At 44.7% G+C, this 288358-nt stretch overlaps 2 protein-coding genes, 1 long non-coding RNA gene and 1 other non-coding gene across 6 annotated transcripts; all 4 read right to left on the bottom strand.

Moving 5' to 3' along the window:
• Positions 1-26736: 26736 nt before the first annotated feature.
• ETV5 (ETS variant transcription factor 5) lies at positions 26737-83706 on the bottom strand. The gene is given in 14 exon segments (XM_021692491.2): positions 26737-26958; positions 30465-30566; positions 34894-35063; positions 35223-35291; positions 39921-39980; positions 42031-42290; positions 53476-53720; positions 53722-53764; positions 54688-54817; positions 79977-80027; positions 80121-80168; positions 80299-80386; positions 80521-80639; positions 83694-83706. Coding segments are annotated over 13 exon segments (1533 nt in total). The 5' UTR covers positions 80566-80639; positions 83694-83706.
• On the bottom strand, positions 61123-61229 carry LOC123326918. The gene has a single exon (XR_006541390.1). It is a non-coding gene; the product is annotated as a U6 spliceosomal RNA (small nuclear RNA).
• A 22754-nt stretch (positions 83707-106460) lies between the features above and the next one.
• Positions 106461-116204, bottom strand: LOC110582569. The gene is made up of 3 exons (XR_002480452.1): positions 116080-116204; positions 110087-110158; positions 106461-106571 (listed from the first exon to the last, which is right to left on the bottom strand). It is a non-coding gene; the product is annotated as an uncharacterized LOC110582569 (long non-coding RNA).
• A 2038-nt stretch (positions 116205-118242) lies between these two features.
• On the bottom strand, positions 118243-278086 carry DGKG (diacylglycerol kinase gamma). 3 transcript variants are annotated; one of them, XM_021692349.1, is made up of 24 exons: positions 278020-278086; positions 265260-265336; positions 257311-257473; positions 256670-256732; positions 248355-248525; positions 240983-241032; positions 237683-237757; positions 236898-237020; positions 232104-232221; positions 230262-230350; positions 227104-227220; positions 226036-226128; positions 224453-224512; positions 221766-221845; positions 220549-220623; positions 217921-218006; positions 213598-213687; positions 211367-211527; positions 202530-202594; positions 173083-173173; positions 152836-153013; positions 131291-131411; positions 128679-128739; positions 118243-118421 (listed from the first exon to the last, which is right to left on the bottom strand). In XM_021692349.1, exons 1-24 carry the CDS (start codon positions 278084-278086, stop codon positions 118323-118325), a joined length of 2373 nt encoding a protein of 790 aa, XP_021548024.1. In that variant the 3' UTR covers positions 118243-118322. The 3 variants fall into 3 exon arrangements, with proteins under 3 accessions (XP_021548024.1, XP_021548025.1, XP_021548026.1); XM_021692350.1 differs by lacking the exon at positions 220549-220623; XM_021692351.1 differs by lacking the exon at positions 227104-227220.
• Between the last annotated feature and the right edge of the window lie 10272 nt (positions 278087-288358).

The raw sequence follows: 288358 nt of genomic DNA, 5'->3' as shown, positions 1-288358 counted from the left end.
GGTTCCAGCCCCATGTTGGATGTAGCGATTACTTAAAAATAAAATCTTAAAAAACTAATAAAAAGCTTTTCAGGTGATTTTAAAGCCCAGCCGGGATTGAGAGCCACTCCAGAGTTTTCTGAGCACCCCTCACTGAAGGCAGAAACCATGTGTCTCTTGTGTACCACAGTATCCACTAGCGGCACAAATATTTGTTGAATTAATGAATGAAACAGACTCCTCAGAGCCGTGGGAAGTCCCTTGGATGCCCCCGAGTGTTGGGAAGAAGAGGGCTACTTTCCTGGGCTCCAGGCCCCCATCCTTACTTCACCTGGAGCGCTCACATTTATCTGTTAAATTTTATTTTATTTTTAAAGATTTTATTTATTTTTTTGACAGAGAGAGACATAGCGAGAGCAGGAACACAAGCAGGGGGGTTGGGAGAGGGAGAAGCAGGCTCCCCGCAGAGCAGGGAGCCCAATGCGGGGCTCGATCCCAGGACCCTGGGATCATGACCTGAGCCGAAGGCAGACGCTTAACGACTGAGCCACCCAGGCGCCGCCCTATCTGTTAAATTTTAAATATATACTTCCACATAAGACATGGAAACCCCTCATTGACTGATGAATTCTGGTTGTTTTAGATAAAAGAATAGGGACAATGTCTCCTGATGCAGCACAATGGCCTAAGAACAAGTGTTCTCACGATAAAATAAAACTCCAACACATGTTCATTAATAAGTTTTATAATTTAATAACACATTTATGGAGTTCAATACAACCTTATAGCCATTTTTCCAAACACTTTAATTTTTAGAATAGTTTTAGATTTACAGAAGAATTGTGGAGACAGTACAGAGTTCCTACGTACCCTGTACCCAGTTTTCCCTTACTATTAATATCTTACATTAGTAATATACTCAGTTGCAATTAATGACCCAATATTGATACATAATCATTTACTAAAGTTCATCACTTTATTCTGATTTCCTTAGTTTTTACCTAATGTCCTTTTTCTGTTTCAGGATCCCACCCAGGATCCCACACTACATTTAGTTTGTCATGTACCCTTATATTTTTCTTGATTGTGACAATTTCTCACATTTTCTTCTTTTTAAGGACTTTGACCAGTTTTGAGGTGTGCTGTTTGGGTTTTTTAGAGTGGTCCTCTATTGGAATCTATTTTTCTCATGGATGGACTGGGGTTATGGGTTTTGGGGAGGAAAGCCACAGAGGTAAAGTACCATTCTCATCCCATCATATGAAGGGCACAGACTCTCAACATGACTTCTCACTCTTGATGGTGACCTCCATCACATGGCTGAGGTGGTGTTTGTCTGGTTTCTCCACTGTTCAGTTATTTCTCCCATCCCTGCCCTTGCCCTACTGTTTTCTTTGGAAGGCAATCACTTTGTGCAGCCCACACTTGAGGGGTGGGGAGTTATGTAACCCTCCTTGAGGGGGTAGTATCTACATAAATTATTTGGAATTCTTCTACTCGGGAGATTTCTCTTTTTCTTTCTTTTTATTTATTCAATCATTTATTTATAACAGTATATAATATATATACTCTGGATATTTATTTTATACTTTGGGCTATAATCCAATACTTCTTTATTTTGTTTTGCAGAATGTTCCAGCTTTGGCCATTGGGAGCTCTTTCAGTTGGCTCAAGTGTCCCTCTGACATATGACCACCAGTTTTCTTTCTTTTTTTTAAACACTTCCTTACTTTTTGGCACTACAACATGCTACAGGCTCATCATGTCCTAGATTGTAGCCATCTAAAAATGTACTTATAGTGTTGTTGTGCACTCCTTGATTTCAGATTAATGTATATTTTTCTCAGAATAATTGAAAAATTTAAAAAGTATTAGACAAGTGTGTCAGGCTGTTAGAGATTTTACGATGTTGGTCAGCTTTTAAAATTCGTAATTTGCTGTGCTTTCTTTCCTTGGTCAAAATAAATATTATTTTTGTACCTAATTCGGTATTCATGATTTTGTTTGTTTTTCTTTTAAAAAGTCCCTCCAATTATAAAAGTTTTAGGCCCTGGGGAGCCCTTGGTGCCCCTTGCTTCTTCAAGTGAGCCAAGACATTTAGGAATGAAATCTAAGTCTTCAATAGTCAAGGTCAAGTGAGAGAATGACAAAATACGAACATGGGAAAAAGCTGGTCCAGCCCATGGGCCAGGACAGCTGAGCCTTCTCTTAAACTGGTTGCTGACCATGGGCCTTTGCTAAGAGCACTTCTTTGCCAATAATGGAATTCAGTTGTTATTTTACTAAGCACATGGTACTAGTGACTCATTCAATAAGTACTCAGTGAGAACATTTATGTGTTAGGCATCTTTCTGCTTAGCTGGAGATAATAAGACAAAGTCTCCAACTCAAAAGATGGGAGGCACATGAATAATTACAAATGGAATGTGACAGGTGTTCTGGGGCCATAAAATTCTCCAGGAGAGACTTATTCTCTCTTGAAGGGTTAGGGAAGGCTCCATAGAGCAAGGGATATTTGGATTGGGTCTTGACAGATGGGTAGAAGTTTACCAGGCAAAGAAAGGGTCATTTAGGTTAAGGAGTAGGGTGGCTGCATGAATAAGACTTAGGGTTGTGACAGGGCCTGCCAACCACAGTAGGAACCTTAGGGAGTCTAGTGAGCCCAAAGTATAATTACTGATTCTTTCAGTGTCCTTGACTCGATTAACAGGCCTTGTGCCAGATTCATCGTTGTAAATTTAGCATCTACATGTTTCACGGTGAAGAGTAGGTACTCAAGAGCAGTGGTTGAGTGAAGAAATATGGCACTTGTTCTAAACTGACTCCTTCAGTGTATGTGAATATTTGGCTATAAAGATGTCCAGTGTAGCATTATATATAATAATAAAAATCTCAAAAGAACTTAGATGCCCAAAAAAGTGGATTGGTTAGACCAAGTATGGTATCCTCACTAATGCAATAGAATTCTATATAGCCATTAATAACAATAAAGATAATACTTATGAATATGGAGCAATATTTATAACATGTTGAGTGGAATAGGAGATTACAAAAACAAAATATACAATATGAACCCAGTTTTGTAAATTATGTGTGTGTATATGAAAATTGGGCAAGGATTTTTACAAATTATAGATTATTCCAATTTTCTCCTTTTGGTTATCCACTCTTCCTAATTTCTCTATAATGCATGTATGTTAAATATGTAATAAGAAAAATGTTTCCAGAAGACTCAAATTTTGAGAAAAAATGTTTCTTGAAAAGCCATAAAGCAGTAACCAAAACGAGTTCTCTGTTGAAATGCAAATCCTTGTGTGTGCATGTGTGTCCGCATGCAGGGGCGTATGCTGGTGTATATGGTGTGGATGTACCAATATTTTAACACCTTGTTGCCCCACACTGAATGGTCTTTTCTTAACCATTGTCTGATTGCATTCTTGCTGCAGTCCTTGGTTAGAGGCCAGGCTGGTATTACTGTGGGTGGGATTATGTAAATGTTATAAACTCACACTCGCAGCCTCAGCCCTGCCTCGGGGCACAGAGCACTAATTACCTGGCCCAGCTGAAACTTGTCCAGGGCCTTTTGATGCCTGGGAGCCAAAGCATTCTTCTTTCCCGGTCCGGAGATTATCTGATTGGGAGGGGGGCAAAAACCAGCCATATTAATATCCCAGGGCTTTTTCCTGCATCGTAGCCTTTAAAAGTCATACCGTAGAATATTTGATCATACACAGACATGTCCATAAAACATGCTTAAGTGAAAAAAGTGTGAATAAATCACACCAAAGTGTGATCCCGTTTTAGTAAAAACTAAAATGTTTGCAGAAACACAGGAAAATATCTGAACTAAGATTTACGATCAAGAGCAAAAAGCAAGATGCAGTATATGTGGTCTGATGCCTCTTATAGTAAGAAAGGTGTAAAACAGGAAGTTATGTTTGTACTTGAATTCGCATTCAGGAGCCCTACAAGGATACACAAACAACCTAAAAGACTTCACCTGAGAGGGTGGCAGGGGGTGGGAAACATAGCTGGGGTGGGGGCAACACTTCTCAAGGAATATCTAGTCAATACCACTTTGTTTTGAACATTCAAAAAAACCTTAAAATTACATTAAAAAAAACCGAGTAGACATACCAAAATGCTAATTTTGGGTGCTGGAGAAACATGTCATGTTTATTTCCTTCTTTTAGTGCATCTGCATTTTCTCAGTGTTTTTCATGTGTCAGAAAAGGAGTTATTTTAAAACCCTTTTTTTCTAAACTTATTAAAGTCTTTGTACCCTTGGTTGAAAAGAGGAGCTGAACGAGATTTCTAACGGATTTTGGGGAAAAGTGGTTGTGTCGGATACCATAAATGCGAATCCTTCTTTCACCTGACGCTGTTTATTACTTCAGGCTGCCAGGCTGCAAAGAAACATTCTGGACATGGTTTCCATTGTAAGAAGAGCAGTAGGCCCCAGAATTCTCTCCAGAATTGCATTTGAAATCCAGCTCTGGCTACAAGATGAAATGCAGATTTTCCACCACAGGCCAGTCCTTCCCACTCTCCGCCCCCAAAAGTTGATTCAGATAATACTTGAAAAAGAATCCCACACCACCTCCTTTCAGGGAAATGCAAGAAGTCTAGTCCAGAGATATTCTCTGGGCCTTTAGCATTTTTGATTGATTGTGAATTTAATATATTTTTAACTCAATTCAAGTGCTTCTCTCTCAAGAGACTGCTCCTCTTTTTTCTCGTCTGTGTTGTCTGGGTTGTAGTCAGTGGAGTTTGGCTGCGTGTTTGTTGACACATTTTCTGGGCAAGGCTATTTGAGAAATACTGACATTTCCTCTAACTTTCTCTTTAGGCATCAACCCAGTTTGTCTCCCCATCCCTGTTGGGGCTCCAGTTTCTCTTTCTTGGAAGAGAAGAATCCGCTTTCGTCTTCACAATCACTTTCAGATTTTTTTCCTCTTTCTTTCTTCCCTTCTCTAGACTTGTCTCTATTCCATGGCCTGGGCATCTGCCCAGCCAGCTTCCGAACCATGCTGTGTCCTGAAGCACGGAGTCCTCTGCTCTCAGATTTGGAAGGGACCTCAGAGATCCTTTTAATTTGCATATTAGGAATCTCCTTTACTACATCCTTGCCAGATAGTCACTCAGTGTCTTTTTAAACACCTCTAGTGACAGAGGACTCACTACCTTTCAGACCAGTTGGCCATCTATTGTTGGTGTTAGAAAGTTTTTTCCTCAGGAAGCTGAGAGCAAGCTTGTGGTCCTCTTACTTGCTCTTTGGGTGATTTCTGATCTGAAAAGAATCACCTGAGACAGGAGGATGGGGAACAGAGATCATTGCCCAGCCTGGACCAAAGGGACCAGAAGTCTGGCATTTGCCCCGAGGGCAATGGTGAGAGTGGGGGTGGGGCGGAGGGGAGGTCAAATCTTCTGGATTTGGCCTTAGAAGACAGGGCTTCATCTCTGCGCCATCTTTCACTTACTGACCAAGTTATCTGGAGAAGTCATTTGTACTCTGAATCTAGTTTCTCTCATTTGTAAAACTGGCGTTGTAATAACTACTTCCCTGGGCTAATGGGACCACTGAATGAAATAACCCAGGCGAAAATGCTTTGTAGCTATAGACTTTTATGGAAAGCACAGTTGTCATCTAAATTCTAGATGCATAGCTTAGTAAGCCCGTGAACCAGCCCAGCCTGAGGAGGTTACAAAGTGGAGGGTTTGGGGATTAACTTTGCCTACACATGTGTATCATTGGCAGGATCAGCTCGTGACCGTTGTTGGTCACCTCTGGGGGGCCAACCCAACGTGATGACAGAATCTGGGCACGTCAGAGGCTGAAGGATGTGAGTTCCCATCTGGTATAAAATGCTCATTTTCAAGACGAATGAGAATTGGTGCCTTGCCTAGTCACATGGCTCAGTAATGGTGGGCTGGCTGACCATTGACCCCAGAAGCCTGATTTTTAGACGTAGCTTTTGTCAGTTTTTCTGGTATTTTGGATGGTACAATCTTCATTGTGTAGGATTTCCTGCATCACTGTAGCAAGTTTAACATCTCTGCTCCCCATCCACTGAATGACGGCAGCATCTTGTCGTCTTTTTTTTTTTTTTTTAGACTTTATTTATTTATTTGAGAGAAAGAGTGAGAGAGAGAGAGAGAGAGTGAGCACGAGAGGGGGTGGGGTAGAGGCAGAGGGAGAAGCAGACTCTCCGCTGAGCATGACCCCAGCCAAAGGCAGACAATTAACCGACTAAGCCACCCAGGCGTCCCTCAACCTTGAACATTTATTCTCTTTTACAGTCTCAAGCAATTCCTCAACTTCTGTTCTTACTCTCACACTTGTTTGCTCTTCCTCACTCTCGAGCACACTCTCTCCCCCATTTACCACCGACTCCTCACTACTGCTGTCTGTATTTAACTATACATAAGTTTCTCTCATTAAAAATACCCCTGGGGGTGCCTGGCTGGCTCAGTTCGTGGAGCATGTGACTCTTGATCTCAGGGTTGTGAGCTGGAACCTCACGTTGGGTGTAGATATTACTTAAAAATAAAAAAATCTTAAAAAAAATACTCCCAAACCCCCAAACCTTTGACCAACTTCTTCCTCATCACAATCAAGGCTGTGTAGGAAATGACAAGAGTAGTACAAAGACTTCCCACATACTTTTTGCTCAGACTTCCCAAATGTTTCCATATTACCACATTTGCTTTCTCTCTCTGCATCTAATTTCATCTAAACATATAAATGATATGTTTGTATTTATATATTTTATTTTCTCCTTAATTTATTTATTATGTTTTTTTTTAAAGATTTTATTTATTTATTTGAGAGAGAGAATGAGATAGAGCGAGCATGAGAGGGGGGAGGGTCAGAGGGAGAAGCAGACTCCCTGCTGAGCAGGGAGCCTGATGCGGGACTCGATCCCAGGACTCCAGGATCATGACCTGAGCCGAAGGCAGTCGCTTAACCAACTGAGCCACCCAGGCGCCCTATTTATTATGTTTTTATTTATTCTTATTTCTACTATTTTTCTGTGTTCTAACACATTGATCTATTCTTTTTTTTTTTTTTTTTACAGGGGGTGGCAGAGCAGAGGGAGAGAGAGAATCCTCAATAGGCTCCACACCCAGTGAGGAACCTGAAGTGGGGCTCAATCCCAAGACCCTGAGATCATGACGTGAGCTGAAATGAAGAGTCTGACGCTCAACCCACTGAGCCACCCGGATGTCCCACACATTGATTTATTCCTGTATATATATATTTTTCCTGAACTGTTGCAGACAGGATGCTCATTTACCGCTATACATTTCAGTGTGTATTTTCTAGAAACATAAGTCAATGGTCAAAATCAGGAAATCAGGGGCATCTGGGTGGCTCAGTGGGTTGAGTGTCAGACTCTTGATTTCTGCTAAGGTTATGATCCCGGGGTCATGAGATTGAGCCACGCTGAGGGTTCCATGCTCAGCAGGAAGTCTGCTTGTGATTTTCTCTCTCCCTCTGCCCTCCCCCAGCCCCACTCAAGTGTGCGCTCTCTCTCTCTCCCTCCCTTTGAAATAAATAAATAAATCTTTGAAAAAAAATCAGGAAATTAACATTAATATAATGTTATCTGATCTATAGATCTTATTCAGATTTATCCATTGTCCCAATAATGTCCTTTATAGCAAAAGAAAATTCATTTGTCTTGTTTTAGTTGTGTTTTTTTTTTTAATCTGAAACAGTTCCTCAGTTTTTTCTTACTGTTTTGTGACGCTGACATTTTTAAAGAGTAGAGGCCAGTCTTTTTAGTAGAAAATCCCTTAGTTTAAGTTTGTCTGATGTTTCCTCATGATTAGGAATTTTGTAGGAATACTACAGAAGGGATGCTGTGTTTTCTTAGTGCATCATATCAGGAGACATGGGGTGTTGAATTGTCTCATTATCGGTGGCATTAACTTTCATCACTTGATAGTGTTAAGCAGGTTTTCCTCTGTAAAGTTACTATTTTTTCCATTGCAATTAATAAGTATCTTTGGGGAGATACTCTGAGACTCTGCAAATATCCTTTAGTCCTCAAACTTTTCACTTACTAATTTTGGCATTCACTGATGGTTCTTAGCTTGCATTAATTATATTACCGTAATGGTTGCTGAATTATGATTTTCTAATTCCTTTATTCCTTCTACATTTATTAGTGATTTAAATGCATGCTCTTTTGTCAAATGCCTTTTCAGCGTCTATGGGAATGATCATATTATTTTTCTTCTTAGATCTAGTAATATGAATTATACTGATTGATTTCCTAGTATTGAACCATCCATGCATTCATAGAGTATCCTCATGTAGTCTTTTTTTTTTTAATTCTGCTGGGTCTGTTTGCTAATATTTCATTTAGGATTTTTATATCTATATTTATAAATTAGCTTGACCTGTAAATTTTGTGTATGCAATCCTTGTTATTTGTCTGTATCAATGTTAAATTCTCATTGTAAGAGACATTTACAAGGTTTTTATTTTTTCCAAAGCTGTGGAACTGTTTAAATAACATTGGCATTAGCAGCTCTCAAGAAGTCTAGTAAAAATTCCCTGTGTGTATGTGTGTGTGTGGGGGGGGATTTCCTGTGAAATTCTCTGAGTTTGCTGCTTTTTGAGGGAGTAGGTCTCTGATAAATTTCTCACCTCCTTTTATGGAAATTGGTCTATTTTTATTTTCTACCTGTTCTGAGGTTGATTTTAGGGAATCATATTTTCCTAGAAGTTGGTCAGGTTTTCAAAGTTAGAAAATCAGTCTTATGACCTTTTAGTGTTCTCTAATTTGGGTGTATTTCTCCCTTGTCATTTCTTATTTTGTGAAATTGAACTTCCTCATTGTATTTGTTTTGTTTGGTTGCTATAACAAATTACCACAAGCGTAGTGGCCTATTATCTCACATTTTAGTAGGTGGAAGTCTGACTTGGGGACTGCCAGGCTAAAATGAGGATGCTGACAGGGCTGCATTCCTTTCCAGAGGCTCTGGGAGAGAAGCTCTTTCTCTGCCTTTTCTAGTTTCTATAGCTGCCTGCATTCCTTGGCTTATGGTCTTCTACTTCCATCTTCAAGCCAGCAATAGCACACCAAATTCTCACATACATCACTTGGACCCTTCACCCATCGTTACATTTCTTACCGACCTCAACAGGGAAAGGTTCTCTGATTTTAAGGACTCCTATGATTAGGTTGAGCCCACCTGGATAATCCAGGATGCTCTTCTATCTCAAGGTCCTTCAGCTTAATCAATATGTGAAGTCCCTTTTTGCCATGTAAAGTAACATATTCCTAGGTCCTATGGATGAGAGTGTAGACATCTTTGGGGGGGGCCATTATTCTGCCTACCATACCCGTTTTTTCCCTTAATAAGATTGGCAAATTTTAATCTATTTTATTATTTTCCCCTTATTTATTCATTGTGTCTTAATTTATTCTTATTTCTATTTTTTCTGTTTTCCAACTTTGATTTATTTTTCTTTCTAGTTTCCTATAGTTTATGTTGTTGTTCTTTTTTAAATTTTGGAGTCAGATGTTCAATTATTTTGTTTTTCTTCTATCTTCTTTATCAATTTAAATAAAATTATGAAATTTTCATTGAACACTCTTTTAATACTAGTCCATAGGTGCTGCTATGTTGTTTTCATTGTTATTGCCTCTAGATAGACTAGAACTTTAGTAGTTACTTTTCCTTAAACCCAAGAAATGTTTAAGACAAAATTCTAATATTTTTTAAATTTTTTTTATTTTTTAAAAATATTTTATTTATTTATTCATGAGAGACAGAGAGAGAGGCAGAGGGAGAAGCAGGCTCCCAAGGAGCAGGGAGCCCGATGCGGGACTCGATCCCAGGACTCTGGGATCATGGCCTGAGCTGAAGGCAGATGCTTAACCATCTGAGCGACCCGGGCGCCCCAGAACTCTAATATTTTAAAAAAATTTCTGAAGGTGGGGGGCTCCTGGGTGGCTCAGTTTAGCATCTGCCTTCAGCTCAGGTCATGGTCCTGGGACCCTGGGATCGAGCCCCAAGTTGGTCTCCCTGCTCGGCGGGGAGCCTGCTTCTCCCTCTCCCCTGCCTGACGCTCCCCCTGCTTGTGCTCTCTCTCTCTCTGTCAAATAAATACACAAAATCTATGGGTATTAAAGAGGGCACATTCTGCATGGAACACTGGGTGTTATACGCAAACAATGAATCATGGAACACTACATCAAAAACTAATGATGTAATGTATGGTGATTAACATAACATAATAATAATAAAAAAAAAGAAATTAGGGCCTCCATGCAAAGAAGGATCTGAGGTGAGATTAAAACTTTCCAAGAAGTATTTCCAACTATATTCTACAAAGCTTTTGACCTCTGTTACATTTTTCTTAGTATATGGTTTGTATAGTTCCTAAAGTGTGCTTATTTAATGAATCTCAACCTTTCTGAAATAAAAGAACCTACCAGTTAGTGTGATTAAAAAAATAAAATAAAATAAAATAAAATAAATACACAAAATCTTTTTTTAAAAAGAGTTTATTTAAAAACATTTCTGAAGGTGGAAGGGTCTTTTTATTTTCTGATTTTATTATTACTGCTATTACTGTACATTGGTCTGAGAATGCTTTCCTATGGTCCAATACCTGATCAAGTTTCATGAATGTTTCAGGGGCCCTTGTGGGGAACAGGAATGTGTTCTTTATTTTCAGGGTATAGAGTTGAAATTTTATCTATCAGAACTTGTTTATGAATAATTACATATGTAAGGTCTTATCTGTCATTGCTTATCTATCATCGTTTATCCACTTGACCTGTCATGGACTGAGAGAGGTGAATTAAAGTCTCCTACTAGGGGCGCCTGGGTGGCTCAGTCGTTAGCGTCTGCCTTTGGCTCAGGTCATGATCCCAGGGTCCTGGGATCGAGCCCCGCATCGGGCTCCCCGCTCAGTGGGAAGCCTGCTTCTCCCTCTCCCACTCCCCCTGCTTGTGTTCCTGCTGTCGCTATCTCTCTCTTTGTCAAATAAATAAATAAAATCTTTAAAAAAAAAAAGTCTCCTACTAAAGTTTTTGTGTTTATTTCTTCTTGTATCTTTTCTAACTTCTGCTACATGATGGTCATTATTACATTTCTTGGCGTATAGATTTTCATAACTATTATTATCTTCATTGAAGATCTTCCTTACCTCATTCAGTGTGGTATTTTTGATGTATAAAAGCTTTTAAGCTTTTATGTAGTCAAGTTTTATCAATATTATCCTTTTTGGTTTCTGTGTTTTGTGTCATGCTTAAAAAGGCTATCTCTATTCCCAGTTTTAAAAATTATTCAGTCATGCTTTCTTCCAGTACTCTTGTGGTTTTGTTTTTTGCATAAAAATTTTAAAAATCATCTGGAATTTATTTTGATGTAAAGAGTGAATAGGTGCCTAGCTTTGCTTCCTACTCTTGAACGCTGGTCTTTTCAGATGGCTTATCAGATGTCTAAACATCTTTATTGGATAATCAGTTATAGGAGACATCTGTTGTTTCTGCCTCCTGCCCAGCATCCTCTGCCTCGCTCTTTAATAACAGCCCGTCCATTTTCCCCGGGGAACTACCTCTCAGTCCATATGGTTTGTCTGGAACTGGTACTAACTCCTGCTGCAGGGTTGGGTATATAAATCAAACTTGATGTCATCTCCCTGGCCGCAGTCACTGCCTTGTGGATGGGGCATGACCTAAGCTAAGACAATCAGATCCAAGAAGACTTAGTTCTAAGACTTTTATTGATATTATTTCAGAAGACATCATCTTTTTCTATTGGACTTGAAGCTCTACAAGTGTAAGCCTGGGTTTAAAGGGACCACCATCAGGTATAACCCAAGAACGAAACCAACAAAATGAAAAGCAGAGCCTTGTGTGATAGAAAGAGAATAGGTACTGGTGAATCTATCTGAGCCTCTGGATTCAACTTTGGCTTAGTCCTGGACTTTTCTGTGATGTGAGCCAAGAGGTCTACTCATCTTTTAAGATATACCAGAAAATTAACATATGACAACCACCAATGTGTATATTGATTTACTCAGGCAAGATCATCAGAGGATGATAAAATCATCAGGGGAAATTTAATTGGGGAATGGTCTACTTATTAATCCCATAGGGGAAAGAGTAATTTTAAAATAGAAAGAACTAATGTGCCATGGTGAGCGCTGTGAATTGTGTAAGACTGATGAATCACAGACCTGTACCCCTAAAACAAATAATACATTATATGTCAATAAAAAAAATAAATAAAATAGAAAGAATTGGTGTTACCACCTTAACCACGTGATCAGCTTCAGGCTCAGCCCTCTCAGGGTAAGCTGACATCATGTGCCTCTCAAGGTGATGGGATAGGAAGTACACCAACACTTAAGTGGTATTCCTGTGCAAAATGTTTAGTAGAATCTAATCACGAGAGACTATCAGACAAATCCAGCTTGTGATGTATTTTCCTAGTCAATAGGCTTGGTAAAGTTCTTACAACTTAGGCACTTTCATTTTATATACTTTTATAAATAGGTAGAAGGTTAGATGAATTTAAGTGAAATGTTTGCATGTGTCTATTATATTACTCTTTCATCTTGTCATAGATTTGAAATTTAAAAAAAAAGACAAATTTGCAAACAAAGTATCCTTCATGCAAGCACACTGAAATAGGTACTATATAAAAATCTCATGGGCTTTCAAATTTGGTATGCCTCGTTCAATAAAATAGTTCAAACCTCTTTTGTCAAATCATATTATGAAATGTGCATTGCAATTATAGTCAATACTCATCTTATTTCAGCTTATAATAAGATTTTCCAGTTCTTATTAACAAAAAATAAAATTATATGCTAGCCGCTGGACCAATTAGTTTTAGCAGTATATACCTTTCTTTTTCATTAAATACATGGGAAATTTAATCATAATGTCTAATGAAATTAATGGAGCTATTTTGGCCTTTTTAATGCATTATTTTATTGCATTATCCCCCCAAAGCTGTCCACCAGAGTTCAATACCCACATGAACACACATTTACTGAAGGAGTATCTTGTTTTCAGTGATACTCATCACATTAATAGTAATTGATAACTTTAGTCACACATCACACTGAATAATTATAAAGTAATGAGTACTACCATTATCATCTCGTTCTGGTAACTCAGACGTGATCAATTATATTAGACATGCATCAGTTTGATCTCGACTGATTTTAGTAATCTTTCTTACCATACGTGCTATAAAATGTATTATTTCAAGTTTTTATGTATTTCTTAAATTCTGTATTAACACATTTATCTGAGCTGAAAAATGACATCTGACGTTTTCTGACAGAAAGTAAGTCATAGTCTGGTTTGGCTGGTGGGTTTACCACGAGACCCAGCTTTGCAAAAAATTATTCTAGTAAATATTTTTCAGCATGTTTATTATTGAATGATCTAAAGGGAACCTCTGAAGTTCTATCAAATAGAGTTCAAGCAAGTGATGCAACAAAGGCACATAAACAAAAAGTCCTGAGTGATGCAGCAGAGAGTTTAGGGCACTTCCCTGGTATTCTTGCCCCCGTGTAATATCTTCCCCTTCTGTGTGGGCTTTGAACCAGCAAATGGCCGTACTGGGCTGACGTCAGTGTGGCAAGGAGCTGAGGGTGGCCTCTAGCTGGTCGACAACAGAGAATTTTCTCTGTGAATTTAGAAGGGAATCCTGTTCCATTTGTGCTTCCGATGAGACTTCTGTCCCTTCTGGCACTTTGCAGCCTTATGGGACCATGAAGTAGAGGACCCAGTTTAAGTCATGCCTGGACTCCTGACCCACAGAAATTGGGAGAAAATAAATGTGTGTTGTTTGAAGCCACTAAGTTTGAGGGTAATATTGTCACGTGCTAATAGGTAACTAATACAAATGGCAAAGATACATTGAAATTAATATTTCAATACTTGAATGCTTTTGGAAACTATCAGATTAAATACAGGTCCAGGCAAAAGAATTACAGGTATAACACACAGTAGTAATTCTCAAACTGGAGCTTCAGAATCACCCAAAGGGCTTGTTTGGTAAAACACAGACTGCAGGTCTCATCCCCAGAATTTCTGATTCAGTAGGTCTCGGTGGGGCCTAAAATTTCTAACAGTTTCTAACATAGAAATTCTAACATTTCTAACAAGTTGCCAGATGATGCTGATGCACATGTCTGGAATCCACACTTTGAGAACCACTGATGTCGAAGCATTTGGTAGCTAAGTCTTGGTAAAACCTTTTCGGTATACTTATCAGAAATGGAGGAAATGATTAGACTCTAGTGACTGGTAACTTCCAGTTTGTTTGTTTTTTTTAAAGATTTTATTTATTTATTTGATAGAGAGCACAAGCAGGGGGAACAACAGAGGGAGAAGGAGAAGCAGGCTCCCCACCAAGCAGGGAGCCCAATGCGGGGCTCGATCCCAGGACCCAGGGATCATGACCTGAGCCGAAGGCAGATGCTTAACCATCTGAGCCACCCAGGCTCCCACAGTTTTGTAAGTTAAATTGATTCCAATCTTTCCTTTTCAACGAAATTGAAGGAGGACCTAATGGAATTGTCAATTGATAGATCATTTCAAATAATTTCTGATGAAGATCAGTATGTGGACTTTGGCATATAATGTGGAAGGACTATTCTATAATGGAGTGGCATTTCAATTAAATACACACACACACACAGCTTATTCCATTCTTAAGGATTTGTTTAAGTGAACAAGATATATTAGTTAGGGTAAGTTAAACTGCGGTTACAGATAGACTTAAACATGGTTCAAACATTATCAAAGTTTGTTTCTTAACTGGCGGGTGCTCTTCAGCATGTGGTGAGTCAGCGACCCAGGCTTCTCCCATCTCATGCCTCCACCATCCGCCAGGGTCTTGTCATCATCTACATCCAACTGGAAGAGGGCATCGAGGAGGTACTCACGCTTTTCTAATAGCCCTAATCCAGAGGTAGCTTACATGTCCACTGTATCTATCTGGGTCCAATCAGAGGAGAGAAACCATAAGGTAATTTGAATAAGGAGAGTTTAATATGAAGAATTACTAACCAATACAGGAGACTGGAATAACGGGATTGGCAGTTCAGAAGTAAAGGAATAGCAGATATAAAGAGTGAGTACTAGCCCTAGGGTGAGATAGAGCGCCAAGGAAGGGTCCCAACACCCTCCTCTCCCCTCAGGGCTGAGATTCAGACTTTACTGGAAAGGCATATATGTATTTATTTTTAAAGATTTTATTTGTTTATTTGAGAGAGAAGAGAGCACAAGCAGGGGGAGTGGCAGAGGGAGAGGGAGAAGCAGGCTTCCGGCCGAGCAGGGAGCCCGATGTGGGGCTCGATCCCAGGACCCTGAGATCATGACCTGAGCCGAAGGCAGACGCCCAACTGACTGAGCCACCCAGGCATCCCTACTGGAAAGGTATATTTGAGAGTTCCCAAGATCACCCTCACATTTCATGATTTCTGAGAAGGACTAACAGAACTCAGAAAAGCTGTTATACTTAAGGTTATGGTTGATCACAGCAAAAGGCTACAGATTAAAATAAGCAAAGGGAAAAGGCACACAGGGCACTGAGTCCAGGAGAGACCAGGCACGCTCTTCCAGTTGTCCTCTCCCAGAGGGACAGCACATCATTCTCCCAGCAGTGATGTGTGAAAAATACTCACGGAACATTGCCAACTCAGGAAGCTCACCTGAGCCTTGTTGTCCAGGGTTTCCACTGGGGGCTGATCACGTATGCTTGGCTTACTGCCCATATAGCTGACCTCAGTGAACCCTCCAGAGGTCAACTGAGTCCACATGGTCCAAAGCCCCCCAGGTATAAATCACATTGTTAGCGTAGACTATGTGGCTTGGCCCAAGGTCCTAGGTAAACAAAGACACTCTTCTCAGGCAAGATATTCCAAGGGCTTAGAGGTTATCTCAGGAGCCAGGCAAAGGCCAAACCATTTTCTGGAACGTGCAAGGTTTGGAGAATGCAAGCCTGCTAAGGTAATTCTTTACTGCCTTAGAGGGTATGGCGATGGCTCACTGTAGGACAGAGAGTTCCTGACTGGTAGAACTTGCTGGAAATCCACCCTCTTGGGTGCCAGAGAGAGCTGCTCAAGGTCCTTCGCTACAGAGCTGACCGGGAGGGTACAGTACCGAGGGAAGCTTCTGGCCGCTGGTTGCTGCTGGCTACTGGGCACCACAGGAGCCTGCGCAGGGCCTGGAGGAAGTGTGAGCATGGTGGGAGTTGCAAACATTCTGCTATAAAACCACTGAAGGTAGGGGCGCCAGAAGAAACCGCTGGAAGCTGCTTGCTACGCAGCAGCTAGGTGCTAGAGAAGCTGGGATAACGTCAGGAGCCCACACGCAGGAACTGGGAAGTAAAAACTTTCTCCTTCAGGGTCACTCCAGTGCCTTCTGCTGACAAAGCGTCACCGCCTCCTGGCAAAAAGGGAATGCATGTGGGGCCCAGATTCATTTCACAAAGCAAACAGAAAGGATGAACTTGAGCTGAGAAACAATATATTGACAATGGGCACGGCAATGGCAAGGGATGCTGGGGAATGTTGTGTAGCCACGTTATGGCGACAATCTTATTACCAAGGGAGAAGAAGAAAATGAATTTGGTGGACAGCTGGCACCGTCTGTCCCACAGTGTATCTTTGAACTTACTTAAAATTGAAAATCAGGACTAGAATTGACACTAAAACCCATCTCATTCATACAGTGAACTAATGGAAAAACAGGAGTTCTCCCATGCCAGGGTTCGCTGACAGATTCATTTTTTATAAATTTTTACTTTTTAATTTTAATAAATACATCCCAGATTTGGTTATATAGTTATATTGTTTTGATCAACTGTGAACTATTAATTTAGTAATCACTCAATACAGAATAATTTTTCAACATGTAAAGCCTTGTTGCCAAAGGAAATTATTTAAAACAATTTATGGTATACAGGTATGATAGAGTCAGATTAAAAGGCAGGATAAAGCCTTCCCAGCATAAAAATAGATTATATCGGGATAAAATTCTTTTGGGGGTGTACATGGAAATACGGATTCAAGCATAAAAAAGAGTGACATCAGGGCATCTGGGTGGTAGGTTGCTTAAATGTCCAAGTCTTGCTTTCAGCTCAGGTCATGATCGCAAGGTTGTGAGATTGAGCCCTGTGTTGTGCTCTGTGCTGGCTCAGGATTCTCCCTCTCCTTATGCCCTTCCCCACTCTCTAAAAAAAAGAGTGACATAAAAGTCTGTGAAAGAGATTGTATAGTTTGGTGATAATCAATGATGAAATTTAGTAATGGTGGTAATTAAATTGGTAGCATTATTGAATCCATTGTTAAATTGGAATAATCATATTTTAAAATGTCAGAATTTACAATAAATTGGAGATTATATCCTTTTCAACTTTTCATAATATGATAGAAAATATTAAATGTTGACTTAAGACAGTGCTAACAGGTGTCTGGTTTTTAAAAATTCTTTTCTATCAAGTTAAGGATTTTGGTTTATCCCAAGAAATGACTAGAAATATTCTTTTGAGGACTACTTCACACGACATAAAAAGCACAGACTTCAGGTGTTCAGTTTGTCAAGTGCTGACAAATGGACGCATAACAGCCCCCAAAACCAACATCTAGAGCATTTCTACCACCCCAGAGCATTCCCTCCACCCCTTTCCAACCAGTTCCTGCCCATCCACACCTTGCTATCACTTTCTGATTTCTATCTCCACAGCTCATTCTTCTTCTTCTTTTTTTAATTGCTGAGTAGCATTTTGTTGTATGGATACCACAACCTGTTTATCCGATCTTCCCTTGATGGACACCTGGGTTCCTTTGGTGGCTATTGTGAATCAAGCTTCTCTAAATGTTAGCGCAGAGGTCTTTTTGTGAACACATGTCTATATCTCTCTTGGCTAAATACTTGTGATTAGAATTGCTAGATCATAAAGTGGATGCATGTTTACCTTTATAAGAAACCACCAGTTTTCCAAAAGAGTCGCGCCATTTTACGTGCCCTCAGCATGGTATTCTCGCCAACATCTGGTGGTATTAGGCTTTTAAAATTTTAGGTGTTCCAGTGGTTGTCAATGGAAAGGCGCAAGTGAGGGAGTGACTTGGGCTTAAAAATCATCGCTCTGACTACAGTAGGGAGAAGGGGTTGGGGGAGGTAAGGGTGGATGTGGCAAGGCGTGTTACGGGGTGAGGGCAATAGTCCAGTGAGAGGTGATTGTGGATCAGTTATGACAGTGATGGTGGATGTGGATTTGAGAGATATCTAGAAGGTAAAATTAGTAGGAGTTGGTTGTTTATTGGGGAACACGAGAAAAAGCCCCAATTCTTTTTCTTTAAATTTTTAAAATTAACATATAATGTATTATTTGTTTCAGGGGTACAGGTCTGTGATTCATCAGTCTTACACAATTCACAGCGCTCACCATAGTACATACCCTCCCCAGTGTCCATCACCCAGCCACCATATCCCTCCCACCCACCTCCACTCCAGCAACCCCCAGTTTGTTTCCTGAGATTAAGAGTCTCTTACGGTTTGTCTCCCTCTCTGGTTTCATCTTGTTTCATTTTTCCCTCCTCCCCTACGATCCTCAGTCTTGTTTCTCAAATTCCTCATATCAGTGAGATCATATGATACTTGTCTTTCTCTGATTGACTTATTTCGCTTAGCATAATACCCTCTAGTTCCATCCATATTGTTGCAAATGGCAAGATTTCTTTTTTTTTTTAAAGATTTTATTTATTTATTCATGAGAGACAGGGAGAGAGAGAGAGAGGCAGAGGCAGAGAGAAGCAGGCTCCCCGCCGAGCAGGGAGCCCGATGTGGGACTCGATCCCAGGACCCCGGGGATCATGACCTGAGCCGAAAGCAGATGCTTAACCATCTGAGCCACCCAGGCGCCCGAAGATTTCATTTTTTGATGGTTGCATAATATTCCATTGTGTATATACACCACATCTTCTTTATCCATTCATCTGTTGATGGACATCGGGGCTCTTTCCACAGTTTGGCTATTGTGGACATTGCTGCTGTAAACATCGGGGTGCCCATACCCCTTTGGATCCCTACATTTGTATCTTTGGGTTAAATACCCAGTAGTGCAGTTGCTGGGTCATAGGGTAGCTCTATTTTCAACTTTTTGAGGAACCTCCATACTAAAAGCCCCAATTCTTGTTTTTTGTTTGTTTGATTTTCGAGGATAGAGATCACTTGGCTTGGTTTTGGATATATATTTGTGCTGCCTTAATCTTCAGCAAAGGGACTGCTCAAAAACGGTATAGTACATATGTACTGTGGAATATGATGCAGGCACTAAAAATGATACTGTAGGAAAAGACTTCCTGATCCGGAAAGATATTAAAAATATATTATTTAAATAAGTTAGAAATTTATGTTCACTGTATAGCATGACCTTATTTTTATAAATAAATAACAATACAGAGAAAAGCCATGTGGATGGGGCTCCTAGGTGGCTAAGTTGGTTAAGTGACTGACTCTTGATTTCGGCTCAGGTCATGATCTCAGGGTCCTGGGACTGAGCCCCATGTTGGGCTCCTCGCTCAGTGGGGAGTCTGCTTGAGGATTCTCTCTCTCTCTCTCTCTCTCTCTCCCCCTCTTCCTCTGCCCCTCCCCCTGCTCATGCTCTCTCTGTCTCTCTCTCAAATAAATAAATTAAAAAAAAAAAAGAAAAGCCATGTGGAAGGATGTATGATAAAGTGTTAACTGTGATTTCTAGGTGGAGTTTTCAGAATAATTTTAAATATGGGCTAAGGTTTTTCTGTTTTTCTACAAAGAACATATGCTAATTGTGTAATATGAAAAAAGGTTATTTAAAAACACTTAACATTTCAAAAAAAGAAATTTAAGAGCACAGAACAAGAACAGAGTCCCATAGGAATGGCAAAGATGGTGGTGACAGCAATGTAATCTCTCCTCCTCTATCCCCGAATCGCTCACCAATACCTTCTGGGCAGGACACCTGGCAGGGATACCCAGGGCTCTTTCAGACTTTGAGAGTCAGGGAATAGAAGGGCTAGTGAGAGAGTCTGAGCTGAACTCAAGCCCAGGATTCTGAATCCATGGAGCCTTCTCTGATCCCTGCCTCAAACCGCCTTCGAATCATTCGGTTGTGTCTCTTTCTCTCACTCCGTGGAAATGAGCAAGTAATCCATGACCTCCATGTTGCTACTTCCGTCCTCACCCTACTGACAGGTTATCAGAAGCATCTGCCACATTGATTTCTCCTTTCTCCTGGAAATACTGTTCTGATTGTCCCTACCTGACTAGCCACTTTCCCCCCTTCTCCTCTGACGGTTCTTCTCCATCGCCTCAACCTCTTAATCTTGAAGTCCTTAGGGCTCAGTCCTGGGAACTTCTCTTTTTTCTATCTAGACACATTCCCTTAGTGATCTCATCCAGCTTCAGCTTTAAATACACACTGACGACTTCTTTGTCTCTACAGTCTGGATCTTTCCCCTGAACTCCTGACTTGTATATCTGAATTGATGTTCCCATTTGGATTTCTAATAGGTATCTCAAAGTTAATATGTTCAAAACAGGATGCCTGTTCTTCCCCCACTCACACCCCCAATTTCTCCTCTTCTATCTCAGTAAGTAGCTGTAAATGGCAACTTTGCAATTCCTTGTACTCAGGCCAAAAATCCTTGGAGCCATAACTGACCCCTCCCTTTCTCTCACTCTACACATCTAAAACCTATTGGCTCTACCTTAAAAATATACCCAGACTATGGCCCCTTGGTGCCCTGGACCAAACCACATGTGACCTCACCTGCATTACCATACAGCCTACTACTTGGTTGTGTTTCCTTCCCTGTTCCCCTAGGACCTATTTTCAACTCAGCGGCCAGAGTGGTCCTTTAAAATATAGGTCAGATTATGTCACTTCTCTCTCAAAACCTCTAACAGCTAAACATTAACAGAGCAAAGGTCAGAGTCTTTAAAGAGCCTGCCTGGCCCTAGATAATACAACCACAATTTCTTCTTTCTGCCTTTGTCTCTTAGTATGCCCCCCATCTCCCTCTCTCTGATCTGGAGTCACAGGCCTTGCTATTCCTAAATATTCCACATGTATTCAAAGTTTCAGGGCCTTGCACTTGCTCTTCCCTCTGTCTACATGCTTTTCCTTCAGATATCCATCCGGCTACTTTATTTTTTTCAAGTCTTTGCTCTGACATCCCTACTGAAAATCGCAACCCCCGCACTTCACCATTCACTATTTCCCTTTCCTACTTTATTTTTCCCCCTTATGGTGGGATGGTACTTAAGACCATCTAATGAATACTGTGACTATTTGTTTCGTGGGTTTTTTACCCCCTTCCCCAGATGTAAGTTCCCTGAGATCAGAGACTGGTACCTATTTTTTTCCTTCCACTAATCCTCGAGCTGTGCCTGGCATAGCATAGGCCCAACTTATTGGATGAGTAATAGTAAGTTATAACTTGTATTCTAGTTTCACATGGAAAACCATTTTCCCCACTAGCCTGTGAGCTGTTTAAGGGGAGGGCGGGTTTCCCTGTGTGACCCTCACCCCCACCCCTGCCTCAGAGCATCTTTTGCAGGGTCTTACACGAAAGAAATGCTTGCTATATGTTTGTTAACAGAATGAGGGAAGCAAAGAATCACCCACCTTAAGTATGGAGACCACAAAACCAAGGTCATCCAGGAGAGCGCTGCTAATGTGAGAAGTAGGTGTAGCCACCTGCCCCATACCTGCTCCATGTCCCCTCAGCCTCACCTGAGTTACTACGTCTACCGACAGCTCTCTGCACACGGACCCCTGGGCCTAACCTCTGCTCTTCCTGGTAGGAGGTACACCAAAGAGTTCACAGCCCTAGGAACAACCCTCAGCCAGCTGGGGCAGGAGTTGGTGGAGAAATGCCCACCCTCCTCAGCCTCTGGTCAGTGTGGTCCAAAGAAGGTGGGGTCAGTGTCTTTTGAGTCTGAGCCGCCCTGAGCTGGCGACTACAGCATTTAAGGAGTCACTAAGGTATGACCGTGCCACGAACAGGGCTTTATTTGAAAAATGCCATCTGAAATCATTTGTTTTCAGCAATCCAGCAGTGCCTGGCTTCTAGCAGGTGCTCAGTAGAGGCTTGGGAAATGAACAAACATATATCTTTGATGGTGGGACTCAGCAATCTTCAGAGCTTCCTTAAAGGTAATGACTTGAGGATGTTTTTAGCTGTTAAACCTTAGCAGATATGTGTACGCAGACACACACACACACACACACACACACACACACACACCCCCTTTGAATTCCCAAAGGAACTCCTTTCTCCCATACCTCCTAAGAGATCCCGAATATCAGCTCATCTCGTCAGTGCCCTCGCTGATCTGGGAGGTTAGGCCAGGATGGCCCTGAGATCATTGAGGTAATCCAGTCAGTCCTGGAGCTGGGGCCAGAAGCCCCATGTCTAGTCCTCGCCCCACCGTAGCTACTGTGAACATTCCAAGAAAGTACTTTGGGAGGCTCAGAGCCATATTTTCAGATTCAATTTCAACAGAGTGTTACCATTTAAGAAAGTCTGCCAAAAAGATAATGGGGACGAAGAAGTGCCCTGTAATCTCTTAAGTGCCATTCAAAGGTTAGCTATCTGAGCTTCACTGCCAAGGTCAATAAACCAAGGCTTGGGTATGGATTCAGGTCTTAAACTGGAGGAGCTGAAGAAAGGCTGGTCGCTCAAGGACTGGTGTCTGGGACGTCGGTGTGTTTGCCGGGATCAGAACCCCCGGGCTGGTTTGTGCTCCACTCTCACTCCCACCGCCTACTTCAAGTACAGTGCACTTACGCTAAATAAAATCAATGCTTACATATATATGTACTAAAACTGATGCTTTTCTGGCCTTTTTCCCTTTTGCTTGTGTTCCAGAGGCCACACACGGAGCACCAGCCACCTGCACCACCAGGCAACGGATTGCGTAAGGTGTCCAACCGTCTGGGTACATGAGTGTTTTTCTTCCACATTAGTTTACGTTTGTCCCGGCTGCATTAGAATTTAGATTCTGCGCATACCCTGGCTCTCATGACCACATTCTTTTGCCCTCACACTACCTCTTTGTCGTCTACCAACTGAGTAAGCATTGTTTGCCTGGCCTGGCTCATGAAAGGGGACCTCGGTGAAGAGTAAACTTCACATTTTCTGGGCTTCCTTATCCTGGTGACCAACGCCAGAAGGGCGGCCCAGTGTTTGGTGACCTCCCGCAGTAGGTTAACGATCTGGGCCTGGGCCCGGGCTGGATAATGAGCCCGTGAATAATGGCGAACTGATTGTCAGAGCCTTATCGTGGTGAAGCTCGCTTTGTCCTCGGCTCCGCTGCCTTCTCTCCAAGCATCTTTTCTTCATCTGTCGAAGCTAATGGGTTTATGTGGCAGGCATTCAGGCCTCACAAGCTCCGATTCGAGCCGCTGTGCACGGATTCAGTCTCAGATGCTTGAACACTTACGGGCTTGTAAAAGAGTGAAAGAAAGATGGTAGATAAACTCACAGAAAGCCTTCTGTTAGAGGCCTGAAAAAAGGTTCTACTTATTTCTCTCCTGTAACGGGAGTCTTGAAAAGCCCAAAGGAAGGTGCAGCAAAGCGTGAAAGAGGAGCACGGCATGGTCCCGCCCGCACGCAGCCCCGCACGCAGCCCGGCACCCTCTATTTCCTTCACCACACCTGCCCCACGCAATCGACCGATACATGCCCACCAGGAGGAGATGCACTGGGGAAAAAAATTCCCTCTGCTGCACGTCTAGGAAAAAAACAGGCCAAGACTTTCTGAAGTCTTTGTTGTCCTTCCCAAAGGAACAGCCTGATATTGGTAAAAATTTGACTTGTTATGATTAAAGCTTGTTGGGGGAAAATTAGTGACGAAGAATTTCTTAGGTGCTTACTGTTTTTGCAAGTATGTATCCAAGGGGATGAGCTAGAATCACTCTGGAACTCACAATCCTAGCCTAATTAGTAGTCTTACACACAGTCCAGGGTCCAAACAGGAGCTAGGCTTTAAAAAGTGGTTACTAATTTTGAGCAGGTAGGTGGGCTCAAGGAGATGGGGTGGTCTCAGCTCACCATTGGCTGAGGAAGAGGACCTCTCTACCTCCTTGCGCTTCGGATTCAGTTTTTATCTAGAGTTTAAGAGGTAAGGCCAAAGAGCACTATGCACTTCTATTTCCAGGTAACAGTTCCTTTAATTAGTCTCTACTCCAGTCCACTGGTAAGGCTAAATAGCTGAGAGGGACAGAGGGAGAATGGGGTGGGGGGGGAGAGGAAGAGAGAGAGAGAGATAGAGAGGGAATTAGAGAGAGGAAGCCAGGTGGCTTCTGCTTGCTTTCAAATTAGACCACAGAGGGCAAGAAAGAGGCAGGTTTCAGGCACTTGGTAAACTGAAAGCAAACTTCTTTATTGTACACAGTACAGAATATAACGCAGCTTGGCAGGATGCATACGGCCCTGCGCAGGGGAAAGTACTTCAAATCAACTGGCAGGTTAAAGCCTTTCTGCACTGTAGACTTTCCACACTCTGGAAAAGAAGCGAAAACAAAAGAAAACAAATAAAAAACCAAAACCATCCGGGAGGTGCATGAGTCCAATGGGAATGCAACGGTGATGCGCCATCCTGTGTCCCGTGACAGTACAGGCCCCATAGTTACGGGGGGGGGCGGTGGGGGGAGCTCAGGCTACAGAGGGTTATTTTCATACTTGCTAAGACAGCATAAATTCATCAAAAAAAGAAAACCCAAACCAGGATAAGAAAGGAAACAAAACAAAACAGAAACAAAAAAACCAAAATCCTATACAGCATTTACAACAAATAAATCTCTAGCCAGCTGGGGGTAAAATATGCATCTATATATAGACTATGTGTAGGTTAGAGAGCTATAAATATGGTTGGGAAAGAGTCCTTTGATTAGAGTACAATGCTAATTAAGGCCCAAGCTAGAGGTTCAATACCTTGGCGGGCTAATTAGCTTCCAGTAGAGGAAAACCTCGTGTGTTCGTTGCTATAAAACGCACCCCTTCTCCCTATGAACCTCTTCGCAGACGTGCGGCTGCTGGTCAGAAGGGGGACTGGCGGAGACGGGCGCGCGCCCCAGTCGGAGGCAAACAACTCAAAGCGTGTTTCTTCCCCTCACCGAGTCAGCACTGTGTGGCGCGGCGGCAGACCAGCGGTCATTCTCAGCGTGCTAAGTGCCGCGGGGGGCGCGGGATCCTACAGCGGAGCAGGCAGCAAGACTCTACCACTTCCTAGGAACTTCTCCTCTACTCTGAGGCCGACTTGCACATCGCTTTAGCTGGGTGGTGGAAAACTTTTCCAATATCATACAGCAACCGGAGTAAACCTTTTTCTTTTTCTTTTTCTTTTTTTTAAGGTGGTGGGAAACTAAAATGCTAGCACTGTTTTTTTACCTGTCAGTGTCACACGTACATCTCAAACCCTATTGAATCATATGCAGGGTTTAAAGTCCAAGGATTAAAGGAAAAAAAAAAAAAAAGAAAAGAAAACAAACTGATGAAATGGAAGTTGTCATCGGTCATGCCCGGGGAGACATCCCCAGGGTTCCCACCGGGTGGCCAGGTGTCAAATGGACATGATGCGTATTATGTACATATGCTTTCCAGAGAGGGCGTGTTAGAGGACACGGGGAACTATACACATAGAATCTAAGTGGTGTGTCCGGGCTGCCCTGCACACCTCAAAAATGTACAACTCAGGTGCAAATGTTCCGTCAGGCTGTCTGGTGCAGAAAGCACAAAGCAGGCAATAGAGTGGGCTTGTGCGTGGCTAAGGGGGCGCCCCCAGCAAAGCCCCTTTCAAGCTGCAGCGTCTTCATCAGTCGGCACTGCCCTGCTAAGGACGCAGTGCACAGTTACCAAAAGGTTTGTTTTTTTTTTTTTGCTTTAAATACCAAAACTACAAAAATCAGTTTATAAACTGTTTTTCCAAAACAACCACCAAAACAAAATGATCCCCCGAATCAAAGCAAAACAAAATACTGTCAAAAGTGTAAATCACCCTTCTAAAATGAAAGCCATCGACACACAGCCGTGTGACTGGGAAGAGAAAGGGGGCTTGTTCTACTTGGTGACCACATGGCTAGAAGGTTCCCAAGAGTAGCAACGGTTTATTATTTGAGAACCATGGAGTGGGTAACAGCTGTTCTGACTTTCCCCCCTTCTTTCTAGACCGAGGGGGAAAACATTTCAGCTTGAGCTAGAAGAACTCTCCGAATTTTAAGATCTACTTTTAACCCTTCGCGGGTTGAGCCTCCCCAGCTTCTTAGCCGACCGTTCTATAGGTTTGTCATTTCTTTTTCAATAAATTGTGCAAATCAGAGCCCTTCTATGTAAAGGCAATTAGTAGTCCATGATCAATGCAGATTGTCACACACTCTTGTCCTGGTTTGTGGGCACTAACCTGAACAAGGTATTGCTTTGCATATATTGTCCATGGGAAGGAGGCTCCATTGCAATCTCTTCCCAGAAACCTTGTCAGGATTCAGAGCTGAGGCACCAGCCTTTTGATGGCTTTTCCGCCCCTGCCCTTTTCCCACTCCCCAGCCAAGATATCTGTCTTTAAGGGTGCCAATCCAGAGACAGCTTGGGTTCTCCCGATAATACTCAAAGGGCAAGCTTTAGGAACAGCCAAAAACACAAACAAAACCACTGCCCTCGTTTGCCTGAATGGGAACTGCTAGCTCTAGGGTTCGGCCGCTCAGCCACTCAGAAACTTAGTAAGCAAAGCCCTCGGCGTAGGGGAGGCTGCTGCAGCGATCCATGTCCAGGAGGTAAGCCGGGTTGTCTTCAAAGTGGGTCAGCGGCAGGGTATCCTCCTCGCTGAGGTGACACTCGGACTCTGCTTTCAGGAACGGACGCTGGTTGTCGGGGAAGGCCATGGAGAAAAGGGCATCCGGGTCACAGACAAATTTATAGACGTATCGCTCCCCAGCCACCTGAGAGAGAGAAAACACACCTTCTCAGGCCCAGCTGGAACAGGGCACGGGGGGAAGGGGAAACCCAGGGAAGGATGATGAGATATTTTTACGTCATCAGGTTCTCAAGGAGCCAGGGACCAAAGGAGGCTCATTAGTAGCTGATTGTCCAAATCATTCAGATTTATTTTGATAAATCTTGGAGACCTGTTATCTGCCAAGTGTTTTGTTGACACCACCGCTCAGCAGTTGAAGACATCTGAATTTCAAATTCACAGTAGACAGGCTCGCCATTTATTTATTTATTTATTTAGGTCCTTTTAGAGGAAAATTCTCACTGTGTCGTACTCACAGCTTAGAAAGAAAGGTTATGTCGAGGCTGGTGCTTGGTGTTACAAGGAGGATTGAAAAGTGAAAGGCAGAAGTCAGACCCTGTTTTCAGTTACCACCGAAGTTCACAGTCTTCACAGTACTGCTTTGTTATTTGGAAGGGCTAGGAATTTGATCAGTAGAGCCTATGTAGAAATTTAAATGTGTTCCAAAGCCAAATAAAATTGCTTTTTGGCTTAGCTGCAGTTTTAAATTATGCATTCCATGGTTCTGCTACACCGAAGAACTGCTAACTACCTTTTTATGAATTTTATGCATTATAATATTATTAGAACCAAAGGTTTTGATTCGAAGGCCTCATGATGTAGTTGATGAGCCATCCAGGTCAATGGGATCAGCTATTCTCTGCTGGTCATTTAGCATCAGTGCAAGAGGACCCAACCACTGAAAATCAAACCTGATAACGCGCTTTGCTTGGGTAATGCAAAGGGGCAAGGGAAGGCAGCTGAAATTACTGATAAAATATTTTTACGCTCAAAAATTCGAAAGGCTGAAGTTAACCCTGCCCTTTGGTCATTCTGTTGTGATTCTAAAATCTCTTTTAATTGCAGAAATATGGCTTTGCTTCCAAATCTTGGGTTTAAAAAAATCCATTGCTACAGTGGCAGCTTGTAGAGGTAACAGCAGAATTCTCCTAATAGGTCCGAAAGCTTATTTTACGGTGACATGTCTGTCTAGTCACCAGAACATGGCTGTTTGCGCCAACGTTCTTTGGAATTCGAACACTAGGAATCAGGGTCTGTGGGAGTGAAACAGGACAAGCAACATCTTCGCCAAAGCAAGTCAAGGGTAGCAGATGTACGCGATCTATCAACCCTGTTTAGTTTTTTAAGCTACAGACTTACCCTAAATCTCTTGATGCCCCACCCCAAAAGCCAGTACATATACACAGCAGAGGGAGGCAAAAGGGCATAGTGGAAATAATATGAGATCAGGGGCCAGGAGTGGATGGCTTCCCCTCCTCGTTCAGTCACTAATGAGTCTTAACCTCTGTGCACTTCAATCCTTCCTTTCAAAAGCTGAGGGTTTGGGACCACAGCTTTTCTACCTCTCTGCTCACACGGGCATGCTATCATTCACCTTTAATCAGTTCTCTTTCACTCACGGGTCATGTCATAAATATAACAACAATCCTTTACATTGGGTAGCACAGTATTATCTCTGGAACATTTTCACATATATTACCCTGTGAAATTACAGCAGGGTTTTTTGTTTTTTTTAATCTCCACTTTTATTAGGAAGAGAGGCTTTGGGAGGTTAATATAAAGCACCCAACTAATAAATGAGAGCATTAGGATCTGAACCCATCCAAGCCTCATTCTTGTGCCTTCCTGTACTCTTTGCCTGCCTTGTTCTCAGAAATGAAGTTCTCTTCTACTTCCTGAAACAACTGACGACCTAGTCACAGGGACAACTCACTGTCGGTAGTTCAAGTGATTATGTCTTGTCACATTCCCTCAGGTTGGATCTGGAGTTGGGAACAGCGAAGGAATGATAGCACTTCTTCCTGAATTTTAGGATTCCACCTAATAGTATTAACATTAAAAGGGGAGTGAGTGTGTGTGTGTGTGTGTGTGTGTGTGTGAGAAGTTTGGGGGAAATGGAAAGTGATGGCTAGTGGGTTTGGGGTTTCTTTCTGGGGTGATAAGATCTTCTAAAATTGATTGTGGTGATGGTTGCACAACTCTGTGAATATATTTAAAAAACCGCTGAACTGTACACCTTACACAAAAGGGAAATTGAGCAACCACCCTTCCTAGGTTATCTATCAACTCTGTGCCAAGCACTGAAGTCAAACCCTCAGCTCTGCCCCCCAGGAGCTTACATTACAGTACAGAGAGAAGGGCTGTGAGAGAAAGGTGTGCAGGTGCGACCGGAAGCAGGAAAGGACACCCAGTCCCAGGACTTCAGATTCTTGGAAGTGATGCAGGGATGATCGGCTGGCCGGTAATGAAGGCATTCGGAATGTTCTGGTTCTTAAATAGGATGATAGCTTAATAGGTGGGGTTTTTTTTTCATTTTCAAATATGCTTGATGACCTCCATGCACATGGTGTATATTCTTTGGTAAACAAATCCTACATTAATTAAGAGAAGATGGCCGTGCCAGCGAGAGCAGTCAAGTGTGGGTGAGGAAACAGGAATTGGGTGATGGTGCCCAGACTGGGAATAGCCTCACAGTCTGTATGAAGCACTAGAAAGTCTGTAAGACTTTATCTTTAACTTCACCTTTCTTCTTTATCCAGAGGACCATGGCAAGCTGTTTAATATTTTTTAAGATGGTGAGAGGAATATGGGGTCACATTACCACCTGCCTATGAGAAAGATCAGCCTGGCTTCGGCACAGACAAGTTCTCAGCAGCAATGGCCATATGCTTCTGCCAAGTGCATCTTATTGGCCACCCACCACACAGACTGCCTAAATGTGTAAATGCTAGAATCTGGGCAACAGCACGGCATAAAATATGGTGGCTTAAGAAAGATGAACCAACCAGTGATTAACCATCCCCAACTTCTGCCTATCCACGGGGTTTTCAGATTTTGTGCCAGTTTCCTCAAAATACGCCTTATCCTTTATTTTGCAAAGAGCGAGCTGGTACTAGGTGCTTCCGCTGCCATTTTACAAACCTTGGTTTTTTTTTAACTTGCGTTCCAGTTTTTTCTGTAAATTCTGGAAGAGAAATAGGATTTCCTTACTCCCCTAATGCTATTGAGAGTCTTTAACCAAGATATTTAGAGGTCTGGGTGTTTTGACAGCTAAAGACTTCAACTCAGCTCTTATGTCAGTGGAGGCCTTCAAGTTGATTCCTTCATGTACTCCTTTATGGATGCAATTGTTGGCCTATGTTTCTGGACATTTTTGTAATTTGAGGCAGTTTAAGTAAAACCAGGGAGCCTTATTTTCCTATAGTGTGTTCCACGTGCAACCTCTGGTGTTCGTTTTCCCAAGAGCATTAAGGTATCCTTTATATCTCATTTGACTCTTAAGTTTGTTCTCCCAAGATTTTTTCCTACCACAGAATCACTTACAAGGCTAACATTTTCTCCTAGCCATTATAAACAGTCACATTATAGAAGCCCTTGACATTTTCTTTGAAAGTGGTCAGAGTGGTCTAGGTGCTTCTTATAATGGCTCACCTTCTGCATGATGCCCTTTTCGTAGTAATAGCGTAGAGAACGGCTGAGCTTGTCATAGTTCATGGCTGGCCGGTTCTTTTGGATGCCCCAACGCCGAGCAACCTAAAGAGACAGGAAAGTAGAGAGCAATGCAAACTCATTCCCTGGGCCTAGTGGTATTCTCCCAATCCCAGGAGTGCCAGTTCTGTGATTTGACTGCTTTGGTCAATGGTCCACTTCCCTGACCTGGAAGCAAAAATACTTAATTCCCTCAAGACCCAACATTCAACAAAGGTGATGATTCAGTCACAACCGCTAAGAGAGGTGAGATCCAGAGGTGGAAGAATCCTAGCACTTTAAGATTGCAGAGGGCTTGGCTAATGTCCCAGAGGAAGCAGGCTCTCTACTGTTTCTCCACATATGAATTATTGACCAATACCCATAGACCATTAACATGTTGCCATTAAGTGCTATGGTTTCTGTAGCAGTCAATAAGGAATAATTAGAATGGTCATTCCTGAAACATTAGGAACACACTAGTGAGTTGCTAATGGGCCAGCAGAGCAAAAGTTCAATTCTAATAAGATTGGCGAGGGGCTGGGAGCTGTTTACTTACTGCAGCTCATGGAGTAAGGGGGAGCCAGATCATTCCAGCCCACTGCCATCCAATCCCCTGCTCCCAGCAGACTTGCAGAATGGACATTAAAACATGCAGCACCATTATCCACTTAATGAAAAATTAACAGGGCTTCCCAAACAGTTCTGAAGTGCATTATATCCAACCCAGTCCACCTGAGGTGCAGTGATGGGGAGATGTAATTGGAGCTTTGGGCAAAGAAGCCTTATAGCAAGAAAACTTCCTAGTGGACTTTACCCAATTGTCGGGATAGCCAAGCAATTTCTGTTCTCAAGTATCTCAACATCCAAATCCTACTTGTAAGGACGACAGTCCGTGTAGGAGGAGAGTAACTCTAGAAATGGGAGTCTCCTCAGAGGTCTTTAAATGTATGGAAACCAGGGGCCATGTTTTGAATATTTGAGGTCACTTTTGGAAACTTAAAAAAAACACACACAAAATAACTATATTCCTTTGAGCTTTAAAAAAACAGATGTTACACATGGAATGGGAAGTAGGGAGACTGCAAATGGGAAAAGCGGATCATAAAAAAGCATTTCACTTAAAATACTTCCTTAAAGCATCTGGGCAGAATGAAAGCAACATCTTCTGAAATCAGGATTCTCAAATGACCTTTAAAAATACCAGAAATGATCTGATAAGCCAGGAAGAATGCGTCTGTCCTAATTACATTAGAATAATTCAATAGCCATGATTCCTCTCTGCCTTGCAACAGACCGTGTGAAAGCGAAGTTTCCATTCATTTGCCCTGGGCCCCGTATGGCACGCATGATGTCCCTGGCTCTCCTTTCTCCATACTGCACCCATTCAAGTGTCTCTTCGAAATAGCCAAAAAGGCACAATTCACCAAAAATCCATCCCTTGGTTAGAGAAGATAAACATTTTAAACCAACAGAAACAGCGGTGCAAGGGAGACCTGCTCAACCAATACATGTCCTTCCACCCTGTTCCAAAGAAAGGACACTACGAAGCTGTCCTTGAACTGCTGTGAGCCCGCAAGTGATGCAGGGCACCTGAAAGGAAGCCCGGCCTCATCGCCTTACTGGATTCAGTGGTGGAAATCAATTCTGGAATATTCTTCAACTTCAGCCTTGACCTCTCTTTGCCGTCACTTGCATAGGCAATGGCTTACTGGAGCGAGGTTCTGTACATGCACCGACTTCCAAGCAGCTCTGGTAGCCATAGTTACTGACTCATCCTCTTGGGCCGGGGCCCTGTGATTCAGTAGCCTTCCCCAGGGCTGCTCCTCCTACAGTAATGCATGATGCGGCACAACCGTAAGCTGCTGGAAATGAGGGCTGCCCTACTTCTGGGGGGGAGGGGAGCAGGCAAGAGCTTGTTAGCAGCTCTTTCTTTCATTTTCCCATTCATTACTTTGATCACACGCATCTTGAGGACAGAGGCCGAGAAAGAGTTAAAAAAAAAAAACTCACATTTTTTCCCCCTCCCTTTCCAAGAGAGAGCAAGCCACAGCATGGGGAGCAGCTCTTTCTCGCAGCCCATCCTTTTAAACCTCCCCATGGCATCAGTTATCTGCCACATGTTCAACAAACAACCCTACCCCCCAAAATATTCATTAATGCAGATTCACAGTTAAAATGGCTCCAGATTAAAGCCGAGTCAGTCATAATTGAGAGGGTGCTAAGCTGGATGACTATCAAAAGACATTTGATTAGGGGGCCTGCCAAAACGCAGTTCTAAAACCACAATTTCCATGCACAGTGTAATGGATATTATGGATAATTACCCAGAGTGCACTACTCAGCCACACAGCTGCCTACAATTACGTCCCAAACAGCTTCCTCCTCCGCTTCACCCTTCAAGCTCCCCCCATGACAACGTCTTCCAGCTTTTCTCGAGGAGTTGGTCTCTTCCTGACTTTAACAAAGAGTGGGGACGGCAAAGTTATACAACCAGTAGGGAAAGAGCTCAACCAACGCTGCACGTGGCATGTCCTGCGGCCCAAGTGCGCACGCGGCACAGAAGTGGTTCTGGAACGTCAGAGAACCGAACACTCAGAGCTCGCGGAGCGCTGGGGGATTTCAAGGTGGGGTGGAAAGAAGTACTTCCTGCAGAAACGAAGCGGTCCCGTCAGCCGAGGGAGGTGCAAGGCCACCAGAGGCCTCTCGTGTGACTTGGCTACTTGGCATTTATGAGCGTTTTGGATTAATATTAGTTTCTCTATGAAGTACGAAAGCAGGCGCCCTTTGCCATCTGTTCATCATTGTCTTTCCTGCTGGTAGGAGAGCAGAAGATTCAATAACAGCTTTACAGAGGGTCATAACCAGGTTTACCTGCAACAACACAGGCTCTGCTTAGGCCCGAGGCAGTGGCAATAAAGTAATAAAAGCTCCTGTTTGTGAAATGAGATAAATCAATAAGGACTGGCTCCATGACAGACGTGCTTGCAGCAAGCCTCAGTGGGTCCGGGCAACACGCTTTCTTCAAGCCTCCTACCAACCAGGCCAAGAAGGTGGGGTGGATGGCTCTCGAGCATGGCGCCATTTCCACATGACTTGCCCCAGGAGAAGACTCCGAAAAACACAGGCGTACCAAACTCTGGCTTTGAAGGGAGACTCAGTCTTAACGGAAACGGCTGATGATAGGAGATGTTGACACACTTTCATTGTTATGAAGGATACAAGACAGGGAACACCACAGATCCTTCTTTTATAACTGCCTTTAGTGAAGCCTTCCTTGCCCCTCCTACCAGCCAGGATTCTTTAGACTTTCCAATCCACATAGTCTCCTTTTCTCATTTTAACTTTCAGACCATTTTCTTCTTCCAAATCAAGTGCTGTTAACCCCCCGGGGCCAACTGATACCCTTGGTGGGCTGAAGTGAGCCCCGGAGTTAATTGAACATCTCAAACTGCCCTTCTTGCTCAAATGCCTTCCAAGGGGACTGTCCCCATTTCATTTACACCCAACCCAAAGATACCTTTTGCTCTGCTGGTTTAGCATATAATACCCAGGTATATGCTACCAAAAGAAGCCTACATCAGATTTTCAGGGCATTTTTTTTTTCCCATTTATAATCTCTCTCGAGTCTAAATCAAATAGAAATTTGAAATCAACCCCTTTGGAATATGCCAAACTGAGAACATGATTTAATTTACTTTGCTATGTGATATTCAGGAAAGGGGTTCTGTAGATTCTCCCCATTGAAGAAATGGTCCTGGTGCTGTCTGTAGGCCTTTCTGTCTATAGTTCTGGTGGTGTTTCTTTTTCTATTAAAATAATGAAGGTTTGGGCTACCTCTCAACTATTGTGATGCCACATAATACACTTAAGAAAAATCTAGGCTCATAAGATTGACCCATTTCTGATCATTTTCTCTCTCTAGGGTAGAGCCATTTGAAATATATGGTGGGGGGGTAGTTGCGTCTGATATTACCAAAATGTCATACAATATGTTCATGTAGCCTCAAATATAGCCTGTGACATATGAGGACCCACACCAAAACAAGCTGGTATCACTGAAACAACACTTGAAAAAGACTTTCCAAGATGGAAAACAGATGCTATGTGGATGCCTGTCTTCATGGCCTCACTCTTCTGATTTTGCAGACGTCTTACTAATACTTTTTGTGTTTTCTACAGTGGAGAACTCTGCCTGTTCCCAAATTGTAAATTGTCCTATTACTAGGAAGAGAACTACCAAGCCCATTGGCCAGGCCAGAATTTGAATGAGAAGGAAGAGCAAACTTAACACAGTAAAAAGCCTCAGTGGAGAACTAAACAAGAGCAGACATCATCATCATCATCATCATCAACCAATCAAATATCCTCCAAGCCCAGCACCAGTGCTTACCTCCTCAGGCTCTATCAGTTTAAACTCCATGCCACGGCCCGTCCAGGCAATGAAGTGGGCATTGGCTGGGTCATCAAGCAGGGTAACCAGGAACTGCCACAGCTGAAGAGAACCTCGCCTCTGGTAAGGAGGCCCCTCCCGATACATGGTGGGTTCTTGTTTGACTTTGCCTGTTTGGGACGAGGATATACATGCAATACTTTAGTCTTAGGTTTCTTGGACAATCTGGGCATAACGGAGTTGTTAAGGCCAACTTGGCGTTCACAAGACTGAGGCGTTCCGATACCTCTGACATTCCGGCTTAGCAACAAACTGGAGGGGCTACTCACCTTCCAGTCTCTCAGGAACAACACAAGTGTCATCAAAGTACAACCGGGGATCTTTTTCATATGAAAAACCTGAAGGAAAATTTAAAAAGAAAGACCATGTTGCTTAACAAATTCTATCTGTATTCTACTAAAACTCCGGCTTTAAGGACTAAAATGGAATTCTACTATTTCAGGTCCTAAGCCCTACTAATTGCCATATGTATGCCAGACTGAATTTGGGGGGCTTCAAAAGGACTTAGGTGTTCGTGTTCTGATGTCTCAGTCAGAGAAGCGTCGATTCCTGCCATTCAAGCTAAGACTGCAGGGAAGTGCTGAGTCACCAGTAAGTTCCTTCACGTCTTGTTATGAGGTCTGTATAGGTCAGTGTTGCTGTGACTAAGCTTTTATATCTGAGAAGACATCTCATCTATTTCAGTTGGCCTAGCCGGGAGGATTTGGTTGATCTGTACATAGTCTTGCCATTTTCCTTTTAGCAAATATTAATTTCAACCTTTCTCAGGACTTGTCGAGGCTGCCCGTGTACCTCATTCAATTATGAAAGGGCTTGGAGGGTAGACAATGCTGCCAAAATGAGTAAAGACTTGGGCCTGTGGAGGATTGTGACCAGCGACAAGTTTAAAAGCAAGCTGGAAGTATTATCACCAGACATAATGGAAGAAATCTGAAGAGACTTTCCAGCAATAAAAACGTATTCATTATAGAGACAACAAAACAGAGGTCAAAAAAGGGGAACTGATGGGCTCAACACATGTAAGTGGAAATGAAAGGAAAATAGGGCAAAAAGTGAAAGGGGTCAAGGAGAAGGAAGGATGAAGGGGGCGCCTGGGTGGCTCAGTTGTTAAGCGTCTGCCTTCGGCTCAGGTCGTGATCCCGGCGTCCTGGGATCGAGCCCCGCATCGGGCTCCCTGCTCCGCTGGAAGCCTGCTTCTCCCTCTCCCACTCCCCCTGCTTGTGTTCCCTCTCTCACTGTCTCTCTCTGACAAATAAATAAATAAAATCTTAAAAAAAAAAAAAAAAGGGAGAAGGAAGGATGGCCGGCACTCTCAATCCACACACCCTTAATGTGCACTCCACGCTGACCACCCAGTCATGTCACCAGGGACCCTGACAAGATCAGTGGTTCAAATCAAAGTCAGTTAATAGGCTTGATGGGGACCCTATCCCTCCCTGTGGTCGAGCCTGCTCCTCTTCCAGCACACTCCTCAGCAGAGAGACCCGGCAGCTCCCATGTGCTCAGCCCAGTGCCCTGCTCCATCCACCTGGCTGGGTACTACAGGGGTGTGTGTGCGTGTCTGGGGTGCGGCAGGGACAGGCCACGAGGCTGCGCTGCAGTGAAGGACTAGCCTGAGATTCTGAGAGGGATTTGCGAGCACTTGAAAAGTCCACGGGTAAAGACGCCAAGAAATAAACGGCTGTTCTTTCTTCACAATTGGCCAAGATCAAGTTCTTCTTGGCAGGACCAGTGCCATGCTTAAAAGGCCTGGGACTGGGAAAGCACTGCCCAACTTGGAAGAAACTGAGATTATCTTGAGGTTTGTATTATTCATCTTTGTTTTCTCAGCCCCAAGAACTATTTCTCTGTTTGCTTCACGGTATCAAAGGAAGTATATTTTATTGACATTTATTTATTATTTAATCCAATAAATATTTATGCCAGGCACCAGAAGAGGGTGGATAACAAGAAGAATAGAGACTCGGTTCTTGCTCTCATGGAGCTTGTACCCCGACAGGAGGAGACATATAATAAAGCAGGGAAAGAAAACTGAGCCTCGGGGTACTGTGGAGCATTACAGAGTGTGGGCCATGGAGCCAGAATGATGGACCTGGATGGGCTGTGTGACCTCTGTGCTCCAGTTTCCTCATTTGCAGACAGCGGAAGATGCTAATTGTATGAGAATTAGTTGTGTGAGAATATTATGAGTTATTAACATATATTCTGTTATATTGATCTGTTTATCTTTATACCTCCATGTCAAGACTAGTTCCTGGCACATAACTGTAAAATAAATGAATGTTAAAAAAATTAAGATAGTAATTGTACACTGTGATAAGTACTATTAAGAAATGAATTGTAGGGGTGCCTGGGTGGCTCAGTCGGTTAAGCGTCCAACTCTTGATTTTGGCTTAGGTCAGGGTTGTGAGACTGGGCCTGAAGATTCTCTCTCTCCCTCCTCCCCTCCCCCCAAAAAGAAATTAATCGGATAATGTGAGAGCTTTATCTTATATAGTCTCTGTTCTGGATTCTAAATTCCTTGAGGATAAGGACCATGTCCTGAATATCTTAGTATCCTCATATCACCTCGTACATAATTAGTGCTCAACAAATATTTGAATAAATATGAAAGATTCTCCATTAAAAAAAGATTTAAGAATACAATGCTAGCTTTTAAGTCAGGGTTTCAGTGCCTCCTATGATAAATTTATTTTCCAGTCTGGTACTAGGAAACTGACTCTTATGACAAATTGTTATACTTTATATTATCAACAAGAATTACATAATCCCTTTTCTTTCTTTCTTTCTTTCTTCCTTCCTTCCTTCCTTTTTTTTTTTTTTTTTTGCCTTGGCTGCCAGGAAGCTATAAATTTCCTGACTTTCCATTTGGATTTTGACACTCCAGTGATGTTTTAATTGCCTCATTATAAAGCCATTATAAGTAAACTCCTTCAAAGTTTACACATCTGTCAAACTTGCCATGTTATTTTTAGTGCTCTTCTTCCTGTTCTTCCTCTAGGTAAGGATAATACATTCACAGTATACAGGAAAAAAAATGTAAATCTCAATGAAATTCTAGGTTTGGTTTTCAAACCAATCAGATGAGGGCCTGCCCATGAGTGTCGTTTCGGTGTATCTGCGGTTTCTAGTCACTGCCCCACGAGGTCCTCTAAAACATCTGCAAGATGCTGTTGGCTTAAGTGAAGTTAAGTCAGTTGAATTTGCCCCAGCAGTTATAGCAGTTGTGGCCACAACCATCCCACCACTCAAAGGTGGCAGGAAGGAAGAACCTGTTTGAGGAGCCCAGTGGAGAGGAAAGATTTACCCGCTGCACAGAGATTCCAGGTGAACGAGCACTAAGGCAGGATGGCTATCTTAGTAATCGCAGATGCCAATCAGAAACACTTGTCTCACTAACTGGCATCCGTGGTGAAGCCTATAGAAGAAGGAAGGAGAAGCCACATCATGGTAATTTAGAGTCATTAAGAATGCAGGTCTCTTTGAAACTAGCTTCTCCGATGCATGGGGGGTGGTCAGGGAGAGGAATGGGAAAGAGTAGGGGGGAAACACACAAACTCGCCAGATATTCTGTGTGTAGTAAGCAGTCCAATGCTTTACTAAAAATATTTCCTGTAAGAGCATGCTCCTTTCTAAATGTTGTAATTATGCACAATGTTTTCCTCCCTCTCTTCCCCCACTCCCTCCCAGTTTGCCTGCTGCAGACATCAGTTGCTGCCGCAGAAACATTCGGGAACCTGGAAGAGAGCCCCACACAGCTGTGCTGATCGATCACAGTCAGAGGTCCGTAGACAGCTCTTCCTTCCCAGGGCTGGACACACATTCAGAATATTCTCGGGCACCCAGTGCAACCCCACTGGGTGTCCCCTCTCACCAGGTCAGCGGGAAGCAGCTACCCATAGAAATCACGCTTGTGAACCAATCACTTAAAAAACGAGCAGATGCTTCCTAGTACTGTCTTATGAGCTTTTCAATCCTCCTTGGATACACACTGGAATCACCTGGGGACCTTGAAAAAGGACTAATGCCTAAGCCCCACCCCAGAATTTCTGATTTACTTGTTCTGGGTGAAGCCCAGACACCAAAAGTTTTAAAAGCTCCCAGCTGATTCTAACGTGCAACCAAAGCTGCGACTCTCCATGCTAGAGCAGTTCTCAAAACTGAGCGTGCATCAGGACCCCCTAGAAGGCGTGTCACAACCCAGAGTGCTGGGCCCCTGGAGCCTCTGAGTCAGCAGTGTGGGGTGGGTCCCGAGAACCTGCATTTCCAACAGATCCCAGGTGAAGCTGATGCCATGGGTTTGGGGAATCACACTGCCCTGGGTATTTAAGGACAGATGTATAGGACAAAAAGCAACTCAGTCGTTAGGCGTCTGCCTTCAGCTCGGGTCATGATCCCAGGATCCTGGGATCGAGCCCCGCATCGGGCTCCCTGCTCAGCAGGAAGCCTGCTACTCCCTCTCCCACTCCCCCTGTTTGTGTTCCCTCTCTTGCTATGTTTCTCTCTGTCAAATAAATAAATAAATAAATCTTTAGGACAAAAAACAAGATGTACTTCTGGGAAAAATGTTCTAAGAAAAAAATCCCTTCCCCGTTTCAGTGTTCAGAGAAGAAGTCCTAAACGTACCATCTCAAGTATTCACACAGTTCCCAAGTTCTAGTTCAGGCTGATAATGTTATAAACGGCCACATACACCTCCCTGGATGGAAATGGGGGAACCAGATTGGTTTATTTTTTCTTCATATTATCCTGTGACCTCTGAAAAGTGAGAGCCATTATTATTGAAAATGATGGTGGCCCTCACTGCATTCAGGAGTGTGCCTCAAAATAACTGAAGGTTACCATCAATTAGCTCTCATTTTCATGACTTAAGAAAGGTTTAACCTATCTATGATCCCAAATCTTAGCCTGGAAGCTGAGAAATTTTAAGCTTGCTTGAATATTATTTTTTTTAAAAAGTTACTTACCTTCATGGCTGCTGGAGAAATACCCCCCTCTGATATAGGACGACTGGCAGTTAGGCACTTCTGAAAGAGAAACAGACACGTACTCTGTCAGTAGCTTCTGTACGTGAGTCAGCACATCTCTTGAACTGCAGCCCCGTAGTGAAGCCCCTAGACCTTCTCCTGCTCTCAGGTCATGTCTTTCTGGTCTTGACCTGGGACAGAGGTGCCACCCTAACTGGCAACATGGGCAACACCATCACCCACCATTTGAAAGTAGGACTCTTGGCTCCTCATCAAGAGAACGAGAAGGAAAAAATGATGCTTCATTCTTATAACTTGTTCATTTTAGAAATTAGTTAACACCAAATCTGGGGAGAGAGCTAATGGTATAAAAAGAAACTGGCTTTCAAAAGGCCGAGCTTGACCTTCTGTCTCTACTGACTCAGGGGCTTTGGGGGTTAGAGTGGGATGAGGGGTGCTTTAGATCTTTCCCAATTTGCTCCCCTTTACAGCTGGTGGTCACATCCAATTCTGTGCCAATGGATGAGGGTGCTTTTTAGGCCAAAGAGGTTAGGGGATTTGAGGTTAGGAAGCGAGGGCAAGGCCATTTGCAAGGACGTTTCCCCCTGTTGGAAGTGTTGGAATGAAACCCGAACTCAAGTGAGCTCTTTTTCAAGCATCAGGTTATCCAGGTGTCCACTGAGAGGAAAGCTGGTAGGTTGAGTTGTGCCCATGCGGGACACATGAATTACAGATACGGTAACATCTGCTGAGTGTCTTGCTTTAAGTGGAGTGGGGTGGGGTGAGGTAGGGTGGGGTGGGGTGGGGTGAAAAAACTCTTCAGGACGGATTAAAATGTCAATCCCCAAGGAAAAATATTGCTGGTCATGCCTGTTCCTGAGAAAAATACATCAAAGCTTTTAGGAGGAATGCCAGTGAGAATTTTACAAGCTATCAATACCTATACGCTTGGTAATTTTTTTTATCATAAAGCAACAGATGTCTCCCTTCTGTCTACCTCCCAGCCTTTCCCATAATCCATTTCTGCCTGAATTGAGCAATCTATGTATTATCTCCCAGAAAGCCAAGAGCAAACTATATAGCCTATTCCACTTGCAAAATTCATTCAAATACATACTGCCCCACCCTTCCCCAGGGTCTTCAAGAAAAACTGCCATGGAAAAGGCTGAAAACCTACCCACCACCCTCAAATTCCTTTAGCACCAACTGCAAGAAAAGAGTGAGAAAGTTCAAGTAATTTCTGAAAGAAGAGGAAAAGAAGAGGAGGAAACAGTTTCTAAATGTGCCAAATGCAGAATTCCAACTCTTCTTACCCCTAATGATCTCATTTAATATGCCTGGCCTATAAGATTCGTAGTTCGTGAATGAGTGTGTGTGGTGGTGGCAGAGGAGGGGGGAAGCCCCAAGCACAGCTTAAACTTCTTGATATGCTTATGTTCCTAGACAAGAGGCAACCCACAACCAGACAAGGGGTGCCCTAACATGTTACCTCTCCCCGTGTACGTCAGCAGCCTCTGAAGGACACCAGCAGCCTCCTTGCCCAGATGAAAGGAATGCAATAGGGCAGTGGATCCCATGAGGCAATCAACAAGACAGCCTTTTCCATGGTGTACCCAGCACCCCATATAGTCATGACATACCAGGTGATTTCTCAGAATACCATTCATTTCAAGAATAGAAAGAATCCCATTCTACGTGTAGACTCTCTTCCTTATGCTCATATTGGGAGTTTGTGAGTCTACCCTATTCAAAAGGAAAGCCGTAAAGCTAGGGGCAAGGACTAAAATGCAGAAATGATATTTCCTAGGTCCAGTGACCCTTAGATAATAGGTCTTAAAAAGGGCATCGCCACGATTGGATCTTTAGGCTTGGACTCAGAGGTGTGCTCCCCACCACTTTTGAATAACTACTGCACTTCCTCCCACTGGATGGCTTTTCTGTTTTGTTTTGTATTTAGTTATGAATAAACAAGTCGGCTTTAGTAGCTCCTAAGTTCTTTGAGGGTGATTTTTTATAAAACTATTCCCTAAAGCCCTGCACATAGAAGACAATAACGACTAGACAGATCAATGAGAGAATGAAGGAAGAAATGGCATGACTTTGTGCTAACCTGAATCAACGCAGTAATCCCGGGGCTCCTGCTTGATTCCCATTGGTGACTGGAACCCATGTGCTGGGGGGCCTGGCATGCCTGGGACCCCATGTTCATAGAGTGGATCATGGTATTCTTGTTTGAATCCCTGAGGGGGCGGGGGAGCTGCAGGGACAATCGGTTCTGACATTTGCCGGTGGTAATTGGGGCGATTATCTCCAGGAACTCCCGACTGAGGAGGGAAGGGGTGGCAGGGTTCAGACAGTTGTCTCTGAAATCTGCAAGAAGAAAGTAGTTACAGTTTTTAGCTAAGAACATGATATATGCCTACTCTGATTTAGCACTGGGAATTAGAAGTTCAGATAAATGAAATTATTTGCAAAGCACTTATTAATGCCTATTTCTGAACATTTTACCCTCTTTCCAAAATTATAGGGCATATTTCAGACCTCTTGAGTCAGGGAGTGGCAAAAAAGCAATCAAAGCAATGACACGGTAGCCTCTTGTCTCCCATGCATGTTTATTTCATACAGTCCCTCTGTACAATTGGGCCAGGTTATGTGTCTAAATATATAAGACCACTTATTTGCAAATAGGACTCACATATACATATGTTTATTAGTTCATTCCTTCTTTTACCTGTAGATAGAATCAAATTTTAAAGACCAAAGAGTACAAACTGACCAGTTAGAAAATGTAATTTAAAAAATCCCATTCATAATAGCAATGAAAACCAGAAAATCTCTAGGAATAATCAGGAAATGTGTAGGCCACATAAGAATAAAACCTTAAAACTGTTTTTTTTTTTAAAGATTTTATTTATTTATTTGAGAGAGAGAATGAGAGAGACAGCATGAGAGGGGGGATGGTCAGAGGGAGAAGCAGACTCCCCGCCGTGCAGGGAGCCTGATGAGGGACTCGATCCCGGGACTCCAGGATCATGACCTGAGCCGAAGGCAGTCGCTTAACTGACTGAGCCACCCAGGCACCCCAAAACTCTTTTCTGAGGAAAAGAAAGAAAATTTAGTTAAAGAGAAAACATTTAGAGGACTTTGAAGCTATTGGTTCACTGACAATTATTCTTTAAAAGCAATGCTTTCCCAATCAACTTGATAAAATGATTCTATACTTTATTTAAAATAGTAAACAATTTTTGAAAAGAAATAATGATCTTTTAGATATATTCACAAATTTTCTAAAACTGCAATAATTAAAACAGCAATATAAGGAATGAAAGATAGGCATATCTAAGGAATTGAATGGGAAGTCAAAAAACTGTCAGGTATATTCTAAAATTTACTACTTGTTAAAGTTAGCATTTCAAATTAGTGAGGGGAAGGTCCCTGTTTTATACCACATGTCAAAATAAATTTCATATGGATTCAAGATTTCAATGTGAAACCTTAATGACAGAGAAAATATATGTGGAAACATATAATCTGAGAGTGAGGGAAAACCTTTTTACACATCATACCAACAGTGGAAATCATCAAGATAAATATGGATATTCCTCATTGTATAAATTTCTACAGTTCAAAAAACACCAGAAACAAAATCAAAAGAAAACAAACCGAGGAGAATGTCTCTAACAGTCAGAAAACATCAGAACCAAAAACCAAAAACAAAACAAGCTGGAGAAAAATCTCTAACAGGTACAGCAATATTGTTGACATAAGCAGCTTTTAAAAATCAGTAGAGAATGAATATCCCAGTAGAAAAAAATGGGTAACGGACATAAATAGGAAAATCACTAAAGAAGAAATACTAATGATCGTAAACAAACAAGAAGTTCAACGTCATCAGTGATCAAAAAAGTAGTAAGAGAGAAAAGGTTTGTCCTGGTTACTTGGAGGATGAATCGGTAGTTAATAGATCTGTGCCTGGCACATAAAAAGCACTGAAATCATAAATATGATGAGATCTAGTTACAAGGATGGTCACCAGTCCAAGCCTCCAACAAGGGAACTGGCTAAGCACATTGTGATATAGTTCTTTAGTTGAGAGCAACGATCAAATATGATGTAATACACAAATATGTAAGAACCTGGAAAGATATTTTTGACATACTGTGGAAGTTACAAAGAACATCAAATTTTTGCAAAAATAAAAATTATTTATGAAAAAAAGTATGGTGTCATACAAATCTTGGAGAGAGCTGCATAACTAAATGTGAACACTGTTTACCTTTGGTTGGTTATGATATTAGGGGATTTTCTTTTTTTGCTCATCTGCAGTTTAATAAATATACACTACCATATAATAAGACAGAACAATAAAAGCCTTTTGTTATTAACTGGGTAGCATTAATATCCTTCAGCTGTCAGAAAAATCCAAAAGTATGTCAACTGCACTTTCTCTGTTGGAAGGGCAGTACAGTAAAAGGGAAAGTGATAGAGGGCAAATTTTCTTGGCTTCAGTTTCCTCATCTGTAACATGGGGGTGTATTATGCATCAAAATGCTACTGGAATGATAAAATAAAATCATGTCTACAAAGCATGGTTTGCACCACAGTTGGAGGATAGGTGTAGAAGTTAGAGATGGTAACCCTCAAGGTGAGGTCTCGATCCATGAAATATGTGTAAGACACTCATCTCTGTGTATAAAGAAAAGCATCTGTGAATATATGCCCTCAGGTAGAAAGCAGGAGCCGAGGTTCAGGTTCAAAAATAAAAAATTTACAACAATGAATTCCAGTGGGTTATTTAAAATCAACAATAGAATCCTGTAATATTAAGGTCTTACTCTAACTTTCACTTGAATCCTATGAATAGCTTTCATAAAATAACTTGAATTTGATTTGAATCAATCTGTGGCAACAGGTGGCCAACAGATTTCTAGAATATCAAGATTCAAAATCTTTAACTGAAGAGATTTGGATGCAGAAGAAACATTGTTTAGATCAGGGTTTAGCAAGGCACTCACTCTGTGGGGATCTTTACTACCTTACCAAAAGCAGTACCGCAAGATCATGTCATAACATGAAGATCACCAAACAGTTTTACATATGCTTATCCTTTTATCCCAGACATCAAAGGCATCAGAATCTGCCTGGCCAATGTATTAAACAAGTTGTACAAACTATTTAAGGTTCGAGGGGTTGAGAGCCTTTCCCAGCGGCACTGAATGCATTACAGTGGAACTTCTTCAGGAATGCGGATTTTCAAGGTTGCTGTTATTTAAGAAAACCCTTCCAGGGTCTTTGAAGAAGTGTAAATTTGAAACCCGGGTTTAGGCTTGACATTTAGAATACAGGCAGCAGCGGCCCACTGCAAACCTGATTTTTGAAGTGAATTCTGAAGAAGTGGGCAGAAAAGAAAGATAAAGATATTCTCAAGGCCTTATTTTTATAAAGTACCAAACCTCCCAGCCAAGTACTAACTAGGCCCGACCCTGCTTAGCTTCCGAGATCAGACCTTACACTAGCAGGAAGAAACAGTAACAGAGGCACCCATCTTCCACACTCTCTCCCCTCTGCCACCATCTTGGCTCCTTCAAAGGTGACCTCCACAAATCACTTCCTTTGATGGCTCTGGGAGGGCGCAGAACCGCTCAGTTCTGTAACCAGAGCCCCTGCAGCTGACAGGCCCAAGCCCTTCACTTCCTCCCGGTGCCTAGCTTCTCACCTTCCAGAATGAAACTCTAGAGTCGGCCTGGTGCGGCCCCTTGAGGAAGAGGTACTTCCATATGGGTACCAGCCAGCAGCCCCTGCCCCTCCCCCAAGCCCCACTTTAAGGGTGCTTGGAGCTTAGGGGCCGGGGATCTGCAGAACAGATTCTATAATTGGGATGGTTCAGTCCTGGTTTGTCCTGAGGGAGTGGCATGGCAAAGGGGATCTTAAGGGTAGGTCACAAAACCAACAGGTTTGGAGAAAGATTCGCTCAGAGCTTGCTGTTGATAATGGCTTTTATTTGCAGAGATTAGTAAAGTAATTCCACTCTTGTCCTCAAAATACATTCTGTGAACTTTACTCACTGACCTTCATTTGAACCCCCTTCCCCTTTCCGCAATCCTTTTGAAGTATCTAAGAATGTGTTGTATATATAATACAGCTAGGACAAAGATGCCTCTTGTTCACTGAGGCAGGCAATCATTTTCAGTGGAGGAGCGGCTTGGTTCCTCACAAACCCCTTCTGCTCACCCCGCTCCCTTCTCCCTCCCACACCCGCCGTCCCAACAGAACTCCTCAGGCCGTGGTGAACTCACAGTTGGTAGTTGGTGAGCAAAAGGAGATTTCTGACTATCAAGTGAGCTTAAATTCAATAGGTTACAGATTAAAGCTTTTTCGGTGCCAGTTTATTTAAAGAACCAGTTATTTATTTATTTGTCAGATTTATATAGCGCCTTTCCTCCCAAGAGCTCACCCACGCTACCAACATTTGGTTTACGTTATGAAAACCGTTAGATGCTTTTTCTGCATTTCCTTTTCGGTTTCTGCTGCCAACACACAGAGTAAACACAATGCTTAGAGGAAGAATGGAGAAAAGTGTGGATTGGAAGAAGGCTACGCAGTGGCTATGGGTGCCAGGTAAAGTAGCCGTGGTTCAGACGCCGCCGGGAGATGATACATAAAGTCGGCCAAGAAACCAACACCATGTACTTAATGTTTCCATTAAGGCTAAGAGAAGATAGAACAGGGAAGCAGCAGAGCCGGGTGAGAGGCTGTGGCTGTGAAGGCAGAAGATCCTGGGCTGAAATCCAATCTTTACCACTTACTGGCTGTGTGACCTTGGGTGAGTTATGTAACTGTTCTGAGCCTCATTTTCCTTATCAATAAAGTAAGGACAACCAGGATACCTGTCCAAAAGTTTGTTGTAAAGGTTACAAAAGCTAATGCATGAAACAGGGCCTGGCTCGCTGTTCTCAGTATACATTACCTTCAAACACCACCATCAACTGCCCATGTCCTCCCCTACCCCCCAACAAGCGAAATTCAGAAGCTAGACAACCGTAAGGGGAGATTAAGGAATTGGGAGAAAACTATCACACACATATAACAGAGTCCACTAGTTGCCTGCCCAATATCCACTCTCCTTTCTCAGAATGAGAATGCTGATTTTTATTCACATTTATTTCACACTAATGTTTACTTTCCTGCCATATTCCAAGAGCCAGACACTGTTACCAAACAGAACTCGAACACTCCCTAAAAGCCCACCACAGAACTCTGAAAAAGCTCGCAGGGCTCTGTGAGGTCTGTCAGCACTGTCTCGACTCAAATTTGGCCCATCTAAACTGTGATAAAACACTGATAGATGAGGAACAAAATATGTCCTTTAAAGGCCTAGATGTTTGTCTGATTTCCTAACATCAAACACAGAAGAAGGACGGGGATGGAAATACAGGATGTCCTCAGAATATCAGCTGGTGAGAGTATTATTAGCTTTATATGTACAACACTAATACGTCTGATGATGAAAAGATTAGGAATAAAGGGAGCTTTACATGGTAAAAACTTACCCTTAACCAGTGAAGCAACAGAAGTTTCTAAGCTGTGCTATCTGCATCATTTTAGGAAGATTCCTTTATGGAATACGAGAGTGATCTTTAAAAAGTGTCACAGAAGCTAGCATTTACTGAGCACCTTCTCTGTGCCAGTACGACGTCATTTAATCCACCCGATGATTCTAGGTGGTAAGTAACTACCATTCTCCCATTTCCAGATGAAGAAACCAAAGCTCAGACAAAGTTAAGTGCCTGCCTGAGGTCATATAGATAGGAAGTAGCAGAGGTGGGATTCAATCCCAGGCCCAACTCCAGAGCCTACACTGTTTCTATAACTACTTTTAAATACTCTCTTGATGATATTTAAATAAAAATCATATAGTCCAGACAACTAGAAAACTCCCATATGTTTGGAAATTAAGAAATATATTTTTAAAGAACTACAGGATTGAGAGAAAAAAAGAAAACACTTAGAACTGAGCTTTTAAATTAAATCAGAATTTTAATTTAAATCAGAACTTGAGGGATGCAGCTAAAAAGCAGGACTTGGGTAGGGAAATCAAATAACTGATTGTCCAAATCAGGACATCTGGGGGAGTAAAAAGGAAAGCTATGACCAATAACTTCCATTAGGCATAAACTATAAGTGACCTGGGACAAACTCCAATATCTGGTCATTCCAGCCTTAGGAGAAGTTTTATTTGGTTATATGTTATACTATAAAGAAAAAAAGCTAAAAAATTAATGAGTGAATCATCCAACCAAAGCAGCTAGGAAAAGAAAAACAATGAAAGAAAATAGAAAGAATAAAAGATTTTAGTAAGAGCAGAGAGAAATCAACGAAAAAACATCTAATAGAGAGGATGAACAAAACCGAAGTTGATTTGTTGAAAAGACAGATGATATTGTCTGCCAAGGACTAACTAGAGATTTTATGGCAATTAATTGTAAAACTCAGACAAAATGGAAAAATTCCCAGAAAAAGTAATTTATTAAATTCACTCAACTAAACAGAAATTCAGAGCAACACCAGAAAAGTGAAGATTCTTAACTGGTAATTAAAAATCTGCCCACAAGGAAAATATCAGGCCCAAATGATTTTACTTATAAATTCTTCCAAAAATTCAAGGAATAAAGAATTCTAATTTCACATGCGCTATTCTGGTATACATAAAAAGGAGGACACCCTCTACTCATTTGAGGAGAATAACTTCAATGCTAAAACCCAACAAGGATAATATAAGAAAAAAAATTATACCTTATTCTCAATCATAAATACGGATGCAGAAGTTCTCAATATATGTTAGAATAAAAAGTCCAGCAAAAAAGGTAATATATAACAAATAAGTTAGGTTTAGCACACGAATACAACGTTGGTTTCATATAAACCAATGTAGCTCACTACATTAAGAAATGGAAGGAGCAAATTCATTTGATGATGTCAACAGACAGAAAACATGTTTGATAAAATTCAATATCCATTCATATTAAAAACTCTGACTAAACTTGGAATAGAAGGAAATTTCCTTTAGCTTGATATAAGGTAACAAGCTAAAAACAATCCCTCTTAAGATTCAAAACTAAAAACACCCCTCACTCTAACCATTAGAAGTACATCATTCAGTCTGTCAAAGAAGGTTCTATTAAGCATCTCCGAAACTCAGTTTCGGATCCCAAAGTGAATTTGTGCTGCCATACATAACATGCTATTAACAGCAGTGCGTGGAGAGGGGATGCGTCAGACACATTCACTTCATTCCAGGCCAGGCTACAGATATGACTCACAGTCAGGTTCTTCCCTCTCTAAAAACTACAAAATCTGAAGGACAAAAATGAACGGCAATTTATTGGGGATGGACTTTAAGGGAGGAAGTAGAAACAACAGAAAGCCTCGAGTATATTAAATCTCTTAAATCTGTACAGCATCTTCAGGGAATGAGTACTTATCTATCAAATCACAATTCCACCAAACGTAAGCTCATTCCTTTAAGCTTTGAAGATGTGATCATAACCACTGAGGGAGAGAATTTTCTCAAACAGGTTAGGTTATTCACATAACTGACCCTTTCTTGATGACTCTGGGGCATTCTATTCTATCAATTCAGCAGGACGGCCTATGACAATACTGATCCCTTGGGGAACATCAAGAAGCAGAGGATTTTTCCACCAGCAGTACTGTCTTAAATGCTGTCATTTCTTGAGATCTGCCTCTTGATGCTGAGTGAGAGAGCAGCAGATCCCAAAATTTTTAGATGATAAATTTCCTAGTGGAGCCTCTTCAGTTGAATTGTGGGAACTCCTTCAACTTGAATGTAACGAGAAATGGTATAACAGAGGACAAAATCATACCTGGCCAGTACGATGGGTATAACATAGGAACATTTTCTAAATTCCTCCACTTAGCCCATGTAAACATCGTAAGCAGCACGATGAAAAAACTTTTGAGATCGGGATGGCTGAACGAAAAATACGCCTCCTCTTTAAGGAGCAGCTGGTCTTTAAGGATAAATGGAACATGTCTCAACATGCCAAATTACATGGTTTTTTTTTTTTTCCTCCTTGAGGGGGAGGAAATCACGAATATAAATCATGGCTTCCAAACACAGTATTTATCTCCTAAAAATAACTTATGACTTGTGAAAAATTATATACTAAGATTATATAGAACATTACGAATGTACTTTTGAATAGATTATATTTTATTTGTTTAAAGTATAATTCTAGCAAACTGCTATCACTATCAATAAACATACACTGAGAACAAGTAAGATACTGGGCTGAGAAGGTTCTAAATCATGGTTTTTAAACCTCAAAAAGTTTATTCAACTGCAGAGGCATACTGTGAGCAAAACAAAAAAGATAACTGTCACAACATGAGTTTAGACGAGTGAAATAGGAATTTAGTAGGATTTTGTAATGTAAAACAAGGATAGAGTTCTGGTAGTTTAAGAGAATGTTAGCAACCCCCCCCCCCCCCCAATCATAACCAAAACAAATGGTGCAGTTATAAATGCTTTGGTTTCTAAATGTAGGCCCCTGTAGTTGGCTATGTGACCATTAAGAAGTCCCTTAGCTGCTCTGAGGCCTGATATTCTTATCTGTGGAATAGGGTTTTTTACTCTGCTTTGGTTAGAGGATTGTTAAAAAGCTCAAATAAGACTATTTCCTGGGGTGCCTGGGTGGCTCAGTTGGTTAAGCATCTGACTTCGGCTCAGGTCATGATCTCAGGGTCCTGGGATCAGGGCCCCATGTCAGGCCCCGTACTCAGCAGAGAGTCTACTTCTCTCTCCCTTTGTCCCTCCTCCGCTCATGCTCTCTCTGTCTCTCTCTCAAATAAATAAACAAAATCTTAAAAAAAAAAAAAGATTATTTCCTTCATATCTTACAAAATACCATATATTTTTGGTAGGGGGTTATTTTTGAAGTAATATTCTTAGATTGCATTTAATAAAAAGTTAGCAAAGAACAAACTCTAATTACCAAAAAAAGTAATCTGCTCCATTTTAGGCAGGCATAATAATTAGGAGAGGTGGGATTATGAGGCTTGTTATCATATACAAGTGCAATTACTATTACTTTTACAAAATCAGACCAAGGCTTTTAGTTTGCCTCATTTTCTGTGTGCTCTCTAGTATCTACAAGCAAAATCATTTGTCATGTCTTTGATGTACTTTGCATCACCCAAAGAGCACATGGATACCATCATTAATAATAGACAAGGGCAATAAGAACAAAATTCGGAGTCCTGGGTATTTGATACTTGAGGAAAAGGTGGGCTGGAGTAAGGATGGGGGTAGAAGAAACAGCTGGATCATGATTTCTCAAAGTATGACAATAAAATATCCAGGCCATGCCCCCAGACCCACCAACTCAAAATCTGGGGCAGAGTAAGGAATCTGCATTTTTAATAAGCCCCTGTGGGAACTCCTGCTGTACACTTGCAACTTTGTGATTACAGTGCCCTAGGGTAGAAGACTGAGTGTCCCAGTGTTGCTTTTCTTTTATCGATTCAGGACTTTGCCCTTCACCCCAGTTCTCTCAAGGATCTCTGAATCAGCCCAGTGTGTGTGAGGTCTTTTTATTCTAGACCCACAGTCCTAATGGCAGAGTGCAGGGGAAGTAAGTCTAAGATACACAGGCAGATGTCAGGGAGGAATCGCCCCCTAAAAAGAAATACCTGGTTTCCGGTTCCTACCTCTCTCTTTGGACACCTGAGGGCAGATAGTCCTACATGTCAGGGATCAAACCTTCTTCCCCTTTTGGGGGGGAGGGGGCTGGGTAGCCTGGTGACAAACCTATTTCACCACTGAGACTAAGGCTTCCTGTCTGCCAGGGCTGCAAGAGGCCAAACATTCTCCATACACAAGCCCTCTGGGTAAGAAACAGGGATTGAGGGGGAACTAGGAATAAAAGGGATTTAACATGAAGTAATTTCCCTTTACACACGGTATAACAAATACAAGGTTTGTTAAGTATTTCAAGGACCAAATATATGTCCCCCTTTATCCCTCCTCCTCAATTAATAATCCTTGCAGGAAATCAGGAAGATACTATTAAAAAGCACAAAACCAAAAAACTATTGAAATAGAAATGGTATCCAGGCCCGAGTGCACAAACTGGCAGCCTTGCAGAGTGATTTTGCCCAGAGAGGTTTTGTTTAGTCTGCAAAGTGCTGCTGTTGTTTTTAATTTGAATTAGTTGCCAACTTAAAAAACAAAACAAAACCACACAACCTGGAATTTTTACATGAAAATCCAATTTCCGAATTCTCCTGAAGAAGTGCAAGGCTGTTAACAAGGTAATAAACTGGCAAAGCTTGGTGGTAGCTGTCTCCTTCAGATGAACTCCCTCTTGAAACCAAGGCCCACCACTGAGCCAGCCCCCGAGTCAACGCTCACCCCTTGGGCCCTATGTGTCATTGGTGTTCATGGCTCTTGGCTTCCCTAGGGGAATAAAGACTACCAGCCAAATTATGTAGTTCTTCATGGTGACTTTCACAGCCAGGGGGACAGGGAATCAGAATCAGACAAGAATGTCTGCTTTCTTTTCTGTATTTCATCTAGAAATAAAGTGACCCCTGAGAAAATACCAGGAGGTATTTGGGTTGGACCAGGCCTGAGGAAAGTATACTCATACATCCTCCCTCTCCTGCCGCTCAGCCCCACCCCCAGCCAATGCAGAACAAGAAAGAGAGGAAGGAAATGCAACGGTCACCATCTTGCGACCCTTGGTAACATCACTGACAACTCCCCACCTATGTATGTCCCAGAGAGACTCGAAATAAAAGATGGGTCTCCAGAACAGCCTATATAAAGGAAGGCCACAGGCATCCAAACTTCTAGAATACCCAGATAATGGACTTACAAGGCTGGGATCTAAGAGGTTATTAAGTTTGGTGTTAGAGTAGGTTGCCTTTCCACTTTAGTTTGTTTGATGAGTGAAAGACTCTGGGCAAGTTATTCCTGATGCCTCAGTTTCCTTATTAGGAACATAGAACCTACCTGGAGCAAAACCAGAAGATTTCTCTCTCAAACGGAGGTAATTACAAATAAGGTTTTTAGCTAATTTCCTGTTAAAATGTGTTAAAATCGGATGAGTAATAATACGTTTTGTAATTTAGCGATTTTCCCTAATACGTAAATAAAATGTTAATAAAGTATTTGTGGGTAGCATAAAGCCAAGTTCAATGCTAGTAGGCAGATTCCAGTGAGAAGCCAGGAAACCAGCCCTCGATGAGCATGGACAGACTGTCTAACCTGGTCAAGTCTCTCTTCTACCTCCATAATGGGGGGATGGTACTAACCATCTCTCCTTTATCTACTTCATAAATTGTCTAGAGTACAACAACAGAGTGCTATATAAACAGGTCATATTCCTATTATTCGTCTTACCTCACAAGATGCCTCAACGCAATGGGAACTTTACAGGTACCTGGTAAATATGACTAACTGCTTCCTCTCTCCCCGTGGGGTAAAAAGGAGGGGATGGAGGCAGCGAAAGAAGCCCAGATCAGCACCCACCTCTGTTCTGATGGATACTGGTTTTCAGGCATCATCTTTGGCATCTGCAGGGGCTGATGTGGCGGCCGGGGGACCGCAAAGGTTTGCTGCTGTGGTCCAGGTTCAGGAAGTGAGTGAGGGGCGGGGGCGGGGCCCACACCTGGGACCGGGCCAGCTGCAGGGGCGTGTGCAGAGGTGGGCAGAGCTGCCTGGGGTGGGGGGAATAGGGAGTTCTGGTGGGGGGGGGACAGGGGGGGGGGGGGGGGGGGTTAATGGCTTGAACCCAGAGGGAGGCTTCCTATCATAGGCACTGTAAACAGAAAGAGAGAAGGAACCATTAAGCTGCGATGAAGCCATTAGCATGGTCGCCAGGTCCAGCAAGATGGCTAGGCTAGGTTGCAGACCCAATTGCCAGGAAATGACAGCATTAACATAGTTAAATTGCTGGCAGCCCCGAGGGAATATTTGTACCTCCGAAAAGTGACAAACACTCTGCGTCACGGGGACTTGTTTAACACTTCTAGTGATTCTTCTCCAAGATAATTTTAGCCTCTGTTTCCGGTTTCCTTTTCCCCCCTTCTAAAAGCACTCTCCATGTATGCGTGTGGAGGGATGGATGGGGTGGGGGGCAGAGTTTATGCCCTGGGGGGGTTCCTGGCCCCCTCTCCCAAGTACTCCAGGGTCCCCAGGAAGTAGTCAGGATCTCTGTGGAAGATAAATTTCTGCCGTAACAGGACTTGAATTAACGACTCTTCTCCCCCTTTCCCAGGCAGTCTGTGTTTATCTTCTAGAGCAAAGAATGATTTAAAATTAAAGCTTCATTCCTGGGGCCTGGATATTCTTAAGTAAAGGGCACAGGCAAGGGGACTTTTTCATATATTCTGATTTGAAGATTACTTCTTTGGTGCTTAAAGTTCACATTAACATATGATAGACATGAAGAAGTATATATTCCCTCCCTAGAAGCCAACAGATCAAATATCCCAGTATTCAAGGTTCTTTCCCTCAGGAGGGCTCAGTACCCCACGCGCCCAGTTCCCCCGTGGAGCCGGCTTCACAGTTTTGCTTTTCATGTTTTGCACAAAGGCCCCCCGGTCTGTACTGGCCTACACCTAGAGGACGACATTGCCGTGGGAGAGGACTCTGAGCACTACCTCTGAGTGTCTGCTGGAGTCCTGGCAGCAGCCGGCCCCACGGCTCCTCTCCAGCCAGCCTTTCTCTGGTGTCACTTACCAATAGCTGAAGAGGCACTTTTCTCCATAGTTAGCACCGAGAGCCTGCTCGTGGCTGCAGGATGACAGCTCGGAGGAGGGGCTGTGCAGCTCCCGTTTGATCTTGGTTGGAGGTGGGGCATGAAGCACCACTGCAATCAGAAGAGGGATGGGGGGGGGGGCAGAGAGAGAGAGGAGAGCCGATTAACAGGGAGCAAAAGGCTTTCCTTCTGCAACCCGTCACTAGTGGATGGCCCTTGGAAGTCATGCCGAGTCACATGCCCAAGAAAGCCAAACACTGAAACACAGAGCCTTCCATCTAAAACCAATGAAAAGTTCTTTCAAAGTTGGAAGTCATCATCTGACACTTTTAATTAGCTGTGGGTTTTTTTCCCCATTTCTTTCGTATTGGGTCTACTGCCTCAAAATTCCTGCAGGTGATGGTTCGTCAAGAAAAATGCAGGTGCGATAGAATACCAAGGGTTGCAGACATGAATAATTTTGTTTCCAAAAGGGACAAAACAGTCAGAGATACATTGGTAGACATTACACATTAACTTGTCAAAGGCTTGAAACTGCTCTGGCAAATACATTTCTTATTCAGAGGCATATAAATTAAATACAGGACTTTTTAAAAGTCCTTTCTCAAGCAGCTCTAAATATCAGCTCTGAGTATGAAATACTTAACTATAAGGCATTTCAAAAAATTTAAGAGCAAAGGAATAAATACAACAATGGACCAAACCACAACCTAGCTTAGGCGAACTGCGTAAGGACAAGTCCTGGAAACCTTTGAGCTTATGCCGGCTCTGTGCCTTTCCTGCCCCAGGAAGGGCAGGTTTTCATAACCAATCTTTTCAGATAAGTGCCAATTACTTCTCCAAAACTGATGAAATAGTACACAGAGCTCTTGCATAACGTTTGGAAATCAAGTGCATATTCCATATGTGGTTCTGAGAGGGCAAAGTTTTTCAAATCAAGGTGACTTACATGGGAGTGAAATGAAACGAAATAAAACCAGGTTTGCCTTTTCTGTCTTATCTAGGAGCTGACTCATTTTAAAATGAGAGGGCATTTGGGGCACCTGGGTGGCTCAGATGGTTAAGCGTCTGCATTCGGCTCAGGTCATGATCCTGGAGTCCCGGGATCGAGTCCCACATCAGGCTCCCTGATCCTTGGGAGCCTGCTTCTCCCTCTGCCTCTCTCTCTGTCTCTCATGAATAAATAAATAAAATATTTAAAAAAAAATGAGAGGGCATTTTACCCAAAGTAGAAGGACGCTACACCATTGGGCTGTTTACTACTCATGAATTAGGATTGTTGTTCTCTGCCCAGCTCTCATGAAGGGTGGGGGAGAGACGAGTTAAGTTTTGTACCAGCAACTCTCCACTCTATCAAAGGTCTCATTAGATAGCCAACCACAATCAGTGCCCTGGTGCCCCGCTAAAATTTCGGTCTGACTCAATGCTTACTCCTAGAACACTTTTAGGAGCTTAGTTCATTCTTAGTGATTATACTAGGCAGAATGCGTGAAACGATCATCTGTTTTCTGCTGAGAAGACTGAACAATCTTCTGGACAACTGCTTGCTCAGGTGCTACCTCCAACCCCAAGTTCAGGTCTCAGAAGTGAACAAACGCGACAGATGACTCTATCACAGATGACAAGTTTATAAAGCAAAGTGCTGTCAGTGACTGACTGGAAAAGCTAGGTTTTTATAATTCCTTTCCTACATAATGCCAACTGCTTTTCCTAAATACATGGAGTAAGTTTGGAGCTGGAAGATTTTATTTAGAAGTCATTAGAGTCTCTCTCGTGATTTTTTGATGGTGACATCATGGCAGCCAACCCTCAATTGTTATCAAATGTTTTCAGACATTCAGACACAGAAAATGGCTAAGCTTGTTGTTGTTAGAACGTTGTTAGTAAATGAAAAGGCAGAGTCAGACAGCTTGACACAGAAAAGCACTTCTCCAATGAAGTGGATATTCTGGTGGTTCTCAGCACGATCCCTTTGTCATTGCCTTTCCTCTCATTAGCCTTCTGCCATAAAAGTTTTGGGAAAATCATGAGGAAAGGTTGATGATGCCCCAGTGTAAACAAAAGTTAACATGTCCTTGGAAAGTCTACTTTTCTTTATCTAAAGAAAATCCCTTATAATCACGACTTTACCTATATTTAGAAAGTAAACAATTATGGTATCACTCAATTTTCTTATTTCAGGTTTTGGAAATGTATTGACATTTTCACAGGATTATTTAAAAAGTTAACAGTTCCAACAACAGAGGGTAAGCCAAAGTTGTCCAGAAAGAAACATTTTCTAATGGCTTTAGGAACAGCATATACCCATTTTGAAAGAAAATCTAAACTGACCACTGAGTCTGATGTCCTGCTTTCTTTAGATCTACGCAGTACTCTTAGTGTGTGTCCTACCATTTTGCCTCTAACGTAAATGGTATCTTCTATCATCCCCAAACTGTCTTATACCTGGAATCTTATGTTCTCCACACACAGGAGGAGTTCAAGAAATATCTGGTGAGTGCTACAGTCTGAATGTTTGTGTCCCCCCCAAACTCATATGTTGAAATCCTAATCCCCAATGTGATGGTATTAGGAGTGGGGGGCTTTGGGAGGTGATTAGGTCACAAGTGCAGAGCTATGTGAGGACAAAACGAGAAGAGAGCCTTCACCCGACCATACTGGCACCCTGATCTCAAACTTCCAGCCTCCAGAACTTTAAAAATAAATGTCTGTTGTTTATATGTTACCCTGTCTGTGGTATTTTGTTATAGCAGCCTGAATGGACTAAGACAATGAGTGACTGATTGGACTGCGTTTCCAATTAATTCTTAACCTTGAACGCTGGGACCGCATCTACCCTACAAGGCGAGGCAGTGTTAGTCATAAATATTTTTTCCCCAGGAATGAGCCATTCGAAAGAGAGAGAAGAAAGTGGAACACGGCCAGAGCGAGAATTGAAAGTTTCACAGATCAGTGACAAGAAAACCATTAGGGGCCGTTGGAGTGGTAAGGAAGGAGGCTCAGCTCTCCAAAGGGACTGCTGGGCCAGAGGATGTGTGAAGGAACCTAATTATGGCATACATTAGTCAGAGATAGTGGTGTATTTAAAGCAGGAACTTAGAAGCCCAAGGAATGTCCTTGCTTTCAGTCTGTTCCCTCCTTTGTAAAATGAGATATGTGATGCTGCCTTGAGAAATACAGAAAATGGCACAGCACCTTGCAGATGGTGCTATGATGTTGTGTAATTATACACTGTGCTTTCAAAAATAGAGTATTTAACTTCGCACAGGCAACTTCCTAAACGATGACAGAGACCTAGGAGTACAAAGCGTGGCAACGGATTAGAAAGAAAAAAGGTCATGAACTGCTACGAAAGTTGGAAAAGAAATGCCAAGAAAGTTGACTATGTAAGTTGATAAATATTTTCTACAATTAGAAAATTTTTAAAGATTTTATTTATTTATGAGAGAGAGAGAGAGAGAGAGCACAAGCAGGGGGGAAGGGTAGTGGGAGAATTAAGTTTTAAGCTCAGAGTTTAAGCTCAGAGTTATAGAAAATAGGCCCATGACAATAATGGTGCCCTGACAATAATTCCCACTGAATATAGATGACCTTTGCTGTTATAAAGATAACATTCATTCATTCATCCATTCACCCACTCACTGAGCCATCTTCTATGGGCCAGGCATCCTAGAGATGCTCCGGACAGGATGGTATGCCCAATAGCCATGGCCCTTTCTTCATGGCATGCACAATTTAGTGAGGAATCAGACTTTTAGCATCATCTCCTAGATGCACTCACAGTTAGACCAGGGCCTCACAGTCCTCTTCATTCAGGCCCCTACATTTATAAGGACCATGAGGCCCAAAGGAATTAAAGTAATTGCTCAAGGTCTTGGAGCTGCTATTAGAGGGGACAGAAATCAAGTGCTTCTGTCATTTCGGTAATCTACTGCACTGACAGAAATGGGAGACATTTCACTCACCCACTTTGTACACTAAAAATAGAGGACATAAACCTTTTTTTTTTTTTTAACAAAACAACAAAAATATCACATTACACCTGGCTGAAAGTACTCTAGAACAAAGAAAAAAAATGAATAAAAACTAAGACCTCTGGAAAACACAAGGTAGACAGACAAGAAAGAGGCAGCCAGACAGAACCCTTAGCATTTACTTTGTGACAAGTTGCTCTAGCATACATTATTTTAGTCCATCTTCCCAACCCAATGAGAAAGATACTTCTAGTATCCCCTTTTCATAGGATAGAAAACCCAGGCTCAAAAAGGTAAGTAATCTGGCACAGTCTCATACCTGTAAGTGGTCAAGATTCCTACCTAAACAGTGCTTAGTGATTCTATCATATTGCCTCCTGAGAGAATCTGAGAGAAAGAGACTACATTAAAAAGGCATTAAAAGAAATAGGGAAAGATGGAGAAGAAAGACAACACCAGAGAAGAGAGTGGAAGAATACCTTTTGCCAGCTCTCAGGGTCTGTATCCTCATGTTTACTCAGCACTCTCCAGCTGGAAGCACACCTGATACACCTGCATCCATCCGACTCCCACCTTTCCTGTCCCTAGGCCACCAAAATGCCCAGGATCCCTCTTTCACTCCTACTGGCAACCAACATCTCTTGACTCCGGTAGCCTTTACTTCTTATCAGTCCTTGCCTTCTATTCCCCTAAAATATCTCCCCTCCCTTCTATAATCCAGCTGACCAATATCTTCTGCTTATTAAGACAGCTATAGGAGTTTGAAGAGCTGGTATCTTCCACATTATTGCCATGGATATCATCTCTCTCTCCAAATGCCCTGCCTCTCCTGAAAGTGCTTCTAGACAATTCCCTCTCAATGCCACCTGTGAGACAAGAACACTTTGAGTGAGCTGTCTGGACTCTTACTGAACTTCAAGAACTCTGTTCAGGATCCATACACAAATATGTATGAGAGTCTCTGCTTGTTAGGGGTAGGAAAGACAAGGATGCCTGTCTGACCAGATTTAAGTCTGTATCTGTGGTCGTGTACCACAAAGTACAATATATTGCTTTGTAGACCACCATAACACCATTTTAAATCTAGATATTATGTTCATAGATCAACCAACTTAACTTTATAGTTGGTTTTCTTTTTTTTTTTTTTTTTTTTAAAAGATTTTATTTATTTTTGTGGGCGCGTGCACGCACGAGAGAGAGCAAGAGAGCACAAGTGGGAGTGGGAAGGGGCAGACGGAGAAGCAGACTCCCCACTGAGCAGGGAGCCCGATGCGGGGCTCGATCCCAGGACCCTGGGATCATGACCTGAGCTGAAGGCAGCCGCTTAACCGACTGAGCCACCCAGGCGCCCTATAGTTGGTTTTCTTATTAGGGAACTCCTTGGGAGATTTTTCTATCTGACACAAAAATCAGGCCTGAGGGACTCCTGGGTGGCTCAGTCGGTTAAGTGTCAGCTGTTGGCTCAGGGCATGATCCCAGGGTCCTGGGATCAAGTCCCACATCTGGCTCCTTGCTCAGGGGGAGCCTGCTTCTCCCTCTCCCTCTGTCTGCTGCTCCCCCTGCTTGTGCTCTCTCTCTCTCTGATAAATTAATTAATTAATTAATTAATTTAAAAAATCAGGCCTGATCCTAGCCAATGCAATAAGTCAAGAAAAAAATAAATAAAAAGCAAATGGATTAGAAAGGAAGAAATATAACTGTCATTATTCAAAGATGGCCTGATTTGGTATGTAGAAGGTATAAAAGTATCCTCAAAATATAGGAATCAATAAGCTAATTTACCAAGATCAATGGCTATAAGCCTAATATAAAAAAGAATCATTTCTGTATACATGTGAAACTTTAAAAAATTTACAATAGCAACATATGACATCAAATACCTAGGAACACATCTGATAAAAGACATGTAAGATGCTTAAACCAAGAACTACAAAACACAAGAACGTTAAAGAACTCTCAATATATGGAAGGATATATCATATTCATGGGCTAGAAAGCTTAACATTATAGAGATATCAATTCTGCCCAAATCTGGCTCGATGCAACCCCAAACTAAATCTCAGCACTACACAGAAATGAGAATAAAGAAATTACAATTACATTGAACAACACGGAAATTTCACAAATATGCTGAGTAAAAGCCAGACACAAAAGAGTACATACTGTGTGAATCCACTTATGTAACATTCAGAAGGACAGAAAACTAATATATGGTGTTTAAAGTCAGACTGGAGCTTACCCTGAGGGTAGTGCCTGTTCAGGGGGCACAAGGAATCTTCTTGTACTCTGATAAGTTCTGGGTCTTGATCTAAATGCTTGTACAGTTTGTCAAGTTGTACCCTTAACAATTGCTATACATTATATCAATTAAAAGTTTCTCTTTTCTTGTATTAAGTTTTTTATTTTAATTCCAGTATTGTTAACATACAGAGTTATTTTAGGAAAAATATGGAACGCTTCATGAATTTGCGTGTCATCCTTGTGCAGGAACCATGCTAATCTTCTCTGTATCGTTCCAATTTTAGTATATGTGCTGCTGAAGGGAGCACAGGTTTCTCGTTTTTAAAGCAAGCAGCCCAGTTAAACAGGATTCCTGAGTTAATACTTATTAAGGTTTCTCAAATTTTAGAAAATCTTTCTTCTGTGATGGTATAGAAATAGTCTTCCAAAGAACCCCAATTGTTTTGAAATAGAAAACACAGACAAACTGGCCCATTCAAGAGAAATGATAATTCCCTCTGCTGACAAAATCTGTTTCCTGTGCACAAGTCCAGGCTTGTGGACTCTGTCCAAGGCAGCTACCCCATGCCCCTGCTGGCTATTACAGCACATACGATCAAAACAAAGGAAAACCCTTTTGTTGAATGTTATGATGAACGACGGTTTGATTTAAAAGGAATTTTTTTTTTTACTAAGACAAAACCCACCTCCTCTAATAAGCTTTCCTGGGGTGTTCCCATAATCATCAAAGTTTCAATTTGCCACTGACTTTGTTGTGCATACATATAACATTTATGTAGCTGCTGAGTGTTAAAGAAATTGCTGATCAGTGACACTGTAGTCTGAGCGGGAGAAAGACTAAGCCCGTCGTTATTTCTTTCGCTTCACACACAGGCTTTGCCTACTTTCCCCCAGTGGTTGTTGCTCAGGTTGTTTTGGAGTTTTCCTCCCTCCTTCTTCAGTTTCAGTACCTTCATCTGGGGCAGACTCATCTTTCCCAAATCAGCTGTGCAGGCCTGCCCCCGGGGGAGGACCTTATTTGGTCACAGTTGACAGCCATGACCTTCTTACTTTACATGGAAAGCTGTGTTTTATGATGGAAGTTGACCAGAACACCAACACCTGCCTCCAAATGGCATGTCCATGAGGCTATGTCTAGGTGGCCCAAGCTTATGTCTCTAGAGCCTCTCACAGCGCTTCTGAATGTGGAATGTATGTAGTTGTGGTAAGAGACTTATTGAGATTCCAGAGTGATGTTCCTACAGTGAAGGTCTATTCTTGAGCTTTACTATTCCCTTTGCCCCAGCTTTGGGCACTGTTCCTCTCTTAGGCCACTACCATCTCATCTCATTTCCCTCCAGAGTAAGGAAATATGTACTGTTTAGTTCAAGAGTAGGGGGCGGGAGAGCCCAAGACATCTGCCCATACTGTTCTTTGGTTATGGCAGTGAGTAGAGCATGAGGAAAGAAGGCAGGGGGAAAAACCATCAAGCAGAAGGACATGTGAATATAAACATGATGCAAAATAGAACCAAAGAAGCCACCCAGAAAGAGCAGGTGTGACCTCTTCTCTCCTCATGTACTCTTAACTTGTCAGAATACCCCACCAGCAAAGACCAAAGGACTTTAAGTCACCAGATGTAGTGTCCCTTGGGACTTGTGGTTTGAAGAGCACAACAAAGCCAATAGGCTACTTTCCAATATACTGCTGCCTTTCCTTAGCTCTGACCTTTTTTGGATAAATTTTGAGACAAAGTGCAAATAGCCAGTTAGTAAGAAAAAAGGAGTAGATAGAATGAGGCTTATTTTTTAAGTTCTACCATATTACCAGAAGAGGTCAAAAATAGGTCTTTATTTTAGGGTTGAGTAGATTAAAAATTCATTTCAAGCATAAAATATATTCCTAATGTCTTAATAGTCTTTGTAAGTGCTATAGCAGTACTAGTGGATGCCAGGGACAGGCGATGATACTCTGTTCTGGGACCCAAGAAGGTTCAAGGGAGATAAAGTAAGTGGATAGGTTCTGGCACTTAAAAAGAGCATCTGGAAAAGGAGATGCCTTTTGGATTTCCAAACCAAGTAAGAAACATGCTCAAACCCATTTGAACAGTTAACATTAATTCTGCCTGGCAACAGTTTCCAAAAATAAAAATCTGAAGTGTTATCAAATGCAGTTAGGGGGCACACGGTCTAAAAGCAGAATTGGAGGAGGTATGGGAGAATGCGCCGTCTTCTTTAATATCTGACACAGCCAACCTTGCTAAGCATAAATTTAAAAATTGAATATAGTGAAAAATCATCCATAAATAGTAAAATGAACTATTTAGTAAGCTGTGCTAAAAAAATTCGAATGCTTCCCTCAAAAGCCCTCTCCTCAAACATGCAAAAACTATCTCCGACCCAAATATCTAAATCTGACTCTGTTCTTTTACACTAGTATTTTAAGGTCAATGCAGTAACATGGATATAAGAGTAAGGGAATCAGCAACACAGGACATTTCTGGGCCTAAGGCCAGCATTTTTGTGTGTTGTTTGCATTTCTATGTATCCTTTAAAAATGTACCCCCCAGGGGGACTTGGGTGGCTCAGTTGGTTGAGCATCCAACTCTTGTTTTCGGCTCAGGTCCTGATCTCTCGTGAGATCGAGCCCTGCGTTGGGTTCCACGCTTAGCATGGAGTCTGCTTCAGATTCTCTCTCCCTCTCCCTCCACCTTTCCCCCTACTTATGCACACAACACACCTGGGTTCTCTTTCTTTCAAATAAATAAAATCTTAAAAAAAAATGTACCCCCCCCAAAACAACTGTCTAGGACCCTTCAAAAAAAGGTCAATGTTATGGGGGAAAAAAAAAGACAGAGTGTTGTAAAGAAGATAAAAGACAACAAGAAATGCAATACGGGATTCTTAATTGAATCCTAGATCAAAATAATATTAATATCAGCTATAAAATACATTTGGGGGACAACTGGGGAATTCTGAATATTACTGTATAAAAGTTAATTTTCCTAGGCTATGTAGAATAGCCTTAATCTTTGGAGATGCACACCCTGAAGTATTTGGGGGTAAAATATCATGTCTGCAACTTGCTTTTCAATGGTTCAGAAAGAAAAAAATAATCTATACACAGAGAAATGAAGCAAATGTAGGAATATGTTTTAAAAATCAATCAACAAGGGGGTGCCTGGGTGGGTTAGTCGATTGAGTGTCCGACTCTTGATTTTGGCTCAGGTCATGATCTCAGGGTCAGGAGATCAAGCCCCATGTTGCGCTCCGTGCTCAGTGGGGAGTCTGTTTGGGATTCTCTCTTTCCCTTGGCCTCTGCCCCTCCCCACCGTGCGCTCTCTAATAAAGAAATCTTTAAAAAAATAAAAAATGACACTACAGATAAAGGGCTAGCATCCAAGATCTATAAAGAACTTCTCAAACTCAACACCCAAAAAAAAACAAATAATCAAGTCAAAAAGTGGGCAAAAGATATGAAAAGACACTTCTCTGAAGAAGACATACAAATGGCTAACAGACACATGAAAAAATGTTCATCATCATTAGCCATCAGGGAAATCCAAATTAAAACCACATTGAGATACCACCTTACACCAGTTAGAATGGCAAAAATGGACAGGGAAAGAAATAAATGTTGGAGAGGTTGTGGAGAAAGGGGAACCCTCTTACACTGTTGGTGGGAATGCAAATTGGTACAGCCACTCTGGAAAACAGTGAGGAGGTTCCTCAAAAATTTAAAAATAAAGCTACCCTATGACCCAGCAATTGCACTACTGGGTATTTACCCCAAAGACACAGATGTAGTGAAAAGAAGGGGGCGCCTGGGTGGCTCAGTTGGTTAAGCGACTGCCTTCGGCTCAGGTCATGGTCCTGGAGTCCCTGGATCGAGTCCCGCATCGGGCTCCCTGCTCGGCAGGGAGTCTGCTTCTCCCTCTGACCCTCCCCGCTCTCATGTGCTCTCTCTCATTCTCTCTCTCTCAAATAAATAAATAAAATCTTTAAAAAAAAAAAAAAGAAAAGAAGGGCCATATGCACCCCAATGTTCATAGCAGCAATGTCCGCAATAGCCAAACTGTGGAAAGAGCTGAGATGCCCTTCAACAGATGAATGGATAAAGAAGATGTGGTCCATATATACAATGGAATATTACTCAGCCATCAGAAAAGATGAATACCCAACTTTTATACCAACAAGGATGGGACTGTAGGAGATTATGCTAAGTGAAATAAGTCAAGCAGAGAAAGCCAATTATCATATGGTTTCACTTATTTGTGGAACATAAGGAATAACATGGAGGACATTAGGAGAAGGAAAGGAAAAATGGGGAGGGGGAATTGGAGGGAGAGATGAACCATGAGAGACTATGGACTCTGAGAAACAAACAGGGTTTTAGAGGGGAGGGGGGAGGGGGGATTGGTTAGCCCGGTGATGGGTATTAAGGAGGGCACGTTCTGCATGGAGCACTGGGGGTTATATGAAAACAATGGATCGTGGATCACCACATCAAAAACCAATGATGTATTGTATGGTGACTAACATAACAATAAAATTAAAAATAAATAAATAAAAAATAATAAAATAAAAATAAATCAGTAAGACAGATATTATAGTCCATCTCCTCTGAGATACTTGGAGAAAAAAAAAAGCCTTTGTCTTATGGTTGACTAACAGGTCAAAAGTAGATGTGCTAAGAACTTTAAAACCTGGCCCATTACCAAATTGGAAGGATACTATCCTGTTTATCCTTTACCATGTTTGGATAATACAGCCCCAGGAACTAAAATTACACAAAGGCAAATGTTGGTCACATTCTAACATCTAAGCCTGTGGTTCTCAAATACTTTTTTGGCCCTGGTCCACTTAGAAAGGAGAAAGGAACACCCAAGAGAGGGCAAAATGAAAATCGCCACTGCTATCAACAGGAGTATGGCCCATGGCCACCTTTACCATTGCCTGGGTAAAAAGACAGTAATTACACAAGTACAAAATATTAATAAAAGTAAAATCTATCAGTAATTCCACATACATATCAATACACACGTAACAGAAACTAAAACATATGCCCAACTCAAGACCACAAAGCATTCTTGGAAAAAGATGGGGAATGTCTACCCCTTGTAAATATATGTGCACAACAGGTTTAGAACATTACCAGAACAGCTGGACAACTCCTTAGATTTTATCCCCAGAGTCCTCAAGAGGACACAATGTAGTCATCACCAATCTGTGAAGGTTGGCAAAATAAAAAAGAATTACAGTCCTCTTCCTTGAGGTTCTCCTTTGTTTTCTTCCTCTCTAAGCAGCTGGTTTGGCTCCTTCTGTCCATAAAGGCTGAGCAGAGCCAGAAGAAGCAGCTTGAAATGGGTGGCCTTGGCTTTTGGTGCTCTGAGCCTTAGGGAAAAAAGGCATAAGAGTTTCTGAAGGCCTCATCGGACCAACCTAGCTTACCTGGCTAGATCAGAACGGGATGCGGACTAAAGCCCTAAATTGTGTTTTAAAAGTATGCTGGCTTGGAGAATCCCCTGTGCATTTATGTTTTGGGAATCAAAGATTCCCAAAACATAGCAAGCAGTAGGACTCTGGTGTGGAATCAAAGCTCTCTACACAACTCATGGGAGATATGACAAACAATCTGATGCAGACAACACCTAGGTGAACATACACTATTTCAGGGCAGACTCTTTCTGCAATCTCAGCAAGAATAGTTTCATTTGTCCTGGGCAAAGTCCTACATGAAGAAAGCAAGGCTTCCTCCCTGGGATAGAATCTGGTATCAGTAGGTACAAGGAAAGTTCTCTTTAGGATTGGCACGGTGGCAATATTTAGGATTTTAGATTGGTGATTAATCATGGTGGTGGGGGGGGGGTATGGTGTTGATTACTCCAGGTTATTTTTTCCTACTTGTCCTGTTGCTAGTCAGGGACGAGAGGACTGAGTATCATCACCCTGGTGGTATATTTCTGGGCCCCAGGGTATAGAATCAACCATGAGGTAGCATAATTCATCAATTAACAATTCTAGAAGCCCTTCCTATATGGCCAATATTATCCTCTGTACGATAAATATCACAAGAGCCAAATTAGGAACTGATAAAGCTAGTTCCCGGAACATCTGGCTTCAGGAATCAGATTTCTTCTATGCAGTGGGAAAAACCTACAGTCAGCAAAAGAGAGGCTTCAGGAATTAGTGTGTGGACAAAAACAAAACAAAAACAAAAACAAAAAAACCCCCCCAAAACCCCCACTCTATTTTTCATGATTTAGAGCTAGAAACTTGGGGTAATATAATAAGCTCCAAAAAAAAGGACTTTGACCTTGCCATCATGATATGGACTATGGGAAAAGGCAGATCCAACAAATAGGGTTGGGGTTACACTGGTATTCAGAAAGGATCATCCAAAAGTGAGATTCAAGTCATCTGACCCTGCATGAACATGGCCGGGGAATACCAGAGCAAAAGAATAACCAGTGAAACCACAGCAGGTCTTGCTCAAGGAAAAGAAGTGAGGGAAGAAGATACCTTTTTTGGCCCGTAAGATAGATGAGGTTATACCAAGTATTTGGAAATTAAGAGCTGGCAACTTTTGGGGGATGCAAGCCCAGGGATTCACATTGGTGAGCTCCTATTAAACATGAGAGGCACTTACTTGGAAAGATGGTGTGGAGACTACATCTCCAGAGAGACCACTCTCAATTCACAAAGGGGGCGGCGGAAAAACAGGGTTAGTGGGGACATCAGAAGGTTACTTCAGACTTCTGAAAATGGCAACCCAGAGGCCTTGAATACAAGAGTTAGAAATTAAAGGGAAGAAAAGGAGCTTAGAAAAGCACTGGCCCAACTTTGAAAATGTATAAATATAGCATTAGTGGAAAGTGGTATCTGAAATATCTCTAAGTGGTTACCTGCAAAGGCGGGAGAATTCCTCCCAGGATACAGGAATGAGAGTTATTGATAGAACTTCTCCCACCTAGGTTTTAAATTAGACCACGGAGTTGATACCATGAAGCAGTTAAAACCATGAAACCATGCTCTGTAAGCCTCTCCATCTTCTGTTTACCTGGGATAGCCCTACATCTCTGCTATGGACTGGAGCTGACAGCAACATGGGTCTAGGCTGGGCCATAGATACATACTGAGCTCGCAGAACATTGCTTTCTCTGGGGAAATGCTGGCTGTTTATAGGGTTGCTGTTGGATCAACGACAAGAGGCTGCAGCGCTCACCCTGGCTCTGAAAGCAAAGTGTTTCTAAATTTTGTCTTGTATAGGGCCGGTGTTATGGCATTTTATGTCCTTACTGCTCCCTGGAATGTGGAATATATGACAGGACATAGATTCAACAACAGAGAAATCCAGCTTCAAAGATGCCAAAGCACATCTGCAGTTCCAGCTCAAGGGGCCCCCGGGTGGAAGCTTCTGTTAGAACTCCCAACAAAGCCCTTCTGGCAAGGGTAAAAGCAGGAAAAGATAAAAACCGGTGGTTTTACACTTACAAAAGGATTTACATTTCTCTGTGATTGACCTGACAAGGGGTCATACTTTACAGGAAAGGGCTTTATCGGGGGTATTCTTACACTGCTGGGATCATATTATTTGAACTATAATGTTTGTATCATCTAGTGACTTCACATAATGGGGAGGGGAAAGGGATGATTTGGAGGTTTGCCTCTGCTAGGCTCAGAGCCATGATTACAACATCCCACAAAAAATTTCCTCCCCCCCGCCCACCCCCAGTCTCTTCCAGCAATGGCAGCAGCTGGCCGGCAGAACTCGCACACGGTATCCCAGAATCAAATCACCAGCTGGAATACTCTTGGTCAAAAGATGAAAAACTCAATTTTGCCCATGAAAATCAGTTTGGGAGGTCACTGTGTAATGCACAACTGCAACCCAAAAGGTGGGATATTACCATGCAAGCTGACCACTCAGAATATGGGGGGGCACCCCCACCTCCGGGGGAGCTCAAGCCTTTCCCTACCTCTTTATTTCCCCTCCAGAGAGGAGAAAATGTGATCCAAGCCAAGGATGACATCCAGGTTCTAAAGGAGAGACAGTTGGGGGGGTGGGGAGAGCTTTCACTAGGAAGAGCCAAAGTGGTCCTCATGGCTATTTGCCTCTTCCGTTGCAAGGGGCTGGAAACTGCCCCCCACCTTGAAGGCAGAGTGGGCTCTGGGAAGAGCTCAGGGTAATAACCGGCCTGTTGTAGGCCTTAGGAGCAAGAGTCCTCACGGGCTGACCTATGGTCCAGTGGCAAGTTTGCCAGGGTAAAACAGTTGGCTGGTCATGTCTTTCCTCGGTCATCAAGTTAAGAGGACCAATTGCTAAACAGAATTAGGGATACTGACCTTGCCCTTTCTTTAAACTTTATCAGTACTAAACAAGAATGACACAGGTGATTTTTGAAGGTTTCTATTCCAAGTCTGGCTAAAATAGAAGGAAAGAGAGTCTTTGTATGGATCCTCCTTGAAAGAAGTGGTCGTGTTAGTAAGAGGGACCCACTTTGGACATAGGTACTGAATCAGGGATGTCCTGACTCACAGATGTGGAAGTGTGGGTAAGAAAAAGTGTCTATCCCAGAACAGCTCCTTCTTGTTCTCGGTACAAAATCGCCAATCTTTCAAGTAGTCATTTCCAAATAGAAAACCGCTGTTATCAAATCAGGAAGGTAATTTAATGCCAACGGTAGCAGAGAGGTGTTGTTTTTTTTTTTTCCTTCTGACCCAGATGAACTAGTTTCAGATTTACCTCAAGTTCACACTCTCCACACCTCAGTATTATTTTTGAAACGGCTTGGATCTGTGCAGTTTCTTTTCTTCAAAGGACTCATTTATCCTAACAACTTAGAATTATTACTTTAGGATTTGAAAATGGAAACCCAGAAGCCTTGAATAGAAGAGCTAGAAATTAAAGAGAGGACAAGCAGGGCGCCTGGCTGGCTCAGCCTGCGTCTGCCTTCGGCTCAGGTTATGATCCCAGGATCCTGGGATCGAGCCCCGCATTGGGCTCCCTGCTCAGTGGAGAGCCTGCTTCTCCCTCTCCCTCTGCTTGTGTTCCCTCTCTCGCTCTCTGTCAAATAAATAAATAAAATCTTAAAAAAAAAAAAAAGAGAGGGCAAGCTTCGAAAAGAACTGGCCCCACTCTGACTGAGGTAAGGCTTGTGTATTAACTAAGATGGGGCTCTTCCACCAAAATATTTTGTACAGAATGCATATATCTAATTGCATCAATGTGTCACATCCCCAAATTTTGGGCGATTGGAGAAACCAGAGCGTGTGACAGTCAAGGAAAAGGCTTGTGCGAATGTACAGAGCTGACTCAGAGGAGAGTCAAGATAAAAATAAGTGGTTCCCCTGGCTTTGAATGAACATCCCATTTCGACTACCACCGGGTGGGGCTTTTTAGACCCACAGCCTGGAGAGCTGGTTTCCACCTGGGGCGATTGGTTACTTTCAAGCTTAAAGAGACTAGTAGGATGAAACGGTGACTTACTGGCCTGCTTACCCCAAAAGGAAAATTTGAGCATTATTCATCCTAATTCCTTTCCTGGGGGAGCTGCCCAAAGAATTTCAATACTCAGCTTTCACCAATGTGATAGACAACTATTTGTTTGATTTTCACTTGTGAGAAACAGGTCTGAAGAGAGCCCCTGCGGTAGAGATGATGGGATGGTTTCCTCTCCTGTGGGCCTTACGTCAACCACAGATTTTACCATGAAGGGCTACTCACAGGGGGGCCCACACCATCAAGAAAAGGGGAAACAGGGCATTTTTCCTGAATGGGAAAAAAACCCCGCAAAATTACACTTTCTTTAACATCCTTCCTATAATTTATTCCCAATTTACATGATTCTCATCTGAACTAGCATTTAAGAAAAGTGTTAATGATACTTGAAACAGGACTTAAGCACAGTGGAAAATTTTATCTTTGACTTCAAACTTAAAAATCTGACAGGAGAAAACCCAAACTCTAGAGAAATTAGGGAAATCAGCTTCTCTGAGAACCATTCCTCTATTTATGGCCCTCCTTCTCCTAAAAGCAGAAACTCGGCAAACGTGTCAAGGGTGTTTACACCGTGACTCGACTCTAGCACGTGCAGTCTTACTGGGAAACAGAGCATTAGCTGCACGAAGTCTAAACGCAGCCTAGGAAGACTTGGCTTGTGTATGGGCTTAAAGGAAGAATCAGAAAATGAGAACTAGTCCTAACTAGTTTTTTTTCCTATATATCTCTAAGGTCATCCCAAGGACTCTCAGAACTCTGGTTTTGAGATCCTCAGCTTCTCTGAGCAGTTAGAAGCTGGTGTTGGGGGCTGTTGAAAGATGGGGCGGGAAGGGAACCTGATAGAGAATGTGGTGTGCAGAATACATTCACCAAGGACTGGCCGTGTGCAGAGCTCAGTGCTAGGGCTGCAGCAGAGAGAAACAGAACACAGGGCTTCTCTGCTTTGGGAGAGATTGTTTCCTGTTTTAACAAGAATGTAAATTGGGAAGCAGGGATGAAGTTTAATATTTGTCAAAATAGAGATGACATTGGGCGCCTGGGTGGCTCAGATGGTTAAGCGTCTGCCTTCGGCTCAGGTCATGATCCCGGGGTCCTGGGATCGAGTCCCGCATCGGGCTCCCTGCTAGGCGGGGAGCCTGCTTCTCCCTCTGCCTCTGCCTCTCTCTCTCTCTGACTCTCATGAATAAATAAAAAACATTAAAAAAAAAACAGAGATGACATTAAGGCCCTCTGCGGCTGTCTCCTTACTCCTCAAGAAAGAGTCCATGGAGAGGGAAAGGAAAGAAAAGGGAGTTGAGGGGCAGAAATCTTCTGACCTGAGACAGCCCCTTCAGCACAGGGAAGCTATCCCTACTAAGTTATTCCCCATTAAGATTCTGATTAGGACAATTGGGGTAGGCATTCCAGGATCTGGTCTTTACTGTGGGCGGGGCAGGCGCAGAGAGGACACATCCCCTTCTTCCACTCGACCTTTTCTATGGGAAAAGTACCAAGGACCCTCATTAATTGCCCTTTCAGGCAGTCACAAAGCCTTTCCAGGCACTCAGCTGAAAAGTGTTTCTGGAAGCTGAAGTCCTCCTCAGCCCCTCTAGAAAAGCACAAATATCAGCATCCTCTTACACAGCTGATATCTAGGGTTACGTCCTGAGAGGTTTCAAACTCTCTCACAAAAGGACGATCTGCCCAGGCCTGTTCTTTTTTTAATAGGGAAAGGAAGACATTCTTGCAGGCTCAATTTATAACAAAGGAAATATTTCAGAAAAACAACAGCAACAACAAACCTTGTAGTGAAACACAAATGCCAACAGCCTCATTTCAGGTGTGAGGATTAGGAGTAGGAACTCACAAGAGGTCTTTAAAACTCCGAGGAAGCTGCACTGAATCGGTATTATTAAGTTTTGTTTTGCTTTTTAACTGATTGTCCTTTTCATGCTTATCCCACGGCCCTGGTCTAGTGCACATAGCCCTTTCGGGGTGTGTCTGTGAGCTGTTGGCCAAGATGGTGGAGGATGTTTCGAGTGGATACTGAGGCAAGCGTACCCCTAGAACCTGGCCTCATCTGGGTTGAGGAGGCCGCTCTGGTTTTGGGGTTGCTCAGAGGCTGGGTTCTTTCTGATACTTCCTGGGATGCTCGTGGGGAGGCAAGGCATTTGATGAGTGCCCGGGCGGAAGGGTCACAGCCAGAGCAAGGCTCCCCTGGAGCTGAGTAACAGTCTGAGAAGTATCATTTTCAAATGACATGGATCTGACCACAGTGGGAAATTAAACAGGACAGAGAAGGCCAAGGAGTAGGGAAATTACAGCTTTGTCATTCCCGAGTCAAAATGCATGCCTAACCAAGAAATCTCTGCGCTGCCGCAGACATCGATCCTCGGGCCTGGAGTCCGGGCTGGAGCTGACAGCAGATGATCAGGCAGGAATCTTCAGTGGGAGCTAAAGCCACCGCCCCACGGCAAGTGGCAGATAAAAGGGTAATATCCTCAGATCAAGTCTCAACACCTCTCTCTCCAGGGAAGCTAAACCACCCTCTTCTATTAGCAGCCCTTTTGGACAGCTCCAGTGTAAAAAGGGAGGAAAAAAGGGGGGGGTGCGGCCTCATTGGTCAGTAGCAGCCCTACCCCAGAAGCCCAGACCATCTGCCTGGCAGTTGCAGGGTTAAAGCCAGGACTTAAAAGAAAACTGGAACCCCATTAAGCCCAGGCTCATTAAGCCCAGGCTCAGAGAACAGGGAGCAGCAGGGAAGCCAAAGGAAACTAATTTTGGAGGTTCTCCAAGCTGCCAATCACAAGCATATTTCTAACAGTCCCAGTGTTGTTTGAGTTGGTTGTTTTTCCACAGGCTGCACAATAGGGTCTGGTTATTCATTGAAAAAGTCTGCAAGGGAGCCCCGCCCTCCATTCACAACCAATTTGGAATGCTCCATTCAGGCAGGAGGGGGACTCAGCAGCTCAGCTCGCTGGGGCAGACGGAGCAGAGCCCAGCTGTCGCCACAGGGACGCTAGCTCGCCCAGTGCGCTGTGTTTATGTAAGAAATTCAGACACTGCAGGCGCCTGCCTGCTCTGCACCCTCCCTAAGATTCAGATGGCCAAGACCCTGGCTGAAATCTGCAAGGATGTGCAAGTCAGCTCCAAGTAAGGTCGGCAAGTGCCCTCTGGCAAAAGGGGGAAAGGCAAAAGAAAACTATCTAGTGCTGCCCTGTTCAGAATCCGACTGTAGCTACCAGCTGAGAGAAAAAGACTTCACTGTTATTTCTCCTGCCCCCAGGCAAGCTGGTTTGCCTTAGAGGACAGCTCTCTATGGAAGTCAGCCTTTCCAGACTCCTTGCTTTTCCATTCACTGCCAATAGCTACATGGGGAGCCACCTGGCATCCTCCCCAAGGGAGAGGGTCTCTGGAGACACTACTAGATTCTCTGGCTGCAGAGGGGGGAGGGTGCGAGCTACCTATTATGAACAGCTTCACAGTTCCTTTACCGCTTCACATCCGGCTTGAAAGCTTTATAATCCTCCCTACCCCCCCCCCCCGCCCCCACCCATGCCCATGAGACATCAAAAGGGAAGAGCCTGGATATCTTGGGGTTGGCGGGTGAAATCTACTCCAAGGACAACGCAAAGTACAAGGCTAAAAACTGGTTTGGTTTCTTAGAGATTTTTTTCAAATCTTCAATAATTACCCTGAAGAAGATCTGATGAAGCCAGTCTGACAGCCAGAGTTTATTTCAAGAAAAGCATACTACTTTGTGAAAATCAAATCCAGGAGATAAATTAGCTCTTGGGTTGGTTCTTTTTTTTCATAACATATTTGGCTATTTTCAAATATCTTCTGTTTACCTCTTCTCATTGCCTGCCCGTCCCCCCCCCCCCCCCCCCGCCACCCACCAAGCTAGTGAGCTCAGAGGGCGACATGGGAAGAATTTCTCTATAGTTTTTCTGACCACAGAATCTCCATTCAATGTCTTGGCTGCTCTGCAGACCAGTGGCAAACTCCTGGCCTCTTGATAACTAGATCTTATCCTGCTCCCTGGAGTCTTTGTGCCCTGTGCTGCAACTTTCTACCAATGCTTCCTCATTCTGGGCAGGGGAACACCCTTTATTTGCTTTGTGGGGGCTCTTCTCCCTGAGAAGAGCTGCTACTCCCTTGCCAAGCCTAAAGGAGTACTTACATTGTGGTTACAGACACACACACACACACACACACACACACACACACACTCTCTCTCTCTCTCTCTCTCTCTCTTAGGTGCGCCCACCCGCATATACACTAGGGACCTAGTATTTGGCCTCTCCTCCAAGCTGAGCCTCTTAGAAGGCTGGGACAATGATAGAAACTGACGACCAAAGCCTCTGTTAAATGAGCTTGATGAGTTCACAGAATGAATTTTTAAAAAAGCAACCTAATCCCGTACTGGCATCAGCATGCCTGGCGCTTGTCCAAGAGCTGGGAGCTGCAACATGACAAGACTCCGAGCTCCTTGGATTCCGAGTGGAGAAGCACTGTGTGCCAGGGCACAGATGGGGCCCAAGCTGCCTCAAGGGCAACCGTGAGCCTGAGAGGGGGCTGTCAGCCTCTGAGGCTGGATCTACTCTACCACCATTAAAACTCGAGTAACATGTGGAGGGGACAGTCTCTTGGTAGAGAAGCACACACCCCACCCAAGCCCCCCCCCCCAAACAAATATTTTTTTCTGAGACTGAAATTAAAACAATGATATTCCTAGATGGTAGAAATGGCAGATAATACAAATCCCCAGCTTCATCATGCTACCCATGTCTTAATCTTATAAAAGTAAAGAATGCTGAAACGGGGTAGATGGTGAGTTCTTGAATGATACCAGGATTTTGTTAGCTCTGGAATCTACATCAGTGGTCTGCCGGGCAGACACACATGTAATTCCCTGTCCCAAGTTCTTGCCAAACACAAAGGACTGGAAAGGTTACTGGGTTTTATTAGAGGGCTAAGAGCAGAAAGACATCAAAGAGGAAGAGAAAAAGTCATTGTTTGTAATAAGCCTAACTGAATTAATGTTAGAGAAAATAGATTTTGGGGAACACTTGTCTCTCTTAGATAAACGGGGACTCCAGGTCTTAGAGCCTTAAGAGTCCTGGTCTAAGGATCTTGGAGGCTATCAAAACAGGAAGGATTTCAAGTCACTTAGCACCTCTCAGTGGTAAGGTAGTGGGCTAGCTAACAAAGACTTTTTGAAAGATACACTGTAGCCTGGAGTCAAATGACCTCTCCCCTCCACATACCCCTGCACCCCCCCCCCCCACACCCCAGCAGCACTCCTCTGTCTTCTCCTACCTTCAGAACCTCTGGCTCTCAAAAAGGACAAACTGATAACCTTGACTCCCTCACATCTCTCCTTTTCCAAGTGCCTACTGTTACTTTCTTACCAAACAAAAGACTTTGGGACAACCTTTTCAAATAGAAATGGCCCACGACCACAAAGCAAGTAAACTCAAGAGTTTTGCTCCAAACTGGGCCCCAAATGATGTGCCCTCTCCAAAAGGAAGGCCCTGCCTCTACTCTATCAACTTCATATGTAGTTAAAAAAAAAAAAAAGTCCAGCTGAATAATCTCCTACTAAAACAGGATTAAGATCAATGTGTTTTAGGCTCAAGGGCTGCCATAACAGTTAATTCTATTTCCCGAGTCACCTATTACAATGTATTTATGAAAAGTCGATTTTATCAGTTAATTAGCCAGTCCTTAGGAAATTACTAGTACTTCCTTCAATCGGTCCATTCTTTTTGAAACACAGATTTAAAAAAGAACACTTCAAGGGGAACATAAGGTCATTTGGATTTTCAAATAGTTCTCTAAATTATATTTGCTACGGAGGCCACAGTTTTAAAATAAGATTTTTATAATGACTTTTCCCCAGTATAAAATATTTTTGTTATTCAAGATGCTGACAGGTAAACATTCACAATATCACAACTGAAACAAATGAGTGTGATTAAAAGAAAATTAGAACTGAAATCTCCATTTAAAAAGTACTATTTTTATATGCTAAAATCTAGTAATACCCTTAAGTGCCAAGTTAGTCCAGAAAAATTAATGTAAGCTCCCCCTCCCCAAACCTAAGCACTTTGAGTTCCAATCTTATCCATGGTTTTGATTTATAGTTAATTCTATGAAAATGTACAGTGAAAATGTAGAGTAAAAATGTATACACATCTAACCACTGACTCAGATTTCCAGGTTTGTAGCTCTGTGTTAATACACATACACACACTTATTTATATTATATAAGATATATACATACACACAGGTTTATCTGTGTGTACACCAGTATGTCCTATAATAAAGATGTCAGTTTTATAGTTTTTCTGTTTTATAGGCTTCTTCCAAATCCTAGATGGAAAAACTCAAAGCACCAAGATACTTAATAAGTTTTTCAGGATCATGGAATGAAAAGAACTGAGGTGACAAACTGGGTGGCCAACAGTCTCCCTAAGTCTTCCCTGAGGGTTGGCTCTAGGTTTTTGAAATCATGAGAGAGAGCCTGAACCACACCTCCATGTGCCAGTACCCCTGGCTCTGCAGCTCTGTGAGAGCTTCTTTAAGGATAATATTTTATAATTTCTTTTTCTCATTTCACCTAACCCCTCCCATTTGCCCCAAACCACCAGTCAGTCTCTCCAGTTATCTGGACCTTATATTATCCCCTCTGTAAAACGAATGGGTTGGGAAGACTATCTCTACAAGGTACCTGCAGCCCAGTCTGGGATCTTCAAGGTTACTTCTCAGGACCAGGGGACAATGGGGGGCACTGGCAGAACCCCTCTTGTCTATAGGTTGCACTTTCTGTTGCCTTGAATTTGACCTTTAAGAATTTCCAGATGGGGGGATACTTTACTAATGTCTGTATTTGTGAGGTAAGGTGAAGTCTATATAGCTAGAAGTAAGTTGAACATTTCTATAACACTTAGAAGAACAATGGTTTAATTTATTCAAATCACACTTATGGATAGATGCCTATGGTTAGGAACCCAAATCTGGAAAATTTACAAAATATAATCTCTTTAGAAGCTGAGCTCATAGCACTTACTGAAAAAAGTAAGCCATAATCTTCAAAACTGACATTCTAAAATAAAAATTACCACATTACTTAGTATTTCTTTCTCTCTCTCTCTCTCTCTCTCACACACACACACACACACACCCACACCTCCCCCCCCACACATATAGAAAATTAATCAAATCATCATTAAAAGGACAGATTATAATCAGTGTGTCAGGCCACAGAAGAATATTTGTTACAAATGCTTTTGCTACTACAGGGAAAAGGTTTGCTTTACTGGGCAAGTGCAAGTTTGGTTTACAGTTCATTGATTGGCTGACTCAAATCAACTCATAAGGTTTTATTAAATTTGAATGAGTTTCTCCCCCTCCCCTGGGATAATCATGGGCTCTTCCAGAAGGTGACTGCGGTGAAAGCTGATCCTCAATCCAAGGCTGGGGGACATGCTCACAGAGAAGTCTGCCCAGCCCCGGGCTCTGCCAGCTTCCATGCATCCTTGTACTCTTACTTAACCTCTAAGGCAAGCTGATCTATTTGAAGCCCTCCTTCTTAAACCTCTATCTCCCGAAATAAGAGTCAGAGAAGGGGAAAGAATTATTAAAACACTTTTGAGGCTACTCAACCATCTGTTTTATCCTTAAAGGACAGAAAAGCTCAACCTTAAGAAGTTAAAGCAAAAAGCAAACAAAGTAAAAAACACATCACACTTGGTAAGCAGAAATATCTCTGAAAGCATCTCCATTTTAGGTAGGTATGGCAATTTAATTAAAGAATTTAGCACATTCTATTGGCTGAGTGGGAATTATTTCTAAGGAGCCAAAACACATTTATTGATTCCTTCACTTTAGCCTATTCCTGCAGAGAAACATCTCTCCAAATATAAATCTTGTTTACTGACATCTTTCTCTAAAGAGCATACCTTTGCTTCAGCACATGAAATCAATCTGAATGCAGTCATCTCAACTCCCTTTTAACTCTTTGGGTTACAGAGAAACAAACAAAAGTGTCATAAAAGCATTTCAAAGAACTTCTGCCAAGAAAGCCACCTCCCAAACAGACTGCAGTTTTTGCTGCTCTGAGTAGGAAATGGAAAGGCTGGGCCAAATTGTCAACACAGAACAAAGTGGGATTACAAATCCCGTCTTTTATCTTGCAACACACACACACACACACACACACACACACACACACAGGCACACACACAATATTTGGGTTATCTTTATTTAGCCTTTTAGTGGCAAGCTTCCCAATCACTTGAAAGCAATCAAAGGGCAATAATTAACATACATTTACTTTCCTATAGAAAAACGATAGCAAGCTGTGACATCGCTAAGGTAACTATGCATTTGTGGGTTACAGTTTATTCCCTTTTAAAGTTTCATGGCATTGTGCCTTGAATAGGAGGTATATCATTAAAGAATGTTTATCTGGTACCTCTAGGCTTTCATCTAATGACTTAGAACAGTCAGCTTTTACTTAAATACAAAGATACCCTCTCTCTCCTGTGGCATTTACACACATAAACACACACACACATACACACACACAAGATAAAACAAAGTGGGAAGAATTTGTTGGTGCAAAATGAGAAATCGAGTCCTTGCCTGGCTCAGGTGCTTGCTATTATAAACTATGACTAAGAGACATGAATTTCTCTATGATGCAACTCTCAAGAGAGGCAGCATTTTCTCCAGGCCTCTCTTAAACCAGCTCACTCGTCAGTGACTAATGCTCTCTAGAGCTGCCCCGTGCTGCTCACATTTCATCAGCCAGCTTTGTCCTTGAGAGCTCTGCCTGGACCATAAAAGCTCCCAAACCTGTTGAGGACAGCCCGGAAAGATCAGTGAAAAGCTAACCATGCCCTTGCCAGCACCGAGAGCCATCTTTTGAGCTTCCCACTGCATTTATTAACTCAGTGATAGGTGCACTTAATGACCATTTGAAGAATAAGTTTTTACTCCTCTCTGAAAGATAAAGTCCTGACAATTACATAAAAAATAAGAGTAAATCAGGTCACACTGTGACCACCCTGTGTCAACTTAGAAGTAGAAACAAAATTGACAACATGTTGGGTGAAGCCACAATTAACTGGAATCTTCCATTAACTATTTTCTGCACCTTTAAAAGAGAAAAAAATGTCAGACTCATCATCTGCATCAAGGACTTAATTTATAAAACAAACAAACAAAAAAAACCATCATAAAATAACGTCTGGTTAATGGATGTTAAGTCCAACATCTTACATATATAATGTCAGTTGATCTATAATTTTGAGCTTGAAGCCTTGCAATATTCTTGGGCAAAAAGAAATTTAGGATGAAATTATGTTCAGTAAATCTTATCTGCAATAGAGTAAAAGCATTTTAGAAATAACTCCAATAAAGAATGAAACAAAAGTTTTGAGGGTTAACTTTGAATTATTTAAAGAAACTAAATGCATTCCACTGTCCAAATATGCTGGCAATGGCTGAAAAAAGTCTTCCAGACATGGATGTTCCAAGACCAAACGTTTTCAGAACAAATGTGCCACCACCAGAAAGGTACTTACAGTTATCAGACTGGAAATCTGGGACAAACTGTTCATCATCAGGAACTTGTGCTGGAAAAGAGATTTTTATTTTAGACATTTAAGTTTTATTACAAAACGCAGTAAAATGTTTTATATGGAAAATCGGACAGCCAAGAAACTTGCCTTCAGCTAACCAAGCCTCTTGAAGTTGACTGAGATCCTGAAACAACTCTGGAATTGAAAACAGAAGACACCAGAATGAGAACTCCTGTGCTGGGGAGAACACGGAGGATGAGTCTACATGCGGCTCTCACAGGGGGCCATTTGAAGAAGCCACAAACCAAAGGGAAAGCTTTACTACCTTCAGAATCATGGGCCAGATCTGTGTCCAAAAACTTCCTCTTTCTGTCAATCACAGGCCGCCCTCTACATTCCTCTGAGCGAGATTTCTGAAAGAGGCCAAAACACAGTGAAGGCTCAAGGGTAATAAAGGGGTCAAAGGGGGTTGTGCCACTAAACCAATGAGGAGAAGACTCATATTCGAAGAGGGAGAACAAAACAAACCAAAGCCACATAAACTTACCCCTGGGACCATAAAAGGGACTTGCTGATCATAAAACCCATCCATGGTGCTTCCAATGCCTTGAATATCACTTTGAAAGGTTTCAGCATTGAGTAATTTCTGGGGGGAAAGGGGTCCTCCTGTAATAGGAATTTGGGAGATTTTTAACTGAGAGGGAGCAAAGAAGAGAAATGAAGTAATTTTTACTGCTCTTTCTTTAGGACCTGTGCAAAATCGCTACCTTTCTCTGAGGTACTTAAAGCCCACTCAGAGTGTTAGCTTTACAGACTAAAGGTGTGCTTGATTAAGGGCATCAGAAGTTCATAGTGTACTTAGTGTCAATTCCATTTACCTAGCCCTCCTGCCCTCTCTCTCTAATCATAAGTTTGCTACTATCTGTTCCCTATAAAAACGAAAACCAAAACCCCTTATTTTCATTATAAAAGGGTGATTTCAAGATTCTCTCCAATAGAAGATTCTCCAGAGCATTTGTAATGTTAGGTCTTTTTTTTTTTTTTTTAAGAGATAATTTAATTTTTGACAGTACAGTGACAGGAAGTAGAGAAAATGGGTTTAAGCATTCCAAATTATTGGCAATTAAGAATTTGACATACATAGTGTTTCTAAAAGTAGTCTGTAGGTCAGTGGTAAGACACCATATATAGTTCCAGGAATATATCGATCAGAGATATACTTATCTTCACACAACACTCTTTTAAAACCTAATTCTTCTGTTCAAACAGACATAGGGTCTGTGTTGTCACAAATATTCCTATGGCAACTTACAGAGATATCTGTGCTATCAACAACTTCTAAAATAAATAAAACAGCCATGAAAAGTAATGGATCAAGGAAACTAAATTCCATCACACAGACTTTAAATGCATCTCTACCACAGATCTTAAAAAAACATTAAAAGCAAAAGATCCATGTAAAGAAAATTCAGTTTGTTTCTTACAGTGAAGTAATTTTCCCCAAACTTGCCCCCCCCCCCCAATTAAACTTGTTCTGGCACTGTCAAGTCTTGGGGCTGGGAAGAGAGGTTGAGGGTCAAATGGAAAGGAGGGAATGCTTTCTAATTTGGGAGGAATAAAGTAACAACTTTAGGAAGGTACCATTTTCCTGAACCCTTTGTTTCATTCTCCAAATAGAAATGCAGTTAAATCAACAAAATGGAGAAAACAGTAATTTCATTTATCCCCAGCTCTAAACAAAGCAAACTGCTTAAGGATAATTCTTTTGTTTACCCTGCATACAAATTTTAAATAGGGAACTTTTTCTCAGTGGGCAATTCCACGCAACTTGTTTTTCTTAAGTGAGCAGGATACAAGAAAACCCTTCGTGGTCAACCTCCTTTCAGCACTCTGGCCCAACTAGTCAGAAATTTTCAAAGTCAAAGAGAAAGAGAGAGAGGAGCAAAACTGCACACAGTCCATAATTTCCTAGAAAAACATGCCCGCTAGCTTGCCTGCATGCCTTCCAAACAGCGCTAAACGTTCAGAATAAAGCCTCTTTCTCAAATGTCATCAACCCGTATACAAAATCTGAGAAACGTCGGCAGTGAGTTGAGGGCCATGAAAATGAGTCCTCTGTAGACTTCAAAATCTGTCCGATTAAATCGTGACCTTAGAAATTCTGTCAGTGTCTATGGGGGAAAGGGACAACGGGGAAGAGATCGGAGGGGGGACATATTTCCGAGCCTCATGATGAAATACGTTGCAAAACACTTCACCACGAAGAGCAAAAATACCTTTTAAAAATGAAATAAAAGAAAGAAGCTGCCATACGCGAACCAGAAAGAGGCATAGAGGATTTTTAAAGCAGCTCTCAGAGTTCAAGGGCTAGGAAAATCTTGTTTAAAGTATAATTTTTTTTAAAGCCTTAAGGGAGTTTAAACCACTTCCTTTGTGGTCCCCCCTTCCCGGTGCCCCCAGGAAAAGTTTAACGCGGTGCAGCGGCGCGATCGAGGCCCCTCCCCCGCGGCGCGCAGCGGGCCTGGTTTTATGAATGGGAGAGCGAGCCGCGGCCGCCACATCAGGTAAAGGGCTGTAACTGGATCCCTAGCGCTGGGCCCCATTCACAAAACAAGACACACTTCCACCCAATTCCCAGCCTTCCCCATTCATGAAAACTCCTTCAGATGCGCCCCCGCCCCCACTTCCAACGCACGCCCAGCCTCCGACTCAGGCCCCTCACCCCCAGAGATTTCGGAAGAAAGCTCAATGCTTCATTCACAAAAAGGGAGAAAAAAAAAAAAAGCCGCAGGGAGCAGCGAGCCAACGAAAAGAAACCCGCTTCATTCATAAAGTCATCCACATTCATAAAACCGAGCTGCGGCGCCGGGCGCTACCAACCACCCCCAACCTCCAAACATCTCTCCTTGGCACTCCTCAACCAGGAGTTCGGTTCCCTCCAGAGCTCTCCTCTCCTCTGAAAATGCGGACAGATCGCTAATCCAGTGAGAGGCTCCAGCATCTCTCCATCCCCCCACCCTCCGCACCCGTTTTCTCCCCTACTAGCCCCAGGCCGCTGCTCTGATGCTCCCCGACTTCTCGAGAACCGCGATGCAGCCTGACGCCCTCAGGCTGCTGGGGTGGGAGTTGAGGGATTGAGTGTCCACTTCCCACAATCTGAAACTTGCAAGGCCTGCATAAGTTCCTGGCCAACCCCCAATCCCTCAGGCTGCACATGCCTGTGTCACTTAACCCCTCCTGGTGCTTTGGGGGGGCATCACCTCTCAAATATTCCCCTTCAAGCTGCTTCCCGCCCCCTCCTCCCCACTGCAAAGCTCCGCCGGGCGTCTCTTCTCGCGAGCCTCCAAGGCTCCTCCGGACTCTCAGACCTCCAGAGACTGTAAAGCCCCGCAACTCCGCGTCCCTCCCCCCCCCATCCCCACCCGAGAGCCCCCGCACCTCACGCCCGGGCGCGCCTCCCCGCGACGTGCGGAAACCCGCTCTCTGAGCGCTCCGGAACCGTTAGCTACCCCCACCCTACGCCTCCCAAGAACCGAACCGGACCGGGCCACGAGAGCAGGGGGCGGCCAGCCCGGGGGGGGGGTACCTCAGTCCAGATAGAAAGTGCACCCGGACTTTGAGGATTCTGAATCAGCCAGTGAACTCTTGCGGGCTAAGCCCTTCGGACCGGCTCCTGAACACCCCTTCCGATGCCCTCCTGCCTCCTCGACGCCCCCTCACCTGAGGCAGCCGCTCTCCTCCGGTTGCAGCGGCCCCGGGGCGCAGGCGCGCTCACGCACGCGCGCACCGCGCCTGGGCGCCTGGGCGAATGGCTGGGCCGAACCGCTCAGGGGACGCTGAACCGCTCCGCGCACCAGCGGCTGGACTCTGCGCCGCAGCTGCCAACCAGGCTGGAGCGCTGGCCCGGCCCCCCCGGGGCCTGCTGCTCCGCCTGCCACCATTGGCCCGCGGTCCTAGCTCAGCCTGGTTCTCATTGGCCCGAGGCCGCTCCTGCGCCTGTCCATCACGTCTTGTTTACCCTGTCTGCGGGCAAATCCAGCCAAGCCGCCCCATCCACTCCAGCCCCCATTGGTCAATATCGCTACCCTCTCCACCCCCTCAGGGGTCTGTTTTACATAATTTATGCACCGGGGGCCATTGGCCAATCAGCACAGGCTTGTTTATATAATGAATGTAAGGACGTTTTTCATTCATAAAAAACGCGACCTGAGGGGGAAGCTTAGCTGAGTCAGTGAAGCACTTAAAGGGGCCGAAGCCGTGGAGAGTCGCGTTTACTTCCCTCCCCGCAGCTCTCCCAACTTTTCACCGAGGCATGGCTCTTCCCCGTCTCCATTCACCCCTATTACCCCACCCCCACGCCCCGCCCCGCAACGCCACCGCCAGGATGGGCCACTGGGCGCCAGACGTTCGCAGCTGCAGCACCAAGCAAAGTTATCATTTTAGAATTCAGGCGAGAGGAATTCGTCATTCCACCCAGAGAGAAACTCGCTGACCGACCTGGGCGTTCGGCCCACAGAAACACAGAAAACGGAAACCGAGCCCTCTAATCTTAGTTACCTTTAAGAGAGGCCTTAATTTCCTTTAACCAGGTTTCCAGTGGGGAAGAATAAGCAGTATCTCCCTTTAAAATCTGAGCTCTCAAACAGATTTTGGTTACTATTTTATCCTGGCGGGCCTAAGGCCCAAACAAATTCCGTTTGCTCCCCCTGTTTAATTGCAGTTTACAACCTCCGCCAGAATAGGTTCTGGACCCGAGATGAGATGAGAGAGGGTCGGAGCTCAAAGAAATCCTCTCCGGGGATGGCACCAACCAGTCAACCGACCTAGAAACGTAAATCCCTCCGAAACGGGCCTGCAGAGTTAGACCGCCTGCCTCCCTTCCGGGACTGCTTGTTTTCCATTTAAGTGTTGAATGCAAGATGGTGCATTTGCGAATTAGATTCCGTGCAGCTGGGAACCGCGAGAAGCTACTCTGCCTGCCAAACGATCGGGCACTAGCTGCAATTGCTGAGATTCTTAACAGGGTGTTCCAGGAAACAAATAAATAAGCATACCTCTCCCCACTCTGCCCCCTCTACCCGCTCCTGTGAAGGCGGGGCAGCTCTCTGCGCTCCCCCAGGATGTTGGGGTGCCCTGCCACTCACCCCGCGTGCCCGTGGTAGGGAGGAAAGACGCCAAATGTTAGGAGAGAGCCCTTAGTGAAGGGGGTAGCCAACTGTGGGGCTACCACCACCCCTGCCTGGGGAATGCAATGTGGATGTTGAGGGGAAAAAAATTTCTTTAAGTCAAAATTTGCCCACCTTCTTTTCGGCTTCCATTTGTGTATCTTAAAGAGAGAAGCCACTTGGTTTGTCATTTATAGCCCAAGAAATGTTGGGGTTCACCAAAGGAACCTGGAGTACCCTGCTTGAGTCCTGGACCCAGCACTGGTCCTTCATGAGCCGTTGGCTTTTGCAACAGACTCGGGGAACATGAGTTGATGGGTGGGAAGGTGCTCTGAACTTTCAACAAGCAGTTCCACGATACTTAATTTCCTAATAGAGCATTTTGCTTCTGACGCCAGCTCAAGGACAGTTTTTCCCTTAGTGCCTCTCTTCATTCCCCAGATAGTACCGTTTCTGTTTGGTGGCTGGAGATTTTACCCCAGTCCTGCTGTGCTGCCACTGGGTTGCTACCAGCCCTGAGGGCTTTTTCTCTCCAGCTAGATTCCCAGCCCAGGTTAGCTCCCCATCCACTTCCTCCCCTAAGGCAGGCAGGCCCCAGAGTCCCTATGTGAGAGAAATAGCATGTGCCTCTGTTGCTCAGCAAACCACCAGGAAATAGCATTTGAACCCCAAATGATGGAGGACAGAACAGGTTGACACCATAGGGAAACAGATTTTAGCTTAGTGTAGCATGAGGAAGGATTTTGGGATGTTTGGAGTGGCCAGTGAAGGAACACTCCCACTGGTAATGAGTGTCCTGCCACAGGACGCATTTATGCAGAAAGATTTAAGGATAGAGCAGAGGGACCACTGCAGTGGGTGGGATAGATGCATGCAGAGAATTGTTCTAGCTCTAAGAGTCTATGATTCTGGAATTTGGAGCTTGTGTTGGAGAGGGAGGTCCTTGGGCCCAGGCACCGTATCTGCAGTGTGAAATGTGATGGTATAACTCATGATGACCAACCTTGGCAGGCTGACTCCTGGGCACAGAGTCGGTTCCTTTTTGTTTAGTGTTTCTGATGTCTTTTCTCCACACCTCTTCCTTCTTTTTTTCTGCTTCTCCTTCTTGGTGACTTATGTCCTCTGCTCCCATCCCTATTCCACTCCCCATCTTCTCTTGTTATCTTTGCTTTATAAGAGTTCCTTAACTCTTAGGGGTGTGCCCGGGTGGCTCAGTCGGTTAGGGCTCTTGATTTCGGCTCGGGTCATGATCTCAGGGTGGTGGGATCAAGCCCTGCATCAGGCTCCGTGCTCAGTGCAGAGTCTGCTTGTCCTTCTCCCTCTGCTCCTCACCACCCCCCACTCACTCTCTCTCTCTCAAATAAATAAATAAAATCTTTTAAAAAGAGTTAAGTGTCAGTATTTAAAAGTTCTTTGTCTAGTACATTGAGTCTTTCCTCCTTAGAACATTACTTACAGCATATGTTCTAATGTACAATTTCTTCTCTTCCAGGAGAGTAACAGGACTGGAAAAGATAACAAAAAGAGTGACCAGCCCCCTGGAACATTCATCTAGGGTCAACCTAGCTTTTGTCCTCCAGTGGTAGCCAAACTCACTTAATTACAACAGGATAACTTGCACCTTGTTCTTCAATGTGCAGTGTGTCTTCAGGGAAACAACATGGAAAAATGGAAAAACAAGTCCCTTGCCCCAAGCCTGAAAACGTCTGTTCCCTTAGAGGACAGCTTTTAAAATTTTCCCTAAAATCCCAAAGCAGTTTAAAGTGTAAAGCAGGCAACTCTGCCTCCAGCCGATCACCAAGATGGCAGTGGGAAATGTGGCCGTGTCCTGCTCTCGGTCCCTCCCATTCCGCTATTAGAACTGTTGTGGTGAGTGTAGCCCTGGGTGGAGGCTGGAGTGTGGGCTACATGGTCCCTTCCGGTATAATATGGAGGAAGGGACTTGAGGGCAATGGCAAAAAGGTAAGGAAATGTTTGTTCGTTCGCTTGTTTTGTCTTCAAGGGAGAGATAAAGAACTCTATTTGGCTAGCACCTCTTCCTTTCTCAAATTCAGGAGTAAATACCCTAAAAATGGAAGAGAGAAAAGAAAATTTTTTAGATTCAATGTCTCTTTAAACAAACAGGGGCCATATTGCCTTTAGGGTTCCTTATAGCCAGGGAATAATAACAGCTGACATTTACTGAGTGCTTAATATGAGCCAGACACTTTCCCAAACCCTTCGCATGTGTTAAGCACATTTAGTCCCAACAACCGTCCTCTGAGGGAGGTACAATTATTACCACCTCCACTTTTCACAGATGAGGAATTTTCAGTCCGGGAAGGTTCCATAAATCACTCCAGGTCACAGAGCCAGCACCCAGTGAGAGGGAGAGTGTACCTAAGGGGGCCCCTCCGGAGCCCGCCAGTCCCCACTCTGCTGGGCCGCCTCAGCCCCAGGGAAGGAAGCTGCAGGACCACAGCCAGCGATGAAAGAGTACCTCACTGCCGCAGGCCGGTTAGGGGATTTGCTTGTACTAAGCCACTTGACCTTCCTAACAGCCCTGTGATGTCCACACCATTCCTATGCCGGTTTTACAGACGAGGAAGCTGAGGCACAGAGAGGTTAGGGAATTTGTCTAAGATCTAAGAGTAGGAGTGGGGAGTCAGGAGCTGAAAGCAGCTCTTGAATGGAGTCCTTGCTCTGAAACACTTCACCCTGAAGTCTCCATTCTGGCTGTTTTCCCTCTGTGCCTTTCCCTCATTTGCCTTCGGGGCTCTTATTGGCCACTCCCACGGAAGTCCTGGTGCTTCCTTGGGAACTCGCTCCAGCAACTCCCACCTGACTTATGAATGACTCTCCTGGGCCAAAAAGACTTGGTCTTCAGTGAAGCCACTTTGAGAAAGAGAAGGGAAATTTCGTTCACTGAGCATCACCTAGACACCAAGTTCCATGATAGACGTTTCATGTACATTGTCTTGGTTGATAGTCCCAATCCTCTTCAGAGGGAGCAACAATACCCAATTTGCAGCTGTGAAAACTGAGGGTCAAAGCGAGAGGTTAACAAACACGTCTGAGGTGTCATAGTGAGGAAGGAACAAGCCAGGCCTCTGACCCACGGGCCTAGTGGGAACTTACTCCTCTCCTGGTCCATTTCCTAAGCTTGAGGACATCCTCTGTCCTGCCTCCTTCTCTTAACTTTCAATTCTTAGATTGTAGAAAACATCTACTGTCCGGGAAACCTGGGGGCACATGTCATGTTTAGATACCTGATGGCTGAGGGATTTCTTCCTTGAGCCCAAAACCTTAAGAAGAAAAAAACAGTAGAGTGAAAGTCTTCGGAAACTTCCTAGGCCTCCCATGGCCTCCAGGAAGGAGTCAGCTCTGCAGTGGGCTCTCCACTGTGTACGCGTGCCCCTGCTGTCTCTCCCGAGCCTCCTGGGCCCTCGGGTCGGACCAGTCACAGCCCCACATCCTGCTCTACCTCCCAGGCCCAAGAAGGAGCCCCCCAGCCTGCTGGAATCTGGGGGAGGGGGGCATCCCGAGTCTTATCTTTCAAGTTTTCTGGCTCCTGTGCCACATCAGTGTGTCAGTCAGAACTTGTCCGTATGTTAAGAACATGCCTCTCCAGCAGCTCTTCACAGCTACTGTAATTTTTTGCTTCTGATCCGCCAAGGGAAAGCCACCAACCAAGCGAGTTTGAATTGGGCATAGAGAAAGGGTCCGTGGATTCTGGGTGAGAGCCACAGGGCCCCCTCCAATGAGGAAGTGGATGAACTTGAATGTGTCGACTTGTCAAAATCTATTTTGGGGGCGCCTGGGTGGCTCAGTTGGTTAAGCGACTGCCTTCGGCTCAGGTCATGATCCTGGAGTCCCGAGATCGAGTCCCGCATCGGGCTCCCTGCTCGGCGAGGAGCCTGCTTCTCCCTCTAACCCTCCCCCCTCTCATGTACTCTCTCTCTCTCATTCTCGCTCTCTCAAATAAATAAATAAATCTTTTTTAAAAAAATCTATTTTGACCACTCAGAGTCCTCTTTTTGCTTCCCTTCTGCCAATAGTGGAGAGTTCCTTATGGCCGGAGGTTGACACTTACTGTGACATTCCCAGTTCAGCCCCCCACGTATGAGTAGCAGGCTCAGAACTTGCCTGCCTCGGGCTCTGCAAGGCCTCGCTTTGGCATCACCCCTTGGGCCCGCTGGAAGAGCAGGCTGGTGGGGCTGGAATGTGGATTCTCTCAGGGGCCTGCTTCAGCGTGGCAGCTGGAGAGCGGGTGGTAAGGAGGGTGGTCCTTTCAGCTCTTGGCTTGGCTTGTTAAGCACCCACCTCTGCTTCAGCTCTGTCAGGTCTGTGGAGGGGGCTGCATTTAGTTTGAGTTGGACAAAGGAAAGATCAGGCACGGCCATTGGTAAGGGAGCCCCCAGGTGAAATGTCCCATCCGTGGATTTGATCATATGACTTCAACTGGGCATCCGGCCTGCCCCTTCAACCTGAGGCAGTCCTTCCCCTTTATTACCACACGGAGCCAAACAATCAGTGTTTAAAAACAGGTAACGTCCCCTTCTGTCTCTCCTCCACCATGATTCTTGCTAGTAGTCTGTCCCCTGCCCCTTACCTCTGGGACATAAGGCAGCTTCTATTTAAACCAGAGCCTGCCTAAAAACCTCTCCTCATCCCTGCCCCTCTCCCTTCTCCATATTCTCTCCCATTAAGTAGCCAAATTACATAAGCAAAACTGCAAAATATGAGAACAGCTTCCCATCCCAGGAAAGCTCGGACTTCTCTGCCCCATGGAAGGGGCTCCAGTCCTCTGTCTGTTCCTCCTTGCACGTGGGGTCTTCCTCGGGGCAGGACACAGGTGCTCATACAGTTTGGCTCCCATCTCTGTGGTCCCATCGCTGAATGTCTAGGAGGCTGGAAGGTCGACATCTTGCTCTTAAGAGAGATTATCAGCTTGAGGTAAGGGAGTGCTCGGACATCTCAACTGTGACCTATTTTGTGTGTTTGTTTACTTTTTACTGAAGCATATATACAGGCAAGTATACAAATCGTTAAGTGTAGAACTCGATGAATTTTCACAAAGCAAACACTTCTGTGCATCTAGACCCAGATCACAAGACAGAACGTTATCAGCTCCCTGCTCCCAAAAGACCTCCTCATGCCCCCTTCTACTCATTGACTCCCTCTCCCCACTCCCCACAAAGGTAGCCACCATCCTGGCTTCTACTCTCATAGATCAATATTGCCTATTTCTCTTTTTTATAGATGGGGTTGTACAGTACAAACTCTTCTGCGTCCGGTTTCTTTTCTTTACTATATTTGGAAGAGTCATTCATTTTGTAGTGTGTAACTGTGTTTCATTCAGTCTTTGCTGCATAGTTTCCCATCGTATGAATATATTACAGCTGATTGATCCATTTTACTGCTCGTGGACATTCGTGCAGTTTCTAGTTTTTGCTATTACTATTGACACGGCTATGAATATTCTAGTGAGACTGTAGGTATTAACCTAGTCTGAATCGGTTCATTTAAAATGTGGTCATAAGGGGCACCTGGCTGGCTCAGTCAGAAGGGCATGCAACTCTAGATGTCAGGGTTGTGAGGTGGGTACAGAGATTACTTAAAAATAAATTAAAAACTTAAAAAAAATTTTTTTAAATGTAGTCATAAGATTCATTTTCATGTCTTAGTTCTTTGAAAAGTGACAGAGACTCATGACAAAAATTCTCAACATCCCAGAAAGGTGTGGAAAACAAAAGCCCCTTCATCACTTCCTTTACCCATAATCCAGACTCATGCTCTATTAACAGTGTCTTGTATATCAGTCTAGATATTTTCTACTGCTCAGACAATCATATCTAAGGATATGCTTCATACCCTTAAAAAACTCCATAAACTGGATTTTATTACACTCCATTTCTGCCCCTGCCTCTCCCCGCTGAGCGTTACAGAGTCCAGGCAATCAGTGGATGCGGGGGAAGGTGAATGGCCTATCCCTCCTGTCAGACGCGAACCTGGGCTATCACTTTGAATGCGCTCTTATTAAGGTAAGACATGGGAGTTTATGCAGCAGGAACTTCCATTTCTACTTCCATACACATTTCTTGAGGGGCTGGTGTCCCCCGCGTGGAGCTTGTCTGAGAAGAGCTCCCAGTCTGGTGGGAGGTGGGTGCAAGGCACAGGAACAAATAGCTACAATATGATGTTTACAGGCGTGGTAACAGGGGCCCGTAAATGGGTTCTGAGAGTACAAAGGAAGGAGCAGTGAGTACTTCCTGTTAGGGTCAAGGGAGGCATCAGAGAGAGTTGACATTTGGGCCAGCTGGAATGTTTAATTACTAGGACTTGGCTGGGCAGAGCAAGAAGGGAAAGGCCTTCCAGGCAGAAGGAAGGACCCTCACAGACATAGCGAGGCTGGGCAGTAACTGGCATGTTCAGGGACTGGCCATTGCTTCTGTGTGGCTAGACCACTGGATGGAAGGATGGTAGGGCCAGGAGATGACTGAGACAGGGTGAAATAGGGATTGGGGAGATAAGATATCAGGGGTCTTATACAGTCATTATGGGAGTGATCATCCACATTTTGGAATTGTGGGCTACACCTCTTAGGTGCTTAAAAACAAACAGCCGAAAGACACGGAGTGATTGCTTCCAACATCACCTCCTCCGAAATACCCTTGATTAAAGTATTGATCACATTGTTCCTGTGTTTGTGTTGTCCACGGGACAAACTCCTCTCATAGGGACCCCCTTGTATGCTTGTCTGAATTGCCCAGCCCAGAACACAGCACCTGCACTTAGCAGGAGGTCACCAAAGGATGAATGAGTACGTGAATGAACAGCAAGTGATTTTGACTGCCCGGCAAAACTGTGCTTAAGAAAGGGGGTGGCTGGGTGAGCGTCTCTTGGTGGATTTGTTTTTAGGCACGCCCAGCTTCTGCCTGCCCACATGGTGGGAGAGGAATGAGGAGCTGGTGACCTTGGCCTCTGGACCAGCTCAGGCTGTCTGCTGAGGGAAGTGCTTCATTTCCTTAGCAACACTACCCACGCCCAACATGGGGCTTCAGTTCAGCCAGACTGGGGGTGGCATGGAGCTTGGTGAAACCCTCCAGCCTCACCTCTACCTTTGGCAACCCAGGGGGAGTTCATACTGCACTAAAATGCCCACATCTTCCATTTCCATTTTGGAAATCTGGGCCTTGCTCAGAAAAAGGGGATCAGCCTCCTCATTGACTCCTTCGACCTAGATCCTCCCCTGCAGACAGCCCCTTAGCCACTGGGCTGGTGACATGAAACAGGTTGGAAGAACCACTTTCCCTTTCTCCTCAGTCTGCCTGGCCTTCCTAAGTGCGGGCCGGCTCTCTGGAAGAGACCCCCACCCCCACCCCTGAGGGCCCCCTTTAGGCAGGCCAGAAAAATCGGCATTTCCACCTGACCTTCGAGGAATTTTTTTTTTTACCAGGTAGCACCCTGGGTGGGGGAATTTTCCATGCCTTTTGACTTAACTGCCCTTGCAATCTTTCCTCATTCCTGCTGCTCTTTTCTGCATACCTAATTGCTTTGTCTATTTATCTGGGTTTCATCTGGACCTTCCCACTTAGGAATGTTCATTTTGTACCTGGAAACTGACCCCAGGGCCTGTTCCGACAGGGTCGTCTCAACCACAGTAGAACATAAATGCTAAATATGGTCTTCCTCTTCCTCCCTATGTGTTAGACTGCCTTCCATGTGGAGATGTAATTTTTCATTCCAGGATCCATGTTTTACCCTTTCCAACCCACACATTGCCAAAAGCATGCGGGCAGCATTCATTTACAACTCTGTGTACACCGTGCAGATGTAAATGGTTGTGAGGTAATCCATCAGGTAATAATGGTAATTGCTCTGTATAGACTCACGTCTGGAAGAAGCTCTTTGTTTATTAAAAAATCTTCAGTGGGCTAGATTACCTCTCCAGCTTCCCAGACTCACTGTCTTCTCTTGCAGTTACTAAGTTATACCTGCCCTCCCTTGTGTGGTGAACAGAGGGAACAGAGGGGGAATCCGGAGCCAAAGCCCCAGTTCATACTTCAGCTCCATCGCTATTAATTATGTGACTCTTGGTTCAGGCCACTTCACTTCTCCGCATGTGAGTCTCCTGTCGAAAAAATGGGAATAATAACAGAGTAGTTTGACTGTTCAGTGAGATTGGGTGTGAAGGTGTCCAGCGCCGAGTAGGCAGGAGCAGTGGAACTGGGTTTTCATCATGGCTCTGCCGCTTGCTAAGTGGGTGAATTTGAGCACATTTAATCTCTCCGAGCCTCAGTTTTATCACTGTAAGATAGGGATCCTAATGCAAACCTTAGGGTTTTCAAGAAGGAATAAATAGGATATTTGAAAAGCATCTAGTGCAGTGGGATAGATTAGAAACATAACACATCCGTCTCCCTCCCTTCTTCTCTGTATAAATTCAGGTGCTGGATGAACCTTTCATGACCACTCCTGACCTTTGCAATACTTCCTGGGTTAAATGAAAGAGTTTCTAATGTCTCACTTCTCAATGTGATATTTTCCTTTCTTGTAGATCTCATTAGTGTTTTCTTCCTAACTATTTTTCTCTGATGTCTAGTGTTTCTCTCTCCATTGATTTCTGAAGGAACTAAAGGAGTTCTGTTGGATCTCAGGACAGAGGGCAGAATGCCTTCATGAAGGATGTATTATATGAATGGGATCTTGCAGAATGCTGAGGAGGTATTTTTTTTTAATTTTTTTAAATTTAATTTTATTATGTTATGTTGGTCACCGTACAATACATCATTAGTTTTTGATGTAGTGTTCCATGATTCATTGTTTGCGTCTAACACCCAGTGCTCCATGCAGTATGTACCCTCTTTAATACCCATCACCAGGCTTACCCATCCCCCCCCTCCCCTCTAGAACCCTCAGTTTGTTTCTCAGAGTCCATAGTCTCTCGTGGTTCATCTCCCCTTCCGATTCCCCCCCTTCATTTTTCTCTCCCTGCTATCTTCTTCTTCTTCTTCTTCTTCTTTTTTTTAACATATAATGTATTATTTGTTTCAGAGGTGCAGGTCTGTGATTCATCGGTCTTACACAATTCACAGCGCTCACCATAGCACATACCCTCCCCAGTGTCTATCACCCAGCCACACCATCCCTCCCACCCCCCACCACTCCAGCAACCCTCAGTTTGTTTCCTGAGATTAAGAATTCCTCATATCAGTGAGATCATATGATACTTGTCTTTCTCTGATTGACCTATTTCGCTCAGCATAACACCCTCCAGTTCTATCCACGTCGCTGCAAATGGCAAGATCTCATTCCTTTTGATGGCTGCATAATATTCCATTGTATATATATACACACCACATCTTCTTTATCCATTCATCTGTCGATGGACATCTTGGCTCTTTCCACAGTTTGGCTATTGTGGACATTGCTGCTATAAACATCGGGGTGCACGTACCCCTTCGGATCCCTACGTTTGCATCTTTGGTGTGAATACCCAGTAGAGCAATTGCTGGGTCATAGGGTAGCTCTATTTTCAACCTTTTGAGGAACCTCCATACTGTTTTCCAGAGTGGCTGCTGAGGAGGTATTCTTTGGCGGAGAAGGGGGTGTGGCGAGCACGGGCAGAACAGGATGATAAAAGCACAAATATGCATGAGTGTGTGGTATTGGGGAAGGAGGGGTGTCATGGGTCTGAAGCAGTGGTTTACAAAGTCACCCAGGTGTCCTGGCTCACAGCATTCAGAATTTTCTTATGCAAAGAACACTACGATTTTTTTTAAAAAGGTGATCACAAAAGCACGTGGTATAGAATTCTCTCACATGCACCCAAGCAATTTAATTAGTAGAAAATGGGAATTTATTTTTTGTGTACATATAAAACCACAATGTGAGCACATGTCTGTGAAATAAACAAGCTACTGAAGACACACAATGGGCTGTTCCTGAGGCTTTTCCACAATTTTTCACCAGGGACTGTTTTTTCGCTCTGCCATCTGCAGGCTCTCACTAGAGATAGGCAGAGCTGCTGGTGCCAAAGGTTTAACAAAAGTTGATGGGAGAAAACCTAACATTGAGAAAATTGTATCTTTGAGCATAATTTGGACAAGACTCCATTATTCTATTTTAGTGAAGGAACATTTCTTTCCAATTGATGAGACTTCTGAGGTTCCACTGAAGTGCAGCCTGCAGGATGGGGTGGGCTGGCCTGGATGCTAGGGTGGGGAGTAGGGAGGATGCGGAGGGGCAGTGTGGAGAGGAAGCAGAGCAGAGGATGGTGAGTTTGGAGGGGCTGGGTAGGACCGGGAGTTGGGTAGTGAAGATCTGAGGAGTCTGGATCTGATTCCTTGAGCGAGAGGGAACTAAGGTAAGTTCTGGAGTAAGGGAGTGACATGTGAAAAGGGGAAATTTGGGAAAGACACATCTAATGGGTATGAAGGGTGGCTTGAACTACATCAGAACAGAGAGGTAAGAGAAAAAAGAGCTTGGGGCGCCTGGGTGGCTCAGTCGTTAAGCGTCTGCCTTCGGCTCAGGTCATGATCCCAGGGTCCTGGGATCGAGCCCCGCCTCGGGCTCCCTGCTCAGTGGGGAGCCTGCTTCTCCCTCTCCCACTCCCCCTGCTTGTGTTCCTTCTCTCGCTGTGTTTCTCTCTGTCAAATAAATAAATAAAATCTTTAAAAAAAAGAGAGAGAGAGAAAAAAGAGCTTGGATGCCAGATGAAGAGATGGGGGGCAGGGAGTGGGGAATCAAAAAAAGCATTCATTCTAGATGTCTCTTTGTCCTGGCCCAGAATGCTCCAAAGTGCAAATGAACAGGACGGGGTCTGCAAGAAGAATGGGGAAGGCTGGCCATGGGCTACTGGCCCTCTGGTGCCTCAGAACAATTGCAATCAACCCAGCATGTCCTTCTGCTGATGCTTTCTGCCCCTGCTAGCTTGCACAGTGGAAGGCGAACAGAGTTCTGAATTCCTCCAGTAAGTGACTAAGCTCGCACCAGGCTGGAGAGGAGGCTCACACTTGCTTATGCCCCTGCCTCCCTTGCCTCCAACCCCCAACAGGGATTTCATCCAAGAGCCCCTCATGAAGACTGACCCTGAATGGTAGAGGTCAATGCAAGCCATTTTGAGCTCAAGTCCAGGACTGACAAGGAACAGAATGCTGAAGGCTGTTACATTTGTTATTTTAAAAGATTTGGTACATTATTACTTGTCAGGGAGTAGGATCGGAAGTAGAAATTGTTCTTTCAACTGGCAGGCGTGCATATGTATCATGATACTTTAAAAATTTTTAAATTTATGGCCCAATTCCAATCAGATATTTAGTAGTCTCACTTTTTTACAGTTTCCCCAAAATTGTTTGGTACTGTAAAATTTTTTTTTTATCAGTCTTCTTAATTCACCAACATTGGGGATTTGGTCCTTGAAAACTTCCCAAAACATTTCAAATTATAAAATCATTATACACTCATTGTGTACAATTAGGAAAATACAAAAATGATTCAAAATTAACAGGCACCCATAATTCTAGAAATGAATACTGTTAACATTTAAACATATTTCTTCCCTGGCTTTTTTCTTCACTGTTTTACATAATGGAGATATATTTTTTAATATATAACTTTGCATTTTGCCTGAGATTATAGGCATGTCCCCAGGGCATTAAACACTCTTCATAAACTCCATTTTTAAGGTTTGCCTAGTATGCCTTCTTATGGCTATAACATCATTTACTTGTTTCCCTGCTGTTGGAGATTAGGCTGTTTCCAATTTTTTGAGGTTAAAAACAACACTACCATGACAATCTGTGTGTGTGTGTGTGTGTGTGTTTTAGTTTTAGTATAGGTATGACTGCTGCAGAGGGGCCAGACCCTGGTGCCTACGTCAGAGGAGGTTCTGCTGCCCCCTTCCCACTGTGAATGACAGTGATCAGCTGAAGGAGGGGCTGCTCTGGAGGTGTCCACTTGGCCCTTGGAAGAGGCAGTAATGCCCAGAGAACAGGCCTGTTGTAAAGGAATCAGAGAGGTCTTGCGATTCTACTTTGTAATGGGGGACTCTAAAAGGGAATTCATTTTCAAAGGAAACATAGAGGCTTTCAAAAAGTCTTTTGAATTGATTGGGTTAGTATTGTGTTGCTTTTACATGTGTTAAAATTTTTAAAATTGCATGTGTTAAAAAATAGAGGATCTAATGAGGGAGAGAATAGCAGTTGCTTTGAATAACAAACTAGTAGGGATAAGAAGACTTTGGCTTCCTGAAGTTCTGTGCAGGCTGGCTTTCTTGGTGAGCAGTCCCCTGGGAAGGAGTTTTGGGGTCAGCAAATCAGAATTCCGACTCTAGCTGGGCTACGCTGGGCAAGTTGCTTGGCCTCTCTGAGCCTCAGATTCCCCCACTGTGAAATAAAGCAGAGGATGACACTACTATTTTTCACCTGCAGTTTGTGGAGAGGCTTCAAACACCAAGTAAGGATCTGCAAATGGCAGCTAAGACGGTGCCCTAAGAAGGGGGCTGAGGCTTGTTCTGGAACTGGAATCGTAGATCGGTGTGCCTGACCTCAGGACAGCTCGGCCTGGAAGACTCCAACCTCCAGAGCGTGGAGATGCAGGGGGAGTCCTAGGTTATATTTTCAGAATCTACTGCAGGGACTGAAGTCATCCCTCTTCAGGCATTTACTAAATGGTTGCACTTGTGCACCCTGGATTTCCTTAACTGATAGTTCGACCCTGTGGTTTTTTGTCCCAGCCTGTAAACAGGGACAGGGCTGGGCTAAGCGAACACTGAAACATTGCATTCCGGGGTCAGATGTTTAAAAACCCTGCAATCAAACCTGAGGCCATATTCGGAAACAACTGTATCCGATGACAGCTTATTATGGAAGGTTCTGAACTTCTAAGAATTCCTTAGTAGGAAACAAACAAAATACAAAGCTCTCTTCCTAATGTTCTGCTGCTAGGAATTTTTTTTCTTCCTGACTTCTCCAAGCATTCTGCTTGTTGATTAAAACAGAGATCCACGGTGTGTGTGTGATGCTCGGGTGGGCAGAAGGCTAGCTTCAGAGGGCCAGGGAGATGGAGAAGTTCGGTGTCACATGCATTTCTGGGAGGTATGCTCTTCATTAGTTAACCGTGGGCATCGAGTAAAGTTTTCTGGTGTGAGTGTGTGGCGATGTGTTTTTGTGGGTTTTTGGCCTTTTTGAGTCTGAGGATCAATGAGAAAGAGAACCTTACGGTTCTCTTAGGTCAGGCCCACAGGAGGGTTGGTTTTGATTTTGGTTTTGTTTTTTTTTTGAAGATTTTATTCTTCAGTAATCTCTACACCCAACATGGGACTTGAACTCACAACCCCAAGATCGAGAGCCACATGGTGCACCAACTCAGCCAGCCAGGGGCCCCTGGAGGAGGAGGTTTCCTTTAGAAATGTTCAAGGGGAATCTTAATACCCAGTCCTCTTTTGCCCTTGTCTCTGGGAAGGAAAGAGTTACATCTCCTGCCCCCCCCACCGGGACATTTTATTTTTGCAGTTCTTTGAAGTGCCCTGAGAGCTAAGCATCAGGCCCAGAGGCAGCTCTGTGTATCTTTGTAACAGATTAGAACATATTCACATTTTATTTGCTCACAGAACAAATATTTCCCTTGGAATGAAACCGAGGCAGCGGGAGCAGGATCAGGCAGGACTAGCCACGAAAGAGAGCACCTCCCCCGCCCCCCCTTCCCCCGCCCCCAGGGCCAGGCCGGCTCAGGGCCTACACCATTGGTTCTCCCCTCACCTCATTTAGGCCCTACAGACTCACGGTGATTGATTAATTGAGGCATTTATTCATTCAGAAATAATTACTGAGGGGCGCCTGGGTGGCTCAGTCGGTTAAGCATCTGACTTCGGCTCAGGTCATGATCTCAGGGTCGTGGGATCGAGCCCCATGTGGCGCTCTGCACTGAGCATGGAGCCTGCTTAAGATTCTCCCTCTCCCTCTTCCTCTGCCCCTCCCCCTGCTTGTGCTCTCTCGCTCTCTCAAATAAAGAGATAAAATCTTAAAAAAAACAAAGGAAATAATTATTGAGCCCCAACCATGGACCAAGAGCTGTGCAGTTTGCAAAAATAAAAAGAGAAACAGACTCTCAGGGGTCTCATAGTCCAGTAGGGAAGCTAAGATGTTTGTATATGAATATCTCTAATCAAGGTGAAAGAGAGAAATCTTCAGAACTCAGGAGATCAAATGTTCTGAGGTGGATACTTATTCTGCTTCCGTGTTGGGTGTGCGTAGGGCTGGGGAGACCAGTGGAACGTGTGTGACACAGTTGATGTGTATGTTCCCCTGTGTGTGTGGGCTCTGCGTGTGTGCATGTGTTTGCGGTGTGGGGGGGTGCTGTGTATGCGTGCACGGGATAAGTGTATATGTAGGTAGTAAGTGACGGTGGTGAATATGGGAGTGAGTGTGTGGGAGTGGTGGTGAAAGGTATGCATGTGTGATGGTGATGTGTGTGTGTGTGTGTGTGTGGTGTGTATTGATCGTGCTGGTGGTAGAAATGACTTTTAGGCAAAGGAAGACTTTTGGGGTAAATGTGTATGTGTATATGGTGTGTATGGTGTGTGTGTGTGTGTGTGTGTGTGTGGTGTACTTGTTGTTGGTCACGGCAGTGGTAGGACTCAGAGAGGGAAGGCTTAGTGACAAGTGAAGGTGGGGAGGAGCAGGGTGGTGGTGACAGGGGAGCGCCCAGCAGGCTGAGGAGCTGTGCCAGAAAAGGCCTGGAGCTGAGAAGACTCTCGAGGGGGTGTGTGAGGGGAGGGTGAACAGTCAGAAATAAGCTGGGAGGGAGTGTTTAATTTTGATAACTGCTTTCTTATCCAGACAATGGCAGTTTTGCTTTCCCCAGCTGTCCCTCTTCCTGAGCTCATGTGAGATTCTTGGTTAAAGGAACCATTGCCTTCTCTGAGGATCAACCCCAGCTAAGACTCAGGCCTCAGGACGGAATCTCTGAGCGATTCTCTGAGCGATTCCTGGGCCCCTTCTCCACCTGGGTGGTTGCACCAGACGTGGTTCAAAGCGCTTCCAGCCTCCTGAGCTCAGAATAGCAAAAGCAGATTCTACTGGGCTTGGGGCTGAGGAGGTTTAAAGGCTGGAATCCCTGAGGCAAAGGTCAGAAGAAAGGACAGTGCGTAGCTACCTGCCGGAAAAGCAAGGGGATTGCTAGCTTCCTCATAATTCACGGGGGCTACCCTGGCTAGATCTGCATTTTGTGGAGCTTTTTAAGGAACAAACAAGGAGGCAGATGGTAGGAGCTGGCTCCCTTTCTCAAATTTTGGTTTGCTTTTCATTACTTTTCCCTCTCTCGATAGGGACAAAGCTGCTGTAGGATTCAAACTTGGCCAGATAGGAATGATTTATTTCCATTTTATTAGACAAGGAACGCAAACTAACATTTACAGAAAGTCTGATGTTTGCAAGATACATGTCATCTTCATAGTTACCTATGAGGTAAATATTATCATCCCCATTTTATAGATGAGGAAATCAGGGCTAAGAGGGGTAAGGTAAGTAGCACACAATCACTCCCAAACCCCTTGCAGTGAGCTCCCTGTAAGTGGTCACCTCACTGGAATTTGAATCTAAGTCTGTTGGACACTGAGACTGTGCTCTCTTCATAATGCTTCCGGAGGTTTAGGAGGAGGCAAGATCCGGTGAAATGATGACGTGTTTTATTGTCAGATCCTTAGGTTCGAACCCAAGCTCTTCCTGTACTGCTTACATAGGCAAGCTTGCATCCCTTCCTTCCTTGCTTCCTTGTCAAATGTCCATCAAGGGCCTATGATTATCCATGTCAAACACGGAGCCGGGAGCTGGGACATACCAGTTAACTCACGGTCCCAGCCCTCCTAGACCTCGTCCAGTCTGATGGATAACGCAGACCGTGAAGCAGGCAGTTATCACGTGGTTGGAGAAGGGTTATGCGGGGGCGGAGCACCAGGTGCGGTGGGAGCACCTCGAGCTTCTCTGTCCGGCGCAGCAGCTACTCCGCCCTGGCTAGGGCCGGCATGTCAAATAAATACTGGGTTTTGAAGGCTTCGTACAAAAAAATGATGTTCAGTATTTAAGTATTAAATTAACTATTTCAAAGTATTCGAATTATTATTTAAAGTTGTTTAAAATTATTTCAAGTATTGAAGTGTTTAATTGATTATTAAGTAATTAATACCTTTTATATTGATTACATATGAAAATGATAATATCTGGGAAATTTTTGAGTTAAAGAAAATATTTTATTAAAGTTAATTGCACCTGCTCCCTTTTACCCTTTTTATGTGGCTGCTAGAAAATGTAAACTTACATATGTGGCTCACATTATATTTCTATTGAACAGCTTTGCTCCAGAAGAATAAGAACATGGGACGATATTTCCCATCTTAGCACAATGATCCGAGACCATTTGCCATGTGACCTCCCCAGGAAGGTGCACGAGAGATGGGTAACACGTTCTCTCCCTTCTCATGACATTTCAGTGGCCACTGTTCATTGCGGGACCCTTGGCCTTCTGATAACATGGAGAGGGTGTCTGGTGACAGCTGCAGAGCTTCTGGCTCGGCCCCCTTGAGGATTCCTTAGTCTTTGGGTCCGACATCTTGAGATGTAACTCTCTTAATCCTTCCTTCCCCTCCCCCACCCCCTAAAACGCAGGGCTGGCAATCAATTGAAATAGATGTTGCTTGCCTTGGCCCCTAGCCATCTTTGCTTTTCTTTATTGTAGCAAAAGAAAACCATGTGAAATATTTGGAGTGAAATCTGTTGTCCAATACAGTCATTGGATTAAAAGAGAAGATCCATTGGACTAACGATAAGGTCTTTTTCTACATTAGGTTCATGAAACTGGGAGAAGTCTTGGGAATGGACTAGTTCGGCACCCCCTCCTGGGAAAGTGAGGCTCTGAGAGGCTAAGTGGCTTGTGTAGGGTAGCAGAGCTCTCGGCGGTGGTGGGCTTTGGAACCCAGTCTTCCCCCTACCCCCAACATGCCGCACTATGCTGCCCATTCTTCTCTGAGATGCTCCCTTTCCAGCTCCTTCCTCCTTCCTTGTTTGGTCCTTCATCCTCTTCTGCTGCCTTCTCTCTTTGACCCATTGTCTTCCCTTTAATATATGGGGCAGCAGAAATGGGAGTCAAAAAGATCTAGACAGGTTCGAGGATGGGCAGAAATTAACAAGACAAAACGGAACGGAAAAAAGAAAAAAATGTTTTCAAAAAGATTGTATTTATTTATTTGACACGGAGAGAGAGCGCGCACAAGCAGGGGGAGTGGCAGGCAGAGGGAGAGGGAGAAGCAGGCTCTTCTCTGAGCGGGGAGCCCGATGCGGGGCTCGATCCCAGGACCCTGGGATCATGACCTGAGCTGAAGGCAGATGTTTGACTGAGCCACCCAGGTGCGCCGAAAAAGATTTTGAGTAGACACTAACAAATGGAGCCAGGGAGACTTTCTTGGCCTTAATAGACGTTCAGTGAAAAGGCAACATGGGTGTGTGTGGAGGAGCAAGGGGTTGGAACCACAGGCTCAGGGCGTGAGGTCTGGCCATGCGGCCTTGGAAAAACCTTAGCTTCCTCATCTCTAATCACCCTCCTGGAGCTGTGGTGAGGAGTAAACGAGGCTGTGTTTCTGAAGGGACTTGGTGATCAGTGAAACACCGCCCCAACGGTAGTGACTGGCGCTCCCGGGAGGTGGGAGATGGCTGCCGGGAGAGGGGGTGCCCCAGCAGAGCCATCTGGCTGCCAAGGGACGCGAATGCAGAGCCCAGAGCGCGGGATGTGGCTCTGGGCTTATCCACCCGTTTCTGGGGCACTGGGTTCGGTTCTGGGAATTGCATTTTAAGAGGGACCTTGGCAAACCGTTGTTGTTCCAGAGAAAGCTCCAGAGAAAGAATAGCTTAGGGTCTGAGAGTCACGACATATAAGGGATGATTTAAGGATTCGGGGGATGTTTAGTCTGGAGGGGAAAAAAAGTTAGGACGAGGTCGCTGTTCTGAGGTGTCTGCACCCTGTCCTACTGCAGAGGTAAATGTATTTTGGGTTGCTAGTGGCCAAGCTGGGGCCCAGTGGATGGGAGTCAATGAGAGGCAGACTTGGGTGTAATAGGAGCCTGCCTAAGGCTCAGAGACCTTCTGGAGGTGCTCCCTGGCAATGTGGCGGGCTGCCCATCAGCAGAAGTCTTGAGGCAGGGGTGACCATGCACGGGGCAGGGGCCGTAAAGCTGAGTCTCGCTCTGGCTGAGAGGTCAGACGCGGTGCTCTCTGCAAGCCCTCCAATCTGAGACCACTGTTTTTCCTTCGGACCTCTCTGATCTTTCTTTCTGAAAGATCCTTGCCACGTTGGCTCTCTTTGACTTTCTCCTCCCTCTCTGAATGGCTTGAAGGTTTTAGATTCAGAAATATTTCTGTAATAATTGATAGTCTGGTTTAATGGAAAGTAGGAGGGAAGAACATTTAAAAACAAAGGCAGTGTTGTTACTTTTAAAGGCACACAGTAACCTGTTAAGTGGGGGAAGGAGCAGGAACATGGTCACATGTGTTAGAAAATCTTGTAAATGCTTCAGCAAATGGCTTATTCTTTGCTATTGTTTAAAATGCAAACACAACTGCTAAGGGCCTTTGTTCTTGAATGGACCAGAATTTTCCTTGTTTACCCAATTCTTTTCCTAGCTACAGAGATGGGAGAGAATTCTCACTATAAGAATTCTCACTCTGTATCATAAACCACTTTCTGCATTCATAATTTAAATGTTTTGCTGATTTGGTTGCATCAAATTCTGTACAGGAGGTGTTTTCTTGATTTCTTGACTCCAGAAAAGCCATTTCCTTGAGGAAAATATTTTTCCCACATAGTTAGTGTTGCAGCGGGCTGGGTGAGACTGTAGCTGACTGTCCCCAGTTGAGCGGCCGTGGAGCTATTTGCAGAATTTTGTCCTGCCCCCAGTAGGAGTGATGCATCTGTCTCACAGTGCCCCACCTCAAACATCCCCACCATCACTTCAGAAGCCTCCACCTGGACTCCAGGGCACAAAATAGAGCTCGGCAGATCCAGGTGGAAAGGGGAGGGAATGGGTAGGAGTGAGTAACATGTTGGTGAGGTTCCCTGAAGCCAGAGTCCTTGCCCAGCCCCAAGGATGACAGCAGGGACACGGAGAAGACAGACTTCAGGGCCTGAGTTCTGGGTCTTTTGGAACACCGTTGGTCACTTGTGGCAGGAAGGACCTGGAGAGGTAAAGACGATGGCTCTTCGCATCCTGGGACTGGCCAGTCAGGCGGGGCGGGGCAGGGCGATGGCGACTGAAAAGGCAGTAGGGGCTGCACCGTTGTAGGTCGCTGTCCCCGAGGCTGCCGGGTTGAGCCCACACCCCCTTGCCTAGCCCCACCCGGGTGTGACTTTGAACCCTTGGCTTGAGACGGCTCAGCCTGGAGACGAGCTGATGGACCTGTTGTTGGGGTCCACCTTCTGGGGCGAGGGGCCAGCCAACTCTGATGTGCAGTGCACAGCCTTGCTTCTTCCCAGATCTGTCTCCCCTCCGGGTCTCTTCTGTCTCATGGCGCTCTTCCATAGACTCCAGTTGCTGAGCTCTGCTAAAGTGCTGGCTTGGCTGGGCCTCGCAGAGTGGTCCTGTCCCCCCAGCAGGGTGCGGCGCGGTGGGCGCAAGGATTTATGTACCGACCCAGATTTGAGGGTCCTACTCTTAGAGACCGTGATTCAGGAGGTCTGACGGGGCTCAGGAATCCAGACCTCAGGTGTTTCTGATGTTAGCAAGTCCCCGGCCCCGCCTCGGAGAAACACTGGTGTAGAGGAAAGAGCAAGACTGGGATATGAGAGAAGAACTGGGTTACTTATTATGTTACTTGTGAGCAGGTTAATGACCACTTACGAGCCTCTGATTCCTGATCTCTAAAATGCTCATCCCTTCAGAGGGGAGTTTTCAGATATCAAAGAAATGAGGACTATGGAACATTTAGTAAAGGCTTATTTAATAGGATTTTGGGCTCCCTCTCCTGCTCCTGCAACACCAGGAAAGTGGCAACAGAGAGCTTCCCTTTTTCCCAGGCCCTGCGTCTGAGCAGAGCCGTGGCAGGGGGCACCTGTGAAGGGCCACAGACCAGCCTCGGGGAGCCTGCTCGTCTCCGGCGCCCTGTGGCTGATCAGACAACTCCGGTTTCTCGAGCGGCGGCTTGGAAAGAAACCACCAGGAGGTCAGAGGTCAGCGGTCCGCTGTCAGGTTTATTTGTAGTAAACCACAGAGTCAGGACACACGTACACACGGCACATTACAGGAACAAGTCCACGGCACTCCGGCAGGCAGACAGGCAGGCTTGAGCAGGCAACCACCCTGACGGAGTAGCGTATCTACGGGTGGACGAGGCAGCGGAGGTGGACGAGTGAGGAGTGAAGGATCGGGACCCTGGCACTGTGCTACCCAGTCACTGCCTCAGTCTCGGCTGGCAAGAGTCTGCATTTATGGGCCGCAGGTGAGGTGCGTTAGGACGTGTAGCTTCAACTTATGCCCAGGGTCACCCCAAACACTGAGCGTTAGCTAAGTTCTCTAAAAGGAAGTGGTGCTTTTCCACTGGTGGGAATGGATTCTCTCCTAACACACTGGCAACGAGAAAGGGTAAAAGAGGTTTGATCCACAGAATGGAAAATGTTTGCACGTCAGGGACTGAGTATGTGTGTTTGTGTATGTGTGTGTGCGTGTGTGTAAAGGTGGAGGGCTTACCAAAGAGTTTCCTTGTCGGTTTTTTTTTTTATGTTGGCCCCCCATATCAGCTGATTTCTGAGCATGATCAATCCTGAAGAGGGAAGAGAAGATTCTTTAAGGGGGGAAGAGTAGCCCTCCAGGGTAGCAGGGCTGGGGGGGAGCCTTGGGCCTGCTGGAAGACCCCTAAGAACAAGGACCCCACCCCCTCTCCCATGGCCGCAGGATTTACTCCAGGTAAGGGCAAGATCGTTGAAGAGGGAAAGTCTTTAGAGCCCCCCTTGTTGGATAGACGGAGAAAGAAAGGTCCCAGAAGGCTAAAGGACATGTCCAAGGCCATGTGGCTGAGACAGCATGTAGCCTACTCCCCGTGTTGCTCTTGTTTCCCAGGCAGGGTTTCATCCCTCACATTATCCTGGCACATGGAATGGCTCCTTCCACAGCAGCTCTATGGAACAGTGGCCAGACTTTTCCAAGCTAGAAGGGTCTTACTTGTTTCCTGCAGAGAGAGAAAAGCATCCGTCAGAACCCCTTTAGCAGTGGCTTCTTTGGGGTTATGCTTCCTGGCTAACAAGAACACTTTCTCACACGTACCTACCGAGTGTGGATGATGATGGTACAGAGAGGCACAAAAAGTTACTTCTGCCCATTCGATGGAAGAGGGCAGCTGTGATAGAACCTGGGTCAGCAACTTGCTGTAGGACCCTCTTCTCTTTAGTTTGATCTCCTGCCTCTTTTCATCTGAAGAAGAAAGGAAGAAAGGAAGAAAGAAAATGCTGTAGATTTTGAAATCTGCCTCCTTGTCCGGTGACCTACTCACTAGACACACTGCCTCCATCAAGACTGTGAGCTACCTTGGCAGGTTCACACAGATCCAAGAGAGCAACATTTGGTGCATCGGGCCCTGTCCAAGTGTAGCCCTGGCCTGCCTCCTCCCCAGAGGCCAGGAAGAATGGCTTTGGAGGGGAATTCTGTATATGGTCACATTGGAACCGAGATTGAATGACCACCATTTGTAACTCAACTACCATCAACAGACCACAGACCTTGTGCTACGCTGGCTACCAACTCAGCATGCGAGGCTGAACTCGATGACATCTAAGGAAGAGCCTTTCCAACAATAGGGGACTGATTCCAGAACTCCCTGCTCAGTGGACTTTTTAACTGAGGTAGTCGATCCAAAATTGCGACTCCAGTAGGATTATGCTTGAGGGTTATTGCTTATTCTGTTTTTGTTGATTTCACAGAAGTCAAACCCACTTCACTGCCATGGCCTCTGGTCCCTTCTTTGCTCCTGATTCTGTTGTTTTCATACTAATACCCTCTGGTCTGGGATGTTCAGCTACGTTGCTTTGCATTAGACTTCCCAATGGTTCTATATCCACAAAGGTGCTCTGTGCCTGAGATGTGACTCAAAGGGTAAAGAGAAAAAGGAGAATAGTACTGAATAGAGGGGTTTCGGTTAGACACTGGGGATAATTTCTTGATGGCAGAAGCTGTGAGACACTCAAATTACATCCTGAAATCGGGCTCTGGACTATGTTCTCTGATCTTCCCTGGGCCTTTTCAGCACAGCCTTGCCTGGAGATAACAAAGTGGGCAAATGTCCCCTTAAGATCCCTGCGATCCTCTGATTTTATGTATGAAAGCTCTAAAAATAGAATTGTGGGAGAAAAGGGAAGAGAAACATCATGAGAATAAAAGAAAGAAGAAAAGGTGGAAGAAGTGGGCATTGGGGGTGGGTGGAGGTTGGGAAAAGCAGAATGGGATGGGAAATGGTGGAGAAAAAGCAAGAGAATCGTGTTGAAACAGGTTAAGAAGTTAGGGTCCAGTGCCTGGCAAATAGACATTGGTTAATAACATAATATTTATCGATGGATAAATGAACAGATGTATGAACCAGCATCTCCAGCCCCATCTGACAGGCGGGAAAGGTGAGACATGATCTGACACTTGCCCATGTCCCTACTGCTGCTTGGTGTGAGGCAGGAGGTGGTGTTGGCCGCGGGAAAGGAGCAGGGGGAGGAGAGGGCAACCCTCCCTTGCCTGTGGGTACTAAGCGCCCCGGGTCCCGGCCTGTGAAGCTCAGGAAGGAGAATGAGGAGGCAAAGGCTGAGCTCCTCCGTCTTGTCTGGCACTGCTCCTAGCTGCCCAGGCCTGGAGTGATGGGGGCAGCAGAGGGAGCCCATCACAGCCAGGCACCTCCCCCCCCCAACCCGCTCCTCCGCCTCCTTTTCGTCCCTCAGGGGCAGGAGAAGAACCAAATCCCTTCTCTTGGGAGCTATGTAAAACATCCACTGAATTTGGAGATTGGGTTGACAGCCTTCCCTTTCTGTCTCTCCTCCCTTCTCTTTGAGTTTCCAGAGCGCAGTTCCCCATGTTTCCCCAAACTGTCTTTCCTCCCTCAAGACAATGGCATCTGGGAGAGGAAAGGAGTTTTCACCAAGTCTTCGGGACACAGGATCAATTTCCTGCCGAGGGGAACACCTGGAAGATCTCCATTGATGTTCTGTTTCTTCCTTTGGGGGAAGAGGAGGGTTTCCATCTTATTTTGTCTCTCCCTGCCCTAGACCTTGCTCACAAACATCTCAGAAGGGACATCAGAGCGGGAGTCCTCTGAGATGTCAAGGCTGCTTCGGCCCTTACGGCTTTCACTGCTCTTCTGGGTGACGGAAGCCGCACGGGCTCCTCGTAGACAAGAGCCGAGAGAAGGGGTAGTGCCAGTGTGAGGGGGCTCAAGGCCTGCAGGTGAATTCTGTCTCGTGGATACTATTTCTCCCCCTCAGAAAACATCTGCCAGTTTGAGTCACTGGGATTTAGGAGGGAACACTGTGCTTCCTTCTCCCAGCTACAAAGCCACTAATGAGCAGGAGGACAAATCGGCCTCTCTGTTCTGAGGAGATAGAGAAGAGAAAAATCACATTGCCTAGACAAGGCAAATGTGAGCATGCTCCCGGGGAAGGCCTGCCAAGAGCTCTTATATAAGCTCCAGTGAGCTCATGTGTTTTCTCGCCCATCAGCGGATCCTGGGCTCCTCAGGGCCAGGGGTGAGGCTGGAGGAGGGAGCTCAGGAGAGACTGTGTGCTTCCAAAGAGGGGGCGCTCTGGGAAGAAAGCATGTTCCTACTCTCAGGAGGATGGAAACAATTTTCATCGCCGAGTCAGTCAACAGAGACTTGCCTTCCTTATGGCAGCAATGTTATAAGAAAAGAAGGAGGTGCTTCTTCTTATGAACCTCATGGTGTGGGGGAAGGGGTGGTGGGGTGGGGGTGTTTCATGAGTCAAAAAGAGGTAGATGTGCCCTGGGGGTATGGATAAGGAAGCTTTTCCTCCTGATGCGTGGAAAGCCAGATGGGTGCTCAGTTAGGTCCACCAGCCACAGGCTGGGTATCAGGCCTTGGTTTCCAGTTGCTGCAGCCACCTAGGCTGTTTTGAATAGGAAACTTATTTCATTTATTGATGGAGACAGGCTGAACATTCTGGAACCTGCTGTCCCTCATTTTGCCTGCTTCTCTTTTGTTTGGCAGAATCACTGAGCCGGCAGACTTTTGTAAGCAAACCACCCAACCACCTTGCCCGCCATCTTGCTCAGAACATCTGCAGTTAGCCTGCCCTGACCCCAGCAGCGAAGCACAGAGCAAGTGGAATGGTATCTGCTTTCCTTACTCTTTGCCTACTGAAAATGGTATCTTACCCTGCATAAGTGAGCCAACGCTTCTCAACCAAGCTTCCCAGACGTTCTCTTGGGAGTTGACGCACTTCCAGTTCAGTTATGCCCCAGCGGAGGGGGAGGACCTGTCTGTACATCTCGGCGGCTCACCCCCCGCCCCACCCAGTCTAGCGCCATGTTCATCACATGGTGGGGGCAAAAACCACAACTGTCTTTTCTATGATTAAAGGAATCTGCAGATAGAATGTTTTACTGTTTTACCTGTGCCCAGTCTTTCTGTAATTTCCAATGTTTTAAACAATTTTTATTTCAAAAACAAGAACATGCACTGTTTAGGTAAATTTCTACTTCCTCCAAGTGCTTTGAGTTTTCTCTCTGGTATCATTAGTGCTTATAACGAACACTTCCCCACTTCTTATCTTCTGAGAATTTAATGTGCTGTTGACTTTCCTCTCTCTAGATCAATCAGGAACGTTTTGAATACAGCTAAGACCTTCCTTGGGTTCCTCCCAAAACTTTCTCCTCATTAGTATTAGAGTGATGTCCTGATTAACTTCTATTTGTGAATGAGAAGTGACCGAGCTTACCAGAGCACCCAGACATCTTCTGACAGCAGTGTGTTTGATATACACAGCCTTTCCCACATCAAGAAGGATCCCCTATAATGATATATGTGAAAGTATTTTGGTGTGAGATGTCATGACATCTGTAATTTACTTTAAAATACCTCAGAAAAAAAATGAAACAGATATGGCAAAATGATAACGATTGTTGAATCTAAGTGACAGGTATATGTGTTCTCATTATACTCATGGCTCTGCTTTTCTGTGTGTTTGAAAATTTCCATAATAAAAAGAAATTATTCCCAGCTATTCTAATTCAGGAAAGTATATTTAACCTGGACGGCCATGGTGGGGGGGAAGCTTTAGGAGGCTGACAGGGAGAGGGAGGGAGCTGGGATTACTTCATCCTTTTAGGTTTATTATCATTACCCACATGCCTGGTGGTAGCACAGTATGATGATAGCAAACCCCAAACAGCAATTTAATGATATCCTCTATTATTAACACCTTCCGTGGATGTACGTTGCTGTGAGTTAAAAGATCTAGTTAGTTCTCAATCCTTTTACCTCAAAGATGTCGGGGAGAGAGGAAATATTCACCAAGAAAATTTTTCTTTTCTTGAAGATCATGCCATTTTCTGGTAACCAACTGGTACCAGTTTTTTAAAAAAATAAATAAGAACAAAAAATAAGTTCATTAATTACTTTGAACGTACTGATGTTTAATCCCTCAACAGAAAATGCACACTTTCTGGAATCTTTTTCTGGATTGCTATTTACATTGTGAGGTTTAGAAATTGATTTCCTTTTGTCTAAGGAAAAAAGAGATGACCATTTTATTATCACTCACCTTGTAATTCTTGCTAAGTTTCAATTTTTAAGAGGATTTTTGGGGGGTTTTTTATGGAAAGGAAAAAGTTCAAAAAAATTTTTTGCATCATTCTAGAGCAGTCTTCTTACCCCAAATTATGATTTATCCAAGAGATTTTTAAAAAGATGTTTCGGATCTCTGTTCCACCTTTACTTATCCGTTACTGAATTCAGATGTTTGACTACCTGACCTCATTTCACTTGCTCCTGATCCTTAATATGGTCTCTGTATCCTTTAAGGTGGTCTTTCATATCCTGTGAACACCCTGATCTGGTGAGTTCTTTACCAGCTGTCCATTGTTGACTGAGCCAGGTCCTAGAACAAGGCCCAGCTGGCGCCTCTGGAGAGAGGGCCTGAGAAGAAGGGAGGGTAAGGTGTGCGTGCGCCCACGGGACTGGTGTGGGATAGTAAATCCCTGCCACTGTGCTTGGAGCTCAGAGGAATCCACACTGGCCTGTACCTTCAAAGCACAGGCCTGGCTTTGAAGGTAGATACTGATGGAGCTGCCGCGAAGGGATTGCTCTGTTTCTCAGTTTCCTTGTTTCTCAAGTAGGGAACTGTACACCACCAACTTCATTAGGGTTCCTGTGCAGGTTAACAGTGCTCATCAAAGTAATAGGCTTGGGACCACACAATAAATGATAGTTATTTACTAACAATTTCATCAACGCCTGGACATGTCCATCTTCCCATTAACTCAACTTTTAAGCTGCTTTTTTTTTTTTAAAGGATTTGTTGGTCCTTTCTTTCATTTTTGAACTATAGTGCTCAGCTCCCTTGCCCAAATAAATCTGCTAAAAAAACACCCAGTTCTCCATGTCTTTTTATCTCTTGAATCTGTCCCTTATTATGTCGATCTCTTACTGTGTTGTAACTCCACTTGTGTTGCCTTTTTATTCTTTGTCCATTCTGACCCGATGGCTAAGAAGTAGATTGCAAATATTTCTGTCTTTCTGTCCAGGTTGAATTTCATATTTTCTGAATCATGAAACTGCCCTCCATGTGACCTAGAAAGCCCTTTGATGATCCATATTTAGCTGTGTCCATCATTCAACAGATGTCTGTGTAGTTAGAGGCCCCCATGAGCTCCCTCTACATCCTGTGGTTTCAAGTTCCTGAGTTGTTAGTTAAAAAGCTTTCATCGCCTCTACCTCCCCTTCCCCTACCCATTCCAGGATAGAAGGACAGATGCCCACTTTAGCTATTTATTCATTTAACACATATTTATTCATTACCTACTACATGCTTGATACTGGGGTATATGTTCTCTTCTTTGCTTCCAACTTGCATTTTCCTAATTTGGAGCATTTCGAGTTGTCCTCACGTTTTCTGATTATCCCTCTAGAATCTGCACTGAGCATCCAGTCATATGGCCTCTCCTAGCTGCTGTGCTTCCTGGCCCTTGGGAGACTTGCAGGCTTCCCTGCAAACTCTGGTGCCTTGTTATAATGCACCTGCCACTGCAGCCACAGATTTCAGGATAATGTGGGTTCATCGTGGGTGCTAAGGGAGTTGAGCTAGCAGCTGAGGCTGCAGGGCTCGGCTTGCCATTCTGCACCACGGGCATGAAGAATGAAGTGGTGGCCGGGGGGCGGGGGGTTGCCCAGCAAGTTAAGCCGTTAATTTCCAAAAACCCTTGGCTTTCTGTGTCCCTTTTCCCACAGAGATCCCCGTGCAGAAAGATGCCTGTCTGCTTTTTGAGCTCTCTGGATCTTCCCATTAGATAGCTTCTCTTGGCATCTGAAAGGCAGCCTGCCATTCTGTTCTCCTGTGGAATACAGATGGCCCAGCCCACGCCTATCACTAATGAGGAGCACATGCAGAGCCTTCTTGCTGGAGGCTCCCGTCAACAACACCAGCCCTCCTTCCCCGTGCAGGCCAGTCACCATTGACCATGGCATTTACGTCTGAGAAGGCTGCTTGTTGCTCTCCCACTCACGGAGTTGAACAGTTGAAAATCTATTAGGGAGCCCTGGGAAACGAGTCCCATTCCGCTAGAATCTGAAACATTGAAGATCGAGTTTTGGCTGCCAATCTGATTGCAAAGTTGAGGTTTGGGGTTCCAGCTGCCCACGGAGGTTGTTGAGTTTAAATGTGAACAAGCACTGTAAGTTCTTTAGTAGGAACATGATTACATGGCTATACAGAGGTGGACCTGATAGATGAATCTGCCAATGCCGTGTAACCTCACCCAGAATGATTGCAGGGTTGGGAACAGACGAGGATGGTAAAAGCACTGAAGTCTAGTAGAGAAAGCATACATTCTTGGTGAGACAGATCCATGTCAAGTCTTAGCTGTTACTACTTACTATCTTTTTTGACCTTGGACAAGGTACTTCACCTTTCTATGCACTAATTCCTTCATCTGTGAAATAAGTACAACGCCCATATCATAGGCTATCCTGAGGATTAAATGGGACAGCACATGAATAGACCTTGACATGGTGCCTTGTATCCAGTAAGCAATAAATGGGAATTCCCTCTCCTGTCTCCTTTTCCTGTTTTCTCTCTATAGTAGAAAGTTGAAAGACCTACTCCAGCATGATGAGACATCAAGGTGACCCACAAACAATGGCTCCATGTGAAATTCTATACAATTCTGCTCTCTTGTTTTATCTAAAACTGGATTGATATTTGAGATGTGGGATGGTTTCTTTTTCCTGGTTATTGCAAGCCAGATGCAGGTCTGGTATTTGTCGGACAAGAAGAGTTCCACACTGCCAATATGGACCCCAGTAAGAAAGGCAGATCCTCTTTTCGTCTGAATACTGTACCTCATTCCTTTAACTCTCCAAGCTACTGAGGGGAGATCACCACATATTAGGTGTGGTCTAACTGGTTAGTACCCGCTGATCCAGAAATCTCTCTGGGAGTCATTTTCATTCTTTCAGAAAACATGGGACACTGAAGTATGCTGTTCAAAACGAAGTAACAGATATTGACTTAACATTGTTGCTGACAAAACCAGTTTCACTAGCTTGTTGGACAAGGTAGATCAATCATTGCTTCTGCCCCACCTTACACTTCCCATAAGAGCGGCTAACTGTTCATTGCCCCAGAAGGCTGCCCCTTCCATATTTGGCCAGTTCCAAAAGAAGTCATTAAATTGAATACAAATCAACCTCCCTCTGACTGCTGTTTACACCTGGTTCTGTTCTCTGGAGCTACACAGATGAAGTCTGACCCCTGGCAGCTATCAAGTGTCCCCAGTCCCTCTTCCCCCCCCCCCGCCCCCCTCCCCCCCGGGGGGACAAAGAGTCCAGATCCTTGATTCTTGCTTGAAGACATGTAGAGGAGAACAATAAAAATAGTTAAAGAATCACACAGAAGAAACTAAAGAGTGTCTTAAGACTGGAGATTCCTTGTCCTAGAGAAGTACTTTTTGGAACATTGTTGCTGAGGATGGTTACTTGTGTGTTCCCATCTCCACTGAGAACAAAAAGAAGAAATGGTGGGCATAAGGCAGTGTTTCTAATCTATAGATGTTGGCAGACAAACAAAGGACCCTATGGTTCTTTACTGTGAATTCTTAGAGTTAAGCCTTTCTATGTCTCTCCTAGAAAGGGAGCTAGTACTTGATCAAAGAACTCTGTTTTCATGGGGCATTTTATGGCTACTAGCATTTTGTGAAACACATCTTAGGAAATTATGGTCTCAGATATGCTGTGGGGACTTAGGCATTTGAAATAACTTCCTGACTGGTTATTGTTGGATCCTGGAACTGGTAGCCAAGGAACACTATGAAGTTTCCTTCTTTGGAGGGTTGGTAGACTCTTCCTCCCTTCCTCCCTCCCCTCTGCCCTCCTCTCTCCCTTTGGTATTAACATTAGGCACCCACTTGCCTGGGAATGTTGAGGTGTAGGCCTGGGACATAGGGGAATCTGGAAGTCTAGATCCTTCCCGTCCCCATGATTCTATTTTTATGGACCCAATTGTGGTGTGTTCCATGGAAGGTACAGCTTAGCTGGGACAGGAGGTAACTGAGGGTTTTGGCCAAGAGGAGAGGGGGCTAGAGATGGGAAAAGTTGATGCAATTATTTTTGTCAGGAATTGGAACCAAAGCAGCAGGAGAGAGTAAGTTTTAAGACTCTCTGGCAAAGTAACTTCCTAATCTGTCACTGAGTATGTGTAAAAAAGTGATTAGTGGGTCTCTATATTTATCATGATTACTCACAAATATGTAATTTGCATAATATATACAGCACATTAAGTACTATGTCACCTTATATAATGTGCATATGTATAATGTATATGCATGTTATGTAACGCCAGTCTGGAGGCTCTTCCAGATTCTGCCAAGTATTTCCTAATTTATTTGGCAATTTTAACATATCTTTTCCATCTGTGGAAAGAACTATCTTGAGAGGAGCTGGTCTCTGACCTGAAATATAATCATTCTACTAAGCCTATCTCCATTCTCAACTCACTGGAGGAAATCCACAAAGACCAAGCCATAATGAGATGCAACTCTCAGCTCAATAGTCCAGGGACAACATGATGTACTGAAGATTTTCTGTTTCATTATTTTTATTGCTGGTAGGGTAGAACCGTGGGGGCAGGTGGGAACATGTCTGTTGCATGGTCACAATCAGAATAGGATGAAGACTAAGGGACTGGATTCTGCCCTGATTGCCTTAGTGTGTGACTTTGAGAAGTCACTGAACCCTTATTAAGTTTCACTGTCTCATTATTAAGATTGGGAGATTAATACCTTCTCCATCAACCTCTGAGATTGCTGGGAGGCCCACTATGGTGAGGTACTCTACAGGAAGAAACCATGGTCACAGTAGTTAAGGAATGAGTTGCAATATCACACTAAACAACACCACTAGACTTACTGAGGTTACCAAATTGGAAGTACTATTCCACTGCCTTCTTATACTCTGTGGCTCTAGGGAGGCTTTGGGACATGTCTCTCAGGCAACACTGCAAGTCCTATGCACTAGACTAGAACAGGCAGGGGCCACTCTGACTTGTGAATCTCTGCAACTCAGTTTCACCTGTCCACAGTGCCATGTCTCAACAGCCTCAATCTTGGGGGATTGGGGTTGAAACACATGCAAAAACTTCTGTAAATTTCTCAGAATCAGTGACCTCAAATCTGAACCTGCCTCTGTTTCAAAATCAAGTGGCTTCCAAGACAGTACCTGTTGTTATTCTGGAACTTGTTGGTCCGTCCCATCACCAAGGATCCCATCATTCAGGACATTCTTCAGGCGGCCTGGCTGTCCCCTCACCCACTGTTTCGCACTGTTGGGTCCAGCAGGATGGTCCTAGATGATTGCTTCCTTCAGAGTTAGGATCAGTGTATACACACAATCTTAATTTCCCTTCCTTGTGCAAAGCTCCTGACTCAGTGCAAGGAGATTAGAGAGCGCTCAGTGGAGTGATGTCGAGTGGGCCCACGTGTCCTCTTAAGAAATCTCGGAGGGGATGGAGGTCCGATGGAGCAAAGGCACCAAGGCAAATGTTTCTGTCTACTAATGAAGCTCTACACAGACTTGCCCTCGCAAAAGGAATTGGGTAATGCTGGCAGCAGCTGCATGAAGCCCACTGAGCTCTGCTGGGACCCCTCTGGGTATTGGCTGGCAACACCTTGCAGAAGGTGCCTTGGTCCTTCTTCTGAGTCTCCAACTGAGGTCATCCCTGCAGCCACAGGTGCTTCCAGACTAAGAGGCCATGACGACCATGACGAGTTGACAGGTGGAGAGCTTAATCTGATGATCTGTCTAGTGCCTTCAACCCAGACCAACTTCTTACCAGCTCAGGCCAGAGAGAATCTCTGGGAAGCATCACGAGGCCCTCATTTCCTTGTGTGGGCCTGTCACATCCACACATGTGCTACGCATTCATTCTTCCCTGGAAACCTGGATTCGAATGGAATAATTTCTCAGTGACCAGAAATGACCCTATTCTAAGACGTGTGGATTCTTCTAATAAACATCCTCTTAGTGGCACCTATTCTCAAACCACATTAGTTAAGATACCACGTACAAGTCTCTTAACTTTTTTGAGACTATCTCTCGCTGGCAAGTGGGAGAGTAATTCTGTCCAGCATATCTTTCATGGCTGTTTTGAGAATCCAGAATAGGAATTCTTAGTCTCTTTATGATAAGAAGCTACTTTCATTTCCCTTAAGTCTCATGATCGCCACGGGGAAATGTGTCTTGACAATGAAATGGTGGGATGGGGGAGTAAGAACCTACCTTTTCTTTCCTACTTTCTGTTCCTCGTCTACATATGTTTTTTTTTTTCAATCAGGAAAAGTCCATCAGTAAATAAATATTTATATGTATAAATATATATGCTACATATATGTACACACACATAAGACCATCAGAAGGGCCCTCAGGTCATGCTCTGGGAGTGGTAGGTGCAAAGAGGCAGGTGGGAGCCACCTGATGGGTTTGTCTCCTGGTCTTCTCAGCAAAAGGCCCTTCCTTCTCATCTTCTCTGCCTTCAGGAGTAGTCTGCCACCAGGGCTTGGAACTCAAAACAGGAAACACGCTTTGGCTTGAAAAAGAAAGAAACTGGGGGTGGTTTTTTTTTTCTTCCCTTTTTACACAATATTATGACACCAATTTGAAAAATAAATCCCAGTTTCTCTGCTTTCCCTCCCAGGTGTTCACAGAACTAAGAAAATAAATACCACATAGAAGGTGTGCTGTGCAGGCTGCTCTGGGGGCTCTTGGAGCCGTCTTTAAACAAACACACAGCCACCAGGAGAAGCCTTTGGGAAAATAACAAGTGCCCACTGACAGTGTGGAGAACCAAGAATGGAAACACAGCTTTGCACAGCCTTTCTGCCTCCTCAGCAAGTTCAGGGAGAAGTTGCTGCTTGAAGGACAACTAAGCAACCAACGTGCGCTTGCTGAGCCCTGCCAAGGGCTATGCTCTGAGCGCTGGAGGCTGTTGGTCTCTGTACAGAGGGACCTTTGTGTAAATTCTCTGGAATGGGAGCTCTTTCCCTTGGCCACATCCGATCTCAACATAGGCAGGAAACCTGCAGCCTGCTTCTTGTGAGCGTCTGTGAGGGAATTTGCATGACTGGTGGGAAGAAAGGGGGATTTCTCCTTCAGTCTCAGAAAGTCCCACTCACGGCCTTCTGGGAATGTGGAGGTTGCCATACGAGCCAACCACACCCCGGTCGGCCCTAAGTCCGTTCAAAATTTTCTGTCGGTACTGGCTCTGTTGGGGTGTGTCCACTGTTGGAAGTAGAGAGCATGTACGGCAAGATGAAGATTTCTTCCTGATGGGTGGCTTTGCTTCCACTGGTTAGAGATGAGTGTGCGTGTGTTTGCGCGCGCGCGCGTGTGTGTGTGTGTGTGTGTGTGTGTGTGTTACAGTCTCTTGTTTTCTCTCTTGGTTTAACTGGCATTTGGCATATTATTTAGTCTTTTGAATGGCTCTTCCTCCTCAGTGAAAAGAAGCTGCTCTTCTGGGGAGGCCCCATCATCATAGGTGCTTGATTCTTGTGAGTAATTTTAATCTAAAAGCAAAGAGACATAAATGAATTAGTAGCATGCAAATCCCAGTAACCTGTGAGAGAGGGAGTTGCAGACGGAGGAAGGCAGGCCAGCTTCGGGTTGGAAGGAGCCCCATGCAGAAGGACGACTGTCCTTGAACAGCTTTAAAATTGGCAACTGGACCCTCACTGGGCCTGGAGTTTGGCACTGCTGGAAGTGAGGGGCGGAAACACTGGGGAGAGACAGGTGTGAGCTTCCCACATGGTGATCAGCTCGCACCTGTCTTGCGTCCTTGCTATTCATAGATTCTCCAAGTGTCACAGCCAGAGGAGATCTCAGGGACCATCTCATTCAACCTCTCTGCAGGACAGATAAAGGAATGGAGGCCCAAGGCTCTGTTGAGCCTTGGATTAGCCTAAGGTCACACAGAGAGGGCAGAATAGCGAGAGTCCAGTTCTTGGGATTCCTAGCTTCCACTGCTCCTGGCCGTTCCTGTCCAGGCAGTGCAGAGATATCAACCAGTGAACTTCAAGTCAACCTAGAGGCTTCAGTCTGACATCTGACCCAAGCCACATCATGTGGAAAGTTTCAAGTGAGTCCCTTAGGTGTTTCCTCTTTTCTTAGCTTTCCAGGAAAAAAAACAACTTTCTTTTTAAAAGCCTCTTCTTCTTCCTTTTTTTTTTTTTTTTTTAAATTTTAGGTTTTATGAGTTTTTTTCTCCTGCAGACTTTAAGTCAGTTGGAAGTGAAAGACACTAGTGAATTCTCATTTTTGCCTTTCTTCCCAACCTTATCCTTAGGGCGTGGCTTCAGAATGCTAAATCCCTATTTGAATATGACCTGATGACACTGCACATTACTAATCTGCATTATCAGTCCATCAGCATTTATCAAGTGTGACACATGTCCAGCGTAGGAAGATGATGTGGGAACAAGGCACTTAGGATTCAAGGACCTGGGTTTGGGTCCTGGATCTCCTGCTTCTTTGCTGTATGACTCTGGACGAATCATTTAACCTTCAAAGCCATGCTTGCTGAACTGTAAAATGAGGGTAATAACACTTGTCCTATTTTCCTCACAAAGTTGTTGTGAAGATCAAATGGGAGACTGTCCATGAAAGCCCGCTGTGGTCTGTAAAATGGAATGTAACGGTTAGTTAAATAATTGTTATCTTACATTGGAGGTGAAGGAGAAAGATGTATGTCAAAAGAAGCCATCTGTGAGCTCATTCTCATGGTTTCTATGTTATTGGAAATGACAGTGTGGCCACAGAGAACCACAGAACTCTTGAAGAGAGAGACCCATCCACAAGTTTAAATTAATGTAGGGATAGACCAACTGGTGTCAAAAAGAAGGTAAGGAAGGAGAAGAGTCTGGATGGAGCAACCAAGGAAGAGTTTTAAGAGCTGAACAGAAGGGAAGGAGATGTATTGGTGAAAAGAGAAAGGGAAGGCACCAGGTGGAAGGGCCACATATGAAAAGGTTGAGTGCAGGGCAAAGGATGAGAGATGAGGTCAGAGAGGCAGGTGGGGCAGTTAGTCTAGGGTTTTCAAGGGGAGGTGGCAGAGGCCGGGTTTAATGTGAGGTAATGGGGAGCCATGATAACTTTGAAGCTGGAGAATAACAACATGATGAAGAAAAGAGTTCCAGGGAAATTATTCCATAGTTCTTGTCAGGGAAAGTTGGAGTGGGGGAGACTCTGGCTAAAAGGGTACTAGGGTGAGCCAGGTATAAATTTAGAAGTCCCCAGGATACGGGAAGACAAGGATGAAACCAAAAGACGTTGTGGAGAATTAGCATAACCTGGGTGATGGAAGCTGCAAATGACTCTTATGCTGGTTTTCACCACCCGGGAGCTCCAGGAGGGGAGGACATCTTTCTTTTCGTGGCAGTCCTCGGAAGAACAAACCGAGAATATATCAAGTACCATTTTGTGTTATGGGCCTTATTATGGGCATTGTGTTTATTCCAGAATTCACGGAAGCGAGACATAGATGAGGGACTCTGACAGAGCTTGTCTGTGGCGTGTGATTTAGCACTAATGGACCAGAGTGACTTGTGGCACATGTCCTTGTGTTGTGGTGAGCCTTTTCTCATTCCTGGGCACCAGAGCCGCCTATGGGGAAGAACTTCATCTTCTTCATCATGCTACCCCCTGAACCAGGGCACAGCATTTTGACAGCACGGGCTGTGCAAGTGCTGATGGCTGAGCACGACCCAGGAGAGAGAGACAATGTCCTGGCAGTGGAGATGGCTATGTTTGGGGCAGATGGCGGCAGCTGATGCACTGTGTACATTTCCCGCTGATAGAGCCCGTTTTTTTTTAGATGATGGAAGACCCTTACTTCTCCTTTTTCTTTCTCTAGCTGAGCAATTTATTTGCTTGTTAGCACCTCCAGGACAAAGAGGAGGAAGTGAAACTCAGATCCCTCCCATTTGGGTTTTCAGCAGCTTTGACAAAGGTCTTGATGGGGTAGGAGTTTGGAGATGCTGGCTGACGAGATTTTGATGTGGTTTGTGGCTTCCAGTGCTGTAGGTAACTGAGACTGCACTATAGGTACTACACTGAAGGTAAGAAGTAGGAAATCATATTTTCATTTTGAGTCAAAGAGAGGTTTATCCCCTTCTCCCCTATTTGGGAGAGGCTAGTGGTTTAACTAGCTCAGAGCCCATTGGAGGAGGTAGTTGGACATGGTGAAGCTTGCCTTTTCAACCCCTGATGGAAAGACAGGAACCGCTATCTCCGTAGTTAGAACCCAAACCTCCCTGCTAGTTGGGCTGGTCAGGCAATGAACTGAGGTCTTTATGATTTTCTTAAAGACCTTTCAAGAGATTTACAACATCTGCACTAAGAATAGCAGCCCCATTTTCTTAGTTCTCTGCTCCATTAGGGAGAGCACCGATATAGTAGGCTCTTGTGTGACAACTCAAAATTCACAAAACTACTGCAGCATGTAACTTCCCCTTTAAAATGGAATACATTTTAAAATTTTACTAGTGCTGGGTGTTCAGTCTGTTTTGGGGACCATTTCCCGCACATCAACACATTTTTATTACCTCAGGAGAAGCAATAAACTGAGGGACTCCTTCCTGAACGTTGCCCCCTCTGGGCAGATGACTCAGATGATGCCCGACAAAACAGCCAATAACTGTAAGTGTGGACCCTTCCCAAGTCATTTGGGAAATACTCCTGCTTAAAGGGAGGCTAGGGGAGATGGGAGAGGGCTTGTACAATCTTTTTCAGGTCTTAGCTAAGTTCTTAGGATGCCCTGCTTCACGAGAGGGTTTCTTGCCACTGGAGGCTTTCAGATGTAGCTGGACAATTGGGTTTTTTGCTAGTGGTGGAGGAGAAATCTGGGATTTGTTGATAAGTCAGAAGTTTGACTAGATTATTGGTTCTCCAAGTGTGGTCCCTACACCAACAGCGTCAGCATCTCTTGGGAACTTGTCAGAAATGCAAATTCTCAGGCATCCAGAATTACTGAATCAGAAACCCAGCAACCTGTATTTTAAAAGCCTTCCAGGTTATTTGGATACACACTTAAGTTTGGGATTCACTGGACTAGATAACTGGAATCCCTTTCCACTGTGATATCCTAACTGCGGGGGAATATTCTTAATTTTAAGGCTCAAATTATGCTGCCTAACTGATGATAAAACATGAGAGGTCATCTTATCGTGCTGCAAGCACAAGGCAAGTTTGCTTAATAATACATTTCTTATATACATATATTTATATGTATAAACAAACATATGCTCCTTTTTGAGAATTTGGGAAGTATGGAAAAATTTAAAAACCACCTAGAGGTAATTGCCATTAACTTTTGGGTATATGTTTTCTGGTTTATTTGTGTGTTTATACATTTTCAATACATTGAAATCAGCTTCTTACTCTGTTTTCACTTAGCATTATTTTACAAGCATTTCTGATGTCATTAGATATTCATTAACATGGTTTTCATTGACTGAAAATTATTCTATTTGATGAATCTCACATAGCTTATTTAACCCTTTTCTTAAATGTTGGGTTTTTCTCCCATTTTTTTCACTGATAACCTGTATTTTACTTAAAATAAATTCCTACTAAAAGAATAATGAACAAAATTTTAAGGGTCAAAGGAAATGAACTGGATCAGTGTATATTAATATTTGTAAGGTTCTTCTTGATATATGGCTCCCAATATTTTCCAGAACGGCTTTCTGGTTTTACTTTTTTTTTTTTTTTTTTAAAGACTTACTTATTTGAGAGAAAGAGCACATGTGTGCCACATGCGAGTTGGGTGAGAGGCAGAGGGAAAGAATCCCAAGCAGACTTCCTACTGAGCGTGGAGCCCCACGTACTGGATCCCACGACCCCGAGATCACGACCGGAGCCAAAATCAAGAGTTGGAGGCTCAACCGACTGAGCCACCCAGGTGCCCCTCTGGTTTATACTCTTATCTCACCCCTTGCGTGTTGGCCTCAACACATCTCGACAGCAATGACTATTATTTTATAAAGAAAACCAAATTGTGCTACTTTGACAAGTGAAACATGGCATGGTTTTCTCACTATTTCAATTTGAAATTCTTTCCCCCCTTTTTTCTTAGTTTATGATATTAAATAGTATTTCACGGGCGCCTGGGTGGCTCAGTTGGTTAAGCGACTGCCTTCGGCTCAGGTCATGATCCCAGGGTCCTGGGATCGAGTCCTGCATCGGGCTCCCTGCTCGGCAGGGAGTCTGCTTCTCCCTCTGACCCTCCCCCCTCTCCTGCTCTTTCTCTCTCATTCTCTCTCTCAAATAAATAAATAAAATCTTAAAAAAAAAATATTTCACGGCTTTGGTAGTCCATGGTATTTGGTGAACTACTGCATTGTTAGCATCTTCTCCTGGTCTCTAAGAGCTCTTCAGACATTATGGGAATGAATCTCTTCTCTGAGATAGCTATTGCAAACATCTTGTCCTTGGACTTTACAATTTCTACATTGATTCTTGACTTGTAGACTTTTCAGTGTGCTAGTAGTTAAATGTGTCACCTTTTCCTCAGAAATTCCATGCTCACAGTGTGAATATAGTCATCTGTATTTCCCCCTAGGTAGTCCTAATTTTTAATTGAATTGGAGTTTTTCTGGTTTTGTTTTTGGAGTATAGTTTGAGGTGAGAAGTTTTGATATATAATGACATTTTCCCAAACAGGCAATTTCTTGGATACTCTATGTTAAAGAGTCCATTCTTTTCAAATTAATTTATGATCTTTTTTTCTTCCTTCCTTTTATGTATACTAGGGTTTCTTAGGGCTCTCTTCTGTACTATTGATATATCTATTCAATATCATGCCAATTATTGTGGCTCTGTAACTATTTTAATACCTTGTGGGAAGTCCTCCCTCATAGCTCTTCCATAAAACACCTCAATTATTGCATTGTTTTCCCAAGTTAAAAAAGATAATTGCATTGAGATTTTGCTTGGGATCCCTGTTTAGAAACATGGGATGTTTTAAAACTCAAATATATATATTTTTTATATTGGTCAAGTCTTACTAGTTTTCATTTTTTCTTCACAATTCAGTTTAATATTTTGGTTTTGGTTGTTGCTATTATATTTTAATTTTTTCTATTATATTCTTCTGATTAGTTAGTGCTGGAATATACAAAAGCTATTAACTTTTGTCCTTCTATAGAGCTTCACTGAAATAATTTAATCTTTGGGGTTTTCAGTTGATTCCATTAACTTTCTATATACATAATCATAGTATTTGCAAATAATGACAAGTTTTGACTCTTTTCCAAATGGTTACATTTTTTTTTTTCTGTGTCATTTATATTGCATTAGCTAAAACTTCCAAACAGTATTAGTGTACATGTCTTGTCCAGGATTTTAATGAGAATTCTGCTCGTGTTTTACTATCAAATAAAATATTCATTATTAGTTTAAGATAAGTATTTTTTTATTATTTTGAGGGAGTATTTTTCTGGTTTTAGTTTCTTAAGAGTTTTTTCTTCAAAAATCACAATTTTGGGGTGCCTGGGTGGCTCGGTCAGTTAAGTGTCTCCTTCTTGGTTTCGGCTCAGATCATGATCCCAGGGTCATGAGGCTGAGCCCCGTGTCAGGCTCCACACTCAGCAGGGAGTCTGCTGGAGATCCTCTTTCCCTCTCCCCCTCCCCCTGCTCATGCTCTATCTCTCTAAAATAAATAAATCAAATCTTAAAAAAAAATCATAATTTCTGTTCGGTTTTTCTATCTGTCCCAACTTCATGAAATGGATCAGGTGACTTTCTATTTTGTTTCTAATATGGAACAGTTTACATGAATATTTATTTCCTAATAGTATGGAAGAACTCACCAGTAAGACCATCTGTTTTAAGATCATTTTGGATGTAATTCTTTGAAGGCATTTTCTCTTTCATTAGAGGTTATCTGGAATTTTCATGAGATGATCAAGTTTATTAGAATCAAGATGATTATATATTAAATATGTCATATTATGTCTTATAATTAAATGAAACCATCACATTCATGTTTATATTTTATTACATTATATATTTTATATTTTAATGTCTCTGATTTGTTTTTTTGTTTTTAAAATTGGCTTTCAAATATTTGACATGTTAAAGAATTAGTTCTCAATTTTCCTGCTTCCTAATTATGTAATTCCTACTCTTATCCTTATTATTTTCTTCCTTCTCCTTCTCCTCAGTTTGTTTTACTGTTGTTCTTCTAATTTTGCAATTATTCATTACATGTTTTCCCTTTTTAAATGATGGAAGTATATGATACTTTGAATTTACTTCCCAATATAGTTTAGGCTATATTCTACAGTTTTTGAATGAGAACCTTCTGATTTTTATTATTTTTGGAATAGTCTATGATGGTGGTTTTGATCTCCTTGTGAATCTACTGTTCTTTAGGAGAATTTAAAAATCAAGTGATTGGATTTTGCTTGTTTATTCATTTACCCTTCTATTATTAATTTCTGATTTTGTTGCCTTAGGATCAAATAAAATAACCTTTATGATTTTTCCTTCTGGCTTTATACAGATTTTTTTTCTTTGTGAACTAGTTTAAGATCTATTTTAGTAAATACTCTCTGGATCCTTGAAAAAAAATGAGATATTTAATTTGTTTATAGGTTATAGAGTTATTTCATCTAGTGTTGTGATATTTATTTTTGCTTCTTGACCTCAAAGGTAGAAACAAATATTTTAAAGCCTCTCAGTACTTGTATCTCTGTCAACTTCTTCTTTTATATCTATTTTTTTCTCAGTATATATATACATCCTGTTTTTCACAGTATATATTTTGATTCTGTTATTGCACACCTACAATTTTATGACTATTACATCTCAGAAATGAGTATACCTTTTATCCAATAAAAAGTGACCTTTTTTATTCCACTTCATGCTTTTGACATGTTGGAAGGTTAGTTTGCCTAAAATTAATATAATTAATAATATCATTTTTTACTTTTAATTTCTCTATGCTTGATAAAGGACAAAATAAAAAGATATATACGTCCTTTTGCTTTAAGTACATCTTTTACAAGAAACACATCATTGGGTTTTAATTTTTAACCCAATATGAGAGTACTGTTCTTTTAATAGGGGACTTTAGCACATTTTTTGGGTCGTTATTGATATAGTTAGTCTTAACCTCCTTCATCTCGCCTTAAAATTTTTTTAAAGTTTGCTTGTTATTGTTAGGGTGATGTACGGGATTGTCGAATCACTATATTGTACATCTGAAACTAATATGACACTGTATGTTAACTAACTTGAATTAAAATGAAAACTTAAAAAAATTAAATGTTTGCGTGTTATTTGCTTTCTGTCTGGTTCACATTGATGGGGTTCATGAGATTTAAACCCTCCCAGATTTGAAAGGTGTGCACCCTGTTTTTGATTTCACTAGTGATTATTCAAATTTTCTTCTGACTTAAGACTTCTTCATTATCAGTGGGCAGAGAGACAATGAAAAGATTCAGCATATTTTTACTATCCCTTTTTTTAACTTTTAAAAAAATTATTTTTTATTTATTTTTTAAAATTTTTATTTATTTATTATTTTTTTACTATCCCTTCACTGAGGCCTCCCACGTGCTTTCAGCCTTGGTTAATCTAACCTTAGGTTTGGGACCCAGCTCCCTAATGTTTACATGACAGATCTTCCATCTCCTGGAATGATTTTCACCACGTGCATTCAGTGGTACAACCATATTTAACAGTTTTTATTTTCCTTCATCCTAGTTTAACTGGTTTCAATTTTTACCAAAAATTGTTTTGTGTCATGATGTCCTGTCATTAAGCCTTTCACTCTGAGTTACTTCGCAGCTGGTGTGTGCCTTCAGGAAAATGTTTCAACAAGGGGACTTTTGTTTTCACTCTTGTGAGCTGAAGGTGACTTTCTGTTATGCCCTGAATTACGTCTCCCCCAAATTCATACGTGGAAGCCTTAACCCCCACTGTGACTGTATTTGGACACAGGATCTTTAAGGGGGTAATTAAGGGTAGGTAAAGTCAGAACGGTGGGGCCCTAATCCATGAGGAAGAAGGAGAGACACCAGAAGTGTGCACACACAGAGAAAAAGCCATGTGAGGACACGGCAGGAAGGTGGCTGTCTGCAAGTAAGGAAGAGAAGCCACACCAGGACAACCCCGCCAGCACCTTGGTCTTAGACTTCCAGCCTCCAGAGCCGTGGGATAATAATACATTTCTGTTGTTGAAGCTGCCCCGTCTGTGGTATTCTGTGATGGCAGCCTGAGCAGACTCCTACATCTCCACACGTGGCTATCCACAGACTGTATCTTAAGATCACTGGGTCACAAATGTTTTCCCAGTGAGGTGAAATCTCTGAAGAGTGGCCTGGAGAGAGGGTCAGGGTGGGGGCAGGAGAAGCGTTTGTTTCAAAAACGAAGTCCTTGCAATAAGAGAAATGGCAATCCAGTTTCCAGATCTCGCTGAGCCAGGTGGGAGAGGATTTGATTTCTTCCAGCCTTTTTTTAGAAGACAAGAGGAGTTTGGATAGATTTTTCTCAATTTAGCTCCATCAAAATTATAAGTAGTAGAAATTTCCTCCATCCTTTCTAATTCTAACAAAGTGGTAAGCTATTATTAGTTTTTGCTGTAGTGTGTTTTCATCTTTTTCTTAGGCTTCATAGAAGCCCGAAGATTGAGGTAAGGTTTTGCAGAAAAATCTCTGCTTTTGATACCCTTTATAGAAGTTGCCATCCCTAGAGTCTGTCTCCAGGGGCCAGTTTTATAATCTGTAGAAGTCACATGGAACCAAGAGTGATGGAAATACATCTACGATTCAGGCCTGGTAGAAATCTCATGCAAACCCTTCCGCTAGTAGAAGAAAACTTGATGTTCTGAGGGTTCAAAATAGTAGGGTTTTGAGCTATCTGAATACTCCACAAGTGAGGGAACTTAGAAACACTACTTTTGCCTCTTGAAGTTTGCATATTCACGATAGTACTGAAGGTGATACTAATGTAATAGCCCGGGGAGCACCCTGGCCCCGAACACCAGGATAGTGCTTTCTCTTCACCACCGAGTTTTTAGCTGGGTTTCTAGCTAAGCAGGAAGGATGCCTGACCCCTGTCGTGGTGCTAAATGGAGGGCTGCTGTGGGTATGGTTAAGTTGGGGAAGGAGGATGTTCGCTTTCTTTTGCTTGCTCATTTGTTCAGGGCTTTACTCATTGTTCAGCAGATATCATTGTGCACCTGTTCCGCGCCAGGCACAGTGCTGGGTGCTGAGTGGGAACTCGCCATCTCCCCTTGTAGCAGGGAGTTCAGGTCGGTGCCTCTGCGGTGAAGTGTGTGCACTGCGGGGGTCCTCCCCCTGGGACTCAGGGGGTCACAGTGCCTGGGAGGAAGTTCCGGCGCGAGGGTACACACTTGGCTTCTACATAAGGAGACGCTTTCTAGCAATTAGACTTATTCATCAACAGAGCAGGTTTCCTTTTGGGGCGGCAAGTTCTCTGCCACTGCAGTGACTCTAGAGGAGATGAGATGCTCAAGGCTACTGCACATGAAGTCTTAGAATTCACCAGTTCCAAGTGTGAGTGCTTTGGGGACAGGTCTTTGTTTCACTCGGTTGGGGGACTGGTACCTCGCAGTGCCCGACACATAGTGGGTGTTCAATAAAGGCTTAGCAGGTACGTGAATGGGTGGATGAAAAAAGTGGAAGACAGGCTGCACTAGATGATTTCCCCAAACCCTGGGCAACTCTGAGAGTCAGCGACTTCGTACTATCAGTGCCCCAAAGGAGCCCAAGAGAAAACTTCTCACCCTCATCACTCACCGTGCATGGGGGCTGCATCCAGGGCTCTCCATCCACTTGCATTGGCAGCAGCTTGTTTGTCCTGGAATACCAAGAACCGAGAGAACACAGTGAGCTTTAAAGCTTCTGGAGTCCAAGAATTTTAGGGTGGTCCTCACAAAGGAGACAGAAGTGGGAAGACCTTATCTGCCCCCCCAAGAGTGGTTCTCTAAGACTCCCCTGGAGGGCTTGTTAAAAATTGATTTCTGAGCCCACCTCAGGAATTCTGACCAGGCAGGTCCCAGGGTCACAACTCAGGCTATGGGTGATTCTGTTGCATTGGTGCTCAGGCCCTAGTTTGAGAAACACCGTCTGGGGTGAGCAGTAAAGTCCACGGAAGTCTGGGAAACAGCGGCCAACAAGGATGGCAGCACCACTGCTGAGCAGACCCTCAGTCAACAACCAGCCAGAGGGCCTACAGACTGTGCCAGAAACTCCACAGTGAAATGGGAATGGTTATGAAATGGGAAAAGGCCTGGTTTCTCTGTTGAGTGAGAGGTTGCATCATGTCAATGAAGTAACGTCTCCAACCTAGGCAAGGTACAGCTCAGGTCTGAGTGTGTTTGCCTTGCCCGCGCTCCTAACTATCCTCTCTTTTATGTCTTCAACAGTAGGGCACTCTGTGGTTGTATGGACTATGAACCTGACTTAGCTGGGAAATGGGGTCATTGTGAATACTGTCCCCACAGGTAGAAGGAGAGGAGAGAAGACCGTGTTGCTTCCCTGTTTGGGACGAGGCTTCTCTGCCATACAGATTCTTTAAAGGAGAGAGATGAGGTCTTTTGACTCCCTTCTGTGGAAGAGTTGTGAATTCGAACTATATCGCCTTCGGGAGAAAAGGCAAGTCCTTTTGGAAGCCTCTGGTCTGGGTGAGCAGGGAACAATTGCTACCCACTGTCTGGGAAGCTCTCACCTGGGTTTGGCATCTGCCCTGCTTTTGAATTGATAAAACGAGGGACACAGACTATGTTCTGATGTTGATGACTGTCTGACTGATCTTGAGAATATTTAATAATAAAAAATAATAAACCTAATAATAAAACCAGTCATAAGAGGAGAGAGTGGTATTTTGGTTCTTGGGACTGAGGAGGGTGTCTGGGAAATGCCCAGGAGGATGGGGATCTTGGCTCACCCCCTCTGTCCTATCTGAAAATAGGTCCACTGAATGTGAAGAAAAAGTCCTCCCTCTCACACATGGCTTTTTTTGATTCCCCTGGGACTAAGATGTTACGTTCTCTGTGGTCCATATCAGTTATGGCTTAGCTGTGCGAACAGACTGGACCTACTCAGTGCTGGAGTCATGGAGGACAGACAAGGAAGTAAGTGTGGAGATTAATGTGGAAAACAGGGGCCCCAGAATGACAATAGCCCAGAGAGAAAACAAGCAAAGCTCTGGGTAATACTAGAAAAGACAAAGAAGATACAGGGAGGGAATGAAGAAAAGGGTTCAGTGGGATAAACCTTTAGCTAAGAGATGTCAGGGAACCAGTTCTGGGGATCTTTCCGAGGGATGCAGGGTAGCGCCAAGAGCAGCATTTCCCTAAAAGTGTGCTGAGGACACTCGCCCAAGAGGTTTTGGGAGAAAAGGGTTCTGTGGTCAAATAACTTTGGGAAACCTGCATACTGTGGCCCCTCCAGGAGATCCCTAAGGCACACTAAAAGATTTGAACTGTAAAAATTGGATGGGGAAAAGGAAGGGAATAAAGATTTCTCAAATAATCAGGTGGAGAAGAACCTGATGAGTTTTATTGACTAAACAGAAGCAACTGAAATCAGAGGATCCTCCCTCTGAGACTCCATTTCTTCCAGCAGCCTGCAGTGACCGACCTGTGAGGTCCACACCCTGCAGAAGCATCGCCCTCTTAGGCAATTACAACCCATTTGCTGATGTTGATGGATTGGCTCTACAAAGGCAAATAGGGAACAGTATTTCTAAGGCCACTATCCAAGAAAGAGTGAGCTGAGAACCTGGTTTCTGTCACAGTGTGCCCTCTGGCATACATCTAGCATCTTAATTTGTAAAGATAAGAAAGGCAACACCAAGCAGAGGATTATAGGGGGAGGGAGGGAAAACTGAAAGGGAAGAAATCAGAGAGGGAGACAAACCACAAGAGACTATTAAATCCAGGAAGCAAACTGAGGGTTGCTGGAGGGGTGATGGGGTAACTGGGGAATGGGCATTAAGGAGGGTACGTGATGTGATGAGCACCAGGTGCTCTACATAACTGATGAATAACTGAACTCTACATCTGAAATGAATGGTGTACTATAGGTTGGCTAATTGAATTAAAAAAAAAAAAAAAAGAAAGGCAAGAAGTTGGATCTCTGGTTCTCTGGACCTCATAATCTTATACTATTTAGAGAATTTCACCAATTCATTGTAAGGTAATAGCAAACAGGTCATGGTGGAACCTTCAGTTGATGTCTTGGATGGTTGGGAAATGGTCTCTAAAGACATTCTTTATAAATGTTATCAAGCTTCTGTCCCGCACTCTCCCTGCACTGAAATCCAAAGATGGCTTCCTAGTTCTTGTCTGTAAGAACTCAGAGGGGGGCGGAAGACCTGGAGGCTGCCGGATAATGAGGAAGCATACCTGATGGTTACCGAGGAGCACTGGGCCAGCCTCCTGCCCGCACTCTTCAGGCCAGTGTAGATCTGCCCCATCTCCATGGCTCCCTCTAGCCCCACCACTTCAAGGAGCTGGTCACTGAGGTCTGCAGAGTGAGACAAACAGAAGTAGTGCATACACATCTCTCTGTTCCTCAGGCTGGTTTTTCTCAGAAACCCAGATCTATCAAAAATACCCTTTCGTCTCCCACCAAACAGCATTTTCAAACTCATTCTGAATAGGGAATTTCCCCAAAGGTCAATAAATGTACTTTTCATGAACAGAAACCCAGTTCTAGTGAAAAAAGGTTTTGATTCAGAACATTAATATGCATCCAATGAATAGGTTGGCAATTCTAGAAGCCTCTTTAAATGGAGAGCTACAAATGATGAACCAGCTATTTCCGAAATGATTTTCAAATCCCACCCCACCCCCACCCAATGCAGCTAAAGACACATAGGAAGGAATGGTGACAAAAGTCCTTCTCCGAGCTGGTTCAGGTTTCTTTTCTCTGAATGTCGGAATAACATCATGGCCCTAATGATGATGGCTGATGGTTAACCAACCTCAAATTTGGCCTGTGGGAAGCCAGTGTGAGCCAACCTCCTTGGACATCCTTGGGGAAATCAGTGACCTCTTTCAGGACACCAGGTACCTCATCTGAGCCAAGGAAATGAGTATTTCACCTACACCAGATTATTCTGGGTCCACAGTAGAAAAAGTGGGACAGAAAATATGAGTCTAAGTCTCAGAGTCACATAGGATCGATGGCTTCCCACAGTGGCAGTTACTTCTGATTCGGCACCTGGAAGATGTCTTTTGTTCAGAGTTCCTGAGGCTTGGGCTGTCCCTACCTGATTTCTTGTGAAAGCAATGGCAGGATCAAGGTTTGATGTTGGGAACAAGACTCACTTTTACAACACAACTTCTGTAGTTAAAACAGAAACACAACAAAAAGGCAGATTCTTTAAAAGCTTTCATTCTTTTGCCTACTACAGCAAAGGTACTTGGGGTGCCTGGGTGGCTCAGTCGTTAAGCATCTGCCTTCGGCTCAGATCATGATCCCGGGATCCTGGGATCGAGCCCCCCATCGGGCTCCCTGCTCCGCGGGAAGCCTGCTTCTCCCTCTCCCACTCCTCCTGCTTTTGTTCCCTCTCTCGCTGTCTCTATCAAATAAATAAAATCTTTAAAAAAAAAATAAAGCAAAGGTACTTTTCTCACAGATTGTACTTAGTCACTAATATCCCAAACTAGAAAGTTTATGTTTTTATTTATTTAATAGATGGGTTTTGTCTAAGGTGCCTCCTGGTATAGTATAATGGTGTTTGTTAAGATTGTCAAGGAGATATTTAGGTTTGTCTTTACTTTTTTGTTTAGAAGACTGTTGTTTAAAAACATTTTCTTGATGGATGCATTTCTAATGAAGAGTGAAGCAGACCACGGAGCTGACCACAAATGTGTCAACACTGCTCCAGTCCAACCTACTGATGATCACTGATGGACAGCAGCTGCCAACAGATACACAAACTGCACTCCTTCATCTTCCTGTGACAGGCACAGAGCTTTCCCCTCTATTTCAATCCACACTTCCATTCTCCTTCTCTGGTTCTCCTTCTTCTTCTTCTTTTTCATATCTGAAAAGATACTGTCTCCTTAAACTCTCCATCTCATTTGGGCTTGGAAGAAGAAGCCATGAAAGAGCAGTGTTTGTTTAGGAGAATGCTCCAGGCTCTTCTAAGGAGTTTGGATCCAATAAACACAAATATCTAAACCTCTAGTCATTTAATTAGTTCCCTTCTTACCAAAGAGCATTAAATAACCATTGGATAGTCTTAGCTTACTGTGTCATTTTAACAGTGTCTGTGAAATCAGCATGGGTTATGAATGAGAGAGGGGAGAGAAAGGGAGGAAGGGGGAGGAGGGAGGAGAGAAATAGAGGAGTGTGTCTAGGGGTGAGGAGGGTGGGGAAGTTATACTGGGGTAGGAGAAAAAAAGCAGCAGAACTTTTCAGAGGTTCCCCTAATGGCAGAAAGACAGATGTCTTGTAAAATGTTGCTCTTTGTACCAGGCTTAGGTATCTGACAGTGCTGTTATAGTTCAGTGTTTTCCCTCCTTGAAACATTTCCTGGTAACAAAATGTTCTAAGAAGCAAGGGACTTAATAGACTCAAGTGTTTCAGCTTTTACAATGTCTTGGTCTTTTAACAAATTTTCCTGTTGAATGGCTTTAAGTTGTTATCACTTCCCACACATTACCTTGCAGCTATCACTTCCCACACATTACCTTGCTTCCTGGCTCTAGAAGAGAAGTAATGAAGGCTGATCTCATCCACATGGTGGGTGGGTGGGGGGCAGAGGCTTACACACATGTGGGACTGAGGAGATAAATGCAGGGTAAGGGGCTAGGATATACTGGTATACTTTTTGCCATTTTGCTTTTGAATTTGTACTCTGAATCTTCCCTGGCATAAAGAGGCTAGGATGACTCCTGTCTACTACCGAAGGAAGACTTGATTGTTCTTCTACTTCTCCACCATTGCCTAGCTGATCTTTCTTTCAATTTCTTACAATGCCTACCAGGAGGTTCTGAGATAAAGAAATCTATTTAACGTTGTTTCCCAAACTTATGGGACCACAAGTCTCTTCTTTTGTGTGATACCTATAAATAGTCCATGGTAGTTTTCTTTGATACACACTTTGGGATATTTTGGCATCACTTAATTCCCTTTACTTCCTTTAGCACAGAGATACTTATGCATAAATTAAATTTGGAGTTAAGATGAAACAGAATAGAGTGCAAGTCAACATCCAAGCACACAGAACAATTAATGTTTGAAGCTCAGAATCCAGAATCAGGTCATCTGTTATACCAGGTCTGTTTTACCTAGTACCAGTGATTCAGAGTGTGGTTTTGGCAATTCACATCATCTCCCTATTGTCTGTCTTTACACTTTTCAACTCATTAGTATTTAAGCTGGAATATCCATGCACCTTAGTAAAACAGGAATTCATTCATTCCTTCATTCATTCATAAGTTACTGAGTAGCAACTGAGTGCCAGATAAGAACTGGGAATACAAAATGTTCTACTCTTGAAGGACTCTTGACCAAGAGGGAGAAAATGTATTAGGTGTAGAAAATGCTGTAATTGAACTATAGGAATAGGGAGGCCTGAGTAACTGATTCTGACTCAGCTAAGTATGGGAAGAAGGTGTCACAGACATTTAAGGAAAGTCTTGAAGGATGAATGCCAGGTAATTTGCTGGGTTAAGAAGGAGAAGGAGCAAAGATGTTCCAGGGACAGAGATGATCATATGTAGGGCTGGATGGTCACAGAATGCAGAAAGAAATTAATTTAGCAATAAACCCACTTGGCAATTTCATTGAAAAATATAAAAAAGTATTTCTACCTAAGGAGAATTATTGTCCAGAAATTATTATTATTATTATTATTTTTTTTACAGAACTATAAGAAGAGGGTCACTGAGCTGGGCACGAGTTTGTTGCAACCACTAGAGCTATAGGCTTTTTAGCTCTGCTCTTGGTAACAAAGCCTTGTGTTTGTGTGCAGGGAACACTTAGTATACTCTCTCTGAGGAGGAAAAAACGATGAAGATTGGGAAAATGGAAAAAGGAGAATGTGGAAGCAAGGCAGGAACGGCAAGGACGGCAATAGCAGCTCCAATCTGGCCCACTTGACTCAGCCTCCAGTATGTGATTTTATAGATGCAAATCTGCTCATGTCATCCTTATACCAAAAATCCTTCAGTGGCACCAATCATAACACCAAGTGCTGGCAAGAGAAGATGAAATGTGCATTCTTTCACACCTATGATGAAAGTGTAAATTGGCAAAAACTTTTGAGAAAGAAATTTGACAATGGGAGTCTACAATTTTCATACTGTTGATTCATTAATTTCTTTTTTGGTACCAATCACAAGAAATCATTGACAGGATCTAAGCGCACACAAATATGAACACTGTTGTATCATTTATAAGAGTGACATCCCCTTCTTCCTCATTTCCGTCTGTATGAGAATAAAGTATATGGTATCCATGACGATAGACTTTTGTGCTGCCATTAAGATATTTACAAAATTTCAAAAACATTAAATATGTATATCACATTAAGTGTGAAGGTGAGATACACACTTATTTATACACAGCATGCCCTCAGCTAAGTAAAAATATGTATAGGAGAAAAGGACAAATACCCTTAAAATCTTAACAGTGGTGAGTTCTGGATAATTAGATTCAAGATCATTGTTATTTTCTACTTGATGCTTTTCTACATTTTTCGTATTTTCTGTAAGTACGTATTAATGTTTTAACTTAAAAGTCCTTTAAAAAAAAACCTGTCAACTGACTGCTCTTCATACTTGTAAGCATGACGTAAACTCCCTGGCTTGATGCCCAAGGCCTGTACCCATCTGGCAAGAGGCTGCCTCTGCAGTTTTGTTTCCTGACACTGTGGGGCTAGGTACCTGCTCCAGACATGCACGACAGCATGACGTTCTCCAAGTTATCCCTCCTCTGTGCTTCTACGTATGCTGTACCCCTGCTGGAAATGCCCACTTCCACCTTTACTTTTTCATTAAGACTCAGCTCAAGCGCCATCAACTTTGAGAAGCCTCCCTACACTTGCCTGCCTGCAGTTTGGTTTAGATCCTCCAACTTTTCCAGGTGGATGTCGTCAGAGAAAGAACAAGAGGCTTGATGTACTACTGGTGGTGGGCAAGAGAAGGCTGAGATACTGTAGCAGGGGGTCTAGTCCGAATAGGGAAGGAGACGAAGGACTGGAGGAAAGGGAGGAGGGGGAGTTCTAGAAGGTGTTGAGAGCCAGTGGGAGAAGGAGGGCTGGAAAGAGGTGCGGTGAGCAGTGCTAGTACATGCCGAGTGCCTCGTATGACCCCAGTGCTGGGCAGCTGAAGAAGAGGGTGGTGATGGGCCTTAGCATCAAGGCGAAGTGAGGCTAGGTCAATGGTTGCCACACTTTGCTGCACGTTAGTGTTACCTGGAAAGTTTTTACAAATAACAATGCCCAGATTGCATCTATACCAGTTAAATCAGAATGTGTGGGACTGGGAGCTAGGTATCAGTGTTTGTTTTTAAAGATCCCCAGGCGATTCCAAAAGGCAGCACAGTTTGGGAACCGCTGGGCTGGGTTGCTGGGTGGATCATCCCCATAGGCTAGTGGTTCTCAGAGTGTGGTTGGTTCTCAGAGTGTGGTCTTGGAGCAGCAGCCTCAGTGTCACCCAGGAACTTGTTAGAGACACAAATCCTCAGGCCCCACCCCAGACCTACTGAATCAGAAACTCCGGGGCTTAGGCCCAGCGGTCTGTGTTCTAACAAGCCCTCTGGAAGATTTTGAGGCATGCTCAAGATTGAGAACCTGAGACTTAGGCAATAAAACTGCCCAAAATATATGCGGGAGTTAGAGTGAAAAGAATTATAAACAAGTTCCTTCCTGACTAGATCTAGATCTAGAGCTTTTTCACTTGAAAATTAGGAGTTAGGAATAATAATGCTGACCTCAAGTGTGGTTATGAGATTGAAATGGCAGAGCTGAATGCTGAAGTGTCTGGCACAGGGTGGGCACTAAAAATCTATTAGTTTCACTTTCCTTTTCTGCCAGATCCAGTCTGACAACTCCCAGTTGTCTGTTTGGCTACCTTCCTAGAGTTGTGTACAAGTGTCCTCAAACCCCAGTATTCAGGCTAAAATTTTTAAAACATCTTCAGTGGTCCTCATAGTTTCACACCTAAACACAGAGGCCACAAATTCAGGGGAGCTTTACATTAAATGGACATCCCGCTCAGTCTGTTTTTCCTTCCTCTTATCTCTTCCCTCCCTCTGCCCCTCTTTCTACTTCTTTGATCTCAATGGTCCCATTTTGCTTTTATTTTCTTAGTCCTGCCCACTGTCGGCAGGAGAGATTGGAGCTAACAGGTAAAGTTGGCAGAGCATTCATAGTGAAGGGGCATGTCTGATCTGTCCACTCCCTCCTTCAGACCCTTCAGAGGCTCTAGAAGCCCAAGGGACAGTGCCTTGGCTCCTCAGCCAGTCATGCAAGGTCATCTGCTAGCTGGCCCTGTTCCCTGCACTGGTGTCCCTCTGCTTGGAGAACTCCTGTTTACCTTCCCGGGATACCCCAGGCACCGTGCTTCTTCCTCCTCCTTTGCTCAGACAGTGGATCTTAGCAAAAGACAACTGTTTTCTGAACATATCACTCTCCCAACTCCAGTGAGAGTTGAAAGTGGGGATGCTTTCCTGTTTATCTTTGTAACCCTAGCAACTAGCCTAGCCCTGGGCATATAGAAGGCTCCCAATAAATGTTGGTTGAATAAACTGAATAAGATACATGCTTTAGTGCCAAAGACCTTAATAGGTTTGACCTGAAAGAGGAAAATGATAGTGAATAATATAATAATAATAACAACAACAACTACTTGTCTAGATTGAATTGGGTAGTAGACTTTCCATGAATTAACTTATTTAATCTACATATAACAGGTAATGATAACCCAGTCTGGTTTTGCTTCTTTCTTTTTTTAATATTTTATTTATTTATTTGAGAGAGAGAGAGAGCATGAGCGGGGTGGAAAGGCAGAGGGAGAGGGAGAAGCAGACTCTCTGCTGAGCAGGGAGCCCCATGTGGGGCTCCATCCCAGGACCCTGGGATCATGACCTGAGCCAAAGGCAGACGCTTAACTGACTGAGCCACCCAGGCTCCCATTGCCTCTCTCTCTTAATGCATAATTTTTATGATCATCCCTATCTTGGCTTCTGGTTCACACTAATGAAAATTCAGTCATTTAAGATGCAAGGGAAGCTCAGGATATAGAGTGGCATGATTTGAGCTCCTTGCTTGCCATACCATAGGGAAGCACAGGAGATCTGTAGCCTAACAGGATGCCTTGCTACCCTCAAGCCCACTCCTACCCATTTCCCCTTTAGTCAGTCACACTCTGGATTTAGGTCTGAGAACTGCAATGGGCCAGCCTAGGGAACAAAGCAACCCCCAATGGAGGTGCTGAAACCCTACCTGATGGCACCCAGAGAGTTTCTGAACCATCCCACCATATTGCCCCACACCCTAGGGTGCCTATGGGCACTGTCCCTTTACCTGGATTCTAGCAACATGGGTGAACTGAGATGTTGGGCATCATTGCTTTGGGTTGGAGTCCCATCAGCTCAGTGGGTAATACTAGTTAGCTAATGCTCATCTGAAGCTCTTCCTGGCAGGGGTATGTGTCTGACTAATTAGAAACGCAAGAAGGGATTTGTCTCTACTTAATAAATGGCCTCTGGTAGACAAATAAGGAGTCACAGGGTTCACGGCAAATGCTGAGAAACTCTGTAGAAGGTCTGGAGTTTGGGGCTAACAGCTTCAGTTTAATCTCTGTGTCCATATAGGACAGGCTCTTTGTCTTTTCCGAGTCTGTTAGTTTGCTAAGCCTGCCATAACAAAATCCCATGAGGCGGGGTGGCTTAAAACAACACAAGTTTATTTTCTCACAGTTGTGTTGGCTGGACAGCTAAGATCAAGGTGTTGGCAGGGTCGGTTTCCCTTGAGGCCTATCTTCTTGGTCTGCAGATGGCCACCCCCTGGCTGTCTCTTCACATGACCTTTCCTCTGAGCGTGTGCATCCCTGGCATTTCTCTCCGTGCGTCCAAATCTCCTCTTCTTCTAAGGACACCAGTGAGATTAGATTAGGGCTCACCCTCACTGCCTCATTTCATCTTGATCACTTCTTTAAAGGCCCTGTCTCTGAATACAGTCACATTCTGAGGTAGAGGATTAGGGCTTCAACATACGAATTTTGGGGGTGACAAAATTCCCCCCAGGTCCCTGCCCCATAACAGGCACAATAATAAAACCTACTTCATGAGGGGTGCCTGGGTGGCTCAGTTGGTTAAGTGACTGCCTTCGGCTCAGGTCATGATCCTGGAGTCCCGGGATCGAGTCCCGCATCGGGCTCCCTGCTCAGCAGGGAGTCTGCTTCTCCCTCTGACCCTCCCCCTTCTCATGTGCTCTCTCTCATTCTCTCTCTCAAATAAATAAATTAAAAAAAATCTTTAAAAAAAAAAAAACCTACTTCATGAGTTATTTCGAGGACAAAAGAGTTAAAGAATGTGAAGATGTTCTATAAACAGCAATTAGAAATGTTCCTTGTCCCTCTGCTAGAGAGAAGCTGACCTGCACTGGAGGGGGACGGGGCAGTGGGACCTTCTTACCATCCTCAGAAGGAAAGGATGCAAGTGGAGCTCTGCCTTGTGGTGGGGCCAGGTTCTGTCCCCACAGTCTAGACAGGTGAATGGAGCTGGCAAGCCTCTCTCAGACTTGGCCTGCCAAGGCTGTAGCAGGTGTCACCTTGGACTCCTTTCCTGCCTCCAAATTTCCATGGAGATGGGCCATGTGCCCTTGGCCGCTCAGGCACCCAGAGCCCCACAAAGCCAGACACTGATCAGACCGCTTCAGCTTCCCACTGGGTCTGGTCGGCACAGATGAAAGCCTGCTCCAGGCTAAAGAGCTTCAGAGCCAACTCAGAAGCCTGGCAGCCCAAAAAGAGCCTGGGCACAGGGAGATGGAGAACCCCACAAGACTGTTGCTCGATTTTCTGGAGGGGAGAGGCTCTGGGGTTTCCTTGGGCACAAAAGGGTGAGTAAGGAAGGAAGGCTGTAACTGACAATCAGGATTTTCACTGGCCATGTTCCCACCTGGCCTCTCAAAGCACCAGGCCCTCAGGTATCCCAACCACATCTACCCTGAAGAATAATCTAGGACCAATGTTCTCCCTAGAGATCCAAGCTCAGACGCAGGATAGAAGCAGAGGGACATTTGCCGGCAAACTGAGCAGGCAGAAGGGCACATTCCTTGGCATTCTGCAAACCCAACATGAAGAATGTGCCCCTGAGACAAGCTATGGGGCATCAGAGCATGGGCTCTGGACAGGCTTACATCAATTACTACTGCTTGGCACCCACTAGTGTTATTACCTTGGGAGAAGTATGCTTCTCGCTTCCCCGAGTCTTTCTTTTTTTTTTTTTTTAAGTGGGTTGCATGCCCAGTGTGGAGCCCAACACGGGGCTTGAATTCACAACCCCGAGCTGAGATCAAGAATCAGATGCCCAACCAACTGAGCCACCCAAGTGCCCCCACCCCCCAAGTCTGTCTTTTATCTGGCAAATGGAGATATAATAACTCACTGGCAGGGTCGCAGTGAGGTTTAGAAGTGAAGCAATCAGGAGCCCTGCACAGAAAGCCCTCGAGAAACAGTGGCAGTAATTGTGATTTGATGTTTCCTTAGAAAGAGGTGTCTTCAGAATATCCTGTCTTTGCTACATGGTGAGTGAGTGGCCCTCTGCAGATGGTCATTAATGTGACCCAGAGAAGGTAGTGAAGGAGGGAAAAAAAAAGGAGGGAGAGGAGGAGATGGAAGATGGGGGAGGGGTGGCTAGGAAAAGAGGGAGGAGAAGGTAAGGGAAGAATGAAGTGCTGGAAAGAAAAGCAGACATACCATGATGGCCAGAGATACTGTGACCTTGAGCTTTTGGGATGACTGCCCCTCCTGGCAAATGAAGCACCCCTATTTCTACTTCTTTTACTCTAAAGCAGGGAGGAGGCTCAGCATTTTATTTGGAAATGAGTTCCTTTAGTTCCTTTCCTTTCCCTGAATTCCTGTGTGTGTGTGTGTGTGAGAGAGAGAGAGAGAGAGAGAGAGAGAGAGATACAATCCCACAGTGATGCACTGTTCCTGGGCTGAGCAAGGAGAGAGTCGAGGAGGATCTGGAGATATTTCAGGCATAATTTTGACACCCCTGGTCTAGCTAGGCACCTCCTTGGAGGGAAGTTTCCTTTGCGCCCTGCTGTTGTCATACTTGCAGGTTTCTTCTACTCCCAGGGGTCTGTAAAACCCTGTAAGAGCAGACACTGAGTGGTCTTTGCCTCTGGATGATAATCCAGATGGCAACAGGAGAAACAGCCCAGAGCCTCCACTTTCTGAAGAGCAGAGGTGTAGGGTTGCAGTGAAAGGGAATGTGTTGATGTAGCAGGCAGGAGCTGGGATTTTTGTCTCTGCTCTGGCTGTCTAGTTGGGTGACCTTGGGCAAGTCACTTTCTTCCTCAGGGCCTCCATTCTCCCTGACTTGGGGTGGGGGCAATCTAACCTTCAAGTCTGTTTGAGCTGTTCCCACAGCAGTAGAGGCCGCATTTCCTGACTGTCTGGATCAAAAACAGATTGGCCACAACCCCTACCATTCCTTACACTGTGCAGAAGACAGAACATTCTGTGCAACCCTACACTAAGGCAAAAGAAAAAGCAAATGCGGGTTCACAATGGCCATTGTTGCTGGCTCCTGAAAGCCTGCTGTGTGGTGGGGTGGGGAGGAAAGAGTGGGGGCCTCCATTCTGTGTGGCTTCCTGGGTTGGGCAGGGCTCTGACGAAAGCTCTGTCTTTTGTGGAAGGGGGGCTTCTAGTCCCCTCTGTGCCCAAGGGTCAGGTGATTGAGAAGGGGAGGTGCAGTGTGCTAGGGAAGTTGTGTGGTGAGGAATTTTTCAGGAAGAAATGATCTCCTGGAAGATCTGAAGTGAGGGTCTGACATCATCATGCCTCCAAGAAAAACCAAGAGTGAGAATGTCTTAGAAGGCCTGGGAGGCAGTGGAGGTATGGGGAATCTCGACTGGGTGGTCCCAATGAAGATGTGAAGAGAATGACCAGTACTGAGCACAGACTCTGGGCCAGGCCTAGAGCTTTACAAAGGTTATTGCTTTTAACCCTCATGGCAACTCTTATTAGATAGAAACTATTATCTCAACATAGGAAAAAAAAAAACTCTTGAGGCTCAGAGGGCTTGAGGAGTTTGCCTAATATCACAAAGCATGCGGTATAGCTGGAATTCAAACCAAGGCTTGTCTGACTCCAAAAATAAGCTCAGAATAAAGAACTCAAGGCAGAGACAAAATAGCTAGGAGTGATATGATGTCTGATGGGCAGGAAGTGAGCATGGAGGGGCTGAGCCTCTTCTCGGCTCCTCTCAGGGAAGACTTCTTGGCTGCACAATCTTATTAAATGGAATGCTGAATTTCTCGGCTTGAATGTGAAATGCTATTGTTGGTATTTTGTTGGTATATTATCTGGCTTTATTTTGCTCACAGAGCTTGAGAAGCTTCAGTTCCAGGTACAATGTATATAATAAAATAAACCAATTAGTGGTGAGATTTTCCAGTTCAACTCAAACCTGATTCTCAGGCATGACACATATAATAAGGTACACTGCACACATCTACACCCACCAAGCTAATCACAGCTCAGAAAGATGTGCACACCACCCACCTGCCCCAGAAAGGCAAAAGTAGAGACTTGTGATCAGGAGGGACTGTTTCTGGTTGTTGGGTCAGGACTGGCCAGAGATGGGGAGGTGGGGGAGGATATTATGGTGTCTATAGAGAGAACACCATGTTTGCAATACTAGCACTTGGCCCTAGTCCCAGATCCACCAATTAGTGTTTGGCTTTGGACAGGTCAATTAACCTCTCTGAGTCTCCTTTTTCTAATTATAAAGTGTTTCTCAAGGGTGCTGTAGGGGATTAAAATGAGATGATGAGTATAAAATATTTCTAGCATCTAGTGCTAAATTCAAGTAGATGCTTAACCAGTATTGGACGAAGTGGCCTGAAAATGGGAAGTGGTGGGTGCCGGGCAGCATGCTGGAGGTGGAAAAGACCCAGGTTCTGGTGTAAGGCCACCGCTCTGTGAACACGGGGAGAGGTTTGGTGCGGAGGCAGACAGGAGGGCGGAGCATGTGGGTAGAAGCTGGGATTCTGCTGGGTGGTTTGTGGGGAGGGCAGAACCACCCACGGGGCAGCGTCCCTTTTGTCAGTCCCCTACTTCCTCCTGGCTTTTGTTCTCTATTGGCCTCTGAACTGGTCTCCTGCTGCCTGCCCCTTTCCCTGTCCTCTAACCCAAACTGCACACTCCTCTCCCATCTTACTGCTCTGGGCTTAAATACCTTCACCTCTTCCTCTCTTCCTATTATTCGAGGATCATGGACAAATTCCATGGCACATGACTCAAAGAGCTCTTATCTTTCCAGCCTTTTTCCTACCTCTGCAGGCTAGTGTTCTAGCCCATAGTCCCCTTCTCTCACTCACTGTCTTTTCAAAGCCTTGCCAGCTTCGCGTGTCAGCATATACACGTTCTGTATCTGGCTCATTCATTCATTCATCCATTCATTCTGACATCAAATAGTTCCTGATCTCCTGGGTGCAGGGCACAGTATTGGCAGCCCGGGATCAAGTTCCTAAGGAAAGCCCTCCTTGTCTTGCCCCCTGCATTCTTATGATACTCTGTTTCTGCCACTCCATGGGGCTCGCCTATCATACCAGTGCTAACAGGATTGTTCTCCATGTATTTTCTGGAGGTAGACTGTGAGTTCCTGGAGGTCTGGACACCTCGCACTCTTGCTTGCATCCTCCATAGCACCTGGAGCCCTACAGGTACTTGAAGGCAAGTTTGAATCCAGGCTCTGTCCCTTACTGTCTGTGTTCTTGGGCCACGTAACCCTATTAACCTCAGTGTCCTCAGCCATAAAGTAGATTAAATACAGAAGGTTTCTGACTTACAATTTTATGGTGATGCAAAAACAATATACTTCACGTTTTGAAACCATACTTTACATTTTGAATTTTGATCTTTTCCCAGGCCAGTGACTGGTGGTACCATACTGTCTCGTGCTGCTGGGCAGGGGAGCAAACCGCAGCTCCCAGTCAGTCACACGATCACGGGGTAGATGATGGCTATGCAGACAGGTATTCTGGTTTTCAGTTTCAGCACAGGATTCATTATATTAAATGAGATATTTAACACTTTATTTTAAAATAGGCTTTGTGTTAGATGTTAGTGTTCTGAGCACATTTAAGGTAGGCTATGCTAAGCTATGATGTTCGGTAGGTTCAGTGTAGTAAATACACTTTCAACTTACAGTATTTTCAGCATACAATGGGGTTACTAGGGTGTAACCCCATTGTAAGTCAAGGAATATTTGTAATTAAATATGCAACAGACTTTGCCCATAAGTAAGTGCTCAGTAAAAAGCAGCCCAATACATATTAATTGATTAATTAAGAACATGAAACACTTCTTACTCAAATTAGGAACAGATGAAGAACACCAATGTTCAGGCCATGTGGAGCGGAATGGCCAGTCTGGAGTTTTGCTGTGGGTTGAGTCTTAGCAGACACCTGGTATCAAATGGCTAAGAAGCTGCTACAGAGAAACAGGGACTGGTGTGTGGGCCAAGGTGGGGCAAGCAAAGGCAGAAAAATCTAAGGTGTCTAGACCTGCCAAAGAGCTACTCTAGAAGTTTCTTCTCCATGTGAAAAATGAAGGGTTCATGGGCTCTGTGGTTCTATTTTGAGCAGCAAACTTCTTAAGGCAGGAATTAAGTTGAAGTTTAACTTGAACCTGAGTGAGCACGTTTCCCCCTGCCAATGCTGAGCAGCCTCCAGAGGTACAACTCTACCTTGCCAGCCCCTCCCAGGTCTTGGCTGGGGATGAGGTGGGGAAGAGGAGGAGACACAGCTGGAGTCAGAGCCCTCTTGATTCAGAATTCAGCTGAGGAAGGACGAGGGACGGCTTTTCTTGACTTTCCGGTGAATTTAGTTGGGTCAGGGCCAGCCAGAAATGAGGAGGCTGGGGCCGGTACTCTGGTGTGTGCAGAAAGAATTCGATGTTGGGCTCTGGTCCCATATCCACCAATGTGTGTGACCATGGGCAGTTCCACAAATCTCCCCGGGGTCTCATTTTTCTAATCTACAAAGTTTCTTCTTGGCATTCTTGGGCAGGGGGGCAGCTGGGCTCACCAGTGCCCTGCTTCTCAAACTCCAACACACGTATGATCACCCGGGGGCCTCGTGAGAAATGCAGATTCGGCTTCATCAGTCTGCCCTAGGACCCGAGGGTCCATCTTGCTAACACTGTCAGGTGATGCCCTTGCTGCTGGTTGTGGACCACACGAGGTTCTGGAGCAGAAATGGGCAAACCACAGCTCGTGGGCCAAATCCAGCCTGCTGCTTGTTTGTGTCAACAAAGTTGTGTTGCAACACAGCCGTGAGCATTCATTTGTGTATTGTCTACGGATGCTTTCACACTAAGTGGACAGAATGAGGTAGCTGCATCAGAGACCGTACGGCCCACGAAGCCTTATTATCTTAATAGTTACTATGTGACCCTTTACAGGAAAAGCCTGCAAATGCCTGCTCTCGGGTACTGAGAACTGGCCCGTGTGAGCTAAAAGACCTGCACTTCAGTCCGGGTTGGGCCAAGGACAAGCCACTTCACCTTGCTCTCACCTTCCTTATCTGGAGGACACAATGATCTCTGAATTTCTAAGGAACTTGTGATTCTGGGATTTCAGTGCTACACAGGAAACATCATAGTCTCTATAGAAACAGACTTCTGAGAAGCAGGTGGTGTGGCCTTGATTTGGAAGCTGCAAAAAGCCTACCTGGCCGAACCTGCAGATTGAGCAGGCAGCTCTGACAGGTGCCCTGAGAACCACACCTAATGTAGGGTCAGCTGGGAACAGACAGGGGCTTGGAGAGGGAAGAGTGAGGATAGGGAGGTGGACCTCCCGGCCTCCGGTAGAGCTTGATGCCCTGGGACGTTATGCCTCAGCACCACACCCCCAAATTCCACTTTGCTGAGAGATCAACTCAAACACAACTTCCTAACTCACCATGCCAGGTGCCCCTGACTCTGGGTGCTTTTGGTCAACCAATATTAATAAGCCCTTTTGAGGTCTCAGGGACTGTGCCGGGCGTAAGAATATAGAGAGAACTATGACATCTGGAGCTGAGGAGCTCATAGTCGGGTGGGAGACACCAGGGAAGGAAGTAATTGTGGAAGAGTTCCACAAGCCAGCTGTGAAAGGAAATGCATGACTCTGGGTCTCTAGCGTGGGCCACAGGTGATGCCATTAACAAGGCAAGGAGCATGGGGAGGGTGTGTAAATAAGATAATGCTTCATTGGGGGCATGTTGATTCCAGCGTGGGCACCCGAAGAACTGAAAGACAATGCTGTGAAAAGCAACACAGAGTCTCTCTGTAGGCCTGCAACGGGTTAAGAGGAATGACATGTATGTTGCCATGGTTACTCCCCAGCCCTTAGGGGAGACCCAGTGCACACCCAAGTACTCCCGGCTCTTTAGGGATCACTTGCCTTGCTCTATCTCAGCCCCCAGGAGAGACCTTGGCCCAAGAGACCTCTGTGGAATGCACACTTGTTAGGAACATTTCTACTTTCTCTCAACACCCATGAGCAGTAAGTGGCTGACTACTGTTCATTATGACTGTCTTTCTGGTCAGCTCCCCACCAAATGGGAAAATTGGGAACCTACAACTCTGGACAGCTCCTGAACCCAACAGGTCACCTTCTGTTATGGTTTCATGCAAGTGAAAAGCCCTGAGAAGCAAGGAATTCACAGGCTCACAGTTATTTTCTTGGCTCATCTGAGCTCCAGCTCCTCACCTGGGAACAGGAGCCTGAGATGGCTGGATGGCAGCCCACTCCCTTGCTTTGGCATTTAGGGTACGGGCCATACAATCCGTGAAAATCCACATGGGCACAGCATGGAGGCAGAGAGAACCACGTGTGCCCCTGAAGTGGTGGAATCAGCCGAAGTGCAAGATTTCCCCTTCCCAGGCAAGACATCTGCATCGGGGCAGATTTAGGACTCTGTTTGCTAGGAGGGTACCTGTGTGAGGCCTGCTCGGTTGGTTCAGGGACGAGGCTAGGGGGGCATCGCTGTGAACCCCACACTGGCTGGCTGGCCTCGCTGGGGGTCCAGGTAGACCTGCGACTCTGCTTCTTTGCCGCTTATCACAGATCCTAATTATATGCTTATCTTTTGGATTATTGTATTGAGGCCTGGCTCCCATGCTCCCTAATGGCTACAGGGACCATGTCTGTTTTTGCTCATCACTGTCCCCTGGTGCCTGGCACCTGATAGGTGCTTCATAATGTGTGCTGAATAGATGACCGAAAGCCTGTCCCCGCTGCTGGAAAACTGACACGAAGGATACACTCTACCAGTCGTGGTCTGTCTCCCTGTCTTCATTTACCAGGTATACAAAAATTATTACCAACGGAAGTCTGGGGAGATTTTGCCCTCTCTGCTTAGAACCTTGTATAGGACACCCTGTTTGCAGTTCAAATGGGATTGACTAAGAAATCACTGAGAAAAGTGTTGCTTTAATAGCAGATAGACAGAGGGACTTAGGTGTGGATGACTTAGCCTCAAGGCTATTGCTCTTTTAAGGGTAAAGGCTGGATTGCGACAGATAACGAGGCTCAGTGAAGAATGTGAGAAAATGTGTAGGAAGTCCCCTCATTCATACCTCGAGTGGGGCTAAAGAGAAACAATGGCAGAGCTTCCCAGCCTTCACTCCCCAACCTTGCAGGGACTGGTCCAGCCTTGTGTCATGCCCTTGGTGCTTCACTTGGATTCAAGACTTGGCACACTCACTCTTATCTTGCTTCACTGGAGAGCCAGCTCAGGAGTAACTCCCATATTGGAAGCAATAGCCAAGCCAACTGAAGCATAATGCCGTCAAATAACCCTAGAGGTACAGGTTTTCAGAGCCACAGGTAATTTAAAAATAATCTAGATCAAATTTCTGAAAGCAGAGGTTAAGAGAGCGAAACTCTAAGTCTGGCCCCTTTCTTATGATACACTAAATATTTATCACCCTCCATTTATCACTAAACAATAATTCTGATTACTATTGATCAAGCTCTCACCATGTTCCAGGCACTCTGCTAAATGCTCTACGTGGATGATTTCATTTAACCCTCAAAACAATGCTGAATGAGAGAGACTATAATTGTTTCCATTTTGTATGGGTTGAAATGGAGACTTGGGGAGGTTTAATGACTTAACCAATGTCACGTGGCTGGTGGTGGGAAGGCCTGGGTCTTTCAACTTCTAGCTCAGTGTTTCGCCCCTTTTCCTACATTGATTCTAAGTCCTCAAGATAGATCTGAATTACTTATTTGCAGATAGTTGCCACATTTTACTTATCAGTTGAGTCTAATGGTATCACGAGATGAAACTCTCAGCCTCATAAATACTCACATGTAACTCTTTAAAATACCTTTTTTTTTTTTTTTCCCAAGATTTCCACTGAGTGCTTGTTCCTGTTCCCTCCCTCCAAAAAACATTTCTGTAGAACAACGTGAGCCAGGTGGGTAAGATGTTAGGCTTTGAAGGGAACACAAAGATGAAGATCACATGCTCCCCATTTTCCTGGTACTGGCAGGAGAAAGAAATGACAATGATACACATGCCTATGAAACAGGGTGACCCATAATCAGTGTACTGTCAAGACAGCAAAATCAAGTGCTCTAGGAATACAGAGGTTGGATTCACTTCCAGAGGTGCCACCATAGGCTCCAGAAAGGAGACAGCCCTGGACATAGACCTTAAAGGATGAGAATTTTCACAGGTCTATGTGGAGCCTTTCCTTGGCCTGGTATATAAACATTTTCTGTTTTCTGAGTGTCTGGCGTGTACAATACATGCAGTAGGATTTTCAAATAAATTTTCTGGTTGGACACTAGCCACTTGAGGCTAGCTAGGAATCATGGACTTGGTTCTGATGCTACCACTGGATGTAAATTGTGTAAAAGGCCCCCTTCTCTGGGCCTCTGTTTTTTCCCAGCTATGAAGTAGGGATATGGAAGGGAGTGGGTGTAACCTTGCTCACGGGTCTCTGGTTAGGATCACATGAAGTTAATATATGCAAAACTAATTGTAAGCCAAAATGAAATGCAAATATAAGGGATTATCTATCACTCTTCTTATTGGTGTTATAAAAATGAAAAAGAACCAATGCCCACGTACTGCTCATTATCTAACAACTTTGTTTTGACTAACCACACTGGGTCAGGCACCGGGGATACAAAGATGACTACGCCAAGCCTCCATGCTTGGAACATGAAAGGTCTAGGAAAGGAGATGTCGGTACAATTGATGTTATAAGTTTAATGTGCTAGGACAATGGTTGAGCTGGACTTTGGCAGAAGCTCTGCTCCTTTTTATTGCTAGTACAGGTAGATGGCAATGCTAAAGTTAAGAACTTCAAAATCAGAAATTTAACAGGTATGCCCCAGAATAAACTAGGATGAAAGGTGAGGGGAAATTTTTTAAGTTTGAGCTTATACTATGTTCCAGGCACTTTCACATCCAGCATCTTCATAAAAAGTTAGATATTATTATGCCCATTTTACAGATGAGGAAGCTGAGACTCCCAGGAAGTTGGGTTTATAAAACCGGAAGGTGTAAAGCCTAAATGTAAACCCACGTCATTCAATTGCAAGCATGGTGCTTTTCCTGGCACTCATTGTGTTCTAACTAGGCAATGTTTTTATAGAACTCATTCCATGCTCATTCTGAACGACCTTACTTCTTAGGTTGCTTTTCGAAGGAGAAAGACTGATCTGTGATGAAGAGGTTTGACAGTAACCCCTTCTAGTGCATTTCCTCTTATATCTCCTCAGAGAAATTGCTTCCCTCCCACTGCTCTCTCCTGACTTCTTCCTCACCTCTAATCCCAATGAAATTGCCAAGGAGTAAAGAATCCCAGCAAATGAAGAGCCTGTTGGGAGAGATTCCTGCCTTCCCAACAGCTGGCCTAAAAACTGAAACAAAACACACTGAAAGATGAAAGGAACCTGCCAGATGATTTAGCTCAAGGAGCCCACCTAGACCAACACCTAGCCATGCCTTAATTTTGTGGAGCTGCTAGGAACCTGTGATCTATAGGAGCCTAGTTGCCTATTTTACAGATAATGAAAACTGAAACCCAACAGGGTGAAAGACTTGCCCAATATCGCACACTAGTGAGAGGCAGAGTATGGACTGGAACCCAGTCTCTCGACTCTCAGGCCGATGTTCTCTATGAAAATAGGTTGTCTCTTTAGCTTTCCCCCATTAACATCTCAACGTAAATGAGATCACAGCCCTTTCAAAAGAAAGCTCAATGCCACTTTCTCTGTAAAGCCCAGAAGCCAGGCCCCACTTTGGCCTCGGCTCTGATCAGCTCATGTCCTCATCGAAAGAACAGGAAGTAGCTCATTTTTAGCTCTGAAAGCACATTCTGGGGGTGGGAAAGGGGGATTTGGGGAAGAGAGTTCCTGTAGATGATGGGTAGGAGTGATCAGCAGACACATTCCTCTCGCTGGAAGGGGAAGATACATGGTTCAATATGTAAGGAGAAGATAAGTCCTTGAGTCCTAACCAGAACATGTCCTCAGCAAGAGCTTCTCCACACCCTGGGGGGGGGGGGGGGCAGGTAGGGGGAAGATTCTGCCCTGATTCTGTTCTGCTGGAACTGGATGTCAGGGTGGGTGTGGGGTAGGAGCACCAGGGTGGGAAAATTTGTACAAACTTTCTACAACCTCCAATGCTTCCCCACCCTCTGCTAGCACCTACAACTTCCCCTGCCAAGGGAGGAAGGAGGAACACATTATTCAGTTTAATAATTTATACAAATTGAAAAGTTTACTGTGTGAAATAAAGGGGACTTAAGAGGGCAACAGAGAAATAAAAATTCCTGAGTCCTCCCTTAAAGGCTTGAGGTGTAGAGATGACGCCTCTGGATGACCTTGCCTTGGAATAGAACAATCTGTCTAACAGATGGGTCTGAAATAAGCAAGTAACCCCTCCCTTTGATGGTCAGCCAAATTTTGTCTCCTTCTGTGGTAGGATCACATCCAGTGTTAGCACTTGTCAGCCAGGGACATCAAAGAACAGAGATCCAGATCCACGGATAGTTTGTCTATGTTAGTGGTTCTCAAAACTGGCAGCCCATCAGAGTTGTCTGGGGAGCTCATTATAAATTTAGATTCCCAGGAACCAACCCGGTGATTATTAGGTAGATCTGGGGTAGGGCTCAGGAACCTTCATTTCCAATAAGCAGGCCTGGTGTAAGAACCAACGATCTGGTTCAACCCCATTCATTCAGCTATCAAAATTTTACACGAGATCCTGGTTTTACAGCAAGAGAAAACTGAGGCGCCAAAAATAGTTAATGCCAGTACTTGGACTTGAACCCAGCCTCCTGCCTCTTGGTGTGGTATCTTTGCCAATACCCTCACACATGGCTTTCTTCCCTCAGCTCACCAGTCTACTGAGAACCCCTGAGGATCAGTGGGGGCCATTTATCCAAACCACAGAGGAATCAGAGCTGCCCAGGTACTCTGATTAAGTTCCTACTTGGTTCATTGGTGGAAATGGCTGGTAAGGGGTAGGGCTGAAGGTGTGTTCGGTATCCTGGTGGGCTGACAGGGCAAGGTCCAGCTGATGGCCTCTAAGGCATACTTCCCAGTTGCTCCAGTCAGGAAGTATAGTCAGTCCATAGAAGCAACCTGCTGTGTTAGAGGAGATAGGGTGTCAGAGGCAGAGGGATGAGGGGGAGAGTGATAGAAGATGAAGTCACTAAGGTAACGTGAGGCCAGACTATCTAGGGCCCTCTGGGCCACATATAGATCTTTGGCTTTTACTCTGAGCCACTGCAGGATTTTGAGCCAGAGAGTGGCATAATCAGACATATTTTCCCAGGGGTCCTCTGATGTAGTGGTGAGAACAGACTCTATAGGGCAGGGAGGGATAGAAGCAAGGAATCCAGTTAGGAGGATTTATAGTAAGCCAGGGGACAGAGGAAGGTGGCTCAGATCAAGGTGGCAGAAATGCAGGGGTGAGAAGTGACTGGATCCTGGATGCTTTTTTAAAAGTAGAGCTAACAGATTTTCTGATGGGTGGGATGGGAGGTGTGAGATAAAAGGAGTCAAGGATGGTGCCAAGTGTTTTGGCTCGAGCAACGGGCAGGCTGGAGTTAACATCAACTGAAATGGAGAAGGCTATGGGTGGAGAAGGTCTGTGGGAGGGACATCAGGAGTTTGGTTTTGGGCATGCTGAGTCACTGACACTCACGTGGTATTTAAATAAAGTCTCACGCCTGGATGAGGTCATCAAAAGAGTGAGTACAGACAGAAAAGAGGATTGAGGCCCTTGCCGGTGGGCTGCCAGCACCAAGAGATTAGAGAGATGGAGAATCAGTGAAAGAGACTAGAAAAGGGTAACCAGTAGGGGAGCAGGAAAACAGGAACCTGTCGAATCCTAGTATTTGCAGGAACAGGGAGGGATTGGGTGAAATGCCACTGCTGAGTGAAGGAAGATCAAGTGTGAGAACTGACTATTGGATTTAGTTACTGGAGGGCACTGGTGACCTTGAGAGCAGCGTTTGACTCCTGACCTCAGAGTCTCAGTTTGACAACTGACTGTTGTTTAGGGCTCCCTTACTGTTAATTTTCTCTTCTCAATTAGGGTGTAAACATTGCAACAACAGGGAAGATGAGTTGGCAGAGCCCCAGAGCAACGGGCCCTGGTACAGTTTGCTAACAGACCCACCTGAATGCCCCTCTCCACTGGGGCGCCGACCTAGAGCAATTTTCCTCATGCCTTGCTTACCTTGGACGCAGAATTTCAGTTCTTTGGGGTCAGTGATGACTTTCCTGCTTTCCCGGATCACAGCCCGGTTCTTCTTGGTTTCTCCCCAGAGATTGGTGCCACCGTACATGCTGGGAATGTTGAGAATGGCAATGCCCTCAAGGAAGATGTTGCTCAGGTCTACCTCAACCCCGTCACACTGAGGGGCAGAGAGAAAAGATCATTGGTTAGTGTTCTCAGTGTACCCCAACCCAAGCGCTATGTGTATGTGTGTGTGTGGTGGGGGCTCTCATGAAGGGTGTGATGGGCCCTCAGCCAGCAGCTCAATCTTGAGCAAGGTGGCGGAGGCCTAATGCCTTGGCCATTGAAGTGGGTTGGGGAGATGCAATCCTGGTCAGCTCTGAGGACAGCAGTACAAGGCTTCAGATCTAGAAGGGCTTTAGGGATGGTTCTCGAGACAACTGCAAACCTGTTCTCTGGTCCATCCTCATTATCATCAATTCTGTCCCTGCCTAACCATTGTGAAGATATGGTGGGAAGCTGAGCCCCGAACCTAACACATAGTAGATTCTGAACAAAGGAGAGAAAAGTTTCACTTCACACCGCCCCCCCCCCCCCCGCCCCTTATTTTATCCCTCCGGTGAAAAGGACAAGATGTGAAGACTTGGAAGGCTTTCAGATACAGCATGGAATAGAGTCAATGGTATTGTCATAGCATTTTATGGTGACAGATGGGAGCTACCCCTGCGGTGAGCACAGCATAAGACATAGAGTTGTTGAATCGTTATATTGTACACCTGAAACGAATGTAACATTATGTGTCAAGCATATTTCAATAATAAAGAAAAAAGATTTGGAAGGCTTGCAGAATTCACCTGTCTCCCGTATCTGCATTTTAAGTGCCATTTTGGCCCTTGTGCTTGCTGATGTTGCAGAGTGTCTTTATCCACTCTCCACCACCCCCGCATTCCCCACCAGGTACGAAAGGCCAGATGGCTTGAATCTGCCTGTCTCAAATATCTATAAGGTCAGCCTCCTTTTGGCATACTGTTTACCAATGCAGCAAGAAATGTATTAATTCTGATAGTTGTTCCTCACGACTGTAGGTAGTTTACTTCCTTTACAGCAGAAAACAACCAGACCCAGAGAAGGAAGTTAAGTTATTCACGGTTGTACAACTGATATATAAAAGAGCAAGGATTCAAAGTTAGGGAATTTGACTGTAAAGCCCAAGGTCTTTAGCTTACTTATTGTGAGGCGGGAAAAATGAAAAGCATGCAACAAAAATCCACTGTCTTTGGGGTTACCTACAAACCCAAACTTCCAGAGATTTCTCAACAGAGGAGAAACAGGAAGGAAGGGCTTATTGCCATTCATATTTGCTTACCTCTTGATATCTTCAGAGCTCTTAATTTATGGTACCTTATCATCCCCATGGCTTGTCCCCCAACTACAAAATGGAATGGAGTGAGCTTCTCTGGTGATTGGAAACTCATTTCTTCACTGGAAAGTTCTGATTATTTGAAAGCTTGTCTCTTTATGTTGAACTAGATTCTCTTTCTTCCTGCTTCCACCTATTGGTCCTCGTCTCCCTTCTGAAGCCAGACAGAACGACCCTCCTTCCTCCTCCATGGGGACAGCCCACCAACTACATGATGACAATCATCATCACTGTTCAGATGTATTAAGCATTTGCCATCTGCCAGGTAAGCTTTTGTACACAGCTCATTTATTACCTTCATAATAATCTTGGAAGTCAGTTACTGTGACTATCTCCTCTTTATGTTTGAGGAAACTGAGACACACCAAGTGGTTAAGCAATTTGCCCAAAGTCACACAACGTACAAATGGAAGTACGCAGACTTGATCAGGCAGGCAGTCAGAGCCTAAGTCCTAACGACCCCTTTATCTCTCCTCCCTCTCACACCGCCATTTTGGTTGTGCCTCTTCTGGGTGGAACACGGTCAGCTCTCTCAGCCGCTCCTGTGGGACCTGGTTTCCAGACTTCCCTGTCCTGGCTGCCCTGTTCTGCACAGACTACTGTTGGTTACTCTCCCATTCTGTAAGGCCTCCAGCATTGTCACAGGATCTGATGGCAAAGGCGGCCAGGACAGGAGCACATCCTGGGGCTGGGCTCCCCTCACACGGTCATTCCCCCAGAAATAAGATAATGTGGGAAACCCACGGAAAGGCGCAACACATGTCCCCCATTATCATTATCCTTATTGTTAAATATGATCACAGTTGTACTAGCTCTTTTGTTAGCAGCTAGATGAGAGCTGAATCACTTCAGCTTGAATGGGTGATCATCACAGACACCCAGACCCTCAGCCCATTATCTACTTCTCAGCCAGCTCTTCCCTATTGTGACCTTGTGCAAGTACTTTTTAAAATAATGTAGACATAGGGCTTTACATTTACGTCAATCAATTTCATTTGGTTCCTAGCCCAAGTCCCCTCCGTCCATCTAGTTCATTTTAAATCTTCATTCTATGACCCCTTGCCATAGCCTTCCTATCATTTGGGGACTAAGTCATTAACACACGTATATAAAGGGCAAAAACAGGGGCCAAGCCCTCTCCTTGGTCAGTCTAACATGGCAGACACTGTGCATTACATAGCCCTCGAGGTGTGGCTGCCTTGCTGGGGCTGCAGCCTCTGGATGGGACTGTCACTCAGTCTCCTTTTCATTACAATGTGGAATCATGGAAATTAAAAAATGAGAGCGCCTTAAAAGAACATGCCCCATCTTTCATAAATGAGGCCCAGAAGGGTTTAGAAACTTGCCTGTGGTCACTCAACTTACTAATGGTGGAACCAGACTAGCATCCAGGTCTCCACACCTCAATCCTGTGTTCTCTCCACTAAAACACAAGATTGTGCTGAGACCAAACACCATTTTTCTAAATGACCACCCTACAATCTCTGTCAGAAAAGGAATAAGAGAACTCATATTAAATCACTAATATCTATGTGCAAAGGGCAAACACTTGGTTAATAATTTATTTCAGAAACTTGCCAGGGATTGGGATGTCTCCTTTTCCCATTTTTTGAAAACTGGGTATTTGTCCATTTACCTCTCATTGGATGAATCCTACTCTGTTTTCAAGATTTGTCAAAGCGGCCCCTGAAGGACATCTATAGGTTTGTCCAGCAACTTGGATTCTAATGGGTGTGTTTTTCCAAGGCCAGTTAGTTCTCTATTGATCTACCCTGGGCTCTGGTACCCACCTTTAGCATCTGTTCTTCCATTTTTTTGTTAGGGTTACTCTCTGGAAAAGATAAAAATTCTTCTGGTGGGCAAAGTCCTAATGAGCTATTCTTTCCATGTTCTCTTTCGCTTCATTGTCTAACATTCTGCTTGGCCTCCAGCATCAGGTCTGAGTTGCTTTTGTGCGTTCACACTTGGTTGCATGGTCACACCCTGCTTTTGCATGTACACGTACAGTCTCCTGAAAGCATGGGCCCAACCCAGAGCGCCCTGCTGCAGTCATGGTAATTTTTATAAATCTTTTCCCTTTTCTTCCCAATGGAATTAATGAATTGTTAAAAATTTATTTTGGAATATCTTCTATCCTTCCTATCCTTTCTACATAAATTCTTATGTAAGGATTCAGGCTAGAATCCCACTGGGTCAGACTTTTTTCCCAAACTCTCTGAAATTAGCTTGGCTCAACTCTGTCCAGCACTGACTTCCTGTACCCTTATCACTTCTGAGACAAAACGACACTTTCCCTCTTGGTTGTAGTTACTTCCACATCATCTCAATTTATTTATTGTTGGTCAAAATGCCCCTTCCCTCCTAGAGACAATAATAAGAATAGCACGAACAGCTCACGTTTGGCGAGAGCTTCCTTGGGCAATGTGCTGGTCCTTGCCCTGCCTTCTCTCTTGGGATCCTCAGGGCACCACTGCTACCGCCCAAATGACAGGGTCTCATGGGGGTTAAGGTGCTTGCTCAAATCTACATAACTTGCCCCTCTACAGGCTGGCAGAGCAAGGATGCAAACCCAGGCAGTCAGACGCCAGATCCTACCCTGGAGATGAAAGAGTTAACGAGGCAAATCAGGACTTTTGCTGATGCTAGACTTATAGCAAAATTAAACTCCAGCTGTTGTCTGAATAATTGAAATCTTCCCACCACTACTCCGTCTTGCAGAGTACTTAGAGCAGTGCCCGGCACATCAATGTTGGATAATAGTATTATATCTTGCCTCGTTGCCAGCTTTGTTAAAAAAAAAAAAAAAGTATACCACTAGCACAGCACAGCCTTGGCACAGCAGATTCCACAAAGTCATCTTTCTTCCCTGCTGCCGTTTTAAGTGTACCCTGTCCCCTCCATCTCCAGTCATAACCAGCGAGGAGCGTTAGCTATTAACTCGGTCAGTTGTTAACCTCTCTCCGCAAGAGCAAACAGTCCTCCCTCTGCTTTCTGATGGATTGTCCCCTTCCCCCATTATGTCTTGGGTCATAGGCAGACTGGGGCAAATAGAATAGAAGAGATGGGAGTGCCTGGAGGCTGCTGGACAGTGGGCGCCCTCACCTTTGGAATGCACCTGTTTGAAAACTGAGAGGCAATGCAGTGTCTTGGAAAGAGCATGATTGGGCCTGAAGGCAAAGAGATACGGGTTTAAATCTTGGCTCTGACATTGGTGGTTGTGGGATCCTTCCTTAAAGCTCCTTAACCTCTTGGAGCTTTAGTCTGTCATCTGTAAAATGGGGGTGGGTGGTGGAATGACCCCGAAGTGTCTACTTTGAGGGTCTGAGTGGTGTCTGGAAAGCAGTAGCATTCCATAACTGTCTACATTGTTATTACAGTTAATAATAATATTACCTGTGCCACCTCAGGCATATTTCAACGTGGAATCAGTCCCACTACCTGAGACCTTGCTGGAAAAATTCTAATGGCCTCTTGGCCCCACCCATGCTTTTGAGAGCCCCGCCAGGCCATACCTGCATGCCCACTCTCCAGGGCTCTTGGCCTAGACATTACACATTGATTTCTTTCAGAACCCCAAGCCTGCTTAGATCTTGGGAAGGTGGAAAGCCGCCGTGCTGGATTTGGGAAAGTGAAGCCGAGAGTGGTACACCGTCGGCTTAAATAGAACATCGGCCCCAGGGCGGCTCCCGGGTGGGTTCCTGAGCTAAATCCTCCACCAGTTCCATGACGTCATCGGGCCCCCTCCCCCTGCTCCGGCTGGGGCGGGGAGAGGGGGGCGCCCTCCAGGGGAGAGTGCAAGGAGCGCGGCGGTCCCTGAACGCACTATTAGCCGTCCCTAACCTAGGACTGGGCTAAGCAGGCTCCCTTCCAGGCTGAGGCTGCGCTGAACTCAGGTATTTATAGCCTGCTGTGGGGCCGAAACAGAGAGCTCTTGTCCCCGGCAGCGAACGCGCACACGCCCGAAGTCGTGCTCACAGTCACACTGGGACGACGGGCCGCCTGGGTCCGAGGCGGCGCTGCAGGCCCCGGGCGGGGCGCGGTGCTCGAGTCCAGCTCGGCTCCTGCGCCCTTGGAAGCGGTTCAGGAATCTGCCGAAGCACCGGCCGGGAGGGCCCGCGCCCGCCTCCTCCCAGGCCCCGCTGCGCCGGCCCGCAGCTGTCGGCCACGTTCACCACGGCCCCCCTTGCGAAGACAATGCCCCTAGTTCTGGTTTCTTTGTGAGCCGGGGATGGTTGGTTTGTCTGGCGGAGATCTACTGAGTAAGCAACCAGAGACGGGGTTAGGGAGCCGGAGCGCGTTTCTGAGCAAATGCAAAGCACTGGGAATACGTATCCTTCCCCTCCCTCCCAACCGCCCTCCGCCCTTCGTCTCTCGGATCCCTAAAATCCCCATAACTCTGGGCAGAACCAGGACCCGCCAAGTTCTCCGTACGCCCCGAGAAGGGCAGAGAGCACAGGAAATGAGGGAGGCATCCATGCTCCCCTGCTCCGGCTGCAGGCTTTTCCGCGCCCCAGTGCCTGTCGGCCTCGGTGACCTGAAAAAGGCGGCGGATCTGAACCTCCTCCCCGCTGAGCGAGGCCGCCTCCGTTTCAGCCCTGTCGATCCTATTTCTGAAGGTCCTCAGAGAAGGAGATCCCATAATTTACTTGATGACCTGTTTCAGTTTTTAGCAACTAGGAAATTCTCCCTTCTTCTAACCTCAATTCACGGGGCCACGGATTACGTCGATTTTCTCTGGTTTAGAACGCAGATTGTTTTGTTTCATCTTCTTGCGGTTGGTCTGTGTCTGTCTCTCTGGGATGACCCCTCCCGGGCCAGATCGGAGGTGTAACCCAGGCCTCAATGGCTCTGGGGCATTTGTCCCCCTTCGGCTTGACATTTTCTCTCTTGGGTTCCCTGCACTGCCTTGTCTTGATTTGCCCGTCCCATCTTTGCTGATTCCTTCTCAGTCTTTCTTTTTCAATCTTTGTATTATGGGTATTTCTAAGTACACAGGAAAGTAGAGTAATAAATCCCATGTACACCACATCTCAGCTTAAGCAATTAGCAACTCACAGGTAAATCATGTTTTAACTCTACCCCAGTTTGTTTCCCCATCTCCATATTGAATTATTTTATAGGGGGCGCCTGGGTGGTTCAGTCGGTTAAGGGTCTGCCTTTGGCTCAGGTCATGATCTCAGGGTCATGGGATGGAGTCCCTGCATCCGGCTCCCTGCTCAGCGGGGAGTCTGCTTCTCCCTCTTCCCCTCCCCCACTGCTTGTGTTCTCTCTCTCTCAAATAAATAAATAAAATCTTTATTAAAAAAAGTTCCTGATATTCTAACATTTCATCTACAAATACTTCTGTATGTATCTTTAGATGACAAGTCTTTAAAAAAAGACTCACCCAATATTATCATCACTCTTAAAAAAGTAACTCCTTAATATCAATAAATATCCAGTAATTGTTCAAATTTCCTTGGTAATCTCACTGTTAAGAATAATTGGTTTGTCTGAAAAGTCTACAGATTTGTTTGATATGTTTCTTAGGTTTCTTTTGATCTATAAATTCCCTGTCCTTTTTTTCTTATAGTTTAACATTTATTGAAGGAAATGGGTCAACTGGGCATACAAATCACTTCAGGATTATTAAAATGCAGATTGTGATTCAGGAGACCTGAGGTAGGGCCTGAGACTCTGCATTTCTATGTGCTCCCAGGTGATCCTGAGTGCTGTGTGTGATGGACCACACTTTGAGAAGTAAGGCCGTAGCTTCCCAGATTCTGGATTTTGCTGATTGTGTATCTGAGGTGTCTTTTAAACATATTCCCAGTCTATCTCCTGTATGTTCATGAAATTGGTACTTATAGATCTAGAGGCTTGATCAGATTCAGGGCTGACATTTTAAATCCAATTAAATTAATTCATTCATTTAACTTTTAAAAATTTGAGTATAGTTGACACTTGGGTTGACTTTTTGGCAAGACTGCTTTGTCAGAGGGGGTGTATATTTCCTAGTGCATCTCATTAGGTGGTTATAGTTTGTCTCATTTTGTTGTTGTTGTTATGTTCAGATTGGTTAGTGGGTTCCAGTGTGGTCAACTTGAATATTTCATTATAAGCTCTTAATTAGTGGATGATGATCCTTGTCTAGACCCATTATTACAGTCCCCTAGTGGAAGGATACCCTTGAGGACATCCTAGCACCCTTTCTGTGCTTTTCTTTGGAATCTCTACAAATGTCATTTTCTCCATGAGTTCTTCTCTGTCCACTCTCCAAAAAGGATCTCTCTCTCTTCTCTGCGTCTGTGTTCTCACGGAATCAAAGTTTTACAAGGTCATTCAGTCTAATCACTTTATTTTATAGATGAGAAAAACGGAAGTTAAATTGGAATGGTCCAATGTCACAGAGCTAATCAGAATCAGCAGGTCTGAACTTAGACTTCTGGTCATTTGGATTGGCAATCAAGAGGTCATGAGTGATTTTGTAAAGAAGGATTTTGGCAGCTGGACGAAGGCCTGAGCAGAGAATCTTAGAATGGTGAAGCCAGATGGAATATTAGATTTGGTAATCTCTAATTACCAGAATGAGAACACTGAGGCCTAGAGCTTGTAAGTGACCTTCCTAGATTACACAGCTAACTCTTGGAAAATCAAGGGCTTAACTAGGGACTGAGGGTGAATAGGGGTAGTAGTGAGGGAACAGAGTCAGAACAGCCATGTGATTTTGGAGTACATGGGGCTGGAGAGAGAAGATGCATCTAAAGGTAATATGATTGAGGAAAAGGGTTTTCATGGATGTTTGAGGCAGAGAGGATACTCAGTGAATACATGTTGGATAAATGCACAGAGGGAGGAGGACGTTGGGAATGCCTAGGATGGAAGCAGATGGAGTGGAAGAGAAGATGCTGAAGATAGTGGTGGACATTGGTCTGGGGATGATACAGGAGTCCTTTCCTACCCTGGTGAGTGAGAAATGGGGGTGGGGTGTCCTTTGAAGAGTGAAGTAGGGAAGTACTGGGGGATGTCTAGGGAAAATAATATTTCAGTTACAGTGGGAAGAAAGAGAGAGGGCTGAGGAAGAGGTGGACAATATCCAGACACGCTTGAATAGGGGTTCTGATGGGCTGAGAGGGGGATGGACAGGAGGAGAGGGAGGCCTTGCTTGATGCCTGGGCTCTGTGTCAGAGCCTCAGATATACACTCAAGGACAGAGGAATGGCTGACATAAAGACCTGACCAAGATCCCCCACTCCCCTTTTTTGAGGGAACAGGATGCCCATAGGCATTAGGAAAAGGGAAAGCATCTGTACCATCCTATACAGTCCCAGGGTCCTGTAGGGCCCAGGTGAGAATGGGGGTGGTAGGGCTCGTTTATGGTGGCCACATTTCTGCTTTGGTAGGTGGGGAGGGTGTTCTGTGAATTGGCCTGGCAGGTTGGAATGTACCTTAGACTATGGGGAAGGAAGGCTGGGCTCTGGCCCAAGGTATCCTTTGATTTGGAAAGAGGAGAGTAGCTGAGAAAAAGGGTGACCTGGGTCCTGGCAAAAGGCAGTCATGATAGCCCAAACTGGTCTGCATATAGGCCACAGAGTTGGGCCTACCTGCTTTTATTTCTGTACTCACTCCCTAAACTGCCAATTACCTCTTTTATGCCTAGTAGAATGCTACCCTTCCAGCTCAAAAGCTATCTCCTCTGTAAGACTTTTCCCAATGCTCTAGGTAGAAACCGATCTTTTCCTTCTCTGACTTTTCATTGCCTTGCTTCTCTCTCCAATATGGAATGTAGATTTTGCTATGTATTATTCACCTGTCCCCAGGACACTTTAAGCTCCCAGAGGACAGGGACCATATGTTACACAGCTCTGTGTTTTTCATGGTACCTGGCATGTTTTACCCACATCAGATGTCCAATATAACTGTTGCTTAATTGAAAGAAAGAATGTGTGGCGAAATCCCCAAATGGAAATCAAGGTATTCTAGGTGAATTTCCACAACTTCCAAGGATGAATATATTGACCAAATAAAGTGGACTGAATGTCCAGGTTGGGGAGAGATAAGGAAGGTGAATCCAAGTCTGCAAGAAGTAGTCCTCTGATTGCAGCTAAGGGAAATCTATAGCTGAACAGCTTGTAACAAGACTAGGGCACATGGGGCATGATTTATATGAGAGAGACATTAAGAGACAGAAGACAAAAGCATTTACTCATCTATCAAGAATGATGAAAACCTACTTATTCTGTGCTAGACCCTGGGGATGGAACAGAAATGGGACAGAGTCCCTGTCTTCAAGGTGCTCACAGCAGGTCAGTGCTGGATCAATGGTGTGCTAAAAGCTTAACAGCAGGATCTCCGGGAGGGGAGAAAAAAAACCCAGCAGCAGCAGCTCTGATTGTGGTGTTCCATGGTATAAATACTCCCACTATGGCCAATTTCAAGCTACCAATGTGACATCACTGAAAATGCGGCTAGAGCTGATGTGCCAGCAAGCGAGCTGGTTCTAGCACATCACTGAGGAGGAAGGAGCTATCTGCGTATCTGCATGGCCTATGGCCAGAAGAGAGACATTTATTGGGAGTGAAAGAAAAGCAGCCAGGGCAAACAATGATGTCTGTTTTCCCTAGAGAAGAACGAAAGAGAATGGTTTCGGTGTCAATAATCTGATGTTTATCCTGAGGGAAGAAAAGGTGATAAATTGAGTGGTGTTGATTAGTGGTGATAGCATTATTAGAAAGATAGTCCAGTGCTATCTACACTAAAAAAAAAAAAAAAAGGAGCCCCTGGCATGTAGGTAAATCTTAGGACATGGCTTTCCCTGCAGCCAGAGGGGCAGTTTTAGGTCATTCTAGGAGCCGATGTCTGTCACGGGTAGTTAGATACTAATACATACAAATATTATATGATGATATTAACATAGATCATTTATTGAGTAACTATTATGAACCAGGCCCACTTCATATATTTTATGTTTAATCCTTACCACCCTGCGCTGTTGGTATTTGTATCCTCATTTTTACAGGTGAGGAAACATCGCCTCAGTGAAATGAAGGAAGGTCCTTCTTTTCCTAATTTATGCAGGTTCGTGGTAGGCTTCATGAACCTGAAGGTTTCCTGCATGAGATGCAAACAGTGAGCTCAGGAAGACAGTCTAACTTACACAGCATGTACCGGACGCCTGATCATCTTGTGCTTTGTTACCTAAGAGACCACTTCTTGAGTATTCTAGACACAAGGGATTTGAGTCTTCATTTTAAGGAGGATGCTGGAAAAAATGGAGTCTATCGAGAGAAGAGTTGTCAGGATAGTCATGGGTCTGTACATCGAGTCACATGAGGAACTGGGGATGATGGTTAGCTCAGTGAAGATAATAGGAGATGCTGTGGAATCAGATCTTCAGCCCTGTAAAGGGCAGTCACATGAGGAGCAAGAAGGCATGTTCTATGGGCCTCAGAGAGTGGAAACAGGCCCGCTAGATGGAGACGGATGGGGAACTCAGTCATGCATCCCACAAACACAGACTGGCAACTATTTTGTTCCAAGCATTGTGCTATGTGCTGACAGGGGAAGGATATGGCGATGAACAGGACACATCCTTGTTCAACATCGGGAAGAACTTTCAGAAAGTCAGAGCGGTCCAGCAATATGGAACTGGGAAAGTAATGAACTTCCTATCCGTGGAGTATCCAGGAGGAAGCTGGATGTGCACTTATCAGAATGTACCAGAATGAATCTTTTTTTTGAGTGGCAAATGGGACTAAATCCCCTTCCAGTTCAGAGATTCAGAGTCTACGTTCAGCCTTGCTTTGGCAGGCTGGAGTGCTGTACTGAAAACATGTCATCATGACCCCCTCCCACCAGCTTTGCCCACCCAGCTGCGTGCTCTGCGTTCTCTGACAGGGAGTTGTGGTAGGCCAGACAGACTGGAAAGTGGCTGCCATCTGTGACAGGGATGATGGAGTTTTGGCGGGTTTGTGTGGGCTCAAGGAATGCAGCATGAAGCCATGTACACAAACCTGTTTAAGAACATCCCATGGGCAGAAAATGTTTTCTTCCTCTTCAGCCCTCCTCTGTTGCTGTGCCAGGCAGGCACAATGGTGCCTTTGAGAGGGGCAGCTGGAAGGGGGTGTTGGCAGGGAGGCTGGAAGTAGAACATTGCAGCTGGGGGGGGGGGCAAATTCATTTCCAGGAGCAAGCCTGCTCTGGGTGCCAGTTTCCAAAACAAAACTGCTGTTTCTCAGAGCTCATGGTGGTGGGTTGCCTCAGAGTTGGACAGAAGGCAAAGCCATTTCCTATACACTGCTCCACCCTCCCCAAGTTCAAAAAAGAAACCCCAAAAACAAAACTGGTGTATTGAGATATTCTTGCTCTGGATGCAGATTAACAGGTTTTGCTGTCTGTCTGGGTCTCTCGGGGCAACGTGGGGTGGATAGGGCTTTCTGAAAGGTCCAGCTTTTTGGCAGACAGAGCAGAGCTGATTGCCATGGGGACTGGCAGGGCCCAGGGGGGCAGGTAGGCTTCTGGGCCCTAAGAGAGAGCTGAGAATGGAGACCCCTTCTTCTGGCTTTCAGGGTCACTTCCTCTGACTCCACAGCCACCCGGCACCGTTGCTGCCACATGGGCTCTGCCCACTTACTGTCTTAACTCTCTCTGGTGGGAAAGAAGTGGGAGAACTCTGGCATTTCCTGCCCTGGGTTGACAGTTGTCCCAGACCCTCTGCTACTTTCAGAGGTCCTAGCAACAGCTCAGGGATGGACGTGGGAGGACTTCCCACTCAAGGCACTTAGAAGGCACAGTGCCAGGCTGCAAGCTCAGCTACTTCCCCCTTTGTGTTTTAAATGGAGCAAGGTGGGTCCTTTTTATTTTGATGGCTTCCAACAAAAAGGTCTCTCTTGAGGCTGGTCAAGTGGTAATTTCTGTTAGTGCTTACACTAATTATGGGATTTTTCACACTTTGGTTCAATTTTATAATGAATAATTATAGAGCAATTACTTCATTTCAGGCACTGTGCTAGGCCCGGGGATCCAGAATGAATAAGATAGAGACCTTGCTTCAGACAGCTGACTGCCTAACAGTTATGCCAAATCCTACATGGGAGCCCAACTATCGACTGGGGGACACGTGCCTTAGGTGGAAAGCAGAGTGTAATGGGCCAGAAACCCATCTGATCTTAGAGTTCTTACTTATTTTTAGGAGACTCAGTTTCCTTGTATCAGTAATGGGAATAATATACACCATACAGAGTTGTTATAGGGATTAAATAAGACATGAATGAAGATGCCTGGACAGAGCTTATCTCAAGATAAATGACTGTGCTATTATTAATCTGTTGATCCTAATGGACTTGAGATATAACATGTATGTGTGCACAGTGGTATTTATCTGATCCTTTGTTAGATGAGATACGCTTCCTGAGAGAGTCAATTCTTCTACCTTCTTAATTCCTCTCCTGTAGAAGACTAGGATCAGCAAGTTTATGACCTCATGAAGATAGATAAACAAAGGCCTATCCACTAGAGCCAACAAGTCATATCCGTATATAATATCCTCTGTCTGTTACATAACCCAGTTGTAGGAGCAGTAAAGGATTGGAATGCTTCTATTCCCTGAGGTTCTTGAATCTCTTGAGTGTGGAGACGAAGATGATGAATTCTTTTCAATATTCTAAAAAGTCTAAGAGAAATGATACGTTTCCCACTGACAGAAGCTCACAGTTTATCATTACTTGGACGATGCATCTCTTTGGTAGACATTGCTTAGGGAAGTTATTCTTTGACTAAGGGACCTTCAGGGCAGAAAAGTTAAACTCACCGGGGCAGAGTTTAACACCGCTAGAGTTAGCCTAGCGACCTTCCAGGAACCCGTCGTGGGGGTGCCTCCTAGCCCGACATGCTGTCACATGACCCCAACCCGGGGTCATCTGAGACCGAGTACAGCCTCATCTAGCCTCTGTGCCGTGTATCTCCCCACTGCTTTGTGAAAATGTGCACATGAGAATTCATCCTTAAAAGTTATTCCAAAGTCCTTGGAAGACACAAAGTATATATATAGCCAGGAGTCTGCAGACAAAGAAAATCAAAGCAATTCAAAAAGAACAAAGGAAATGGAAAAGAACAAGAGAGTAAGAGCATATGGATGAATGGCGGCTTGAAGTGAAATACAGGGTTCACATTTGTGGGAATAAAAAAAGAGGGATCATCTAAGAGAGGGAAAAATATACATGGCTGAAACTGTAAGCAGACAGTGGCATTTTGTGAGGAAAAATCGACAGAAACCATTTCTTCTTATTTGGCTGAAAGATTTTAAGGATCTGTGGAGGAAACTTGTAGCCTGGACATGGCTGAAAGAGGTAGAGAGGGAGGATGGAGCTGTGTTGAAAAATGGGTAAAGATGTAAGAAATTGAAGAATCACAGAGGTCCTCCTGGAGACCTGATTTTAAATTTTTTTTTTTTTAAGATTTTATTTATTTGTGAGAGAGAGAATGAGAGACAGAGAACATGAGAGGGAGGAGGGTCAGAGGGAGAAGCAGACTCCCTGCTGAGCAGGGAGCCCGATGCGGGACTCGATCCTGGGACTCCAGGATCATGACCTGAGCCGAAGGCAGTCGCCTAACCAACTGAGCCACCCAGGCGCCCTGGAGACCTGATTTTAAAGAAACAAGGGCTAATATTCTTACGGGGTTGAAATAAGGCCTGCATTAGAACAGTGCTGACCTGACTGCTGAGATCTTGGGTTCCCTTTCCTCTCTGTCTCTCTGTAGTTTAAAGTGCTCTACCACGAATTTGGGTTACTTTTATAATCAGGAAACGAGGGGCCTGCATAGTAGGAGGAAGCAGGAAGGAACTGAGGTGGGGACACCAGCAGCAGTAAGGACTGGGCGATGGGCAGGAAGGACCGTGAGCTGGCCAGAACTGCCTTGGGTGGCCTCAGTGTGACAATGGTGCTGGACTGATGGAGCCATTGGCCTTGACTGAGGAAGGGAATAGACCAGAAGGAGGATGTCTCTCTAAGGCCTGTTCCAGCCTCCCTTTGACTCTAGGGTTTAATGCACAATTAGGTTGCCCCCTTTTTATTTTCCAGGAACTGAAAATCCCTTTGAATGCTCTTCTCACCTCTCCCTTCCCCAGGAGCATGTTTTCATTTCATCTGCCTTGGATTTGCAGCCGGGCTGATGGGCTGAGTGTTTGGCCGGTTCCCATCTTCATTACTCCAAGCTCTGAAGGGCTCTACCTGCCCATGCTGAGAAGGTCTGGATGCCAGAAGAGGCCTGGCTCGAAGCGCTTGGAGATTTCTTCCTCGCATTTAAGAGTGTGCCCTATTGCTGGTGGAGACTGAGGCAGGATAAGAGAATGCCCCCAGTTGGAGCTTGTGGCACTTACTGGCTGGGTGAACTTGGCCAGGCTACTTAAACTGTAAAGCCCTTGATTTCTCTCTTTTGAAAAATAATGGCGCTTGATTGGATTGAAGTAGCTAAAGGTATCTGCCCAATCTTAAAATAATCTGATGCGCTTGTTATTAACTTCTTTACACGTACATGGCTTGCTCAACGTTAGTTTTAGAATTTAGAAGTCTCATAGACAAGGCCCATATCATGAGGAGCATCAACTCTCCCTAGCACTGTGCCCAGCACACTCCCTTTTGTAAAAGTAAATTTCTAAAAATTGAGATGAAATCCACGTAACACAGAATTAACCATCTTAAAGTGTATAATTCAGTGGCATTTAGGACTTCCACTCACACTGCCTTTTTAAAGTGTTGGAGTAACAGTCAGTTGGGTTGGTTCCATTTTGTTGTAATAACAAAATGCTGCACTGCACCTCCATGCTTACCCTCTCGTGAGCTTGCATGCAGGAAATTCTCTAGGTCTGGGTTGCAAAGAACCTACTGGGTCATACAGTCTACAAATGCATTTTCAGTTCCGTTTATTGCTAAACCGCTCTGCAAAGTAGTCACCGCTTGCATTTCCATGGCGGCGGCTAAGCTTTCCCACTTCTGCGCATGCTCACCATCGCGGGGCAGGGGTAATGAACTAGCTCTGTCAACATCAGCACAGAGAGATCTCGAGAACATCGTGGCGAGTGAAAAAGGCAAGTTGTAGGGCACAAAAGGATTGCGGGGGAACTCAGTTCTCTCTGTAAGATTTTCTGCCTTTGATTAAAAAAATACTTGAAGGGAATAAAGCAAAATATTGACAAATATCATTTCTAAGTGAGGGGGAAATGGGACTATTTGATATATTGTCCTTGGGACTTTGTTGCATTTTAAAAAATCCTCAATTAAATGGGGGGGAGGGGAGGCAGTGATGTGCAGATTCCCAAAATATATAAGATAACAGATTTTTTTGAGCAGCTTCCAAATTTGGATTCACTTTTCCCCATGCAGAAATTCATATTAGTAGAGCCAGCTAGCCTTCCCTTGTGAACATTGTTTTAAAGTAGATAAAATATCAAGGAATTTTGGAAGTTCTTATTTTTAGCCAGTAAAATGAAAAATTTCCACAGCATGTAAAATAAAGCGCTCTAGTCGAAGCCTGCCTGGTTGGCTCCACCTAACTATGATCACGTCTAAGAACCTTTCCAAAGCTATTCTGAGCCTGGGGTGGGGGAGGTGACTCACTGCGTCCCTCCCTCACCCCAGCCCCTATCTGTTTATTCAGGTGAAATCAGATTAAAATGAACCTTAACGGTAGCTTTGGAAGGGAAGAGAAGTCAGAGACGAAGAGATCCTGTGAGAAGCCTTAGACCAGGGATGATGAGAGTCATGGGAGTGACATGTTGGCTTCTTAATTAGCATCAACCATAATTTATGGAGCACCCATTTTCCAGAACAACACTAGCTTTCATAGGTCTTCCTCTGTGTTACTGGGAAAGAAGCATTCAGGGCGAGCATGTGCAATGTTTTTTATGCTCCCTTTTTGATAAACGTAAAAATCTCATGCCTACTTTTAATGCTATCTGAAATATTTAATACAAGCATGTGAACAAAAGGAGATCACATAGGCCCCAGACCTAGTTGAGAATCTGGGTTCTAAACTGTGTGCCAGTATCCAGGGGTATCCAGGATTTGCCTGGCCTGACCATTCATAGGCTGTAGACTTCAGGGGAGCTCCTTACCCTCTCTCAGCTTCTATCCCCTACTCTGGGAGGGTGATTATGATACCTGCCACTTGGGGCTGCTTGCAGATTCTGTGAGGCACTTAGCTCCATTGCTAGTTTTAAAACAAAACAAAACAAAAACATGAAAACTTTAATCCAGATAATAGCCTTGGAAGTAGGCTAACCCCTTTCCTCCCATTTTATAGATGAGAATACTGACACCCAGACACACTGTTCTACAAGTGACTTGACCTAACTGCAGAACAGGGTTCACCTCTTGGTCATGTGTGTCTGGGCCAGGCGCCTTTCACGGTGCCTGCCCTGGCCATGTCTCTGCAGGTGAGCAGGAGATCTAGAGTTATCTTCTCCCCTGCCTGAGTCTCTGAGCAGCTCAAAATAGCATCTAGAGTGATCTGGCTCACGTGGCTCCCTAGGACCCCTGGATCCAATTTCCTTAGCAATGGTTAAGTGAGCATACTATATTAACCAGCTGTTGTGTGTTCTATCAGCTGGGCTGTAAGCTTTCAGAGAAGTGACCAAGTCTCCTAGTCCTTCTCAATAAGCCACTAGTCTCAGAGAAATAGGCCGTGTTTCCCGTGAGAGATTTTTAATGAAGAACTTCCCTGCATAATCTCAGGTTAGCTTTAAGTCTTACCCACCCAGATTTTGACCAGTGTGACACACACACACACACACACACACACACAGCAACTATATTGACTTTACTATCAGTTCCCCTCAACCCCTAACCTTTGTGCTCTTTCTCAAGTTGCTGCACCTCTTGGCCTCAGCTTCCTCACCCATAAAGTGAAGATGTGAATATTTGCCCTGGATGTTCCAAGGATCAGAATGAAATGAGATGCTGCATGGGAAAGCCTTTTGTAAACTTGAAGGCATAACTCTGACTCTCCTGTGGTCCAGCATGAACCCATTCCTTTCTTTCTTTTTTTTTTTAAATTTTTTATTGTTATGTTAATCACCATACATTACATCATTAGTTTTTGATGTAGTGTTCCATGATTCATTGTTTGTGCGTAACACCTAATGCTCCATGCAGAACGTGCCCTCTTTAATACCCATCACCGGGCTAACCCATCCCCCCACCCCCCTCCCCTCTAGAACCCTCAGTTTGTTTTTCAGAGTCCTTCGTCTCTCATGCTTGAACCCATTCCTTTCTAAACGGAGCCGTTTAGAACGACTATATCTTCTGTTCTTTTAAAGCATTTCTTAGCAGACCCACTTAGCTGCTTCGGCTGAGAGGGAACCAAATGGGCCCACATTCAACAAAGGAAGAAGAAACTGTGCATCCATGCTGAAGAATTCACGGAGTTTCTAGCACTTTCAAGGTAGATCTCTGTTTAGTGAGTTCTAAGCTAAACTCATTCCAGGAGACCTAGAATCTTCTTACTAGTTTCCAGCAATAGAATCTTGGTCAAGTTACTTAATGTATCTGAGCCTCAGTGTCTTTATTTAAAAAATGTGAAGATACTTGCCTCACTGGGTGCTTGTGTCAAATGAGGACACATAATGGTAGGCAGTCCAAGCATCTGACTTTTTCCTCTTCCCTTTGTACTTTTCTCTTCTTTCTGTTTACCCTTCTAAACTTCTGTGCCTCCGCTTGCTTTTCCATGAAATGAGGATAATAACATCTGGCCAGCGCAGCTCACCGGGCTGTCGTGTGACTATGCAATGAGCCGAGATAGGGCTTTGAAAACAGTGATGTGTAGTAGAAACCCCTGTAGGGGTTATTCTTGGGGTCACTGACCTCGAACCAAGGAGTGCGCTGGTCCTCACAGGCCTGGGCTGTTGTGTGTAGCGGCTACTTTAGCATGTCACTTCGCCAGCTTCTGCTCATGCTCTCCCCGAGGCTCCTGGTGCTCTCACATCTACCCGTGATGCTCTGCGGCCGCCCAGCCCCTGTCGCCCACACGCCCCCCATCCCATCTGCCTCTCTGTCCTCCTCTGGATCACAGGGCACGGGACCGTCCACCCACCACTGTCTGATGCAATAACGGTGCCTGCCCCAATCCTGCAGGCTGTTGGAAACGGCCTGCATGTGACCCCCTCCCCGCATGAATAAATACTAAAAAGACTCATTATGGGTAGATAAGGAACACAGGAAATGCTCCCCCCGCAAGCCCCCAACAACCCTTAGATGGAACAACCCCAGCCCCTCCAGAGGTCCCCCGCGTCTTTTGCAACGAGCCCACTAGCCCTCTCTGTGGTTGAGGAAGAGCCCTTGTGTCTTGGACCCAAAGGGAACCATGGGCAGGGCGAGCTGCAGAGGCAGGGGAGCTGAGCTGCTCTGTCCTGGGCACAGTTTCAAGGCCAGCTGCAGGGAGAACAAGCAGGCGCTGTGCGTCTGTAGCTGGCAGTGCTGAGGCCAGGGCTGTCCCTCACTTGGGGTAGATTTAAAGAGACCCCACCAGATGATCACGCCAACAGGAAAAATGCACGTGCGTCTCTGTTGGCCTGGCTCCGTCTCCAAGCCCGGCCCCCCTCCTCCTCCACTGCAGCTCCCAGGCAGTGAGTTAGAGACCGTGGGCTAGCTCCTCGGCCTCTCCCAGGGGTAGCTGGTCCCACCTGGGAACACACGGCCCTGGCTCCCGGGCCTTTCTGTCCTCCAGACTGAGCTGGGCCCAAGTTGCAGGGATTAGCCCCTGGGGGTGGTAACCCGGCACCCGAAGGGGAGGGGCAGGCAGATGAGTCAAATGGAAGCAGAGACTCTCCGGCTTTGTGTTTTTGTGAAAACTCCCTGTGAGCACAGGCTGCCTTCCACAGGGAATAGAGGGCTTTCCCACACTGTTTTAGGCCAAATGCTCCTCCTCCAAGGGGTGCCCAGGCCCCACTTGACTGCTAATGCAGGCTGAGGGACAACGCTGGTGGGCCAGGGGGAGCCCATCCCGGCTGAACGCGTTGGTAGCTGAGAGCTAAGGGCCAGGGAACCTGCGGCCTGAGGCCCCGCAGAGCAGACAGGCTGGTGTGCACAGACGTCTGGGCTCTCTGGTGGCCAGAGACCAAGGAGGCCTTCTCCTAGCGGTGAAGAGACTTCTGAGGGGAGCCCAGCAGGGGTGGGCTGAGCGGGAGGGAAGGCTCAGGCAAGCCCGTGTGAGGCAGGCTGCTGCAAGTGCCAGGAGAGGTAGGAAAACACGAGAGTGCCAATAGGGGCAGCTACGGAATTTGAGGGGCCCAGTTCGCGATGGAAAGACAGGGCCCTCTGTTAAAAAGTTATCAAGAATTTCAGGACAGTGACACGAAGAACATTAACCGGAGGCCCGTCTGAGCAACTGCACACCCACAAAGCCGACCCTGGGTACCCCACTGAGTCGGCTCCTTGAAGCAGCTGTGACAGCAGAGGCCGAGTGAGTTGGGAGATATCTGCCCTGCGGCTGCTGGCTCCCACACCTATATCGGCCTTGGGATATTTTCGGCCCCCCTCTCCCCCCACAAGCAGCCTGTCTCCCTGTGCTGGCCGCAAATACGTCTGGGCCTCTCTGAAAAGGGGGAACTGCAAGGCCACGGTGGGGACAGGGCTGAGGACAGGAATGGACCTCTAGGCCCCAGAGCCCCAAGGCCTCCCTGGACAGGCCAAGGAAGGCAGGTCAGAGAGAGGTTGCAGAGGTCTCTGGGAACAGGATGGAAACAGAACAAATGGACTCCACTCTGGATCACTTCTTAAGGACCCCAGGGACATGTCCTGAGGGTATGTGTGAGAGACAGTCCAGGACCAGAACCAAGGCCTGGGAAGCCTTACCTCCAACTCTATGTGGTCGTGGAGCTTCTTGCAGGTGGCTGCAAAGGTCTCTGAGGTGCCAAATTCAAAGTACCACAGCTTGTTCTTCATCCTGCCCCGTGAAGCAGAAAGCTGGCTCAATATTCTATCTTTGAAACGGTCGTGTCAAATAGCTATGCTGCTGGGGCTGGGAGGCCCAAGCCCTCAGCATTCCCCACTCCTATGTTTTCAGCGCTTGTTAATCAGACAATCGGGGGTAGACATTTTTCACGGACTGTTCCGGCTACGACCTTAGAGAAAAACTCTTTCATTTCTTAGACATCATGGCTACTCGGCTGAACCGCCAACGGCTGTGAACTTCCTGGTCAGAGCAGGAGAAAGGTGTGCTTGCCTCCTTACCTGGACCAAGGGAAGAGTTCTCTGAAAATCAGCCAGAGGTGGCAAGTGACATCAAGCTCGGATCGTGGTCCTTTCTACTGCTAATGCAGAGGGACTACTGGTAGAGCCCTCTCTTGGGTATCGTTGGGGCACAAAGGGAAGATCAGACAGACTTTGGAGACTTGAGGTATATACAGTCTTGGGGCAGAGAAGATAGAGTCCCACACAAAACCAGGCAAAACATGTGCTGCTCCTCTGTCTATGCTCTGCCTGACGGAAGCAGAGTGGAGAGAATTAGACACAGATTTGCAGACAAGGTGGAAAGAGAAGGAAAAAAGCGAGTTGTCTGGTAGCAAGAGCTCCCCCCCGCCCACCTCTTCCTCAATTGCATTTGCTTAGGTCACAGAAATACTTCATTTAGGGGAAGACCTTGTCATTTGCTTCAAAGTAAGAGCTCACCATTTTGAGTTTTAAAAATTTTCAACATTTTCTTTAGTGGGGGGAAAAGAAAGGGATTCCCATGTAGCTGGGGGCTCGGCAAAGTCAGATGGTGTGCCCTGACACTTCGTCATTTATATCAGATGGTCTCACCAAGAAGTGTGTCTGCTGGTCTTCCATTCCTTCCATCCTACCTGTCATCCCATTATTGAGGGGCTGGCTAAGAGAAGGGACACCTGTCCAGGTGATAAGCTGGCAGATTTTGCTAAGGAAGGAGTAAACAAAATCACATTTTTCTTGGCACGTTCTTCAGGACAGACAGGGAGCCACCTTGTGCACTGCTGATCCTCCATCCTCAGATTTGTGGCCTAAGAGGAATGGAGCATTCTTTGGAGGGAAGAAGGCTCTTATTTCTCCCTAGTATTCCTTGGGCCATAGTAGATGAGTCTTCAGAATAAAAGACAACTTTTATCTCTGCATTTCTCAAAGAGAACATAAAGGTGATGAGACTGTGTTCTTCCATTGCATGACGATTTCTAAGACCCAGTTGACTGGGAAGTAGCCTTTCTGACTCTATGTATGTATGAAAACAAAGAATAAGTAACGAGGGAAATAAGAATAGGCAAGATTTAGGGAGTTCGGCCTAATGAAGAAAGTTAGCAGAACCGGGTATACTTTTAAGTAGCCTGGTACTTCTCAACTAGTGTGCTGCAATCAGGCATGCCTGGACTGTCAATCCCCTCGGTCTTCGGTGCGGCCAGGCTGGGGTCTAGGGCCAGCTGTCACAGTGGGCATTCTTATCTGTATGCCAAACAAGTGTTTTTGTTTTCTACGCCTGCCATGAAGTGAAAAATAATACGGAACACTGTTCTAGATCACTGGTTCTCTGTAGGCACAGTAATGTGAATACAGATCACCTGGGGACTTCATTAAGATGCGGGTTCTGATTCAGGCGTTCAGGACTGGGGCCTGAGAATTCTGTGTTTTCTAACCAGCTGCTGATGCTGGTCCAGGGATCACACCTGGTGCTGTGAGGATGCGGAGACAGATGTGTGGTTCTGAAACATTAGTATTCATAAGAATTGCCTGGAGAATGTGATTAACATACTGCTTCCTGGGCTGCGATCTGTAGAGAGTCCCTGCGATAATTATGGGATGGGGCCCAGGAAGAGGCATGAGTGCCCCGGGGATCATTATGCAGGTGGTCAGTTGTCATGACTTTAAGAAGCATTCCTCTAGCTACCAATGAAGTGACGACCAAGGACCAGAATGGACTGATTAAATCTGACAGAGAGGATTCCTCAGGAAGGATAAAATGAGGGTCAACGCCTCTCCATAGACCATGATGGCAAAAGACCCAGGGACAGGAAAAACACAGACTGTCATAAATGTCAAGGTTGAGCATTCCTCTCCGGCAGCGAAAGCATCTCTGTAGCCAAGAGACCTGTGTTGTGATTCCATTTTCAAATATCACTTCTGGTCTGAATCATGACTTTTGAAAGTTATTGCCAGGAGATTTAGAGTTTTAATAAAAATTTCCAGAAGCCACCAGCTATTTTTGCCAGGAAGTGGCTCTTCTGATGATTTAATAAGGTTAAGAGGTCATGGTCAGGTCAGTGTAGCAGAATGACTGAGAGGATCAAACAGACTCCTCGTCCATGGCTGGTAAGAGGTCTGTTGCTGCCTGTGTAATCTCTGGCAAGCATTAAGCCTTAGTTTCCTCATCTATAAAATGGATTTGATAAAAAGATCTGCTTCAAAGCGTAAGTGAGAAGATAAAATGAGGCAACTGCAAAGCACTTCACATAATGCTGGCTGCACAGCAAGCTCGCCAAGAATGTTAGCTACTTACATATTGGCTATTGTTTCAATGTTTTGAGTTGACATATTTGGATAACACAGTAGGGCAAAAATGACAGATCAATTTGGGTGGCTACAGACATTATACGTGCACATTTTTCTAGGACCGGAAAAGATGTGATCCTATTTGTTGGATCATGTGTCTTGACTTGTGGTTAGAAACATATGTTCTCCACATGTTTATTCTAATAGGTTTTTCCAGATCACAGACCACACCCTAAACCTTGGTTAATTGTCTTGACTGGTCACACGATTGTCCAAAGACATGATGTTGATTAGGAATATGCTTCTGATAAAGTGCATGTTTGGTGTGAGACAAAGCATTTATCAGAGTCCAAGAAACTCATTGTGCCGGAACTGAATGGGGGTCTAGATGGGGGTCTGCTAGGTATACTGAAGAACAAAACACAGCGCTACATGAGCCAGGCACCTAGGAAGGACAGACAAGGAAAAAGATCATGGAGTTGTGAGCTGAGCTTTAAGCACTGGGGTTACCTAGGAGAAGGGCACATCCAATTCTTAGTGAGGCCAGGGGCAATCACAGAAAGCAACCTAGGGAGGCAATGCCAAGGTTGAGTTCCAAAGAATGTGGAAGGGAACAGAGAAAGTGGAACATTCCAGGCAGAGAAAGAAGCCTAGGCAATGGCGCAGGGCAAGAGAGAGCATAAACTTGCTGCAGGTGACCTGACCTAAGGTGAGTGGGCTGCTGGGTACCTAAGGTGAGTGGGCTCCAGCCAGGTAAGGCTGGAGAGGCAGGTAGGTGCAGGTTTGTAAAGGCTGGGGATGTTACGCTTAGGTGTCTGGGCTTTATTTTTAAGTCTATAGTGTGTCATGGACCATCCTTACATGACGCTGCTAGCGCGGAGTGGGGGGGTAGGGGGGGCAGTAATGATCTGATCAAATCTGTGCTTTTTAAAAATCACTCTGTCCTAAGTGTGGAGAGTGGCTTGGAAGGGGTGGGTACAGACTGGAGGCCTAGAGAGTGGTTTGGAGGTGGTGTAGAAATCCAGAACAAACTGGGAAGGGCCTGAACGAAGGTAGTGACAGTAGAGTTATGGAGAAGAGAATGCACTCACAAGCAAATATTTAGGAGGTGGAGTTGACAAAGCTCGTTGGTCGTGAGGAGGGAATGAGAAAGAGTCGTCGCAGTAACACCCAAGTTTTTGTCTTAGCATGGGAAATGGCAGATGCTAGCCACTGAGAGAGGGACACAGGAAATCAATGCTCCAGTGGTGGTCCTCTTTACAACTGAAGGGCAGCACTTTGGTGTTCTGGCCTCTCTGTCCATGCATCCGCCCATAGAACATCTATTGAGCCGTCCTGTGGGCCAGGCACTGTGTAAGGCTTGGAGATAGTGACGAATAAGAGTCTCTGGCCTCACAGAGCTTACATACTTTTAATAGCTTCACCCAGACACTAACATTCGACCTTTGACCCACAGGAGACTATGTGTCCAAAATCTAAGAGCTTTTACTTCTTTTTCTAACTCAGGCACGTTCTAGTTAGAAGTGAATACATTCTATTTCCGTGGCCTATAGCCCATGGCTGCTGAACGTTTTACATATGCTGTCTCTTTCAAGTCTCAGAAGAACCCTATGAGTTGCTACGTATAAGGGAACTAAGACTTGGGGAGGATAAGTAAGTTGTCCAAGGTTGCAAGGCGAATTAGTGCAGAGAGGCGCTCAACCCTGGCCGTGCTTTGCTGCCCAGCCACCGACTTTAGCGGGCTTTTGTGGTGTGGTGCTGTGTGTTCCTATTGTGCTTCCTAGACTGCTGTGGTTCTCCTTCCCCAGGTTGTTGTATAAGTACCGCGCGCTAACCGATTGCGCCACTGGAGCTCCCTTCCCCAGGCTGTTAAACAGATGCACTTGGGGACCTGGGGTGTCAGTGATTACATTACATCCTAGGAGATGTTGTCTGATGCAGAACGTCAGGGCCCTCCCAGCGGCCAGGGGAGTTCCAGAGGAGTTGGGATTGGGTTTTCCACAGGAACCTCCTGATTTTGAACCTGTACAGTCTCAGAGAGTCAGGGAGACCAGAACGACCCTGGTAAAGATGCTCCAAGACACCCTACACTTTGCCTTCTCTCAGCTCACCCAGAAATTGGGTAGGGGCAGGGCCCTGGGGCCATCCCCAACACAGAGTGCAACAGGGAAAGCTGGAAGGCAAACCAGTTTGAGAGACATGTGAAATCATCTACAACAGGTCCCGACCTCTGGAAGGCCCTCATCCCCTCTACCTATGGTTTGTTGATTGAATGTTGCTGATGCCCTGCCAGTAATCAAAGTACTCTCCTCGTAATGAAGAAGGTCACTTATGTGTTTAATCAGAAAAATAGCCACTGGCCTTTATTTGAGATAATATAAAGGGGGATTATTTTGGTTGTCTCTGTCCCAGCCACCAAAATGGTTGCAAGTACGAAGGCCAGGGCCATGGGGGTCAAGCTAGAGAAAGGAAGGCACCCCTACTGGGATAAAGGTTGATCAGGTTAAGATGGCTCCCAGCACCCTGCCTGACTGAGGTCAGCCATTATTGGTGGGCCCTGAGGTGGAGGCTGGCTTCAAGCCAAGTGAGGTAAGAGAAAAGAAGACAGAACCTTTCTTTATACATGTTGTGGTGTTGTTGCCGAGGATTTCACTGGTAGGCGTATCTGAGGCAGGGCTCCCTGCAGGTTCCTGGTTGCCTCCTTTCTCAGCCTCTGTAAGCTCAGGAGGGAAACCAAACGCCCATCACTGCACGCCAAGACACCAGGGGAGCAGCAACTGGGATTCTTAGGGTCTGTCTACAGTCAGAGCAGATCTGTATAGCATGGAGTGCTACGGGGTTTTTTTGTTGATCTGGAACTAGGCTCTGGCCTCTTGATTTTGTACTCTGCTAGACATTTTACATATATTATCTCTTTCCAGTCTCAGAAGAAGTCTATGAATAGGTCCTGTTGCTACCAATAAAAAATTCACAGATTGACGTGCGTTCTCCCCTGCCTCACCTTCCCTTTTTACCCACTCCTCGACCAGCACCAGCACCAGCACCTTTCTAAAGCCTTTGGTAAAAGCCTATAGGCCTGTGATACTCTACGACTGGCAGGGGGAGATGCAGCCCCTACCCCACCCTGCCAACCAGAGCCTGAACGCCAGTGTTCCTTCGTCTCTTTGGAAGATGGCTCCCTCCCCAGACGCTTGACGGTTAGCCCTTGCTAGACGGTTACTGCTGCTGCCTATGGCGCTGGTTTTTGTGTTTCACCTGCATTTGAGATCCGAGAGGCTAGTGTTCTGCCACTTGCCACCTAGGTGAGTGATGGTTCTTCGAAGCTTCATTTCTTCTACACAATGGGAATATTATTTTCTTCTTTACAAAGATTTTGTTTATTTTATTTGGGGGAGGGCAGGGGGACAAGCAGACTCTGTGCTAAGTGCAGAGCACTACAACCCTGAGATCATGACCTGAGCTGAAATCAAGAGTCAGACATTCAAGCCACTGAGCCACCCAGGTGCCCGGGAATATTGTTTCCTATCCAACAAAATTGTGAAGGTCCTGTGGCAAATACAGAGCACAAAGCAGTGTTTAATGCATGGGAAGTACTCACTAACTGTTCTTTCTAGTTACTAGGAGATGCAATCACCGAGAGACTCATTCCCCTACGGCTGCAGGCGGAGGGGCAGAATAGGGTGGGGGGGTTTATCTTAGACAGCCAATGTATTTGAAGAAAATAAAGCTAACAATGTTTTAGTGACTTCTGGAATGCTTTTTCCGCATCTCTCTTCCTGAGTTTTTTTTGGCTCACCAGATCTTTCCTTCTCATAATCACCTTTTAGCTGGAGATGATTAATCCTTAACCAGTTGTCCTGGGGCAGGTTTCCATGTCCACACAACTCCCAGGTGCACTGTCAGCCTCGAAACTACTATCCAGGTGAGCCCATCCTTGAGGCCGAAGGCCCTCGTTGGGGCTCCTCAAGGGACTTTTAGTCACATGGAGGAGAGACAATCAGCAGCAGTGATGCCGTGGGTTGATTCTATTTCTGGGTTTTCTTAATTTCCCCCGGCTTTATAAGAAAATAACATCGATTGCACACTAGTGAGTTGAATCTCTCATTTGACAGATGAGGGCAAAATGAGACTAATTAAAAATGTTCTTTTGTATTTGTCAGCAAATTAGGGCTGGATTCAGTCATCATCCCGACAGCCTATGAATAGCCCGTTTTCAAGGATGTCCACAAGTAAAACCAAGCTAGCTGCTGGGCATTTTTACCCACAAAGGCAATGGAGCTTCTGATGGCCCTTTTCTGATATTCTAGGAAGTTTTAAGGGCAATAGACTTTTGAAGTCATGAAAACATTTCTTTGGGCTTAGAAGGCTACAAAGAGGACACTACAGCTATTTCTAGAAATAGGAGCCCTTGAAGTGATGGTATTCCTCTTTGTGGTCTGGACTTTGATAATCAGGTTCCCTGACTGGGTCATGACTCAGTCAGTCAGGCCTACTTTGTCAGCCTTGTCAAGCAGATGTTCCCCACAAGATGGGGTTCTGTGTTGTGTGGAGGGGGCGGACTGATGTGGTGGAGGGCGTGCTGGGCCAGCCGGCAGGGGATCGGCCTTGTAGGCCTAGTTCTCATACACATCGGCATGTGACACCATGACTTACTCAGGGTGTCCTGGCCTCCGTTTCCTCATCACAATGAAGGGCTTGGAGCGGCTGATTTCTAAGGTTTCTCCAAGCTCCCTGAACAATGCGAGATAAAGGACAGGGTGGGAGAGCCCATGTGTTCCACATTGCCGCCATGTTGGGGTGTGGGCCCCAGTACTGCCAGAACTGCCATCTTTTAAAGAGAAGCCAGAAATATGGTTTTATGTAAAATCGGATTATTAGAGTTGACAACAAATTCATTTTTTTGGTTGTTTTTTTTAGAGAGGGGGAGAGAGAGCAGGGGCAGATGGAGAGGGAGAGAGAATCTCAAGCAGCTCCATGCCCAGCATGGAGCCGGACAACCCTGGATCTCACGACCCCGAGATCATGACCTGAGCCGAAACCAAGAGTCGGACACTCAACTGACTGAGCCACCCAGGCGCCCCCGAATAAAATTTTTTAAAAGGCCAAAATCTACACATCTGGGGAAAACTCTAGCTGGCCAGCAGGCTACTTCAGCACATTAATTATAAATTTTCATAAGGTTCAACTCAATTAAAAAACAAAGCAAAGAATTTCAGTTACTACTCTTAGAGGTTTGTTGAGTTATTGGTGGTGTTATTGCTACTCCTACTAAAGACAGTAGACTAGTGTCAGGTTACTAAGGTAAATGATAATCTAGCAAAATCCAACAGATGTGGTAACACAGAAAGAACAAATGCAACCTGAGCTGAATTGTAATTGGTTGATGAAGGTTAGTAATAATAGTGAGAATACTTTATCTGTTAACATTTTACACTATTTGAATCCCAAGTGCCTTTGGGAGTTCAGTAATTGCATTAACTGAAGTTTAGATCAAAGGTTTAAAAAAAAAAAAAAAAAAAAAAAGAGCCGAGGCAGGTGGACTTCGTTCTAAGGCCCGGGTATAAGTTCTATATGGGGCCTGTGACTGTCCCCTCACAGGTGCTGTAGAGACCATCTGTGTCACCCGTGCACCCAGCTGCCCTGGCCCATCAGAGAGCCTGTCACCACATCTAATCCACCCTGCATGCTGTCCCCTGTTCTCACTGCTCCCTGGAATGGGCAGTCCATGACCCTCAGGCACGGAGCTGTGCATGGAAGAATCTTTTCCAAGAGGGGGCAGTGGCCTTTCTGCTCTAAGGGAAAGTGAGCCCCCCCAGCAATCAGGAAGGAGGCTTTATAAATAGCTGTTTTTGTTCTCTGAGTGTGACTCTTGTGCCCACTGTTCCTGCCAACAGATTTGTCTTGGCTCAGTGTATTTCGGCTTCGAGGGGCAAGGTATTTGCTGGCTGTTTTCCATAGTGGGGACAGACTGGTGTTCATGGCACTCAGGAAAATCTAGGGTGGTGAATAGACTGGAGGCCTGGAGACCAGAGACCAGGAGGGGGTGGGTAGAAACATGGGGAACAAAAAATAGGGAAGAGCTCAAGAAGGAACTAAAGGAAACAAAAAGGGCAAGAGAGGACGAAGAACATGCCTAGCATGTGTTTTACAATATAAGTATGGAATCCTCTTAATAACCTATGTTATAATCACCTTAATAACTTCTTAGCTCGTTTTCATGTGTGAAAAATTACCTGTAAAATCACAGATGACAGATCGTTTGCACTTAAGGGGCCTTTGGGGTCCGAGGATTCCCAGCCAGAAGATCACAGGTTCCAAGGAATCTTCCAGAGTATGAAAGGAATCCATGAGTTGCTGTCAATATTTCTTAATGTGAGACAGTATTTGTGCATTTACTCGTAATAAAGACTGCATAGGCTAACTAGTAGGTTCGAATTTTTTGCCACGGAATGGAATTAAACCAATTACATTGGTCACCTCTTGGTAACCACAGGCACCGATTGCATAGTAAATGGATGTTGTTGAATAATAAAAATGGGAAAACAAATTATTACTTGGAAAAGCTTAATGGCTGACTGAAATCTTATTCAATATGGCGCCCATGGTGGTGAGCAATGAGGAATGAAGAAAAATAGTGCACTATTTGACGATAAGAGGGTGCATGCAGAACTGCTAGTCCATACCAGCTCTGGAAGGTGGTTCTCTCCTAAGCCAGAGCCGCCTTCTCACGGTACAGATTAGGAAGCTGAGACCAGTCCTTGGTGACGCACTGGCCGGAATCCAAGGCCCAGCTCCCAACTTCTAGTCCATGTCGCTTACCTTTCCACCTGCCCTGGCTCCTGTTGCTATGGCTGGGGTGCATCTGAGAGAAGTGGAAAAGTCAACCACTTCAGTGGAGCTAGTGAATTCAAAGCCGCCAGCCATTCTCAGGGGTGCTTATGGGCTGGCTTTGCTTGTATCTACCCAGCCATGGGCATGGCTGAGAGAGTGCAGCTCTAGGCTGGCCGGCTCTGGTGGCTCAGGGCCCCGTGGCACTGTTCTCCACAGAGTCTGTGGTCTGGGCCTCCTTATTGGCCTCTGGTCTCCACTCTTCTCCCAAAGTAACAAAGGGCCAAACCCACTGGGCAGCTTCTCCACCACTTTGACGGAGTCTGCGGTCCAGAGAATCTACCCCCTCTGAGCAATGACCCTTCTCTTTCATGCAACACAGTTTGTTTCTGTGGACTCGGACATACTCTCCTTTGGTAAGCTCTCCCCATTTCTGTCTGGCACCTGACGAAATCTCCTTCTAAGGGCAGGACTCCAGCATGTAGCCTGCCAAAGTCTGCAAGCTGATCCTCCCCCACTGTAGCATCCGAGGACACGTGTGTGTGCGCGCGCGCGCGCGCGCGCGAAGGCACACACACACAGGCCAACACAGGGAGTCTTCTCTGATCCTCTGCTACTGAGCACACTCACAGACATGGCCTCTCTGAGGTGATGGTGTCTCTCGAAGCCCCACAGCCCGACTTGACATCTGCCGCAGGGATGTGCATGCCACCACATGGTCCTGCCACTTTGGGGGTGACCCTCCGGAGCGACAGCTGATGAGGCAGCTAGGGTTTTCCTCTCCTGAGGGCCTGAGGGTCTGGAGTGTTTTTCCAGTCAGTATCTGCCCTGGCCAGGGGAAAATCGCTCCCTTCCCCCATCCAAAAATAAAATAAAAATTTAAAAATCTCAGAGTTTGGCTGCTTTTAGCAATCTTTTCTTCCTTTGACAATTTATTTGTGGAACGAGAATCCCCCTCAGGCCAATTTGGCCGATGCTAGAGGGCTCTGAGTAAGCCTGCTCTCCCAGTTCCAGAGAGCAAAGCCAAGTACCGGGACAAGAAATCCTGCGCCTGGAGGAAAGGGGGCAAAGGCAGGTGGTGATGTATGTCTCTAAGGTTCTGTAATGAGTGCTTAGCTGTTGTGTACCTTTTTTTTTTTTTTTTTTAAGTAGGATGCCCAATGTAGTACTTGAACTCACGACCCTGAGGTCAAAAGTCACATTCTCTACCAACTGAGCCAGCAGGGCACCCCTGTTGTGTACTTTTTTGATTCTGAACTATGCTTTACCAGCATTCACACATCCATCAGCCCGGGAGACTGGTCTTCGAAGGCAGGTGGGGATAGCTGATTAAAACGTAAGTCCCAAATGCCTAGAAAAGACAGGGCACTTTGCTGGAACCGAGCTCGTGTCCAGGAAGGCCACTTCCTAGGTCCTGAGCAACCAAGGCTAGAAACTAAAAACCATCCGGGCGAGTAGAGACAACCCCAGAAGCAGGTCCACACCCGCTCCTTACTCTGACCACCAGGTGGGCCCCTGACAGAGAGACAGCAGAGCTTTGCCTTCCCTCTGCACACCCTTCTGTCCAGCTCCCCCTCCAGCTGTCGAGAATCATCTCAGTCCCCACTTACCCAGTGTTTATTGTGTGCTGGTGGGGCACTGGCTGTTTCACAAACCAAAGGGTTCCCCCTCCCGTGGTCCTCACATCTACACTCGGTGGTTATTCTATCCATGCATCTGAGACTGTAGTTCCCTCAAAATGCAAAGCTGGACTGGAATCGTATCAGAGTTTCTGAGGTGATGAATGAGCCTGCTCTCTTCTCTCTCTCTCCCACAACCAGCTTTTCTGAACGTGAGGCTGTGCCAGATTTATGACAGGTCAGGTTACAAAAGTTCCTTGGTTAAGCCAGTTGTTTGTCACTCTGAGCACATTTCCCCATAGAAACAATGTTATGTTGAGGTTGGGTTCCCAGGCTAACCTACAAAAGGCAAGTAACCCATTAGCTATCTAGTTTTGGAGACAGCTAGGTGGAGCTGAAGCAGCTCTGGTTGGAAGCCAGAAAGGCCCGGGTTCAAGCCACAGGTCAGTCCCTTACTTGCCATGTGGCCTTGGGCAAGTCATTTAGTCTCTGTGCCTTAGTATCTTTATCTTGCATTGGGATGATATTACCTACCTTGCAGGGTTGTTGGGAATGTTCAAAATGGGCCGTATGATGTGCCCTGGAATAATAGCACAACAGAACTCCATTGCCAGGTATAAAACTGGCTTTGTGGCCTCATGGATTCTGAATTCCAATTTGAAATACAAGTGGTGCACCTTTCTTGCTGAATTTGGATTGGGGAACCTTTGCTTTCCTGGGAAAGGGACATGGCGACTCTCGTGTCCTCAAATCCCTGGTGGCCACCCTGAAGTCTGGGCTGGAGTTCTTCTCAGAATGGGACAGGAGGTTCCAGAGGGAAGTGGGAAGCAGCAGAGGTAGGAAGTTGAGTCAGGGCACAACGTAGGTATGCATCCTATTTTTTCCTTCTGCTATCATAAAACTAGACGATGATCTGGTTACTTCTTCTTAAGTTTCCTGTGCCTTCCACACCACCAACCAGCCGGACACCTCCTGGTCAGAGTTAAATACAGACTAACTAGTTGCTCCCTTGCTTCCTCTACCTTTTAAGTCATGAAATTGTTAGCAAGGCAAGCTAACGATTCATTAGACGGGGCAGATGCCTGGATAAATACCCCCTTCCCATCCCTATTGCATCTTCTTCCTGTGCCAGTTTTAAAAATCTGAACTAGGAAAGCACCAGCCAGAGCCTCACTCTGCCTGAGAAGGCTGTAGTAGACGCTGCCAGCAGAATCCTTTCTATTTTGCCCTTTAGAAAATCTCATCCATATGCTCTCGGCTTTGCCTCCACTCTGATGTTTGTGCCTCCTGATACTTGTGTATGCAATGCAGTGACTGTGGTCATGTGAACTTATCCCCTTCATGAGCATGGCATTCTGGTTGTGCGTCCAACCCCACCAAATCTCTGCTGTCTCTCGGAGGTCACGCTCGCTCCCCTGAGAAACCCAACCCGTTCCCTTTGCCCCCTCGCCACGCAGCTGGCCAACATGTCCCCGCTGTGGGTGTGACCCCACTGCTCCTGCCTGCCGGTTCCTCGGGAGAACCGCTTGGCACCTCCTCTGCCAGGCTTCTTATTTCTAGCTCACACCTGCTGCCCCTCCATGGGCTGTGATTGTAGAGTTTCATTTGAACATTCTACTTTATCCCCTTTCAATCTCATTTTAAAGCTCTCCTGTTTGGTCTTCAAGGCTCCGGCCAAAAATATTCCTCTTGGTTTATGTGACGAGCTCTTGATTCCTTGCCAGGAGCCTGTCAGTCCAGCACTGAGATCGATGGTCCAGAAGAGCTTGATCCACGGTCTCAGATCAGCCATGGAGCAGCTCTGTGTTCCCCATATGTGCCTGTTTCTTCTAAAATCATGACTCATGGCTGAGGAAGAGGCTTGAGCATCACCTCTGCCCCACGTCCCTTCATTTCCTATGCAAGACACCAGAGTCACTAGAGATACTGACCAGGATTCTTCTGGATGTGCTACTTGCCCCCACACCCACAGGCAGGAGGGGGTTATAGGAGTATGTGTACCCCCTTTTGTCTCTAGTGCAGGGGTTTTCATCAAAGTCAATTCAGCAAAATATTGGTTTCATAAGATGCTCTGTGGTAAGGGAATTCTATGGTCAAATTTCGGAAACTCAATATCTTGCTTTTGCATGTGTCAATAAATAGGTTAGAATCTATACTAAAGGCTCTATAATATCCTACAGAAAAGAAATATATTTAACTGGGAATTTCCCAAGTGGATTTGATGATTGCCCTCCTGGGAGTTTCCTTTTAACATCCCACAGAATGCACTTTCACCAGTGCTGCTTTGATGCATGCTTGAGGCACACAGCCTAAGAAGCTACTTTTGTCGGCTCTCATTAAACCTATGATGAGTCTGCTGGCTGTCCTGCTTTCCCTTTTCCAGAAGGTCCAAGTCTGTTCTCCTTGGATACAGTCTCAGACTTTTGTTCTTTCTCCCCAAACAGGGATGGGGCATTTCCTCTTTATTTCCATGTTATATCTATTTATTAGTCAGACTCTGACCTTGCTTTATGTCCCCTTGACCTTCTGAGTTCATTTTCTTTCTGGATCATTTCTTTTAGGCCACCTACAAACCCTTCATCAATGCAAATACACTGATCTCTTAAGCTTCCTGAAGCCCATTCATTTGCTCCTCTGGTAGGAGACCAATTTACATGTGCAGCACCAATAATTTGTGACCAAGGTCAAGCAAGAAAAAGAAATAATTGGCCCCCATCACATGCCTAAGGTTATATTTCTTGAGCAGTAATGTGACAACCTGGAGGTCCACGGACCTTATAAGGCCTGGAAATGTGTTTATTTGACTTGCACCATGATTTCTTAAATTGGAGGATTTTACATAAAACACCTGGAGCCCAGCTTCTCTTGAGAAATCACATTTGTTGATACTGGGTTGCTTTCCAACTGGGCAGCAATTGGCTGGAGCTGAGTGCTGGCTGTTCCCATGACACAGAGCACATGCTCTCCAGTTTGCTAGAGTCCCCACCACTCCCTAGAGCCCCACGTCCTCTCACCTCCCTCACTTATAGTAGCTACCTAGCCTCTGCTGCCATTTGGATTTGTGACCCCTCCCAGAGACCTTCGTAGTTTCCTCTGAGGAATTTTCCTAGGAGCTGCCTCAAAAGTGTCTCTCCCACCTCCTTCCCCATCTGATTCTTCCCATTTGAGCTGCTGGTACCTTTGGCCATGAGTCCTAATATGTGTCTAATGTCAAGGGTTGACCAGTTGCAGCAGAGTAAGAACTGAAGCCATTGGCATTGCACTGATATGTGCACAGAAAAACAGTATCACCCATGTCCACCTCTTCAGAGAAAAAATATTTTCAGTTGCTGTGTGTTTACAGGTCAGGGATAACAGGGTAGGCTTATCAACTGTTTGACGAGCATGGAACACCAAGTAATGAACTTGTCCTTTACTGAAGAAGTAGCTTAAGCTCATGTTTACCTTTTCCCTGAATTTTCCACTTTGCACAAATGATGGTTATTATGAATGCTAACATTATGCTATCAAGTCTTGATTATTAAAGGACAGATTATTATCCAGTCCTCAAATCTCTTCTTTTCTAACTCATTAGCTTGTTGTTGGTGGTTTCATTTTTCTTTAGTATAGTTATCACTAGCTTGGTGGAGAGCAAAATTAAAAGTACAAATCATGAACCAGGTCATCAGCTCAAGTCAGAGGCATCCTGTTTATCTTTGCCTCATCCCTGCACATGTCTGCAGAAACCGTGATTATGAGCAGCCTCTATTCCTCTCCCTGCCCAAGTTTGGGGATGAGGTGATACAGAAGAGGAAAGGGAGAACCTGATGAATTAGAATGCTAATTAACAGGAATGTATTGATAGCTCAAGTAAGTTTCACTAATACTAACAGTTTGGGGTTTTAATTCACCCATGATGTTCCTACCACCTCTTGCCCTGTGGTAATCCAAAACTGGAGGTTGCAGACACACTTTCAACCCACTGAGTTCAAAGGCAGGGTAGGGTACTTGGCTTGATTGGCACTTTGGACTGCTCTCCAAAAAGGCCCACTTTTGAGATTAAAGGGACTCTTCATTCAACAGAATAGAAAACATCTTGTTATTAGACAATGAGGAATTTCAGTCTAAGTGTAGGTCCAATAAACATGACTATGCAGCATTTATGTAAGTTCCTGACACTTTAGCAGCTGGAGGGTATAAGTACATTCCTGGAATGAGGAGAGCCTCTCTTTCATTGGAGAGCATTAGAAGATAGGGAAACTGCTTTCTTAGTAAAAGGTGAAGTGGTAAAGCCAAAAGAAAAAAGAAATTAAACACTCATTCAATCTTCAAAGTAGAGATCTATAATCTTCAAAGTAGAGATTTGATGACCCCTGTCAGAGGGGTGTTTACAGAAGGATGCTTACACTGGGAAAGGGGCTGAAACCTAAGGGCCGGTCCAAAGCTTGGAGTCTGCAAGTTATTATTACAGTTAAGAATTAACTGTAAATGAGAGAGGCTACAGTGTACTTGCTTATATATTGCTACACGTTCTTCTTACAAATTCCCATAAGAATCAACAGTATCACACCAATGTCTGAAACATTTCAAATCCATTCATTTATCTACTCTCATTCTCAGAAGCATCCTGTGAGATAGCTGTACTTTCCATTTTACATACCAGAAAATGAAGAATCAGAGAAGTGAGTAACTTTCCCCAGGGCAGAGAGTAAGTAAGAGGCAGGGTGGAAGCTGAAACTCAGCTCTGATTTTTGGATGCTGTGAAACCCAGGGATTAGTATCTACATTTCACGTGAGGGGAACACAACCTAACATATGGAGTTGTAAAGCCATTTGCCCAGGGTTTCTGGAGAGATAATTTACTTATTTCACCAGAGAGTTACTCAGTTTCCTGATAAGTACAGCAAAAGGCTGCTTTCAAAATTTCCTTTGGCCAAATAACAAAGGCATTAAAACGGTCTTTAGTAAATGTGGTTTTAAACGAAGAATTAAAATTAATCATCTGAATCTTTCTTGAGAATATCTACTGTTTTTCAATCTCTCATTAAACATGTGCAAGTATGAACAGTTTAAGGAAAATATATCAGACTGAATATGCTAATCACATCAGCTCTAAATATAAAGATGGACTCTGGTGTATGACAGAAACGTCCCTAATGCAAAAGGACGATAATTCTTCAAAGTTCTAATTAGTAAAGTATAACAGAGGGATAATAAACTCTGATATTCTTTTCTCTGGAGATAAAAAACCAAGCAAAGAAAAACCATGTTAAGCTAAGTTTAGAGGCCACCTAAGTCAACTTCTGCTTGAGAGAATCTGAAATCATGGTAGTGAGGAAGAGAGAATGACGTGTGGAATTTTGTTCAATATAAATTTCTACTTCCACAACCAAACAGCACGCTTCACAGTTCAGGGCTTGGGAAAAAAGCCCTGTGGTTGGTTTCCACAGTTTTCTTGGCCCTGATTTGCACGAACTCCCCCAGGTTAGCAGAGCTTGTTCACATTTGCCTCTCTCCTGACAGCCCTCTTCTTTCTGTCTCCCTGAGGCTTACCTCATCTCTTCTCTCTCTGACCTAACACCCTGTACACCCATACATTTCAGTATAAAGGTCCCCATGTTCCTAGGAGCCCTGAAATTTGGGATCTGGAAACACTTGGCAAGATAATTCATTCCTTCACTGACCTATTCAGAAAGTTATCTGCTGACTGCCCACCTCCCCATCCACTCACTCACCTATAGGATAACATGTCTCCCGTGCACAGCATGGAGATCATGCCACGGCTGCCTCCCACCTGCCTTCCCACCCCACCTCAGAACTGCTCGCCTCTCTCTTCACATCCAGCGTCCTCTCGCATGGCACATCTGCCCTTTGCCCAGCCTGCTTCTCTCCTCCTAACATGCACCTGGCTCCTTCTTTCCTCAGGGCATTCCCATTTCTTTCTCAAGCTCAAATGTAACATTTTCTGAAGTTGAATCCCACTTTCTCAGTTAGGTGCTCCCACAACACACTCATTATTCATGGCTCCTTGTTCAAACAAAGCCCACCATATTATGTTGTATTTCCTTCTTTTGTGAGGGCTTGAGGGAGGGTGGGTCTGGTTGGTTAAATTGTGTTCTCCAAGAAGCTCTGTTGAAGGCCTAACCCCAGTACTTGTGAATGTGACTGTATTTGAAATCGGGGTCTCTGCTGATGTAATCAAGATGATGTCATACTGGGTTAGGGTGGGCCAAATCCAATAACTTGGTGTCCTTATAAGAAGAGGGAAATTTGGACAGACAGACACAGAGACGCAGAGGGAGAATGCATGTGAAGATGAAGGCAGAGATTGGAGTTTTGCAGCTACAAGCCAAGGGACGCCAAGAATTGCTGGCAACCACCAGAAGCAAGAAGCAAGGCATGGAACAGATTCTCCCTCAGAGCCTGGGAAGGAACCAATCTTGCTGACACCTTGATTTCAGACTTTTAGCCTCCAGAATTGTGGAGAAATAAATTTCTGTTGTTGGAATCCACCCAGTTTGTGGTAATATGTCATGGCAGCCTTAGGAAACGAATATAGTTGGTGATAGCTTCTGGATATGCTCATCTTCCCAACTAGACCCATGGGCTCCTGGAAGTAGGGGCGGTAATCCATATTTCCTCGGTCCTAGAACTATACTGACACAGAATAGATGCTCGGCACATTTTGGCCAAATGAGGGAACATGCTCAGCACCATCCTTCTGCTTTTAGGTCAGTGGATCCCAAGAAGGGTTCATTTCTCTGAGTGAGCAAGCTTAGGAATGAGGTGGAGAGATAATGGTTTAGCATCAAAACAATGACTTAGAGAAGACAAAGAGGATAAATCAAAGTGAGAAAAAATGGGTCAAAAACCTTGTAGGTGGATTATAAGAGAAAGTGGAGGCCAGGGCTGGGGTTGGTCAGGGAGGGAATGTTTCGAATATTTTGGACTGCATTTTGAAACAATGGGTGATGATCAGGCCCCAGAAGGAGATGCCATATTAGACTGAGAAGTTAAGGGTGGAGTGGGGAAGGGCAGAGCAACAGAACAAGCAAACGACAAGGTTAGACTGGCATTCGGGAGGAGATGCTTATAAAGGGTCCCAAAGGCAAAGCAAGTGACTTTAAATTCTATAAAATGGGACAAGGAGTGTGGCAGCAAGTCCTTGTGTGACAGAAACAGGACAAAAACATGGGCGGCTGCCAAACTGAGGGTCTGAGAACAAAGAGCATCAAGACAGCCAGGGGCCTGCTGAGGAAATCCTGAGGAGGGGACATTGTGGGGACCAGCTGGGAGCTGAGGAACAAAGGAGGTAAAGGTCTCCTAGGGGGCACCCCAGTTGGTTGTTGGGTGGGAGGCAATGGGTTCTCATTCAGTGGGTACCATAAGCTCACCCCTGGGCTCAGAGATGATGTGTTTGTCATCCAGATGAATGAGTCTGGCTCCTTTTTTTAGAAACCTTTGAAAGATATTCCACAACTCTCTCAGTAACATTTTAGCCTTTAATAGGTCTCCAGCCCAGGAGAATCTTCCTCCCATCCAAAACAGCAATTCCTCACTTTAGAAACACATTTTCCCCCTCTCATTCTTTCCTGAGCTGAGATGAAGGGTAAGGTGTGGTCAGTATTTCCTGTTGTGAATCCTTCACACACTTGAGGCCTAGTCCCAACACATTCTCTGCTTTTCCTCTCAAAAAAAACAAAAAAACAAAAAAACAAAAAAACAAAAAAAAACCCCCAAAAACCCAAACAAAAAAAAGATTTTGGTTTATTTAAGTTTTTCTCATGGGGCTGTTAATTATCTCTGTGGTTCTTCTCTAGTCTCTTTCTTGGGTGTTTCCTTGGTCATGGGGCACCAAACTGGGCATCCAGAGATGCAGGGAAGTGCAACAGGATCAGTGGAGGCTGCAGAATCAGACAGACCTAGGTTTTAATAGCAGTTCCCCTGTTACCTAGTTGTATGTTCTTGAGCAAGCTGCATCATCTCTCTGAGCCTCAATTTCCTCATCTGTAAAATGGATCAACAATATTTACCTTATACTTGGAGCGTTGTGCCAGTTAAAAATAATGTACATGAAATTCTTGAAAACATTAAAAAATGATGGCTCTCATTGTCACTGTAGGTTGGAGCAATGCTGATTATGTTGGGAAAACCACCACTTAAGGACTTCAATAAATACCCAGATATTCTGTGTGCTTAAGCCACTACACCACTGCATAGTTCAGATGGCAACTTTTGTTACCTCTCATCGTCACATAAAACACAAACTGGTCTTATTCCAATACAGCGAAACCACATACTGACTGTGCTAAGAGAATCAAATTTTCAAATTTCCCTTCCACAGAAGTAGAGTTGCATAACATATCAAATAGTTATTTCACTTGCAAAGGGACTTGAGTAATGATATCTTTAAAACTCTCATATTGACTGAACAAAATCATTGGGATTTTTTTTTTAATTAGAGAAGACTAATAAAATTCCCGCTGCAGATAAACTCATTCTAATCAGCTCCTTTATATCCACTTCCCTCCAAAACCCGTAAATGTTACTGTGTTAACAGTATTTTTAAAAAAGAGTTATTTATTTGAGGGGGAGGGAAGAGAGTGAGTGCAAGGGGTAAAGGTCAGAGGGAGAGGGAAAGAATCCTCAAGCAGACACCCCGTTGAGCATGGAGCCCAATAGAGGGCTCGATCCCAGGACCCTGAGATCACAACCTGAGCGGAAATCAAGAGTTGGACACTTAACCATCCAGATGCCCCTACTGTGTTAATAGTGTTTTAAACCAGTGTTTAAAAAAAGATGATGTAGGGGCACCTGGGTGGCTCAGTTGGTTGGGCGACTGCCTTCAGCTCAGGTCATGATCCTGGAGACGCGGGATGGAGTCCCACATCGGGCTCCCTGCTCGGCGGGGAGTCTGCTTCTCCCTCTGACCCTCCCCCCTCTCATGCTCTCTCTCTCATTCTCTCTCTCTCAAATAAATAAATAAAATCTTAGGAAAAAAAATAAATAAAAAAATAAAAAAAGATGATGTGTTTGAAACCTTTGAGAGATATTCCACAACTCTCTCAGTAACTCATTTTAGCCTTTAATAGGTCTCCAGGCCAGGAGTGATTATGACAACTCCAGCATTTGAACCCAGGTTGTTGATCCATTGTACAGTGTGATCTCAAGTAAATAAAATTGTACAGTGCAAGCATGGAAAAAATATATTATAATGCTAACAGTGTTTATTTCCTGGGGGACAATAAGATTTCTTCCACAATAAGCCTTAATTACTCATATAAAGAAAAGTTGTTTTGAGAAATGGTACATATAACTTTATGAAAACATGTTATCACAAATATTTAAAAATACGTGCATCAAGTAAACTGCTGAAATGCACCAAAAAGGTAATATTGTGTTTTTGAGTGATGGCACTATGAGTGATTTGTTTCTTCTTTAATGCTTCTGAACTTTACAAAATATTTATTTATTTATTTTTAGAATATTTTTAATTTTTTTAAAAAAGATTTTTTTTATTTATTTATTTGACAGTGAGAGAGAGAGAGAGAGCGCACAAGCAGGGGGGAGCGACAGGCAGAGGGAGAGGGAGAAGCAGGCTCCCTGCTGAGCAGGGAGCCCGATATGGGGCTCTATCCCAAGACCCTGGAATCATGACCTGAGCCGAAGGCAGACACTTAACCGACTGAGCTACCCAGGCGCCCCTACAAATTATTTACAATGATACTGCAATGTATTATGTAATCATACTTTATGATATATTTTTAAATAATGATAAATGCATTGAAAAAATTTTATCAAGATAAATGAAGAGAAAAAAGCACGTCATATATTGCTGTATCGATGACTCATGTCCTATGACCAACAGATATTTATCTGTCCCTTTCAGAGAATCACCAAATCTCAGTAAGGGCTTTAGTCATCCAAGATGACTATTATTTGATGTAGGATCTATTTTTGTAGTAATGTAAATAATAATAATCATAATGATAATAATAATAATCTAGTATCAATGTGCCAAGCCTTTGTAATAAGCACTTTAAATGCATTGCTTCACTGGAGCTTCAGAATGATTCTATGGTATTTAGGTAAGGTATTTGTAGTAGACAAAATACTGTCTTGGAAATGTCCATGTTCTAATTCTTGGAAGCTGTGAATATGTTAATTCATATGGCAAAAGGCAATTAAAGTTGCAGGTGGAATTGAAATTGGCACTCAGCTGACCTTGAGATAGGGAGGTGATCCTGAATTATCTGAGTGGGTCCAATATAATCATAAGGATTATTTTAAGTGGAAGAGGGAGGCAGAAGGAGACTGTCAAAAGGATGCCATGTAGAGAAAGACTTGACTGGCCACTGCTGGCTTTAAAGACAGAAGGGGGCCTCAGCCAAGGAATGTAGACAACCTCTAGATGTTAGAAAAGGTAAAGAAATGGAATTTCCCCTAGAGCCTCCAGAAAGGAATGCCGCCCTGAGGATACCTTGATTTTAGCCCAGTGAGACCTATTTCAGATTTCTGACCTCCAAAACTGCAATATGATAAATCAGTGTTGTTTTAAGCCACTTAGTTTGTGGTAATTTGCTACAGCAACCATAGGAAACAAATAAAATATTATATCCCAATTTTGCAGGTGAGCAGACTAAGGCTTAGAAGAGTAACTTGATGAAGGTCACATATAAGTGATTATGACAACTCCAGCATTTGAATCCAGGTTGTCTGATGATAGCACTTGTACCCTGGGGCACCTGGCCTCCCTGGATCCCCAGATGTTTGTCCAGAAGCTGCCTGGACATTAAAATCTGAAAATGCTCTCATCAGTAGCCCCCTGCACTTGAGGATGGCTCTAATTGGTAGAACTGATGTCCTATATATGGTGCTTAAACTGGTCTTTCCAGTCATTTTCCCCATTGATTTATCAGGCAAAATAACCCAATTCCTCCTTTATGAGAAATACTTTTTAAATATTTGAGGTCAATAATCATTTCTCCCTAAGTCTTCTCTTCTTTGGGTGAAACAATCCCAGATTCAGTCTTTCCTTATAAGACATTAAATTATAGCACTTTCCTGACCTCTTCCCTCTGGAAAGCATCCACACTGTCAACACCCATTTGAGGAGCTAGCCAGTTCTTAACCTTACTTTGACTTTCTTCCAGGAGCTTATCATTCTGACCTTAACCCTTCTGAACTTGATGATATATTACATCTTGAGCTCTTTGATGGAAATATTTCTAAAAATCAATCAACCAATAAATACTGATAATTTTTGGATTATCTGTTCTAAAACTTGAAGATATAGCTTGTTTTCAAGTTTCTTCTGATGTTATCACAAACTGATTCCACTCTTTGTTGACATGAATCATACCTTTCTTGTTTGAGCCTGGCAGGGGCTAGAAGAAAAGGTCTGTTAAGCTACAATAAGGAACTGTTCTGGCAAACCAGCAACTTTATAAGGAGCCTTGAGATCTCATAGGCTGCTCCTGTGTACCAGTCTGAGAAGCTGTGCTACCCATTCCAGTGGGCTGGGGAGCCAGGAGGAAAATGAAGGAAATGCTAAGAGTCAATGTGATTTCGGGGCACCTGGGTGGCTCAGTTGGTAAGCTTCCGACTCTTGATTTTCGCTCAGGTCATGATCTCAGGGTCGTGAAAGGGAGCCCCTTGTAGGGCTCTGTGCCCAGTGGGGACTCTGCTGGAGACTCTCTCTCCCCCTCTGCCCTTCCCCATGTGCTCTCTCTCCCTCAAAAATAAATAAGTAAATCTTAAAAAAAAAGAGTCAGTGTGATTTCATCATATTATTAACATGCTGTGAATCTTTGAGGTAGTGAGACTTGCACACAAGTATTAGTAACATTCACAGCTCTAAATGATCCATGTTGCTGTTCCCTTGTTTCTGCAAATAATCAAGGGCTGACTGTAAACAAATAAGACAGCCAAGAAAAACCCCTGAACTTATGCAGTTGCATAATGATGAACGCTTGGTGAAAAAAACATGAACCCATATTTCATTCATTTTACTCCCTGCATCTCTTCCAAGGATGGGTGGGGAGGGTGGGGGATAAAACATTTTTGTGGGCTAGTATATAAACATTCCAGTAATTAAGTAAGCTGCTCTGTCAGAACTGACTTGAAGAGTCAAAGGTACTTGAACACAAAGCATAAGGTTTGCATTTCCTTTTTAAATATCTATGGGAGTAAGAAGAAAAATAGAAATGCCATAATCAACTTCACTTGGGGTTTTTCTGAATCCCAGATGTTTGAAAAAATAGTTTGATATGTTGAGGGGAACAGGTGCAAGACAGTTTGGACCCCTGGGTACTTAGGGCAGGTCTCTCTTGGGTGCCGAGTATTAGACGAGGAGGAGAAAAACCCAATTCAGGGCACAGAATGAAGCCTCCAATGGTGAGGATTTAAACCCTGCTGTTGTACCTTTATGCTTTGGGAAAGTCAAACACCTGGGCTGTAACACTAGGCTACCTCACAGGGCTCCTGGAAAGAATGAGTTAGAATGGTTTCATTTCTAGATTAACAAAAAAAAAAAAGAAAAGAAAATCTTACGTAAATGGTGATACAGTCTATGCTTGTGACTACTTCGCATACTACAGGTATTCAAGAGGGGAGGCCCTTTCATTTTCAGAATTCTATGATTTGAGCTTTGCTGGCTTCTATTTTGCCTCCTACAGAATATCTCCGTGTTCATCTAAAGTAGGAGAAGAGATGCTCGGTGGGTGAGGGGAGAGTCAGCATGAATGAAGGAAGGGTTGTCATGAATCGTGTTGGATTGCCCTTGGCCATCCCCCTACCCACCAACACTGTGCTCCATGGCCCCAGCTGGTAAGCCCTAGGTATCCCATGGAGCACATGACACCTGCCCAGCAACTCCCCTTACTCACTCCTACCCTGTTCCTCCTCCTACCATGTCAGCTGGGGTCTGTGGCCCCAACCTTGATCCTGTCTCTAGCCTGGCCTGTGCATTTGGACTTAGCATCTCTGGTGTTCAGATCCCAAATCTCTGCCTCTTGAACACCCATGGATCCTATGAAGGAAATTTTCTCTATCGCTCCAGGCCTATAGAATCCAACTCAATCCTGGCTAATTGATGCTATCCTCCCATCCCCTAGGAGAGGGATTATGATAGATTCAAGGTATCACAGATGGGGTCTCCTCCAACTTTTAGTTGTCCTCCAACTTTTCAGTTCAAGGGCCATGCCAATAAAGCAAAGACTTCATGATGACTGATTTCATTGGCAATTTAAGGTGTTTTCCTCATGCTTGTTATTCAACAATACTCAATAACAAATGTTTATCGATTACCCACTGTGTGCCATGAACTTACACATGATCTCCTTATACTTAGAGCAATCTTGCAAGATTTTCAGGGGAGGAAGCAAAGGATTAAAGAGATTAAGTAACTTGCCCAAGGTCACACAGCTAGTAAGTCGCAGAGCCAACTTTTGATGCCAACTTAAGACTTTTCCCTGCTGCTTCATTCTATTAATATCTGTTAAGTGCTTAGTTAGTTGCAAGATGTATTTCCAACCTCTTATGGTCTCGGGCTACATTAGGGCTTCTGGGGGAACCCCTCATCAATTACTCCATGGGCTTGGTTCCAAGAAAGCTAACACTCCAGAGTCTATTAATTACCCAATGGCTTTTGGGAAAGGTGGTCAGCTTTTGGTAGGAATGAAGCACTGTTTCGGTCCCTTTGAAGTGCCTAACAGGAAATATCTTGCTTCAGCCTGAACTGCTGAGGGACATATTCAAGTGGATGGCACTCAACAGGTTTGGAATAACACATTCCTCAAGTGCTCTGAGTTTCTGAGCAACAACGAAAAAATTCCACAGTTAGACTCCTCTTTCTGGACACTCAACCACAGTGACACTGGAATTTGGTAGCTTTTGTGTACATATTCCATATATAAAAAAATCCTTCATGGAGAGTTAATCCAGAAACTCCATGGAGGATTGGTTCTTAGATATCTGCAAGACTTCAGTGGTGTCATCAGCTCATCTGCTAATACTGACTACCGCCTGTTTGAGGGACTGACGATCCCTTCCCTCCTCCCTAGCTGAAGCCCTCTTTCCTCCGTTCCTTTACCTTTATTGCAAACCTCCCCCCCTCTGTGAGCCCTGGCACGTATGAGGTTTTTTTAAAAAAATAAATTCCTCTCTGCTTGCCAGGGCCAGCTTATGGAAGAGAAATGTGCATAGATGCAAGGAGCCCGACACTCAGAAGGGCTCTGTACTTGGCTTAATGAATGCTCTACTCCCATGGACTTGAAATTCTTAATAATTTTGTACAAGGGGCCCTGCATTTTGACATTTCAGTGGGCTGCACTAATCATGTATTTGGTCCTGCTCTGTGCTATGGACACTGAGATAGGGAGAATAGTCATACCACGCAACTTAAGAGCGGGTGGTGTGCCTGTGGTCCCCTTTTGGAACTCAGGAGGCATCTTCCCACAGAGACAATCCATAAAGATGGATAGAGATGATAAAAGCTCTACCCTCCTTTGCCTCAATATTTTCATCTCTACAATGGAGAGAGTAGCACTTACCCTTGCATGTTATTATGAACATTGAGTGGGACCATGTATGTAGTACGCATCAGTGTGTTTGATATACAATAGGTATTTGATGAATGAAATCCACCGGAGACAGCAAGTGCAGAAAACAAGAGTTTGAACTCTGGAGGAGTTAGGAGCTAGCTTAGAATCACACCAGCTCCGGTGCTTAAAAAGATGTCTGACTTCAGTTATGTGACTTAGCTTCTCCCAGCCTCAGTGTCTTTATCTATAAAATGCCTTTATCTAATATTTACCTTGTAAGGTGATCTTGGGATTTCAATAATATAATGTATTTGAAGAATCTAGTTTATCAGCTGGCACCTAGTAGGAGCTCAAAAAATAACAGTTCTTACTTTGGTTCCCTTATAACACCATTTCTGCACTCCAAACAATTCATTTACAAATGATGTAGGCATACAACCACTAATAAGTGTCTTACGCTATCCAACTTCCTTTATGCTGTATGACCTACAAAATGGAACCTCCATGTATGTGAAAATCACTTTGTAAAAGATATTTGAAGATTACTCTTCCTTCTTTGCTAGACTATGAATTCCCTGAAGGCAGGAATCAGGTTTTATTTACCCTCGTAGCCTAGGACACCTTCTAACTAACATGTTAGAATCTTAGTCGAATTAAATCTGTCTTCTGTTGTTTTTGCCAACAACAAGGTGATACTTTTTCATAATATTTCTAAATTAGCAATTAATTATTAGCCTGTCAATGATTAGGAAGCAGAATGTACCAAAAATAGCCCCATCTCTGCCATTAAAGGCCTTTTTATCCTTGCCCATCGCACTTGGCTCATGTTCCTGCTTTCTTGGGTCTGGTTCTTGCTCCATTAACAAAGCTATTCCACTAGGGAACATAACTTAGTTTTGGACAACCAACCACCTTCTCTGGCAACAACCTGTGTAAAGAAGCCACCAGAGGAAGAATTTCCTAAAACCCCAACCAAACCCCAAGCCCCTTTTAGGATTTAAGGAGGCCTCAGAATTGTGACTTTTAACCATTAGAGGGCTACGGGTCCCTGTGAGAGCCTTCTGATAGTTATGGACTTTCTCTCCAGAAAACTATATTCAGTGTCCTCTATACAATTTCAAGGTATTCTCAGAACTCCTGCAGCCTTTGTACCTCAGGTTAAGAATTCCTCTTAGAATAGCCCAGAAAACTGAATGAGCCATGTGAAAGATTCAAGTTCCCTGATAAATTCTAGCCCATGTTCAAAACAAAACGAAACGAAACAAAACAAAACAGTTACAACTTCCTAGATTTAACCTCAGGGCTGTCCCCAAATGCCCAGCCCGGCACCTTCACCATAAGGACATCTAGCCAAGCCCTGACTACTCTCTGGAAAACCTCAGTTCAGCAGAATAAAACGAAGGCTTGTTTGATAATATCGTTTACATTTCCAAATCCCGGGTATCAAGCTTTCTTCCTATCCCTTGTGGCCCTTCCTAAGTTTAGCCGCTGGTGTAATGGGGTAACCATGGCAACAACCACCTGCCTATTTAAAACCATCTCCAAAGCTAAATAAGGAAGCCTGGAGAAAATGGCTGCTCGCCTGCCTCTCAGCGGACAAAGTGGGCACTCATGAGTATTTTCCACATGAGCAAGCAGGCGGGGTAGAAGCAGCAGGGACTCAAAGTTCTTACTAGGAAGGCTGCTAGGACCTTATGCAACAGGGCCCACCTCTGTGCCACTAGGTCTCCACTTATTTGCAGGCATGTGGATTTACACGCAAATCTGTGTGCCTCTCGTCCTGGGCGACCACACTACCTTGACCTCGACCAGGGGAAGGGTGTGCAGCTAACTGCAGAATAGTCTTATTAATAGGATGGGGAAATGGGAAGGAAAAACAGTCACAAGATCACAGTGAAATGCACAGTGACAACTTTTTTTCTGACAGAGGTAGCTTTCTAATTGTATTTAATCATGTGGGCAATTGACCACTACTCTATTTATGTCCTGTGTTGACCCACTGATTTATGGAATATAGAGAAATTTCTGCCTCCCTCTGCTTCCTCACTCATTACAAACTACAGGGGTTTTGCTTCTTCCTTTGCTCTTCCCCGGGCATCCTGCCTTCTCTCACTCCTTGTTATTATCCTTCTGTACATTTGCTTCCTTCTCCCTGGGCTACCCTTCTCTTTTTGCCAACCTGGAAAATACACACTTGTTTCCCACGTCTTGGCATCTCCATGGGTAGAAGCCCCTCCACGCCAAATTCCATGTCCTTGCTTTGTGTTCCATAGGTTAGCTCGTTTCATACCACTGCACACAAGTCACTCTGCATATCTGCCTTCAGGTCTGCACCACTGGACTGTGAGCCCCTACACATGTCTGTTCAAAACACCTACAGAACAGTGCCTGGCACGGAGTCTATTTTCTAAAACTAGTGTGGAATGAATGAATGAGCAGAACCCCTATGGATCTCACAAGCATATGGCATTTTAACAAGTATGTGTGCATGAGTATGCATAAGGCCACCTCTGTGAAAAGAGCACCTAAGACGTCTACAACAGGTGGAAGAGAAGGAATAATTTAGCGTGTATGTGAGAGTGACAAGGAATGTACAAGGAGGGTCAGCTGATTACAGTAAGGGTGGGGGTTAAATGTATACCTGTTAATAGTGATTTGTAAGTATGCGTAGGCTGGGTGAGAGAGCCAGATGGAATAGGCTTGGGACAGAAGGCCCACGCTAAGAAGATTAGTTCAGCTAGTAGATCCCATAGATCACTTTTCCTGAAGCTGAAGTATGTTATGATAAGACTTTCTTTTTCCCGGGTTAACCTCCCAGGCAGTGGGGTCAGGGGAAAGGAGCAGCAATGAAAATGATGGTGCTCTTTGGGGTGTGAATCTTTAAACAAATGTCTTCGGACAACCTCTGCTCAATCCTATGGGCTACGTAAGTCACTCCCTTCAGGCTCAGTCTGCATTCCTCCTCCCCACCTGCTGGAGGGTGGGGTGGGAGCCAATGGTCATCTTGAAAGGGCACAACAAAAGAGGAAAACGGATGGAAATCAACCAACGAGAAGAAAAAAAGAAAGAATGGAAAAAGGTATTTTAGCAATCCCAGGGGTAGCTATATGCCAGTCACAACTCACTTCTCGCATATTCCCTCCCACCAGCCAGAAGGGCTTAGTTTTGTTTGCAGAAGATCTGGTTTTCTCTCTCCTTGTAGTTTTGGCTCTAACATTCAGGCTTCACACAAGGGCTGAGGCTGGGACTTGGTGGGTTCCCGGTCTCACAGCCCCTGCAGGGGCCTCTCTCTGCTGCCCTCTGCTGTCGGGGGACGCGGAGGCGACGCCCTCTCTGCCCTCCTAGCCCCGGCCCCGCCGCTGCCGCTCCCTCCCTTCGAGACAGAGAGAATCCGCGGCCCCCTCTCCAACACCCCGCCCCGGCCATCCTGCCTGGCCCTCCCCACAGAAATTCCGGGGTGGGCTAGGGCTGCGGGAGCTTTCCGTCTAGAGAAAGCGGCCAAGCCCCGGGAGGCGGGTTCCAGTTAGCCAAGAGCAGATCCCCACCCCTCAAGGCGGGCATACCACGCCCTCCCTGCCAGCCCCGCAATCCTTCCCTCTGCACGGCATCCTCTGGGAGGGGACAGGCGGCCGGGCTGCGGCAGGTCTCTGACACCGTTTTCTGCTTGGAAATGGAAACCGTCCTTCCGGCAACGTGGCAGGAAAGCCAAGTCCCTGGGCTGCCGGGCCAGAACGTTTGTGCGAGAGCAGGTGGAGGCCTCGGTCTGGCCCGGCTGCGTGGGGGAGGGGCGGGGCCGGCGGGCCGTGCGGCGGGGGCTGCAGCCTCAGGGCACTCTTACCTGCTGTTGAATTTTTCAGGGTGTTTCTCTCTCATCACGTGGAATCTGTGTGCGATGGAAGCATCCTGAAAGGGAAAGAGAGGGAAGCAGACGCCTGGTTAGTGGTCATGACCGTGCCATGCGGAAAGAAAGGAAGCACACAGGCTCTCACTGAAAGCCCCCAACCCTGGAGAGTCCATGTCATAGGGGAGAACAGGAGGCTCCCGCAAAGGGTGAACACCAGGTCCAAGGTTAGGAGCTAGCCACCAGTGCCTGTAGAACCTATGCCGGTCGACTCCTTGCAGTTTTCATTCTCGGCCACAGTTTAGGGTGAATGAAGGGGACAGCCGCTGCCCTTTGAGGGGGGAGAGGCTATCTGGGTGTGGGGGCAGTTACAGTGCAGAAGCCCGTGTGCGCGTGGGGCTGAGTGTGAATTTCTGGAAATGCCTTGCCATATTAACTTTTTTTAAAAAATACTTTTTATTTTGGAATATTTTAAGACTCACAAGAAGTTGCAAAAATAGTACAGAGAGTTCCTGTATCCCTTTCACCCAGCTTCCCCCAATAACATCTTATGTAACTATGGTACATTGTCAAACCCAGAAAACTGACTTTGGTGGATGCTGTTATATATTAATTCTAATCATTCATATCAGTAGAAATAATTAGTAGCATTGAATAACATGCTTAGTAGATAATAAAAATATATTCAAACTTCTGGCTTCTTTTACTTGATCTCCACAGAAAGGTCCTTCCCCAAGGTCAAGAAAAGTCGCACTACCACCGTCTATGGACACTTTGCTTTCCTATTTGCACACCCCTTTGCTGCGCTATTGGCCACCTACTCCTCAGAACTCACTATTAGGAAGGCTCCCATGACACCATGCTTCTGGGCTCTCCATTCTCTGACCAGAACTTCTCAGCCTTGAGTCCTATCTGTAGCCTACACTCCATGTCATGGACCATCTCGAGTTCTCACACTTATTACTAGCATCTCTGATGTCTCCACAATGTATATCTGTAGAACCAACCCCGAGCTTCAGACCTAAAACCAAGCTCATCTTTCCTCCTCACACTTGGTCTTTCCTCCTCATTAATGGTCTCATTTTCCAGCAGAAGAATGTGTTGAGCCCCTTCACCGCTCAGGCCTCATGCCAACACATTAGGTGCAGGGGTGGACTTTATAAAGAAACAGGAGAATTGAGCTATGGGTTGGGGGGGTGGGGAGTGACACAGAAACAAGGGAGCTGACTCAGATACGTGCAGGAAAAAAGCTACAGAAACTCGTTTACTACACTATATGGCTAAGAGAGCACTGAAATTCCATTTAAGCCAATGCATATTAATTCCGTTTCTTGGTATGGACTCACAAAAGAAAATTTCTGAACATTATTATTTTTTAACATCAGGAGGTATCGTTCAGTGGAGAACCTTTTTTGGAGCATGTGCTATGTGTGGTGAGTAAAATATAGGATAATGGTGGGAGACAGAAAGTCTGGAAGCAAATTAGGGGGTCAAGAGGGGCTTCTGTCATACTTGTATTTGGCAGAGTAAACCCAGCGAGCAACCCACTACAGAGGCAAGTCGAGGCTATGGGTTTTTTTGGTGTGTGGTTGGCCAACACTACCTGCTGAAATAATGTTTTGGGAATTTAACATTTATTTTTCTTTTTTTAGAAAAATATTTTATTTATTTGAGTTAGAGGGAGAGATCTCACAAGCAGGGAGAAGGGGTAGAGGAAAAAGCAGACTCCCTGCTCAGCAGCGAGCCCAATGTGGGGCTTGATCCCAGGACCCCGGGATCATGACCCTAGTTGAAGGCAGACGCTTAACTGACTGAGCCACCCAGGTGCCTGGCAATTTAACATTTAAACTCTAGTTACTGATTGTTTTGTTTTTCCTTTAAGACACATGGAGAGTTGAAGGTCTTGGTTAGGCCCCCCTGTGAACACATGGTGGGAGATGTGCAGGGCCCCCCCAAGCCTCTGTCCCGGGTGGCTTCCCCAGACAGCAGGCCTTCATTCTCCCTCCCTGGCTCTGAGCAAGTTTCAGTGAACACTCTGAATAAAGATTCATGTGAAATCTGTCAAATGCTTCTCTAGAATTCAAGAAAACATTCCATCAACTTGTGTTCCTTTGAAGCACTAATTTTCTTCTGTCAGGAGAAAAGAAAGAAAGAGGAGGAAAGAAAAAAGCCATCACACATTGCCTGGCATGATTTGTGCTTTGCGACCCTCCCCCATACCCCTAGGACTATTATGACTGGCTCCTGGTTTTCTTTTTTTCTTTTCTTTTTAAAGATTTTATTTATTTATTTGAGAGAGAGAGAATGAGAGAGAGCACATGAGAGGGGGGAGGGTCAGAGGGAGAAGCAGACTCCCTGCCAAGCAGGGAGCCTGATGCGGGACTCGATCCTGGGACTCCAGGATCATGACCTGAGCCGAAGGCAGTCGCTTAACCAACTGAACCACCCAGGTGCCCTGGCTCCTGGTTTTCTTATTCTCAGGGATATGTGCACAGGCTCCCTCCCTCTGCACAGTTCTTATCCTTGTTGTTGTTTTTGTTTTTAAAGATCTTATTTATTTATTTGACAGAGAAAGAGAGCACAAGCAGGGGCAGCGGCAGGCAGAGGGAGAAGCAGGCTCCCTGGGATCATGACCTGAGCCAAAGGCAGACACCGACTGAGCCACCCAGGCGCCCTGTTGTTGTTGTTGTTGTTTTTTTAAAGATTTTATTTATTTATTTGACAGAGAGAAAGAGAGAATGAGCACAAGCAGGGGGAGTGACAGGCAGAGGCAGAGGGAGAAGCAGGCTCCCCACAGAGAAGGGGGAGCCCGATGTGGGACTCGATCCCAGGACTCCGAGATCATGACCTGAGCCGAAGGCAGTTGCTTAACCAACTGAGCCACCCAGCGCCCTGTTGTTGTTTTTTTAAACTAGATTTTGCAGTTATTGTTAGTTAAGCACGGGGTTCCAATGTAATCTCCCGACAAACACACAAAGTAGCAAGGGAGAGCCGAGCAGTTCCTTTGCTGTTGAGTATTGGTCCTTTGCTGTTGACTCTTGAAAAGGACATGATGATAAAGACTCTGACTCTGACCACATTTCTCTACGTGGGGATTTAAAAGAGCGGAGATTCACCTTCACCCTCTGTTGAGCTCTGTGGCAGGCACCGAGCTGGGTGTGTTTATATTCAATAGTGATTTCTTTAAATTCTGGGAATCAGTGCTACAACAGTTCAAACCCTTTCTTGGTAATCATTACAGCAAAATAAGACTTCCATTTTTGAAGGGGCAGGTGGATGGAGATGGGAATTGCAAAGCCTTGGAAGTGATGGCATTTCTGAAGGTCACTCTCCGGTGTCCCTTCTGTGAGGTGTGAGGAACAGAGGAGATGATGGGCTGCTCTTTCCTGAGCTAAAACTGGAAGTCCAAAAGATTTTTGTGTCCCTTCCAAATATAAGCTGCCGTCATTTGGACTCTGAGATATTTGGATGTCTAGGCCAGTGCTGATAGAAATAAATTTAAAATTTTCTAGTAGCCACATTAATAAGTGAGAAGAAAAAGGTGAAATTAACTTTGATAATATATTTTCATTGACAAATATCACTGCAACATGTAGTCAGTATAAAAATTACTGAGATGTTTAAAATTCTTTTATACTACATTTTTGAAATTTGGTGTGTATTTTACACTTACAGCGTCTCTCAATTTAGACTAGCCCCATTGCAAGTACACAATCGCTATATGCAGCTAATGGCCACCATATTGGACAACACAGGTCCAAGTCACTTGGGCAACTTATGGAGGTAAAAAGGACAAAGGAGACAATAAAACAGATCATTTGGAATTTGAATAGTTCTGAAAAATTATGGCAGATTGGAGGATGAAAAAGAGCATAGACCCTTTGTCCCAGACACCTCTCAGTGAGTGCCATTGTCTTAGGACCTCCAAGGGCTCTCACAGGTGACAGACAAGAACCTGACACTGAGGGAGTCCAGAAAAGTTGCAGGGAAAATGATTACTTTTTGATAAATTCCCTAATGGGTAGGGGACTCATCATTGTGGAAACTTAGCTGGTGAAGCCTGGGAAGTACAATCTGTAAGGGGGAGAATGGTGTGCGGGTTAGTGTGGTGACTGCAGCCTCTCCTTGGCCCCTGGGCTCCCCTAGCATCAGAAATAGATTTCGGGTGCCTGGGTGGCTCAGTTGGTTAAGCGACTGCCTTCAGCTCAGGTCATGATCCTGGAGTCCTGGGATCGAGTCCCGCATCGGGCTCCCTGCTCGGCGGGGAGTCTGCTTCTCCCTCTGACCCTCCCCCCTCTCATGCTCTCTCTATCTCATTCTCTCTCTCAAATAAATAAATAAAATCTTTAAAAAAAAAAAAAGAAAGAAATAGATTTCATTGAATCAAGGGATTAGCTGTTCACTCCTCCCGTGGAGGCTCAGTGAAAGCAGAGCCTTTGAGGCATTTGGAGTTACACATACCCCAGCAATTATTTTCATGGGCCCAAACTTCCTGTCACTGACACCTGGCCATCCTGACATTTCTGCAAATCCAAAAATAAAGAGCAGGGACGAGGAGGCCAGAGAAGCCAGAGGAAGTAGGAGCCTGAATGAGAATGTTGAAAATCTCCTGCCAAGGGGTGTTGTCAGTTGGGGGGACGGAGAAGGCCGACTCTGTCAACTCGTCACTGGCGGAGGGCCGGCACATATGTAGGTGATGGAAATGTGGCGACGATGGGGCCACAGTTGCTCTCCGGGTGGGCCAGGAGGGTCTGCCCTGTTTATCCCTCCACGCATGACATGGATTCTGCTGACACCCGGGGCCCCAGTGAACTTGTCAGGGCAAATGCTCTACCACCTGCGGCCACCACGGCAGCACTCCTCCCTTTTATACACAACGGAGCAGGCTCCGGACACCACTCAGATATTCCAGGTCCTTCGAAAGGGGCAAAGACTTTGCACGGCTCTCTTTGCCAAAGGAGTCTGACTCTAATTATCACAAGGAAGTAAAATTGCGGGGTTGGTTTACATACCAACGTCTTCTCTTACGAAGTTTGGGAAGTCAAATAGGGAGGAAGAGCTTCTGCAAATGTCAGCCCCAGATTCTGTTAGAGTTGCGTGTTGGCTACTTGTTTTCTCAAGAATTTCCCTTTCCAACTTTTAAAGAGCGAGCATACAAACCCTGCAAACATTTTATTGAGAGAAGCCTAAGGGTACACCAAGGAGATAAAAACTATCCTGGTTCCTCACTACTTCGCAATAAAATATTAAACATGCACAAGTGAAAGGCGTATGAAAAAAATAATCGTTGAGAAAGATATTGTGAAGTTCTTTGTAACTTGAAAGACGAACAGATTGGATTATTATAAGTCAGCCCCAGGCAAATAAATACCCTGACCACTGAGTGTGATGGAGAATCTGTTTGTATGCATTTCCTTGGGGGACAATTAGGTGGTCTCCTTTCCTTCCTCCTGTCCCCCAACTTCCTTCCTTCCTACTTATTTGCAAAAATGAATTAAAACCATGATCATCATGGCTCTTGGGATTAGGATGAGGTTATCTAGGTAAGGTGAGGCTGTTTATTCCTTTTTGGTGTGTTTATGCATGGTCAGGAAATACTGAGTGAGTGAAATTTTTTGCATATGGCACTATGTAGAAACAGACAGGAGGTATCAAGAATCATGTTTTGGGGGCACCTGGGTGGCTCAGTCGGTTAAGCGGCTGCCTTCAGCTCAGGTCATGATCCCAGCTTCCTGGGATCAAGCCCCATGTCCGAATCCCTGCTCAACGGAGAGCCTGCTTCTCCCTCTCCCTCTGCCTGCCACTCTGCCTACTTGTGCTCTCTCTCTCTCAAATAAATAAATAAAATCTTATAAAAAAAAAATCATGTTTTGGCAGCCAGAGCTGAGTGTGTCAAGAAAGAGAAGATGTGGGGCTAAAGACTCTAAAGGCAGCCACAGCTGTAAGCTGCCATCTAGAAATTCCCAGGCAGGGCAAGCAGCCCTGCTACTCCGCTCTCCGCTCTCCCTTCTGTCTGCCTGCTTGCAGGGCCTGTGTCCCCTCCTCGCTATCATTTTTTTCCTTCATCCAGTTCAGTTCTGGTTTCTGCTCCTGTGTAGGAACACTTCTTGGACCATTCTTCTCTGTTCTGATGGGCTGTCTCCATCACTGAAGACTTGGTTGGGATCATCTACATCAGAATTATCTCAGAGGCCTGTTAAAAATACAAACTTCCAGACCTTGCCCAGACCAACCAAATCAGAATACAAACCAGGATCTATCATGGGGGTGGAATTTGCATCTCTGACAAAGGGCACCAGTGAGCCGTCACACACTAAATATTGAGACTTCCTGCCGCCCTCCCCCCCAGTGAAGGAAAGACTTCCTGCCGCCCTCCCCCCCCCCCCCAGTGAAGGAAAGCATTTGAGGACGGAGGGGGCTGTGCAGGGGCTGTGCAGAGGCTGTATGGCTCCTGGTCCACAGCTCAGGGGGCTCTGGAGCTCAGCACTAGTGGTTCTCAGCTCCACCACTCACCAGCTGAGACCTGTCTCTGTATTGTTCTAAGCTAGAGTTCCTTCTTACAAAATACAAAAGGATAATGACTATACCTACCAATAGGCCACCTGGGCCTCATGTGCAGCAGGAACTCAATACATGTTAGCAAGCTATACTCTGGTTACTCTAAGAAAAGGACACAGGTTTTTGTGAAATTGCCATGATGGGAAGCCCATGCTCTAGAAGCCTCCTGAACACCAGACCTGTTGTTCATGTCCCACTGGCAGTAGCTGAGGGCTGTGTGTTCCTGTTGGGGGAAGCAGGGCCTGATGGGGGTCCAAAAGGGAGAGGGGCCTTTGAGCCAACAAGAAGAGGAAGGAGGGGTCTGCTTAGGTCACTGGAGGGGGCAGCTTGAAGAGACCTAGGGAGAGGCATCTCCCCTGAGGCCAGGTGAGCTGGGGAGATAAACCAAATCGGGGCACAGGGACCCTGAATATGCCGCCAGTCCAATCCGCCGTCCCCTCAGACCCTGACTGCGGTCCAGCAATGCCTCGGTCTTCTGTTGTAGTAATAGAAAAACAGTGCTGGCTTAGGAGCCAGAAAATGATAGCAAGTCCCTTCATGTGACTCTTTGTTTCCTTATCTACAAAATGGAGAAAATACTGCCCTTCAAGGTAGTCATAAGAATCAAGAAAATACCTACTAATATGGTAAATTTTAAATTCTGTAAATATACGGTATTTTAAAACATCCTTTCCTCTTCCGTGGTTCTTCTTCTAGTCTTCTTATTAAAGATTGTATTTATTTATTTATTTATTTTATTTGAGAGAGAGAATGCGAGAACATGCACAGTGGGGAAGGGCAGAGGAGGAGGAAGAGGGAAAGAATCCCAAGCAGACTCCACACTCAGTGCGGAGCTGACGTGGGGCTTGATCTCACGACCCTGAGATCATGACCTAAGCTGAAACCCAGAGTCGGATGCTCAACCAACTGAGCCACCCAGGCGCCCTTCTAGTCTTCTTATTAAAAACCCTTTCCTTAAACCTGCTCTTCCCTTAAGCTATCGATCATTTCCCCTTCTGTTTCCTTTTTCTTTTTAAGCCACCAAAGTTTTCAAAAGAGGCACAGATGAGGATGGCTGACAAGAGCAGCTATCCCACAATCCGGACCTGGATGGTTGGTTTAGAGGGATTTCTATGCATCTGAAACTGGGCGGCGTAATTCCAAAGGCAGGGTACCAGGAAAGCCTGTAAGGCACAGCATGCCTGTGTCAGTTCCTGGCCCTCACTAGTCAAGGAACTAGTCAGGAACTGACAGGCCCCAGGCCCCATCTGCAAAATGGGGACTGTGGGGACAGTGATACACGCAAGACTGCGATGAGGATTGTAATACATAAGGCCTAGCATAGTGGTGAGCACACAGTAGGTGCTCAGTAAGTGCTAGTATCTTTGTTGTAGAACCCCAGCTCTATCTGTGGAATGGATGGATCTCTTTTCTCCCTGATTCCATCCTCAACAGTTTGGGAAGCAGCGTCCACCTCTATCCTCTCTGGACCAGAAGCTGAGTTCAGTAAAACTAATTGAGTTGTGCTAGATGTGCTGGGAGCTGGAGGAAGAAAGGAATATGGTGCTGTCCTTGTGCTCTGGGGGGGTGTGTGTGTGTATGTAGGGGGTATGTGTTAGAGGTGTGTGCTGGGTGTGTGTGCGCAATGGAAGTGTGTGAAGTGAGCACAGTAAACCAATCCCTTCACTCGAATGCAGAGGGTACACTGACAGGGTGAACACAGAAGGCTGTGGAAGCACCGAGGAGGAGCATGGAGCTCACCTGAGGGAGGGGTCAGTTGGGAGGAGACGCCCCCAGAGATTTATGAACACCTGGAGTATAGGGAATACAGCTGAGATGAGGGGAGAGAACAGGAGAGAAGGAATTCTGACAGCTAAGTTAGCTAAGCCAACTTGGGACCACATGGTTCTCCTTGGAGGATCAGAATTCTCAACTCCGGAAGCTCACATGAGAGTCTTCTGACTCCGCCCCTTGGTTATTTCTTGCTGTTACTTCTTTTAAACTGTTTCAAATTATCCAAAGGGTAAATCTCTTTTTTTAAAAAAAAAGTTCTTATTTTCTTGTGTTAGTTACAATTATAGGGGAAGGAATTTCCTCCATCATCTAGGGTCGGGGTTTGGTACATTCAGGGTGGCCATACCCAGGCCACACGCAAGGATGCTTGGACCCAAGTCAAGACTGGGGTAGCTGGGAGAGGTGAAGAGTAGGGACCCAGAGAGGGATGATGGGGGGCCAGAACCTTTCTGCCCACCCAGACGTTTCTCTTCCATGAGAAAGGCAATCCTTGACCAACTCACCACACCGATGGAGAAATAGTTGTTCATGATGTTGTATGGGACCTGGTCCCCATTCTCCACCTCCTCTCTGGGGATGACTTCCAGATGCCAGCGGTCTAGCATCACCAAGGGGCTCTGCTCGATGTCCTTCAGGATTTTTGTCAAGCTGCCCCCTTCATAACCTGTGGAGCACGGCATTACATGTGACCCCAGGGCAGAAAGGCTAACTTGTTGCTGATGTACAGGCAGCTATCAAGGCAGGGAACTCTGTGGGCATCTGTGACCAGGAGACTCCCCAGTGTGTCTGTGGGCCAGAGACACTTAGGTTCCCTGAGCCATGGAGGAGGAAAGGACAACAGGGTGTAGTAAGAAAGAAGCTGGGGAGATTTGGAAGGCAAAGGGGTGGGGGCTGGGCAAAGGCGGGCAGGCTTACGTAGCCACAGCAAGCCCTAGAGAATTGGTGGGCTGGGGGGCTGGGAAGCTGCACACGGGAGAACAAAGGATCTGTTCCAGGACTGGGTCATGTCGGAGATGGACAGTGTGGTAGGCAGAATTTTAGGATGGTCTCCCCTATCCCTGCCCAACCCCCCAAGGGTATATACCCTGCAATTCCCAGGACTTACAAGTAAGATAGGATAGTCCCCGTCATGATTAGCTATACGATATGGCACAGTTGACTTTAAGCAAGGGAGATTATCTGAGTGGATTTGACCTAATTGGCTCAGTCCTTAGAAAGGACTGGGCTTTTCCTTAAGAAACTGATTCAGAGCTCTCATTGAGAGGGATTTCAGATGAGGGAGATTCTCCGTGGCTGGCTTTGAAGATGGAGGGATCCATTTGTCAAGGAAAAAGGAAGCCTCAAGGATTTAATAGTGGTCCCAGCTGATAACCAGCAAGGAAACAGGGACGTTGGTCCTATAACCACAAAGGACTCACTTCTGCCAACAATGTGAATGAGCTTTGAAGCAAATTCTCCCTCCGGAGACTCTAGAGAAGAGCACAGCCTGTCCAACACCCTCATTTCAGGCTGTGAGGCCCAGAGCAGAGAACCGAGTCATGCTGTTCCAGGCCTCCTGACCGACAGGACTGTGAGCTAACAAATGGATATTTTAAGCCTCTACATTTATGATCATTTGTTATGCAGCAATAGAAAAGCAGTATAGAAAGTGAATTTTAAGTCGTGAGAGATTAGTGGGAGAGACAGTCTTTTCTTTCAGATAACACTCCCACGTTCTGCTTACCTTTAGGGCAACCCCGAAGAGTATTTTCAAGTTGTTAGTTTGGTCAGCTCCTTAGGGACGCCTCACAAGGTAACAATGGTAGCAACTATGTAGCTGAGGACCTGGAGCCTCTCTGGGAGCATAGGGCTGGGCTTCCTGTGTGAAATTTGCGCCTAGCTATGCTGCCTGGATGCACACAGCCTGGGACCACATTCTGCTTGTTCCTCTTGAAGAGAGGGCTCTTCCCTAGCCTCAGGGTGGGGCTGAGGACATCTGTTCCTGCCAACTTCCTTCTGGGGCTGGCTTCTGCTTCCTGTGCTCCTGCCACCAGGCATGCACCCAGCTCTGAACACTGACCACTGCCTGAGCTGGTCTTGAATCCTCGCTGAATCCATCAGCCATCTGGAAGTCCATCCCAGTTCTGCCTGCCAGACTGCTCTGCCCCCTTCCATGTGCTGTCCTGACCTCCTCTGCGCTCTGGAGCATTCCCAGCCCCATGGGGGCGGCTGCAGTTTGCAGAGTTCTCCTCAGCTCCTGCCCCTTGTCCCGTGAACTGGTCACCACTTTGAGATCCCCCACAGGGGGACTGCAAAATGAGGGCCAATGACCATGGGGGCCTATGATGATCTGGATGCCCCAAGTAGCTGGCAACATAGCTTTTCAGTTTGCATTCTGAGTCCTAATTCAGAAGAAGAGCAGTAATTTGGAGAGGAGGGAATTTTATTCAGGAAACACCTGAGTGAGCCCTTACTAGAGTAAGCATTGTGGGGGGCATAGAGGAGCCTACCCTAAAGCTGACTATGTTCTGCTGGGGTGGACAGGCTCTAGGCTGAGAGTTTCAGGATCAGAGTAAATAGACTGAGGGGTGAGCACAGGTCTCAGCAAAACTTGGAGAGCAGGGGAATGGTCATGGAGTAGGTAGGACTCTGTGGAATGGAATTCTTAGAAGGGAAGTTCAGCCTAGCCCTGCAGAGCATCCCTGGAGATTGGCGTGCTTGTCCCCGGGGGAGGGCCACTGGCACGCAGACTCACCTCCTCCCCAGCGGAGACAGCGGGCCAGGTCATTTCCTGTTCCAAGAGGCAGGACAGCCACCGGTGGATGCTTTGCAAAGTTGGCCTTATCTGCAATCCATGCAGAAGAAGAGAAAACCATATGCCACCAGATTACGGAACCTGTGGGTTATTTAATTATCCCTGATCTGACGCTTAAAACCCCTCCAGGGCATCTTTGTTTGCAGAGCTCCCATAATGGAGAGCACACTACTTCCTAAAGCTCTTCCTTCTGCTGTGTGTGAACCGTTACAAAGGATTCTTTCATACTGAGCTAACTCGGTCTCCCTGTAACTTGCACCTGCTTATCCTCATTTCATCCAAATTCTTTCCTTTGAGGTGACAGCGTACACCTTGAAAACATTAGTTTGTAATCGTAATTAACACCTTCTCCATTTGTCCCTCACAGCAACTCTGCGGGGTATTACTGTTCTCCTCATAGATGATGGAATTGAGGTTCAGAGGGGGAAAGTAAGTCTGGAGTCACGATCCAAACCCAGATCTCTGTGGTCCCAAGTCCAGGCTCCTCCTTGCTTCAGGGGCTACGCAGGTGCACGGAGAGTAACCACAGCTGGGTCTGAGAAATCAGGGAATCGTGGGGTATTTGGGAAACTGGCGCTGTCTCATCTAATGTCATTCAGGTTGAAAGCTTAAAAATAATATTGTATCTAACAAACAAAACCTCAAGGTGTTATTTGGCACACAGATACGAGTTCGTCACTTCCCCCACCTCCCAGACTCGCAAATCCACAGTTCCCAAGCTGCTCTGCCATGCGGCTTGTGAGGAAGCATCAGACTAAACCGCTGGAGAAAGCACAAACATGCGTGGTTTCACGGGGCTGCAGACCCACAGCAACATGTTGGTGGCACGGAGGAAGGTGGGACAGGCTCGCGCACCCACTGGGCTCCAGGGGGCGCCACTGACATAAGCTGCAACAGGCCCGGTGCAGGAATGTGGGTGAGGCTGACTGAGGAGTGCGCTTGGGGGGACGGGAATCAGCAAGTGGGGCAAATGCTAGGGCTGCCCCCTCAAAAGGGGGAGTTCACAGGTCCCCGGGGTTGTCTGGCTCATGCCACAAGTGACTGAGCTCAGGCAAGGCCCTGGGCTGAGCTCACCACCAGGAGGTTTAAGGCGGGGGACAGAGCAAAGCAATGGGCTCTGTCATTGTTCCTGGAACACGTGGTCTGCATTTCTGCTTCCCTGCCCTTGTACCTGCTGCTCCCTTTGCCTTAATGTCTGCTCCTTCCGTGGGCCCCATCTCAAAAGGTCAACCATCTTCCTGGTGTTGAGGCTAGAAACCTGGATGTCATCCTCGGTTTGTCCCTGTCCCTCACCCGGCATCCATTCACACAGCAGTTTCCATGCGCTGTTTCCGTAATAGATCTCTCGGCAAGCTCTTCTCGATATTCCTGTGCTGATGCCTGAGCTCAGGTACATGATTCCTTCCCCGCCCCCCCCCCCCCCCCGCTACTGAGCCGCTGCCTCTTTACTTCCCCAGTCTCAGTTTCCCCTAGTGGCTCTTCACCCCTCCAGGGCATGTGGTCCCTTTCCCTCTGTCATGGTGCCCATCATCTCCAGCACGGCACCAGGCTCTGTCCTCCGCTCTAGCCTCCTCCTGCTCGATGGGTCAACCATGCTCAAGTATATTCAGTGCCTTAAAGTCACAAGCTCTCTGTTTGTTTAGAAGCTGCCTCTGGGAGGCCCTCCCTGGTTGCCCTAGTCTAGGCCAGGTGCCCCTCCAGTGTTTCTTGTCATCGACTACTCGTCTGTTCTCGGTATGCACTGTAACCTCCCTGGGGGAACTATGTCTCAGTCATCGCAGTATCTCTGCACACATTTACTGAGGGCCTACCATGTGTCAGGTGCTGTGTTAGGTACTGGGGCTCTAACAGTGGGTCAAAGTGCCACGACACAGGCTCTCATGGTGCTTACAACTGAGAGGGAGAGACAGATCCTAATACAGTCTTCATATAAATGATGCAAAATTCCAAATTCATACTGGAAAGGGAAGAAGTGTGATCATATAATAAGGTGACTGAGGCTGGGTGTCAGGGAAGGCTCCTCTGAGGAAGCCACACTTTGGGGCTGAGAGCTGAAGTAGAAGTTGACCAAGGAATGGCCAGGGAGCATACCAGACCGGAGGAAGCACTTGGGCAAAGGCCCTGTGGTAGAAGGGAGACTGGTATATTCAAGGGTCTGAGAGAGGGACTGGGTAGCTGGAGTTTAGAGGGAGAGGAATCGAGGTACGAAGCAGGGCTGGAAGGGTGGACAGCTACTAGAGCACCAGGACCTTTTGTCTCTTTCCTAAGAATAATGGGAAGCCACTGATGTGTTTTATGTACATCACAAACCCACTGACATTTAGGAAAGACCGCTCTGGTTGTAGAGCATAAACAGATCAGCGGGGGGACCTAAATGTGGTGGCAGAAGGCACTGAATAAGTGCTTTAATATTCTTGAACGAATGAGTGAATGAATGAACATTATGCAGTTATTCCTTTCACCACTGTTTTCTCTCGTCAGGCCACCAACCTGTCATATGACCTTTATTCTTTCAATTTTGGGCATCCCCTTTCCCCTGTGTTCTCTGCAGATGAATTTTATAAAACCACCAAAGCCGACATCCTCCTTCGTGATGGAGAGGGAAGCATGCAAGCAGCTCCCAGGCCTGCAGCCACCCAGCCTCTGCTGATCAGCTTTTCCTCCCTGGGCTCCCAAAGGATGCCTCCCCCCCTCCCACAAACAACTCCCGAGCTGGAGGTGACAGGAGAGCGTGGGTGGCTGCTTGGCAGGGCTGTGTCCATGGAAACCGGAGTGCCTGTGGGGAGCAGAAGGTGGCAGGTGTGCTGGGTGTGGTCCCACCCCTCGTGGTAGGCTGCTTATGACCCCCACAGGCGCAGCCTTCCCTGCCCCGGTCAGGGTCTGCCCATGCCCATCCCTGATGCCTATCTTCCTCGCATCCTGTTGCCTCCACCTTCAAACAATATCCAGAAGCTGACTCCTCCTCACCACCTCCTCTGTGTCTCCTGTCGTCCAAGCCTTGGTCACCTGTCACTCGGATTACTGCAGGAGCCTCCTGACCGGTCTCCCTGCTGCTGCCCTTTTCTCATGATCTGTCGTGTCCTTCCTCTGCTCCAAACCATGCAGCGTCTGGGGACCTTTCCTGTACGAAGGCCATATTCTGTCTACTATCCAGCATATCCTAGTGACCTGACTCTGTGCTATCTCTGTTTCATTGTCTGTCACTCTCCCCTCACGCACCCTGCTCCGAGCACGCTCTGCAGCCCTCTTGCTGCCTTCAGCAGCCTGGCCTGCTCCTACCTCAGGGCCTTTGTATTTGCTGTTCCTTCTGCTGGAACTGCTCTTTCCTCAAGTATCCTCACGGCTCACCTCTCCTCCAGCTCTCCATGCAAAAGTCATCTGCTCTGTGAGGTCTTCCCCAAACACTTGGGTCTTAGACTTAGACCACCCCTGACCCTACCTACCTTGCCCCTTCCCTGCTGTATTTTTATCACCTTCCAATATGCTGTATGTTTCCCTTGTTTTTTGGTTGATTGCCTGTCTCCTCCCCCTAGAAAGGAAGCTCCAGGAGGGCGGGATTTCTATGCATTTGTTCACTGTTACATCTCCAGTGCCTGCAGGAGAGCTCGCACATGGAGGTGTACATGCAGTATTTATGGGAGGAATGACACACAATTCCAGAGTTAGTCTATATCATTTACAGGGGATGAGATGTCCAAGGACCCACAGATCCAGGCAGAGCTGGACTGAAACCCAGGCCTCCGGATTCCCAGCCTGGGCCCTCCCTACTTCCCTTCTGATCTAAGCATACTGGACACAGAACAGTGTGACCTTTCTTTGCTTGTACTGAGCTGCACTTTCTAGGTGTGCTTTCTGGACTCAGGCTCAGGTGCTCATCTCAAGGTGATTTGCCCCAGGCTATGTACACACCTGTGCTTAATTCTCTGGCCTTTACTCACCACCCTAGGTCTGGCTGGAGTCCTAGTCCTGCCCTCTCTCCCTCACAGCTCCCCGAACTGGTCTGTGCTGCCACTGCCCAAACCCCGGCCGTGACAGATGCTTATGAGGCAAGGCCTGAAACCAAACAGTTACACCTGTACCTGTGGGAATCCTTCCATTTCTCTTTTCCTCCCAAAGTAGATATGTAGTTAAGCAATGCTCCAAGAGTGGAAATAAGGATGAACAAGACGTGGCTCCGTTTCTCTTTCCTGTTGATTGCCTTCCTCTGACTTTCAATATACTTATTATAAATAAACTCTAAAGCCCCTCCCAGCCCATTCTTACCAATGCAATCCAAAATCCAGCCAACTGTCCCATCTCCTCCGCAGGCTAGAACACGGAAGTCTGGAGTATCACGGAAAAAGTTCAGTCTGGGAAGTAAAAGGCCAAAATGGTCTTATTTACTAGGCTGTGGCTGACATTTGACACTACTTGAGTCAGAATCTCCCCTATTCCCTGGGAGTATGCTACAGCCCTGACTCCTTTTGGGGTTGGAAGGGTCACTTAGTGTTCTGAAACCAGAACTTCAGTGCCACTGAAGTATAGGGAAGAATCCTGGGGAGCCATGCTTGTAGAAGGAGAATCTAACTCAACATTCAACACAAACAGAAAATGGTTTTCTAGAAATTCGCTAATTTGTTCAGAGGAGGCCATAGTTTGCTTCTTTGGGCACCAATACAACCAACCCCCAGTGTACTGACTCTTCTCTGGCTCTCCTGCTTGCTCTGTCCTCTGAAGCTCTCCTTTAAGTCAGATGCAGTGAACTAGCTGGATCTTCATCCCACTGTCCTGTGGGTCCAGACCCGAGTGGAGGGAGCACCATTTCCCCTCTGGGGCCTTCCCCCTTCAGAGCAGGGCTCTTAACTGGGGGCCCACAAATCTCTAAGGGATCTGTAGATAGAATCGGAGGGCCATGAACCTGGCAGGAGAAAATGTTACATTCTTATCTTCCCTAAACTCTGAGATTTAGCCTCTCCAATTATGGAAGCCGGCAACAAATCACAGGTGTGAACAATACCTATGACTTTGTTAGAAGTCAAATTCAGGTATTTTTATGTTTTATTACAGTTGTGGTAGCTGCCCCATGCTATCACTTATGCTCATCACTGTTTTTAATTAATAGTAGTTACTAGACCTGCCTCTGGATCGTATCAAAAATGTGTTAGTAAATCACATATATTCCCATATCCCAGTATTTTTGTTTTTAATATTTTGATAACTGTCTTTTCAATATAATTCATTTCCCTGGTGATCCTATAGATTTCATTTTACGCATTAAGAAAAATTCTCTGAGAAGAGGTCCATTGGCTTCATCAAGCTGCCAAATGGGTTTCTGGCACAAAAAGGGACAAAAATCTCTGCTTCAGAATAGATGTGACCTGCCAACATCCATGGGAAGCTGAAGCTCAGGGGTTCCCCTCTGTCCAGCCTGGTGGTCTGAGAAGACCCCTGGGGCTTTCTGAGTCACTGATGCGTATGTGGGCAAAGCAATATTTCCTCCCCTCCCCGACTCCTGCAGAACTCTGCTCTCCTCTAGGAAGTGAATTCTGAATGGAGGCCCCTTTCATTTCGGCTAGACAGACACAGCAAAGATACTCAGGGCACAGCAGTCCTGGAAGTAGCCCCCAGGCTTGTCATGCAAGACAGAAACAATTTAGGATGAATGAGGTTAAGCCAGAGTACTGTATTCAGGTATCACAATGCCCCAAAAGAGAGGGGGCTGGTAAAGGTACTTGCAGGCTGCCTTTCAGTCACAGGTCATGACGGGGCAGTAATTACGATCACGGTGACAGTGAGGACACCCACAGCAGCATAGGTGGGCTCTGTTTAGAAATCAGTTTTACATGTAAGTCATGGCAGAGGTGCTGGACTTGCACTCACATTTCTTTCTCCTTTTAACTCGGTCTTGCACCATCACAGCCATAGAAATAACAGCTTTGTGTCAAACAATGGAAGACTGGGACATGGTGCCTTTTTATAGTCCCTCCTGCAGCCCTGTCCCCCGCCCCCACCCGCTGAGGGTCTTGCTGAACTGAGCCTAGAAATGCAGGTTAGGAGGCTGGGCAAAGCAGCTGTGTGCTGGGAAGCCCAGCCCAGTGTGCACGGATCTGAAAAGCTGGCCTGGAGACCCACAGGCTCGGGCTGGCCAGCAGATGTCCCTAGCGCACCAGCCCTGTCTGGTAAGAAGCCCAGTCTGGGTGCCTTCCAGCCCCGATGATGAAGCGGCCTCTGATTACAGGGACCTGCAGCCATCACATTAGCGCTCCCAGCGGGCCCAGCCCCTCCCACCAGATGGGCAGTCCGACCAAAGAGGGGCTGCCTGTCTCCTCACTCTCCCGCTCTAATGGGCAGTGAAACAGCCAATAGGCACCCGGCAGGAAAAGGGCCAGGGGCAGCTTAACAACCTCTAAATTGGATAATCCTGGGGGGGGGGGAAGAGAAGTGATTTCATTGAATAACCAATTGCCTCGATCCTAAAACGCTCCCCAACAGCACATGCAACAGAACTCTGAGTCAGCTGTATAGATTTCCGAACTGCTGACTGCGCTAGGAACTCTTTCCTCCTCCCTGATGACTGTGAAGACACCGGCTAACAGCCTCACATAATTTACCAGCCCGCTCTTCCTGTCAATCCAATGATTGGCATGTGTGCTTTTTCTCTTTTACAAAAACACCAACTTTTTTCCCGGTGAGGTACACAGGGGGCTTCTTTCCAGAGCTAGCCACAAGGAGTGTTCCTGAGCGACTCCAGGAGCAAGTAAGTGTAGACGTGAGGAAATGAAGACAAAAAGATTAAAAGGGCAGGAAGGATAAGTCCATAGATGAAAGAGACAAGGAGGGTGACCAAAGAAAGGTATCTTCTTCAGATGAAAGGGGGAGGAGGAGAGATAAGTAACGATCGTTTCTCCATACCCTGGAGTAGGCCCCCCATTGTCCAGGTTGAAAACTTGTTTGGGGTTGAGCAGATAGTGGAATTTCCGAAGAATTCTATGGAAAAAAAAAAAAAAAGAGGGAGAGAAAGAGAGACAGAGAGGGAGAATGTCATCGTGAGAAGTCACAGTAGAGCAAACACCTCTGGAGCCCACTGGTGGCGGGAATCTGGGTCCATTTAAACCCAAGAGGGGAGAAGACTGCACAAGGCCCTGCAGATCCTGAAGTCTCAGGTCCAGTTGGCTTCATTCACACCCTCACGCCCTGGCTCAGGGCCTCCCCACCATCTAAGATTGTAGCATTCAACCCCAGGACTATCCTCCCTTGTGGATGAATAAAACTTCTATTCTCCTAAAGCTCAGTCCTCCTCCCAAATGTTCCATATGTTCTAGGTAGTACAATTCTGCTCTTTGTGGACTACACAAAGGTAACAAGGAACCCTCTATGGAAACCCCCCCCAAAATTCTGGGATCAGGAGGCAATGCAGGAGGTGGGGCTGGGGAGGGGAAGCCAGGGGCAGTGACCACCTGTAGGCTTGGTGTCAAGGCTCCAGCTTGAGACTAATCAGGTCAGTTCAGGAGGGGTGCCCTGCCCCCTGGACTAGGGAGCAGGGGTTCTCATAGTTCTCACTTTAACCCTACTTATTATTTTTGTAAACCCGGATTCCAGATCACTGCATCATCTGTCCATTACCCTGAACTGAACAGGGTGGGGGGAGAGAGCTGCTTCACCCATTTTCCCTCTCTCCTCCCATTCCCTTAGTGCTTCCAGGAGACTGGGCATTTCCTTCACTGAGGAAGGAAGGAACTCATTTCTTAGGAGTTGGACAGCCCAGGAGGTCCCAATCAGGTGAGTCCTGCCACTCCTCTTAAATCAAGAAAGGACCTGCGAGGCTGGGAAGGAAACAGGCGTCTCAGAACCTGGTCGGAACTTGGGAGCCATAATAATGGCTCACGTGATGGGCCCGAGGCTAAGCATGTGTCTACTTTAATCCTCACAACGGAGCTATGAGAGGAGTGGAGGAAACCAGAGCACAGGGATGTTAAGCAGTTGGTTGATCCAGGTCATAAAGTGGTCAGGGGTAGGGCTGGGACGGGAACCCAGGTCTGCCTGGCTCTGCAGTCCGCCCTGTTGAGGGGAAGAAAAAACCCTAGTGAACTTGTCTCAGCCTCTCCATTTTGAAAAAGAATAGAACATACCTTTCTCCTTGTCTCCCTCCACTCTTGGGGTTCACCAAGACCAGCAGGGGGTGGGTACCCGGGGTAGGGATGATCGTATACTTCAAAGGTAAAAGAAAAAGAAATTAGCTCTTTTTCAGCCAAGAGGATGAATGAGACGAGAGTTGACGCTAAGATGCCTTCCAGAAAAGGGGGACGGGAAGCAGTTCCCAGCATGGAGGAGAGGGAGCTAGGAGGTAGGTCTTTGTCCACTGGCTGAATTTTCTGAGGGGTTAAGCAGCTAAGTGTCTTTGACTTGAGTGGACCTAAGCAGTGTTAATGTTGACAGGAGTCTGAGGCTAGGATCAGAGATGCAGCAATGGCACCATAGCTTTAAATGATTCAACAATGGTGTGATATTGTGGCTATAAGCACAAGATTATAGATATATTTTTTAATTTATTTTTTTAAGTAAGCTCGATGCCCAGTGTGCGGCTTGAACTCATAACCCCTGAGATCAAGAGTCGCACGCTCCACCCACTGAGCCAGCCAGGCATCCCCTATAAGCACAAGATTATACTTCATGAGGGATACAGCTGAATATAATTTTAGAAGTTATGGTCTTCTGGTCATACACATCAACCAAATAACACTCGTGAAGTTAACCATCACTTCCACCAGCATCTTCCAAATCCACATTTCCAGCCCTAGTTTTTCTCTTGAGCCCTGCTTCCATATCTCTCACTGTCCAATGGATACTTTTAACCAGACATCTCACCGTCACTGCAAACTCACATGCCCGAACTGACCTATCTTCTGTCCCCACAAAACTGGTCCTCTCTCCCGGCTCACTGCTTCTCTTAAACACACTATTATCAGTTGGCTAGTCATCTAGGGAAGACCCCATCCTGCCAATTATTTCCTTGAATGTCCCTTAATCTCTGGCAGTCACCATGGTACCCACACTGCTCGGGCCTTTCCCACCTCAGGTAAGGCCTGTATGCAGTTCCTTCCTGGGACATCAGTCATGCCACTTCTGCTCAGAAACCTTTAATGACACCTTGTTGCCCAGAGGATAAAATCCAAATCTCTTAACGTGGCATCCATGGCATTTTAGCACAGCCCCAATCTCCTGTTGCCTCTTAAATGCTAAAGCCCTCAGCGGCAGTCCCAGTCAAGCCTGGCTCTGACTCTCCAGTGAGTGTGTCTCCTGCCTTCCCACCCTGGGGGCCTGCTCACACTGGTTTCTTCTCCTCCTTGATGCCCTGAAGAGCCCACTTCCTTCTTTTCAACCTCTTAAAAAGAACTTCTCATTCTCGGGGCCCAACTCAAGAGCAATTTCCTCTATGAAGCTTTCCTTGATCACTGCAACCAAAACCATTGCACTTGAAGCATGGAATATCTCCTGGGTTCCTTTTGTTGTCCGTTAATGTGGGTTTTGTTTCATGTGTTCTTAGGTAAATGTCTCAAAATGTCAACTGGATTCTAAATGCCTCAGGAGCAGGGCAGGTGTGCGTATAACCCTCCTCCCAAGCATCCCATGACACCGGATCAGGAAGTGGGTACTTAATAAACACTTGTGGATCCAACTGAAGGACAGACTGATATGGAGGTGTAGCTGTATTCCGTATTCAATGTGTGATGCCTACCTTTCCAGATCTCAAGCTAAAATTTGAGCTAACACAGTACCATGTTGTTTGAAATGGACAGCAGCATTCTTTATGATTTTTTAAGAATTTTCTCATCTGCCCAGGGTGACTGTCTGTGTGACCTCCGGGGATGATATTCAAAATATTTAACCATCTGTACAGCATGGGCACTCTCAATCAAAACAGATGCAGGATAACCAGATGGAGGCCAGCTGTAAACAACTGGTATACCTTCATTGTGTATTTGTGTGTGTGTGTGTGTGTGTGTGTCTGTCTGTCTGCTCCACCTGACTTTCTGCCTTTCAAAGTGTCTAGAGCTATCCCATATTACTATGGTTTCTCCATCATTATTGCTTATGTTTTAATTTTTAAGACATACTAATTTCAAGACCCACTATTTCCTTTTCTAATACTTTTACTTGGTGAACCCAAGTAAAAAATGAGTTCTTAAGGGACGCCTGGGTGGCTTAGTTGGTTAAGAGTCTGACTTTGGCTCAGACCATGATCTCAGGGTCCTGGGATTGGGCCTCGAGTGGAGTCCCGCATCAGGCTCCTTGCTTGGTGGAGAGTCTGTTTGTCCCTCTCCCTCTTCCTCTGCCCTTCCCCCTGCTTGTACTCTCTCTGTCTCCATCTCTCTCTCAAATAAATCAATAAATCTTTTTAAAAAATTCTTAAGTATACATTCTTAAGTATATATTTAAGGTTAAAGAAGAACTTCTGGATCTGATTAACTTTGTTTTGGCAGAACTCATTCTAGAAACAGCTTGACAGTCTTGGAAAACCCATTGTATATTTTCAATAAGTTTTACATAACTTGTTCCTAAAAAGGTGATAAAGTTAATTTGACCAGCAATGGAATCAGCCAACCTCCCTTTTCACCATTTGCCAACAGTGTGGTGGTCAAAGATAATTCCAGAAGGTGGAAATAAATTGTCCCTCCTGTGTGATGTAATTATGTAATTGACAGATGAGAAAGCAAATGTTGAGATCTATTTCTCTAGAACCCAAACCCTGTCCTCCCCACAGGCAGCCTTGGACATACTTAGAACAAGAGACTGGACTTGGGGCTCGCTGAGGTACCTGCATTACAAGTTCACCCTTGGCTGACACACTGCCATCAGACTTCCCACCTTGCCTGTCCTGTGACAAGAAAGACAAATATATTTTTTAAAAAATGCCCTAATTTAAAAAAAAAGAGAGATCAGAAGAAAAACAAATAGTTAATATAAAGAAAGAGAATATAAAACCAATATAGAGTCAGGAGGAGTTTTTCAAAATGTGGCTTTGGACCTAAAAAAAAGACATGTTCCCCTATGGGTTTCTCTAGGACTCCCCAGGCCTCTGTCATTCTTTGCTCTGACTTTAACTTGGAGACATTGGAACAGACCTAGGGAGAAGAAACACTGAAATTGGCAGAAATCTAGTTTGTTGATTTAGAAGCCTGAGCTCTGGGAAGCATGGCCTTAGATCTGGCTTCTCTGTTCAGCACTATCTAAATGATGTGATACTAAGTCATTTTTCTTAGTTTTGTTTGTTTTCTTCAGTGTTTATTATTTTTTATTGAGGTTTATTTTGCAGAATACGGTAAAATGCTCAAATCTCAATCTCCGGCTTGATGAATTTCTATATACACGTATGCCCTTTTAAGTACGGTCTCTTCAAACATAACTCCTGGCATTTGAATTTCATAAATGAAATCATAGGGAGTCTTTTTTTTTTTCTTTTGAGTATAGCCTCTTTTGTTCAGCATTGTATCCTCGAGACTGTCCATGCTTTCGCAGCTAAGCATGGCTCTCTCCCACTGCAATGCAGGATTCCATTCCACGCATATGCCTTAGACCCCTGCTGTCAGCGATCATTTATTTAGCTGGTTTCTAGTTTTTGACTGTTATGAACAAAACTGCTATGAATATTCTTGTGCAGATCTTTTGGTGAAATAAGTGCTCATATTTCTCAGGCAGATACAAAGGAGGACGTGTTGGGTCACAGAGTTAGTGTATTTCGAACCCAGGAGGTACTGCCACTTTGGCTTTCCAAAGTGGTGTTTTTCCTTCAGTTTTTTCATGAAACAGAGTAGCTGGTCAAGTCAAGTGTGAGACAGGAGGGGTCAACAGGACTTGGCAACATCTTGAAGACAGAAGGGGACGGTTAAGTTGTTCGGTATTTGGTCAAAAAGAGGAATCTCCAACGCAAGAGACAGAAAGTTTCAGATGGAGATAAAGGGACTTTAATTTTCCCGTTTACATCTCCAAACAGGGTTGGGACACCTAAGTGGGAGTCCTCAAGGGAGGGAGAAGTTCATGTTTAGACAACAGAGACAGGCTCACAGGGACAAGGGAGGCCTGGGAGGCCCAGCCACATGCAGGTGGGGACAGAAATTCCCGCAGCTGTGCTCTGCTGGCAAGGTGCTTAGAATGTATGTGCTTTCCTTGATGGGCCATGTGGAGCATTCTAGAAGGCCAGCAGTGAGCCCCAGTCAGAGGAGTTTTCTGTCACAATCTGATGAGTGCCGCACTGCCCTTTCAAACGTGTAGTGAAAACACAAATGGTTTCTCCTTAGGAGTTGTGCGGAAACCCTCGGAGGGATGTGACCGTCTGAATGCTGCCTGCATCTGAGCCATGAACCCAGAGAGCCCAGAGCCTGGCGGGGCAACAACACTTACCCGGGTCACAGGGCATATTGAAGTGGGCAGCAAAATATGGTCTCTGAGTTCCCCACCATCACACAATGTTGATAATTCACATTTTCGGTGAAACTGGAGGGAAGAATGAAGAAGAGAGTGAGTGAAACTGACCGAGGCAATGCCAGGTGTGAGGGTTCAGAGGTTTGCTGGTGAGACAGCTATGCAATGCTCCCCCAAATCCTTATGCACTGCTGGCTTTGGTAGTAGAGCCGCATGAGTGTGTGTGTGTGTTTGTGCATGTGCGTGTGTGTGTGTGTGTCGTGTGGTGTGGTCAGGGGTGCCATGTTGGCTGCAGGCAGAGAAAGGAGACCGAGTGCCATCCACGACTGCTGGAGTGAAATGGTCATGGGCAGGCCTGGGACCCTTCAGCGTGGCACTGCCATGTGGATTCCAGAAACCCCCTTGGACATTTGCTCCCTAGGCTCTGAGACTCTGTAAGGAAGGAGATCTTGTTGAACAGACTTGCAAGAGGCTGGAAGTGAAACCCAAGACTCAACCAGTGCATTTTAAGAGATCTACAGTCTCATGTGGAGACACATCCTTTTTGAGGCTAATACCTGGTCAGGGGGACAAGACAAGGACACAGAGCTGGCTTTGGCAGGCAGCATGGGCAGCGTCAGGTGTCCGGAGGGGACGTGGAGTGAGGCTGCTCTAAGGGGTGTGCCTTCCGCGATGCCTTGAGGAGCAGGGGCTCTCATGTCTCATTGTATGCCTACTCTGCGCCCCCGGCTCCAGATGACAACCGGGTGAGTTAATGGTCGGGTGGCTGCTCACGGCTGCCTGGCCACACAGGCAGTGAGTGGACCGGCCCGCTTCTCCTTCAGCAGCTCTCGCTCCCCTGGTTCTGGGGTCGCCCTCTCCCCAGGCAGCCTGGAGAGGTGCTGGCAGCACTGTTGGGCTTAGAGCCTAGAACGGGGGCTCTGGGCCTCCCAGTCTTGCCGCCCTAGCTCTGCTCATGCCCTCTGGCAGGACGTCCGCCGCTCCCTGGCCGCAACTTGAGCAAGAACACACTGGAAAGAAACAGGGCCACCCTGCACGCCGACCCACCGTCATCCGGCACCACACGCAGTGCCGCGCGGTGACGCTCTGGTAGCACTTGATACTTTTGTGGCACCGGTCACACTTGACGGAAGAGTTCCCTTCCACCCACGCGTGCTGCATCACCTGCAGGAGGGAAGGGAAGGATAGCAGGGAAGGCTGCAGAGCCACACCCCGGGGCCCGGGGCCTGAGAGGAGCACGGGGCTGGGGAGGGCAGAGGGGTTGCACTCTGCTCAGTGGGTTTTACTTAGTGGGCACGGGGCTGCTTGGCTGAACCGCACGGACTCCGTGCCTCCCTGCCTGACCATCGCCGTGCTAATCAAAGTCGATGAAAAACCACTTGGCCTGCACTTTGAATAGCTCATTCACCCTGGCAGGCAAGCCTCTGAGCAGCATCCTGTCTGGCAGTCCATCTGTCTTGCAGAACTCCTTTGCAGAGTGGTGTGCTTGTGTGCGCCCTCTTCTGGAAGGCAGCGCGATGCAGGCAAGCACTAGAGGGCTTGGGCCGCCGACAGAGCTGGGTGGAGTCACTGACCTTCCACTTCGCAGGCGGGTGACCTGGGGCCAGTTCCTGGACCTCTCTGAGTCTCAGGTCCCTCATCTGTAGAAATTGGCATGATAAGCCCCACCTCTGGGTTTTCTGGGATGATTTAAAGATAGCGCACATGGAAGAGGCTCTCTGGCACAGTTCTGGCCCTTTGGAGGTGCCTGCTGAGGGATAACTCCCTTCGCCCTCCCGTCTTCTATAGGCCAGTGGCTCTCAGCCCATTAGAACCACCTGGGAGTTTCTAGAAGTCCTAATGCCCAGACCTCACTCCAGACCAGATAATCAGAGTCTCTGGAGACAGGACTCGTCATTAGTTTATTTTAAAGCACTCTGCATGATTATAATGTGCAGCTAAGGTTGAGAAACACTCTAGAAGGAAGCTAAAGGAAAGAGTACAAAGACGTTAGTGTGGTTCAGCAGTCAGCGGCTTGCATATCTGTTTCCTCGAGAGCTGGCTGTACCTGCTCCCTGACCAGGAAATGCCAGCAGGGCAACTCGGGAACTTAGGAAGCAGGTGGGAAAGTCCGTGTACGTGTATGTATGTAAGTGAAGCCAAAGTGCCCCATGACACCAACTTTCGGGAGTCTAAGCCCTCAGGTAGCTCCGTCTAGGATTTCTACAGAGCTTCTCAAAATTTTATGCCAGGGCCACTGCCAACAGCAGAACAGAGAGGATATGGCCTCTACAGATATAGCACAGCCTGAAGGGCCAACTACAAACACAATATTAAAAACACATGGAATATTTGCACCATACCATCCTTGTGTGTATTAAATAAAGGCTTTAAAATTAATTATCAATTAAGTTACTATGTCCTCCTCCCTAAAGGTTTTTGGTAAAATTGTTGCTCTAGAAGATGAGTCATGTTTATTTTGTAGCTTCTCACCTTCTGCTGCACATCCCCCCAGGTATAAAATATCCTGTTTGCTGATCAATTTGTCACCTGTATGGTCGCACTGAATTTGCTCTGAGATTCTGGTTATCTTCATTTTGCAGAGTAAAAACATGACGCATCAGAGAGGTTAAGTGACCGGCCCTAGGTTCCAAGGCTGGTAAGTGGCCTAGTAGGGACTCATGGCCAGGTCTTCTGACTCCAAGTCCACGGCTGTGTCTCACCACCACATTGCCTTCTCCATCCTCTTCTGGGATCAGAAGAGATGGTGAAGGACCTGGGTTGCCCCTGGAGACTAAGAAGATTGAGAATGTGCCCTGCTGGCCCATCAGCGGCCTCCCTCTGTGGCATGTGTGCAAGTGGCCAGAGTGTAGGCTTAGGGCCTGAGCCCAGGAGGTACGTGGTGTGTCCTGGTGAAAGGTATGGACATGAAAAAGGGTGTGTATGGGCGTGGTGCAGGAGTGGACAAGAGACCATGTGGCGTCTCATGAGGCACGCATGCGTGTCCTGGAGGCTCCCTTCTCTCTCTGGAGTCCTTCTGTGCAAGGCTAGATGCCACTTCCTGCCGCTAATCATCCCCTGACTCAGGATGAATGGACTCAGAGTGCCCTTCCCCTGCTCATTTTAAGGAGAGTCTATTTCCAGACTCCGTGAATGGCACCACCCAATGGCCAAGTTCAAAACCAGGGAGCCATTCCTGACCTCTTCCTCACTCCCATCCCCTACGTCCCCATCACCAAGTCCTGGTGGTGCTACCTCCAAGTTATGTCTCAAACTCTCTTCATCTCCCCTACCTTACCCAGGGGACAATGAAAATACGCAACAGCCGGCATGGTCGGGGGACCCTGAGCACAGACACCACCACGGCTGGACTGCTGCATAGTCAGCACGTACTGAGCGCAGGGAGTGCAGACCCCACCCCAGGCAGGCCCTCAGTGTGGCACGGCCTCTCACCTGAACTGTCGGAGGAGCTCTGGTCCCCCTTGCCCGCTCCCCATCTCTCTCCTGCCCCACGGTCAGAGCAGTTAACCTGATTTGCAAACCCAATCATCTCTTCGTGTCTCTTCCTGTGCTTACAGCTCTTCAGAGGCCCCTTTGCTGTGCGGGAGGCGCCTTTTGGACTCCTCAGCTGGCCTCTCGAGAACTTCCCCAGGCTGGACCTACCACTTCTGGGGCACATCTCCTGTCACTTCCCTTGAAGCATCCTCTGTCCCAGTCACACCAAACTAAGTACAGATCCTAGACTATGCCTTGCCTCCATGCCTTGCACTCAAGGCTTCTTCTGCCTGGGGTGCCTTGTCTTCCTTGATGCCTTGTGAAGTGCTCCCGATTTGGGTTCAAGACACAACTCAGATGCCACTTCCTCTGGGGAACCTTCCCAGGCCTCCTCCTTGGTGTCTCCACTGTCTGTCCCACATAGCCCTACTGTGATCATACATCTCAGTTGTTTATACTTTGCTTACATGTCTGTCTCTCTCCCACAAGACCACACAGTTCTGGAACAAGCTGGGGACCATCTTATAACCTGGATACCCCCTAGCACAGTGCTTGGCACATGGTGGGCACCGGGGAGATGCTGATGGATTGATGGATGAACAGGATGATTTAAGGGTGGTCCCTGTGGCAAGGAAGGGACTTGAAAAAGCTTCCTGCCCAGGAGTCTGTGGTGATGGACATGTTGCCTGGGATGCAGCATGCAGTAGAACAAGGCAATAGGGATCACTAACCTCACCGCCCTTTTTGGTTTTTGAGTACGTTTTGACACATCCAGGAATGTTTTTAGATACACAGCGTTCATGGACAGTGTACTTGCAGTCTGGAAAAAAAAAAAAAAAAGGAAATTTCTTGGGGGGGGCTCTTGGGAGGGCCCCCCCAAACCCCCCCCCCCCCCCCCCGAATCGTGCCTCCCTCTGGGTGGCTGGTCAGAGGCAGGCGACACACGGAGCTGACTTTCCAAATGGAAATTGCCCAGTGAGAAGAGTCCACAGTTCTCTCCCAGACATGCTTCTTTACCCTGTACCCCACCACACCCGCCTTCCACTGTGGAGTGTGAATGCAGGAAGAAAACATCCCCCAGAAAGGCATGTTCTGCTTAAGGGGAACGGGAGGGGCCCGCCTGCACAGTATGCCAATGCCATGCATTCTGGGGAGCAAACGGAAAGAACCAGGGGTGTTCCTCACTTCGGAGTTAGGCAGGCCTGGGCCTGAATTCTGGCTCTGTCCTTGGTCACCACACACATAATTGTGGGTAACTTTCTTCATGTCTCTGAAATTCAGGGTTTTGTATAAAATTGGGATAAAATGACCTCTCTTTCTCTTTAAAAGGCTTTTACAGCATTAGATGAGATAATTTGTACAAAGCACTATGTGTCTGTGTCAGAATAGCTATCCCATAAATTATTATTGTGGTTGTTACCACTTCTTACTACTACGCAAACAGCAGAGGCCCACAGGCCTGGAACCCACTAGGAATGAGACTGGGTTCTTCTTTAAGAAAAGTGTGAGAGGGCGCCTGGGTGGCTCAGTTGGTTAAGCGACTGCCTTCGGCTCAGGTCATGATCCTGGAGTCCCGGGATCGAGTCCCGCATCGGGCTCCCTGCTCGGCAGGGAGTCTGCTTCTCCCTCTGACCCTCCTCCCTCTCATGCTCTCTGTCTCTCATTCTCTCTCTCTCAAATAAATAAATAAAATCTTTAAAAAAAAAAAAAGAAAAGAAAAGTGTGAGAGCTGGATGTGACTGGGTGCTGGAAGGACAGGTGGCCCCTTCACTCACCCACTGGTGCTGGCTCTTGGTAGACCAGGGCCCAGCTCTGCTAAGGTGACTTCTGTGGCCATGTTACTTGCTGCCTAGCTCACGTGTGCATGCTCGGATGAAGCAGTTTTGCGGCCTGATCCGCACCCAGGGGCTCTCCTGCGCGGCAGCTCACCAGGCTCTGGTGGCTCCAGGCAGAGCGTTTGCTGCCTCTGTGGTAAGGTGGTTGGTGAGTGCGCCACAGGCCCCGGGCCCTATAAAGGCTTTGCGCTGTAGTCTCTCCTCCTCTCCGCGCCGCCCCCTTCTCCACTCTCCTTCCTACATCACCCCTCCATCCTTCTCCGGTTCTCCTTTCTGGTCTCCTTCCCTCCTTTCTCACTGATGTTTCTTTCCTCCTCTCCTATCTGACTTTACTAAATGGATTATAAAGAGAAACAAAGGGAGAGTTGTAATTTCCATTGCGTTTACACAATACAGTTTTATAGTTTATTAGTAACAACCCCCCAGCTTCAGCAAAATAAACATTCGCCAGCAAAACCCAACTAAAATTGGTGTGAGATGTTTTAAAATTTTGTGTGAATGTTAACCTTTTTTTTTCCCTAGGGCTCAGTGGCCCTTGGTAGGATTCCAACAACAGGACAGCGTTTGTCCGTTTGACGTGGACAACACAAAAACAGGGCATAGAGCTCTTGCCTTATTCCCTGCTGTGGGTTTCTCAAGCTAGGAAGCAGCAAGCCCTGGACTGTCCCTAAGAATGGCTCCAGTATGTGCAGAGCGGGGCCATTGCTGGGGCAAGGGGTTTGAAGGAAGTTGACTCACAAACACAGCACAGTCCTTGCTTCCGAACGCCCATCAGCATGACGTGGCAGAAGTTGCAGTAGGTGGGCTTCTTGAAGTGCTTCATGGTCCAGGCATGCCTCCCGTCCCCCTTGGAGCCCTGCAGGGATACGAGGGAAGGAGATGCTGAGCGGGCAGCCCTGTGCTAACAGACCCCAGGGGGCATCTCCTGGAGGTTTCTCTTTTTTCTAAAAAGACTCTTCTCATATATGGAAGACAAGATAGTCATTTATTTAACTGTTTTAGGGGTTAAAAGAAGCGCAAATTAAAACAAAGGCCTTTGCTTCTAGAATTAGCAAATATGAAAAATCAGGGATATCTGAGTGGGAATGTATATATGGGGATAAAATAAGACCTCTCCTATGTGGCTGGCAGAAGGGTAAGTCAGAAACTCCTTATCTATCTTCTTTCTATCCATCCATCTGTCCATCATCCCATCCTTTAAATGTTTATAACTTTTGACTTAAAAATTCTCCTTCTTGGGTCTATCCTAAAGAAATAATTTTTTTAGTATATGTGCTGCTGAAGTGAGCACAAGAAATAATTTTTTTTGACTTATTTATCTGGGAGAGAGAGCATGAGCAGGGGTCGGGGGCAGAGGGAGAGGCAGAAGGAGAGGGAGAAGCAGACTCTTGAGCACAGAGCCCGATATGGGGCTTGATCCCAGGACCCTGAGATCATGACCTGAGCCGAAATCAAGAGCTGGCTGCTTAACCGACTGAGCTCCCCCAGGAGACCCCCTCCCCCACAAAGAAATAATTTTTGGATGTCAGATGAACATTTTTGTGCTCTGCCAGATGTTTAATCCAGCACTGTTTAAAATAATGAAAAATTGGAAATATCCTGAAGTTGCAATATTATCCAAAGTTTAGTTGTGGTACATCCATATCATTTATTGTTAACTGACCATCAAAAAGATACTAAGAAGATTATCTAATGGCATGGGAATGTGCTCATGATACAATGCTAAGTGAAAACGGTAGCATGCAAATTTGATGATATATTATAATCTCAGTTTCACAGAAGATCTTGGATGGGAAGAAGTGTCACTAAACTGTTAACAGAGGTTAGCTACTGTTAGCAGTACCACAGATGTATTTTAATCTCTAATTTCTCCTCTCTTCGGTGTTTTCCAAATTTTCTACAGTGAGCATGTACCGGTTTTGTAATCAGGAAAAAGTCATTTAGTAAAAACAATATACTTCTCTCAACTTTCTGTACACTGATAAAATAGTAAAGAGACAGAGATAGAGAGAGGTTTAAACCACTTCCTCCTGACTTGACCCAAAAGCCAATTCATCCTTATCCATGAGTTGAGCCAAGCCTCACACAACCACCTATGAGAGGGGGTCCACTCTCATATGGCTGGAGGAGGGAGACAGAGACTATTTCTTCAACATTACCCCCAATGTCTCCCCCAAATGCCAAACCAGCCTCGTAGTAGACTGTAATTTACATTGGCAAAGTGGCAAACAAAAGCAAATGTGAACGTAGTTTGTATTAATCGGAAGTTTTATGCACTTATTTTTAAATATGCACTAAATCGTAAGTTTTTACATTTAATATTCAAGATTCTAAAGAAAGCATCCCTCAGTGTCTTAAAAATCACATTGCTAGGTGGGATTAGATCTTCCAGCTTCTAGCTTGGGAGCACAGCCTCCCTGGAGGCTGTGGCTTCAGGAACATGTCTCCGTGTATGTTGTCCCTGAACTTTTCTCTTGGGCTCCATCAAAAGATTAACATCTTTGGGCCCATCTTAAGTGCAGTAAGAACTACTGTAATAAGGTGGGGAGGACTGACAGGTACACAGTCAGTGTGCTGGACTCACACCCAGTTCCTACTTCTGGGCACCTCTGGTTTGGGCCGGTCACAGCAGCCAGATCCATTCTTGTGCCCAGATTGTGCTCCTTATGGTCTCTAGAGAGGCCCATCTGCTTTTCCAAATGCTGGTCTCCTCCAGGGGGAGGGCTAAGCATTTTCTTTCTCACCACCTCAAAACCCTGCTTCTTTCAAGGTCTGAGTTTTACAGAATAATAGTCTTCTTATCTAATGGTTTCCACTTTAGTAAACAGATTTACTAATTGATTAAATGGTTCATGAAAAGATTGATTCATCCACTCATTTGATAAACATCCAGAGGATTTCTGTAAGAATTAAATGAAATAATGTAAGTCAAGCTTCTAATCCAGTGCTTAACACATTGTGAATTAAAACTTTTATTAAGTTTCTCTCCGTGTTAGATACTAGGGAACACAAAATAGAGTGTTTTCTTACGTGTAAGGAGGTAGATTTATACCTATACCAGAAATGAAGAAAGAGGGCCCTGGAAAAGTTATATAAACAGTCCAAGACTATAAAATAACAAGCAACTGATTTCATAATTGGGGGTCTTGCTGGCCTGAATCCATGCTCCTTTCATCCCTCTCCTCTACCTATATATTCTAGGGTTTTCCTTTATGGACAGAAGGGAAGTTTCAGCACTCTTCAGCACTGCTTCTTCGCCTAGCCTGAAGGGCTGTCATTTTACCCTAAAATCCCTTTATTAACTAAATCAGCTGACTTTCCTTTTCTCAGATACTATTTTCACAGATACGGGGGTTAGAAGCAAAAGGACCCAGATGAAGGCGAAAGTAATATTTCTGCTTGGGTTATAGCGCCATCATGTGGCCCTTTCATTTCCACACATCGGAGTCTGCAGGGTGTGGGCGTCACCTCCCACGTGCCAGCCAGGTACCAGGGAGGCAGACTGTTTCTCCTATGCATCTGTGCCATTCAGAGATCTCCAGACTTTTTAGTGGCCACATGTGGGTTTTGAAAAAGCTAAAGGGGCAATGTGATTTTTAAGACACTAAGCGATGCTTTCTTTAGAATCTTGAATATTAAATGTAAAAACTTACAATTTAGTGCATATTTAAAAATAAATGCTTAAAACTTAAAAACTACATTCACATTTGCTTTTGTTTGCCACTTTACTGATGTAAATTATGCTCTTCTACAAGCATAGAAGGTTGCAACAAGGTTGGTTTGGCATTTGGGGAAGACACTGGGGGTAATGTTGAAGAAATAGTCTCTGTCTCCCTCCTCCAGCCATATGATAGTGGATCCCCTCCATGCAAAGAGTTGCATCACACCTTGGACTTAGCAAGTCCAAAACAGAATTGAAAATAGAAATTGCTTCCTTGTGGTTAAAATGTCTCATCTCCATTCCCATGTTTCAGAGAAAAAATCAGGAATGCTGGAACTTCCACTTTGATTCAAGTACTGATAGCAGAAACTATGCCTTCCTTATCTGAGCACGCCATGTCCTAGCTCATGTGGGTTCTTACACATGGTAGGTTCTTGGTAAGGAATCACTGAATGAGGTGTGTGCTCTTCTGGAATATGGAGGTTGGCCTCTGGTACTAACTGGGTGTGTCTTGGGGCAAGTTCCTTTACTTCTCTGGCCCTCCGTTTGTAAAATGAAGAGACCAGCGCGTGGATCACCAAGATCTTTTCCAGCTCTGACTTTCTGGGTCTTAAGGAATAAGAAGGCAGGAGTTGTGTAGCTCCTGGTTCCTTGATTTCTACTTAGCACTTGGGAAGAACTGGACACGCTGAGATGATTGCAGGATTCTTTGTTCTTGAGTGTTGGGATTGGAGGCTCAGGTTCTGAATTGCAGAACGGTCAGATGGAGACATTATGGGTGATGGCAGCCAGCTAGGGCTAACCCAGCTGAACTTCCTCTCTATGGCATTTCAGTTATCTCAGAGAGATGTTGTCCACAACCTGTGTAACTGTCCTGGTAAATGCTTAATGTCACTAAATTGTGACATTAAGCATTTACCACCATCTAGTTCTTATCTTTCCTGCCTTGTGTATGGAAGTTATTTCCCTTGCAAGATAAGCAGACTAGGTCAGATGCAGACATATATTACCATGGATTTCACATTAAGCCTCTGTATGTATCCCCTACTCTGATCAAACTGGGAGGTTTCTCTAATACACCCTGAACTTTCTTTCATTTAGGACTTTGACCAAGCTTTTCTCCCAGCCATAAACTTTCTCTTCTATCATCTTCCAATAGCCAGATCACACCCATCCTTGAGAACCAGATCCAACATCCTCTAAGGACCTGACCTTTACACTCAAGAACGAGATAGCAGATTCCCACACGTACTTCGAACCAGGCCAAATGACCTCCAAGGCTTCTTCCCACTTTCTTACTCCTCAGTGTAGGAGGTTTAGAAAGCATGGGATCTTTGGAGTCAAGTGCAAATAAATTCTGGCTCTTCAGGGCCAGAATTTCAGTTTTCCATCTATATAAATTGGGGAAAAATATGTATCTTATCTGGTTGTTTTGATGGTTAAATAAGATAGTATCTGAATAACCTCCAACTTGCGACAGATCGGTATCTTTCCTTCCCTTCCTTCTTTCGTCAACACTCTTAGTGTATTTTTACCTAATCTGTTGAAAAGATGGGATTCTTCCTTGACTTCCCCCTCCCCCACCTGGTTGAGTCTAAGCTTCTGGTAGGGGAATATTGTATTTGTGTCCCCTTGCTGTGCTCAGAACAGTATCTTTATTTAATTTAGTAAATGTCCTCAGTCAAATGAATGAATATATGCCAGGCACTAACAGGTGGAAAGAGAGGACTTTGAGGCTGGCCTAGAGCCTATGATGTGCCCATTGGGGAAGTTGGGACAGAAGCCAAGGTCATATATAGATGTTAATTTCCACATGGAACCTGATGCTTCTGAAAGACAAGAGCTCTCTGAGCTCAGGCTTGCTGACTTACAGAGTCGTCCATGCCCAGCAGGACCAGCAGTGGGATGGTGGTCATCCCTCCATGGACCCATTCCTCTAGAGACACAAAGCCGTCCCGGTCATAGTCCATCCCCTGCAACATCTCCTTCAGTATCTGCAGAACCCAGAGAGCAACAATTGTCCACTTTCATCCTGCACTTCCCTGCCTCCCTCTGTCCCCTTCTTTCTCTTTTGCTGTGTTATCTGTTTTGTGTTTTACCCCTTTGTCCTCTGATTTACAGTGGGCAGAGCAGTGAGGGAGCAAACAGGGGTGAGGGGGCCAGTCCATGCCCTGCCCTGCCCTGCCCTGACTATGTGGACTTGGGCAAGCCACCCCCACTCTCTGGGTTCGGCTTTGCTTACCTATAAAATGAAAATAATATTGCTATGTGTGTAGCAATGTAGTGAGGATAAGAGAAAAAGTATATAAAATGTCTCATCTAATACCTGACTCATAGGAACCCCCAAATGTAATTATTATTATCCGGTGACTGAGAAAATCTTTAAAATTCTATCTCTAAATTCCTTGAACCCCTGTTATAAAAATTTAGCTCTGGTGGAAAGGTTAGGGAGCATTATTAGGTATTATTATTATTTGAATTATGTCTTTAATTTTTCCTATCAGAAAAGGCGGAAGTCAAGGTATAGGACCCCAGAGGAGCTGCCTATAAGAGGGTGAGTCTGGGAGAGCATGCACGGTAAACATTTGTATCCTGAGTGTCCTGCTTTCATCTTGGAAGCTCACTTGGACGTCTCCCCTTGTTTCTGGAAACTTACAGGCCTCAGCTCCGTGGGATCCCACTCCAGATACTGGGCAATGTGAAGCATCTGGTTGACAATACGGTCCATCTCCTAGAAAACATCAAGGGATGATGAGGGAGAACCACTGAAGATGTGTTTTCGAGAGCAAGACTCAAAACCAAACCCTGTGGGAAGATGGGCAGGGCAGAGCGTGAGAAGCAGCAGTGTAACATACTGGTATTTCATAAGGAGCTCATCATTTGTCTCTGCTCTTTATTTTAGCCCTGACTACAAAGCTCTGTGGAGAGTAGATGCTCACAAGAAGCACAGAACATGGATAAGCCAGGGGTATGCAGAAAGCTCACTGAACACTGACCTCTTCTTGGACCCCCCTGGACTCACCTTCCTTCCTCAATTCTGCACTTTGACTCAGCATAGAAGGAACCCGTTTTCTTCTTTGTGATTCTTGCTTCCTAAATGCTTATAAACCAAAGCAGCTCTCTCCTCCCTCTTTTATTCCTCCTCATTCCCACAGCTTTAGCAGCTTGGGATCCATCTATATCCCTTAGGGGTCAGTTACAGGTGGATGTAGGGCCACTGCATTGGTCCTAGCTCATGTCCTAGCTCTATAACTTAGATTCGTTTGGGCATCTGAGCCCAGGACTCTGTGAACAGGAAATTTATAAGAGCTGTATTTGCCTGGTGAGTGAGGCTTTTGTTTAGTACCAAGGTCAGGCTTTATTTAAAACCTCACAGAATTGTTGGATGCAAATGCATCAGTGCACCAAGAGTTGCTCGGAAACACGCTGAACTGAGGAAGCATTTATTTGTATCTCTTGGGCATCATCGAAGATGTTCATAGTAAGATTGATCTGGGGAGACACGTTGGTGAACTGAAGCAACGTTCAAAAGTGTTACCTCCACCAGGTAGAATGCTGGATCAAAATAAGCAAGCTAAAACCCAGGAGGGATTTAAAAAATTGTATTTTATTTAAATTTTAAAAAATTCATTGCAAAACCACAGATGAGACTATAAATAGGAGGTAAAGTAGTGGGCTAAACAGTGGGGACAGGGCTCAGCAGAATTTCCAACAAAAAAGAGCTTGGTGGATCGAGCCGAGTCCCAGATTCATTGATTAAAACAATGTAATTCCGGAGCTGAGAATCAGCCTCAGTCTTGGTCTGTGTGAATGGGTGGGCATTTTCAGGAAGCAGAGGAAGATTTTAGGAAGACCTGTTCCCTCAATGTCTACCCTGGTCAGGCCACATGTGGATACTTAAAGAGTCATGGAGGAATGGGTTCAGTTCTGCGCCATATTTTAAAAATGGCATTGACAAACTAGAGCTTGGTCAGAGTGGTTATTTAAGCCTGCCTTGTGAGAAACTGTAGAAATTGGGGGAATTTGAGCTTAGAGAAGGTCTTGGGATAGATGTGACAGTACCTTCTAAATCTTAAAGGCCTATTGTATAGGATCGGTTTTCCACTGGTCAGCTGTCCTGGTCACCTACACGAGGCAGAAGTAAGATGAGGGATGTAGGGAAGGCTGGCCTATTATGGTCTCACTGCTGGGCTGGGGGAGGGAGAGGGGAAAACAGAATCCTGTTTTGTGCTGAGAATTTCTCTGGCAGACTAGAGGTGCCTTTTGTGTGGGAAGGAAGCCCTCTCTATCAGTCTCCCCAGTGGTGGAATGGCTGTCTTAAGGTAGAGGGTAAACTCTCCATTCCTGCGAGTGTTCACATAGAGCCTGGACATCCATCTGCCAGAGATCCTCTGTGGAAAATTGAATCAGATATTTCTATTGGGACTCACTTCTGTCTACTGGTGTTGTCTTCTAAACAGATCTAAAATTTAACCACTTCTTACCATCTGCAATGCTTCTACCCTGGTCCACGTTACCATGATTTCTTCTCTTGTTTATTCCAATAGCCTCCTAACTGGTATCCCTGCCTGAGTCCCTATGGTCTAGTCTCAACATAGCAGCTAGAATGACCTGGTTAAACTGAAGTCCTGTCACCCCTTCGCTCAAAACCTCCAATGGTTCTCCATTCCTCAAGAGTAAAAGACAAACTCTTCCAATCACCTCTACGTCCTGCTATGTTCTGTGAACTCTCCCCACAACCACCCCTGGTCATTATTTCTCTGATATCATCTCCTATTACTTCTTACTTTGACCTCCTCACTATTCTGTTCCATCATTCCCTCTCATTAATCTGCTAACATTCCAAGCACCCCTCAGGACCCTTGCACTTGTGGTTGCCTCTGCCTGGAAGGTGCCTCCTCTGGATATCCCCATGACTCACTCCCTTACTTCCTTCCAGTCCCTGTTCACATGTCCCCTGAGGGAGACCTTCCTTAGCTCCTCTATCTACACCTGCAGCTCCCCTGAGCACTTCCTTTCCTTCCTTTATTTTTCTTCCAGCACGCACCTCTCTCTGACACGTATCTTGCTATGCTTTGTAGGGCATGTGCTTGCACTAGCATGAGAGCTTCACGAGGGCACGGATTTGTGTCTGTCGGCTTCACTGACATAGCTCGAAGTAGGGCTTGACATGTGGCAGACACTCAATAAACATGTGTTGATCAAATGCTTGAGAGTCTGTGATTCTCTGGTTGTTCTCTGGCATGATGCAACCCACAGCATTGTCATGAGGCAATAGGGATCCCTGAAAGGAGCCCTGGGGTTTAGAGGACGTTGGGATGATTTAGTTGGTCTAGTGGACTTGTTTCCTTCTTTCCCCCATGGGTCTGGTGTGACTCCGTCCCATGCCCCTCAACCTCACAGCCTTTCTGTTAAGGAGCCCCATCTCTGCCATTGCCAGTGATGAGTGCGGGGCCTGTCTGATTCTGTTTGCCTTCTCCCCTCCCTGCCTTCTTCCTTTTCCATACCCCCTTTAACTCCATGATCCCTGTCCTATCCCTGCCTATTCCTGAGGGAGAGGGGGCGGGAGGGGGGGGGGTGTCTCAGGCTTTCCCAGGTACAATGGGATGGGACCATGTGCTTAGAGCAGAAAGAACCAGACTCATTGAGCTAGTGCCCTGGGTATGAGAGGAAGACTGGGAAGTTAAACTAGATAAGATACTAAAGCATCTCCCCTTCTGAAATTGTATGATCCTGGGCTTCTGGAATGAAAAGGTCAGGTGGAGTTCACTCTCTCCCAGGCTGGCCCTATTGGAAGTAGCAGTGGGGGGGTTCTACCATGATTTCTGCAGCCCATATTGAGACACTGCTATTTCTAAAAAGATGGAACTGGGAGTTTTTAGACTCTTCCTCCACCTGCTCCCCTATCCCTCAGATTTTCTTAGTTTCAGGAGGGATGTTTGGAACGAGAGCTTACCGCTTGATCCAGGAGACCGTTCTCATCCGAATCATAGAGACGAAACATGACTGCAAGAGACACAGAGGTGTGGCTTGAGGTGTCCTCCGGGCACCAGGCATGGGCTGTGGCTTTGATGCTGCCGGTCTTTAGCTCAGTTCTGTCACTGGGGCGAAGGCCCCTGCAGCCAGCTCACCCACCCTCCAAGGTGCAGAGTCTGACTTCTCACACAGAGGGTGGAAAAAGGGAGGAGAACCCAGCCGTCTGGCTTCTGGACCTGTCTAAGCAATAACTCTGTGGCTGATGAGATCCAGGTCATGGTACGGTTCCTGGTAGAACATGCACACCTTGAAACATGCTCTAGTGGATTTAGGCAGACTCACATCTTGGCCTTGGCCTACCACCTCCAAGGCATCAAACAAGTCATTTAACTTCACTGGACCACGTTTATCTGCAAGATGGAGATTACAGTGGTTTCTTTCTCCTACGTTGTTTTTTTTTTTTTAATGAGAATTAATACGTAAAGTATAGGACAGTTTTTTCTCTGTAATATTTTAATTGTTCTATATAAGAGATATAAATAAGCATACAATATACTACAAGATATAAATAAAATAAATATATCAATACCTTTAAAATGTTCATAAAAGAAACATGCCAAGTAAGACTACATACATGGTAAATATTTTTGCTGGCCTTTTTAATACTTAGAAAGGTTTTAGGAGAAGATTTTGACAACCTTGTTCTCTTTAAAAAAGATTTCCAGGGAAGTTTAAATTGATGTGCTCTTTCTCTTAACATCCCCATAGCAAGCAAAGGAGTTCAACATCATTTCATTAACCTCAGGATTTAATGCCAGCTATGATCACTGTAAAAATCGATACTGTGACATCTAAATGTTTTTGGCCTCATTAAAGATTTCAGAAAGATTGAGCTTATATGATACAGACTTCTATTTATGTGCCCTATTCCTTAGTCACATGGTGCTTGGAATGGAGAAAGCACTCAACAAATGTTATTTATTGTTACTTTCTTTCATTAACGAACATTTATATGTGGCATTTAATAAGTACGATGCACTGTCCTATGCACTTTTTCATTCCTACTTATGGAATCCTCAACAAGGCTATGAAGTAGTTACCATTATAGAAGCTATTGTATTTGTTTTTCTAAAATGTCAACATGCTATCCTTGATGAACATGGATGCAAAAATTCTCACCAAAATACTAGCCAATAGGATCCAACAGTACATTAAAAGGATTATTCACCACGACCAAGTGGGATTTATTCCTGGGCTGCAAGGTTGGTTCAACATCCACAAATCAATCAATGTGATACAATACATTAATAAAAGAAAGAACAAGAACCATATGATCCTCTCAATAGACGCAGAAAAGCGTTTGACAAAGTACAGCATCCTTTCTTGATCAAAACTCTTCAGAGTATAGGGATAGAGGGCACATACCTCAATATCATAAAAGCCATCTATGAAAAACCCACTGCAAATATCATTCTCAATGGGGAAAAACTGAGAGCCTTCCCCCTAAGGTCAGGAACACAGCAGGGATGTCCACTATCACCACTGCTTTTCAACATAGTATTAGAAGTCCTAGCCACAGCAGTCAGACAACAAAAAGAAATAAAAGGCATCCAAATTGGCAAAGAAGAAGTCAAACTCTCACTCTTTGCAGATGATATGATACTTTATGTGGAAAACGCAAAAGACTCCACCCCAAAACTGCTAGAACTCATATAGGAATTCAGTAAAGTGGCAGGATATAAAATCAATGCACAGAAATCCATGGCATTCCTATACACCAACAACAAGACAGAAGAAAGAGAAATTAAGGAGTCGATTCCATTTACAATTGCACCCAAAACCATAAGATACCTAGGAATATATCTGACCAAAGAGACAAAGAATTTGTACTCAGAAAACTATAAAATACTCATGAAAGAAATTGAGGAAGACACAGAGAAATGGAAAAACGTTCCATGCTCATGGATTGGAAGAACAAATATTGTGAAGATGTCAATGCTACCTAGAGCAATCTACACATTCAATGCAATCCCTATCAACAAACTGAGGGCTGCTGGAGTGGTGGGGGGTGGGAGGGATGGGGTGGCTGGGTGATAGACATTGGGGAGGGTATGTGTTATGGTGAGCGCTGTGAATTGTGCAAGACTGTTGAATCACAGATCTGTACCTCTGAAACTGATAATGCAATATATCTTAAAAAAAAAAAAAGAAGAAGATAGCAGGAGGGGAAGAATGAAGGGGGGGAAATTGGAGGGGGAGACGAACCATGAGAGACAATGGACTCTGAAAAACAAACTGAGGGTTTTAGAGGGGAGGGGGGTGGGAGGATGGGTTAGCCTGGTGATGGGTATTAAAGAGGGCACGTTTTGCATGGAGCACTGGGTGTTATACACAAACAATGAATCATGGAACTATATAAAAAACTAATGATGTAATATATGGTGATTAACATAACAATAAAAAATTAAAAAAAAACAGGAAAAAAAATACCACCAACTTTTTTCAAAGAAATGGAGCAAATAATCCTAAAATTTGTATGGAACCAGAAAAGACCCCGAATAGCCAGAGGAATGTTGACAAAGAAAAGCAAAGCTGGTGGCATCACAATTCCAGACTTCAAGCTCTATTACAAAGCTGTCATCATCAAGACAGTATGGTATTGGCACAAAAACAGACACATAGATCAAGAGAACAGAATAGAGAGCCCAGAAATGGACCCTCAACTCTATGGTCAACTAATCTTCGACAAAGCAGGAAAGAATGTCCAATGGAAAAAAGACAATCTCTTCAACAAATGGTGTTGGGAAAACTGTACAGCCACATGCAGAAGAATGAAACTGGACCATTTCCTTACACCACACACAAAAATAGACTCAAAATGGTTGAAAGATCTCAATGTGAGACAGGAGTCCATCAAAATCCTAAAGGAGAACACAGGCAGCAACCTCTTTGACCTCAGCCGCAGCAACTTCTTCCTAGAAACATCGCCAAAGGCAAGGGAAGCAAGGGCAAAAATGAACTATTGGGACTTCATCAAGATAAAAAGCTTTTGCACAGCAAAAGAAACAGTCAACAAAACCAAAAGATAACCGACAGAATGGGAGAAGATATTTGCAAATGACATATCAGATAAAGGGCTAGTATCCAAAATCTATAAAGAACTTATTAAACTCAACACCCAAGGAACAAATGATCCAATCAAGAAATGGGCAGAAGACACGAACAGACATTTTTCCAAAGAAGACATCCAAATGGCCAACAGACACATGAAAAAGTGCTCAACATCGCTCAGCATCAGGGAAATCCAAATCAAAACCTCAATGAGATACCACCTCACACCAGTCAGAATGGCTAAAATTAACAAGTCAGGAAACGACAGATGTTGGCAGGATGCAGAGAAAGGGGAACCCTCCTACACTGTTGGTGGGAATGCAAGCTAGTGCAGCTACTCTGGAAAAGAGTATGGAGGTTCCTCAAAAAGTTGAAAATAGAGTTACCTCCGACCCAGCAATTGCACTACTGGGTATTTACCCCAAAGATACAAATGTAGGGATCCAAAGGGGTATGTGCAACCCGATGTTTATAGCAGCAATGTCCACAATAGCCAAACTGTGGAAAGAGCCAAGATGTCCATCGACAGATGAATGGATAAAGAGGATGTGGTGTATATATACAATGGAATTTTATGCAACCATCAAAAGGAATGAAATCTTGCCATTTGCAATGATGTGGATGGAACTGGAGGGTATTATGCTGAGCAAAATAAGTCAATCAGAGAAAGACATGTATCATATGACCTCACTGATATGAGGAATTCTTAATCTCAGGAAATAAACTGAGGGTTGCTGGAGTGGTGGGGGGTGGGAGGGATGGGGTGGCTGGGTGATAGACACTGGGGAGGGTATGTGCTATGGTGAACGCTGTGAATTGTGTAAGACTGATGAATCACAGATCTATACCTCTGAAACAAATAATACATTATATTAAAAAAAAAAAAAGAAGAAGAAGATAGCAGGAAGGGAAAAATGAAGGGGGGGACATCAGAGGGGGAGACGAACCATGAGAGACTATGGACTCTGAGAAACAAACAGAGGGTTCTAGAGGGGAAGGGGGTGGGGGGATGGGTTAGCCTGGTGATGGGTATTAAAGAGGGCACGTACTGAATGGAGCACTGGGTGTTATACGCAAACAATGAATCCTGGAACACTACATCAAAAACTAATGATGTAATGTATGGTGATTAACGTAACATAATAAAAAAAATAAAATAAAATGTCAACATGCTATTCAGAAACATCCTCTATCATGTTCTAGTTGTAGGGAGGTGATGCAGGATAAGGAAGATCTGGGAGAGAAATTTGGGCAAAGGACTAAATTTTCATTTTTGGGACCTGGGAACTTACATTTCATTCATTTTAAAGGTAGAGATCCTGTTTGTGATCTCAGTTGTAAGCAGAGTGGGGAGTAGAACTGAACACATCTTCATTTTCCTCTCGTTCTTGAAACCCTTCATCAGGCCTGCTTTCTCTATGGAGCCTCCCCAGACTGTCCCTTCCCACACATACCCACTCTGGACCTCTCAGCATGTACCCACAGTTCACGACACTCCTGCTAGGTTGCTTGTGTGTTGTCACATCTTTCTATATGTTGTGATATTCCTGCACCTTGTGTTTGTTCAGTGGTGTGATTGTGGTGGGAGTCGAGGTTTTTTCAAAGTAGGGTCAACGGCCTTCCAATTCTCCGTGAGTCTTCAAAATGTCTTGGTCAGAGGCACTCAGCATATGAGGCTGACTTGCCAAACAGATGGCTGAATGACAGAAAGGACAGGCCTTCCCACTACTGCTGTTCCCAGACCCTGGGCTCGGGCGACTCTCAACATGGAGCTCTCTTGGTCCTGCTATGCAAGGACAGTAGAACTATAAAGAAAGCATTCAGTTTATTCGCAGCATGGGCTTGGGCAAGTCATTTATACTTTCTGTGCTTTCTGACACATATAATGAGAATAATCACATTGACCTTCTAGGATTATTGTGAGGTTAAAATGAGATATACATTTAAAGTGATTAGCAGATAAAAGGTATTCAATAATGAAAGTTATTGTTAATGTATGAATGATAGGATTTCAGGCTATTATTTCCAAAAAGATACATGATTGGTTATTAAAAAAGAAAAGCTTAAGTTGCTTTTAATCCCTAAAATCAGGGAAGGATTTGAATTCATCCAGTTTAATTAAAAAAAAAAGATTAAAAACTCTAGAGAACAAACATAGCCAAGTTTCTACAATAAAAAATTACACGGAAAAAAATAAGCAGAAGATTAAAATAGAAGAAACATAAGAAGCAATGGCAATGTATGGAGTACATTTGGATTCTGATTCAAATAAACAATTAAAAATATGTAAGATAATTGGGAAAATGTGAACACTGACTGAATATCTGATAGATAAAAGGTGAAATTAAATGAAGTCACTTATGTCAAGGGGTTTTAAAATGGAGCTGGGAGGCCATTAAGGAGGTAGGCCTCATGCACGTCCTCACTGGGTGGAACAGTGAACTCTGAACTGGGCCAGACTGCAAATATTCCAAAGACTCAACCCGAACACCTGCAACTTGCTACATAAAGAGACTTTGCTTAGTGGTAACCTCAGTCACCAATTATATTCAGTCAAGATTAGTTTTCTGCCATCAACACCAATCAAAATTCTCTGTAAACAACATATACAAGCATTCCCTTTTGTCTGTAAATACCCTTGACTTTTGTTCCCTGGGAGGGGCACTATTTGGGTTGCTGCCCAAATCTGTGTTCCCCAAATTGCTATTCTGAGGCCCTAAACGAATGCTTTTGTTCTTACTTTAGCTCTGCCTCCTACTGCCTACAGGCAATAGTAGGGAATCATTGTCTTTCAATGTGATAATGGTGCTGGGGTTATATTTAAGAAAAAGTCGTATTTTAGAGGTACATACTGAAATATTTACAGGTGAAATTATAGTATGTCTGGAATTTTTTCAAAATATTCTGGGGCAGAGGGAATGCATGGGAGGTATTAATAAAACGTGATTGATTATAAGCAGGTAATTGCTGAAGGTGGCTGATGGGTATACGGAAGTTCATTGTGCTTTCTACTTTTATCTGTGTTGGAAATTTTCTGTAACAAAAAGTATTTTTTTTAATGCAGTTTCTTTTATTGCCATTACAAGACTCAGTCGGAGAGCCACAAATATGAAAAAATCTGCCACATCCTCTCTGGTAATTATGAACAAATACAATGCCTGAAACTCAAAATCCAGCTGAATGTTGGAAATAGTTTGACATTTCACTTTTAACATTAGCCAAAAGAAACAGAAATCTGCTATATTTGCCACCAAATTAGCACTTCAGACTTGCAATTGTTAACACCTCAAAACTATGGGGGAGATTTTAAGCTCAGCTAATGAGCGAACTGTTTCATTTTGGTTTTGGCAAGGGTTAACCTTTGCCAGATATTTCCTTGTTAGTGTTTAAGCTTTACTGACTAGCCTTCTTATTAACTGGAATTTTATTTTGCTATGATGTGTATGTTTTTTCCCTTAATACCTACTAAGTTCCCAAGAGGGGCCAAAACAATATATCTTTTTTAACAAGGTCCTATTATCTCCTCTTTTAAAAAGTCTGCCTCTAGGCTCACGGAGGTGGGGGAGATCATCCCTGCAGTGAGTCTTCTACAAGACTGCAGGCTCTTTCAGCCGCTGTGGGCTTTCCTTTCTGCCACCAGCCATTACTCTCTCTCTCTCTCTGAAGATATGTTTTTGAAACCTATGTTAGTCACATTATGGAACAAAGCTCAACTCCCTCACTTAACTAGTCCCTTTTCTCTAGAGGCCAAAAAACTTGGGGTGGGGGTGGGTGAAGAAATAGAAGTAACCTTTAAAAGATAGAGGTTGATCAAGAAAAAGGAATTCCTCATAAAGAGCTGCTTGGATACAGAATAAGAGGGGGAAGATAGATGTTGAATATCCCCCCTTGAAAAATAAGGGAAGGTAGGAACTTTCTGGTTGGAGGCTTTTAGGAAGTCCTGCCAGCAAAAGAAGGGAGTCCTGGCCCCCTGTAGAGACTTCTCCCCTTTCCAAATCCTGATTCTCAATAGCAAGGTCTCAGATGCACTTCCTACTCTCCATATAACTAGTACTGTCTGCCAATGTGGATTGCCAAGAAATGTCCAGACCACTGCTGGTGACAGGACAGAAGCACTTTCTCCAAGCAAGGGTCACCAATACCCACAATCCCAGATCAATCTCCAGCATGCTTAGAATGAAGGACAAGGTACTAGATCTTCTAGGAAAAAATTGAAACCCCTTGACAGGGCGAGCACTTACATTCCAGCTTATCCTGAGGTCTCCCCATCTCCAGCAGGGACAGGTAACACATGACATCCTTCAGGTACACTATGGGGGATTCTGAGCCTGGAGTTGGAGCAACAGCGTTTCCCAGGGGGGCTGCAGCAACCTGTTCTTTAGCTGGCACTTGCTTCTCGGTGATCTTTGATTCTGTGATAGGCAAAAGGAAACCATCCAAAGACACTTAATGTTTGGTAAATATTAAACCCCTTTTGTTGCTCCATCATTTTCTTGGTAGAGGCCAGAATTTTATACAAGTGTCCTCAAAAGTGTTGGTTACTTAAATATGATCAAATCAGTGGCCCTAGAAATCTAGTTTGTGGAGTTCATACTCTCTGAATGGACCTCATTCTGATCCTTTCAAGACTCTATAAACTTGTAAGAAATTCACCTATACCCTGTGAATTTTCAGAAAAGATGACAGTGATTTTTAGTAATATCAATAGCCAACAGGTAAATGTCATTTAGCCTAACTGTCTGGGAACACACTCAGTTTGTAGAATTTTGGCTAGGATTCCAAAATCCAGACTATTGGTCATTTACCGATATACCTTTTCACAATTTTCTTCTCAAATACATTTAAAGATAAATAAGAAGATGAATATTTAAAAAAGAAAACTGGGATCAACAATCAACAAATTTCCAGAAACTAGGAAGAATTTTGACTAGCTGCAAGCCTAATCAATTGGATTAAGAAAATGCAGAAAGTGGTTTATCATACCACAGAAATAGAGTAAGTTTTCCCTCTGGAGTTTTCCTTCTCTTAGGTAAGAAAATGCTGTCTCTCTTATACTCTTTGTCCTCTAGTTCAGAAACATGAGGTTATTACTAATGAGAAAACTGGGCACCTATATTTTACTGTGTGAATTATACTTTCTTGAGGTACTTTAAGGGCCATCTCTCTTCTCCCAGTCTCTCCAGATCCATGCCCATCAGAAATGATCTCTTAATATCCAGGAAGAGGGTGCAACTCATAGAAAACATGGGGAAAAGTAAGAGGAAGACTGGGAGTGGAAAATCCAGGTAGGTGTTGTACCACTAAGTAATGGAGTGCTGAAGGCATGGGCAGGGAGAGATAGCCCTGATAGTAATGCCTGCTGGGGAAGGCAATGCTACCAGTACACTTTTTGTTCAGAGAGCCAAAGTGCCATGCAAAGGAAAACAGTTCGTGTCACGCCAGTAGAGCTGTGCCACATGAAAGCCTACCAGTCCTAGGAGTTTCGTGGTCTGAAAAGGCATTTAACCATGATCCAGATGGACAGGGGGTGAGACCACTGTCTCACCGACATTCTATGTATGCTACAAGGGGCCCTGTGAAGAGACCAAGATGGAGCTTATGAAACAAAGCTGCAAGACAAGGAAAGGAAGCTCCATCCTGAAGTCTCCAAAAATCAGACCTTTGGAAACAATTTCCTACTGGACAAGACCCTAGGAGGTTGCAAGAAGATATAACCTCTAGGCAGAAAGCCTCACAGGTGAGCAAGTTGAGACAAAAATATAATAGGATGAGATTAAAAAAAAAAGATAATGAGATGGGGGAAATTGCAATAAAATTACATATGCAACAAGTATTAAAATCATCACTGGAGGAAAAGTTAGGAAAAAACATAATAACATAGAAGACAAATGTGAGAAATCCTTTGTACTGGATAGCCCATTATACCTCAAGTTACTGTTACATCCTCAGATTATCCATCCATTAAAATGCTATTACAATGACTTCTATTTTGACTAAATTGGAGTAACAGTACCAGATTTACCCTTCTATTGAAACAACTAAAAACTGGACAAAAAATATGAAACAATGGTTCATAGGACATTGAATGTGGTAGCACCAAATGGTGATCCCAAGAGATAAAAAACAAATGAGATGATCACTGTAATTGTCACATTTTACTGTTCAGAAAGAGTTTCTAGGCTGCAGCACAGGGAAGGGGAACCCAGGAAGATCCTGGAAGTCTCTCTGAGTTGAGGAGGCGGAGTTTGGAGTCTGGGGAGTCCCATGTGGCTAGAGTTCACAGAGCAGCGCACCAAAGAGGAGGAAGCTGCACAGGGAGAACTCCAGAGATCTATAGAGGGTCTCCTGTGAGTAATCGGTGGAGAGTTTCCCTCAGTTATTCAGCCGAGTAACAATTAGCACAGATGTGTAAGGAGACTACTTGAGGCTAGGGAAAGAATCAGTATTGGAGGGAACAATCCCTGGAATGCAGGAATAGTGTCTATTCTCACCAACCAAGGTAGAAAACCCCCATATCTCAAGAAGCATCAGGTAGAGTACTTGGAAGAGTTTTGCTTTGGTAGTTGGGTGAAATTAGTAAATACCTCTCTGGCTCTGCCTAACAAAGCTTCAAAAGCTTGACCCAAAAGAGGTTAAGTATTTCCAAGTAACCTAAATGTGCCCCAAAACAAACCTCAAGAATTTTTATAAGAATACAAAAATATCCAACACCCAATGATGTAAAATTTTCAATGTCTGGCATTTAACAAAAAATGACAGGTATGCAAGAAGAAAATACGCAAAATAATGAGAAAAAGCAATTGACATGGAGCCAGAAATGACACAGTGATACAATAGATAAGAACTTTACAGTAATTATTACAAGTGTATTCCATCTGTCCAAGAAGCTAGAGGAAAGATTGCATATGTTAAGAAGAGACATAAAAGATATGTAAAAAATGCCCCCCAAAATTGTCTAGATATGATGTGTGGGAAATGAAAAAATGCACTGAATAGGATTAGCAGTGGATTACACATTGCAGAAGAAAATATTAGTGAATTTGAAGCATGGCAATAGAAACTATCCAAAAAGACTAAAAAAAAAAAAGTATTATATCAGTGAGCTGTGGGACAACTTGAAATAGACATGTAATTGGAATACCTGAAGAGGAGAGAAAGAAGTAGAAAAAAACTGAAGAAATAATGGCTGAAATTCTTCCAAATTTGTTGATATTTGATAAAAGCTATATAATCTCAGGTCCAAGATGCTCAATGAACTCCAAACACAAGAAACATGAATTAAACTACACCAAGGAACATTATAATCAAGTTGATTAAATCAGTGATAAAGGAAAAAAATCATAAAAGAAGCCAGAGGAAAAGAGACACCTTATAGAGAGACAAACAAAGATGAGAATGACTGTAGTTTTCTCACTGGAAAGAAAGCAAGCTGAAAGCTAATGGAACAACACCTTTAAAATACTAAAAGAAAAAAAAATCTGTCAACCTAGAATTCTTTTTTTTTTAAGATTTTATTTATTTATTTGAGACACAGAGAGAAAGAGAGAGAGCATGAATGGAGGGGAGGGGCAGAGAGAGAGAGGGAGAAGCAGACTCCCCTCTGAGCACGGAGCCCAACTTGGGGCTCAATCCCAGGATCCCGGGATCATGACCTGAGCTGAAGGCAGATGCATAACTGACTGAGCCACCCAGACGCCCCTGTCAACCTAGAATTCTTTACTCACAGTGAAATATCTTTAGGAAAAAAAGGCAAAATAAAGAAATTTTCAGATATACAAAACTGTACAGAGCGGCAATACAAGAAATGATATAGAACATCTTTTTAGTAGAATTATACCATATGGAAACCTAGATTTATACACAAGAATAAAGAGTACTAAAACAGGTAACCACATGGGTAAAGATAAAAAGTATTTTTATTAGTTCAATCTCTTTAAAAGATAATTAACTACTGAAGCAAAAATAATAACAATGTGGTTGTACAGTTTATAATTTAACATACATACAAGTAAAATGTATAACAATAGCACAAAGGCCTAGGTGGAAGAAATGGAGGTATGCTGAGGTAAATTTCTTTTTTTCTTTTTTGAAGATTTTATTTATTTATTTGACACAGAGAGAGAGACAGCACAAGCAGGGGGAGCAGCAGACAGAGGGAGAGGGAGAAGCAGGCTCCCCACCGAGCAGAGAGCCCGAAGTGGGGCTTGATCCCAGGATCCTGGGATCATGACCTGAGCCAAAGGCAGACACTTAACTGACTGAGCCACCCAGACGCCCCTATTGCAGTAAATTTCATATAGTATATGCAAAGTGGAATAATATTACTTGAACATAGACTGTGATAGTTAAAAGTCACTAAAATAATGTAACAAAGAGTTATAGCTAATAATATTAAAAAGGAGATAAATGAAGCAATAATTCAACTAATTAAAAGAAGACAGAAAAAGAGCAAAAGGGAAAGAAAGGACAGATGGGGGAAAAAAAACAAATAGCAAGATGGTATTTTTAAACCTAATGATATTAAGTATCACAGTAAATTTAAATGTTCTAAAATTCTAACTAAAAGGCAGAGAATGTCAGCTTAGATAAAAAAAGACCCAACCAACTACATGTTTCCTTTAAAAAAGTCATTTTAAATATAAAGACACAAATACATTAAAGGAATGGAGGAAGATATCACTATAACTCTAGTTAACTAGAATGGCTACCTTAATTATGAATATAATTATAATAAAGTAGATTTCAAAGCAAAGAGTATTATCAGGAATAAAGGGAGTCATTTCATAATGGAGAGGTCAAATCATCACAAGAACATAATGATCCTAAACTTTCTATTCCTTGATCTTTACCTAAAAGGAATGAAAGCTGTCCACATAAAGACGTGTACTAAGAATATTCATGTTTTATATGTAATAGCCTCAAACTGGAAACAACCCAAAAGTCCATCAAGAGGTGAATGGATAAACAAATTTTGGAATATCCGCCTATATATTGGAATACTAATCAGCATTAAAAATATGTTAATTATTGATACACACAACAACATGGATAAATTTTAAAACTATTATGCTGAGTAAAAGAAGCCACACCAAAAAATGTACATACTGTATGATTCTATGTATAAGGATAGAAAATTCAGTCTAATCTATAGTAACAGCAAGCAGATCAGTGATAGTACAGAGATGCAGGTGGTGGTAGGGAGGTGGGAGAAAGCGATTATAAGGCAACTTTGGAGATGATAGACATCTTCACTATATCGATGTGGTCCTGGTTTATAGGTGTATACATATGGAAAAAATTATTAATTGTATACTTTAAACATGTGCAATTCATTTTATGCCAATTATACCTCACCAAAGCTGTTTTAAAACATTATTACAGCCTTTTCCAAAGATCCTTGGATTACCAGAACTATGACTGGATCTTGAACCACTGTTCTAGTCTACACTGAGATGTACTGTTCACCCCAGTCATGGAAATGCTGGGGTACAGAAGGACTGAGGGGCACATAGTCCTACTAGTGCTTTTCCTCCTCAAGCTGCCTTATGTAAAACACTCCCAACCCATGGCCATCTAAGTACATCCCTCAGGGACCATCAGTAATAAGAGACTAACACCGTCTTCCAGATTACAGAAGTTCTGTCTAGGTGCCATGTCATAAACCTTTTTGCTTGAGGGTTCTTAGGTAGGCCTGACTAGTTCCACCTTCTCTCTTTTAGTCTCTGTATTACTTGTTGCCTCTAGTTGGGCAGTGTTGTATAGTGGAAAGAAAACCAAGCTAGAGGCAGAGGACTGGGTTTCTAGCTCTGGGTTTGTGCTAAATGGTGTGTGATCTTGCATGAGTGGGCTTACTATATTCAACCTCAGATTTTTCATCTGTGGAAAGAGGACTTGCATTAAAATTGATCTTTACCAAAAGTCTTGAATGACATGAAAAATGTTTGTGAGTATAATGTTAAGTGAAAAACAAAGCTGGTTCCAAAATATGTATAGTCTGATTCCAATTCTGTAAAAAAATGTATAGAAAAAACCTACAAGGATACGTGTATGCATGCATGTGTGTAACTTCATTGGTAAATTATGGGTGATTTTGTTGTTTCCTTCTTTTTTTTTTTTGTACTCTTCAAATTTTTGGCAGTGTAACTGTGTTACTTTTATAATTGGGAAAAACTAAGAAACAACTGAAGGACTGTCCTTGAGAGTTCAATATTCCAAGTTGCTGAAATATCTCAAGAGCCTGAAGACCGAAATAAAAACCAGGAGAATAAAGTTCACATCGTTTAACCCATTTAGACCTGGGCATTGAGGGAAGGGTGCATTCAGGCTTTCCTAGCTGACACCCTGACAGTGACAGATTGCTCAAGGCTCTGAGTCTATGTCTGGTCTTAGTGAAAGCCTCTCTCTGTTGTGCCTATGGACCCAACCGTTCACCTACCTGGTTCTGGAAATGAATAACTTGAACTGGGTTGTTCTAGATCCTAGCTTGGAGATTGCTCTCATAGGCCTAAATAAGCCATAGCAAATGAGAATCTAGTTTCCTCTGGCTTCTGCTTGGGCGACAGGAAAAGGTTGGGATTTTTAACAGATGGCCTGATCTAAGGTGATACCAGAACTTGGCTCTTCCTTATTGGCAGAGGCCCCTCTCTGTGGTATCCGTCTGTCCCTACATTCCTGTTTCTGGTGAACTGGGGCATCTAATTAAGACATCCATGGAAGGCAGCCTAACAGGAAAAGGATTTTCTACTTTAAATTTCAAGTCACAAAAGATGAAAAAATGCTATATACCTCCCTGGGCCAGCAGTCAGATCATTACCCTTTTATTATCTGACCACAGGAAACTGATACTCTCCAGACACAAGGAATATGGTACATCACAAATCACTTCTCCAGGAGGAAGTCTCTAGAAGTTGCTCTCAGACCCAGAATGATACAAATGTTGCAAATAAACCTGGTGGTCAAATACACCAGCCAAGTTCCATTATCAACATCGATTACCTTTTCTCAAATATCATGTAATGACGGCATCCCCAATAAGTCCTTCCTTGGTTACTCAGAAATTTCAGCCACTAAAACAAGTCCTACCCAGACAATTTGGAACCTCAGGGAATGAAGTACAATTTCTCTCAAGTTCCTCTTGAAGTTCCAGATACTTGGACTAAGAAAGTCTCTGGGTAAAGAATCTGGGTCCAAATGCTTGTCATGGTTGATTTTCTTACTCAGAGTTTAGAATCTCAAGGTTTCCAATTTCACCCTTCTCTTCCTATTATGAGAATACTTTATGTCATAGCATGCCTCTGCTATTCCACATATGATTTAAGACTGATTTATAACTTAAATCCATTTACCCAAGCGGCCATGGACATAGGATGGGTGGGTGGGTGCTGGGAAGGACAGGTGGGTGAGCCATACTTTGTAGAGTCTTGCCTTGATGCTGCCCCTGAAGGCCTCAGGAAGGCACCGATGCTCGTAATCCTTGCTTCGTGGAGCTCTATGAGAAGCCTGAAATTTGCTGAGCTTTTGGTCCAGAGGCAACTTTCCTTTCCCAACTGCTCTGCTTTTCATCCACAGTAAATTTTTTATCTCACCAGTCCTTCAGTTATACCCTGAAAACTCTATAATCCTTCCAGTTGCCCTTTTTGCCATGACTAGAAAAAAGATTAGAACTACATCTAGTATCCACTTGAAAATATTCTCTCATCCTTCCAGGTCCCTGGCAAATAGATGAAAATAATGTTAACTGCTTCACCTTGCTCCTCCTCCTGACTTATTAAAACCGGGGCATGTAAATACCTCCAATTCTCCCAACTGTGCCTTTGTGCTAGTGTTCTACATTTCACTTCTACGTATGTTAGAAACTGCACAACACAATGTCATTTTTTTGCTTCGATAGTTAATTGTCTTTCAAAGAGATTTAACTAATAAGAAAAATATTCTTTGTATTTCCCCATGTGGTTATCAGTTTCAGCACTCTTCATTCTTGTATGTAAACCCAGGTTTCCATATGGTATAGTTCTACTAAGAAGATTCCCTTTACCATTTCTTGTAGTGCAGCTCTATACAGTTTTGTCCATCTGAGCTCACTCTTACCTTCTTGCCCTACCCACCTTCAACCATCCACAGGCAGAGTCATCTGTATCTCAGCCCTAGAGCCACTTCTTTATGTACATGCTCTGCCTGTCTCTGCCTCTGCGTCTCTCTCCCTCTCTCTCACACACACACACACACACACAGGCGCACACACACTCACTCAAACCCCCATCATATACTTTCTCCCGAGAAGGTTCCCCTTCTCCCCTTTCTGGCCAGGCAGCCCCAATAGAAGTAAATAAGTAATGAGCCGCCCTGTTTCAGGGCAAGTGAAGCAAAAGCCTGATCAAGCCTCAGAATCCCAGCACATTTGAGTGGTAAAGGCCCAAAAGACAGAGGCCGACAAGATCTGCTTAAAGGATTTACAATGACACGGAGACAAACTGCTGGTTAGATTTACCCCTCCTCCCAAGGATGGGGTATTCTCCACTGCACCCCACCCCGCAAATCTAGTATTATAAAGACTTACCTGTATCAGGGGCACAGGCCTCATCTGCTTTGGCAGCATTATCCACATTCTGTATGTTGGTATCTGGGGAGTAAGAAGAAGGTTTGAGGACCAGCTCATGTTCTCTAGCTTCTTAGAGAGACAGGTAGGGAACCTTCCTATGGGGTCTGGATCACTTGAGTTGTGTGTCTCTGAGTGTCAGCTGGGTTTATGCTGACTTATTGGGGTTGGCTATGTCTCCCTCATTACAGCCCAAGCTTCAAGAAGACAGTGACCACACCTTACCCTTCCTCTGCCACTCCTGGGCTCATTCCACCCTGGGTACATGACCTGAAGGTGCTCCCTCCAAAGGCTTCTTGCAGTCTTTGCAGAAGGTTCTCTTCCCCTGCCATGCATTTGTTTGGGCTTCCTCTCCTCCCCATTGTCCCCTCTGATCCTGAGGGCAGGAATTTTGCCCCTCTTTGTTCCTCTGAGAGAGCCATCAGACACGGCTTCCTGTGAGGACCTATGGGGAAAGGAGTCCTGGTGCCCTGATCCCCATTCACACCCCATAAGGAAGTTAATATGCACAGGGCACCCGCTAGAAATGCAGCTGTGCCTGTGGCAAATGCATCAGAGCTACAAAATCTCCTTTCTATCTTGGGTAACACTGGTCTACATACCTGGGCCACCGGCCTCATTGCTGGCCCTGTCCATTGGGTGGTCAGGGGTCTCCCGCCTGGGCTTCTGGCTGAAGGCCAGGAAGAGGTGTGTGCTCAGTGGCTGAGGAAGGTCCACCTCCAGGTACGCCCTCATGAACAGCTTGAAGACATCATAGCTAATTGGCTGAGAAGAAACAAAGAGGACAGAGAAACTGGGGAGGGGGCAGGCAGGCAAGAGAAATGAAAGGGAAGCAGAAGGAAGTGTGGGACTTGGTGGGTGCAGGAATGAAAAGGCCAGGAAGTGATGGAGAATAACAAGCACAGGGAGCAGGGGACAGGATGCAAGAAAGAGATGACACTGGTGGTTGCATGTTGGGGCTTGCAAGAGGCTTCTGTAATAAGATGTGTCCAAAACTAGGTAGAAAGGGGGTGATGGGGAACGGGCATTGGGAGTGGAGGCCACAGAGGGCTCTGCCTGAGTCGAGGCCCACAAGCCAGACTGCTCTCTAATGAGCAGGATTTGGTCTGTGCCCTGGAATCTTAGTGAAGATAAAGAAGGACATAGTGGAAAATATGATGGAAAGATGGTTCTTCTGTGGTGTCTCCTGAGTGTTCAGGTCTCAGAAAATAGGAAAAGATAGGCTCCATCCTTCATTACTTTCATAACTGATCTTCCCTGGATGAACCTCAAGAGAACAGGAGAGGGTATGTGATGGCTCAGCTGCTCTCAAAACATGTCCTTGTGAAGGTTTTAGGCACTGGGAGAAGAGCAGGAAGCCAAGGACAGAAGGTAGAATCAAGAAACATGCCAAAAACTAGAACCTCTCTCTGCTGTATCTCTCCCACTACTGCCTGGCTTCTGGTCCCGGGCTGGGAGCAACCATGCCAGAAAGGGCTGCTGTACTCAGCAAACACTCAACAAAGACAGTTTGCAGTGAGTCATCACTGGCTCGTGCTCTGATGGCATCAGATTCTTCATCAAATCGGCAGATGCTCCTGGAAATCACTGAGGAAGCTCTACTCTAAGATCTGCTGTGAAGGCTTTTGTAAATAATAACAGCCATGAGAATAAAATCCCTTTTTGGGAGCCTACTTGGCTCTCCTTCCAAAATGTTGATAGCATTTAACCCCTTGTCTCTTCTAGAAAATCTGGGAGCCTTCCCAGAACCATGAGCTGGCTTAAATATATACAACCAGGTCTGGAATACAAAGTTTTGGCCCTAAAAACAAGCGATGCCCTCTTGACCCCATTGGGAGGGAGCTCACAAGGCAGTTTCTACTTGCTCCAGGCTGTCCTTTGCAGAGTGGAGGAAGCCTGATTTGGTTGGACAGAGGATAATGCAGGCTCCTAGCAGATTAAGGGATCTCTAGATTCATATTTCTTGTGACAACTACCACCAAGATGTCTCTCTCTCTCTGTCTTTTCTACCCGAGTCTCTGTGTTTCTCTTTCTGACCCTGTCTCCACAGCCTCATCACCCAAGTGTTCCGCCCCACACATCCTCCTCTTTATCAGTCTGTAAGAGCAAAATCTTTTCCTCCTACTTTCCAAGTGGAACCTACCCACTATGACCCTTGATTCCACCCTCTCTCCATCTGAAGGCATCTCCCAGCATCTGCTTCTCTGCCTGCAAGCATGTTCAAAGTCACTGTTCCAAAGAAATGGCTGGATACTCGAGTTACTAGCCTGTCCTTTTTCTCTTCCCCTTCTATGTGCCCTGGCCAGACCACACTAGCCTGTTACCTCTTTAGTCCCATTTAGTCTGGGTTCTAGCCCATCACCTCTGAACCCACTCTCTTGAAAGTCATCAATTCAGTTGTCTCTTTTCTGACTTGCTCATCTTTGGCTTCTCTGTAGCATTCCATCCTCTCTTCTTAAACTTTCTGTTTTCCATGTTGTTGTGCTATTTTGGTTTTCTTCATTCTCCGATTTGACTATTTGCTGATGGCACTGTTATATTTTAAAAGGCTCTTTTTGCATTGTCTTTTCCTTCACACTATTTAAATTGACAAGCACTGTTTACAATGTACAATTGACTCCTGAACAACACGGGTTTGAACTGTACAAGCCCATTTACTTGTGGAAATTTTCAATACAGTACAGCACTGTCAATGTATTTTCTCTTCCTTATGATTTCCTTAATGACATTTTCCTTTCTCTGGCTTCCTTTATTGTATAATATAGTACAGTATATACAATACATATAACATATAAAATATGTGTTAATCAACTGTTTATGTTAAAAGTAAGGCTTCCAATCAACAGTAGGCTATTAGTAATTAAGCTTTTGGGGAGTCAAAAGTTATATGTGGATTTCCGACTATGTTGGGGTAGAGCAATCTTAACCCCCACGTTACTCAAGGGTCAACAGTAGTTTTGAGCCCCAAAGTGTCCTGTTAATCTTATCAAATTGAGAACTATCAGCAGAAAATATTTCTGGAAAACAGACTATACTAAATGATTTTTAAAAAGAGCAAGTTTAGTTAAACCAAGTCTAATATAACGCTCTTCAAAAACCAAAGCTGAAAGATCATCAAACAAGAGCAGTGTGGGATTCAGGGGACCTCGTGACTGGTCTCAGCTCTACCCTATTTCCCCCTCTTTGTGAACCTCAGTTTCTTCTTCAGCAGATGGTGAGTGCTGAATGAGAAGATCTCAAGGTCTCAGCTTCTATTAACTCCCTCCCTCAACCAGCTCCTCTTCCTGACCCTGCAGTTTCTGCTAATACTGAGAATACCAGGCTCCATTTCGAACTCCCAGTCATTGGAGACTAGGTGTTGTCCCTTCCTTTTATTCACTGTTCTTTCGCCATCTCTGTCACCTCCAGGTCTTTTCTGTGTGTCCACTGTCCAGCTGCCTCCACCCAGACGAGAAGCTATAGAGGCCCGCTGTTCCCTGGTTTCAGACTTCTGTTCTGTACCTCCTACCTGGACCACTGCAATACTTCTCAATTTGCCTCCACCCGCATCTGTCAGTCCTCCCATCTCATCCGTCCTTGCCAGACTGATCCTCCCAAAGCACAATTCTGAACAGATTGCTTTCCTACTCAAAAACATTCCATGCCTACTAATTGCCCATGGGAGAGGTGAGATCAGTTTTAAATCACATGCCCCTCTATAACATTTTGAGCATGCATTCCCATTTATCTTTACTTATAAATTGTATACATGTACTACTGTGCTCCTCTATTACACACTATAAAACATACACAAGAGAAGAAATTAGAAAAGAGAAGAAAGATGAGATAAAAATCAATGTGAATAATGAATCATGGAACACTACATCAAAAACTAATGATGTAATGTATGGTGATTAACATAACATAATTAAAAATCAATGTGCATAGAAGGTCTAATTTGCAATGTTCCCACACACCAGGGGATCATCCTGTGTACTCCTTGAGTCCTCTGGGATTCACAGCCCTCCCATAATCCCACTCCAACCTAGATTTATAACTACTTCAAGCTCTGAGATCATTCTGGTCTTTTCTCCTATTATTCCCTATGTGTACCTCTACCCTGTGTCCACACTGATCTCCATGTTCTTTCCTGGTCAAGCCTCCATGCGTATCTCATAAAATGCTTCCTTCTCTACCTGTTAAAATTCTAGCTATCCTTTAAGGTCCAGCCCAGATGTCACCTCCTCCAGGAAGCCTGGTATGATCCCTTGTACCTGAATTTCTGTACTTTTCCACTTCGGTTCATGTCCTATGACACTTCTATCAGCTGCCCTCTTATTAATACAGCGTTGTTTATGATAAATATATCCTTAGTTTCTCAACTACATCTAGAGATCTGGGAAGGTAGTGAAATATCCTATTTTATCTAAGTATCCCCACACCACATATGACAGTGTTTCCTGATAGGTATTTTAATGGCTGTGGGGTTTCTTGCTGTACACTTGGCTGTCATCAATTACTGTAGGGTCTATTCAGTCAATATATATGTACTGAACCTCCTACATACAAGAAACACCTTGGGGAACATACACAGAGGTCTATACCTTCAAGAGACTCGGGTGTTGAAATAATTCCAATACAGGATCAATAGTGGTGCGTACAGGAAAAGTACTGACAAACTATTATGAGAACTTAGAAAACGATGATTGAACCCATGTCCAACCATTCATGACCCTATTCAGGGGAACAGGATAGCATAGAATAAGCCCAGAAACAAAGGACATTCACACCAGAAGAGCCCAGACCTCCTCATGTCACTGAGGTTCTGAAAGTTCAGTCACTTGCCCAGCTATCAAGCAGCAGAGTAAAACCAGAAGCCTGATCTTCTGACTCCCAGTCCAGTGCTCCTGCTCCCGCGTCTGTTCCAGGTCCCAGTGCTAACATATGGCTCCCTGTCACTCTCTCCAAGAACCTCAAGTACAGTATGCAAAAAAATGTGACTGTGTACCACTCTCAGAGTTGTATCTGAGTTATGAGAGAGTGAGTTCTTTATGAGCAGAAGCCAGGCTCAGAGGAACTGTTAGTGAATGTGGGTAGAAAGTGGTTTACTATGCCCAAACCAGATAAACAAACACTATGAGGCATGCTGAGCCATGTCTTTGCTCTGGAATAACATGCTAGGCACTGTCATGACGCAGGCCTGTTTTTTCCCAGAAACTGCCACTTTCATATAGGAACTAACTGGGAAATTGCTGTTTCTGCAATCTGTTTCAAGTGCGAATTTTTGCACAGGTCAAGAAGGGAGGGGAACCAGATGGACAGCTTACTGTGTATAGGGCAGTTTATATACATGATCTCATTTAAGTCTTAAAACAACAGTGTGAGGTGTGACTATTACTGCCATTTGGTGAATGAAAAAAATTCTGAAAACATGAATAACTTGCTCAGAGTCATAAAGCAAGTGGCAGAGCTGGTGGGCTCTGTGTTTAGATGTGTCTGAGTCTAAGATCATAAGGCCACCAAGCCACCTTGCCCCTTTTGCCCCACTGTGTTCTGCTTCACTTTCTGGCTGTTGTCTGCTGTACTCGGTTCTCCAGAGAATCACTCAGCACTGATGGGCAGGGGCCTGCTTGTCACGGCCAGATGCACTTGTATTCCTGGCCTCGCTTTCCTAGCTACTTGCCCCTTCCCACAACTAACTCATTCTTCCTTGAGACATTTTAGCAGCAGTAAGCCATCAAGCTCAAGAGAAATTAAATTCTTTTTGTTTCCCCAACCACGTGCGGGGACATTACACCTACTAGAAGCCAGCCACACTGTGAGAGAGAATACAATCAGAGTGACAGAGCTTCCCTGGGACACAGCAGTGCCAGGCGTACAAAGAGTGGGGGCCAGCCTGATGGAGGCGGGGGTGGCAGCAGGCTCATAACAGCCAAGCTGCTCTCTGCTTCTGAAAGTTCCTGGGCCTTCACACCCTCAGTAGCCCTGACCAAATTGTTCCCCTCCTACTCTTCAGCCTCAGGACTGATGGGCTGATTAGCAGCTCCCACCCTTCTTTGTTCCTGTGTTTTTGGAGCTGGGGGTGGGGGGTGGTGGGAGGGGCAGGGAGTTCTTTGCTGGCTCTGCCATCTTCTCTGCATGGCTTCTCCACAGGAATGTTCTTTGAAATGGTTCATTCTCAGTCTGGCTCTGTATGGGCAACCTTCCTCCTGCTTCGTTCTCCCGAGGATTGGTACATTTGATCCAAAACCCCTGCTCAGGTAAACCTCGAGGACATGTGCTTTGTTGGTTCGCTGCCGGTACCCAGCAGCAGAGTTGACTCAAGGGTCGTTGAAAGGATGACAATACGAATAAATAAGTGACCTGTCTTGTCCCAAGTTTGTCCTGCTGATCATTTTTCTGCAGTTAGCCCTCATGAAAGGACCCAGGAGCAGGGAAAAGGAAGCTGAGTTTTAAACATTCTGAGGAAAGGAGCCAGAAGGGGAATAATAGTGGGTACCATTTTTAAAGTGTCCTGTACATTTTAAAAATTATCTCATTCCATCCACTCATCTGCAAACTTCCATGTCTTTGTTTGTTGTTATCTTCAGGTCAAAGATGAGGCAAGTGAGGCTCAGAAAGGTGTAATATTTCAGGCCACGTTGCTGGTTGGCATCAAAGGTAGAAGTCTAACCTAAGGCCATGTAACTCCAGAGCCTGCCAATAGGAAGTAAGTTCTGGAGGGCAAGAACGGTGCTTCTTCACCTTTATATCTTCCACAGTGCCTGGATGTTCAAGAAACATTAGATGACTTGAATCTGAAAGTAGTGGAGGTCTTGCATTCATTTATTCATTCAACAAATATTTCTTGAGTGCCTGCTATGAGCCAGATTACTCCTCTGGACATGGGGGATACCAAAATGAACAAATATATAGCAGAACAGATGGTGAGGAATACTAAAGAGGACAATAAGGCAGAATAGAAGGATAAGAAGCATCAGGAAAGAGGGCTTAAGATTTTAAATAGAGAAGGTGATATTCACGGAGAAGGTGATTTGAGCAAACGCTTGAAGGAGACGAGGAAATAACAATGTGGATATATGTGGGAGAAACAGTCTAGGAAGAGGCAAAAGCAAATGCAAAGGTACTGAGGTTAGAGCAACCTTGGCTTGTTTGACAGCATCAAGAAGGCTAATAATAGCTGGAAAGGAATGAGGAGGAGAGTAGCAAGAGATGAGGTTAGAGAGCAGAGGGAGATACAGATGGTAAAGACCTTGATTTTAACTCTGAGTAGGGGGTGGGGAAACCATGAGGGATTGTAGAGCAGAGCAATGACATGATCTGACTTAAGTTTTAACAGATTGCTCAGGATGAGCGTGAAGAATAGACTTTAAAGATCAAGAGCAGAAACAAGGAGCCCAGTTAGGTGACTATTACAATAATCTGGGCAAAATATGGTGGTGCCTCAGGTAAGGGTGGAAGCGGTGCCTGTGGTAAGATGTGACTAGATTCTGGATATATTTTGAAGGTAGAGGTGGCAGGGTTTGCTGATGAATTGGATGTGGGGTGTGAGAGGGAAAACTCAATGATGACTCCATAGTTTTAGACTGAAGAACTTGAAGAATGGAGTTGTCATTTACTGAAATGGGGAAGACTGCAGGAAAAACAGGTTTTACAGGGGAAGATCAAAGAGCTCAGTTTAGCTCATGTTAAGTTTGAGATCGCAATTTGATTTTTTAGTGAAAATGTCAAGTTAGAGGGATGAAAGGAAAATCAGGAGAGTGCAATGTCCTGAAATCCAAGTGAAGACAGTAGAGGAGGATCTGACCAACTGTGTCCAATGCTGTTGAGTAAAATGCCTATTGAGTTTAGCTATATGGAGATCCTTGGCTATCCTCACCAGTGGTCTTAGTAGAGAAGTGGGGGTTATGCTCTGATTGAAGGGCTTTCAAGAAAGTGGGAAGAAGAGAAATTAGAGGCAATGACTATAGACAAATTGTTTGCACAGTTTTGCTATAAGGACAGGAAAGAAATGAGGTAACTGGAAAACTAGAGTCAGGAGAACAATTTTAATATAGGACAAATAACTGTATGTTAATATGTTGATGAGAAAAACCTAACAAATAGTGGAAAGCTGATGTGAAGGAGATATATATATAGAGAGAGCAATGCCTGTCAATAGACTAGAAGAGGATGGGAATGAGTGCATACCTGGAGGAGCTGAACTTACTAGGAGCATGGAGAGTTCATTCCTAGTTACAGGAAAAAAGGTACAGAGGTGGGTGAGGATCTTGTGCAAGATCTCTTGTGATTGTTTCTATTTTCTCAGTGAAGTAGAAAGCATGGTTGATAACTGAGAATGAGGACAGGAAAAGGGAAAGATTTGAAGAGAGAGAGGAAGGTATGATGTAGTCTTCTAGGACAGTGAGAGAATCATTAAACTTGGCAAACATAAATGGCTCATTTGAGACTTAGGAGAAAATATGTTGAGAAACAAGTTCTTTAAAATGAGCTAAACTTTTAAGAGTGGAACAAATTATGGAAAAGCTAGAATATAGGGCTTTTTAAAGGTTTGAAATGGAAACGTTCTTACCTCATGTGGGTCATATTGTTTGAGGCTCCCACCCTCATTAAACTCAGCCAAGACATCCTTTATCTTCTTGGAAGAATCTGGAGAGACATAACGCACATGTGAATTATTGGTGAACAGCTAATGGGAGCTGGGCCAAGTAAATTCTCCCTGTCTAACCTTGGTTATGATGGAGCAACTCCTCATTTCCAGGGCTATGTGGAAAAATGTCACTCTTACCTGCCCTTCTGCCCTCTTATTTCTTTTCAGTATAGTCTCTCTCCTACTGTATGAACTATCTTTCTAAAACACAAATGTGATCTGATCATGTTCCTACTCAATACACTTCAATGGCTCTCCGTTTTCCCAGGATAAAGCTTAACTCCCTTAGCTTGGTATGTAAGTATGCGGTGATTTGACCTAGCCCATTCCTTATCTCTTACTTTAACCTTCCACTCACCCCACTTTTCAGCCACATCAAATCACATTTCCACAAGTCCCTGAATACACTGTATTCACTCATTCATTCTTTCATGGAGTCTCTTCTCTATGTTGTAAACTTCACTCAATTCTTGGTACCCAGCTCAAATGCCAACTCCTATGTAAAGTCTTCCTTTATCAGTTAGAATTCCCTCTCCTGGATCCCACATGACTTGTACACAACTCTGTAACAGCACTTGTCATATAGTGTTATAACTGCTTCCCTTACTCATCTCCTGCCTCAGTTCTACCTTGAGATCTCTAATTGGCTAGTGAGGCTTTGTATATCATATCATGGTCTGACACATAACTAGTGTTCAGAAAACCAATATACTAGGTGACTGCATAAAATCTGAGCAGAAATTTTAAAACATTTAAATTTTTGATTAAATAAGATGAAGGGACATTAAGTCCAGTGATGCTCTGTCCTTGGTGCTGAAACAGAGACTTGGGATTCATGAAGCATAGTGACTTAGAAAATTTTCCTTTCCATTGGAAATAATTTGGAAACTACCAGAGAAAACGGTGGCTTCTTCTTCTTGAGTTTTGTAAGGAAATTGGGAGTTTAGAAAAGGGAGTCAATAATTGTCATTATAAACACATCCTGAGTGTATCCTGTGTATTTACCAGAACTCTAGACATCAGAGAAAACCAGGGTCTCTGTGCTCTCCTTGTCTCGCAGTACTGTGGATAATTAAGAGCTTCCCAAGCTCCATTACTGCCATGATTTGAACATCTGAGCAAAGGGCAATGTTATTAAAAATTGACATAGCGTTCCTTGGTGTTTTTACAGAGGGCTACACTCTCTCATAGGCCTGTGTAAAGTAGATGTGCACATAGGCTGGGCTGTTCTCCATGGCTCTGCTGACTTGGATTCAATCAAGCACAAGTTATAATCATTTCAGGACTGAGACACACTGAAATGCCACAGGAAAATGTTGATGTTGCCTAAAAATGGACATTTCTTCCTGAAATGCAAAACAGATGCTGAAAAACTAATAGCTCAGTGAGATCCAGGCAGCAGATGTCATCAATTTGGGCTGCTTCCATTCAATTCAGAAGACACTATGGAGGGTAAGATGCTGCAAGGGACTGTTGATGAACTAGCTGGAGAGATTATCTGAATAATTGTGGTAATGATGGCTACCTCTTGTTGGGGGCCTTTACTGCATATGCTTATATACTCTCCCCTGCCAATCCATGCACATTTGGTTATATTTTCTTTACAGAAGAAGAAGCTGAAATTCAGAAAAATTAAGCGACTTGCCTCAGAGGGTTTTAATTCAGGTCTAATTTGGCTCAAAGTCTATATTACTTTCCCTTAAGCACTATTCACTGTTACTTCCCAAACACTTGCTAACACAGGGGAAAAGGTAATTAATGCTATAGCAATAATACAGAAGCTCTAGGAAGCACAGAGCAGAGAAGTAGAATGAGCAGGAAAGAAGTAAAATTAGGATGATAGTAAGCTTGGGTGGGGGCCAGGGATGTCCTATACAGGAGGCAGACTTGAGCTGCAGTGTAAAGAATGAGTGAGGTTTGAAAGGCAGACATAAAGTGGAAAGAGTATTCTAAGAAGGGACAGGGTGAACAAAGATGCAGAGATGGGCATCACAAGACATCTAAGAAGGGTCAGAACCAGAGAGTAGTTTGGGGCCAGATTTATGGGAGTCTTGAGTGCCAAGCTAAGGACACTGATTTGAAATTGTTAAAGATTTCCTGAATAGTGGAGTACCATAATCAAGTCTCTGTTTTCTGAAGGCCACTCTGGCAACAGAATGGAAGAGAGCTTAGAATTAGACTAGGGCTCAGTTAACATTACATAAAAATTATATTCAAATCATTCCACGGGCAGCCCAAATACTTAGAAAAGACTACATTTTAGAATCTATTTTAATGGGCGATTTTCAGGCCAGCCAGTGGCCAAATGTGGATTGCATTAAAAAGTCAAATTTGGAAGCATGGGTACCCTTGGCGTGGTTTCTGCAAGAGTAGTAAAGAGCCAGCATTTTGACTGAGAACCCAGGGAGTGATTCCACTTGAATTCATACTTTTAATATTACTGTCACATTTTAGAGATTCCATGGTTGATCCTAGCAGAAATCCTGTTTTTGTTCTAAGTGACTACATATTTGTAAAATCCTAATTTATATTTAAATGTATGCTATAAATGCATGCTACACACACACATGCACATATATGTATATATACATACACAAGTATGTTCATCCTATGTTCACATTCAAATAAATAGCCTTTAAAAAGAAAAACAGAGAAAGTATTTTAAAATCTCTGATTAATAGCCTAAAATTAAATTTAAAAAAAACAATCCAAGAGATTGCTGGTTCCTAGATTTCTGTGAGGGGTGTCCTTCAGCACACATTTACTTCAATTTGCTTCATGGGCCTTAATGAGCTCATAGTGTCAACACCTGCCCTTTTTAAAAAAGGAAGAAGATCTAATTTTCAAATTTGAGACCCATTCCTTTCTCCTGGAATGTCCTTTAATATTTTATTAGTTTTATTTTTGACGGGTTTCTGGGCTGGGTTTCTACTTGCCTGAGGAGCAAGTGGGTACTACTCCATTCTGTTTCATCTTATGACAGCTAAGAACAATGAGGGACCTCTTCAGAGCTCTCCTTGATCTTATCCCAGGCACCGCCTGTGGGTCCAACTGCACAGCCTCAGTAGAGAGCAGAAGCCTCTATAGTAGTACAACCACCAGACTCGGAGGAGATCCAGTTCTATTCCTAAGTGTCTACCAGAGGGCCATGTCCACAGTTCTTTGTAAGAACTCCTATTTTGTTGAGTGCTTACCGTATGCTAGGCACCATCCTAGTAATCTTATATGTTTTACTTAAATCTCCACAACTACTCTCTAATGTAATAATGGTCCTTATTTTATTTTATTTTTAAAGATTTTATTAGAGAGAGAGAAGGAGAGAGCACAAGCAGGTGGAAAGGCAGAGAGAGAAGCAGACTCCCCACTGAGCGGGGAGCCCAAAGTGGGGCTTGATTCCAGGATACCAGGATCATGACTTGAGCCAAAGGCAGATGCCAACTGACTGAGCCACCCAGACACCCCAATGGTCCTTATTTTAGAGAAGAAAAAAACAAGGCTTATGAAATTTAGATGATTCTTTCAAGGGCACGCAGCTAATGAGTGGGTGACTCTGATTTTTAGCATATCTAATAATGTGACACAGCTATTAGATTCACTGGATACGTGAACATGGGTAAATCAGAAGATAAGGCACTTCCTCTATGACAGTGCCTCTCAAACCTGGCTACATGTCAGAACCACCTGAGAAGCCTATGTACATTTGAAACCCAGGCCTCCACTGAGACCAATTAAGTCAGCATCTCTCTCTTTTTTTTTTTTTAAAAGAAATCTAATTTTAGGGGCACCTGGGTGGCTCAGTCGTTAAGCGTCTGCCTTCGGCTCAGGTCATGATCCCAGGGTCCTGGGATCGAGCCCCGCATCGGGCTCCCTGCTCGGCGGGAAGCCTGCTTCTCCCTCTCCCACTCCCCCTGCTTGTGTTCCTGCTCTCGCTAACTCTGTCAAATAAATAAATAAAATCTTTAAAAAAAAAAAAAAGAAGAAATCTAATTTTATTATATTATGTTATGTTAATCACCATACATTACATCATTAGTTTTTGATGTAGTGTTCCATGATTCATTGTTTGCATATAACACCCAGTGCTCCATTTAATACATGCCCTCTTTAATACCCATCACCAGGCTAACCCATCCCCCTCTTTAGATACTCAGGAATCAAAATATTTTAAAGCTTCCTGGGGATTCAAATGTATAGTCAAGGTTAAGAACTGCTGTTCCATGAATGTAATTTTATTGTTAGAAATTAAGACTCTCTTAAGAAGCAGCTAAACTTGTTGGATAATTATTGCAAAATGAAGAAAAGTTTATAACTCTGCTAAATCCGAAATCACCACGCTTGGCAGACATTCTCCATTGCTGAAGTGGACAACACTAAGGAACTTTACCCAACAGGTCAACTTATTCAGCTTCGTGGCAAGGCAGGGATACATTCTGTATTAACTTGCACTGGCTGAACCATCAGCATGCAGTTTTACCCCAAATCAGGGGTCAAGAAGGCTCTTTTCCGTGATCAAGGTCACTAGTAGTAACAACTACCCTAAGAAGTTTCAATCCAAAACTGTCTCTTTATGCTTTATGTGCCAAGAATTCTGGGACCTTAACCAAACACTTGTTCCTAGTGTTTGAGCACATTCAAAGCCTTTTTAAGGAGAAAATTTGGCCCAACTCACAAGCACCTTCACTGGCACGCTTGTGTGGGAGAGGGATGCCCTTCAACTGAACAAGCAGACAAATTAGGAGATTCAGTGTTTACAGCAGAACGTCAGCGGTGCTGCTGGAACCAGAACCCAAAGTTTATGGACCATCTTCTAGTTAAGAACACTGAGTATATGAGCACTAGTCGGGCCATTAAACTCTGAAATAACTATAAATCAACATTTTCAAATGGGAACCTGAAAACCCATAGATGAGAGTGAAATTATAAGATGCATAATAACTCTCCATGCCTCAAAGTCCCCCAAGAGCATCTCAAACTGAACATGTGTAGGAAATGCCTAAGGGTCAGGTTTAAATGATCTGATTCAACAGGAACTGAGTCGGGGCCTCACATTCTGCATTTCAAACAAGACCCTCGATGATGCCAATTATGCAGGTGCATGGACCTCACTTATGATAAGGCCTTAGTAACATTCTTGTATATTTGTGGCTGACTAGTAAGGCTTGCCTGTCACAACATAGACAAAACCATGATACTGAGGACAGAGGAACATATTCCATGGGTTGAGAAGACCACAAATGACTCAACCCTGGGAAAGAAAGACACAGAGAGGGGAAAAGATAAAGTTGGCACATGAAAGGGGGGAAAAAAAACCCTAGATTTTCCTTCTTTCGAGGATGGCTAGGATGTATGAGTAAGTTTTATAAGTATTCCAGGGAGTCAAGAACACAGTGAGGTGCACAAAAGCAAGAGTGCAGTTTCCCAAGGGTTCTAGAAAGATGGAGAATGATGTCAGAACAGAGATGCCAGATCCAGGAGCAGTGCATCAAAAGGCCCACCTTTTTAGCCAGGAGGAATGAGGCCCCAAAGTGGAATGTGGGAAGCATGTGTAAGAAGCCCAGCCTCATAAGCACTGACACATTCTCCCAGCTACACTTCTTTTCCTGTGCAATGTTTCTCCCCAGCATAGAGCCCATTGCCTGGCATAAAATCAATGTTCAATAAAGATTCATGGAATAAAGGAGGACTAGAAAATGGATTTAGGTTATCGTGCTTGTCCCGTATGTCCTGTATTTCCAGGGGCATAGGGAAAAAAGCTGGACCAGTGGTTGTTAACCTTGGCTGCAAGGTGGAATCACCTGGGGAGCTTTAAACACTACTGAACCCCGGATTCTACACCTATAGATTATGATTAAATGATCCCAGGGGTGGGGGGGGGGGAATGTGTGGACAGGGCACTGGAAGGGTTCAAAGCCTCCCAAGTATTTCTAGTGGGCAGCCAAGGCTGAGGACCACCGAGGTCTACCAAGCTAACTACTGAGGGGAACCAGTGAAAGTGATAACTCTGCTACAGTGTTACATATAGAATAAGGGGGAAAGACTTTACATTGAAAGTAGAGGGTTTGGGGGCTCATATAAGAGAACCCTCTTTAGGATACTGAGATTTTCTGATTCACCATAAATGCTCTGAATGACTGGTATGGCTTATTTGTATAAGCAAAATTGGTATTGATAGCAAAACTTCCCACTTTTTCTTCAAATAATTTGGCCTCATTAGTCATAACCCAAATGAAGATGGAGGAATGGATCAGACAACCTGAACCTTCTTGTGACTAAAGGTGTGGTCCCTGGACCAGCATCATCAGCAACCTGGAAGCTTGTCTGAAATGCAGCATCTCAGAACTATCCCAGACCTACTGAGTCAGAATCAGCATTTTTAACAAGATCTCCAGGAGATTCATGTGCATATTCAAATCTGAGAGCTACTGTTCCGTAGAAGTCTATCCCTATCCATAGATTCTGTGACTGCTTGTGGGTAGAGTCCTAGTCATCAGAATGAAAAGAAGGCCAGTTACACTGCAAGAGACATGGGTGAGAAATAGCTGTGGTTTCCTTCCAAGATGGAAGCAATGAGACATGACACTTTATGGACCCAGGACTCCAAGAACATTTGACTAACTCTCACTCTGCTGGCCCATATAAATAACAAGGTTTCAATGAAGCTTACTTAGAGCTTTACATTGTTCTATAAACCAGCCCTAAACATTTTCTCTGACTCCCATATTAAACTGACAGGTTTGAATTTTGAGCTGTAATTTACCTACATCTTAAAGCCAGAAACTTTGCGTTGATCTGATTCTAACGAAATATATTTCTGAATAGCACAATTTACTGATTTATTCTCTTTAAATGTACTTTAAAATTTTGCTCTATTATAGTTTGACATACAAATATATATATAATATTTTAATAAATAATATAAATATATATATATATTTTCTCCCCACTGTATCACTGAAGGTTGAGCTCCAATGGGTACTTTTTGTTTAATTTATTGGAACTGGATTGAAGCAAATTGAATTTGACCTGGGATTGAGAACTTTGGTTCTAATTCTTATTCTACCACTGACCTTCTGTGTGACCTTGGAGAAGTCACTGAGCAATTCTGGACTCGGTGTTCTCACTGAAAAATGGATAGGAGTTGGATTTGATGGTGGCTTAAAATTTCTCCCAGGTGTAAGAAGTCTACAAAATCTAGCAACCATGGGCTGATGTTGAAAATGTTTGGTTTAATTTCTTGGAGAGTTAAAAGTTAAAATTGATGCTTTATCATTTTTTTCCTTTTTTCCCTTTCTGAAAAAGTGGATAGTTTTGTCCTTGGAAAGTTATGGAAAAATAATTGCCCCTCCCCAAATATCAGGATTAGAAGGATAATAAACCCATTATATCTCTATTTGAAGCTGTTAGGGGAGGGTCAGTGGGAGGCCTCCCCACAAGCTCATGCCCTCTGAGGTGGAAAAGAAACCTGTTTCAACATAGAAACTAAGTATTAGAAGGGCTAATGATGGTCATTTGATCAACTGGATATCTAGGGAAAGAAAACTCAATTGCTTTTAAGTCAATTCTGTTCTGTCTTAGGCAGGTTTGACCATTAGGCATCAATGAATTCCTTGCTTTAAGTCTTTCTTTGATGATTTCCTCCCATTAGTCCTAGGGCTACTTCTGGAAGCCATTCAAAATTAATGACACACCTCCTCCCCGCAACAGCAGTATTTATTTATTTATTTGAATCTTCCCTTCTCCTGCAAACAGGCATAGTACTTGCAGGCACTTCTTCATAACCCCGCTGTGAGGCCCCTCACCATGCTAGTGGCACTTCTCAAACACATGCCGGTTTGTCCATATACATCATGCACTGTGGTGCCCAGGAATAAATTCAGCTCTCAAAGAGGTCTGATCAGGGCAGGACACAATGTGGATACCAGGTGGCCTTACTAGACACTGTGAGTCTATTAATACATCTTACGATCGCAAACAACAGTTTGGTTAAATAAAATAATGTATCAAAAGAAATCTCAGCAACCCCTAAAAGCCTTGCTTCTGGAAAGTTCTGAACAACACAGGAACACCTCATGATATACTGTCCGCTAGCTAGTCTCCAAAGATGGCTGTCCACACTCTCCCTGTGCCCTGTGTGAGCCGCTCTCCCATGAGATGTGCAGTCCATTCCCTGGCCCCAGTGCGTCTGGGCCAGGCCAGTGGAATGTGGAGACAGTTCTGTTTAGGGACCTCAGAGTCCAGGTGTTAAAAAGGCCTGCTTTTATGCTCTTGGAGTCCAGGGCCACATGTAAGAAGTCCAGGCCAGCCAACTAGAAAAAGAGGCCACATGGAGAGGCCCTGGGAGATGGCAAAGCACTTGGAGAAAGCAATCTGATGGAGGAATGCTGAGGTAACAGTATGGCAGTGAGTAAGCCTGCTGGATCCTGTGAGGCATCCCACCCAAAGCCCCAAACACTGTGGAGCAGGGACCAGCCATCCCAGGTGTGCCCCGCCCAGATCCCTGAGTCACAGAATCGTGGGAAAAAACAAAATGGCTGTTTTAATGCATGAGGTTGAAGTTGTTTTGATGCAGCAGTAGATAACTGAATTGAATAGATAACTGTTAGGGTGAGGAGAACAGCATACGAAAGAGCCTCGCATGTCTATTTCACACACACACACACACACGTAGTGGTTATCACTGGGAGATGGGATCATGGGTAGGTTTAAATTTCATCCGTTTTTCATTTTTGTACTTGATTTTGTGACAAAAATATCCTTAATATCACAGTATGTTTTTTACAAACACTTTACTGACTCACATTAAGCTTACCATATATATATATATGTATCAACTGTGTGTGTGTGTGTGTGTACATATAAAATAAATACCTACACCTATGAGGGCAGTTTTAACATGGCTTCTCCCCCACCCCTCCGCCACCCCCAGCAGAAGGCCACCAAAGAAGCTACAGGGTTTTTGTTATATAAACAGAATACGCCAAGAGCCTCTTACTCTGAAATTCTTGGCCCGTCCTACCTGGTAACCCCACTGGGGAAAGTTCCCAATTCTTAGGCTATACACTTCGGCTATTCCACTACCGCAAAGCTCCTGTTTATGTAGTTATGAAGAGCAGTTGCTATGGCAATGCAATCTGACTGAATACCAGCATGTGTCTAAAATTGGTAGAAGTGCCTTTTCCAGGGCTTCCTCTGAGGATTAATCATTTTCCAAGAACTGTAGCTTTTTTTCCTCTCCTGTTACAACAACAGTGCCAGGGCACTTGTCCAGTCTTGGGACACGGACGAGATGAGGAGGGGTCAGAGAAGGACAAAGCTGATGGCTGAAAAAGAGACCCAAGACTCAAAGGAACCCTTTCCTACTGAATAGTCCGGTTTCTTTTTGGCGCCTGCCTCCCCTACTGCTTTGCCACATGTGGAGCCCTCTGTCCCTCCACTCCCTCCACCCACTACTCTGTTTGCCCGGCCATCTTTCAGGTTCTTCTGCCTTCTTCTGACTCCTCTCCCTTCTCTGACCCCTGAGTGTAGGCAGACTCTTGGTCCTGTTTCCCACCTTCTCATCTCTTTCCTCAGGTGCTTGTTATCTGAAGTGCTTTCATTCCTGTTGTCCCCTCCTTGCTGCCTCCACACAATGATTCCAACGTCAGAGCTGGAGCCTAGCTCTCCTGCCCACTCTCTTCCCACCACCACCCCTCTCAGGCCCACAGGATACCTCGCTTGGAAGGCAGTATCCTCCACAATGGGCTCTTATTTATCATTCCAGCTCTTGCCCCCAATCCTTTCCTGCCACCACCACCACTTGCCCTAGGCTCCAAGTCTGTGACCTGCTTGCCATTCTCCGAAGCTACCATGATGACCTCTCTTCCCTGCTCCCCAAGCCACTTCCTCTGCCTGCAATGCTTTCCCCTCCTCTCTCCTACTAGTGTTTCTGGCATCTGGAAACCACACCTGCCTCAGGAAGCCTCCCACCAGGCTAGGCTAGTTCTCCTCCTCTGTGTTCCGCACTTCTTAGCACCTGTCATACTGAACGTCATTGTTTGAGTCCCATCTATCTTTCCCTACTAGGCTGGGAGCTCTTTGAGGGCGGGGATTGTGTCTCCCTCATTGCTGGTTCCCTGCAACCTGGCGCATATGAATGAAGAAGTGGATGTGTCATCACCATCCCAAAATCAACATTCCCAAACCGTCCCCACCACCCTTGAATACTAATGTTGGCATCTGCCAAAGATTCACAGTCTTCAGGGGTATCTTTGCTGGCTTCCTTTCATTCCGCAAATGTTGGTGATACTTCTACCACAGATTTCCACAGGTGAGCATTTGTTCACTGCCACAGTCCCTCCTAGCCCTGATACTCAGCTCAGACTAGATTTCAGACCCTGATCTACCTTCCTGATCTGACAGCTTCTATATTCAGGCCACCCTGCACACAGCCACCAGATTCATGGCTCTGAACTTTGCCACCTTGGTCCCAACCCACACTTTGACCCAAGGCCTCCTACTATCCCCATCCCTCCTCTGTCCTCCTCCCCACCCTCCTCTCCTTAGAGCCCAGAGGTTCTCTTCACCACCCATACATATCCCTCTCTGTGCTTCTCTCCCTTTGTTTCTGTTGTTTCTCCCCCTCCCCCACTATCTACTTACTATTCACATTTTAAACTTCTGTCCTCCATAGAGTCCACCCAGCTAAATCCTCTGTTGTGGGGTAAATTGTATCCCCTCCCCCCAAATTCATATGTTGAAGTTTTGACCCCCCACCCCAGAGCCTCAGAATATGACCTTATTTAGAAATAGCGTCATTACAGATGTAGCTAGTTAAGATGAAGTCATACTGGAATAGGGTGGGTCTAATCCAATATGACTGTGTCCATATAAAAAGGGAAATTTGGATATGGAGATACACATACACAGGGAGAATGTGGAGAGACAGGGAGAAGAGAGTCATCTATAAGCCAAGGAGAGAAGCCTAGAACACATTCTTCCCTTACAGTCCTCAGGAGGAACCAGCCCTGCTGAGACCTTGATTTTGCACTTCTAGCCTCCAGAACTGTTAGATACTTTCTGTTGTTCTAAGCCACCCAGAGTGTGGGTACTTTGTCACAGGAGCCTAGCAAACTAATACACTCCCCCATACCAATTTCCTCTAGCTTTAAATTCCCTTCTCATTTATGTATTCGGTTTAGACAGCTCTGCCAGAGGTATTTGCCTGCTGCCTTAAACCTGCCTTTTGCTTGTGTTAGGAACACATTTCTGATTCCTTAACAAGATTCTGATTCCTCAAGAGCAAGCCTTTTCTTTGTGCTTCTTTTTCATCCCTGACTAGGGCCAGTCTTTGGGTGACCTACAGAGCATGGTGAATGAAACGTAATTTACCCTGGAAGGTGATGATGCCTTGCTCCTTGTCAATACATTACAGAGTCTCTCTAAGCCCATCAAGGTCAGACAGGAGGCCATGGGCTCCAGGGAGCCAAGAGGGAGACTGGCCAGAAGTCCCATGGGGGGCTCCTGTTGACCATGGGGAGCACAGAGTCATGGGTGTCAGGCCTGGGAAGAATCACAGGAAGAGGTCGTCTCATCCAACTCTCTCATCGTGCAGAAGAGGACACAGGCTGTGGGGGTTCGGGGCTGTCACATCACAGAGAGCAAGACCCACAGGTGGCACTGAAGCCCAATATTTAGACTCCCAGACCAGGACAGTGGACAAGGGCTGCCTGCCCCGTACGAGCGGGGCAGGCTGCCAAAAGGGCATACAAGGGCTCCCTGGACAAACTTTGGAGGGCAGGTCAACTTGCCATTGGCCTAGTGATTTACAAAAGCGCCACAATAATTAACAGGAAGGGAGAGGTGATTAGACTAAAGGGGCAGGGCAGTCAGTGCAGCTGAGAAGTCTGCAAAGCAAAGGGCTCTAAAACGTTGGTGCCACTGTACAAACACCATGGTCACCACGTGTGCAGAGGGCAGTGGTCAGGTGGCGTTCCAGCCTTGGCAAATTCCTGTCATGTCAGGATTAGGAGTAGCCTGCAGAGGGCACAGCTGGGTGCCCACATGTGAGCATCAGCCTTGCCACCAAAGTGTCCTGATGCGTTGCAATTATTCCTGGGTATAACTACTGGGAAACCAAGAGCCCCCGTTGAAGAGCCAGGCTTATTCAGAACAAAGTCAAGAAAGAGACACACATCAGCATTCTGTTCTTACTGAAAAAAGGCACTGGGTCCAAACACAAGCGTCTATTAAAGCCAGTGACTGAGTAACCTTATAACTACGCAGCCTTCAGTCTTTCAAAAATTATGCTATACACAGGAGAAAATACAGTATTATGTTAGGCAGAAAATGTAGGCTAAAAAAAAAAAAGGTACTGTATACTCAGGAACTCAACTATGTAATGCAATATGCACAGGAGGGGAGTGTTCCAAAATGTTCATGAGTTTGGCTGTGATTTTTAACCTACTCTTTATTTTTTCCCCTGTATATTCCAAATTTCTATGGTGAGCATGTATCCTTTATAGAGTGTAAAGATAATTGTTTTTATGTTTAAAGACACTGGTTCTGTGTTTATAAGGAAATATAATCTGTCAGGCCCAACCTCATTCTCTGTGGCTTTGCAACAATTACACCATTCTTCTCTCCAGAAATGTTCTCCCCTACCAAGAGGAAATCCTGCCCCAGGTGGGTCAATCCATTTACTCACATTCTGAATATTTCTGCAGTTGGTCAAATTCCTCTGGAGTGAGGGAGACCCACCGTTCTTCACTCATCTTTAAGCTGGCTGTGAGTGCTTGAGGCCAGGGATGGAGTTCTGTTCACCAGGGTGAAGCTGAGGCCCAGCCCAGGGCCTGGCTCATTGCAGGTAGGCGATGGACCGGCCCTTCGGGAGACTCTGAGGATCCCCGGGTCTATGGCAGTGGTGGGCACCTTTCAGCAGATGTGAGCAGGCGTGTGCTATTGCTGCAACAGCATGCTTCCATCCGTAGTCAAGGTCGTCAGAAATCCTGGCTCCTCCTGGGCAGAAGTAGAAAAGACATTGTGAATGGGAGTGTTAGAATTTGTAAGTCACCCTTTCTTATAAAAGAAATCCCCAACTGTTCTCTGGGGAAAGGCCTATGGGAGGCAGTGGTTCTCGGCGGGGGGGGTGTCTCCCCAGGGAAGTCTGAAGAGGGCGTACAGACCAGACGAGCACAACTCCAGTTGGGTGGTCCATCTGAATAGGTATTCGTACTCCTCCACTCAGGAAATTTTACATGTCTCACAGGAGAGGTGTAGTAGGACCACCTGAGGGCATCCTCAAGGCATGAAAACGCCTCAGGCTGTCAGATGCCTCACGAGTTAAGTAGGGACAGTACTTATCTGCTATGATTTGAAAGGTAAGCCGGTCTCTCCTCCACGGATTTTAAATTCCACCATTATTCTGGACATTCAAATACCCGCAAGGCTGGCTAACATCCCAGTGACTGAAGTGGTTTCATACAAAGGTGATCTGAGGGAAGACCTGCCCGCCCCAGTGCAGGGGAACTTGTGGGAGGGAAAGGGGATGGATTCAGACAGAAGCTTAGCATCTTTCCCTTTGAGCCCCTCCTAGCACGGTGAGCTCCGGCAGTCAGTCATACCATCAGCCATGAAGTCCATTTAGCGGGTTGTGAAATTGACATGGTGGGCCAAGGCCCCCGTTTGAAAACACAACATAGAACAGGATAGAGTGGAATGGCATGAAATGGAGTTGAAAATAAGAGCGCATCTCCTTTTAGTTATACATACATGTTTACTGATTATACTGTAAAAATGTATTTCTTATTCTGGATTGAGGCTTAAAAAAGTGTTGGAAAGCTACCAACCTAATAGGGGGAGAAATACAGACTGATGTTACCAAAGAAGCTCAGTTTTCATAGAACAGGATCCATGTTGGAGGGTCAGACATCAAGTTAAATCTGGGAGCCTGGAGCATATGAAGGACGGTGGAGGGGCTGGATGAGACCACCCAGTGAGGAGGCAGGTTTGTGCAGCTATCTGGAAGAGCTCATGGACGTGGCTGGTGTGGACCTGGAGGGCTGGCCAGGAGCTGAGGGAAGATGCTGGAAGGAGACTCTGGCTCTGGAAGGAGGACCTTCCACCAATCAGAGCTCTCCACCAATAGGTGGGAATGCATGGCAAGGGAGTGAGATGCCTGCATCCCCAGGAGCATCCAAGTTCTAGTCGCTCTTCTTAAAACATCCAATTCTCTCCTTAATCCACTGCCCTCCTGGATTCTGCTCCTTGGTACCTGCTCTCGCCAGGGTCCCCGGGGACACAATTTTCAAATCCAGTAGGCATTTTTCAGGCCTTCCTTACTTCATTTGCTTCTCTTTGCAGCCTCTGCCATGGCAGGAAACAGCCCCCTGGAAACAATCTTATCTTTCAGAGTGTTCCCCCTCAGTCTCCTTCCACTTCTTTGGCCATCGTTAAATACTGGTATTTCCCAAATCCCAACCTCAGCCCTCTTCTGGCTCTATACCCCTTCCCTGAGGGACCCACTGCCACAGCTTCAGTGACCCCGGCATGCTGCCCCAACCGTTCACTCTCTCCTCAATCCAGATCCGAATATCCAACTGTCCACTGTGACTCCTCTGTGTATCCCAGACCACCCCAGATCAGCCCGTTCCCATGTCCCCAACCTGCCCCTCCTCTACATTCTGGTCATGCCTGGAAAGGAGCAAGGACACAGGCCAGAAGCCCAAGGCTCAGCCTCAGCTCTTTCCCCTTCCTCTCCTGCCAAACCCAGGCACCGCTTTCCAGAGTGACCGTCTGTTGTGTGTCCCCTCCTCTCTGTCATGCCAGCTTCATCAACTCAGACCCTCATCGTCTCACTCCCAGTCTCTACCAACAGCCTCCCGATGGGCTCTCTGCCTTGGCTTTTACTCTCCTGCCCTGGGTCTGCTTTAAATGGCCAACCAGTTCATATCTCTCCCGGTAATAAAATTCTTCAGTGGTTTTCTATTGCCTATGGAATAAAACATGATCATCCTTTTATGATACACAAAGCTCTTTATGATCTGTCCTCTGATGATCAATTCAGTCCAAAAGTGAGGGGTGACCTTTAGAAACATTTTCCATCCAACCAGGGAATTCAACATCACCGCCGGTGTTACTAAGGCTGTGGCTGTCCTTTAGAGGACACTTACTTTACCCTATATGCTTTACAGAGTTTAGCCCATTTGTCCTCCTAACGACCGTGTACATTCAGCATTGCTTTTGCTATTTTTATTTATTTATTTATTTAGTTATTTTTTTAAAGATTTTATTTATTTATTCACGAGAGACAGAGAGAGAGACAGAGGCAGAGGGAGAAGCAGGCTCCCCGCGGAGCCGGGAGCCCAATGCGGGACTCGATCCCAGGACCCTGGGATCATGACCTGAGCCGGAGGCAGACGCTTAACCGACTGAGCCACCCAGGCGTCCCGCTTTTGCTATTTTTAGATGAGGAAGATGAGGCAAGGTGTTCAGTAAATATGGTGCAGAAAAAGAAGGAACCTCCAAGCTTTTGTTTAAGAATGCCTCTCTGGCCGTATCATTCTGCACACTTCCAGAAACACAGAGCTAGGTCTGAGGTGACCGAGAGATGCACTGCCTCAGAGAATACCATGGAACTCCAAGTCAGAAGACAGGGGCTTTGAATCCTGCTCTACCTCCTATTTGCTATTTGACGTTAGACAAATTTTGTGTTTCTTGACCCTTGGTTTTCACCTCAAAAATGGGAATACTAATAAAAATCTCACTGAGCTAATGCTAGGAGTGAGTTAATATATGCAAAAACCAAACAGAGAATCACAAAACCTCACCTAACATAATGCCTAACACGCAGTGGGCACTCAATAAGCAATTACCATTATCTTCCTAACTGCAAATTCAACACTTAGCAATATGACTTAAGCAATCAGCTGACAGCTGTCGGGTGCAAAGACTTTGTGTTATGCCACAGATTTCTGAACTTGATCTTCTCCTGCTCCAAGTTGTTTTAATTCTGTAATTACTCATCAAATTGTTATCCACGAGTTTTAGCATCCACTGATGATTCTTGCCTGGATTAATTATTTTATTATTTTATTTATTTATTTTTTAGAGAGAGGGAGAGTGTGCGAGTGGGGGATGGTGGAGAGGGAGAGAGAGAATCTTAAGCAGGCTCCACATCCAGTGCAGAGTCCAGCACAGGGCTCGATCCCACGACCCTGAGATCATGACCTGCGCCGAAATCAGGAGTTGGATGCTTAATCGAATGAGCCACCTAGGCGCCCCTGGATTAATTATTATTATGATAGAGAACTTCTAATTCTATCACTCCCTCTATATTTATTAGTTTGGATTCTACTGTAAGGAAGAGCTTTCTCTTTATTTCTTTATATCAGTTTCCTTATGTATATTTTTTATACTATAAATGCTATAAATATATAAAATATAAATATCATATATAAATATCTATATAAATAAGTATGAATGTATGTTATGTTTACATATAATATGCATATTCATTTATATTAATGGATTCTTATTTTATTCAGAGGGATATAATCCATCACTATCATTATTTGTTTTGATTTGAAATGTCCCAGATTTGGCCAGTGGAAGCTCATTCAAGTTGATTTCTTGTTCTTCAGTCATCTTCCCATCATTCTTTGAGTACATCTTTATTTTCTAGTACAACAAAATGTCTCAGTCTCACCCTGTACTTCCTCAGTTGTCCTGAAATCAGTCATTTCTCCAAAGCACAGATTCCTTTTAGTGGAGAATAGTATTTGAAACCAAGCTTTGGGCACTAGGTATGCGCATCGCTACTGGGGTGTCATAGCTTCTAGACTTTATCAGGGCCAGGGCCAGGAAACCCACGCAGGTATACACACACATCACATTTCTGGCTGGCTGGCTGTCTATCCATCCATCCATTCATGTTAAAAACCCCAAGTTCATACTCAGACCTCCAACTATAGTCCAGTATTACAATGTCGACTGTAGACTTCCCCTCATTCCATATTTTTAAGCTCCGTTCGCCAACAAACTTCATTTCCATTATCTACAATATATTTATTTGCCCAATCCTTAAATACACAGAAAGAAGTTTCAAAATTGCTAGCTACAACTCTGTGAAAATCAAAAAAGAGTTCCAGATTTGTTGACAGTTCTTTTGTCTTCGCCAACAAAGCATGTCCTCAAAGTCCTATTTTCAAAAGTTACTTAGATTAGTTCTTTCACACTCCTATTCATTTCTGTTTGTATTTCACTCTAGGGTTTCTTCCTCCATTCCCAATGATTCTTTTTTTAATACGGTTTCTTCAGAGAGGCCTGGCTACCCCCATTCCTTTTACTCTGTGCTCATCCCTCTCCTTTCCATCTTATTCCCACTCACCCCTTCTAGTTTCTAGTTTATCCTTCCTGTTTATTTTTGTACCAGTGAGCAGATTATTGGATACATTTTTATTTCCCCTTCTTTATTACACCAAATGCAGTCTTTTGCATATTGTTTTTTTCACTTAACAATATATCCCATGAATCATTCCATATCTGTTCATAGAGATTTTCTTCAGCTAAAACCAAATTAGACCCCAACACTTGCTTGCAAACCTTCGGTGGCTTCTCTTGGACTCTTTTGGGCAGGCTTTTTAGCCAGTCCAGAAAATCCTTTACCTGTGGTTCAACTCACCTCCCCATCTTCACTCCAATTATCTCTTGCCCCACATGCTCCACGTTCCAGCCAAATCATCTTACTGTCTCTCCCTAGCACCAAGCCAAGCACCCGGCACATGACAGCACCTCATAAACATCAGTTAGTGGACTGACAAACACACCAGGCCTTTAATCGACCTGAAATGTCCCTCGCTCTTTCCTTCCCATAACAAACCACTATTCATATCTGGTTCTAGATTAAAAGGTCACTTCTCTTCTATAGTTTTTTAACTCTTTGAGCAAACTAAGCTGTTCTCCCAGCTGTTCCCATAGAACACACAGGTCCTCTATGCTTCCCTACTGTGGTGGCGGACAGTCCTGTGTAGGAGACAAACACCCCAACCGATAATTAACACACAGGATGGGAAGTGTGGTGGTACAGGGAACGAGGAGGCCATCTTGTAGTGGGCACAGGGGCATGGAAAGACTCCTGAAGGAGCTGAGGAGGAGTAACAAGGTAAAGAGGTATACTCTGCAATAATACAACAAATACTCATTATCATCATTGTTGCATGACAGCTCAGTGCTTGGCTTCAGGGTGGAAGAAGCTGCCCTGTTTATCTCCATCGGGAGAAATTAGGGGCCTGAAACACGACCTGACTGTCCAGATGGTCACTGCTGACCACATTCCCACATGATGGCCCCTCTGGTTTTCTGCCTTTGACAGAGATGGCAGCCACCACACAAGAGGTTTGCTTTTGACATCACTCAGCATATCCCTTTCAGCAGCCTGCCCGACACGCCCCTCTTGGCGGCTCTTCAGAGTATGCACAATCTTCTGATTACCTCCCTGAATATCTTCCCTAACAGGAGAAAATGTAATAGGGTTTTCTAAATAACACTCAGATTGGGTATTGTCAGGCTTGGATGGGAGAAGAGTGTTTTATGTCCCAAAGGCTATGCCACTCTGAGCACTTGCTTCAGGTCCCCGGGCCCCAGTGACCTTGTCTGTCAAATGACGGGGTGGGAATAATGGTTGCTAACACACTTTCTAGCTCTGCAATTTCATATCCTACATCAAACTCTATTTGTTCTATACAGATGTCAGCATGGAAATCACAAGTCAGAAGGAAGACGGCATATTCAATGGGTATTGACTTGAGCCCCAGGTCTCTATTCATCCGAATGAATCAGCCATAGCCAATTACCCAGAACAAACACCTCTTCATCTCCTCCTTGCTCTCATAAAAACATTAATTCATGAATATGGCATCAGACTGGGGGAGCTTATTTATATGCACCCGATGATTTATAACAAACCCATAATGAGTACTTTTTTCTAAGGAAAGAATGACTCAGAGCTAGAAAGATAAGAACCCCTCTCTCTTCCCAAACTTGTGAGGAGTCCCATCTTGATAACTGTCCTGTCTCTGGGCTTGTGCTCCTGCTGGTCCTTCTTAAACTCTATAACTCCTGTGTTGTCTTTGGAGTTCAGTTCCAGTGTCACCTACTCCTAGAAGCTTCCTTTAATAGCCTGGCCTGGGCTAGGCTTGTCTTCTCTGCTCCTCAGTAGCTCCTGGGGCTTTTTTCCATTATGGCACTTGCCACACTGCAGTGTACTTGCCAACTCTTCCCTGGGAGACTCTGAGCTCCTTCGGGGTGGAAACCGTGTCCTCCCGCCCGCTTCGCAGCTCTAGTGACTACAAGATTTCTGAGGGCTCATTTCTTGACCAGTAGAAAAGTAGTTCTCAACCTTTTTTGATGGAGACCATTTGCATGGAGCACAAGATCTTACCGTACCTGTTTGCACTTCCGAGCGGGAAAAGAATTTTAATATTAGAATCCTAATTTTAATATTAAATAATGTACACATTTTAATATGAAAAGAATGACCTGCAAATCTGTAACTATAAGCTACCATCTATAAACTTATAACCCAAGTTACTTATAACCCAAGTTGTTGGAATTCATTAATGAATTGTCAATATGATAGTAGTTTATCGCACTGGGGGTCCCTCCCAAGCCATGCCTCCTGACACTCGTGTCCGTTTTGGTCCCTTCCCCTTGAGTTTGGACTGAGCTCGGGACTTGCTTTAGAAGTGACACTGTGCCAGAGTTAGGCCCAGCAGCTTCCGCTTTTGTGTTCTTGGGAACACTGAACTGCCATGTCAGGAGCTCTGCCACCTTGCTGGAGAGATCCCAGGGGCACCACATGGACAGAGGGAGGCTTAACATCACCTGGAGGAGAAGTGAGCGACCCAGCTGAAGGTAAAAACCAAAGACCCCACTGCGAGATACTACGTAAGCCATCCCAGCCCGCAAGCAGTCACTTAGGCTGTTCTGGCTGTGGTGCCGGACATGGAAGACAAGAAGCTATTTTGGGTTTGACCACCTCGGTAGGCATGATGTGGAGCAGAGATAAGCTGTCCCTGCTGAGCCCTGTTTGAATTTCTCATGCACAGAATTTTTCAGGATAATAAAATGATTTGGGGGCACTTAGTTATGCAGTCATAGATCACCAAAACAACTACATAAGCGCTTCTGGGTTCAGAGTACATATGCACCTGTTTAGCAAGAGAATATGTATGATTCATGCTTGAACTGCAACTTGTTCACGTCTTAAAATCTAGTAACTGGAAAATTATAGGCCTAAAGTATTTTGAGGCAGATATGTGTCACTACATGCTGTTAGGTTAACCAAATATTCTCCACAAGCTAATACGATAATGATGAAGGTAAATGAACTCCGATTTCTAATTAAAAGGCAAGAATAGCAGTCGCTGAACACCACAACCAACTCAAAGCAAGTCTGACGCAGCAAGACAACATGACTTTCCCTGCAGGTCTCAGCGTTCCAACCATCTAGCTGAGTGAGGAGGCAGCAGCGGCTGAGTATTTAGAAGCAGCCGGACTCCACAGATAACTGAATTAGAGCCCCCTGGGGAACTTAGTAATGAGCTAATTGGAGTTTATGAATAGCAAATATGAGTAATCCCTAATAACTCATTTAATAAATTGCCAGTGTGTAGTCCTTATACAAACATAAAAATAAAAGTCTTGGGATGGCGTGCTACCCATAACAATTCAGAGAGGACTTGCAGTTAAGGACTGCATCTCATTAGCAGTCTCAGACTGAGCCTAAGAATCTCTGCTCTGGGGGTGGTGTGAAAATGTCAGGCTGAACAAAGCTGCCCAGGTGTAGGGGTCTGGTACCCAGGAGAGGCATGCAGTCTCCGGGGAGAAGCAGAGACCTGCTACTTGAGGGGGGCTGCCTTTGGCACAAGCAGGCAGTGTCAGGTGGGGGAGCACTTACAGCCCAGGGGCATCCCAGCTAGAGTATGGGTCACTCATTCATTTAATTATTCACCCGTTCAACATACCACTCTCACAATAAGCCATAGCAGCAACCTCCATTTCTAGACTACCACACATCTGGTGCTTTGCATGCTTTATCTGCAATAGTCACCAAACCCTGGGAGGAAGGTTTTGTAGTGGCAAAAACAGTCCCAGGGTGATTCTCCCAAGTTCACCCATCAGGAGGTGACAGAACTGGTATTTGAACCCAAGTCTGTTTGGTCCCAAAGCCCATGGTCTTTCCTTTCATTATAATACAATATAATGGATAAGTGCCAGGCCCTATGTTACGTGCTGATGCCATCAATAAGCCAACTAGGGAGGACCTAAACCCTCATCCTCAAACTGGAAGGTAGACTGGAAGCCAGAGGGAAAACCTTGGCATGCTTCAGGAAAGCCAATAGTATTTGAGGAAAATAACTACCTTACATTAAACATGAACACACAATGGAACAGAAGAATGTAAAATATGCAGGAAGTTGGAGGTAAAACCTGAGACTTCAAAAAAACGTGCTCTTGCACTTGGGTCATCGCCCTTCTCTCCACATGGGAAAATGTAGTCTTGGCTTTGCCACTAGGGGCGCTAGAGTGGAAATGCTAAGGAAACGGGGGTTGCAGAGAGAAACTCCATGGCCTGATTCAGCTCCAGAGCTTGGAGGCCTGTGGGAGGCGTGTGCTGGACCATGAGGGGAAGCCTCCTTCAAGAAATTACTGTTTGGGGAAAATGACTCCTATCCAGTGTCAGGGAGCCTTCTTCCCAAAGCATTAAGCACAAGTCTGGTGTTGAAATGAGACCAGAATTTAAATCTTGGCTCTACCACTTATATCCATGTGACATTAAACAAGTGGTTCTTCATCTCTAAATGAAAATAATAATAATAATAGCAACACATGTTTCACAGGGGTTGGTATGAGAATGATTTGTATAAAGTTTATGAGAGTCTTAGCAAGTAAAATTTCCTAACAGTGGTTCTTAAAGCACGGTCCTCACACCAGCAGTTACTGGCATTGCCGGGAAGATGGAAGAAAAGCAAATTCTTGGAACATACCACAGACCTCCAGAAATTCAGGGTGGCCCCACAATCTGTTTTACAGAGCCCTGGAGATTCTGATGCATGCTAGTGTTTTGTAACCTCTGCTTTACCTTAACGTAACGGACAGGACTAAGAAGAGAAGCCTGGAATACCTGGAGATATTCCTTCTCCCTAAGATGGCCCGGAAGCAGACAGATTCCAGATCTCTCAGTTCCATTTTCCCAAGGCAGGAAAACATTCTAGGGAAGCCAGAGCCCCATGACTGCAGATGCCTAGTTATCCTGCCTAGTTACTAAAATTCTCATGTTATGATTTATAGTCCCTTCAGAATTTTCCCTTCTTTACAATCTGGATCTATGTTTCATATTCCTCCTGTGACATTTTGTGCCAAACGTACCATCTGGAGAGGGCACAGAACAGATAACAGGAATTTCCTACCATAAAGTGAAGGGCAAAACCCAACAAACAGAAAAGCCTGGAAGGGTGAGAAAGTGGCAGGTCCATTCGCACCACAGCTCATTCGGGTGTCAGAAATGGAACTGTCAGGGAAGGGACATGACCAGGCACGACTATGGGGCCTGGCAGGTCTAGAAAAAGAGAGCACTGTAAAACACAGTGGTGTGGGGCGTGCTTGTGATGGTGTGTGTGGTAACAATAACCACAACCAAACCACACCAAACACACAACATTCACGTTTGGAACAGTGTGTGAAACCACGTTTAGGTTGGAGAGGCCCCACAGACCAGGAGGAACCTCTGGTGAGTTGGCCCGTGAGCATTTTCTATTTCATTCTCCTCTCCTTCCTCTGCTGCCCTCCGCCTCCCATTCTCTAATTCTCCTTTCTATTTCTTTCCTCCCACGTTCCGCTTCCCATAACAACCTCAACAACAGCTACCATTTATGGAGAATCTACTGCCTTTCTACATGAGGAGAATCCTCAGAAAAATCTTTCAAAATAAGAATTATTATGCCACCGTACCTAGCATCAGACTCCTTGCAGGCAGCTGAGCCATC

Source organism: Neomonachus schauinslandi, chromosome 1 (genome assembly GCF_002201575.2).
Source record: "Neomonachus schauinslandi chromosome 1, ASM220157v2, whole genome shotgun sequence".
Classification (NCBI taxonomy): domain Eukaryota; kingdom Metazoa; phylum Chordata; class Mammalia; order Carnivora; family Phocidae; genus Neomonachus; species Neomonachus schauinslandi.
Note: the sequence above shows the minus strand (reverse complement) of the source record. Positions and strands in the feature narration are given on the sequence as shown.

What these genes read in the sequence shown, in the direction of transcription:
- DGKG (XM_021692349.1), bottom strand. Translation starts at nt 278,086, where the DNA reads ATGAGTGAAGAACGGTGGGTCTCCCTCACTCCAGAGGAATTTGACCAA. An exon ending in AAACCAAAAAGGGCGGTGAG is followed by an intron (nt 227,221 to 230,261) that starts GTTAGTGATCCC and finishes TCCCTCCTGCAG; the next exon opens with GTGATGCAGCACGCGTGGGT. An exon ending in TGCTCCTCGGTAACCATCAG is followed by an intron (nt 128,740 to 131,290) that starts GTATGCTTCCTC and finishes TTGGTATTCCAG; the next exon opens with GACAAACAAGCTGCTGCCAA.